Here is a 234,711-nt window from a genome sequence, read left to right on the forward strand (position 1 = left end):
TTGGACACTTTCAGTCAGAAGATAATACTGTTTACTACTCAGGACATGAAAAATGAAGAAGGAATGGTATTGTTTTCACAGTCAGGAAGAATGTAGCAAAGACAGTACTTGGATATAATGCAATCAATGACTGAGTAATATCAAGTAGATTTCACAGATAACCCTTTAATCAGATGTTTATTCAAGTTGGTGGACCATCTGTTAATATAGAAGAAGAGGAGGTTGACAAGTTTTATGATCAAGCTCAACTGAAAATAGGCACACCATGACAAAAAGATGTGCTGCTTGTGGTTGGAGAATGGGATGCCAAAATTGGAAGTAATAAGGAGGAAAGCATAGTTGGATTGTACAATTTAGGAAAGAGAAATGAAGCAGAAGAATTACAGTTTCTGTCAATCCAATGATTTCTTCATTGCTGACATATTCTTCCATCAACGAAAACTATACCTATGTGGATATAGTACACAGAAATCACATTTCCTACATTATTGGTTCAAGGAGGTAAAAGAACTCAGTTCTAATAGCAAAGATGTGGCCAGGGGCTGATTATGAAAGAGACTGTAAATTGTTCAAGTGCAAGGTCCAAGTCAAACTAAATTAGAAGAACAAAGTCAACCACTTGATCTTGAGCATATATTCACCATTTTCAAGAAGAATATCAGGAACCACTTTGAAATCCTGAACCTCATTAATAGGGGACCAGAAGAACTTGGAATGAAATCAAAGAAGACATTAAAGATGAATGTGAAAAGATACCAAAGACTGAGAAAAAGAAGAAAGCAAACTAGTTATCAGAATAGAGCTGAAGAAGGAAATTTGTCTGAGGCATCCTATGCCAGGCACAATGCAGTACTCAATCCAGTGTCATAATTCTGATCATTTTGAAGTAGATGGGAGGAATATTTTTTTCTATGAAATGGCACACAAGAGAATTACAGAGGAAACAGCATAATTAGTAAGAAAAGTGTCCTTTCACAAGCTTTTCTTCTTTTTTCTAAATGCAAAAAGGGCATCTTGAAATAAAAATATCCTTTTCTTAGAAATGGAAGCAACATGCATAATATTGAGGGATAAAGCATCTCCATTATTCTAGCATCTTATTCTTATGTCTAGCACTGCAATTCTCCCTTAATTATTGTACTTTGTATTCCCATGTTATTATTTTTAGATGAGAGCATTATCTGGAAATTCAGCAATGTCCTATTATAGAACATGACTATAATTTCAGCAAAGATACCATCATCAGGTTCAAATGTTTAAAGCCCAAGTCCACCACTCCCCCCAAATCCTGTGTATTTCTGAGAAGACAACGGTTGCTGAGTGATGAGGGAGAAAGCATATATCAAGAGCCAGAAGAAAAAAAAACATGAGATAAAAAGACAGTTTCAGGTATTGTAGGAATATCCTAATTAACGCAGTAATGTCTTCTCTGCATCTATAAAACTGATCAGCAGAGTGACCTTAATGAGGACTGCTGTTAAAGCCCCAGGACCTTAGATAGTTCCTCAACCCATTTTTTAAGGCTACTAGAGTCATCTGTGAGTACAGTTCATGAACTGAAAAGAACACCTGCAATTTTTGGAATTATAGATCCTTGTACAGTATTAAATAGAGCTATCATACCTGGGCTGCAACAATCCGGACAACCACTAGATGGGAACAAACAGAATCAGATCACCCAGGTATATATACATAACCATCACACTTTTCTTTTTTGGAATACGCAATGTTATGCAAAGCACCAAAAAGGAGCATGAGATAATAAACCAAAGAAATTAATGACAAGAGAAACAACATAAGAAAAATAAAAGAAACATAGCTAAAAGTAGCTTACACCAACATCATTCACTTAACTTCTCCATAATTAGAATATTTATTGATGGATTCATTCATTCCTTAACTTCTGCACCACCTATTCCCAAAGGTTCTTGGCAGCTAACAACATACAAAAAATAACCTCAGAAAACCCCAAATATATATAAACATTTTTAAAAATAAAGAAAAATAAAAACCAACAGATAGGTCGCCCTTCTCCTGTGCAAGATGGAACATGTTGTGTGGAGAATAATGGAGATGATCTTGACAGAAATATGTAAGAAATGTTACATAAGCAAAGAAGGCTGAAATATTCTTCAAGGTCTGGAAAAGCAAGATAGTACTTGAAGCCACTCAGGCAGGTTCCTCTCTGATTTGCTGTGGTATAAGAAGGAGAGGGAGATAAAGCCCAGTCAGGCTTGCAGGATTCGGTTATTATAGCCAATCTCAATAAAGTATGGTTCTAGTCTTCCTGTAGAGTTGATTTTCTGGTCTGGTCTACTTAGTGGGGGCTGACAGGTAGGTCTTCAGAGTTTTCTTGAAGCCTAAAAGGAATGAGAGTAACCAAAGCTCTACTGGGGGAAGATTCAAAGAGTGGGGGTGGCTCCTGCTTTTGGGGCCTGACCCAACAAGTTTGCCTCATCACTTCTCCTGGAGCCCCAAGCCATACAAACTGTGTTAGATGGACACTTCCTGATGTTACTGATCCAAAAGCATTGGGCAGCTGTTCTATCTTTTCTTCCTCAAGAGAGTACTCTAGAAAGAAAAAGACAGGATAATAGCATCACCTGCACCTTTGTAAAATTCTGTGAGTGAGGAAGTGTAATTGTGCTTAAAAGGTTACATCTGGAAACACTCCATGTGCAAAATGTCTCTTACACATACTTTAGCCTAGAAAGCAATAGCTATTATACTCCAGATTAGCAAGTCTCATTTTATAATAAGAAAAGCATGGTCTCCTCTGTAATGCCTTTTCCTCCTATCCTTCTTAGAATGACAAACTGCAGAGGAGCATGAAAGAATTTTTTGCAAATCTCCCTGTTTAATTTCTCCAGTCATCCTATATTAAGCTTCATCATCCTTGTAATGCTTCAGACATGAAGCACCTGCTAAAAGACAACAGTGGAATGGTATTGCCACAACATTATAGCATTCCCGTGGAGAGTAATAGACGTACTGCAGTGTGGAGAATAATAATGAAAGTGCTGCTGCTTAAAAGGAGAAATTGTATTAATCTGCAAGCCAAGCAGGTCGCTAAATGTAAGAAAGACCATGGTATTACAACCTGACATTTCTTAAAGATTAGAGCTTTCTCTTTGCAATGTTGGTTCTTTTTAGTGTCAAAATACAGTAATAAATCAACAAGTACTCTAAGTGCAACCCTAACAAATTTTGTTGAACCATCAGGCTTCCTATCCAGTAAGCTACAAATAATTGATTGAACTTGTGCAAAGCATTAAACATTGAACAATGTTTAAGGTGTGTTCATGGAGAGTTGGTCAGAAAGCATGATACTTAATGGTATCTCAGTGTTCAGAAGAATTCAACTGGAGACACACTACAAGGAAGATTAAGGCCTGCATACCCTCATTGCCAGATATCTGAAGGTTTGGAAATAGCTTATAGACTGGATGGACTTTTCCTTCTATAATCTTTTTTTAACAAAACAATCTTTAAACTTAAAAAAAAATTAAAAGTACAAACTAAAAATGCAAACTAAGAAGGGAGGGGAAGGGAAAAATCTACCTTATATTTTATACTTATCAATAATCACTGGTTTACTAATGAATTCACTACTATAATATGAACAATACGAGGTATTATTGTAAAATATTGCAGAAACTCTGCCATAGTAACACATATTGCTGCATCCTTTGATTAGTAGAGAATACTGCCTTTCCAAAACAGATAAATCACACATTTTTGACAACCGTTCCTTGAATCTGGAATAATATCACTTTTCCAATTTCTTAGTATAATTCTTTTTGCTACCCCCCCCCCATGCTCGATACAACCAAAAATCCTGATAAACAGTCAAATTCAAAGCTTTTGGTATATAATTCAAAATTATATTAACATCTTCAACATTTAAAGATTTTCCCATAAATCTACAAATATACATTAATGCACTATTCCAAAAAGATACTAAATGATCACAGGACTTTTCCTTCTAGTTGTCATCCAGCCAGGCTCCTGTGTCCTTCTGCTTCCAGATCAGATCTCAGCCATGATATCTGATGACAGCCCAATGCTGCCCTTAACCATATGGTTCCTATCTGCTATCATTGTCAGTTCTTCATTGCTTACCATTCCCTTGGTCTTTTTATCAGGGAGTGACACTGACGACTGAGAATGGGTGGGTGGGAGTGCAGACATTCATTTGGAAATTATGAGTCAGTTATAGGTGAACCAAACCCCATATTTAAGTTCAGCACAGCTGGCAACTGGCTTAGTTGTTCCTTAGCCTTGCCCACTGCAAAATGTACTTTCAAATGGGGAGAAGGAAAATCAGTAGCAGAGAAGATTGAGGATAACAAAAGGCATGTCTTAAGTTCCCATTGTTCTGACAATCTAGGAAGGTTTCTGAGCACACAGTTAACTCTGACCACGCTGAGCTTCCAAACTGCTTCAGTGTGAATCAGCTTCCTACACCTTCACGTGCTTGGCTGCCAAAAGTCCAGTACTGACAATCAGAGACCGCAGATTCTAGAGCATCCATCACAGTGACAGATTTCCTGCTCTGGAAGATCAGAGAGAGAACCAAACCAAATCTGTCACTCTTCTGATGATGGGCATAAACAACTCAAAGGAGGCAAAATGAAAAAAAAAATGAAACTGCAAATCAAAAAGTTGGAGGGATCTTTTAAAATTATACACAAGTTTGTTATTCTGAACAAATAGATTAATGATTCAATATTTCAGCCTTAAGCACAAGATACTTAAAATTCATTAAATTTCCATCTGAGTTAAATGGCATCCAGTGTTGTTTCTGGGCTCATCTTTATATCCTATTAACTGCAGCACCAAGATGCCTTGTTAAACCTTTCTAAAGGACATACCCTCATAATGTCAGTCCACCATAGAGGCAGATGTTCAAGTATCATGTATGTGTGTGAGAGAGATTTAGCACTGGACAAGCAGTGAATTTAAAAAAAAAAATGTGTTGTACAGTATTTTGAAAGAGTATTAGAATGTTCTGCAAAAAAACCAGGCTGGACCTCCAATCCACTGAAATCAAGACAGGAGCTGGATTCTGTCACTAATGACTGCATGAAAAGTTCTCCATTGCTTCTGCTGACAAGGAGTTTCATGTGCCTGCGCATTTTGTTTATATTACTTTGTAGGGGTACCATTTTGCCTCCTCCAATGCAATTCTGCATACTCCATGGGCTACTTCCAGGTGCTGCCAGTTATAGACAGTCACTGCCAGCAATTCCATTCTCTTGCAGCATCTACTGATTGCTCCCACTCACATCAGCTCATGCTAATTAACAGATTGCACCTTGTACACACAGAGAGAAGGGATGGGGGGACAGGGTGAACAGGGAGAACTCTCCTTATGCACTCTGTCAATTCCATCCTGTTTCAGCCACCACCCATTCAGCACATCTGCAACCTTTCAGTTGGGCTACATTTGGATGTAGGTTTACTATTATACCCTTGCAGAAATAGCTTGACTGATAGGCCCCTGGCATAGAGCAATTCCACACCTGTGACCCATCAGTTGGGCAAGTGGCTAAACCCTTCATTCCAGACACCTTCCTACATTCACCCAACTCTACACCATCCCTTAAAGGAAGTGATTGGTGATTATTTTTCCTCCTGGCCAGTGATGCTCACTAAGAGGAGAAGCAAGGGGAGAAAATCCACCCATTGCTGTTCTTAAATTGTCCCACATCAGAATTCTGAGACAGCACCACTCACTGGTCTTGTTCCTGAGGCCATCAGGGCAGCACAATTTATACTGGCATATTTTTCTGACCATTGAATGCACATTAGCACAGCCATGAGGAAGAGTGCTTTGGGTCTTTCCCCATTACTCAGCTGAAGTGCTATCTACCTATCTTTGAATCAGAAGAAAACTGCACCAGGATGAAATTTGCTGTCCCCATTGCTGATTCCTATCCTGGCTCTCTTGGTTTTATTTTAAGTCCCCAAAGTCACCAGACTTCCCCCCAGACAAATGGGTGACAAAACTTAACAGGTTGGGGCAACCTTTGGTTGGTGTCAGAATCAGGGGAAAACATTAACACCAGTTCTGCCAAAGACAACATGAACCTGTCTCATTCATGGATTTGGTATGAAATGGTGATGTCATGGGGACATGGCAGGAAAAAAAAAGTTGCCAGGGCATGTCTGTGCCATGATTAGGTACAAGTGGAAAAAGTCCTTTTGTGAAGATAAAAGGCAAATCAGCTTCTAGGAGAGCAATGTATACTCCAAAAACTTAGACATTTATCCTTGAGGAAATATTTCTTGGAGTATATTTACCATATATGGTTATGCATAAACCAAGAATTTTAGGTGCCTGATACACCCCACAAAATCGGTTAGGCTTATCCATGAGTACATACAGTAATACTTTTTAAAACTACCTGTATATCCCATATATACTTGCATATAAGCCCATTCACATATAAGCTGACCCTCAGATTTTTAACCAAAATAACATGGATTACCCACAGATAAGCCAATTGTGAAAATTAAAACATACAAAAATTTTGAGGGCCAGCTTATCCGTGGATGGGCTTATACACAAGTATGTACAGTAAATTAATTATTGATGTCTGAGACTCTGAGCACCAAAATTTTCCTGAACTGATTAAGTCTAACAATAGACAATTAAAAATGGAATTTAGAATCCAGAAAAATCTGAACACAAACACCTTGAAAGTTAAAAGCTAAACTACAGTTCTTCTCCCCTTCATGGATCACTGCCTTGTCATGGCGAAGGGGCTTGCGTAACTCAGTGAAGCCATGAGCTATACCGTGCAGGGCCACCCAAGATGGACAGGTCATGACAGAGGGTTCTGACAAAATGTGGTCCACTGGAGAAGGAAATGGCAACCCACTCCAGTATCCTTGCCAAGAAAACCCCATGGACAATGTTAAAAGGCTAAAAGATATGACGCCGGAAGATGAGCCCCTCAGGTCGGAAGGTGTCCAATATGCTACTGGGGAAGGGCGGAGGGCAATTCCAAATAGCTCCAGAAAGAGTGAAGCGGCTGGGCCAAAGCTGAAAGGACGTTCAGCTGTGGATGTATCTGGAAGCGAAAAGAAGGTCCGATGCTGTAAAGAACAATATTGTATAAGTACCTGGAATGTAAGATCTATGAACCAAGGCAAGCTGGATGTGGTCAAACATGAGATGACAAGATTGAACGTCGACATCTTGGGAATCAGTGAATTGAAATGGATGGGAATGGGTGAATTTAATTCAGGTGACCATTATATCTACTACTGTGGTCAAGAAACCCTTAGAAGAAATGGAGTTGCACTCATAGTCAATAAGAGAGTGGGAAAGGCAGTAATGGGGTACAACCTCAAAAACGACAGAATGATCTCAGTGTGTATCCAAGGCAAACCATTCAACATCACAGTAATCCAAGTCTATGCCCCAACCACTGATGCCGAAGAAGCTGAAGTTGACCGGTTCTGTGAAGACCTACAACACCTTCTAGAACTAGCACCAAAAAAAGATGTCCTTTTCATCATAGGGGATTGGAATGCTAAAGTAGGAAGTCAAGGAGTAATCAGAATAACAGGCAAGTTTGGCCTTGGAGTACAAAATGAAGCAGGCCAAAGGCTAATAGAGTTCTGTCAAGAGAACAAGCTAGTCATAGCAAACACTCTTTTCCAACAACACAAGAGATGACTCTACACATGGACATCACCAGATGGTCAATACCGAAACCAGATTAATTACATACTTTGCAGCCAACGATGGAGAAGCTCTATACAGACAGCAAAAACAAGACCAGGAGCTGACTGTGGCTCAGATCATGAGCTTCTTACTGCAAAATTTAGGCTTAAATTGAAGAATGTAGGGAAAACCACTAGACCACTCAGGTATGACTTAGATCATATTCCTTGTGAGTACACAGTGAAGGTGATGAATAGATTTAGAGGATTAGATTTGGTAGACAGAGTGCCTGAAGAACTATGGACAGAGGTCTGTAACATTGTACAGGAGGCAGCAACTAAAACCATCCCAAAGAAAAAGAAATGCAAGAAAGCAAAATGGCTGTCTGATGAGGCTTTACAAATAGCTGTGGAAAGAAGGAATGTGAAAAGCAAGAGTGAAAGGAAAAGATATAAGCAACTGAATGCAGATTTCCAGAGAATAGCCAGGAGAGATAAGAAGGCCTTCTTAAATGAACAGTGCAAAGAAATTGAGGAAAACAATAGAATGGGGAAGACTAGAGATCTCTTCAAGAAAATTGGAGATATCAAAGGAACGTTTAGTGCAAAGATGGGCATGATAAAGGACAAAAAAGGCAGGGACCTAACAGAAGCAGAAGAGATTAAGAAGAGGTGGCAAGAATACACAGAAGAACTATACAAGAAAGATCTTAATGTCCCTGATGTCTACGCTGGTGTGATCACTGACCTTGAGCCAGACATCCTAGAGAGTGAAGTCAAGTGGGCCTTAGGAAGCATTGCTAACAACAAAGCTAGTGGAGATGACAGTATTCCAGCTGAGTTATTTAAAATACTAAAAGATGATGGTGTTAAAGTGCTGCACTCAATATGCCAGCAAGTTTGGAAAACGCAACAGTGGCCACGGGATTGGAAAAGGTCAGTTTACGTTCCAATTCCAAAGAAGGGCAACGCCAAAGAATGCTCAAACTATCGCACAATTGCACTCATTTCACATGCTAGCAAGGTTATGCTCAAAATCCTACAAGCTAGGCTTCAGCAGTACGTGAACCAAGAACTACCGGATGTACAAGCTGGGTTTCGAAGAGGCAGAGGAACTAGAGATCAAATCGCCAACATTCGCTGGATCATGGAGAAAGCACGAGAGTTCCAGAAAAACATATACTTCTGCTTCATTGACTATGCAAAAGCCTTTGATTGTGTGGATCACAACAAACTGTGGCAAATTCTTAAAGAGATGGGGGTAGCAGACCATCTTACCTGTCTCCTGAGAAATCTGTATGCGGGCCAAGAAGCAACAGTTAGAACCAGTCACGGAACAACCGATTGTTTCAAAAGAGGGAAAGGAGTACGACAAGGCTGTATACTGTCACCCTGCTTATTTAACCTATATGCAGAGTACATCATGAGAAATGCCAGGCTGGAAGAATCACAAGCCAGAATTAAGACTGCAGGGAGAATCATCAACAATCTCAGATATGCAGACGATACCACCCTAATGGCAGAAAGTGAAGAAGAACTAAAGAGCCTCTTGATGAGGGTGAAAGAGGAGAGTGCAAAAGCTGGCTTGAAACTCAACATTAAAAAAACTAAGATCATGGCATCTGGACCCATCAATTCCTGGCAAATAGAAGGGGTAGAAATGGAAGCAGTAACAGACTTCATTTATTTGGGCTCCAAGATCACCGGAGACGGAGACTGCAGCCATGAAATTAAAAGACGCTTGCTCCTTGGGAGGAAAGCTATGGCAAGCCTAGATAGCATATTAAAAAGCAGAGACGTCACCTTGCTGACAAAGATCCGCATAGTCAAAGCTATGGTTTTTCCGGCAGTAATGTATGGCTGTGAGAGCTGGACCATAAAGAAGGCTGAGCCCCGAAGAATTGATGCCTTTGAACTGTGGTGCTGGAGAAGACTCTTAAGAGTCCCCTGGACTGCTAGGAGGTGAAACCAGTCAATCTTAAAGGAAATCAACCCTGACTGCTCATTGGAAGGATTGATAATGAAGCTCAAGCTCAAATACTTTGGTCACCTAATGCGAAGAGAGGACTCTTTGGAAAAGACCCTGATGCTGGGAAAGATTGAAGGCAAAAGGAGAAGAGGACGGCAGAGGATGAGATGGTTAGATAGCATCACTGAAGCAATGAGCATGAAACTGAGCAAACTCAGGGAGGCAGTGAAGTACAAGAAGGCCTGGCACGATATGGTTCATGGGGTCACGAAGAGTCGGACACGACTTAACCACTGAACAATAAAAACAGTTCTTCTAACCTGCATCCTTGAGAAACAGAACTATGACACAATATTGCAAATATTTTATGAGTAGAAGGCTGTTGTTGTGTTATTATTAACTTCTCTTTTTTAAACCAGAAGGCCTCTTTGCTGCTTGCACTTCAGTTCTCATTGCTTTTGTATTGCTAATTCTTTGAACACCTACTTCATCCTGTTTTAGAGCTGAACATTTTTTCAGTTATAGACATTGATCCAAATACAATTCTTATAAGCTTTAAGCAAGTTTCTGGTAGATTTATAATCTTTTTAAAGGATTGATTGCGCTTTCTCACAGCAATGCAAATGGAAATTATAAGGCCATGACATCATGAGGCAACTGTGGTCTGAGTTGGCTATAGCAACCATTCATAAATGAAAAAAGAGTGTATATGAATGTGAGTGAGAAAGTTCTTCATTATCAAGACTTACAGGAGGGCTGGATCCCATGCTGAAGAAAATTACTTCAAAATAGTTTCAGCTTCACTGCCCACAGCATTCATTAAATTCACTATGTTGAGCATTGCTGCAGTGCTAAATTTAGTGAAATGGTGCTTTCAGTCAGGCTAATGAACATGGCAGCTCTGAAGAGGGCGGTTGCTGACATTTCCTTTCTTCAACACTTTTTTTCTTAGCTCTTCCATTCATTTAGACTCAATCAAAACTTCCAAGCTTATTCCTAGGAGTTTGGACAGGGCTAATTGAAGACTTTGCACTGCCTGAGGTGACAAACTTACTTCAGCATTGAGGGGACAACCTGCAGGCTTCTTAAGGAATGCAGGGCAGATTAACTAATAACCATACCTCTGTCTCCCCCAGTAAATCTGTCTTACTTTGACTACTAACAGGACTAGACTTCAGTCTAGTCTGGATTTACCTGCTTTTCATATGAGGACTACTAGATGGACTGGCAAAACTGGAATAGATCTTTCACAGTTGTGAACTCTGGTGGAAGAGATATCATCTGTTCTATTATTCTTGAATCAGACTGTCCTTACTAGTCTCTACCCTTCACCTTAAATTAGAAACCCTATGGCCTACAGCACAGCACTCTATTGCTTGTTTGTTAGTTCCTGTCATCTGGATTAGGATCATCATCTGGAAGGGAAAGGACTCATGTGAGAACTTTCATCCAAGTCTGGATGGTATTCGAAGTACTGTACTGCTACTGCAACTTGCAGCAAAAAGTGTCAGTGTAGAAGGCCCCTATTCATGTTTCCAGCCAAATAGCAATGCTCTTATTCAGGATACTCCATTCTATCCTATCCTCCCCAAATTTCCTGTAACAATTAACATACCATGCTCATGAACATATTCAGCCCTTAATCGGTTGGTCTGTGAGTTTTTCCTCTCTTTTTAGTTTATCTTAGTTTATATGCACCTCTACCTGAGGTGAAGGACAAGTTTACACATATGTGCATACGCACAGAGAAATGTCTAGCAATACCTTCCTCATGAACTGGATGGCGGTGTTTGGCTACATGAGAACTGGTACTCAGATTACTGAGTCCACTATTAGGATCATAGGTTAGCAATGGTTCAGTTTGTGACAACTAGCATTTATGTGGGTATTAAGTGGTTACAGCTTGTGAAAACTAAATGCTATCTCTATGGCAGTGTTTCTCAATCTCAGCACTTTAAGATGTGTGGACTTCTGGCCATGCTGGCTAGGGAATTCCAGGAGTTGAAGTCCACACATTTTAAAGTTGCTGAGGTTGAGAAACACCGCTCTGTGGGATAATTTAATCCTGTCATTATTCTTTGGATAGGTGGACCCTTTGGGTTGCAATCATTAATAATCTCATACCTTTTAGAAAACACAATATGCAATAGTCTTGATTATGTTTATATTGCTGCAGACACTTGAGATTATATAGACAGTAAAGGGGTACCAAGATGCAGAACTCATTTACTATATTTCTCCTGGAGGATTTGAAGAACTATCATACTGTAATGGTTTCGAATACATATAGGTCCAGAAAGACATGCATATAGTTTATCTACTATTTTGCTCCTTTAATCCTTTTCTAATTACACTAGCATAAATATAGTAATTAATATTTTTATTATATTACTCATGAGAATCTGTTGTAATTTTTGAATGAAATTATGTTATAGTCTTGTCCAACACAGGATCAGTTTGATTGTAATTACTGTTAGTTTTGATGTATTGCATTAGCTTAGATTTTTTTACTCAGAAAACATATTTAAATTTTTATTGCAAAAATATTGGCCATATGTTTAAAACTTTTCAGTCTGCCTTAATCTTACATCCTCGAAATCTGCAAAGTAAAGCCAAAAAACGTATATCCAAACCTTTTTCAGGAAGAGTGTTATTTTCATAATATTATCATATTAGAATATAATACTAGTTCTTGATCAATTTTATATTTTAATATAGAACTGCTTCTGATTTTAAAAACTTGATTAAATGTGCATGTGCTGTTCACATATGTGCAAGTTGCTTTTTATGCAAGAATAAAACAGTGCATTGGTACAGAGGAAGCCAAGAATTGTACAGTCAGGATTAAAGTATGCAATATGAATCGGTTCATGCATGTGTTAAGACATAGTGTGGCTTCTTTTGATTTTGCTTAGCGTACAGTAGTGTTGAATTCAGCCAGCTGTAGCTTATTCAGCAATACATAGTAATGCATCCTATGATTTAGCATGTGTAAACTTAACTTACCTACAGAAATCTGTCAGCTTGTTTTATCCTGATTACATAAGTAGCATGTATGCATCATTTTTATTCTCAAAGAATAACACAGTACACAGAGCAGACAATTGGCCATGTAATGGTTTACATCTCCAATTTTCTAAATGGTTTTCTAAAAACTCACTTTTATAGTCATTTTTTGCTTCTGCTTTCAAGGATGTTTTCTTTGCAAAATGCATGAACATTTTCTCTTTACTTGCCTTAATGTTTTCTTCTTCAGCTGCCTATTTTACCTGCAGTTAACCACAGCCTCCAGTTTGTCATACTAAGTACAGTCAATCAACATCATTTTGTCTGTGGGATTTTTTATCTAAATTGTCTAATTCAAGTATCACTCAGCATATATGGTTTTGATTGTATTTCCACCAATTTAACTTTGAATTCAGAACTTTTCACACTCATTTTAAATATTTTAAACTAGTTCACTTTTCTAATTTCACCACAAAAGATGTTTTCCGATTCAAGTATTCCTAGATATTTGTGGCTTTCCTCTAAGGGCGAAGATTTTATGAGATTCCCATTTTTTAATTGTATGCCTTCGTTTTGTTCAATTTTTCTTTTCTTTATCTCGAGCAGTGCAAATTTGTCAAATCTAAATTCCATTTTTGTATCATCATATATATCCTTACAATATCAAGTAAAGATTCAATTTCAGTTTTTGATTTTCCATAAACACCCATGTATAGCAAGTAGGATATTTTACCACTTTGTTTTGACAGTTCATATCCAAATTTTGTTGATTCAAGTTATGTGTGAGGTGCGTGAGATGGTAAAAAGCAATTGAATTAATGAGTCCCCTTGAAGAATTCTTCTCCTGATGTTTAAATTTCCAATTTGTTCACCATTTACCACCAAGTTGTTTTTCATTTTTATAGCTTCTTTTTTCTGGATGTTTGCCCTCATGCCAAATATTTCCAAACATTTCTGTATCCAATGGAAGAGAATTAAATGCCTTTCTATTATCAGTCCAAGCTATTTGTAAGTTGGGGGGGGGTATCCAACTTGGGATCACCTACATAATTTGGGCACAACTAAACCTTCACTTCTGGCAGCTTGGTTCAGGAATTCCTTTATGTCAGAAAATTAAAAAAAAAAAAGTTTCATTGACTTTATGGTGGTTGGGTTGTTGGTTCAAACTAATTTAACATAGAGCCTCTGTACCCCTCTGCAGGTTTGCCATTCAAAGCATCTTTTAAAAATCCTCTCTGTTTATTTTGCTATATAAGAATTCTGGGTGGTGTTAGGGCTTCTAGAGGAAGAAATGGAGGACTGAAGACAGCTCTACAAAAAGCAGATCCGATGACTGTGGCAAAGAACAAAAAGCCAGTGAGTAGACCAGCTCTTCAAACCTCCCCAGACAAGGAGATCACCCACAAGTGCTCCAGACAGTTGCTCCTCATGAGGAGACTGCAAGACAGTGATCTCTGGCAGGTTCTGAGCAGTAGGAGATGAGGGAATAGCCATCTTGCTCAAACCGCAGTTGGCTCCTTTAGAAGGACGCTACGTTCACATACTTCCTTTTCTAATACATTTGGAAATTGCTTGTCAACTACTTTTCAGCTATTAGAGAACTTTGGATGGCAAGTCTGAAAACACCAGGTGAATCTGCCTTCAGTCCTTAATGAAAGAAAACTTTAACCACAAGGCTAAGAATTTTAAAAAATTGAAATAAACAACAAAAAGCTAATTAAGACTTTGATTCTGGAAAGTTATAAATGGATTAAGGGTCCAGATAAACTTGAAATAAGAGTCTGGAATTAATTATACAGAATCCTTCCCATGGGAAAGTGGATTTGTTTTGAATTTTTTCTAAGACATAATAGAGATAAGCAGTTTTAAAAACTGGACACTAGAGGGAACTAACGATTTTAATTAAAGGAAAAGAATACATAAAGCTGATTAACAGCTACCGAATGATGCAAAATATTATAACATTGGAAATCCTGAAGGATACTTTTGAAAAATGGAATCAGAAGTTAATATCAGCAATGTCAATAGTGATGTTTGTTTCAGTGGATAGATTATGTCCAAACGATGTTATGGAAGAAACGGCAGAAGAGGAACAAGTTTTATCTGACAAGACAGAAACAGAGTTGACACTGAAAGTGGATCTACAAATGACAGGCAACAAGAATGATATGGAAAAAGATGTCTCATTGGACATACAAAAGAAATCAGTTGATGCTTTAAAAATCAAAAGGGAATTACAAATAATAAACCAAGAGAGTGATATGGATAATTCTTTTATATTAAATTTACAAAAGAGGTTTGTTAAACCTTGGATGAACCTTGTGAGAAGGGTAAAAAAAGAAATGAAAAGAAATCAAGTCCTATGACATTACTTGAATGGACTAAAGATTAAGGTTGTTAGAAGTAAAAGGAAGGAATATAAAGTTTTTTTATTTCATTGAGGTTAAAATAGATATGTTGTTATTTCTGGCAACCCTTAATGGACTTTTGCTAACACCAGGACTGAAATGTCAATGCTTTATAGATTTGTTTATAGAGAAGAGATGGGACATGGGATGAAGAGATCATTGGCTGTAAATTAAGAAGAGGTGAAAAGTTACTAAAATTGTTTATACTTGTTGTGATGAAGGTTGGAAGTCAATATATATCTCTTTTCTCTTTCTTTACTATATTCTTCCTTTTCTTTCTTTCCTTTCTTTCTATTCTCTACATTTTTCTCTTCTCCTTTGCCCTTTTTACTCTTTCTTTCTAATTTTCTTTCTTTTAATTTGTATTAGTTTTTACTGTTGCAATTATAATCTTTAATAAAATTATTTTTAAAAAAGAATTCTGGGTAGTTTTAAATGGGGGGGGGGAAGAAAGAGTACCAAAAAAATTGCAAAAAGGAACAAGCACAAAATATTAGGCACTTTTCTCCAGGTAACTCTTCCCAATATGCCTCAATTGTGCATTTTGCTTTTCTTGTTAATGGGTTGTTTGTGGTAAAAAAAACATATTTTTTTGTGAATGAGAGGTAAGCTATTATTTAATAAAGGACTCAATGCCTTGCATTTCCCTTTTGTCTTAGCTAGTTCTTGAAGAGTTTTGTATTATATTTTTTCCATGGCTCCTCTGTTCTTTTTCAAACTACTTCTCCAAAGCTTTATCCCACAGCTTTATTGACCTATCTATTTTCATGATGTCAAAATGCAAATGATTTTGTTTTGCCCAATTGGATATATTAGCCAAGTACCAAAGTCAAAGTAGGAAGTGCCATACATACCTCTAATGTCCATACTAAATGGAAAATAATCAATCTTCTTTTGGATACATTTGTCTAGAAAGACAAGATATATATAATCCCAGTTTACCTAACAAAGTTTATGCCACAATCCCCCATTTTCCTAAGAAATGCAAGGGGGAGGGGGGCAAAAGAGGAAATGTTGGAGCAATAGAAGAGAAGATTAGACCAAGCTAAATCCAAAAACGTGAGGGAATTTCTGGGAGCTTGGTATTCAGACAAGTCAGCCATCAACAGGCACATAGAGATTAACAACATCTACGCACTATTCAAAAGAGACAGTAAAAAGGAAACAAAAAGACCAGAACATCTCCTCACCAGCAATCAACACCCAGATAAGCAGGGATTAACACCAGGATTAACACCAGACAAACAACCAAGCAGTAAACAACAGCCTAATCAAGGAACTACCAAGGAAAAAACAACTCCCCCACCAACACTGACAGGCAAGCTACTGTATATAAACAGAGAGCAAACTCCACTCTCTTCCAGCACTGAAGATGTTACCTAGTTGGGTAACGAAACATCTACAAGAAAACAACCATACTCGGAGAACCCCAAGGACTCCACATGTTGGAGCAAGTCATGAACTAAGGGATGAAACTATATACCAGGTGTTTGATCTAAACTCCTGCCAGTCTTATGATCATTGTTTTTATCATTTTTGTTAAGTTGTGATAAATAATAGCTTCTATGTAAAAATGTAAATGGTTTTGTAAAGCAAAACTGAAGAAAAAAGAGCTTAATGCAATTGCTTCCTCTGTGGTCTCTCACTACCCCCACTTAATAAAGTCAAAACAAGTGAACCTTTGCATCAGAAAATGATAAGGAGAACTCATTAGAGGCACTAATCAAGGTTTCTTTAACAACACTTACACTGGCTAATTGTTAAGTGAGCAAGAGAATGACAAAACACAATGAAATTATGCAAAGGATTACCTTACTCCCTAATCTTTTTGTCCGTTAAGAAATTAAAACAGCAGCATTTTTTATTAATCATTTCTGAAGTTTTGACATTAGATCATTAATATTCTCCCAAGAAACTCCACCTGGTCACTCTGGTAGCATGGATCAAGCTGACTCCCGAAATAACAAGCGCTATCTTTATCCAAGCGAGATTACACAGTGCATTATGAAAAATGTTTGAAGGCACCAGGGTATTAAAGCTGAGAAGAGAAGATTAAAAAAAAAGCACAGCAATCTTTAGCTTAAGAGGGGATTGGTTTAACCTTGGCTTTTAAAATAGTTGGCATATCATCCTTGGTTTAACAATGCCATGTGGTGGTATATCATGCAAACCATGTTTTGGTAGTACTACTGAAATAAATATGATTTAAGTTGGATTGATTTTGGTTTGGCAGGATCTCACTTTTCAACTATTTAGATTTTAAATTATCTCAGTTCAATGAGTTGTTCTAGCTATCTTGTTTTCTATAAACAGTTTCTTTTATTAGATAAAAATCAGCCAACTTCATTTATGAAGCAGTAGCTAGAGTATCCATTACCCATATTAAGGTATATCATCCCTGATAATTTTGGTATTATTCATATCTGGAAATATCAGAGATTGCTTCCACAGCCCACACTTTACCAAGTTTTAATTACCATTTCACTTTCCAGGGTATTTTTTATGTGAGTGTTGATATCTCATTAAACAGGTACTAACTTACACCTTATGAGGACCAATTGGCTTGCTGTTTCCAGTGGATCAAAACTCATTAACAATTTGGAGCCTGCAAAGTTGATGCTTCTTAATTGCAGTTTGTTATCCGCTATAGATTCAGCTTCTGGTTTATTGACTAGGCTGAAATTTATTTCTAGTCTTCTTAGTCGTAATAATGGTCAGATCTACACAGGTCCTATATTCTATCAGTACCTTGGCTGCTTCACTCTTGATACATTGAGCATATCATATGTTTCAAGGCTGCCCTGGTATCAGTTTCCCTTGTGGGATACTGCCCAGAAAAGATGTATACTGTAAAGGAAAAACTAAAGGGTTTTGTTTAGGCATTATGAAACTGACAAGAAAGGATTACAATCCACTTCACTGATAAAATTGGCTTTTGAAGTTCACTAGAGAACACTAAGAAAAGAATGAAGGGGAGGAGTACTCCAATCTCTGTTTTCCCCAAAAGATCACTGGTCAGGAAATGATTTTTTAAAAATATATCAAATGTGCAAGACCAAAGAAATAATGGACTGAACTTGTATATGTTCACAGAAAGAAAACTGAACTAAAAAAAAAAGAAGAAGAAGCATCACCATCAGAGGGAGAACGAGACTGTCATGATCCCTGTAGTGTAGTACTACAAATCCCAGGAGACATTGTAGTTTGTGCTGTCCCAGACACCATCTTAAAGTATTTTGACACCCTCACTCTCCCCCACCTGCAGGTACTCCTGCTTTGGTACCAGGGAAACCCTGATTTCTCTTAAGTCTTGGATTCAACTGGGTTCAAGGAGAAAATCAGTTCCTTCTGAACCTGCACCCCGAGCACCTGACCTTTTAAATCCCTCATGTCTGCAAGAGTGGTAACATAAAGAATGGCAAAAGAGTACAAAGGCTTCAGGAATGGGCTCCTTGATAGTAAAGTATTAGTCAGAAGTCAGATGAGTTTAGCTGCATTTCTCTGCCACTGATGCATAGAGCATGTTGGAAAATTACTGAGGGTAATTTTTCGGCTTAGTCTGCATTCAGCATACTCCCAGTCACTCACTGTATCCAGATCAGAGTAAGCACACAGGCCACTCAATTCATCTAGCAAAAATATAGCTTAAAGATATTTAAAGATATTAAAGATAGCCTAAGCATCAGGAGACATGAAAAAAACTGGCAAAATGGGATAAAATACAGGCAGCCAGGCAGGCAGAGAAATGAAAAATACACAAGAAGTTACATTATCTATATATCTTTCTGTGCCAAAAGGATACACAATTTGTAAGTTGGAAAAGGTGCTACAGAGTTTTTGGAACCATAAACTAACCCAGCTCTCCTCCTACAATGCCAGCCAGATACCAAGTATCTCCATTTTTTTTCTTGCCAAGCTTGTCTAGAAACCTTGAACTGACAATGCTTCCTATTCTGTCTACTGAAGGTTTATTTTATTTATTTATTTATCAAAGGTGTTACCGCCCACCTCGTTGAAATGACTCTGTAGATCAGTTGACTACTGATAAAGAACTTTGTACATTCTGAAGCGTGAATTTGGACTAAGGCTTTGCCAGTCAATTCCACTGTGTTTCTTCTATGTTAATGATCATGTTAATGATTTTGCTAAAGTCTTCAGATCAGGATGTTCTTCTGGTTTACGTATGTTTCATGTAGATATTTTTTTGTGCTGTTTGCACATGCCTACTGAGCGGCTATTACATTCTGCCAAATGCTTCTACCACAATGGTCCATACACAGATAGAGTTCTAATATAAATTCTGCCACATACATGAATGTTTCTACCCAAGTAGAAACCATACATGTCCTGTTCATGATCTAGTTCTGAAAGTGCCTGGAGTGCTTTTTCAGAAAAAGAAAACTATAACAACGTTGTTAGGACAGTAGTTGCTTGATTTATTCCTTCTACCCCCTCCAAACAGGTCTTTGGCATAACTGTTAATTCTCTCATATAGTTAGGCTGGGATTAAAATATTTCTTATGGTCAATATATTTTGTTGTTTCAGGAAAAACCATTTTCTTTTTTTTTTATAAGAACTTTATTAAGTTATAAAAAGCATAAAGATAAAAGCAGACAAAAACTAATAGTCGAGGAGAAAAGTAGAGAGCTAGAAAGTTAGAGACAGAGAAAGAATACAGAAGTGGTGGAAAGTAAAGAAAAGGAAAAGAAAAAAAAAGAAATACAAAAAGAACAGCTTCCAACTTATACAGCAGATGTAGATAAATCATATAATAACCTCTTACTCTGAAAGTACTTCTTAACATACATATATTGTATAATCTATTAATTTAACTAATAATCAAATCCATATAGCATAAATTCCTTTTTTTTTCTGTCTCCTGCAAAAAGTCCAAAAGGGGCTTCCAACTGGCATTAAAGTTAGTGTTTTTTCTCCAAGCAAAGCTCTCAGTTTTGCTATCTCACCTAAGTCCATCAACTTCACCATCCATTCTTCCATTGTAGGTAATGTCGAGTCTTTCCACCTTTGAGCATATGAAAGTCTAGCTACAGTTATCATATATAAAAACAAAGGTCCATGAGCTTTTTCCAGTTGTTTATCCATCAGTCCCAAAAGGAAAGTCTCTTGTTATGACTGTATATTAACCTTCAAAATCTTCTGGATTAATATATGAATTTGAGTCCAAAAATTTTTAACTTTATTACATGTCCACCAAAGATGGTAAAAAGTCCCTTCTTGTTTCACACATTTCCAGCATAAAATTTGAAACCCCTTTGTACATTTTTGATAATTTTTCCCGTGACAAATACCATCTATACATCATTTTATAGAAATTCTCCTTCAAGTTATAACACAGTGTAAATTTTAACCCTTTCATCCACATATTTTCCCATTGTTCCATTTGTATATTATATCCAAAATTTTAGCCCATTTTATCATACAGTCTTTAACTTGTTTGTCTTCTGTTTCAAACCTCAACAAAACTTACACATTTTAGCAATCAGATGGTCATCATTAGTGCACAATTCAGTTTCAAAAACAGTTTTGTTTTGTTCAAAACCATGTCTTTTTATTAACTTTAAATCTTTCTCCAAGTTGTACATATAAAAACCAGTGACATGAATGTCCTTGTGATGTCCAATCCTCTTCTTGATTTTATTTTAATTTCTCCTTGGTGAATATCAAGAACGTCACCATAAGTTAACTATTTCTCCTTAGTTACCATTTCTTTCCTATAAAATGCTTCTTGTGGAGATAACCATAGGGGTATTTTCGGACACAATCTAGGTTTATATCTATTCCAAATTCTCAACATGGTACGTCTAATAAAGTGATTCCTAAAATCTACATTAACCTTAACTTTATCATACCATAAATAGCTGTGCCATCCAAATCTCAATTTGTGTCCTTCCAAATTCAATAGTCTATTTCTCAGCAATACCCATTCTTTCAACCAAACTAAACAACAAGCCGCGAAGTACAATTTGAAATCTTTCTTTAGCATCTTGCAACACCTTATATTTAACTCACAGATTTTTACCTTGCCAAATAAATTTAGTTATATCCTTCTGCCATTGTTTAAATGGTAAATCAGTAGTCGCAATCAGTATTGTCTGAAACAAAAATAGCATCCTAGGTAAGACATTCATTTTTAGCACAGATTTTTCCCCAACAATGATAGTTGTAATTTCTCCCATCTTAACATATCTTTCTTAATTTCATTCCATGTCTTAACATAATTATTCTGGAACAACATACAATTCATATTTGTCAGATTAACACCCAAATATTTTACCTTTTTCTAAATCTTAAAACCTTTTTTATTCATCAATTCTGTTTGGTCTTGTATCTTCATGTTTTTTGTTAACATGTTTTTTGTCTTTTGTTTGTTAACCTTAAATCCAGCTAGTGTGCCAAATTCTTTTAATTTTCTCATTAGTATTTCTATACCTTTCAGAGGATCTTCTAACACGAGCACCAGATCATCTGCAAAAGCTCTCAATTTATATGTCTCTTTCTAGGAAAAACCATTTTCTTTATTCCTGTATGCTTAGTATATCCAGATACTAATAACACCTAATTATGTATTCAGTCCACAATCTTCATCTTGGAATTACCTTTGAATTTCAAACTTCATGATGGAAGTCTTTTTGTTTGCTTGTTTGTTTCACCACTCCTGATTTTTATAATCTATTTTTGGATGAAGAGTTCTTGAAAATCTATAGACTCCTTTGTACCACTTTGTTTGGTCCTGGGAAACCAGCTATGAATTTTGGATTTTCTTCTTTCTCTTGAGAGATGGACATAGCATGTTTTGGATTACCTGGATTTGTGGTATACTTTTATGTTTTCCAGAAATTATTCATATTTAATAAATAGAAAATTAGGTACTAATTTCATAATTACAATTCTTGCTTAGAGAAACAACTTAAAACTTTGCTGAAGGTAGGGAGGGATGAAAGGGATACATAGCTACAGTAATAATGACAAATACGTTTTCTAGTGAATTAACTCTTATGTCTGGGTTCAATTAATATTATTGATGCATGCATATCCCCCCACTCCCACCCCATAAATCTTCATGGAATTGCACCACCTCTACAATAGCACATTTGCTGGATTTGAAGCAGAAAACATTTGAATTACAGATGACTAAGTATTGGAATGCCAACAAAAAATGAAATCTTAACCTCTGTGATTTTTGAATTTACTGTGAGCCTGCAGCTGGCAAGGGTGGAAGTGAGAGCCTGAGAGCAGCCAAGAGGGTTATCAAAACACAGTGCAAGTGCCCCCCAGATCCAAGGCCAAGAAATGAGAAGCAGGAAGTCCCTTGCCACATAAGGGTGGGAGAGAGACACAAGATTTAAATTCTGGAGCTGTTATGAAGGACTTGATTCTGCAGTAGCTGATTGCCTTGATTAAGAAGGTTTCTTCTCTCTGCAGTAAAAACAACATATCTGTCCAAGTCTTGTTCTTGACGATTTGCTGTTAGAAAGAGAGAGGGATTTATTGCAGAGCCCTGATAGTTATATCCCTTAAGAATGCTCACAGTGCAACAGATGTCTGTGTGTCTATTAATGCACACAGCTATAAGGATTTTCCTATAATGCGCACATTTCATTTAAGCATTTTCTAGGGGGGTTGGTTGGCATACAAGAAATATGTCCTTTTCTCAATTTAAATAAATCTGTACATTTTTTCTAAAAAGACAGCTTGACTGGATCTCGATTAGGTCTTCTACAGTGAAATTAACTCTGGCGAGGAAGAACATTTAAAAAGAAATCTTAAACTGCATGAAAGAAATTGCCAAGATTTTTTTCCTTTGGTTATTTTGCTCAAATCATTAACTTGCCCAGCAGTGAGCTGAAAACAAGAAGCAGATTTTTTAAAAACTCAAAAAGAAAGAATAGTTGTACTTCTGAATGCATATGGTGATTCATTTATAAAAATAACAACTTTTAAAGATAGTACAATAGATCGGTGTTCCTGTACTTGATGTCCTCCAACCCCAATACTAGTTGGGAAATCTAAGGGTTGTAGTGCCAACATCTCTAGAAGGTGTCAGCAGGGGGTTTTCCAGAGGCCATCAAAACACTTATTAAAAAGGGGTGGGGGATGGCTGCACCACCATTTTGGCTTCTTCCCCCCGCCCCTGCCAATGCCTCTGGGCTCCAGGCTAGGGAAAGATACATATAACTGTTCAGCCATACAAGTAGAAATTGAGATACTTATAAATTTAGGTATCATGTACATGCTTTTTTTTCCTTGAATCATTGTTTAAGAATGAATGTTATTGCTCCTTCAGGGACAGAGTTGTCCTATACTAAAGTTCTCCTGAATTAACTGTTTTAGAATACAGGTACAGTGCATTCAGGTTCAGGTCATGGTCACCAAAAAAGGTATCCTGGTGGAACTATCTAATATACTAGCAGAACAGCCTGCCAATGGAGCCATTCTTCCAAATGTGATGCACCAGCCAAATGGCCAAAATAGAGCACAGCCATGAGCTGGGGTATTGCCACTGTATACAGGTTCTCTTTGATAGAATAAGAAATCAAAAAGGTATAATTTAAACAACCCACTTATATTAGGAGAAAGACCCTCAAAATACCATGTAATTCTTTTTTAGAAACCAATGTAGATATAGATAACACAGGAAAATTAAAAGACATTGCCCATCTCTAACTCCAAATCCAAAAACAAAAGGTTATCAGAGTGTAGTTACTTATAGCTTGTGGGAGAAGATTCTAACATGGGGGCATATGACATCTCATTTCCAAATCTGAAAACAAAAGGCTAACAGAATGTGGAAGTTGGCAACATGGGGCGCATGACATCTCTTTTGCTCTATGATGAGCACAGAAGGACAACTCACAATGGAGATCAGTGCAGAAAAGGGCACTTTACACAAGCAATCTGGTTTTACCACCTACAGGTGAACCTGGGTACATTCCTAATACATCTCTCTGCTGACCAAGTGCTTCTGTCTCAGGATTCTAGACTCAAACTGGAGGGCCATAAGAACATATTATTCACAGAAGCAAGGGATGGGAGCAGATGCTGTGAAGTACGCCTGCTTGTGACTGTTCAATGTCTTCTTCTACTTTTGTATACTGTATCAGAAATGGTCTGCCTTGTTCTAAGACAGGAATGGGTAACCATTTAATGTCATGTGCCCCATGTTGTCTTTCTTTTCCCATAATTGATGGAGCAATGATACAAAAGTAGCCGAGGCTGGTTGGGGGGGGGGGGCGGTCATAGTTTTCTTTTTAAAATGTTATGCCTATGGCAGGGCGGTACCTGGAATGTAAGATCTATGAACCAAGGCAAGCTGGATGTGGTCAAACATGAGATGACAAGATTGAACATCAACATCTTGGGAATCAGCGAACTGAAATGGACGGGAATGGGTGAATTTAATTCGGGTGACCATTATATCTACTACTGTGGGCAAGAAACCCTTAGAAGAAATGGAGTTGCACTCATAGTGAATAAGAGAGTGGGAAAGGCAGTAATGGGGTACAACCTCAAAAACGACAGAATGATCTCAGTGCGTATCCAAGGCAAACCATTCAATATCACAGTCATCCAAGTCTATGCCCCAACCACTGATGCTGAAGAAGCTGAAGTTGACCGCTTCTATGAAGACCTACAACACCTTCTAGAACTAGCACCAAAAAGATGTCCTTTTCATCATAGGGGATTGGAATGCTAAAGTAGGAAGTCAAGGAGTAATCGGAATAACAGGCAAATTTGGCCTTGGAGTACAAAATGAAGCAGGGCAAAGGCTAATAGAGTTCTGTCAAGAGAACAAGCTAGTCATAGCAAACACTCTTTTCCAACAACACAAGAGACGACTCTACACATGGACATCACCAGATGGTCAATACCGAAACCAGATTGATTATATACTTTGCAGCCAAAGATGGAGAAGCTCTATACAGACAGCAAAAACAAGACCAGGAGCTGACTGTGGCTCAGATCATGAGCTTCTTACTGCAAAATTTAAGCTTAAATTGAAGAATGTAGGGAAAACCACTAGACCACTCAGGTATGACTTAGATCATATTCCTTGTGAGTACACAGTGAAGGTGATGAATAGATTTAGAGGATTAGATTTGGTAGACAGAGTGCCTGAAGAACTATGGACGGAGGTCCGTAACATTGTACAAGAGGCAGCAACTAAAACCATCCCAAAGAAAAAGAAATGCAAGAAAGCAAAATGGCTGTCTGATGAGGCTTTACAAATAGCTGTGGAAAGAAGGAATGCGAAAAGCAAGGGTGAAAGGGAAAGATATAAGCAACTGAATGCAGATTTCCAGAGAATAGCCAGGAGAGATAAGAAGGCCTTCTTAAATGAACAATGCAAAGAAATTGAGGAAAACAATAGAATGGGGAAGACTAGAGATCTCTACAAGAAAATTGGAGATATGAAAGGAACGTTTAGTGCAAAGATGGGCATGATAAAGGACAAAAAAGGCAGGGACCTAACAGAAGCAGAAGAGATTAAGAAGAGGTGGCAAGAATACACAGAAAAACTATACAAGAAAGATCTTAATGTCCCTGATGTCTACGCTGGTGTGATCACTGACCTTGAGCCAGACATCCTAGAGAGTGAAGTCAAGTGGGCCTTAGGAAGCATTGCTAACAACAAAGCTAGTGGAGATGACAGTATTCCAGCTGAGTTATTTAAAATACTAAAAGATGATGGTGTTAAAGTGCTGCACTCAATATGCCAGCAAGTTTGGAAAACGCAACAGTGGCCACGGGATTGGAAAAGGTCAGTTTACGTTCCAATTCCAAAGAAGGGCAACGCCAAAGAATGCTCAAACTATCGCACAATTGCACTCATTTCACATGCTAGCAAGGTTATGCTCAAAATCCTACAAGCTAGGCTTCAGCAATACATGAACCGAGAACTACCGGATGTACAAGCTGGGTTTCGAAGAGGCAGAGGAACTAGAGATCAAATCGCCAACATTCGCTGGATCATGGAGAAAGCATGAGAGTTCCAGAAAAATATCTACTTCTGCTTCATTGACTATGCAAAAGCCTTTGATTGTGTGGATCACAACAAACTGTGGCAAATTCTTAAAGAGATGGGAATACCAGACCACCTTACCTGTCTCCTGAGAAATCTGTATGCGGGCCAAGAAGCAACAGTTACAACCGGGCATGGAACAACCAGTTGGTTCAAAATAGGGAAAGGTGTACGACAAGGCTGTATACTGTCACCCTGCTTATTTAACCTATATGCAGAGTACATCATGAGAAATGCCAGGCTGGAAGAATCACAAGCCGGAATTAAGATTGCAGGGAGAATCATCAACAACCTCAGATATGCGGACGATACCACCCTAATGGCAGAAAGTGAAGAAGAACTAAAGAGACTCTTGATGAGGGTGAAAGAGGAGAATGCAAAAGCTGGCTTGAAACTCAACATTAAAAAAACTAAGATCATGGCATCTGGACCCATCAATTCCTGGCAAATAGAAGGGGTAGAAATGGAAGCAGTAACAGACTTCATTTATTTGGGCTCCAAGATCACCGGAGACGGAGACTGCAGCCATGAAATTAAAAGACGCTTGCTCCTTGGGAGGAAAGCTATGGCAAGCCTAGATAGCATATTAAAAAGCAGAGACATCACCTTGCCGACAAAGATCCGCATAGTCAAAGCTATGGTTTTTCCAGTAGTAATGTATGGCTGTGAGAGCTGGACCATAAAAAAGGCCGAGCGCCAAAGAATTGATGCCTTTGAACTGTGGTGCTGGAGAAGACTCTTGAGAGTCCCCTGGACTGCTAGGAGGTCAAACCAGTCAATCTTAAAGGAAATCAACCCTGATTGCTCATTGGAAGGATCGATAATGAAGCTCAAGCTCAGATGTTTTGGCCACCTAATGCGAAGAGAGATCTCTTTGGAGAAGACCCTGATGCTGGGAAAGATTGAAGGCAAAAGGAGAAGAGGACGGCAGAGGATGAGATGGTTAGATAGCATCACTGAAGCAATGAGCATGAAACTGAGCAAACTCAGGGAGGCAGTGAAGGACAGGAAGGCCTGGCGCAATATGGTTCATGGGGTCACGAAGAGTCGGACACGACTTAACGACTAAACAACAACAACAACATGGCAGGGCTTCTACAACAGTTCTGCATCATTTTTACGTGCTCCTTGCCATAAAATTATAAGAAATTGCCATTAGTTTTTAGCAATTATAGTTAGATGAGATTCTAGGGGCTGCAAAGAAGAGGTTGGAGGCCACTGCAATGCTGCAGTTGCAAAAAGCAGCGTGTAAGATTTCTCCTTTTGCTTGCTTCCATTAGGACATTCTCTTCATTTCTGTTCCTCAGCCTTTGCCATTGTGCTGAAACTCCCATGAAAATATTTGGAAGGGAGAAAGAAATGTTAATTCTTGGGTGTGTGTGTGAGCCATAATGTGGGCAGTCATTTGTGTATTCTTCCAGCTATACTGCCTATTTCCAGGTCTTAAAATTCCCTTGTGCATTTTTTTTAGTAAATTCATTTACTGATGATTATTTGGGGCAGGGGAATATGTATATTGTTTTACCAATATATGCCTTAGAGTTCCTTTGCTTTAGGGACTGCCAGTGCTCCACTAGAGGGAAGGTAGTATCAGCATTGTAATGGGCATCCGTTCTTCTGCTTTCATAAATCTGCTCATAAGAAGAGCTCTACAGGTCTAGACCAAAACCTTTGCAGTCCAGCATTCTCTTCCCCCAGTGAACAACCAGATGCCTGTCCATAAGAAAGACATGAACACAATAGTATCCTCTTATTTAAGAACAAGACCAGCCAGTCACAGCCAAGAATTGCCCCATCACGAAAAGGATGACAATACCCCTCTTCTACCATTACTTCCTAACACCTGGTATTTAACATATCCAAAATTTTGGAGAAACCAATTTGTTTTCAAGCTTAGTAGTCATTGATGATCCATTCCCCCATGAATTTGTCCTGACTCTTTTAAAACCATCTAAATTGGTGGACATTCCCCCATTAGGTTGAAGCAAATTCTCAATTTTATTGTATGACATTCTTCCTTTTACTAGTCCTTAGTAGACTCACATTTAATTCTAATGGATGAATTTATGTTCTTTCAAGGCTCCATCCAGAGTACCCTTGATATGTCAGTGGCTGCTGGGATTTTTTTTTTTCCCCAGCAATGTCATGTGATTATCTGCTTTTTTCCATCCTTTTTCCCTTCTCCTCTTGGGCCAATATGCATCAGATATGTTGGCTATTCTATTGGTGTAGCAGTAGTATAATGTGAATATGAATGCAGTATGGCTCTTTCCCTCTTCCAGAATTCTGGGATTTATTCATAAGTAAACCTGCACAGAATTGAACTGTCAAGCAAATAAAGTTTGCTGCAGGATTTTTTTTTTTTTTAAATATTCCTGGTTCTCTTCTCATTTTACCTTTGTGATGTTGCTGTTTCTCTAAAGGAAACTCACTCTACAGTAGTTGTTTCGAATTTCACACTGCTTGAAGAAAGAAGATCATTAAAAGTATCTTTATTTTCTGGTTTCTTGACTCTTCAAATCAAGCTTCATTTTTGCTAGTTCACAGACTATGGTTTCTTGATGTTTCTAAAGTCCCTGGAGAGATGCTAAGTATGTTAAAAGCTGATATTCTTGAAAATAAATCTCTCTCCAGTGTTAGGATGGTGGGCATCCTGTGAAAAATTGAAGCAGGTATGTCTTGATTGCTTCCATGTTAAATGGACTGAATATTGGACTGATTTCCCAACAGCCAGAAGATTTCCCATTAAGCTTGATTTGTCCAAATCCTTTGTTATGGCAATCTCCATTTATGAGTCTCCAGGGAAAAGAAATCAACAACTGCCAATTCTGAAAGTACTGAAGTAATATTTTGTTATAGAGTATGGCCTTTCCAGGCTTCAGATTCAGTCCAACTAAAGTTAGTCATGATTGTTCTATTGAAACCAATAGAACAAGTTAATAACTCAGATTCCCTGCTTTCCAGTAGGGAATTCAATACATTCTGCTGTGTCCTGATTGTAAAGCTTACAGAATTGCCCCTTTCATAACAAAAACCTGTATTGATATATACTAAACAACACATCTGGTGGGTTTGTTGTTTACTGTCCAATCATTTTGTGACAATTTTGTAATTTTGTTTCAGGGTTTTGCTATTTCTCAGCACTTGCACCAAAGGAAATGCTATACTTCCCTGAAAGGCAACCCATTGTTGTTTTTTTTTAACCTTTTGGTACTTCAATGTCATCCATGTGTACTAGGAGGGTACCCTAAAAATGCACCCAATATCAAGCTATATTTGGAAAGGGAAGCTATTTTTCATGGAGATTTAACTGCTGTTATTAATCTCTTCATGTGGGCGACTTCTCCAAGGAAAACTCTTAAGAACTATAGTAAAAATTTAAACGAAGCACCACTTAGGAACGTTAGGAAGATCACCCCCATTATGCCATCTACAGCTCAAAAACCTTTACATTTTATTTTATTTTGTTTAGAGGCGAGGGACACATGGCTCCTATCTAATTTTGGAGCACCTGGAGGCCCCAAATTTACATTACCAAAATTCAGGAACAACTACTGAAAATTGTCACAGATAGATATATTAAGTCTCTAATACCACAGCAGACCTATTTTACTTAAAGGAGTCTATCAATCCCACACCCACCCAGGTAATAAAAGGAGCAGAGATTCTAGCTCTGCTCCCTCCACTGATGTCATTATATCACAAGACCTCCTACAGCCCCTGGAGAGAGAAAGAAGTAGGCAAAGCATTCAGAGCATAGCTCCTGAAATTGTTTCTGACCTCTTTACCCGCAGTGGCCATAGGAGGCATCTGTATTTTCTTCTGTGTAACAAAGTAACATGTTGAATGTGTATCTGTCTGTTTGTACTTTCTCTCCAGAACTAATCAGGGTGTTTTTATACATGTTGCCCATATCTGGGTGTCCCTGTCTTTGTCTATAAGTATCTAATCAAGAGGATGTGTATGCGTGTTGCCTCTGGGTGTGTTTCTGCTCTATCCTTCTATTATGTGTTTGTGTGTATCTGTGCACTGAGTCACATGACCGGGGAAGAAGGAGGGGGCTTAGAATGGAGCAGTTGTCTGCATTTTGAGCCACTACCTCTCCATGCACGGGGGGCTTTTTGTGTGTCATATTTTTCTCTGAGCCCCCCAGCTGGATCCATCCCATTTTCCAAGTTAATCTTTCTTTTGATGGCTTCTCTCCCAGTACCAAATGTGGTTCTGTTCTGTTCTGTCCTCAGCTATTATCCTGCTGACCTACAGGTAAACCAGTGTTTCTCATCCTTGACAATTTGAAGATGCATGGACTTCAACTTCCAGAATTCCCAGCCAGCATGCAAGCTGGGGAATTCTGGGAGTCGAAATCCACACATTTTCAAGTTGTCAGGTTTGAAAAACTCTGAGGTAAACAAATGGGCAGAGTCCATTTCATAATTTCTTTCCAACAACCTGTTGAATGGGAAAATATAGGCAGGGGAATAATACAGCTCCCCCCCCTCCCCAGGCCACAAAAAAAGTGTGTGCTTCTATCTTAGTCTATTTCAGTACCTAATGCAGAGTTTCTCAACTGGGGTTCCATGAGAGGTCACTAGGGGTTTCCTGGGAGATCATGATTTATTTAAAAAAAGCAGAGACCGAAGAAAAACCCTCCAACACTTGCACACACACATGCAAGCAGAGAGGTGAGGACTGAGCCGAGGAGTGTGCAAGGAGTGAGGAGGAGAGGAAAGAGGAGCGGCAGGTGGTGAGAGAGAGAGAGAGAGAGAGAGAGAGAGAGAGAGAGAGAGAGAGAGAGAGAGAGAGAGATGCTGCCGAGGCCTCCATGCCAGGGCTCTGCTTGCTGGCACCTGCCTGCCTTTCTGCAGGCACAGTGGCCCAGGAGCCTCCAACTCAGGGTGAGCACAGGAGATCCAGGGCAGGCTCGCCTGGGCACCAGTGGCAGCAAGTGCCCACCTGCCTTTCTGCCCTGGGGGGCTCTGTCTCAGAGCAGGCTCAGGAGATCCTGGGCTGGCCTGGGCACCAGTGGCAGCAGAAGCCACCCACAAAGGTGGGAGGGGAGATGAGGTGGGGGAAAGGAAAAAGTGGTGGTGAAGGCTTTGGCATCAGGGTGCCAAGATTTCAGGAGAGATTGAGGAGTCCAAATATTAAAGGGAGGGGTGTTGGAAGTTGCAAGGCATCAGCCTGCCCCCTCTAGTTTTGCAAAGGGGTCCTTGGGAGAGGAGGTGGAAAGGGGGGGGTGAGAAAGGAGAAACTGGATTTGGCGAACACGGTGCTGGTGGTGCAGAGAGAGGGGAGGAGGCCAGCCAACCCGACTCTGTGCCGTTGTCATCTGCGTCCCTGCAATGCATTTTGCAATTACCATTTGAGAGTAGTTTGGTATATCGCTCAAAAACTGTACACACCCTTAAAAGTAACCCAAAATAGCCAAAAAACCCACAACCCTCAAAGGCCAGAAATGTCCCACAACTGATCTCCAAAACTCAAGTTCGGCCCAGATTTGAGTATTTGGGCAGCAAAAACAAGCACAGGTTTCACATTAAAAAGGTAAGTTCCATTATTTTTAGTTTAAGAACACTGTTAATGCATATATACAGGCCTACACATGAAACAAATATAATAATTTTGTAACTTCTGCCTATATTGAGCCTGAATGTGTAGGGGTTCTCCAAGGCCTAAAAAATATTTCAAGGGTTCCTTCAGGGTCAAAGGGTTGAGAAAGGCTGACCTAATGTCTCTGTTAATTCTTTTTGTAGAGGTATTTTGTTTAAAAAATAACAGGAAAGGGGGGGAAATCAGAAGTATAATTATTTCCCTGCAGCAAGGCAATCCCTCAGCTCCTGAACAATGGTGAGAGTGAGATGAAATGTAACTGCTGCACATATTAACTGATTGTCTCTTTAAACCTTCACTCTGTTTGCCCATGCCTTTCTCCCTATGCTGGTTAATTTAGGAGTCCTTTTTCTACCAGTTCTAAAATCAATTCAGAGACATTCTGTGAATATCTTTTCAATCCCCTTTTTCAGAAATCTTGGCTCATAGCCTCACGGCGGAGTTGTAATCCAAGCCACATATACTTCCCAATGGTTGCCTCACTTGATTTTTCTAGCTAATTCAACATAGCATTGTTGTGATACTCAAGACGTTTCCTCTGGGGTTTTTCAAGTCTTAACAGAGATATTTCTTGGAGGATAGTCAGCCAGGTCTGAGAACTGTCTCGAAATTGATTCTCTTACAGCTTAATAACTGTTAGCCTGTTTTCGTTTCTTTTCCTCGATACAGTATGAGTTGCCCCCTGCTTTTTTTCTGTTCATAAGGTAAAACCTGGCTAATGTTGTTTCTAGTCTTGTTACAATTTTGGAAATGTAGAGAAAAGAACAGCAACAATATTTGTGGATGTTCATTCTCCAGAAGCAATTAAATATTCGTCTGAGCACTTCTAAGCATCAGTTTCCCCAGCAAAAACAGCTGCAAACCCTGAAGCGATCCAAAAGTACCTCAACGAGTAGGAGTCTGTAGTCACACTGGGTTTTAAGCTAGCATTTTGATTTTCCTGGTTTTGCATTTTGCTGATGGAATTTGCTTTTCTGCCTGTGCTGATCCTTCTGGCAGAGCCAGCACAAGATACTTCGGTATCCAAAGCAAAAAACAATGCACAGAAGCTGGCTGGACTAACAGCTGAAAGGATGCATAGCGTTCCCCACCACATGTGAGACAGCATCCTAATTTAGGAGACTTCAGCAGGGGCATGCACAGGTGGGGTCAAGAAAATAAAGATGGCAGCCTTGTTTGTGTGATTGAAGTCTTGTTTTAAAAAAAAGACAGGCCTTCAATTGGACAGCCATGCCTACCATCGTGAGCCCATCCCACCCTCCACAGATGCCCTCCAGACAGACCATGTGGCATAGGTAGTTCTGTCCTGTAACAAACAGAAAAGCTTGGATGGCAGAACAAGTTAGGAAGTTACTAAGACAGTTCTTTCACTCTGTCTATCCATGCCTATTAGTACATTTAGATTACAGCTAGTCCTCACTTAACAACCATAATTGGGACCAGCAACTCCATCCCTAAGCGATGTGGTCATTAAGTGAAAAATCACGTGACCGCACCCAACTTACGTCAGTTCTGCTGCGGTCAAATGAATCACCCACGGTCATTAAGCGCGACCACACATGACCGCAACCTGCAACTTACTGCTGGCTTCTCCATTGACTTTGCTTATCAGAAGCCCGCTAGGAAGGTCACAAATGGCAATCAAATGACTGCAGGGATGTTGTGATGGTTGTAAATTTAAGGACCAGTTGTAGATCTACTTTTTCAGCACATCGTAAGTTCGAATGGTGGCTGAAAAAGGCAGTCACTAACCGAGGACTATCTGTAGAAGTAATAAAAAAGGAAACACTGTAATTAATTTCTGACTTACTTTCAGCCCTCAAACACATTACAGATGCTGGAAAAAACTGTCAAAACTAGCCCTTCTAATGCATGATTGTGATCATAGTTTGAATACAGACATTCTTTCTTATAGGAGTTTGAGGTAGGGAATTAGGAGTTTTAAGATTAGCCCTAAATAGAACTTGAAAGTATCTGAATGGCAGGGATTTGTTCTTAGCCACAATGATGCTAAAATATGTGTCATGATGCAAGCTCCGTCCATTTTCTACCTGCATTGGCATTTGCATTATAATGCTGCAACACATGTTTTGTCTCTTGCCTCCCAACCCCACAAGGGCACCTATGATCTGAACCAACTGTGCTGAGAGACCTGATGCTTTATGCTCATGACGGTCCTCATTTCTCAGTGTTTTTATATAATGAAGCTTGTAATTGTGACACAGACTTTTCCCAGTTTAAATAGAGAGGGCTCCTGTTTTTATAAAGAACATGGGCTAGAAAGGCTGTTTCTCGGTGAAGAAAATGGTACAAGAACATAAATCGTGTAGATTTTGTTTTTAGAGGGTAATTTAGCACCTCCTTTTCATTTCGGAGACATTACTCTGTGTGTGTAAGGTTTGTGAAAGTGAGGTCCACATTTGAGATAAAGTCCTCCTTCCAAGGATCATTAGTGCAGAGACAACACGTGTCTCTTCCACAAAAACTATAAATAAATCCATTTATCTGTACGGCAGATAGAAACTGTAACTGAAGAAAATATACTTTGATTACCAAGATCTAAACATACATTTTGTTTATTAGAAAGCCCTCCACATAGTAGTATTCATGAAGGCTTTAGTAAGCTTAAATAATGTTCTAGCAGCTATAAATAACTTTTTTAAAAGGTAGCTTGCTTCTTGTTCAAGAAGCTTAGGGCAACATCTACAGCTAGGTTCTTACAACACATTGAGACACAAACTAGCCAACCCCCCAGTGGCATGTAAACCGTCAAGACTGCAGGCACAGAGGGACCCACCCCAAGGCCCATGCAATCTTAAAAGGAAAAACTAATCCTGGCCCACAGAACCACAGTAAGTAGATTTATCGTATCTGGATTTTGGCAGCCCAAATAGAGTATGCCTACCAATAAGTGATGGACAATCAAGACATATAGCATGGACAGAGAAGTGGCAACTTGAGAAGCTCAAGTTCAAGTTTTGGCTCAAAATCTGACTACTTCAAGGTGCCCTTCCATGCAAATCACCCAGTAGAATATTTTGCTTCTTTCCCCACCCTTTTTGAACAGCAAAAGAAAAAAAACTCTTTGAAATTGCAAAACATTCAAATCTTTTGTAGAAAGTAACTTTATTATTATCAACATGTCTGAATATTGTTGCAGTTTCAAAGACATTTTTTGTGGTTATTAGGCAGGTATACGTAGATATATAATGCATAACTTGATTACTGTGTTAAAGTCATGCATGACATGATCACATCTCAGCAATGAAGCTCAAATTTTACGTTTCAGTTTTGACATAAGAATATTAATTTCAAAATCCAGCATTCAAGTGCAAGTACACATTTCGTGTTCTTCAAAAAACAAAATAAAGCCATGCTACACCCAGTATAGTTTAGTCATTAAGGCCATGGAAAGTTAGATTCAAATCCAGCCTCAACCACAGAAACTCACTGGATGATTTTGGAACAGACATCATCTTTAACTATTTAACAAGGTTCATGTGATGATAAAATTGGATGAAGGATTGTCATGTATGCCACCTTGATCTCCTGGAGGAAAAGTGGGACATAACTATAACAAATAATTCATAATCTTCATATTCAACATTGACTGCACATGAGTTAAAGGAATTTGCAAGCTGGTATCATACAAGTATTTTGGATTTTAGTTTCCTTCAGCCGCAGCAGAATTGGAGTCCAAAAGAATTGGAGGACACTGGGTTTCAAGTACATGAGTTAGCTGATATTTCTGATAAGGAAATTCCATACTTGAAATGTAATTCACATCCTGATAGAGATTCAGGAGACAACTGGGAAAACAAAAGCCCCCCACAATTTCCTACATTATTTGGAAGGGAAAAAAAAAGCAGCCAGGTTGTTGTTCACAGAAACGCTATTACAGTATTGAGGAAAAGGTTCTACCCTAAGGATCTGAAGAATAAATTGGGTTCTAAAGTGAAATCCAGAAACTTTTGCAACCTTACCTTACTCCATATCAAATCTTGTTAAAGAAGACTGTAAGAATCTTCTTGTCATTTGTGTCAGCTGCAAGAAGCCTGACTAAGTCTCTTTCATTTATTTAGTTTGCTTTGTCTTAATTTGGAGGGGAACCAGTTGTGTAAAAAATAGTAATGATAACACACAGGCTGCAACAGCTACCTCCTCCACCAAACTATGCATTATGATGTGTATATATGATTTGGTGAAAATGAGATTTAGCAAATCATGGTTAAGCTAAGAATGGACAAACATTCTATGTGAACAGAGTAGGGATTTGAACCGTATTCTTCCCATTTTTCAGTGAACTCTCTGTACCATGATTGTCATGTTCTTCATCACCACCAGCAAGAATTCCTCTTCAAGAGAAGATCTGAAGCTTTCAAAAGACTCCCTGGGAACATTGCGGTTCACCAGGAGACTCCTTGAAATAAAAACAAGCAGAACTCCTTGTAAGGTCTACCCTTGACTAAAGTCTTGTTTACAAAAAGGAGCTTTGCAAACATCTCCTTAATGGTCTTCATCTGGGCCTTGGATAGAGCTGCAAGAGTTCAGGCTTAAAGCCATTTCTAATTTTCTTGTTACTGGAAGTAATAACTGTATTCACTCACCGGCTGTGTTTACATGATGTATAAACGTACTAACCACTAGTTTCAACCTAGGGTATTATTTGAACTCAGCCTGAATAGTTAGTTTATTTTTCAGTGTGTTGAATAAACCTAGAAAATTGGGTTAATTGTGTAAACCCTGGTCAGGCTTATCATAAGAGTATTGCATCAAGCGTGCCATTATCCTGTGCTTTTATGCTAACCCATGGGTTTGTAACCTTTGTTTATTATCACAATTGGCTGGGTTTACAACATGCTAAGCTAGCCTCTGGATTGTCTGGCTTTCTCCTGATTGGCTGAAATTTGAGCTCTTTCCCAGGCACACGCAATGGAGCCTGCTTGTGGACTTTGACTTTCTTTTGCTATTTGCTTTTTAGTTATCAGTGTTCTGTGTTCCTGAGTTACTGGCTCCATTGTTTAAATGCTTAACCATTCCTAAAACAGGGCAATTATTTATTTGTTTATTTGCTAGATTTATATCCCATCTTTCCCCCAGGAGCTGAAGGTGAGGTATATAGCACTCCCTCTATTTTTGTTCTCTACTACAACAACCTTCTAAAATTGTTGGGCTGAGTAAGTAATTAGTCCAATGGAACCCAATGAGATTCCGTTGCTGAGGATGGACTTAAAACTGGATCTCCCCAGTCCTAGTCCACCACCATAAAATCACTGTGCCACAATGGCACCCCATTTGTTCCTATACACCCTTCGCACTCTAATTCTGAGAAATATTGCAGAAAGCCAGCGGCAGAAAATAAACAAAGAGACATAGAATGCTTCTCTTTATATTTCCTTAGATTGATCAGCTGCTGTGTAATAGTTTCCTAAGCAAGATCATCTATATATCTTAATGTTTAGAGCAAGTGAGTTTCACCACTTTGACAATACAGATTATAGATAGCTTTCATTATATGTAGTACCATCTGATGACTGAAGTAACACTGAAATTGCAAGAAAAGCAAATATACAGACGATGTGGCCCATAGGTTATTAACTCCACACTTGACTTGGCTTCCTTCCAACATGGGTAAGCATTGACTGAATGGCCTGGAAAAAAATCAGTTTCCCTTAATGTCAGTTACTCTATTTGTAAAAAAAAGAAAGAAAAAGAAAAAGCCTTAGAAGCATTTGTAAAAATCTGCTTAATAGGGACAATAAAGAATGTTGTATGTTAAATCTTGTCTTGTACGTGTGTGCCCTGAATACTGTACATTACAATCCTACTCATTTTTACCTGGAAATAAGCAATACGGAATATGTAGGCTGTATATAAATGACAAGGTTATCTAGGGTTCACATTTACACAATTAACATAATGTTCTGGTTTCATATAGCACGGAATCATAAATTAAGCACACTGGCTGGATTTGCCCAATAACCTAGGCTAACATGTAGTTGGCTAGCTTGTGGTTCAGTGTACAGTAGAGTTTAACACAGCAATCAGATGTAATTCTGAGTAGAATCTGCATAAAGCTGAACAGTTAAAATATTGAGAACAGCTGTTCTCATAAGAATTCTTCAAAGTAAGGCATTCTTATTACTGTCAGTGAAATCTATCTAATTCGGCTAAACACATTTTAAAAACAATTATGAAATACTATCCCAAATTGATAGATGCAAAAATGAGACTTGGAAAAGTGTAGCACATTTCTTCAATCAATTTATTTTTGAATTGATGAGTTCCATCTAACCTAAAAAAAAAAAATGCATCTGTGTATAGCAGCACAGAAAAAAACTGAAATTTAATTGCTGTGTCATTATTTAATAATTTCCCATGGGGAATAGTAGAACTGCAATTATAAAGATAACTTTAAATTAAATCAGATAAAAGTGCTGGAAAACATATTGCTGGGAACTATTCTGCAGTTGAAATATGTTAAAAGATCTAATATGATTCTTCTGTCTCTAATTTTGATTATTCATATGGTACAGAATCAAGATTTTTTAAAAATAAAAATACGGCAAGTCCCTAATTTAATGGACCTCTCAAGTAGAAGGTGTGTCTGTTAAACCCAAGTATCCATTAAATCTAAAAGATATTTTTGTGCATGCTTTAAAAGTACATCCTCCATTTTGCACTTTTGTAAAAGCATGCATCTGGGCTCCTGGTTCTTTCAAGCTGGTAGGGCTTGCTATGTATCAGCCAAGAGAAACCAGGTTGCCAGCTGTAAAGAAAAGTCTTGCAAGCAGGTGGGGTGAAGCTTACATGGGGATTTGAAGATTAGATTATAAATGTAATGGGATATGTTTTGACAAAGAATTATTCCTACTTAATGCATTAAAACTATCACTTATGATACTCTTATTATTCCTAAGACCAGAGATAGATTGGAAGTTATCTATTTTTCATATCTTTTTTTCTTTTTCTTTTACTTTATCTCACTTTTTCTTTTTCTTTTCCTTTTCTTTATAATTTGTATTTTCAATTTTCTTTTTCATTTCTAACTTTTAACTTTGTAACTTTAAAATTCCAATAAAATACTGTTAAAAAAAAAAAAGTCTTGCATGATCTCCCAAAAAACCAAGCTTAAATTGCTCTGCCACATTATGTGTTACATCTAAAGTCTGTTAAATCACTGTACATTCATCTCAGTAATATCTTTTTAAAGCATTCCTTTTCTCCAATTAATAGTGATTAGACTGAATAATTTGACAGGGAATGTAATTTCTAAATGTAAAATAATTTAATGTTGCAGATCTAAGTGGCATTTCAGAAACGTGCATCTATACAGTTTTTAAATATATTTTTTTCTAGTGACTAGGAACTAGTTCAGAATAATTTATTTCCCTGCCCAGATATGGAGAATGGTTGACCACTTAATGCAAACACAGAGGACACACTGGAAAATTGTATAGTTGGTTAAATACATTCATTCATCATCATCTGCAACAAAATTCTTAACAGAATGCTCCAAATGTGATTGAAAATTGTTGTCACCATATCTAGTACTCAAGTGTTACTTCATAACTTAAAGAGGTTTGTCCACATACAGGATGAGAAACAACCAACCACCTCATATTACAGTACAGTATTTGAATGTGATATGTTCTTTCATGTAAACCTTGCTGAAATAATTCAGTAATCTACTGATATTGCGAAGACAAATTAGGGTTGTCTTTATGCATAACATTAAAGTGGCTTTTTGTCCCTTCTTGGAATGGGAACAAAACACGTGAAATAGAGAGTATATATACAATTTTAAAATATACCTCTTTTATTTCTGTCACACTTGCACCTTTCCCATATGCTTACAAATGTTATGAAAGCAGCTTTGGTCAGTGTGAAGTGACAAAGTGTCAGGTGTGAAATGCCTTATATGTTCCATAGGTGTATATTAGTAAGAATGATGAGCGATATTTTTAAATATTCAGAGGAATAGTTTCTAGAGATAGTATGCTGTCAGCCTTCAGGGCAGATCAGACTAGGAATCCAATGTCATGTAGATCAGTACTACTTTTATTGTAAAGCTACAATAACAGAATCTTGCAAATCTGAATGTGCTTTCCCCATCCCAGAGAAGGTCTTGTCCAAGATGTTTACTCAGGATGTATACTTACTTATTCCTGCCCTGGACTCAGGATTCTTTTATTTGACCGTTGTCTTGGTAGTGGCTCTTGTCCTGTCCCTCAAAGCCATTCATAATCTACAAAATTCCTTATCATCTTTTGAGGAAGGGGCCATACCTGAACCTACCCAATTACCCAACAAGGGAGGTGATTCAGATTTCACATTTTTAATTGGTACATAAGAACCACAAGATGCATTTCGGGCCAATTTAAATATTCATTGAGTGTAATATTGCAAAACCTCCTCTCACATTCATTTCCCAATTAAGCAATATGTAAACGTGATTTGCATAATAGTATATTAGTGAAATGAAGCATAAGTCTGGTTAATTTACTAAAACGCAGCAAAGTGGGACAAAAACAGAGGAATGTGAGTCCCAGAGGTCGTGATCAGAGGTGATGGTTTACAAGTTCAAATACATTATAAAAATCTATTCTGATGTGAGCTTGATGGACATTGCTGTTTCAGCACCATTGAGAATTGGGCTCTTGACCTTGAGACCCAAGGCAAAGAGTTGTCAAGGAGTAGCACTTATTGTACCATATCAAATGGTAATTAGAGGATAAGATAGATGAGGAACTAGAATATTGAAATCATTCCTTTTAATCTTAATAAGAGATATAGTCCTTAAGACTACCCTTATAACTAACAGGAAAAGTGAGCTAGAGAGAAAGAGGGGAAGTAGTGAATCTGGCCCTCAGAAATGAATGGGTTTCTGCAGTACATATCTGGAAGCTCCCTAGGTTTGACCTTGCCTTTCACAATTTTTTGGAGTCCCTCTGATACTCCACAATGTAATTATGTTGTGCTGGCAACAAGTACTTATAATACTCCTGAGATTCCAGCTGATCTTCTGTAATGTACTTCTATCTGAACTAAAATAAAAAAGATATTGCATGAAAAACACAGCAGCTCTCTCCTGTTCTCACCACTTAGTATTCCGTTTTCATGGTATACTGACTGTGATGACCACTAGCAATAGCTCAAAGAAGTAGCTGCTCATCTGTGACTGGGTTAATAATAATTTCCCCCTATTACATTAGGAGAAAATGCATTAGCTGAGCCTTTGTGTGAGAATGTAGGGCTGCTGGAGTCAATCCTTATGCTACAGGCTCTTCAGAAGGAAGGCCGGGGATGCTGTATACTTTCCTCCTCTATTTAGAATTCCTAGCTTCTTCTCTAGTTGTCGGGAAGGAAGATCCAGGAATTCACATCTGGGTGGCTGTAATTTGGTATAGATGCAGTTTAGATGTTTCTGATCCTTCTGTCTCCTTTATGAGATGGGTACTAATTCAGCAGGTCCAAATTGCTATTAGAAATGAATCTAGGACCTATGTGGAAAGTATATTGTATGGACTGTGTCCTAAAATTTTCCCAGGATTATTAGCCTTCCCTGCTGGAGACTGAACTGAAAGAGTAGAAGGAAGTTATAATGGACACACTCTCGCATATTCTGTAAACAAACAAAAACTGATATCAATAGGAGAAAGCATTTATTACTCCCATCTTATAAGGTCATGTCACCCTGGGATGTGTGCTTTTTCTGTTTGACAAGTAAATAACTGATCTTTTACTATTTCCTTTTATGTCATCTCATCTTTCTATATTGGTATAGATTATGACATAGTGGTGCTTTCAAAAAAGCATTCCTGACACCCATGTTCAGATGTAAAACAATGCCATGCAAGGACTGTACCACACAGGTTTCACATTTTCAAGTTTGAATTCAGAGTACATTGGACACTTTAACACTGTATTGATGCACTAAGCAGTAACTGAACCAAACTCAGAAAATAAAAATTAATGAAATCATTTCCTAATTCAAGTCATGTACTATTTAGCCAAAACAGAAACATAAGTAAGGAAAAAATGCCATTTATATGATTAAGTGCATTACTTGGGAAGAAGTAGTAGAAAAACACTCTGCTATTGATTTCTCAAATTATGCATTTTATAAACGCAAGAATACAAGATTATTCAGTTAAGAATTTAACACTTTGTGATGAATTAACACAACAAAAACATTACTAAAGAAGTTGTTTTCAAAATTATGTCCAATAATCACAATGTTGGTTCATAAAAGACACTAATCAAAAAGTGAATTACTGCTGTCAGACTCTTTTAAAACTATGGGATGCAACAGACAGAATTTTATCACGTGTGAAGGAGCTATGGCAAGCTAAAAGTATTTTTTGCTTAAGTGGATGAAATAAACAATTCAACTTCATGTATCGGCATTGATATTTGTGATGTTGCATACTGTCATACTAGGTAATTGTAACTGGGAAATCTAAGGATGTTGCAAATTTTGTATTGGCACATTGCTAAAACCTTCTACAATCCCTACAGTTATTAATGGTCAATCATAACCTAAGCAATAGCACAGAAACAGTTGGAATCCTTTTCTTATTCTGCAGTAGTTATAATATAGAAAGGCACACAACATATGGAGATGTTATTCAGCACAGTGTATAGAGAGCAAGAATAGTTAAAGATGTTGAACTAGGAATGAGCAGACCTGAGAATTAGCCTTCCCTTGGGCATAAAAACCAGCTGGGCGTCTTGGGCCAGTCACTTTTTCTCAGACCTAGACTGGAAAGTTGAAAAACATCTTGAAATAAAGTTCTGACAAACCACTTCTGAAAATGTTGCCAAGAAAACTGCACAAACTGGACAAACCTGTTGGTGTAATCACCAGGAGTCAAGATTAACTCAAAGGATTACAACCACATAAGACATATATCTATTGTGTAATAAAATTATGGAAATTTTTAAAAAAGAAAGATGCCGTGTAAGCTACCTAAAAGGAAAGGTGGGGTGGGATTGGTGAGGATGGTTAGCAATGTATTTCCATGAAATGTAAGTCTGTAAAATGTAACGCAAAAGCATAAACTCAGCAAATTAAGACAGATGGTTAAATTGCTAATGCCTTTATTAGTATCACTGGGCAATGGTTTGGAACCCTTTATTTTGAGGTTGTAAAAGTGTTCTCCAATTTAAAAAAAACCCATTAACCTACTGATTCTTGCATTTACAATTGATGCTAACAAATGGAAAAGTCTAAAGAGACAATTAACCAAAAAAAAACCCCTGCAAATTTCAGACAGAAAGTTCTTTGAGAGTAAAAGGAGGCCTTTTGCCCCACAATGTTAAACGGAGCATGCAGGAAAAGGGCAAAGATATAACAGATAGGATGTCTGATACCTTGCTTCAGAAAGCAGAAAATATTGGTCACATCTTTATTGGCTACAGCTAGCATAAAATTTCATTGGGTCTGGATCCAAATATCACACATTGCCAGCCTTCTGTTCAATACATAAGGATGCTGTCAAGTTCTCATCAGAACATAGAAATACATCTCAACTCTCCAGGCATTTAACCCTGTATTCAGGAACTTACTTATGGCAGAATCTCACAAATACAACATTAAATTGCTTTATTGCAAAGAAGAATGATGAAGCCATACACACAGAGTAGATCTGCTTTCTGCAGTACACAGAAGACAAAGCCTCTCTAAAGATGTAAATGCTTCAGGCCTATTTCCTGGAATTTCAGTGGAAATTTGGCTGTTTACTTCATGCTCTTAAGATTTGGAGGCACCTGCTCAATGTTGACACATTCGATCTATCTTGCCAGGAAACCATAGGCTCCTGCCTCACCAGCTTCATTCCTTATATATGATATTACTTGACTACCTGCTTACTTGCCATCTCTGGGTGATAAGAGACTGATCTTCAAACTGCAGAGCTCAGTTGAATGGTCTGGGCTATAAGACCTCACTCCCTTCTTGGCCTTTTGCAAGAAGCTCTCATTCCAACATCATAGGTTTTACTATCTGCCTACCACTACTAGTACTCCAAATGCCACAGGACTATGTGAATGGCTCTGCTCACTACCAACCCTGTTGTTTTGGCAAGCTGTGTATCATGGTCCCTTGAATACTTGATACCATTGTGTTTTCTGCTTTTTGATTCTGCTTCTTTGTTTTTGCTGTTTCTTGGGTCTTTATGTTTTTATGTGGGAGCTGTTAGGGTGCTTGTCATTATTGTTATTACATCTTGGGTTGGTTTTAAGCTAACCATGGATGTTTCCATTTTTGGTTATATAGACTGTAAGCCACCAAGAGTCATTTTGACTGCAGCAAAGTAGAACTACAAGAAAGAAATAACATTAAATAAACATAACTAACCATAAATTGTGCCACAAGTCCAAGAGGTCCTCCAGAAAACAACTACCTCCTTGACTAATATTCCTGGGTGTTGCACAGTCTACCCCATACTAATCACTACAGAGGGAGATACAACAATTGCGTTGATTTATTTCTGGGCCTAATCCACCATCCTGAGATCTTTCCATATCTTCTGAAGCAGCAAAACCAACATACAATCCTTGGAATGTATCTTGCAGCTCCTGAGTAAAGTTTGTAGGGGATGGCTTCATTTATTAACACCCTTTTGGAATATAGTAAGTGATGGTCAGCTGGAAATGTCCTGGACTTGGACTGACCCATAGAGTCTAGGGGTGGGGTAGAGTTAAGGGCAGAAATTGGCCTGGCACCCTCCTGGTAGCATCCCTTTTTTTTTTTTTTTAATTTTCTTTGCCAGGACCCCTGGCATTTCAAGAGGTGATCTTAGATGCTGTGCATGTAAAGACATAGGGTGTCCTATGTACATGATCTGGTGAACACTTGTAAATCCTCCCAGAGTACCTTCCCATAGGAATAACTCTAAGGAGAGGCCTTAGGGCTTCAGTGTATGCCAGAGTGTGTATAAGCTTCAGATTGCAACTGTAGGTATCAGCAGAGTTATTTTTTCCTACCTGCTGCTCCACATGACTGGACTGTAGGTTTCCCCTTGTCCTCTTTTGCAGTTGAATCAAAGGGCACAAACAGAACTATGCAATTCCAGACCAGTGGGCATAAAGGCCTTGAGTGTGGCCCTGGGCAATTAAAGTTGACCCTAGATTCCTCTTGATTTTATTCCCAGCTTATCCCTTGCTGGGATCCTTCCTCATCAACATGGCTGATCTTAATGTTCCCTCCCTTTCATTTTGTGCCTGGTTTCAGCATCTATCATGTGCTAGGTCCTAGCATGCTTTCTCATTACAGGCAACCTGATAGCAATAGTTTTCATCAAGCTGGCTTGATAGCTGCCACTTCACCAATTAATTCTCAAGTAGAGAGAACATTGGCTAGATAATTCAGTGAATTCTTTGGGGTACATGAAAGGGATCAAGACCCCAAACTGGCATAACTTTTTTTTAATTAACTTTAACAACAAAAGTGGAATAACTGACCACCCATTTACTGAATAACTACTGTTTAAACCTTTCCCCCCTTCTTGTCTCCTTTACCCTTTAGTTCTTCCTCAGTTCCTTCCTCTATTGGGAAGCAAGAAAAAAAAAACAATGTAATGCCAATCCAAGATGCAGTGAGGTATGTGGAAGTCAGGATTTCAGTGCTTTACTATTTCCAGCATACCTCTCAAATTTTTTTTAAGATTGTCTGCTGGTCTTGGTCTTGGCCTGCTTGTCAAGGATTCATAACAGGTACGGCTATAAAACTCTCAGTTCTGCATTCCCAGGCAGATACAAGAAAATTAGATAAGTAATTTTACTGCAGATAATTAGGAAGCCATGCATACAGTGTTATGTCTCTAACAGCACACAAGAAACCTGAAATGTATATGGGAGATGTGGGTGTCAGTCCCAAGGTTTTCTCCTGCCTTTTTTACTTAATAGACTTCTAAGCTTAATAGACTTAATAGACTTTTCTTGGTCTTCAAGGTCTCTGCCATCTGTCTCTTGTTTACAAAATGGCTCTTTCTATGTGAGAAGAAGGGGTTGCTGCCTCCCCAGCTTCAACTATTACATTGCATTCTGTAATTAGTACTCTGATCACAGGAACCTCGTCCAGAGAATCAGACTCTCCACTATGAGCTCTCTGCTCAGGAATGTCCTGTTTGTTGAAAATCTGAGAGATCTTAAACTTACCTCTGGCATAACTGCTGTTTATGCCTCCTTTACTGATTCCTTCCCTTGTATCTTTATAGCACCTGCAACAATTAACACCACTGTGTCTTTACTGACTCTCTTCAGTATCTATGCCATTCCTCTGAGAAATGTGTTAATGTCTATATCACTCATGGCTTGCTGCTTTCACTAGCAATTTCATTAAGTCTAGCTGGAGTTAGCTGATCTTCCCAATGCAGGTATAGCTGAGAACTTCTTCAGGTGACCATCTCATCCCCTTGTACCTGACAGCAGTACAACAATCATTTTTACCTATGCAGGAATTCCCCTTCTAGATGGCATCATGTCAGCTTGATCTGCTAACAAAAGAAGAAAAAAGATAATACACTTGCATGCAAAGTATGTGCCCTGCCTTTGAATGGTACCCTTCATAGGTAGACATTCATTAAAGTGTTGTCTTGCATTTGGCTGTTAACAAAGCAATCCCACTCTTGGCCAATGCCTTCAATCTACTGTCCAGATAATTGGATCCCTTGTGGAAGGTGGCATTAAAGGGAAAACTGGGGACCCCAACTCTTCACATGTTATTTATAATTGAAAAGTTCCCTTCACCTCTTTTAATTACAGATACCTCTGACCAATATATATATACATGCAATTAGCCTCCACTCAGTCTTAAATACCGACCTGATGATTTAAGGCTAAATGGGACTTATAAGCCATCTCACGAGTGCTAAGTTTCCCCCTACAAACATGTGTGTCTTCTATCTTCTGGCTCTCTACCCAAAGCTGGCAATGCTTCTACAGGCTAGTTCTGGTACAAAATTTAAAATCAGAGGTCTGGAACAAGATACTATCTGTAGCAACCCTTTCAGGAATGCCACAGCCTGAGCTTTCTGTAGTAGTGCTGCTAGTGAGGCAAGGGCTCACTGATTAGGAATGCATGAGAGCTCATTCCCAGACCTTTTTTGCATCTAAGGAAGAAGCATTTTTGGAGCATGAGACCTTATCATTACAGCAGGCTCAGCATTCCATTCCTCTCTTGCTGGAGATGCTTATTGATTACAGCCATTTTCATTTTTCCAGTGGAGGAAAAGATTTGACCTCACTCTGTCATCTAACCATTACTGTATGCCTGCTCCTTCCATTGTGATTGATGGGAAGAAGCAGATGTGTAGGCCTCAAGAGTTTCCATTCTCTCCAAGGCTCCTGACTGATTAGCCAACTCTACATTTTTCATTTCTGGCACATGGTCCTGCCCTTTTGCCTCTTGTAGTTTCCCAACAGGGAGTTAAGATGGTGGGGTCAACCATCTGCTCCCTACAGCAAACTGTCAGAAGTTGTCCTTGCACCCTCAGCAAACAGGGCTCACTGCCAGTTAGTTGTGTGGGTTGGTGGCTGTCAGTTGCAGCCATCTCCTATGACCCCTTGTGGGAAATAGTGTAGCAGAGCTCAGCAATGAGTCATAGTACGCATTTATCTGTGTGCAACTGTTGTCAATTCAGCAGCAATGACAAAAGGAGCATAGCAGTGTTGCAATACAAGCCCTGCCCCTTTTATATGTAAGTCATCATATCACATGCATGTATTAAAGGGACAGAGCTTGCAGCATGATGCCATAATGCAGTTCCAGCATTCTGACAAAACCAGCAAACTCCTGCAGATGTCCATGATCAGGCAAATGTAGACAGTAAGCCTAGTAAACTAGACTCACTGCCTGATCTCCCTGGGAAGTATCTGCAGCAGTTATTCTCAACTAGTAGACATCTGCAATCCCTTGAGAATTTTAGGAAATGTTCGTGGTGACAGCTATATTAATAAAGTCAAAACAGCTAAGTAGCATCTTATCTATATGAAATCAAGATGGAACCTTGGAAGCAATTAGAATGGACATGGCAGCACTCCTCTTTATGAAGTGAATCCATGCATAACAATAACTTTGTGACAAAACTGAGTCAGTGTTAGCTGCCACACTCCAGGAACTAAGACTTGGCAGTCACAGAATTGGAGGAGACCAAGTAAAAATTGCCAGTGTTTGAGGACAATCCCAGCCTGAAAAGGAAGCCTCTATACTACTTCCTGGTCAGAAAGAGCCATTGACCAACCTGACCACAACTAGTGCATCTTTCACTGACCAGAATGTGCCTATCACATTTAGCAATAGTATGAAAATCTGTGTGGTTTTGGTTCTAGCCTCAACAGCTAATACTGACGTGAATTTCTCAGGATGTTAAAAGAGGACCATGGTGGAGATCATGGCCTAGCTATCTTCTGTAACAGATCTATGTTCATGGACTGAAACTGCAATCTGAGTGTTTTATGCATACACACCATTTCAATCAAGGTGATAGCACTTCTGGAAACACAGTATCTAGTAATTCACATCATGTGGATCTAACTTTAGGAGGAATAGAAACAGAGAATTTGTTTCAGCAGAAGAAAAGGTGACAGGCAATAACATCAATCATAATCTTGGGTAAACACAGTAATTTGTTTTAATAGAAACAGCATTCATTGTCTGTGGCATGAATCCAAATCTTTGTCGAGATTCTTAAAGATAGAATCCTTCTCCTATACACATTTATTTAAGACTCTATATTGTTCATTCATGTAGTGCTATAGTCCAAATTGAATATGATGGGTTTAATCAGCAACTAATTAACTACACATTTTAGACTTTTTGATTTGGTGGAACTCAAGTATACTTACCTTTTCTAGTCAGCACCCAGATGGTAAAGTTACAGTATATACTAATAAATATTTTGTATTTCAGGTTATGTATTGCAACTGAACAGATTACTTAGATAAGGAAAGTTTAAGTATACTACTCTAATAGCAGTGTATTGTAAGAAAAGGGGGATTTTAAGATAAGATTTAATTCTCCCCATTCACTTTTACCCATTTCAAAGACAGCCATGTTTGGAGAAGGAATTTTAGATTAGATGGATATATATGCTAGGAAAATACCAACTTTATTTTCCTCTTCAATGTTAAATAGCTTACATTTTGCACTTTGGGATTGGTTCCTGTTGATTCTGTATAGTTTTGTCTTCCTTTCTAACATGGAGATACAATCTGGTTGCTTGAGCAATTGAGGCAAATTTTACTGAATGTATTTTTCCTCAGAAGCAAGTTCCTATATGGTATAACTCAGCAATCTATTACAAAACTATTCAACAACATCCTAGGGAAGAGGGTGTTTTTCATTCAGATGAGTAAGAACTCCCATGGGACTATATACTATCAGGTTTACTTCCTGATTTTATGCAAGCAAGTGGGTTTAGCTCTACCTAATTGGACGAATTGATCTTTCTCATCATAGCCTTCAGGATGTAACATTTCTGGTAAGTAAAAGAAAATGCAACAATATAAATGTGGCACCTAAATGAATAAACTTACAGATGTTGTGGTTTTGATTTTGTATTTTTTTTAAGTGCAGAAGATTGCTAGATAGTTCAGCTGATATTAGATGCACAGAAGCAGAATTTTGTTTCAATAAAGCTGAGCAAAGAGAAAGGTCATGCTGCAGTGGCTTCATTTTGCTTGCTATGACACTCTTTAAATACATTTTGAACCTTATTCCAGACACAGCTTGAGGGCTTGTTGAACACAAGATTTTTGTAGACATGTTCAAACATTCCCACCATAGACGTACAAATAACCTAGCCAAATGAACAAAGGCATCTGAGGTTAGGATTCCATTCCTTATGATCCAAGTTCATTAGATTTCTCCAAATCATGTTAACACTGCACATTCTCTTTATACAGAATTATTATACATGGAGGAAACATGTAGATCATCAACTGTGAAATACACAGTGGTATTGGCAATGCATGTTCCAAGTGAAAGTATTTTCCTACAAAGATACTATTTTCCCAAAGAAAAACACCATGTGTGGAAATCTGCCTGAAGCAGCCCTCAAAGCATTTTGAACAGCTTCTGTTTGCATTAAAATGCTTATGTTCTTTTTTTCTAAACAATAGTTGATAATTTCAGTCCAAATACCCAGTAAACCAGGAGTACAGTGCTTGCTAATGTCTAAAATGCAAAGGCATTTTTAAAATGTGCTTACTCTATACTACCCCTCTACAAGATGAGCTCTTCTCTCTCTCTCTCTCTCTCTCTCTCTCTCTCTCTCTCTCTCACACACACACACACATATACAAAGAACCTTCTCCAAATATCCAGCCTTGAGAAGAAAGTCAGTGTGGAATTTATTTTCTAATCTGCCTGATCAGGGCTATTATCTGTATTTTTTAAAGGAGCAAGCATGAGACTCTGTTTCTGGAGAGGCTGTGGGTATAGGCCAATCTGTTTGCTTATTCTTTTAATTTACTGCACTTTTTCTATTGTTTCATAGGGGTGTTTTTTTTAATGACTTATTTTATTTACAATATATTGTGACACTTGGCTTATCTCCACCTCTGACAGATGATTCATTCAACAGCACCAAAAGCAGAAGTGTTGGAGACCCACCAGAGCTCCAACATTATCACCAGGGCTATGTTGGTACTTGAATCTTTTCAGATCAGAAGCCATTGTTCCAGGAACCCTTAACCTCAGAGGCTGAACTCTCTGAGAACCTGGATTCCTGTACACCTGTTGGCCCATATTGGATCATCTATGTCAGCAACCCATATAGAGCTCCAAATTAGATTCCTGCCAGAACTTTCAGTCCCAGAGAAAAGGATAATAAGGTGCATGCTAGCAGCTCTCCTTTATACTTCTTTGATCTTTGACCTGATCATTGGGACCAAGACAGTCCTAATACTTTTATAGTTGATCATATACACATTTACCTCTGTATATCTCACTCTCTTTGTTCACAAGGAAGTCCAAATAATGCTGCCCTGCTGTGTCTCATATTTGCAGAACAGGGAATTATGTAACACAACTTTCGTGAATGCCCGTCTGTGTACTTTTGTGTCAGCATAGAGTCAAGGGATCAATCTGTAATAAAACAAAACATAAAATAGAAATTTCCACTCACATCAATTCAAAATGAACATTCTTATTTCATGATTTCATCAATTCTTGGATTGAAGAGAGATGTGGAGCAGGAATGGAATTTCAATGCCAGGCATGAACAGAAATCTGATTGCACAAGCTATATATGTGACAGAATGAGAGGGTGAGGGACCCCCTCCTTCCCTGAATCCAGTTGGAAGTAAAAGAGAGTTTCTGCAACTACAGCAGCCAGACAAATTTCCAGAATATGAGCTGAAGTTACTGTTAAATCCTAATGCTGTTTCCTTGCCAATTTCTGTGGGTTAGATGCATGTTCAGTCTGGGAATGACATGTTATGTTCTAGATGGGATAACACATGAAAGATAAGCATTGCAGAATATTTGTACATGGCCACAACAGTCTGCCCCTCTGCAATAAGAAATCATTGGTTGAAGTTTATTCATTTGTGGGTGTGATATGATTCAGATCTTCTGGATAGATCTGTAGAGTTTTAGTTCAAAGCTAGAAATCTTATATCAAGTTTTAGCTTTAAGTTGAGTCACAACTGAATTTAAATGTCTGCATAGTTCAGTTATTCTTCTATTTTTATTTATTATGCATTAAAATTATAGTTTCTTGGCACCTAAACTTCAGAATTCTATTCTGTTTAATAATTATTTTATATGCAAGCGATATTTCATACAGCTTTGATACATTCATTAATAAGGCAGAGTTCATTAGTGGAATGTCAAAGAGTAGTTAGAAAATCCCAAGATAGGCCATACTATTCCAAATTACTAGTTATTACAATGCTTTGAAAATATCAGGTACAATAAACTCCTGTCCCTCAAGGCTAGAAACATTTAGTCTACAAACTTCTTAAGGAAAGAGCTGAAGAAAGCTTGAAGATGTATTTTCCAGGCATGAAGAATTCTTTGCTGACATTAACTATACATGATATTCTGAATTTTTTTTCCCTGAACTATTTAATATTCTAAAGATATTCTATTAGTGGCTAGTAAATTTTGCTAAGCCAACATACCAAGATTTATCAACCAAACTTTTCAAAAACCAGAACGTTCTGAAAGAACTTAAAAAAAGAAAAGAAAGAAACTTAAAAAAAAAACCTAAAGAGAGCCAGTTTGGTCTAGTGGTTAAGGCACCAGGCTAGTATCCAGGAAACTGAGAGTTCTAGTCCTGCCTTAGGCATAAAAACTGGCTGGGTGACTTTGATCCAGTCACTCTCTCTCAGCCCAGCTTACCTCACAGGGTTGTCATTGTGGGGAAAATAGGGGAAGGAAGGAGTACTAGGTTTGTTCACCGCCTTCAGTTATTTATAAAATAATAATTTTTAAATTAATTTAATTATTAAAATTTTAATTAATTTTAATCATTAAAATTATTTAAAATTATTATTATTATTTTATAATAATAATAGTAGTTTAAAGCAAATATAGTACCAATAGTAATAGGTGCCTTGGGTGCAATCCCAAAACATCTGCAGCACCACTTGAACACCATCAGTATTGATAAAATCACCATCAGTCAATTGCAAAAGGCAGCTTTACTTGGAACAGCTTACATCCTGCGACGATATCTTTAACACCATCAAACAAGAACATCTGCCTATCCCAGGTCTTTGGGAAGGATTTAATAGGTGGATAAAAATGCTGAATCCAGTCTAAACATCTGGCTGACTGTGCGACCAACAATAATAAAGGCGGGGTAAAAAAAATCTTTAAAAAATCAAAAATGTAAAATCAAAGTCATCTTATATTTTGACAAATTAAGTTATAGGTATATTTAATAAGTTACCTAACTTCTGCAACAATGTGTGAAGTGTGCACTCTGGATAATTCAGTAGGTCAGAATCTAACAGAGTTTCCCTGATTATGTGCCATCATTGAAAAGGCACTACTTTTTTCAGTCAACTTGAGAAGCCTTCAAGAGAAAGAAAAACCTACTTCAGAAATGTAGAGCACCCAGCAAGAACAGCTATCTGGATTCCCTTGTTATCCTGATACAATAATGATGACTGCATTGTGTATTATGCCACAAAGAGTACTTCTGTTCATTCAACCTAGAAATCCTAGAAGAACACATAAGAGGAGACTGCCTTGTACCATATACCCCATGAATGTTTACCCCAAATTGCCCTGCTAATGTTTATGGGTCTTATTCTAAAATTTGATGGGATTGAGCCTTCAAGAATTCGCATGCCAACTTGTTCTCCATCTGAACTAATTTCAAATGTTTTAGCTTACAACCTCCATAAGTTCCAGTCTGAATAGATAATTGATACTCATAGTCCAAAATATCTAAACAACCCTAGGTTGTATATCACTGACAGGTATTTCTAGGTCAAAACCAATGCAGTGCAGTAGACTCAGGCACTGGAAGTATATTAGCTTAGATCCAGATTTAAGTATACTTAGAGCAGATTCACTGAAATCAGTTGGACTCAAGCTTGGTATATTAGCAGGTATTAATTCAACTGGCAGCTGATATAGAGAAATCAATGAAAGAAGTGAAAGTATATGGGGTGAGATGTTGCTCAGCCCAGAAACATATTTAGCCTATATTCAGTTTTGGCTTGTACTTGCAAAGATCTCCAATATTGAAATTGGCTAATGACAACACAGATCTCTTAAGGATGTTATGTTTGGAGATCCTTAACCTACAGCTTCCAAGCCTTGTTTGTGACCTTTCAAAAAATTAGAGTTGAGGTATAATTTTTCTATGACAGAGAGGAAAAAGCAATTAATACAGGAAAGGTATTCCTATTAACTGTTTAATTAACTTAAATATTTCATTTGGAATATTGTTCTTAGGAAACCACTCTGAGCTTAAGTGCGATCCTTGGTCTAAAAAAATTGTGCACTCCTGTGTTATGCAGGCATTCAACCTTCACATAAGAAAGCTAAAAATCTAATGAGGTAATAGAGTGCATGGAAGCCATTCTCTAATTTTCTTGTACGTACTGGCTTCATTCTCCTATTTCCTATACCTATGATGAGCAGCAGCATCTGAAAGGGGACTTATGATCAAGCAAAGGGTGGGTTGTAGTGAATACATTGCACTGGGACCAGGGAGACTGAAGTTCAAGTTCTCACTTGACTATGGAACTCTATAGGGCTCCAGAAGGGGTCAAAAAACCAAGAAGGTTGTTGTGATCACACAAATTAAAGCCCCACCCCATTGTACATGTGTGCAATATCAATCCACATACCAAAGGTGCCAGGTTTCAGCTGCATGGTTGTGACCACCATCTTGACTTTTTTTGTTCTTTTATACTCACCAGTCCCACCCATAACTGGGCAAATCATTCTCTCTTAGCCCCACTAAATTCATTGGCTGACTGTTCTAGGGACATAATGAGGGGAGACTTCGTGGTATATGCTGTCTTGAGCTTACTGGGGAAAGGCAGGATCTGAGTGTAATACATCAAATAAAATTCCCTTTCAGACCACGCTGCTCAAAATGTAAAAAAGGTACTGTCTCCTGGTAACCACATGGATACGTCCTTGTTTTCTTGGAACCAATACAGAAGTGCTGTGCCATTGCCTTCTTTCAGGGTTTGTTTGTTTTTTTACTTCCCAGTCTAATCTATACTCCCGGGATTTCTTTTAGTCTCCTATTCAAGTACTAATCACATCTGACCCAGCTAAGTTTTTTCAAGCTAGACCAAAGTTGGCTGGGTGCTACCAGCTACTATGACCTGCTCAGCTTGGCTAGGATGTAAATAGAGACTTTAGCGACATCATTTGCACGTACTTGCATGCTTCCCCCTTTTATCCCCATGAATTTTATATCTCATTGGTCAATTAATTGTCAAACAAATATATTTTCTCTACAGACTAGACTTTCTGAAATCCATAATATTACAGAGTTATATTTTTAAATACATAGTAATAAAAAACCGACAAAACTGAACCTTTTGATCCATATATTATGATAAAAATTGAGAACCAGAGTCCTACCACAAATATATAATATTATTAATACCAATTCAGATCAATGCACTGCAGGATGAAAGGCTCTTCCCTGAAAGTTATGGACCCAAATTTAGCACACTGGTCCAGTGCAGGTTAATAGAGGGAGATTTTTCAACTTCCCAGTTTAGGGCTGAGTGAGAGCGACTGGCCCAAAGTCACCCAGCTGGCTTCCATGCATAAAAGAAGACTAGAACCTAATTCTTTCTGCTCCTAGTTCAGCACCTTAACTGATTTACCAGACCAATTCTCATTCTATAATATTTTAACATATATGTGTTAGTATATATTGCAGGATTTAAAATATCTAAAAAGAGTCTGACAGAAACATTTCAGAATTCCACAGGTTTCCTAACCAGTTTTGTTCTCAGTTGAAAAACACGTTCATCTATCAAGTCATATCTGTCAGCAGAGATTTATATTTCACTTGCTGAAAGATGGTCTGAATGAGCCCATCAGTATTTTTCAGTTGTAACTACCTCACTCCAAGAAATCTGCCAGCTTCCAGATACGAAACTTGATCAATCACATGGTAAAGTCTAATATAATTAATCTCACAACAGAATCTGAACAGCATACAGATCCCCGCAAATTTTGCAGTGAATGTTAAGGATGTAAAAGAAGATTCCTAATGAACTAAACCAAAGGCCTTTCTGTGCCAGCATTTTCTTTCTAAAGAGTTCGACCTTTAGGTAAGTCCACAATAAGGACATGAAGACAACAGCATCTTCATCTTCATGTCCACAATAACTAGTAACAGAGACATTGCTTAAGAGACATACAGCCTTGTCCTGCTCTAAAGTCTCTAATCCTCTTTTAAAGCTCTCCAAGATGGTGGTCATCCTTATTTGATGTAACTTACAGACCTCTATCTTTAACTTGCTAAATCTGGGTTGCTTGTTATTTGGTTTATAGATCTGGTGTAAGAGAATTGTGATAGGAATACAGTTTTAGTTCAATTAAAATTGTCCCATTGCTTAAGGAATCAAAAGCCTGACTGCTAAAAAATGTAAAAGAGGTAACGATCATTTTCCCAAGCATTGACAAGGAGAAAATGCTACCTTTTGACAGGCCTCAAAATGTCAAAACAATTGTTATGTTGCTTGTAAAACTAATTAATCTTTTTCTTAGACAACATGCCAACAAAAATCTCTTCTTGGTTCTTTGTTAATCAGGTATACACTGTTAACTGTTCAATAGTTTTACTTTTGTTTTAAAGGACTAGTTTTTTCTTTGCAATACCATTACAGCTTGGAAAGCTGCTATAACTGAAGCACTGATAAGAGAAATCACTTTTAAGAATTATGCATCTCATGGGGAAGGTTGTAGCTGGGTTCAAACTACTTCACTGTAACATTAACAAACTAGAAGATATTTGGACAGAGCATCACTGAACAAGAATAAGAGACATATGCAGATAGATATCTACATTGCTTTACACTAAGCCTTTAACAGAGTTTACCTCTGCAGGATGTTCCCAAATTTAGACATGATTTTATTTTCTTTCACTTAATTTCTGGCTCAGAATAACTCATACTCTAAGAACTAAATTAAAAACGTTCTGCCTATATGAACAACCTCAATTTATTTTAGCTAAGTGAAGCACCTAGCTTCTGAAAGATAGATATGGTTGCTTCCAAACCTATGTTAATGGATCTAGTAATTAAAAATTAAACTGGAGTTTCAGTGGCATTTCTAATATGTCTTTTTCTATTAAAATTATCTTTAATACCTAATGTAAAATCATTGTTACAATAATAAAGATAAAATTTCAGCATGAACTGGAAAATTACATGCTAGATCTCTTAATCTAAGCTTTTATTTAAGGAGTATTTTAAATACTGCTGGGATTTCAGGAAAAGTCATTGGCAATTACAGATGGACAGTATCACCAAGTGCCTTTTAATCTGTATTATTTATTTTGTGAGGGAAGACATTCCACACTACATGTTCTGTTCTGTTATTTATAAGAATAATTGAAATAAATTGTGACAGCACTTTCTGCAAGATTAAGTACATTGGTCCAAAAACAGAAATTAGTTTTCCCTTGCCAGTTGGAACAAGGAGACTTCTTGCGCAGTGACTCTTTTGCCTTCTATTCAGATTGTTGCTGAGTGTTGATTGATACCAAACTGTTGGTACTTTATGGGGTTCTTTTGGATAAATGTCTTTGTTTACTGCCTAATTTTCTTATTTCTGTTTTTTTTACTTATGCCGGTTGGTCCAAGGTCAGAATAAATAAACTGATTTATGTTGTGTAACTATTATCTATCATCTACTGTATAGATTAAAAAAAAAAACCTCTCTCTTTTCTCTCTCATTAATGTATTGAGGTTATAAGAATGCTGACATATGTAGAATATTTATTTTTCTTCTGTACACTGTATGTCAAATTAAAGTATACAGCAACTGTCAGATTTATTGGATGAGATCTTGGTGCTATATTTTGGCTTATTATTATTGTTGGTCGCATAGTCAGCCAGATGTTTAGACTGGATTTGGCCTTTTTGTTCACCTATCGAGTCCTTCCCAAGGACTGGGATAGGCAGATGTTGTTTGATGGTGTTAAAGGTATCGTCGCAGGATGTAAGCTGTTCCAAGTAAAGCTGCCTTTTGCAACTGATTGATGGTGATTTTGTCAATGCTGATGGTCTTCAAGTGGTGCTCCAGATGTTTTGGGATTGCACCCCAGATGCCTATTATTATTGGTACTCTCTTTGCTTTCTTGTGTCACAGTTGTTCTACTTCTATTTGCAGGTCTTTATATTTTGTTATTTTCTCCAGTGCTTTCTCTTCTATTCTGCTGTCTCCAGATATTGCAATGTCCACTATCCAGACTTTTTTGTCTTTCTTATCAACAGTGGTTAAGTCTGGGGTGTTATGAGGGAGGTGCTTGTCTGTTTGAATTCTAAAGTCCCAGAGCACTTTAGCTTCTTCATTTTCTATTACTTTGTCTGTTTTGTGGTCCTACAAACCAGTTCTTGTTTGCAGGCAAATGGTATTTCTTGAAGATATTCCAATGCACCATTGTTGCTATTTTGTCATGCTGTTGTTTGTAGTCAGTTTGTGAGATTTTTTTGCAGTGGCTAACTAGGTGGTCCACTGTTTCTTCAGCTTCTTTGCAGAGGTGGCATTTGCTGTCTGTTGCTGCCTTCTTAATTCTGGTTTTGTATGCATTTGTTCTTAAGGCTTGGTCTTGTGCAGCCAGAATTAGTCCCTCTGTCTCTTTCTGCAACTTTCCTGCTCTTAGCCATTGCTAGGTCTTGTTATCTGCTTTGCCTGCTAGTTTTTTTGTGTACTGGCTATATAATACTTTGCCTTGCCATGTCTCTTTTCTATTCTTCATTTGGTCTTGTAGGTCAGTTTGGTCTCTTTGGTATTCAGTAAGCCTTCATGGTGTAGTAGCTTCAGTGCATCTTTTTCACTGTCCTTCAGATATTCCTCCAATGCCCTTTTTTCTTCTTCAACTGTCTGGTGTACTTGTAACACTCCATGCCCATCAATGCTCCTTGGTAAGTAGAGTCTGTCCACATCGCTGCATGGATGAAGGGCCTGATTCATTGTCATTATTTTTCTGGTCTTCCTATCCAAGGCTTCTAGTTCTGCTTGAGTCCAATCCACTATTCCAGATGTGTATCTAATAACTGGAATTGCCCAGGTGTTAATTGCCTTGATGGTATTTCCTCCGCTGAATTTGGACAGTTAATCCAAAATAAATACATACATTACATTAATATAATATTTGAAATATAAGCATTTCAAAAATGGTAGCCATTTTTCATAATAATCATTCATAGCTAATCTATGTATATAAATAATTTCTTCATATGTTGCTAATAACACCAACTCTGCAGAGTATTGAGTAGCTGAGGCCATAAGTTTATCTTTCGAATGCTTAAGTCTTTTAGCTATAAATAGGGCATAGAGAAGCATTTTCTTTTTACAGATGTCAGCTTCTGAGTATGGATGGGAAAGAACAGGCTTAAACTAAGACCTAGCAAGACAAAGCTATTGTTTATCCATTGGAGGTCTTCTAGGCCCTTGGTTTTGGTTATGACTCTGGATGGGGTTGTAATGTCCTGAAGAGCAGGTCCACAACTTGGGGGTCCCCTGGACTTGCAGATCCTGCTGGATTAACAGGTAGAGAATGTGGTCAGTGGGGTCTCTGCCCAGCTTTGGCTGTTGTGCCAGTTGTGACTTGAGGATCTGACTACAGTGGGTCATGCCCTCATCACCTCCTGTTTAGATTATTGCAACATGTTCTTACCTTGGGCTGCCTTAAAAATCACTTGGAAGGTTCAGTTGGTACAAAAATGAAATGGCCTGGGTGCTCACAGATGTGGACCATAGGACGCATGTTACACCTGTTCTGTGGACCCTGCATTGGCTGCCTACTAGCTTCTGAGTACAATTTTAAAATGCTGGCATTAACTATAAACCCTTTATGGCTTGGTGCCTGGTTTTCTACAGCATTGCATCTCCCCATTAGAGTTGTCCTGACCACTCAGTTCATGCCAGGAGAAACAGCTGGTAATTCTTTCATTTCTGGGAGGTCAGGGGGCCAAAGCCCAGAAGCACTATTTTTCAGTGATGGGGCCAGCCCTCTGGAATGACCTCTCGTTGGAGATTCATCTGTCTCCAACATTGTCTGCTTTCAGAACAATGTTAAAGAAAGAGTTTGGGGGCCTGCTGCCATATACTCTGTTTGAGTTATCTCTATTTTGTTTTTATATTTGTTATACTTCATTGTTAAAATCTTGTTAGCCACTGAGAGTCTTGTGATTGAGACAGCATATACATTTGATTAATAAATAAATAAACCTGCATATGGCAGAAATTGAAATTTCTATTCAAAATAGGAATATATCTGAGAATATTAAATTTTGTCTTACAGTTGAATTAAAACACATAATAACTTCCTGCAATGAGGAAAAATATAGGACACTCTACAGATATGTTTAAATGAAGAATTAATCTTACCGAATTTCCAACAACATGATGATTTACTCAAGCTTTTTCTATATAAGCAGAATGGAGTCCAATAAGTTCAAAGTATTGTTGTTTTGTTGAATAAAACATATTCTAAGAACTATGGAAGTTTTGGATATTGATGTTAACTCTTCCCATTCTCTAGTCAGAATAGGAACCTCTAATTCTTTATTCCATTCAACTATTATTATTTTATTTATTTATTCTTCCTTCCAAAGGGGCTCAGAGTAATAAAGTAATATTCATTAAAACAATCTTCACCAAAGCAGCCTATGATAAAAACAATGAAAAATGTAGAATGTAGCAATGCATTTGAAGGCTATCAGATCCTGGACCCTACACACAAACAAACATATTTTAAAGCTGTAGCCCAGTATTATAGAAATTTTAAGGATCTTGTAAGCAGTGTTAGAGCATGTAATAGTGAAGGCCCCACATAACAGTAGTTTTCTAACCACCGGAATATAGTATACCTACAAGAGAGGAAGGAGCCAGCCAGCTAGCCCTTCTTATCTACTAGCCAGGTAGACAAAAGGTATTTGAGAGATTCCAAAGAGCTCTTTGTGGATGAACATCTGCTTCTCAACACCTTACTTTCACCTTTTATACTCAGGATATCTGTGCTGGTTCTCATAAACAGTGTCAATGTTCACATTCTGTTCTGGCCTCGTTCATTTCCTCCTTGTTTGATGTTTTCACTTTCTTTCTCAAGGAAATAAAAAATTTAATAGAGCTCCTTGTTTATTGGTACCAGCCATTTAATCATAATACTTCATAGAATCATAGGGTTCAAAGGGACCTTGGAGGTCCTTCACTCCAATTCCTGCCTAGGGCATGACTCCTCATACCATCCCAGACAAACAGCTGTCCAATCTTTGCTTAAATACTTTAAGTCAGTGTTTCTCAACCTTGCTTCCCCATGCTGGCTGGGAAGTTCTGGGAGTTGAAGTTCGCATATCTTAAAGTTGCCAAGGTTGAGAAACACTGCTTTGATGGAGCATCTCCAGTGATAAATACTGTCTTCAGTTTGTTTCCATATATCAGCTCTAAATGGTGCATACAGTAGTCTACATTATTCAGCTCTTTTATCTTTGCCCCCTTTTTGATCACCTAGTATCAAAGACTATAACAAAAGAATACATCGAAATAATACAGTATAGAATGAAGATATTATATATGTAAAGAATGAAGATATTACATACAGCATATCATTTGCATAATTTCTCTTGGTTCAGATGCAAATGATTGAGTTCAGTGTCATCAGCATATTAATTTACCATGTTGTCCAAATCTGAAATGACTATTGTACCTTTTGGATTTACACAAACTGGACTTTCTAACCATGCTTCTTACAGGTTGCAAAACAAACTCAAAATGATAGTCATTTCTGATCCAAATTATATACAATAGGAACTTCCAAAACTTGTTTGAACTGAGATGTATGAAGGGGGACAAGTGAGATGACAGTGTCATGCACTCAATTATTAAGCTTTTTGATTTTCATGGTAAACCAAGTATACAATTGTTAACCAAGCTTAGTGTCCTCAATGCATACATAATCTGGGTTAGCATTAAGGCAGGAACTATGTTCCAGATGACAAAGCAAACCTCAATTAATCACAGTTTATTAGATCCTTTTTTGTCAGTTTCCCTCCTTTTATGTATTGCCTGGAACTTCTTTTTAATTTTTTTATTTTTTTGCAAATATCATCCTTCAAAAAGCCAACACTGTCCATGCAAGTTAGAGATTAATTTTCCTTCAAACTTCTGTACCTTCTTTTTGCCCAGTTTTGAGAAACAATTTAGCCTATGCCTTTCTTGTTTGCTGAACTTTGCACCCATTTATTTATTTATTTTGCATGTATACCACTCATTCCAAAAGGCCCCAGGTAGTTAACAAGATATAAAGTAATATCCCCCCAAAAAGCATACAAATTAAAAAGATCAAGAAAGATAAAAAGCAAAAAACTACAGATGCCATCTGCCTATAACCCTACTGTCAAATTACAAGACATCCTGTTCTTGTGCAAGACAGAACACACAGATCTTCACAATTTTCCTAAAGCCCAAAAGGTATGAAGCTGACTAAGCCTCTGCTGGGAGGAAATTCCAAAGAGGGGGCAGCTGCCCAAATGCCTTCTTTCAGGCCCCCATCAGGTGACAATGTCAAAGGGATGGGACATGGAGGGAGTTAACCTGATTTGACCTGATTGGATAGGCAGAAGATAGACAGGAGAAGGTGATCCTTCATATAACCAGGATAGGAGCCATGTAGGCCCTTAAAAGTGACAACCAGCACCTTGAATCACACCCAGAAGCCAACTAGAAACTAATGCATCTCCCAAAAGAGTGGAGTCACTCAAATATATTGGGACATACCCATTACTACCTGGGACATCACTTCTATAACTTCAGAATCCTCAAGGGCAGCCCCATGAAAGTATGTTACAGTACCTCAGACAAGAAGTGACTAGGGCATGAGTGATTATGAGCAGGGCCTCCCAGACCAGGAATGGATGCAATTGGTACAAAAGATGTAACTGTGTAAAAGCCAGCACTTCAAGCAGGAGCTGTGAGTCTCAGAGAATCCCAGATTGCAAACCACCTCTGAGTGGGGGAGTAAAACCTCATTCAGAGTCAGAAATGAGATTTTACTGGAATCATTAGTTCCACAAACCCAAAGTTACTCCATCGTAGAGAGATTCAGTCAGAGTCTGTTCCTCCCCAACCAGACCTTGACAACCTCCAGGCACTGGGTCGGCACTTCTATTATATCACCTGTTCAGCCCAGGAATGAGATCTAGGCTGTCAGATCTTGCAGGCTTCATCTAGGAAATGGCCTTTTCAGGAATCATTAGACCAAGAACAGGGATTCATCTATACCTTCTCCACATATTTTGGCTCCAAACATATTCACCTCATTTAGGAGAGAGAAAAGTAATCTGCATTCTCCATGTCAGAACTTATCTGGCAGTGCTAGTTTGTAATTTTTTTAAAGGAACTTACACAGACATTTCATCATCCATCACAATTCATATCTACTCATTTCTTCCATTCCTGGAAGGTCCTGCAAACACATGATATCATCAAGTAAAAAAAAAAAAAAAGTTTTTTTTAAGTTTTAACTTTAAGAAATAAAGTTTCTTTTTCTTTCTTTTTCTTCTTTTTTTGCAAAGCATCGCTCATGCACTTGAAATACAGTAAAACAACTTTTCACCCTAAGATCCTCCTGAGAAGAATAACCTAATTCAATTAATATTAACAGGTGTGGTGGCTCCCAGAAAAGAGAAATTTGTTATCTTTGATTTTTGATAGTCTGAAACTATGCTCGTATTTTATCTAGGCCCTAAATTGAGATAGGTTTTTAGTAAGGATGAGATGCTCCCTACCAGCCAAATGCTTGCAAGAACCTCTGAACCCAATACCATGTGCAAGTCATTTGCAAAGTGGTGCCTTGTTTGAAATCTGCCATTCTGGTCCCTGCTGTTATGCTTGTATATTCCTCTTATCTAATTCACCAAGTTTGCTGTGAGTGTGTTTTAAATCCCCCCCTCAAAAAATAGACTCCATGGGAGAGAATAGGAATAGCTGTGCTGCTTATACAAAGGGACACCTATCTTATTTGCAATTATCATTATTATTTGCATTCCCCCCTGCCCACCAGCTAAGTTGGAGGCTATAGCTTTCTACTTAGTCCTTCCAAATACTGTCCACCCAGTGCTAACAACTGCTTTGCTTTTGAATAGTACATCAACTGGCAAAGTTCAGTTCAAGGTGGAGGGAAAGACTTGAGCAAGCCAGTTTATGCTGGCAGCTTATGCTTGCAGCTTATGCTGGCATCACAGGAAAGTTCATGCTGTCTAGTGTTGTGTCTGCAACTGACTCCATAACATAATAATGAGTTGGGTTGTTTTCAAAATAAGATCTTGAAAATCTTCTAGAGGGATGTGAAATTTGCTTCATAGGATACAAGTGAGTCTCAGAAAACCACTATTTTGTAGAATTTTGCAAGATAACAATGTGGGTTACAATGGAAAAAGTTGTGAATACATTAATTTGGAGTAGTTAGGTGAAAAGCTTAGGCTGATTTAACATATTTCATCAACAGACCATTTGGATTTACCTTGATTGTACACAGGAAGTTAGGAATTCAATCTGATTCCTGTAATATTAGAGTAAAAATTCAGGAGATCTTCATGTTGGTCATTAGCAAGAAGATTTGAGATTACATTGAGATGTGCACTGGTATCTGATGCCACCACTAGTCATTACTACCAACTCGGCTGAAAGGCACTTACTGTGCCCACTTGCAATTCTTCCCTATAGGACCTTGGTGTTGCACCTATCAGGGCAAACGCTATCATTACAAGATAGGTAATTTTGGTTCAGCTGGGGATCATTTTACAGATAAGGATTTCTCTCCCCCCCATTCTGAAGATTGCCACTGCTGTAATCTCTGTGCCATGTATTCAGTGCCGTACTAATTGAGGAGAGAAAGTGACACTTAACCATGATGCCCTTTTCTGGTTAGAAGAAACTGAAGCATCTATTCATTAAATATTCCTTGTTCTGCTACAAAGGCCTAAGGATGGACATGGCTAGGCATACCTACATTAGAGACATTATAGTTATTCCTTCTTTCTATCTCTCCTGAAATCTTTTTTTCCTTTACTCAGAAAACTCTTTGTGGTATCATGCTCTACATTTCTTTCAAATTCTGTAACTGAGGTATTGTGTTCTGTAAGGAATGTGCCCAATCGTTTGCTATCCATCTTGCTAGCCTGAAGAACCAACCCTTCATGGTGAGTCCAGCTTTTTGCCTGAATAGCTTGGAAGACTGCCCTTTCAGAAAGGCTTGTTCACAGTTGAGGCGTATTATAATCAGCTTTATATTTGGAGGTCCAAAAGATATCACCAGCCAAGGCTTACCAGCCACAGCTAGTGTGCTCAATTTAATCCACACTACAGAAAGGCAGGTTGGTTATATTCTAGTTATACTGTATCCTGTTTAGATTTTTATTTATATTTATTTACATATCAAATTTGCCACCACCCATCTCATTAAAAATGACTGGGTGGTTTACAGAGAAACAGACAGATTATGTGTTCTGTGCACAGCTATCAGTGAAAAGTACTTGAAAATATTAACGGCAGCATCAGTCACTAAGGTTCCATGAGCTTTACATTCCATTTTGGCTGCCTATATAATTCTAAGCACAATTTGAAGTATTAGTTCTGTCTTAAAAGCCCTTAAATGGCATATGATCTGGGCCATTCGAAGGAAAATGGGAAAGGGAAAGGGCTTTTTCTAACTTGTTACCCTGTTACAGAACTCTTTCTCAATCTTCTCAGGAAGATTGCCTGACACCAAAGCAGTTTATCTTCCTTCCTTCCTAGAAAGATATTTGATTTGTTCAGACTCATCAGTTGTATGTACGTGTTTTTATTCAATTATAAGCAACTGCTTGTTTGAAATCTTTCTTGAAGTTCCATTTATTGTTAGAATTATTTTTAATTTATATGCTATTCTAAGTTTTTTTCCCTAAGAATAGAATATCGTTTTATTAAATGAACAGTTGCAAACTGGGCGGGTTGGAGACTATTATGGTAGTATGAGAATAAAACAACAGCTGTCAGTCAGTACTTCCTGCTCTGTGAACTTGATACATTGAAAAGGATCCTATAGCTCAATATGAATATCAATTATTACATGAACCTGGGCACCTGCTATTGCGTTCAGTCTGATTTTGTCTTCATCCCATGGATTACTGCTTCGAGGTGGCTATTTAGAACAGCGTTTCCTATTTTAGCAAGTTTGAGATACGACGTGGACTTCAATTCCCAGAATTCTCAGCAACAGCCCTGCCGAGAAGTTGCCAGGGTTGAGAAACATAGTTTGGATTGCGCAACCTTTCTCTCTCTCGCTCCAGTTGCCCTATGAGCCTGCAAGTGTGAGATTCGGAGTGATATTGTTAAGTTGTATTTTGCAGTGGGCATGGTAGTGTCTTCAGGGTCACAATAACCTTCTGTACCGTACTTCATTTTCTTTTATAGCTTCAGAAAACAAGTGTGCAGATTTTGAAGGGTGTGTCCTCCAAGTTTACCATGACAACAGGGGGTGGGCAGAACTTTTGACAGATGCAAATCAAGAACGCCTAGAAACTACAAGCCCCAGTATGCCCCGCGCTTCCTCGCTACAAACGCAAAAGCAATACAGGACACTGCTAGGATTTCCTCTGTTAAAGAACAGTACAGTACTGCAGCTCCTTCAACTCCAGTGGCTGGCCCAAAACGCCAACGCTTAATTCACCTCACGTGACGGAGAAAAAGCAACTTCATCTTTCACTCCGTCACAGGTTAACGTCTCAGCCAATCATGCGATTCCACTTAGCACAGATTCTTATCATTGGTGAAAACTGATAAAGTCACCGCCTTTCTTTATCCGCGCCCTATGGCTATCGTTCCTGATTGGCTCTCGCTTTGTCCTTTTGAAGTACCTGTCGCTCTCTGACAGGTTAATAGGGAGTTCTTGACGAAAACGGGAGGAAAAACCTCGTTGTCGGCTCCGCCCAATTCAGTGTCAGCAGTCGCTCGGGCCGCGAGCCTCAATTAGCCATTTTAGCTCCTTCCCCCGCCTCCTTTTCTCACGCACCGCCCAACGGCTGTCTACGGTCCCGCGCTTTATTTCTCCTCCCCCTTCATTTTCCTCAACCTACTCGAACGCCGTCCTGAGCCAATTCATTTTCACGCGGAAGCTACTTTCACTACCTTCGGCTCGGAACTCCGCCCCTTCTCGATCTGTCGCCCCGCTTATTCTCACACCCACTCCTTACTTCCCCCCCGCCACATCTCTCTCTCTCGCGCGCGCGCTGCTCCAGTCTCGCGCCCGTTCTCTGGCGCCGCATTGGGATGTTGGCGGCGGCCGCAACGGGCGATAGTTCCTGGGTCGCTAGAGAAGAGGCGGCGGCAGGGAAGTGCTTCCCCCGTCAGTGAACGGGGCGCGGAAAATACCAGCGACTTCAGCTGCTTCTCCCCGCTTCTTTTGCGAAGCGCGCTGAGGGAACGGGGCGGACTCTGCTCCTCCTTCGCCGCGCGTTAGGCGGAGAAACAGCGAGGAGCCCGGGGAGCAACATGGCGGAACACTCAGCCCCTGACCAGAAGCACAAGTCCGGTGCCGCCGTCTCGTCGTCATCTTCGAACTCCCAAGCGCTGGCCAACAGCCGAGGCTCCTCATCGGCGGCTACCGGCCCCGGAGCCCCGGCGGGAGGGGGCGGCCTGTCGGGGGGCCTGTCGCAACCGGCGGGCTGGCAGTCACTGCTCTCCTTCACGATCCTTTTCCTGGCCTGGCTGGCTGGTTTCAGTTCCAGGCTCTTCGCCGTCATCCGCTTCGAGAGCATCATACACGAGTTCGACCCCTGGTAAGAGTTCGGGACGCCTGAAACGGACCCCGGTGCTGTTCCATGCGGTGGAGGACGACCAAGCGGCCTCATTTAAACCGAGGAGTGGGGAGGCGGGTTTAATAAGAGCTGTTGCCTGGGTGGCCCTTGAGAAGATGGGAGACCGCGACCAAATAGAGTTTTAAAATGCAAAAGAGGGGAAATTATGGGAGCGTTTGGGGAGAGACGAATGTGCTGTGCGTTGGTGGAAGGAGGAAGGGAGGGAGAGGTGGCATGTGGAAGAGATGACCTGGAGTTGCTTTTGAGGGTGAAAGGTGGGAAGGCCAACAAACGCTACGATGGAGATAGGTATTTTACTCTAAGATCGTCTTGTATTCCTGTGCCAAAACACCCGAGACAGTCTTACCTAAGCTTACGACTTGAATGCGATCTGGTGTTGGACCAAGAGGCCCAAAATCGTTTTCATTTATTCATTCGGCAAAACTTGTGCAGCGCAGCTGTAATCCTCGCTGCGGCATAGACGACGAGCGTGCGTTTGCGTTTATGTATGGGAAAGAGACCGGAACAGAGCAAGGGAGCGCTAGTTAAAAAGCATTGGACGGTGAAGGACTGGGGACCTTGGCATGAGCTGTCGGGACGTGAGCAGTGGAGCCAATGGGGGGCATATACAAGTGGATCCTGTTCACGTGAGATTTAGTGGCTATGCACTCGATGGCCAAGTTTCTTCAGCAATTGGGTAAGGAAATCAGTATATTCCCCAGCAAGCATAATGGGAACTGTATCAGCAACATGAGATTGGGGACATGAAAGGTAGCTGGCAAGTTGCAATTGTAACAGACAGATATTGCTGGTAATAATATTGCAGTGAATTAAGAAGGAAAATGAGTAGGACTTTGATTTTATATAGATGCATAACAATTTTTTGTTAAGAGTACAGTATTTTTATTTTTGTGATCATATGGTACTTTCTTTGGTTGCTACGTAATTGAATTTAAAGGCACAATTTCCATTTCATGGAGTATGATTTTACATGCCTGTATGACAGTTACAGAAAATATATACATTGATTGTACATCAGATCTTGGCCAGATTGGGTTACAGCAACTTGATGTCACTTTCCGCAGTAATTATTGTTATGGGGGGGTGGATACTATTTTGCATTGATTTGCCCTAGACTGACATTTTCTTGATACAGAATAGAAGCTAATTTTTGAAGTGATGTGCTGTAGGCTTGTAGGATTATTTCTGATTGATAAGGTTCTACGTTTCTGATTTTGCACTTTAATTACAAAACTGGAGGCAGTTGTACGGTTTTTCACATCTTGCCCCTGTGGTAGATTGCATCATCTATTTTATATCTCATTATTTCAGCCTGCCATATGAACGGAACATTAGGGTGGGCTGCATTGAGAAGACTGCTACATTGTACAAAATGTATGTCTGTAAAATCATGGAGGGGTTAAATCCATTCTATTATGCTGTTTTCCTGGTTCAAAATCCTTGAACTTTATCCTGACATAGGAATCAGTATTTGCTCCTGGAACAATTGCTAGTTAGATCAGTTTGGAAAATGGCATAGAAAAAAACTCTTCCTGAGAATATGTGTAATATTAAGTTTTTTTACTGCAGGACAGTTAGCTGAGGGAAAATACCATTTGTTTATTACCATTCAGATCAAACAAATCATACTGCAGCAAACTTAAACTTCCATTTTATCATTGTACTCTTACTGTAATAAAGTAGACAATCCAGTTCTTGGTTTAATTTGGCATTTAAATTAAAGAGCAGTTATCTCACATCTTATGAAGTTGTTAATAATCAGAGTTTTCACTATTAAAAGGATATCTAACTGCTTTAATTATTACTTTTCAGAAAATGCATTCTACAGATTTATAATACTCACATGTTATGAAGTAACATATCAAATAGCCCCTTGAATACTTTAGGATTGCGGGCAGGAAAGATAGTCCTGGCTGGATTAAAGAATACAAATCATGCCACTAATTTATTTCCAAATACTTTGGAGCCTTTTTTTCTCCCAGCCTACTGCTTTTGTTGGAAGCATTAAAGTTTGGGGGCTATTTCTAAACATACTGAAATAATTATAGATATGGAAATTCTAATTCTGGATTGTATAGGGAAAGATTTATATGAATTTAAAATATTTGATCTATGACAAAACAGATATTTTCCAGTAAGATATTTTATTATACAATCAAATATTAAAGATTTGGACAATATTTTAATAGACCTGAACTGTTGGAAACAGAAGCTGATAAAGAGCATAAGTATAGAGATGATAAGGTAAATAAATTACATCTCAGAGCAGGAACAGTTAACAAAGGAACAGCCTACTTTTTGCCTCAAGAATATTTACGTATGAGGCAACTAGCTGTGTTCACCTCCACAGAAAATAAAAAAGTCATTCAGAAGTCATTTCTGATATGACATGATATGTTATTGGGGGCATGCCTACAAGAGAATTGGTATGGGGTAATGTGAAGATGTTGGACTAAGATGGCCCAGGTTCAAGTCCACGCTTAGCTTCACTGGCCATCTTTGGACCAGCCACACTCTCAGTTCAAACTTATCTCAACTTTCCTCTTTGGAGGAGGGAGTGCTGTATATGCTGCCTTGAGCTCCTCAAAGAAAGATGGATGTGAATCTAATTAATTATTATATAATTATATAAATCATTAAGTGTTTTAGAAATATATTTTAAGTGTATAAATATATTGTCTACATGATTCAGTTGCTCAATAGTTTAAGGATCCTTAACATGTTTGCTAATTATCAAATGGGGGGGTGAAGCTAAGGTCCTTCACCAATTATAATAGTTACTGTTCAGTAAGTTATGTAACCTTGCTACTTGTTTATGGAGAAAATGAATAAACTACTGTAACTCAAGAACATATATATTCCAGAGGTGAAGTTCTGCTATTCCAAAGTTTTCAAAGCATTATAAAAATTTTCAAAGAATATTTCTATTTGTTAGTGAAGTTCACCTGATTTAGCCATGTTACTCTGGATATCCTATTAATAGATTATACTATCTAAGTATTAATATTTCCCTTAAATTCTGCAATTAAGTGTATAATTTGAACTGAGCAGCCCATTAAAGTTAAGCAATCATCAGTAAGATCTTGCCTCAAGGTTCTGTACAGGACACCACTATGTATCTTTGTATTTTCATATTTATAAAATACTTCAATTTGTTAAATTGGAAGAATTAGAAAAATAATTTTCTACAACTGTTTCCTTATTCAGATAAAAAGAGTATTACAATTTGTTTCTGCGTTATATTATTTTGAGTTTCTATGTCAAAAAGAGATCATACCTTGTCCACTCATTACTTTCAGCAATGATTTGATTGATCATGGTTTATTGAAGTAAGGATACAGGTGGATTGGCACAGCACATTAAGCCATAAATCATTGTTAATGAACAATGGTGGTTAGTCATAGTTGACATACTAGGTGATCTGCAACATCTGAAAAAAATGCAGTATAAAAATTTAAATAACTCCATTCCAAAGTATTTCTGAACGTTAACTTTGTGTAAGAGTTATCCAGTACTGTAATCTTAAACATACAAAGATTTCTGGATTTTTTTTTTCATTTCTGTAACCCTTTTTTTCCCTGCAGTAATTTTAGATAATTAAAGACTGTTTCTATGCAGCTTGCCAAATGAGGGAATTCCATGAGTCATTTAAAAGTTTTGGGGTGGCAGAGGTTGCCAAGCTCCTGATTCATGTGATTGGGTACTTTCTTGGTTACCCGGTGTGAACTCTTATGATATTATATTCCTGACATTTATTAACTAGAATCATCTCATAATGCAGTCAGTGGATCAGTTCGCCTAAGGAAATGGTACTTCCATAAGTATTTGGAATGCTTACATCAGGGAGTAAGCTTACTATGATTATAGTTAGCCATAACAATTAAGTATTCTGCCTGTGGATGCTTTTCAGTATACAAATCAGTCTTAAGCAGAGAGAGAACACTGGCAGTGGGAAGGCAGCCTAACTTCCTAACACAGAAAATCCAATATGCTAGGGATAATATAAGAAAAGCATCTCTTGTGGATCCCAGTGCGTATATCTGAGAAAGCAATAGTTGTTCAGTACTGTTTCATCAGATAAAGAATGGCATATTCATAAATATTTTGAAAAAGATTTGCAAAAAAGATTTTTAAAAAATCTTAAATTTTTAAAAGTGTTTTATATATCATCTCTAGGAGAAACAATCTCAATGGAAAAATAATCAAATTATGACAAAGTAATTAGCATTTAAGATAGCAATTCACAACTCTTTTCAGGCTAAGGGCTGATTGACTCATTTACTGAGGGCCACATTCTAAAAAACAGATGGGCCAAAACAATACCTAATTTTAGATTGATTTCATTTACTTTTACTTTTCAGTAACATATTGATTTAATGTGTTCAATATTATTTCTTCTGTATTTAATAACTTTTGCCTTTTGTTAAATTAAAATTGCAACTTGTTGAAAACTTTTGGGGGAGCTTTGAGTATTGCATCCAAGATTTTTGAAGGCAGCATTTGGCTTATAGGTCTGAGTATCTCCAATAAAAAGCAAAGAGGATACCTATTCAAGATTTATTTTACCTGTTTTAATTGTGAAACGAGAGAGTATGTTTTATATTTAGAATTTAAAAAGTCTTCTGATCCAATTTAATTTCTACTAAGAACTAACTAGTTTTCCCACAGCTGCAATTTGGAGAAAACAGTAACAGTGAGTAATTTATAAAATTTCTCAAACTGTTATGTTGAATTGTAGTTTCAGACTAGACCCCCAGATAGAACTGAACAAGGAAAACTTATAGCATCCAGGATCACAATAAATAATTCCCTGTTTGACTATTTTGAACGATAAAAGGTGAATTTGTCTTTGTAATTTGGGCTGCAGAGATCAGTCTATAGCTATGATATTATTTCAATAACACAGTGCTCTGTTGTACTCTCAGAGCTCAAGGAGAGTATTAGGTAGCTTATATTTATTTTCAAAGTGGAAATGTTGAAAAGTTGACTATCTTTTTATAATTAAGGATTGTTTTCTTTATAGTGGAAAATGTAATGAACTTGCAACTATAAACTTCTCTTTTTGATTTTCTTTCCCACGAAGCTGAATCTCTATCAGCACTTCTGATTCTGAATTTTGACCTTAGTTTATCTTTACATTTGCTAGGTCTGTTTGTGCCCATGATGGTTGTTCTGAATAATTGAGATCTTTTGTTTATCCTTAGGGAGGTGCTTGCATGTAGCTGCAGCTCACACCTATTGATTCTTTTGTATTTATTTTGTTACCATTCCATAATGGCTGCTTTTAGATGTGATGATAAATCATGATCACATAACTGTCATAAGAAGGAATTCATTTCTGCTTCTGCTTTGATTAATCATAGTCTATGAAGTTTCCTGAACAGCAACTAAGCTGGTTTGCTAATAGCAAATAACTTCAAACCATGGTTTATGAAACTGGCTTGTTTTAATTAAGTTAACTATACTGTAGGTTTCAGAGATAGGCTAACCTGTGGTTAACTGAAATAGAAATTTTCCAAATGCCTCATAGGTGTTCTTAAGGCAGTTGAGCAGTATGAACCTGAACAGAAAAATATTCCTATGAAGATGAACCTCCGTGTCTAAAGATAGCAGTCCATTAAGATTTCAAAATGGCTGGTTTTGGAGAAACTATTACTCAGATAAATTGTTAGAAGTAAAATGTTTCCATTGCCTTTCCTTTAAAAAAAAAGTTATCCATGGGAATACATCTTAGCAATAACGAAAACTTTATTGATCTTTGCATCGCCATATAAATCAATCTTTGTGAGCATCTACTTAGAATTGATCCCTTGAATAGGCCTATTTCTAGTTAGCTATTGTCTAAATTATAAAATTAATGGAATTAACATAATCTGACATTTATCTGGAGGCTGAGTCATGGCAATTGGACTTCTTTTCTTTTGGTTTGATACGTTTCGCTGCTTGTCCAGCGAACCAAAAGGAAAGAAGTCCAGATAATTCCACCTGGATGACTGAGAATCTTCATCAACAATCTGATATTTAATTCTTCCATTATTCAAAATCTATCCACACTTCACTAATTTTACAAAAATATGGAGTAGAAAGATCTCTCATTTTTGGTGCTATATATAATATTGCTGGACTGGGGGAAATGGACAGCATATAAATTTAATAAATTCAGAGATTATTATGAGTACTGTACGTCTAAGACTGATGTAGAATTTATTCTTACAGGCAGTTAATGTTTTCTGAGACAATCGGGTGACTCTTATATTAACATTCTGTTATGCTATAGATAGTTATTATGCATATTAAGCCAGCGGTCCCCAACCATTTTAGCACCAGGGACCAGTTTCGTGGAAGACAATTTTTTCACGGACCCGGGGAGGGATGGTTTTGGGATGATTCAAGCGCATTACATTTATTGTGCACTTTATTTCTATTACTATTATTATTATTTCTATTATTATTTTGGTGGGAGGAAATGCTGGCGGCGCTTTGCACGGGGATAGGAATTGGTCGCTGGTCAGGACTTGTCCAGGTAGTCTCTGAAGAATTGGACATTACTGAATGGATTAAAAAAAAAAAAGCTTTCGGCTTACTGAAACTGTGACTGAGACAAGCACACAGTGCGGAAAAGAGGCACAGATGGCAGTGGTAAATAAAACAATGGGCGGGCCATACGTGGGGTAAAATAAGTGTCGGATTCTGAGCATGCAACCTAGATCCCTCACATGCGCAGTTCACAGTAGGGTTCACGCTCCTATGAAAATCTAATGCTGCCACTGATTTGACAGGAGGCGGAGCTCAGGCAGTAACACAAGCAATGGAGAGCGGCTGTTTTTGCTCACTTGCCCGCCGCTCATCTCCTGCTCTGCAGCCCGGTTCCTAACAGGCCACAGACCGGTACCAGTCCATGGCCCAGGGATTGGGGACCCCTGTATTAAACAACAGGTTATTATTGCATCAAGTTAGAAGAGCATAGTTTGAAGGTATGGATGATTTTAGAAATAACATTTCTGGATTTCCCCAGTTCATACAAGTATATTTCATTATTATGATTTGATTGTATATGTCAGTTTGTACAATAACAGAACATTGCCATTTTCCAGGATCCTCATCATACAGATAGCTCTTGCTTAACGACCCTAATTGGAACTGGAATTTCCATCACTAAATAAAGTGGTTGTTAGGTGAAACATCATGTGACTGCACTGCTCAGCAATGGCAGTTCCCGTAGTCCCAGTTGCAGTTGTTAGGCCAGAACCATGCCATTGTTAGGTGAGGATCTCATGCTTCTCCTGCCCTGCTGCACTTGCCTTCACTTCAACTCACTGTCCTGTCCTGCTGCCTCCTCCTTGTCTGGGCTCAACAAACTCCGTTCGACAGACAAGGCTCTGCCACCCTGCCATGCTCCCTGCACGCATCTCAGGGCTGCAGCCTCAACCAGCACCCGGATCCTGGGCCAGCAGCAGGAGGTAGAAGTTGGTAGAAGTCAGCTGGGGGCAGCAGCAGTGGAGGGGTAGCAGGGGTATGCGGCAGAGTGCAGGGTGGCCTAAATGATAGAGATGGGGAGGAGATAAGTGGGAGGAGTTGAAGTGCCCCTGTGGTCATAAGTGCAGGTGGGCTGCCAAGCACTCAAATTTCGTTCACGTGACCATGGGGGCGCTGCAGTAACTGGAACTTCAAGGACCGGTCATAACTACCATTCGTTCAGCATCGCTGTAACTTTGAATGGTCGCTGAATGAAAGGTTGTTAAGTGAGGACTACTTGTACTTGGCTTTTGAGTGACATGCCAGACGTCACACTCCCAAAAGTAGTCCATAGGTCAGGACAGCAACTGAACTTGATTTAATTAAAATGCAGTTAACATGTTTACTTTCCAGTCACATGCTTGATGCTTTCTATTTCTGGCGCATTAATAACTTCAATTTGATAACAATCTGGATCCTGGAATGGTGATATACAAATAAAAGACATTTCACTTATATCACTGCAATTTTTTTTGCTATTCTTTCTCTCTACTGCAGATCCCAGATTATTCTATTCCAGGGGGAGCCTTAATCCTTAGAAATAGAGAAATAGGTTTTCAGGGGAGTGTTGGGTACTGAGGATAATGGGAGATCAGAAATCTGGTGTGGAAAGCTTAACTTATAGAACAGAAATTATTATATCCAGTAATTCTAGCTTTCCAAAAGTATGCTGGAAAAAAATCTTACTGTTTACTTTTTCATAAAGTTGCATTTTTATTTGAACAATAAAGTGTTCTTATAATTAACTAAGCCTATATCTGAAGCCATTCATTGCTACCAGGCTTTAAAAGTGCTTTAAAAAAAGGTATGATAAGATCACCTGTTATTTAAATTTATTATATCACTTAATTTAAGTATACTGTAATACTGGTCTTTTCCTGTCATGCTCTCACTGGAATAAGTCTATTCACTAGTCTGCCAAGATTTCAATATGAAATTAAAATGTGGATGGTGAAAATAGCAGTAAGAATTGGTCAAATGAGAGGTAATTTAGAGAACTCTTTACAGTATAATTTCAAGAATTTAAGCCTCTGTTGTCTAGGGCTGCACATAGAGCTAGAAATTTGCTTCATGTATCTGGCTATTTTAATATTCTATTTTTAATAAAAATCAGCTCCTGATTTGGTGGGAAAATAGCCTAGAATCTCATTACAAACTTCAAACCCATCTAATTAGAATATATCTGCAACATTGCATCAGATTGCAAAATAACTTTACAGAAATATATTAGTCAGGGTTCATTAATGAGCAGCAATATCTGAGAAGTTGGTATAGTGATTGCATATTAAGTTTTTGTGGTCATATTTCATATTCAGAATGTTGGAAATAATTTTTAGTGCAGGAATTCTATATATACAGTCTAAACAATAGTTGTAGTAAAAAAAAAAAAAAAGTATCTTCTTCCCTGTAGTGCTGTCTACTTTTTGAGTTGGCTCACAAGTTATTATAAGTTGATTGTAAAATAAATTGGAGCTCCATGTGTTGTGTATGGAAATGAAAACATGGGGGTAAATCTGGTAATGTAATATACTTATGGCAAATTGGTCCTGCCAGAAGAACTGATTTTTAATACTCTACATTCCTGAATCTATTTTAGAGAATTGATAGGCAAGATTTGTGACATGTACAAGGAAGGGATGAGAGCAATGAGTAGTACAGTGGTACCTCGAGTTACGAACGCCCCTCCTTACGAATTTTTCAAGATACGACCAGCTCCGGCCCCAAAAATTTACCTCGACTTGCGAACTCCACCTCGAGTTATGAACCGGATCCGTGGCCATTTTCCCTGCTGCCACTTGGTCGCGGCTTCCTGTGGGCGAGATCGCGGTAGCAAGGAGACGTTTGGTGAGGCTTGTGGTGTGTTTTGTGGTGTTTGGAAGGTGTTTGGTGTGCTTTTCAGCATGGCTCCAAAGAAAATGCAGAGCAGGCTTGGCAAGAATAAGGCTTTGAAGAAAAAAGTGACGATCGAACTTAAGAAGGACATTATAGAAAAGCACGATCGTGGTATTCGTGTGACTGATCTGGCCTTGGAGTACAAGATGGCAAAGTCGACCATCTCGACTATTTTCATGTTTTTGTAGTTTAAAAATAAAATGCATATGTTTCAGAACTGTTTAGCTGTATGTATTTACATTGAACCTTATGGGGGAAATTTGCCTCGTGGTGCGACCAAATTCGGAGGGCGGATTAGCTGTATTTACATTGAACCTTATGGGGAAATTTGCCTTGTGGTGCGACCAAATTCAGAGGGCGGAATGGATTAACCGTATTTACATTGAACCTTATGGGAAAATTTACCTCAAGTTGCGACCAACTCGAGTTGCAACCAGAGTCACGGAACGGATTAAGTTCGTAACTAGAGGTACCACTGTACTTGTTGTACAAGCAAAAATAATGCTTGCCTAAATAATTAATAGTTTACTTGTGAGGCCTACATCAAAGGCACGTGCTATGCAAAAAATTTTATTAACAAGTAATGTGGTGCTGGTGGAAATTGAGTTGAGACCTTGTCATGGAGGAGGAGGGGCTTTTAATCATTAGTACCTGAGATTGTTCTTATTTGAACCAGTCCTACAAGGGGCAGCCACAGGAGGGCAGTCCCAGTCAGGATGAAGAAAAAACAAGTCTTAAATACTTGTGTGTAATAGTCCCAATTGGGTTTCACATCCTCTTGAATAAGCTGTTGCAAAGATAAACATAATGCACACAAGGCCAAATCACAGGGTAGCCCTTTATAAAATTTAAGAGCAAGGTGTTACTACAAAGACTGATCCAGTTACTGATTATTTAAAGCCTCCAACTTCTAACTGAAAATGGAAGTGATGAAGTGTTAGTTATAGTTGAGAGTAAGACAAGGTTCTTAATGGTTTTTTTTTAACTAGCTGCATCTTTTTCTAAAATGGTCAAATATTAAAATTGTATTAAATGAAGAAAAGAGGTAAAGCCTACTAGGAAAAGTGCTAACATTAGAGGTGGGTAAAGTCAGGTGATAAAATAAAAGCTAATATATAATTTAAGCGAAATATTCTGCCTCCAGTAATAATGAGCAACATGCTTTCAAGAGAGCTAGAGAAGGGGTATGAAGGTCCAAAGAGATAGGAGAGTATGGGCATTATTGTTTATTCTAAGTAGTATAAAAATCATTTGAATGAATTTTTTCCTTACAGTTGAAGATATGTTGCTTCAAGCTAGCTACATATATATAAGAAACTCAGTCACAATGTACTCATAATAACAAAAAGCTGGATACAGCATTATTTGTAGTAACTATAGGGAAATAGAGGTAAATCAGTTTGTACAAGTAGTCCTCAGCTTATGTTCAGTCATTCAGTGATCATTCAGAGTTAACGGCAGTGCTGAAAAAATGGACTTACAACTGGTCCTTGAAGTTCTGGCCATAGCAGCACCCCCATAGTCATGTGATCATGATTTGGGTGTCCAGCTTGTAATTATGATGTCACAGAGAGCCGTGGTCATGTGATCGCCATTTGTGAACTTCCCTGCCGGTTTCTCACAAGCAAAGTCAATGGGGAAGCTAGTAGGGAAGGTCACAAGCCACCTCAATAAGTTGCTTCCACTGCTTTTTCTCCTGAGAAGTCTAGGGATCTCATATTCCATAGCACCTGCCCACCCACACTCTGTAATATGTGCCAACCTGCAGCACCTCCCCCACCTGCGACCTCTGCTGACCTGCACGTGGCCTCTGCCGGCCCTCCCAAGGCCTTGGATGACCCACCTGCACTCCATAGCCCCTGCATGACACGTCCTTGGCACTCCCGTGCTCATTGCCTGGGACTCCCGTTTTTTCTCACTTAATGATCCATGCGGTCCTGGAGTTACCACAGCAACCAAGATTGCCATTGCTAAGTGATGCAGTCACATGATGTCACGTTTTACGACCGCATCTCTTAGCGACAGCAATCCTGGTCCCAATTGCCCTTGTAACCCAAGGACTACCTGTAAATGTAAGTTCCTTACTGTCTGCAGAACTACTTGCAGGGCTATTAAACTAGTTCTATAAGTGCAGTGTCTCTTCTTGTCATCTGTCTTATGAGAATCAATGTGTTGGGCTCCTGGAACATTGTAGTTGAGATCATTTTGGAATTTGGCAGAAAGTTAAATCCCTCCAGAGAATGTGTATGATGCTGTTAAATTTTCTGCTGCAGTTCAGTTAGTTGGTTGGAGGTACAATTTCCAAGTATTTAACTGTATTTTTTCCCCCAGCCTGATGTTTTTCTTGAAAATATTAAAATTTGGGAGTTGTTTGTATACATAATGAAGTTTTTATTTACAGGTGTCATAAAACTGTTTTTTATTTTTACAGTTTTCATGTGAATTTTCATGTTATCTCCACCTGTTCTTCTAGCAAAAATAGATATTTTTAAACAAGTTACTGGGATTTATACAAATATATATATATAATATTTGGAAGATGCTTTAATGTTAGCATGAACTGTTTGAAAATAGAGGTTGATAAATAGTGTAAGAACAAAACTGGTAAAGTGAACGAACAGCATATCAGAGCTGGCATACTTAATAAAGGATGCCTCAAGAACTAACTAGCTCTGTGAGTCCATTGCTGCAAAAAGATCTTTCAAAAGCAGTTTGATATGTCTGGTTTCCTAAGGGGAAAAAAGGCTAGAATTCCCTTGGGTATTCCTTAAAGCTATTTCTCAACCATTCTATATAAATCTTCAAATGAATTGTTTCCCTTTTTATTGTTATCTTTAGAGTAATGTTTGGCTGTATTTTTTACCAATTGATGCTTTTATGCCAAACAGTTTTGACTAAATTCAGTTTAAGAAAGCCAATCGCCTTCATTAACAAACTGCTATATAAAAAGAGTACTAATGTAGCCTGGTTCCTAACCCGCTGGCTAAAACAAGCCACTATTTGTTAGGGACCATCAGAGAGATAGAGATATGTGTGTACATATAGATATAGATAGATAATTTTTAATATTCTACAAATGCCCACTTGAATGCTTTCCTGTCATTAATTAATTTGATTAATCCAGATTTGCTTTTGGATTAAAGAGTTCCTTTGTTTAGTTTTGGTACCTCATTATTTCTTGTGAAATAAGTTTCACACCATAGTGTGGCACACTATGTCTGATCCAAGTGTAAGCTAAAATTTCAGTAATAGTGTTGATGTTGCTTTGTAATTATAATTATGTTAAGATCATTGTCATTCCTTACTGAGAACTATGTTACTCCTTCTAAATGTGTTTGCTTTCTAATTGGCAGCTTCTGTGTTTTAAAACTATACAATATCTTTATCCAGATGTTTCGGATTATAATTCCCATCATGCCATACTTCCTCAGAATGATAGGAGTTGCAATCCATCACACTGGGGTTATCAAGTTTGGAAGATTTGTCTGTAATACAATCCATTCTATATGCAGTGTCATAAAAGTATCCTTATTGAAAACTATGTAATTTTATTTGGACAAAATAGTATTTTTAGTTAGCAATTAAAATCTAAGTATCCTACATCACTTGAAGCGCACCGTAAATAGCTTGATTATTTGTAAGTAAAGTTTATTTTTAATTTTAAAAATTCAAAGTCTCTGCATGATATAAATGTGTGAGTAGTTCCATAAATATTAGAACAATTAATTGCAAATAGTAATTCTAAATTTGTCATACATTTAAAAGTGAATTAGATTTATCTATAGAATTCCCTTTGTGTTGTGAATGTAAGAATCTTCATACAAACCGATACTTGTAAAATCAATTTTGCAGCTATGCATAAGATCAAAACATAGTTGCACATTCATTTATGAACCTTGCTGATTAGGATTCTTCTATAAATCTTACCAAACATGTAGGTATTTTAGAGCTGGGAGCAAAAATTGCTCAAATAGCAATTTGATCCTTTTTCCCATTTAGTAAAACTGAAAAATAAAGACACTGGAGCTGTTCTTAACATTAGAATGGAAAATTTATGGAAAAGGTATGTATCAGTGGTCAGATAGATACAAGAGTGATTAATGTATGTGCCAATCAATAGCAATTCAGTCATAAGAATAAATACCTGGGCTTTTTTTTTCTTTTTGCCTTCAAGTCAGTGTTAACTCCTGGCAACTGCCTAGACAAATCCCTGCAGCTTTCTTGGCAAGATTTCAGAGGTGGTTTGCCATTGTCTGCTTCCTAAGGCTGAGAGAGAGTGACTGGCCCAAGGTCACTCAGTTGGCTTTCTGCCTAAGGTAGGACTAGAACTCACAGTCTTCCAGTTCTAGCCTGGTGCCTTAACCACTACACCAAACTGTCTCTCTAAATAATTAGTTTTAGTCAGGGAGATATCACACAAGTTAATTTATTTTTTGCAGGGGGCTGCCTTCAAGTCAATGTTGACTCTTGGCAACTGCATGGACAAGTCCCTGCAGTTTTCTTGGCAAGATTTCAGAAGTGGTTTGCCATTGCTTGCTTCCTAGGCCTGAAAGAGAATGACTGGCCCTCTCTATTCTATTTTAATATTGGAAATGCTAAGCATTTAGTTCCCCAAATAGCATTATATGGATTTGAATATTATGTATTTACTTGGAGTTAATTTAAGTAATAGATTTTTTACATTTGATCTATTTTTTCCAGGTTTAACTACAGATCAACACATCATCTTGCGTCACATGGATTTTATGAATTCTTAAACTGGTTTGATGAAAGAGCATGGTATCCACTAGGAAGAATAGTTGGTGGAACCGTAAGTATCAGAAAAAACTATTCAAATTCTCAACAAAAATCTCTTCAAAGTGAACTCTATTTAACTGTTGTCATATTTACTGTTTTAATTTGTAGTTGCAGTCAAGAAGTTTATATGATATTCAGTATAGTTTTTATTTATTAAATCAGATCTGTATTCAAATTTCATCCATAACAAATATTGATTTAAAATGAATTTTAAATTTATTATAAGCATGTTAAAGATTATGCTGTCACCTCCAAGTTGAATTGTTACTAATAGAAGAGTTGTTGCTATCTAGCAGATCTGTGTAAAAATAGTTCATAGTACAAAAATGCCTTCAATATAGATAGTAAAATTACTTCGAATATTTAAAGGCTTGAATATTAGATATTTCTTATTTACTGTCAAAGACCCTAATACACCAGTATGAAAGGGTGATTTGGCTACATCTATCACCCCACTGAATACTACAGTTGATTTAGTTGATCAGGCTAGTTAGGCAAATGTGGCTTTTTTCCCTCACCATTTGTTTTAGCTTTGTTGTACACCACTCTGGGTAGCTTGTGTTGAGATATATAAACCAGTTTAATAAATAAATTAAATAAATAAATAAAGTATACATTTCTGTCAAAGTTGTGTGCTTTGTGGAAAAGGGCAACCGTACTAAATGGAAGAAGTATACCATTTTTCACCTTGAACATTAATATACAGGTAGTCCTCATTTAGTGACCACAATTGGGACCAGCAATTCAGTCATTAAGTGAAGTGGTCGCTAAATGCAACTATGACTGTGCTTATCTTACTTCAGCTTTGCTTTGCTCTACAGACCAGCGAAGGTCGTAAATGTGAGTATTGGTCTTAAAATTAGTTTTCATCACCACATAAACTGCAGTCACTAAACAAGGACTACCTGTACTATTAGTAGTAATCACTGTTTCACTAACATACTTCCCAAGGTTCAAATACTTTTTAATCAGATCTTTTTAAAGACTCCCATTATGTAATTGATATTCACAAATCCTGTTTTTAATTTAATTTCTTATATCAGAGAATTGCTTGTGGAGAGAATTCAGATAAATATCTCAAATTAGTATAGTCTGACAAATAGGTAGATTGTGTGGGTTGGTTCCCTCTGAAGAGGGCATTGGAGAGATTAAGTTCTGGAGCTTTTTATAACATATGACTATACAATGTAGTGTTGTCAACAGAGCTCCCATGTATTTCTGAGAAAAAGGCAGTATCTAGGCAGCCATCAAGTTGAATTATTCTGTTCCATCTTTGCAGTGAGAGCAGCAAAAGTGAAACTTCCATTTGTATCTTGTCATCTTAATGCAGTTACATGTATGCTTTCTGCTCCTGGACTCTGGAAAAGCTTTTAAAATTAGGCTATAATCTTGAGAGAAATCACATTTCAAAATTAATGGTGTCATCCTGAAGCAGATTAAGTTGATGTTCTATCTTCCTAGTCCATCTTCAGTATTATTATTAGAACCCATGAAATATCCCCCCAAATATCAAATGCCTAATTTAGGAGTTTATTTATAACATCCTTGGGTAGAGCTCCATCTGCCATTGCTGTGGTCTGATCATGGTTTGACCATTCCCCCCACACACACACACACACCAACAGTCTTGATTTGGACTTAACTTGGCTATTTAGCATTGACAAAGCAATAAACTTCTCTTTCAAGTTCACAAATTATCCGTTTTTGTAGATATGGACTAAGATAGGTATCAAAATTAGGTACCAAGCTCTAGCTTCAGTAGTGAAAATAACAGTTGGTTCCAAGAACTTGTGTACCATAGGGTCTTCTGATAAGAGGAACATCGGTACAAAGCAACAGTCTCTGTACTCGGATTGGTGATTACACCCTCTGCTTGCTTAGCAATGGCAGTCTGTTCCTTAAATCAGAAGCAAAATGATAGCTAAGCGTACACATGACTGAAAGAGAGAGATGCTGCCAAGATCACTGGTTGCTGGCGTATGATTTAGGTAAAGTTCTCTTGTACAGCGTCCTGTGCCTAACCTTTTTTTTTTTGCCCCTTTGCAGGGCAGAGAGATTACTTAAACAAGCTATCTCTTCTTGAGCTGCTTTTCTCCACAGTGCAGTGCTTCCCTAAAAATTGCTAACAGCAAGTTAACAAGCTCAGCCCTGTGACCATAATTAGTTGATTAGACCCCTCTGACCCCTCTACTGCTGCCTGAAACTGACCATATCTTAATTAGTTTCAGGCTCAGCTCTGTGACCTTAATTAGTTGATTAGAACCCTCTGGCTGCTCCCCTGCTGCCTGAAACTGACCAGGCCTTTATCAGTTTCACACTGAAGGCTTTTGTTGTCAGGTGTGTGAAATTTGATCATAAATGCATGCATTGGTCAGCAAATGATTTTTTTTCATTAACATCATATTTGCAAATGGTCACTAAACAAGAAGCAGCTGCAGAATATTTTTTTATACAGACTGCTTCTCTGCTACAGTCCCTAACAGTTGTTAATACAGAGAACCATGCATTCTAAAGTATTTATTAGGGGCTTAGCCTGAGACTTGTTAGTAGCATGTTACAGAGCTGTGGTAATTAGCTAATCTCATACTCAGTATTTTTCAGAAACCATATGATGCACTGAAGCAATAAATCAAATCGCAGGAATGGGTGTTTAAAGGGAGGGACAAAGAACAAAAAGACCATAATTTAAATAGATATAACTTTGCCTCTTGTTGGAACTGACCAGTAGTAATACATAGATTTGACTACATAGTATATTGTCACTTTCAGGAGCTAAATCTACTGTTGGAAATGATTGCGTGCTCCATAGAAAATAACAGTTTTAATAGACTCTCTTGCCTCAACAGATAGAGAACAAAGGGAGGAATTTGGACTTGAAAACTAAGCAGAGTTGGGGCTTTTTAGTATTTGGATGGGAGACTACCAGAGTAATTGGCTAGATAAGGAAGTAAAAAATCTCAGAAAGAAGTATGGCAAACAACTTTCAATGTGTTGCCAAGAAAACTGCAGGACTTGTCAGTGAAGTTACCAGGCATTGAGCTTGACTTAAGGACTTGATTTTGAAATGCTCACTCTTCTCTTACTTACATTGGTGTGAATAAGGAATAACCCCTCAAAAGTCTTCAGAATGTCCTTCGTGGCTCAGAGCTGTCCATCCAAGTATGTTAAAACCTAGAAATTGTAAAAGGAGCAACAGTAAGGGCTTATACATGTCTTAGTACCATTACATTTCCTTTATCCCTTATAAATAAGATTTATGTCTTCAGCTGACATCGATAGCCAGAAACTACAGCTAAATGAATTTTGTGTAGGAGTAGTTTTGGAGGGGAGGTCCCCTTCAACTTCTAGTAATTTCTGAAACAACTAATGTAACCTTCACCCACTGTTAGTTCCACTGAAATCTTCATGAATTGTTTTCATTCTGTACCAGCTGATAAAAGTCAGCTTGAGCTTCTTGCCATGTGCAACCTTTTGTTTTTACCATAGAAAATTGTTTTCTTATTGCTATAGCATCTGTAAAATAAGCAATTGAGTTAAATTTACTAAAACTAATTCTACCTTAATGGCTTTTCTGCCAGAACCCATAGTTGTGACAATACTCTCTTTCCCTCTGAAGATGGTTTCTTACTTTCCTTATTGTAAGAATGCTGATACTTCTTACCTACACAATAAGCTTTTAGAAACATCATTTAATGGTATGAACATCCATCAACCTTTTGCCTTTTATTGAGACTTTTCACCTTCAAGCAGAGCCCACATTGTTAATCTAATTCCAGGGAAGGAAAGGCAGAAATCTCTTTGCACATTCCCACAAAATGTCTCTAAGTTATGGAAGACTCTTGATATGGGTCTCCACAGCCTTTATAGGTAGAACCTATACATATGATGCATACCAGCCCCAAAGAGCATAATTCTTTCTTCACCCTTGTGAAAAATTGGTCATCTGAAAATAGATCAAGTCTTTTCCTTTCTCACAAAAAATTATGCTGAAAATGCTAAGGTATTTTAAACCTGTAATATCCCTGCTGCAGCAGAATAACATGTATAACAAAACAGCACTAAAATACAGTGACCATCTCACTATTTTTCTCACACTTTTGAAGAAGCCAAGAAAGCATGTGAATTCAATGACCATAAAGTATAATCAAAACATCTTTCCAAACTCCCATGATTTTTTTCTGACAGTATGTTTGATGAGGATGTAACATTAATTCTGAAAGAAGGGATGAAAATAAACTAGAGCTCAGAAGACTTTATAATAATTTCATTGATCATTGTGTTCATGGAGGAAAGTAGATTTAAAGAATAAAACAATATTACAGCTGGGAAGGATTTCCTTTAGCAGGAGAATAAAAAAACTTACTGTGTGACATATTGAAACAAAACTCATATAACTTGAAATCAGAAAACTTAAATTTGAAGCTTCATTTGGCAGAACTCTTTATAGAAAAACCATCATTAGTGAAATTTGCAAATGAATGCACAAAATATATATCTGCATTTTTTCGATTTTCTCTTTGGTTGAGGCTGCATTGACAGTTTCTATTATAAGAGGCAACATTCAGTATTATGTTATGACCATAGAGGTTGTCAGTGCTACATGAAAAAAGGTGATTGTTTTTTGTTTTGTTTTTTTGTAATGTTATCATAAGCTCATTAATAGAGCATTGAACTAGAATAACGTTTGTATTAAACTTTACAGCATTGAAAATTAGAACATTTTTGTAAGCTGTATAATATTCCAGTTGTAGTTTCTCTTTAATTTTCTACTCTTTATTCCTAATTTGTTATATTTTTTAAAAATATAACACTGCAGGTGTCTGTGTGGCTCAAAAATATTTGTAACATTCAGCTTTCTCTTTCAACATTCCTCCCCAAATTCAGGAATGCAAAAATGGGCTAGTAAAAATCTGGTACCTGAAGACACTTGGCCCCAGCAAACACACAGGATACCATGGGACAGCACTGCTTTTCTGCCATTCATTATCCTTAGGAACTCTAACCATTAAACTTGCTTGGCCACCACACTTCCCTTGGAAGGAGGTTGGATCCTTCACCCACTTTCCTGAAGATATACAGGGCATGATCAGTGTGCTCTTAGCTGAGGCATATTGATTTTCTGTGGAACAGATCATAACAGTAAAACACTATGTAGAATGTAATGCAGTAATTATGAGGAGGACAGTCACTTTATGCCTCTATGCTTGAGTCTTGTCTGGGATACAGGAGATTGTAACTTTAAATGAATATCTGTACTAAACAAGTGACATAATGGATACCATAACTGAACATTTTATCAAAGAGCTGCCTAATCAGTTGTCATTATAATTCATTGTCCTATTTCTTATGCCAGAAATTGTGCCCATTCCAGTCTTCTCTATCAGGCAGCAGTATTTCAGTAACATTATAATTCTCAAGCCACAGTAGATAATTTCTAGTCTTTTAAGAAATTGACCGATAGCAGCCAACAACATTTTTTATTCAGATGGTCTAAGAGGAATCTTTCGTGTAGCGGTTTTGCTTACAACATGGGATCTCTGCCTTATCTTCTATCTCATCAGAAACAGCTATCTTGATAGACATTTATGTTACCCAAAATGAAATAGTGTTTACTATGGTAGACAAATCACCTAAATCTCAAGGGACCTGATTTGCTTCTTGACACAATTGTTAGGTACAGGTAGTCCTCACTTATTGACCACAATTAGGATTGGTGACGCCATCGCTAAGCAGGTCATAAAATGAAAATTCATGTCACCACGCTCATGGCAGTTTGTCAGTTTCGGCTGCAGTTGTTAAACAAATCACCGCAGGTTGTTAAATGCAACCATCACATGACTGCAATTTGTGACTTCTTGCTGGCTTCCCCATTGACTTTGCTTGTCGGAAGCTGGCTGTGAAGGTTGCAAATGGTGATCGTGAGACACTGCAACCATCGTAAATGTGCACCAGTTGCCAAGCACCCAAATCACAACTGCGTGGATGCTGTGACAGCCACAACTTCAAGAACTGGTCATAAGTCTCCATATTCAGCACTGTTGTAATTTTGAACAGTCGCTGAACAAATGGTTGGTAAGCAAGGACTACCTGTGGTAACCACTGATGCATTATTGACAGATGGGATACACTGCATAAATCCAAAATCCACAAACATTGGTCTAGGTTAGAGTAGATAACCACAGAAAGTACTTGGATTCTGACAGTTTTTATGACTACTGCCGTTGAACCAGTATTCAAGAACTCTTATGCAAATCATATTAGATAATACAGAGGGAGGGGGTGTATATGCACACACACAGGCACAAGTACATGCATGCAAGGAAGCTGTGTTTTTTTTGTCTCAGTCTCTGAATATGTGTCTAACATGTTACAGTACAATTAATGGGATTGATGGGACTGGAAAAGAATTGCTTTTCTAAAAGAAATTACTTTAGTTGCTACCAGGACTCCTGTTACAAGTAGATGTTTCTCTGGACAATAGCATCACACCTTTTTTCTAATCTAGGAGAAACTGTACCACAACTGTTTACTGAAAACTAATGCTTAATACAGGTAGTCCTCAACTTACGACCACAATTGGGACCAGAACTTCCATCACTAAGGAGTGTGGTCATTAAGTGAGTCATGCCCAATTTTACAACCTTTTTTGCTGCATTTATTAAGCGAATCACTGTGGTCATTAAGCAAACCACATGGTTGTTAAGTGAATTTGGCTTCTCCCATTGACTTTGCTTGTTGGAAGCCACCTGGGAAGATCACAAATGGCAATCACATGACCCTGGGACACTGCAACAGTCATGTAATACATACTGGTTGGCAGGCACCCAAATTTTGATCATGTGACCACGGGGACTCTGCAGTGGTTGTAACTACAAGGACCTGTTGTAAGTCACTTTTTTCAGTGCTGTCAGAACTTTGAACGGTCGTTTAACAAATGGTCGTAAGTCAAGGACTACTTGTATCTCAAAAAGTGCAGTAAAGTAGGCGGAGGTTTATCATTCCAGACAAGATGCATTTCTTGAGCCTCTACTTTATCCACGCCCTCTCATAACAAAGATCTTCCAAGGACCACAATCAACTGCATCTACATGCCTTCTGATTGCTTTTTGGCAACCAAAGCAATAATAGTTCGTGAGACTCTTGGAGCTATCGTGCAGGTCTCATTGCAGGTTACCAATATATCAGGATTATATCTACCACTGAAATCTTTTATTAGTGTAGTTCACAGCTTGCTTCCTGTGAGGCCCCTCTTCTTGAACAAAATAGTCAGTTCTTGTGTCTTCTTTCTGGCCATCAGTATAAAAAGCTAATGTGATTAAATTGGCTCTTTTTTTCAATGTTTGTAGCTACAATAATTTTTATCTAATTACCTGCTGTTTGTAATTGGTTTTTCAGGGGGTTTTTTAGGATCTTGAATTGTAGGTTTTGAAGTTTGTTTATTTATTTACTTATTTGTATGAAGGCTCATTAGTGGTCTTAGAATTCCATCATACGACGGTCAGTTGTATCATTTTCTGTCTTCCTTTGCAAGGCAAGTTTTTAGAAAAATGAATTGTATAATACCAGTACTCATGTCAAACTGCTTCTGTCAGTATTTTTATTTGGCAATGTGTGTATTTTTGTGTTTTGTTCCCTTTTTTTTCTTTTTCTGTTATTTTAAAATCAAATAAATAAATAAATAAATAAATCTGTTTCTATCAGATTGTAGCATATCGTTTGTATTGGCAGCCTTTTTTCTCTAGAGCTTTTGAGTCTTGCTCACAGTAGATCTAACATTAATTGCCAACAAGATATTTTGTCGTAGCTATTGTCTCAGCTAGGGAAACAGTAGAATTTTGTATATCAACCATATTTGCAGTTCCACTGTGATAATCATTGTTTAACCTGACTTCACATTCCTTTCAGAGGTTCAGCTTCAGGTTTCCAGCTATATCATTCTCTCTGTTACTGTCTCTGCTGATCCTGAATATTTGTTACACTTGAATGAGAACTGTGTCTTTGTTTTTAATATAGTTAGACATCCTTTTTTCAAAGATACTCTGAACTATCTGGTACTTGGAAGTGACCAAAAGAAGAGGGGTTTGATTGCAAAGATTTGCTCAATGGGTAATGGACATAATCAGACTCTAAGCCCATGCTAAAGGACAGTAAAAAGGACTCTATGAAGGCAATCAGTTTTTAACTGTAAGGCTTTGAAGATGCCATTGATAGACCTCTGCAAATGAGTAACATGCTCCACACCATTAACTTGTTCAGACTCTTGCCAAGATCTAACCATTCTACATTTGGACATGCTGTACTCTTCCTCCATCTTGAATTAAATTAGGTACTTGCCTCTGCCTTGGTAAATGATCATATGTATATGTGATTCACAACCCACAAATAGTTGCTTGTCAATAACAAAGGTATTTTGCATCATCTTCTCTGCATTCATATGGCCTCCTCCATCTATTCCCTCTTCTGGTATCTGGATTTTTGGTGCTTTGGTTTCTATAGTGGTTAGGAACTGCGGAGAACTTGTCTATACACATAGGAGATGTGCTTAGGCTCTAAATAGGCACATAATACATATACATAGGTAACCACTCAAAGAACAATAGTTAAACAAGTACGTAATCTGTTTGTTCTTTGTCTTAAGGATAAAACTATATCTAAATGCAAATGTCCACTCCATGTGAGGGACAAGAGGAACATGATTTAAAGCACCCTTATGCATTTGAAAGAGGCAACACTGAAACCACCTGATTGGCACAGCTGCTGCCAGGCAGAAGCAGCCCCCTCTTCCCAAAGCCAAAATCAGTTTATTTTCTCCCCCTCCCCGCAAAAGGATGTGAGTTATTAGGAAATCCAGCAGAGGGGTACCCAATCCTGCCAGCCTGCTGAGAGAGGCTGACTGACTGGCATAGACCTCCCTCACCTGTATCTACACCAAGATGTGGATACAGGTGAGGGAGCCATTTGGCCACACCCAGCTCCTTGATGGGCATAACAACATCCACAGCTGGCTAAATTAGCCTGACTCACTCCTCCCAGGCCCTCAGCATAAAAAAGGGAAAACTAACCTAGAGCAATTTTAGGAAAAAAAGAAACAGTACAAACAGGTATTTTTTAAAAAATGAACAGTATACTTTCTTAAAAAGATATTTACAATTACTCATCTAAGTAAAATTATTCCTTTATGTATTGTTTCAGTTGTATGAACTGTGAACAAATGACTTGGTGATTTAGTTGAAGGAACAAAATGTTTTGGTTACATTTTTTTCTATATCAAAGCTTGAACATCACCAGATGTATATTTCATAACACATATCATTATATGACTAACAGCTTGTTAAAATGTAACTGCAAGGCACTCAGTATTGACAAAATTTCAGATGTAACTTTTCAAGAACTTTGTGAATAAAGCTTTAAATAAAACAACAGCATGACTTCTGTCTACTTCCTACTTTCAAGATATCCGAGAGTAATGGCTACATCTTCAGTGTTATGGTTATATCTAATTCGTCAGCCAACAGTGCAACATGAATAATTTCCTTTGTGCAATTACTCTGCAGTTTTCTTAGTTATGATGGCTGGGTTTTGTTTTGGTTTTTTTTTCTCCTCCATTTTAGATTTTATAATTACTGAAATTAACTCTCTCCACTACAGAACTGTGTCCCCCTTTAAAAGAAGAATACAGTGGTTTCTAAAGAATAGTTAGTTGACAAAATTCAAGAGATTTTATACACTGACTACAAACATTTACCTTTCCTGTTTGTTATGATAGAGCTCTAATGAAATATAATTGTAAAGAAATGCAGAAGTCTGTAACATGGAATCTAACTCATATAGATATGTTCCTGAAACCTGGTAACTGTTTTTCAATCTACAAGTGCTGATTGAGTAGATTTATAAAATACAAGTCAATGCAATGTACTTCATATTTAATAAAATGGTTAATAAAGTCAGTCATTCGTTCTGCTGATTTTATCTTCTTAATTGAATTACTGTATCACACAGTATAACTCCGTCAGTTTTAGCAAGAAGTTTCACTAATATTTCATGATACAATTATGTTTCATTGTAGTTTAGGGATACTTGAAAAAGCCTTCTGGAAACCAATGCCATTTTTTTCATTTTTTAAGTCTTTATTCAGTTCAATTCAGTTTATATCTGTAAAATATTTAGGCTGTGCTGCTTGCTCCCAGAAAAAAAGAACATTTTGTTTGAGGAGTTGCAGACATGTACTGCAACTTAAGTATTATATAAATTACTTGTCCTCATAGAGCTATCTCTCCCAGAACAGAGGATGATCCTATTTGTCAATAATTTTCACCTTCTCCTCTTCTCATTGCTGCTGCTTCCTTCAGTCAGCTAAGTTTCACATTTTCTGTATGCCTTTATCCAGTTTGCACATCTGCTTATTCCCATTTGAACTTCTAAATATATCTATGGAAGAAATTGTAGAAAAAATCTTCTCAGTGGACAGATTTTTTTTATCTAGATATAACGTTAACATGCACTATGTTCTTGACATTGAGAATGATGTAGCTTTTTTAGCATTGGTGTCTTGCTTTTTGATATGAAGATTATTTTGCTACAATGTTGAACAAGATGTTTGATTTTAATTTTACTTGGGTTGCTGAAATAACTCTTCTGCCTGGATTACTATTTGAAGAAGTTTCATGTTTTTATAATGTCAATTCATATTAGTTAATTGTTTTTTTCTCTCCTTTCCTAGGTATACCCAGGACTGATGGTGACAGCTGGCCTTATACATTGGATTTTAAATATGCTTAATATAACTGTCCACATAAGAGATGTATGTGTGTTCCTTGCACCAGTTTTTAGCGGCCTTACATCAATTTCTACTTTCCTGCTTACCAGAGAACTGTGGAACCAGGGAGCAGGGCTTCTAGCTGCCTGTTTTATTGCTATTGTACCTGGTTACATATCACGATCAGTTGCAGGATCTTTTGACAATGAAGGGATAGCTATATTTGCACTGCAGTTCACATATTACTTGTGGGTAAGTACTATTGTATAAATTCTGCTTAAAATCTGAATGTGCACAATAAGTTCCTATTTTTTTCTAACAGTCATAGAAATATAGTTAATACAGCTTTTCTTCTAGCATTTGCTTTTCTTTTCAAAATAAATTACATGGTCTTCAAGATACAGTTCAAACATTTTCTCCTGTATGCATTTCAAGGATCAGCTATTTTATAAAGTCTTTTTCTCATCTAGAAAAAAAAAAGGTAAATTCTGAAAAAAAACATTCAAATAGAATATTTTATATTTGTATAATTTTTGTCTTTTCTGCTATAATTAAAACTCAGACAACTTTCTTAGGTGAAATCAGTGAAAACTGGATCTGTCTTCTGGACCATTTGCTGCTGTCTATCCTACTTCTACATGGTAAGCATTTGGTAAAATGGGAATGTGCAAATGGTCACATTCTTTATTGCACTGCTTTTATGAATACATTAAATATTAATACAAGTATTTTAAACTTGTTAAAAATTCAGATTTCATTTAATCTGAACTAAATGCTTCACACTCTTCTTATGATAGGTTAGAAAGCCTATCTAATACAGAGATTAATATTCTTTTCCTTTAAGTCTCTTATTCTTTCAGAGGTAATGTGAATTAGAAGCTGCATGATGGTTGTGGGCAGGCTAAAAAAAGTGAGCAATACTACTGTTCTCTCTTCCTCTTAGCCACCTGGCTTTGTGGAGGGCGAAGGTATTTTCAAAATAGACTAAAGGCAGCACAGATGGCCACAACTGTTCTACTGAAATACAACTTCAGTTTAGAAAACTGGGATGCTTTTATAGTATGCTGTTATGGCTGTTCTTGTATTCCTGAGTTAGCATCCTCAGCAGACAATGTGAGTTCATGAGTTTTTAAAGCAAGTCTCTGCAAATTAATTAGTGACAGGTCTCTGTGGTGGGGTTGACCCACAGTGAGATGACCTTGCCCACAGCAGCTGATTTTCTTCATGAGTTTTAGAGAGTTATTAAACAAGGGTCAACAAGGAATTGATAATAACTGTAAGACATTCTTGGTATTTATCCACCTTCATGCCCTTTGATTTATTAATTACATTTTATTTGAATCATTGAAAGGAGATAGATTTCCGTTCTTTTCCCCTGTGTTGTTTCATAAAGCAGTGTTAAAGTCATACTGTTCTATATTATAGAAATATTGCAACATACACTATTGACATACAGTAAAAACAAAAATGTTTCTTCAGTGAAGTCCAATTATAACCCTAGAAATTTTTTAACTATCTAAAGTACTTTGCCACAGTAATTGCTATTCATGCTGCTGTTGAATTATTTTACTGATTATACAGTAAAGGTATTTGAAATAAGCAAATTATCATTGTTTCAATAACTTATTTTAATAAAAATGCTAATTGAATTGAATAAACATTGTCCTTTATTTTTTCTTAAAAGTTGCTTTGCCAGGAAGATTTATTCCAATTGCAAGAGATCATTGGTATTCTAGCATGAGAGATGCTTATAAATATATAGTTTCACCAAAAAACCCCCCAATAAAATGGAAATAAAAGGAAAGCAAGTAGATCTGGACACCATTACTTAAAGTTGCAAACTTATAATGAACAGCTGGAATGAAGAATTGGAGTTGCTTCTGGGTCTGAAATGGTATCTGTTTAGTCAAGCTAGTCATGCTGTCCCAACTCTCTGTGTTATGTAGTAATTATACTGTCAGTGTCTTAAAAAAAATTGGCAATACAATAAAATGGTAGATTTTATTCCAGAACATTTTGGAAACATAAACCTAAGATATAAACATAAGATATAGTCACATTGGAAATTATTTATGAGCCAGTATTAATTAAATTAGAGTGCTGTAAACTGCACACTGAACAGATTACAAATTGTGTCAGAAGACTGAAATATATCATTTTATGTAATACTTCTGTGCTAACCTATTTTATATATTACTTAATCTGTTTTCTGCCTGAAGTACCTCCAATTTACAAGTTTTTCTTGTGGCTCAAAATATCTTTTCACTATATATAACTTGAATACTCAATTTTCAGTGACTCATGTTCAAGATAGCATTGTAAACATGTACTAAATCTTAATGCTTACTGTATTATTTTTCACAGGTTTCTGCATGGGGTGGTTATGTTTTCATCATCAACCTCATTCCACTGCATGTATTTGTGTTACTGTTGATGCAGAGATACAGCAGGAGGGTCTATATAGGTGAGTATTTTAATTTGATAATATTGGATGAAAAGTGATTTTTCAATTTCAGTTTAACTACTCTTTCAAATGACTATGATTTCAGTCATTTGAAAGAGTTCAGTTCAGTATATTAGTCATGGAACAGAAATTTTGATTGCCTTTCCTCTCTCTTTAAGGTTACATTATATAATTCCCTTCTTCCCATATTCAACCCTTTCTAACCAGAAAATCCAAAAATCACTAACTCAGTTTTTTTCCGTTTTAAGCAAAAAGTCCATAAAGGGTTTCCAGTCTTTTGTAAAAGTACTTGTTGTTTTATCCCTGATCAAACAGGTCAATTTTGCCATTTCTGCAAATTCTGCCATCTTCACAATCCACTCCTTCATTATGGGTATTTCAGTATTTTTCCATCTTTGTGCATATAATAACCTCGCTGCTGTTACCATATACAAAATCAATCTTCCATAAGTCTTTTCTAATTGGCTTTTCATAAGTCCCAATTAAAAAAACCTCTGGTTTCATCTGAATATTAATTTTTAAAATTCTTTGTATCATATGTATTTGTAACTAATATTTTTTTGCTTTTTCTCAAGACACCATGCATGATAAAATTCCCTTGTGCTTTTCACATTTCCAACATTGATTAAAAGTACATTTGTACATCTTAGATAATTTCTCTGGTGACATACAACAGTGGTACATCATGTTATAGAAGTTCTCTCATAAATTATAACACAATGAGAATTTCAGTTCTTTTAGCATATTCTCTCCCATTGGTCCATCTATATATTATAACCAAAATTCTTAGCCCATTTTATCATGTACTCTTTAACTTGTTCTTCTTCCATTTCAAATTTCAACAAAAGTTTATATATTTTAGAAATCATATGTTCATCATTTGTACATAATTCAATTGCAATTCCGTCTTACATTGTTCTATCCCAGTTACCTTTTTATCTATATTAAATCTCTGAATTGTGCATATGAAAACCATTGAAAACTAAGTCCCTCTGCAGTCAACTGTACTCTCGACTTCATCTTAAGTTCTCCATGTTCCTGTACTAACAAATCTTGATATTTTAACCATTTCTCTTTGCCCGCTGATTCTTTTCTATAAAATGCATCTTGTGCTGAAACCAATAAGGGTATTTTCGGGCACTGCCTGGGGCTATATGTGTTCTATATTCTTAGTGTGACATTCCTAACTTAATGATTTTTAAAATCTACTTTAACTTTATTGTACCATAAGAAACTATGCCATCCAAACTTCAGGTTGTGTCTTTCTGGTACATCCAAACAATTATTTCTACTGCTTGTTCAAGTTTTCTTAATGGTATGTAGCCAAAGTTCTGGATTCCTAAAGAGACATATGCCATCCTGCGGAATACTCTGTCAGGGCTCCTCTTGTTGAGAGAATTTCTCAGCTCAGAATTATCAGCTAGTAATGAAATATACTTTCTAGTAAGATAGTAGTATCATGCGAATTTCCATATTAAAAGGTATAATAATACAATTATTTGTCATTCTGTACTCCTTAGCTGAAGTTGTTTTTTCTCAATATAACAGTCATCTTCAAATTCTTTTAAATGAAACAGAAAAAATAGTAACTGATACAATGTGTTATGTTATTGAAACCAGGAGGTTCTACCCTTTATCTTGCTAGAATCAGTGATTGATTGATTAGATAATCTTTTTATCTTCTTTGGAATTTATTCATGTCATTGTTGATACTGTATTTAACCTAATGGAACATGATTGGGAATTTAAGATGAATATACCCCTGCAAAGCATATGAAAAAAGTTAACACAAAAGTTCTGTAGACTGCCCAGCTTCCATGCCTTATCAACCTAAGATGGCCAGCTCAGATGAAACTGTTCCTGGAATTTTCCCACCTGCACGCTCCATAGATGTGTGTTTATATCACATTGTGTGTGTTTGTGTTTGTCTCCTAACAAATTTGCTCCAAAAAAAAGGAAAATCAGAACCAAATAAACATTAAGTTATTAAAACATTAACTTCTGATTAAAATTAATTGACTATAAAATGATACTCCATTTACAAACTAATCTCTCATCTACATATATGAGCATGCACACTCTCTACACATAGAAGCACAAATATTTGTAAACATGCCCTTCTCCCCATACAGAACAAACAGCCAAAAAGGAAACAGGTTCAAAATGGGGTGAACAGATGGAATGCACTGTAAACAGGAAGATAGGTAAAATTTGAGTAGAGATAGGGCTGGGGAAAAGATGGTAAGACAGGAGGCCCTAATTACAGTGAAATAGTATTGCCAATCAAATAGTAGATACTATTAAATGCATATATGTTGTGATGGAATTATAATTTTCACCTACTTCTTTGTGGTTTAATTTTTAAAATATTTTGAAAGTTGTAGTTAAAGGAAATAAAACTCATACTAGAATTTATCAATGTGTAGCTCAGCAGAAGAGAGCCAGTTTGCTGTAGTGGTTAAGGCATCAGACTAGAAACCGGGAGACTCCTACCTAGGCCCAAAGCCAGCTGGGGCCAGTCACTTTCCCTCAGCTGTAGGAAGGAGGCAATAGCAAACCACTTCTGAAAAACCTTGCCAAGAAAACTGCAGGGACTTGTCCAGGCAGTCTCTGAGAATTGGACACGATTGAACAGATTAAAAAAAAACTTCAGGAGAACACTCCATTTTCTTGATTTTTAGCTTGTCTTTATATATTCTCACTACCCCAATACGTTGTCAAGATGATAATTTTGGTACACTCAATCCTCATTATCTATGCAGGTTACATTCTTAAAAACCCATGTGGAAATGGAAACAATGGTTATTGAAGTGTGAGAACTTGTGATCTACTATCAGAACCATGTGGAGATTTATTAATACAAACACTGCAAGAACAAGAATGTGGTTTTCCTTGTTGTAGCTCTCAGACTTTTTACCCTATGGCGCATGGCCGCATATAGCCACATTGAGACTGCGTTTGATGAAAAATGAGTTACGCTTTTATAGAAGCATATAAGTAAATCTGCAGAAACAGATAACAAGGATTGGATGTACTAATATTTCCAGAGCAGATAGATCAAGACCTCCACAAATGCTTAAGAGAGATCCTGGTCTACTACACTCTCTGAGATATTTTCACTAGAGAAAGGGATAGAAAGATCATGGTCTACCATTTTATCTAGCAATACCAGGATCACTACAGAAAGTATTAGACCAGGACCCCTCTAAACAAACTGTAAATGTTTTGATGTATAGCTAAACCCACCACTATAACCATCTGTCAAACCTTGCTTCCCTTCTAGCCTCTTGCTAGGGAGTCCACCACTCCCCACACTTTAACTAGGAGTCTCTCAGGAAAGTACTAAGACAGTAATGTTCACTGGTCTCAATACTGAGAGGCCAGTTAAGTAGACAGAACAAATTTAAGCTAAAATGCTTCATGCCTCCTTGTGGACTGTGGAAAATCATAGATAAATAGAGGCATTGTCAGTTATACTCCAGTATTTGGTGACCCAAGGTTTGGAACCACAGTGCTAATTATACAAAATTTTATACTGCAGAATTCTTATTATTTTTAACTAAAACTTGTAAGTCAGAAAATGCTTTTTGCACGTTTAAAATTGTGTAAAACTTCAATTATTAAGTCTGAGACCCACTGCTCATTTTTGCAATTCAGTCAACTATCTTTATGATTAATTGTGCATTCTAAGCAAAAGTATTTTTTGAATGCATCAAAACATAATTTAAACGGTTTTAACATTTTTTCTTAAATGAGTTACCACAATGGGAATTTATGCAGTTAAATGCCTAAGAAGACAGATGTGTTGTGGTTGCTCAGTTTTTAATTTTTCTGATATTGTTTGGGATCAGTTTGTGACATTTTAGAACAAAATTCAGCATGAACAATTATTTATACTTCCAGATAAACTTCTTATAAGCATCCTATCTTTTCTAATATATGAATTTTGAGAAATTTTCTCTATGTATTTTTGTTTTCATTAATATGCATAACCTATCAATTTTTCCATTAGTATTTATTTGGAAAACTATATCATAAATGTTGAAAAAAGTACAACTATTGAAAGAAAATTGCATTTCTATTATGTGTAAAGGTAGTCTTTGCTTAACAACCACAATTGGGACTGGAATCTTCATCATTGAGCAAAGTGGTTATTAAGCGAGATGCCCACGTGACTGCTTCACTCAACAACCGCAATCCAGGCACTCCCAGTTGCGATCGTTAAGTGATCTCCTGGGTTGTTAAGGAGATGGAAAGGGCTGCCTGCTGAAGAATTTCAGCTGTGTGCAGAGCTGAAATCCTTCCAGCAGGCAGCCTTTTCACTCTGAAACTTTCCTGCAGCTCACCGAAGGGTTTCCCTTCCCCTCTGTGCACAGATGTAAATCCTTCATGTGGCTGCAGGAATGGAGCTGAAATCTTCAGGGTTTGAACTCTGTTCCTGCAGCCCGCTGAAGGGTTTCCCCTCCCCTCCATGCATTTAGGGGAGATCCTTTGTGGGGCTGGAAGAATGGAGCTCAAACTCTGAAGATTTGACCACAGAAGGATCTGCAGACCACAGAAGGATTTCATGTCCCCATTGTCCCCTCTGTTTGCAGCCTTCCCTGCTGGCTTCCCCATTGGCTTTCTGGGAAAGCTGGCAGAGAAGATTGCAAATGGTGATCACATGATCACAGGGCACTTGGCAAACCGGTCATAAATGTGAACTGGTTGCCAAGTCCCTGAAATGCAGTCACATGACCACGGGAGGGGAGCAACGTTTTATGATGGCCAGAAGTGCCTTATGGGCCATTAATCACCATTTCCAAGGCTGTCGTAACTTTGAACGGTTGTTGAACAACTGGTCATAAGTTGAGGACTACCTGTAGTTCTAAGAAGTACACATTTGGAAATGTCACATTAACGTATGAAGCGAATACATTTCTCTCCATCCTTATTAAAATCTCATTTCATAGAAAAATTCACAGAGACCCCAGGGAAACTGATTCCTCACTTGATACTTTTTCTCTAGTATGAGTCAAACAAATTTTTTGGCTAAGTAGAAAAAGCAGTTTGAAAAGGAGTTTTAAAACGAGCTCAGTAATGAAAACAAAAACACATAGAGGAAATTTCTCAAAATTCATATATTAGAAAGATAGGATGCTTATAAAAAGTTTATGAGGAAACTAGAAAAGTAACAGTAGGATCAGTGATTAAACATTCCAGGTCTGCTTTACTTTCCAGATTTTAAAGTTAGGTTTTGTTCTATCCTTTCTAACAGGAAGCACTAATCATTTCTTTTAAATGATGGATAGCTTCTAATGAACCATGTAAAAAATAAGTATTGGAAGGAATTTTGAAGTATTTAGGAAATAGGATGAAATGGGTTACAACTTACTTTAGAGAAATAAGAAATATATTAGCATTTTAATATGAGCAAACACTGATACATTTGACTAAAAGTCAAAGTTTAATGTTGGAAATGGGAGCAAATTCTTTGGACTTTTGAAATTACTAAAATGCATAACAGAAGAGCCCAAATAGTTATAGAAACTTGTTACTGTTATGTACCACAGGATGGCAGTGTTGCAGTTACTTTCTTGAATTGCAAAACTGTATCAAACTTTACATTAAGATGTAAATAATTCTCATTATTCAAACTGGAAATTAGGTAAAAGTAGGTGTATTTGCTGCTATATATTAGTTCCTGGGATATTTTGGATCATAATGATGTTAGCTATGGAAATCTTTGTTATCCTTCAGCCAGCCCTCAGCCTGGGAATGATGTTAATGCTAGGTCTGCCCAAACATTTACCACCCATTACTTAATTATAAATGACCAGATCAACCTGATTTGCCTTACTCAGTCCTGAATGTAGTGGGATGAATGGAGGAGAAGGAAGTTACAGCATTTGTCTATTGGAATTCTAACATCCTCACTTTTATTAAGACTTTTATGGTCTGTTAAAGACTTTGATCAGTTTCATCTGGTACTCAGTCATAGAGTCAGAACAAGAAGGTTGTTGATGTATTACCCACTCTGCTGGCCAGCAACCTCATTAGTAAGGCTACTGGAGATTGTCTCAGAAAACCCAGATAATGGCCTTTGAAAACATTAACCTGTAGGTCATATTGTCAGTACTGGCTCAAGACTTCATGGCTGCCATTGCAAATCAGGTTGCTTTGATGTTACTGGTCCAACACTTGAAGCAGGTTATATGGTTGACTTAGTCTTTGCACAATGTGTGAGGAAGATGGTCTGAAACTGGGGGATTTGTCACCGCCTCTTATGTTAAAACCACTCTGTGTTGAGATTTGGATTGACAGCCAACTTGCCAACTGAATTCATGAAAAATGCTTTAAGTTGATTCATCCACAGAGACCTATAGAACAAGAACGAATGCTCGAAGTGGTTTATATATTTATTTACATTTATTTGGCTGCCAATCTCAAGTACATGGTTAACAATTAAAAACAGAATAAAAACATTAAGCAAAATTATAAATAACATAAAATAGTAACCAAGCAACAACACTAAGAACTATCCCCAGTCGATACAATCAAGAAACACTATCAGGGCCCCAGGCTTGATGACAAAAGACCTTGCGAAAAGTCATCAGGGTTGGGGCGAGTCTGATATCTATGGGATGATATTCTAGAGGGCAGGCAGCACAAGAGAAAAGGCTCTCTTCCTGAGTCCTGCCATATGACACTACCTCAAGATGGGATCCAGAGCATGCCTCTCCTGCCAGATCTAACAGGATGGGTAGATACCATCAGGGAGAGATGGTCCTGTAAGTAACCCAGCCCCATGAAGGGCTTTAAAGGTAACCAGCACCAGCACCTTGGATTATACCTAGAAGCATACCAGTAGCTAATGCAGTTTGCAGAACAGACGTGTCACATGTGCCAAACGACAGGTACCTGTAACTGCCTGTACCAGCGCATTTTACACTAGCTGAAGTTTCCAAATATTCCTCAAGGGCAGCCCCATATAGAGGTCATTGCAGTAATCCAGTTGGGAGGTGACTAAGGCATGAGTGACTGTGAGCATAGCCTCCCAGTCTAGGAATGAGCATAATTGGTGCATAACATGAAGCTGTGCAAAGGCCTTCCTGGCCACCCGTGCTGCCTGCTCTTCAAGCAGGAGCTATGAGTCCAAGAGGACCACCAAATTATACACAGGACTTGTCTGGAGCAGTGCAACTCCATCCAGAACAAGGGATGGAAAATCCCCAGAACCAGGGGTCCTAAAATCCAAAGTCAACCTAATCTGTCAGATGCCTTGCAATTTCCTCAGACATTGTAGGTAAATCTGAGCCACCGCCTCCTAGAAGGTCTCAGGTTACAAAACAAGACTGCCAGGTGGCTATCTGTGGATGCAATAAAGACAGAAAAATATTGATGTTACTGCCCTAACTGACAAAGGTAGGCCCTAATAGTGGCTCTAACTCATGTTTGGTCAGATTCGTACCTCGTTGCTCTATAGCAGGGCTCTAGGGATCTCTTCACCCACTTCATCTCCCTTAACTCCTCTGTAAATCAGTGGAAGTTCTGGGATCCCTGGATGGGGAGAGGCTGCTCAGGTGCAATCCAATCCAGAGCCCCTTCCACCCTCTCATTCCACGTGCCCACTAGGGCCATTATTGGACCCAATACCAGACCCTCAAGAACACCCCCAAGTTCCCTCTAGACCCCAGTCAGGTCCATCAGTCACCTGGGGTGGACTGATCTAATAGATCCTGCCCCCCTGCAGTAGACAACAGTGCTAGCGAACTGCAGGGCCATCAGAAAGTGATCTGACCATGACAGGGAAAATAGAAATCTTCCCCAATTCTAGATCACGCTGCCACTGCTCAGACATGAAAACTAAGTCAGACAAATGACCGCTATTGTTGGGCCCCTGGCTGTCATGGTAGCCATAAACTCCCAAGCTGCCTCAGACCCCACATCCAGAAAAGGTATGTTAAAATCCCCCAAGACTGTAAATCCACTGCCAGCCAATCAGACCTCAGGGAGGTTGCTACACAGTAGGGAGGTTGGTACAATAGCAATCCTGACTCAACCCCTAGAGCACAATTTAACAAGGTCTCATACCTCACAATCTGTGGAGTAGTGCCTCTGAAGGCCATCCAAGTATCTTGGATGACTCCACCCTACCCTGGGATCTTGGCTGATGTATACCTGAAACCCACCCAGGCAAGTCTCCAAGAGGGGCACCCACCATCATCACCACAAGCCCAGCCAGGTCTTGGTGATGCATGTCAGGTCAGCCCTCTCATCCATGATCAGATCACTTTAGAGACAGACCTGGTGTTCACCAGAAGCAGCCGAAAGCCTGAGCCTTGAAGATCTGCTGACTGGGACCCTGAGTTGAGATCAGGGGACTGGAATGCACCACAGGAACAACATACCAAAGACACATTCCCCAAGAGTGGCCTACCCTGTCTCCTGTCATATCTCCCTCTACCTGTCCCTATAGTGATGTTCCGGCTGCCCCCAAACCTCTAGAAACCCCCTCTCCAACCCATACTGGCTTGTACCTGAGCCAAATAACTCCCCCCTCCCCATTATCACCATACACTCCTCAACCCACTCCTCCTGGGGGCCATTGAACCACTCAAGTGGTCCCCACAACTACATTGGCAATCTCTCACTAAATTAGTAGGGGCACCTACTCCTCCATTCAACCATAGGGTGATTCAGGCTGCCCCCTGGCTCTCACCCATGTAGAGGCTAGACAACCCGCGAGAATCCAAAAAGAATTACCCCCACAACCAGCAAACATTCTGATTAAAGGCAACTCTCATCTGGGGAGAAAGAGCCAGGAGGACTTCAACAACATCTAATCTTCGACCACACAATCCACAGCAATATTCCAAGCACAATCATAACTAGAACCCAATCACAGCTAGCTTTGGTACCATGATGTGAAAAAAAAAACTTGGAACAGGGCTGATAGCCCTGTTAGCACCCTCTGCTTTTGTGGAGCCCAGAGAGCAATGTGGTTTTCAGAAAATGTATGGATAATGTAGATTAGACAAATGTAGGTTAGTTGCTGACCTTTAAGCAATACAAACTTTATGTATTTGTCAAATTTATAGAGCTGCCCACAAAGTGACTCTGGGCGGCATACAATAAAACCTCCTATTAAAACATAAACTACAAAACCAATCAGAAACAAAATAATGAACATAGATAAAAACAGACCACAAGCAGGAGAATATTACACATCATACAGCCAACATGCAGGGTCCATATTACCAGGGGATCCCCAGGCTTGCTGAAAAAAACATGTTTTAAGGGCTTTCTGGAAGGCCATGAGTGTTGGGGCTAACCTTACCTTGGGAGGGATGATGTTCCAGAGACTGCCATGGAAGAAAGAGCTCACCTCCTAGGTCCCGTCAGATGGAACTCTTTCACAGACAGAACCCACAGTGTGCCTCTCCTGCCAGACCTAACGGGACAGGTATATGTAATCAGAGAGAGGCAGTCCCTCAGATAATCTAGCCTCATGCCATGTAGGATTTTAAAGGTTAAAACCACCTTGAATTAGACCTGGAAGCAAACTGATAACCAGTGCAACTCATGAGGCAGAGGTGTAACATGTATCCTTTTACACATTAACTGCCTGTGCTGCCCCATTTTGCACCCACTGAAACTTCCAGATATTCTTCAAGGGCAACCCCATGTAGAGTGCATTACAATAGTCCATGCAGAAAATGACCAGGGCATGAGTAGCTCTGAGCAGAGACTCACGGTCCAGGAATAGGCACAGCAGATGCACAATATGAAGTTGTGCAAAGGCCCTCCTGGCCTCAAGCAGGAGTTGTGAGTCCAGAAGGACCCCAAATTGCGAACCAGGTCTGTCTGGAGCAGTGCCACCCCATCCAGTACCAAAGAAGGTAAAGTCCCAGATCTGGAAGGCCCTAAAACCCAAAGTCACTCTGTCTTGCCAGGGTTAAGTTGAAGCCTGTTGTTCCCCATCCAGACCCCTACAGCCTCCAGGCACCAGGACTAGACATCCCCATCATCACTTAATTTGCATGGGGCAGAATGATATAATTGAGTATCATGAGCATACTGATGACACCTCACCCCATGACAACAGATTATCTCCCCCCAGCAGTTTCACGTAGATGTTAAACAAGTATGGGGAGAGCACCGAACCCTGCGGCACCCCATGTAGTAGGGGCTCAGGGCGGGATCTCTCCCAATGAACACCAATTGGTATAAGCCCCTGAGGAAGGAAGAGAACCAGCACAATACTGTGCCACCCAATCCCCAGAGCCAATCCAAAAGGATACCATGGTCAATGGTTTTGAAAGCCACCGAAAGGTCAACTGGAACCAGGATGGATGCACTACCCCGATCCTGCTCCTGCCAGAGATCATCCAAAAGCATGACCAATGCCATTTCCGTCTCATGTCCAGGCCTGATTCCTGACTGAAAGTGGTCCAGATAATCCACTTCAAGGTCCGTTGAAGCTGCTGTGCGACCACCTTCTCCACAACCTTCCCTAAAAAGGAGACATTAGACAATGGATGAAAAATTGTACAGTATAGTGGATCCAGCGATGGCTTCTTGAGGAGGGGGCGAACTAATGCCTCCTTAAGAGTTGAAGAACCACTCCCTCTCTCAAGGATGAATTAACCATTGCCAGAACTCAGCCATATGTCCCCTCCTTTAGCCAGCCAGGAGCAGCATGGATCTAAGGAGCAGGTGGCCAAGCTCACACTGTCCACTTCCTCAGGCCCAACAGGTTCAAACCATTCCCAAATAACAGGGCAAGAGAGTGCCCCAGGCATCTCCACTGGACCTGCACCAAGGCTGGTGTCTAACTGGGAACAAATTCAAACAATTTTGTCTGACAGATCCAAAAATTCTTCCGCCCAGCCTTGCAGATGAATCTCCGGGTTCTCCTTGCCCAGAAGGGCTTGGGTCACCTGAAACAAGGCTGCCGGACAGCAACCCACAGATGCAATAAGGGAAGAACTATTGTCACTTTGTTGCCCTTACTGCCACAAGGTAGGCCTTAATAGTGCCTCTTACCCATGTTTGGTTGAGTTCATCCTTCATTGACCTCCAGTGGTGCTCTAGATGTCTCTTCTCCCGTTTGATTTCCCTCAGCTCGTCCGTAAACCACGGAGAGCAAAGGGATCCACAGGAAGGGAGAGGTTGCATGGGCGCAATCCGATCCAAGGCCACAGCCGATCTCTTATTCCAAGCGGTGACTAAAGGCTCTGTCAGACCATGCAGGAGACCCTCAGGAATAACCCCCAGCTCCCTCTGGAACCCTTGCAGGTCCTTCAATTGCCAGGAGTGGACCAATCTAATAGGTCCTGCCTCCCTGCGGTGGGGGGCAGCGGTAGAGAAGTACAGGCTATGAAGTAAAGTTGTCTTTACTTGTCATTGCATCCTATAAATTGTATAGTTAAGAATTATTTCCATCCACAGCAACAAACGGGGCACTAAATAAATGCTACTATATATTGCAGGCATTTCAGGAATATACCGTATTTTTCCGACAATAAGACACCCCCATGTACAAGACGACCCCCACTTTTCCAGCCCAAAATTAAAAAATCAATATTTTAAAGATAGTGCAGAACACATTTTTATTTCGTAATTAGTTAACATTGACCTGATACACTCGGTGGGAGGAGGTCCAAACTGTCTCTCTGCAGCTCTATTTCCAGGCTCTTTTGTTTAACTGATTACATTCAAGCACGAGTGAAACTGCAGATAGCTTGTCTCTGCAATCAGCCTTCCTCTAATTGGTTTGTTCAGCATCAGCTGATGTCAGTTACATCAGGCTCGTGATTGGAGGAAGTCTGTCTGGGAGACAAGCTATTTCACTCGTGATTGGAGGCTAGCAATAGGAGGAAGCCTCTCTGCAGAAACAAAGTATGGGCAGTTTGGAACCGCGCAATTCTTGGCTGACTTCCTTGAATAAGACGCCCTTCAGTTTTTAGGGTAAGGATTTTAGAAAAAAGTATCGTCTTATAGTTGGAAAAATATGGTAATAGTTCATATATGCATATACATATACATATATGCATGCTAGACTGAATGCCATGGTTGATAAAAGGCTGATTATGTATCCAATTGTGGGGAATCTGTTTCAGCTTTTGAGGCTGAAATTCTTTCTGATTTAGGTATTTCTGGATGGATGGGTCATACAGGTAAAAATTATTTGGCAAGCTGTGTCTGTAATATTATTTTACATTCTATAACTGTTACTGTTTTAGCTTCCAGCATCTCAAACAATGTATGTTGTAAAATTTAAATTTATATTACAGAAATGGCCTTCAGATTTTCCTACAAATCCTAAAAATATGAGTATACAATTTTAAAAATGGTTAACATTTTTTTTCTTTTATAGTAAGTTGGCACTTGTTTTTTTCATTCACAGCATATAGCACTTTCTATATTGTTGGGTTAATATTATCCATGCAGATACCTTTTGTTGGATTTCAGCCAATTAGGACAAGTGAGCACATGGCAGCTGCAGGTAAGAAAAAACAATGTATTGAAAATATACACTGTGAAGTTGTTATAATTTTCTAACATGGTACCCAGAAATCTCTGTCTGTGTTGGTATATATGCTGCCTTGAGGTTCTGAAAGAAAGGTAGGGTATAAATCAAATAAAAATAAAATCTTGTAACATGGAAGTTCTTAGGTAGCATAACTGAACAATTTGAATCCAGCCACTATAGACATTTACAGGTAGTCCTCCAGTTATGACTTCAGTTGGGACTGGGATTGCCATCTCTAAGCAATGTGGTTGTAAAGTGCGACATCATGTGACCACATCACTTAGCAATGGCAATCCAGGCAGTGCCAGTTATGATAACCCAAGATATGTGGGTCATTAAGCAGAAAGAGGAGGGAGTCCCAGGTAAGGAGCATGGAGGTGCCACAGGGGGATGGGGGAAGCCCAGCGCAGGCCACTCACAAGTTAGGGGAGGGGGGTACTGCGATGCAGTGCAAACTCAGGAAGGCCAAAGAAGGACAGCACAATGTGTGTGTGTGCATGCGTGCAGTTGCAGAGAGGCTGTGGAAAGGGCATGAGGTGTGTGCAATCACAGGGAGCCATGGAAGGAGGGCGTGGGGTGGGTGTGATACAGGAAGGCCAGGGAAAGAGGGCACGGGATGTGTGTGAGCGAAGGGGGGAAGGATGGCGCAGTGCGTGCAAGCAAAGAAAGGCCGGGGGGAGAGACTTACCTGAACAACTTGCAACTTCCTTGATGGCTTCCTCATTGACTTTGGTTGTGGGAAGCTGGCAGGGAAGATTGCAAATGGTGATCATGTGGCCACAGGATGCTGCAACTGGTCGTAAGTGCAAGCTGGTTGTCAAGCACCCAAATTTTGTTCACGTGACTGCGGGGGCACTACAAGGGCTGGAACTTTGAGTATCAGTTGTAAATTCTTTTGTTCAGCGCCATCATAACTTTAAATGGTCGCTGAACGAATGGTTGTAACTTGGAGATTACCTATAGTCAGAAATATTTTACTCTTATTCCTCTTAAACATGACACACATTTTCCCAGTAATGGTACCTCCTGTGCTGATTGTGTGTGGTCACTGACTAATCTTGTTGATGACAAAAATATATATAAGATTATCAATAGTTATTCTGAAAGTCAAAATATACAAAAGCACTCTCCAAAGGCTGCTAAACAAATTCAGCAGGATAAAAGAATAGGTATTCTCACCAATCAGTAATGGATAAAGAGCAGGAAATAGAATAGGAATAAATTAGTAATTTTCTGTTTAGAGAGATGTTCCAAGTAACTGTCACATTTCCTGGTCAAAAAGGGACTATGAAGAACTTCTAAAGGATATCTACAAAATTGGTGAATAGGTCTTATAATAGCAAAATACAATTCAGTGTTACTAAGTACAAAATAGTATGCACTGGCACAACCCCCCCCCCAAAAAAAACACTTTACATATATATTAATGGGTTCTGAGCTGACAGAGACTGATCAGGAAAGAAATGTTGATGTCATGGTGGCTAGCTGAATGAAAATGTAACCCAGTATGTGAGGGCTACTAATAAGCATGCCCTGTGCTTGGAATCATTAAGAAGGGGATTGAAAATAACATTGCCGATGTACAGTGGATGTATATAAGTCTGTGATGAGGCTCTCTTTGGAATATTCTTTACAGCTCTGATCATCACATCTCTGTAAGATACTGCAAAGTAGGAAAAGATACAAAAAAGGGTGGAATATCAAAAACCATCAAGTTAGAGCAGTTGTTCTATGAGGGAAGATTACAAGTAGTGGGCTTTCAGCTTGGAGCATAGGAGAGACATATATAAAATTGCACTTGGTATGAAAAATGTGAACAGACAAAAGTGTTTCTCCCTCTTTCACACAGTATTACCATTTAATCATTAAATTAAATTAGAACAGTAATCATCCGTTAAATCTAAATGCAGGGATATTTAAACCGATAAAATAAAGTATTACTTTATATCTCACATAGTTTAATTGAGAGCCAGCGAGGTGTAGTGATTAAGGTGTTGGAATGGGTTCAAGTCCAACCTCAGTAATAACAACTCACTGAGTGACTTTGAGCAACTTGTTCTCTCTTAGTCTAACTTTACCCCACATGGCTTGTTTTTGTAGGGATAAAAGGAACAGAGACCCCTGTGTAAGCTGCCTTGAGCTCCTGGAGGGAAGGTTGAATATAAATCTAAATGAATAATAACTCTGGAATTTACTGCCATTGATGTAGTGATGGCAACCAGTTTAGATGAAGGGAGATGAGGTAAATGCGTGGAGGATCAAGCCACCAGTGGCTACAAAACTTGAGGGCTATATAAAAAATCAGATAATATGCCTAAAATACCAGGTGCCAGGGAGCAACAGTAAAGGAAGACCTTACCCTTCTTTCTGAACTTCCCAGATGCATCTGGTTGGCTAATGTGTGATATAGAATGTTAAGCTAGATGGACTATTGGCCTGATCCAATAGGACTGGTTGCTTAATTTATGTGTGCCATAATATCCATTGTTCAAGGGGAAAAGTTTATAAAATACATGTTATCCATATAAACAGTATTCAATACTGAAGTTTATGAACATAAACATTTTAATATTTCTTGTTAATATAGTAGAAATGGTTCAGAATTTGGTGTTTTTATTATTATTGTTATTCAGCATTGAATTTTGTCCCGAAGGCATTTTAATTAGGCTCCTTTTTCAGATTCAGTTCAACATGTTTCATGGAAGTAAGTAGTGAAAAAGTAAAATTAAGAATAAAAATAAAAATGAATTGACACATACAAGAATTCAGTGAGTAATGAAAAAAGAAAAGAAAAATGAACATCCAATAAAGAAAAAATAACAGCTACAGAAAGATTAAAAGGATATTACAGAGTATGAACATCGGGGAAGAAATCTTAAATACAATAGTCATACACATGACAACATACATAGATATCCGTATATCTGTAAATACATAGAATAAGTAAAAGAAGTATGTATGATGTGAACAAAATTACTTAAAATTAGTATTCTTTTAGCGCAAGGACTGACTTTTTGCTAAAAAAGCAAAACTGTTTCTTTTCATTTTAACAGGTGTGTTTGCTCTTCTGCAAGCCTATGCTTTCCTTCAGTATATGAGAGACAGACTAACAAAGCAAGAATTTCAGACATTATTCTTCTTAGGTATATCATTGGCTGCTGGAATTGTATTCCTGAGCGTTATCTATTTAACATATACAGGTACGTAACATCCAATAAATATTTCCTGACAGCTCAAAATAATTCTTAGGTAGAGACAAGCAAAATGTTCCATGTACACTCTTCCATGCATAGAGCAGCTGGTTTGGGGGTCTGTACCCAGACACAGTACGCTTGTTTCAGATGTTTTTGTCTGTGCATGGAATAACATGGAGTTTTTTTTGTTTGGGCAGAAGTGGTTGTGAGGAGCTGGGGAAAAGGCAAGGACACCAACAGCTTAAGGGAAGAGGGAAGATGATGGCAGAGGGCTCTTTGGGCAGGCTAGTGGCCTGTGCCATGCTTGAGTCAGCAGTTATGGGGACGGAAGGAAGGTGCTGGGAAGATGGGGGGCAGGAAGGCCAGTGATACATGTGGTGCTGGGACATAGTTGGTGGCTGAGGGATGGAAAGAAGGATGCTGGGAATGTGGGGAGCAGTTGGGCCAGTAAATATGCTGTACTGGGAGCTGAAGAGGGGAGAGAGGGGGCGACGTGCATGAGCCTTGTCCTATTCACTCTGTCTAGATTTTGTTTTGTCCAAAACTCAGAACAACAAAAGTGTTCCATGTTTCATTTCTGCCAAACTATGGCTGTCCTGAAACAGTTTGGCAAAATATCAGAAATGTGATGGAACGTGCTCCTGGGTTCAAAACAAATCTGTATTTTATGCCTACCTCTATTCATAAAATAAATAGCCATTTCAGGTAGTGCAGTGTCTTTGAAACTATTAGTGGATGCTGCATAAGAAACATACAAGATTCTATTGAATAGAAATAGAACATTAAAATGTTTTAAAGAACTGGAAGGCAAAGGTTCATGTAGTACAGAAATGCATCACTTGTGCCCCACCAAAGCTCTCCATATAACCCCAGAGCCCTACCTGCCTCCTTTTTTGCTGTTTGTCTTTTTTACTTGTTCCTATTGCTGCTGTTTCCTGCTGCAGACCCTGCAATGTCCTTCTTCCATTCTGATCTCAAACTTTCCTCTAATCCCTGATTGTGACTATTAAAGCATCTGTCACCAACAGAAGCTCTAGCTTTCATTGTCAGAGAACTCTGTGATCAGTCATGCAGCCAAGATGGTTCAGACAGTCAGTCAAAATAAATATCAGTACACGTAGAAGGAACAATTTACTTTAGAGGTGGATTGAGGGTATTATTTTAAAAGTGAGATTGGAAAGAAATATATTTTTAAAGCAGATTGAGAGAACAAGTAATTTTGAAGGTTTGAGAGTAATATGTGTATAGTGGTATACACAGGCTTACACACTGACGTACATTTCTTTTGCCTGTCCAATTCAATACAACTTCCAATTCATTCCTTAAAACTAAATGTAGTCTTCAATCCCAGAAAAAAATGTTCACCTGGATGTATCATGATGTTACTTGTAGGATGTATTGTTGAAGGCTTTCACGGCTGGAATACGATGGCTGGTGTGGGTCTTCCGGGCTGTGTGGCCGTGTTCTGGAAGTTTTGTTTCCTAACGTTTCGCCAGCATCTGTGACCGGCATCTTCAGAGGGCAGGAGCACAGACAGGAACAGTTCTCCCTGTGCCCAGGATGATGTGACCCTGTTGTGGGTATTTATAGAGATCAGCGAGGGTGCCTGAAGGGGGGGGGGGGTTGGGTTAACGATTGGCTGACACCAAAACAAGCAGCCAATCGTTAACCGAAATCCCCACACACACACACACACACATCCTTCAGGCACCCTCACTGATCTCTATAAATACCCACAACAGGGTCACATCATCCTGGGCACAGAGAGAACTGCTCCTGTCTGTACTCCTGCCCTCTGAAGATGCCGGTCACAGATGCTGGCAGAACGTTAGGAAACAAAACTTCCAGAACACGGCCACACAGCCCGGAAGACCCACACCAGCCATTACTTGTAGGATCTTTACCCTTTAAACATATTTGAAAAATAGACATAGATTATTATTTTTTTAAAGAAAACATAATAATGCTCGGTGGCTATGTTAAATAGCTATAATGTGTATTTTTAGGTTACATTGCACCATGGAGTGGCAGATTCTATTCATTGTGGGATACTGGGTAAGTATGAACATAAAGTAAAATCCATACCCTTAGGCCTGTCAATGGAAAACACTTAGGCTACCTACACCACTCCATCTCTCTCCCAGCAAGAAAATAATCTGTCGAGTGTAAATAAGAGCTTTTTACTGTCCACACTGAAACAAGCTTTAAAACTTCCATTAGTGACAATAGATTTCTTTGGTATTGTAGCAAAGGAGCTTTTACTTTAAAAAAAAAAAAAAAAAGACTGTTGTTTAGTTTGGTTTCTTGTATTTCATCTTCAGATTCATCTTCTATAATTTATTCATGATTTATGTTGAATTTATATTTAATATTGGCAATGTGCCCATTTTGTAATTCATTGTGTTAATATATACTCTACATATTAAAGAAGGTAACATGTTATTTCGTTGAATAGAATATGAATATGATGTCTTAAACAACTAGTTGTATAACAATAAATAGTATGGTTTATGAAATGAATATGCAGAAGAATACTTTGATATTTCATCGTTGTGCCATTTTTTCCATTCTTCAAATAAATAGCTGCATTTGATCACATAATTCAGTTTCTAGCAAGGAGACAGAAGGTATTTTTGTAATGAGAACCACTTTTTCCCAGTTTCTGAAATTTAACTGAAGTGATGTAGGACACACACTTGCCCCCACCAAAAAAACCCTTAAACTAACCTTCAAAAGATAAGGATATGACTGGTGTTTTAAGACATGATGTATATAATCCAAAAAAATTCAGTAATCCTCAGCTGTACTATTTTTTATTACTTTTAGAATTTCATCACTCTAAAATAATTTGAACTGAATTTCTTTTAAACAAGGTATGCGAAAATTCACATCCCGATCATTGCTTCAGTGTCTGAGCATCAGCCTACAACTTGGGTTTCCTTCTTTTTTGATCTACATATTCTCGTCTGTACTTTCCCAGCAGGCCTGTGGTTCTGCATCAAAAACATCAATGATGAAAGAGTCTTTGGTAAGAACTAACTTTTCAAAATTAAGCTAAAGTGAGATGCTAGGATTCTTGTCATGTTTATTTGAATATATTTCTCAGGAATAAAAAATGATGCTTAAGGTAATTTCTTTTTATTTAGATTCATTAACTTCCTTTAGGATCAACTGCATTTTATGCTTTTATTTTGATATATTAATATGGTATTTAAAAACATAAGTTATAACCTTTTCACCAAAGGCTGACATAATCTTTCTGTATGCATATTTGGTGATATATTGACTCTGATGACTACCTTGACTAGTCCCTGCGGTTTTCTTGGATTTTCAGAAGTGGTTTGCCCTTGCCTCCTCCTAGAGCTGAGAGATAGAGTGCCTGGCTCAAGGTGGCTTTGTGCCAAAGGCAGGACTAGAACTCACATCTCCTGGTTTCAAGCCTGGTGCCTTAACTACAACACTAACTGGCTGTTAAACTCTTATTGGGGGTGCTTTAATTTAAATTCCTGCACTATTTCTCTTTCAGTTTTATGATTCTACAAGATAATATTCACTTATTTTAGGTCACCTATGCAGGTTAGTGATCCTTCTTGAACTGATGTTTCCAGAGGTGAAATTTGATTTTAAATTACTTTTCCATCAAAGTTACTATAGATATATATAATTATAAGCTCTAGGCATTGCTTTAGTTAGTTGTTAGTTAAATAATACCATCATTGGTCTGCATTATTTTCCCCTAGAATAGTATTGATGGTGATTATGATGATTAAGCTAATGCAAGCTAACATCTTGGATCCAGACTCAGTCATTAATTGAGACCAGCTAAATATAATGTTATCTTACTGTTTTAAGAAGGTTTAATATGAAAAGTTGATTTCTAACTGTAAATAACTGTTAGAATAGTATTTCTGAGAATTTAATTATTTTTTTCTAGCTATAGGGTAGACCAGATTTCATAAGTACACAAAAACCTCATGTAATTAAAACTTGATTACTTGAAGTAGTAAGATGACATGTCTTTCAGTAAAATAAGATTAATATAAGTTTGATTATGTGAATCCATACATTTGGTGCAGATTTAGCTGGAATTAGATTGGGAAAGACCTCTCTATCCTTCTATGCAGTAGACTTTTAAGCTCTCCCAGCTTACCACAACCTAACATGCTACATGGAGTTATCGTTAATGGGAAAAGGATAGCCTTGAAAGTTGAATAGAAGGAAACTCCATGAGCAGAGCTTTGCTCACAAGAGATGCCCAGTTTGGGAGGATGCTACCTTGTCTCCCACATTATAATCTTCACCAGGAATCGCATTATGTGAGATGGGAGGCTATATACTGACAAAAGCTTCTCCCAGGAAGAATATACTGGATGGACAATTCTAATAGGAGAAATTGGTCCTACACTACCTAAGCACCAAACCATATATTCATGAATACTGCATGACCTTATACTGAGTAAGAAATGTCCCAGATTAACTCTTTGCTACCAAAATAGTTCCCAGTGCAACTTTTTTTTTTTTTTTACAGCAGTGCTGTGTAAAACTTCATTGGGTAATGTTTTTCTCAGTCACTAGAAAGATATTTCCTGCATTGTCTGTTTTGACTTTCTCAGTACCAGCCTAGTACCAGAGATGGGGGAAAGGATGGAACACATTCTGTGATGCCTTAGTTGCTATCCTTATTATTCCCTTGGCCATTTTTTTTTTTTTGTAGATACTGCAACCCTACATGCTTATCAAGTTCATGCAACAGTTTTGTTTTTCTGTTAGTTTCGTTTTGTTAAGTTTGCAGCCAGCCTACCAGACACAAACTGAGTGAAACCAACTGTGTTTTTCTTTGTTGATGCCTCTGCTTGTACATTGGGATGGCTACTGGCTGCAAAATAAATAACAGAGGGATTCTGGTTCTTCTTGGCTACATATATAACATTCACATTGGAAGAAGAAACAAGAGCGTGAGCAGCATGCAGACATACATTAAAACTTAACAAATCAACATTCCATTGTAGTAGCCTTTGCATTTATACAACATCTGTAACCCATGTATATAAAAACAGCAGTTCATATATATGTATGTATGTCTTTACCTCTCCTGCCTGCAAATTAAAAGGTAGCATATGTGTCCTTGGATTCCACCATTGGTTCCTCAGTGGTTTCCTATCTAAACCATTCTTGAGAAGTCTCCTCAGGTTATAGCACCTTCCCTATTTCTCTGTCAGCCACAATCTGGGTTTCTCTGTGATATTGGGACAGCTAACATCAAAGTCACATGAAACATTAGCTTCTTCCTTAAGAGGCAAAATTATTGCTTGAAGGGTGAATGAACTCTCTCTCAACTTTCAAATGAATAAGTTATCCTGTGTCCTGACATCTTTTTTTCCTAAAGTTGTCTTAGTCTTTCATTTCAGTCAAGATAGTGTCCTGTGACTCTTCCTCTTAATTCCATTCTCTCTGTTGAGATGGCAATTCCAACCCCTGGATTTTAACTACACAACTTTACTGCACAGCATTCTTTCACAAATTGCAGAGGGTTTTTTCTATGGTATACCTCTGAGAAGTCTGTCAGAGATTTGCCAAATTAAAGCATATTTTATCAGCTAATAATCTTCCATTCTGATTCTATCCAAAATCATTCTGCTAGCTTCATTTTCTTGTGGAGTCCCTTTTGCATAGCTGTATCATTTAGTCACATTATCTAAATTCTCTAAATGTATTTGGCATGTTTGGCTGGATATCTAAGCCAAAGTAACACATTTTGGAGATCAAATCTCCTTTGATATTTATTTTGATACACCTATCAGTCATCCTCTCTCCCTTTCTTTTCTCAAAGTGGTGTTTTCCTATTGTAACTTTTTCAAAATGGTTTTGAGAATGCTGAGAATGTGCAGGAAGAGCAAGGATAGGATGCTTCTTTGGTCTAGTGTTTCATACACGCAGGCCCCAATTATATGTTTTTATATATTTATATTTGATTTATTCATATTCAATGTATTTAATTATATTTATATAGTGCTGGATTCAATAAAAACGACTCCCAGTGATTTATAGCATAAAAACATAACAGGCTAAAAATATCAAAGCTGATATGATGACAAAAGCTGACCACTAGAACATCTCGCTTACTAAAAAGCCCTTTTAATGAATTTTAAGGATACAGTATAGTATAACTCAAATGGTGATACAGTTTTATTCATATGAACTTTTGGGAAACAAACATGCAAGCTTTACTTCAAGCTTATAATGCATTTGGAAAATTGCATCTGTGATGAACCTAATATTAAAACTGAATGACTGTGTGTCTTTCCAGTGGCTTTGTATGCAATCAGTGCTGTTTATTTTGCTGGAGTGATGGTTCGCCTGATGTTAACTTTGACTCCAGTGGTTTGTATGCTGTCAGCTATTGCTTTCTCCAATGTTTTTGAGCACTATTTGGGTGATGATATGAAGAGAGAGAATCCTCCAATAGAAGACAGCAGTGATGAAGATGATAAAAGAAATCCAGGAAATCTTTATGATAAGGTGAGCCTTGAAGGATTTGATGATATCTGTTTAAATTAAATTAAATTAAATTAAATTAAATTAAATTAAATTAAATTAAACAGAAATATTTAATATATGCAAAAATCATATAGGTGGAAATAGTAATGTTCTTTGTGATCTCTGCATACCTTAGCAAACTGTTCATTTTTTTCTACTTCCAATATGATTATACCATTTTAGTATCCAAAAACATAGTTGGATATATTAAATAAGAGCAGATTTAGATTATTACTATCCCTCATACATTCCATTTTGGAAAACCATTTTCACCTGCAATATTTCAATTTTTAATGTACTTTTTAAAATCAGAAATGGTTGAATTTTCATGACTGAAAACAGGATTTTTAAACTCTGAAATCTGACAGATTAAAAGGGAAAGATTTCATTTGTTTTCTTTGCTCAGGCAGGTAAAGTGAGGAAACACATATCTGAACAAGAAAAAACCGAAGAAGGCCTTGGGCCCAATATAAAGAGCATTGTCACAATGTTGATGCTAATGCTGTTGATGATGTTTGCTGTTCACTGTACATGGGTAACCAGCAATGCCTATTCCAGTCCAAGTGTTGTCCTGGCCTCTTACAATCATGATGGGTAAGACTATCTTTTATGTATCCATTTCCTATGATACACTGTATCTACTTAAAGCATTGCTAATATGTAAAGATAAATATTTTCACATGGTCATAACTCTTATTTCTCTAACAGCACTAGGAACATTTTGGATGACTTTAGAGAAGCATACTATTGGCTAAGACAAAACACAGATGAACATGCCAGGGTAATGTCTTGGTGGGATTATGGCTATCAAATAGCTGGAATGGCAAATCGAACAACTCTAGTTGACAATAACACTTGGAATAACAGTCACATAGCTCTGGTATGTAATGATAATTATCTTTATTGATCATAGCTGTAAATATACACATTGGTACATTGTAACGTGTTGAACATTATATTCCATTATGCTCATCAAAGCTTAATTCTAAGAAACAGAATAAGAAACAGGAATGTGCCAAGATTACAGTGGGATTTTTACAGTTCAAACTTAAATATAATTTTCAAATTTTATGAAGAAATGGAAGAGGAACACAATAAAAATAGAATGTCAGAGCATAATGTTGACTTATCATTTTTTGCTGTGTTCAGTATTTCTGCTTTTCCAAAGCTGACTTTATATTTCAGTAATTTGTGGAAACACTTGATATATAGAGATTGATTTCAGTTTCTGTACCTCATTTATCTAAGACTGCAATTAAAAAAAATGTTAGTGCTATTTTAAATTGCATGTTTTCATGCATATATGCACTCCAAATGAGGCTGGCATATAATAAGAGCTGGTTCATTTATCAATATAGGAATGCTTTTGAGCATTCCTTTTTCCTCACAAATCTCAGCTGAGTTTATTTTTATCCCAATAAAATAACAAGTTGCAATATAAAAATTGAATTGTAGAGTAGGAGATGGGGAAAATTCATGATTGTGAGGGTCGCTGCAATTTATTCATTGCAAGAGTAGGTATCTTGTGAACCATATACACTTTTGGTCCTGTTTTTGAGTTCCCTGGAGTTCCTGAGAATCATTATTTGCTTTTTTTTAAAAAGCTGCAATGAGGGTTAAACATAGGAGGCTCAAAATGCTGGTAGTCTTAATATATATTTTTTGTTTAAAAACAAATCCTACCGAAAGTGAACCCCTGAATTGTTCCTTATGTATTACAACAGTTGAACTAGCTCAAAATGTAATATCAGCTTTATTCTGAGTACTTCAAGCTTGTAAGGCCTTTGCATTTTTACTAGATTCTTTTTACATTAGTGACGAAATTATTCTAGTTTTTTAAAAATTAGCTGAGGTGAAACATGCTGAAATCAACATGTATATTGACAACTGCTATGATGTAAATGCTTACAAGTAGTCCTTGACTTACAATGGTAGTTGGGACTGGAATTTCTGTTGCTAAGTGATGCAGTCATAAAGTGCGACCACATCACTTAGCGATGGCAATCCCTGCAGTCTCGATTGCCGTGGTTAACTGAATCCCATGGCCGTTAGGTGAGGCAACTTCCTGCCGGCTTCTCACAACCAAAATCAGTGGGGAAGCTGGCAGAAGTTGCAAGTCCCAGGCCAGCAGGCAGGTGGCTGCTGCTGGGTGAGGGTGGGAGTGAGGGCGTGCACGAGGGTGCAGGGGAGGTATGGCAAAGGTGTGAGGGTGCACGAGAGGTGCGGCGAGGGTCAGCGAGGGTGCGTGGGGGTGCTGCATGGGTCAGGGAAGGTGCAGCACAGGTCGCGGAGGGTATGTGGGGTTGCAGGGTTGGGGAGAGTGTGCAGGGGTATGCAAGTGGCTGGTGCTGCATGAGTGCAGAGGGGTTGAGGCAGGGTGCATGGGTGGGGGAGACTTACTCCACTGACTTGCAACCTTCCCTGGCAGCTTCCCCATTGACTTTCTGGAGAAGCCAGTAGGGAAGGTTGCAAATGGCAATCACATATTGCAAGTTACTGCAACTGGTCCGGAACTCAGGTCCAGCAAATATGAACCAGTTGCCAAGCTCCCAGATCATGATCACATGACTGCAGGGGTGCTGGGATGCCCAGAACTCTGAGGACTGGTTATAACCATTCGTTCAGCACCATCATAACTTCAAATGTTCACTGAATGAATGATCATAGCTCAAGGACTACCTGTATATTAAATATGTTAACATAGGATGGCATTCTAATACTGTTCCTTAGGGTGCCCTGGACATTGTAAGGGCTTTGTACTGTTTGCAGTTCTGGATTTTTTTGGAATTAATATAGCCATGTAATAAATTCTCGCTCAGCTAGTGTTATGAGAGGGCAGTGTTCAAACAATGAATCAAAAGATAAGTCACCACAACTTTACCATCTGTCAAAAGGTAGTGACAATTTCAACTCTTCTTTCCAAACCATTGTCATCTTGGCAGGTAACATAGAAGGTTGGATAGAAAATAGTATTTTTGAATGGATGCGGCTGATCCTTAGAAAATTTGAATTTGGATATAAAAAATATATATTTGTTGTTGTGTGACCTAGATGACTTCCAAATTAATTTATCTTTTAGTTAGACAAGATTCTAAATTGGGTTGGGTTTATTTCACAAGAGATTAATAACCTGTTCAAATAGGATGGGCTAATCTTGTGATCTGATAATAAAGATCTGGATTTAGCAGAGGCGAATGAAACAGTCCATGTCCTGTTCATGTCAGTTTTGCATACATTCAATTTACAGGTAGTCCTTGAGTACAACCATTTGTTCAGCAACCATTTGCAGTTACGGCGGCATTCAATGAATGGTACTTATGCCCAGTCCCTGAAGTTACAGCTGTTACAGCACCCTTGCAGTCACATGATCAAAATTCAGGTGCTTGGCAGCCTGCCCACACTTATGACCACAGAGGTGCTTCAACTCCCCCTACTCATCCATCTCCCCCCCACATCTGTGCTCTTTTGGCCACTCTGCACAGTGGTATTCCTCTGCAGCGGCAGCAGTGGTGGGCTGAAGTAGAGGCCTGGGGCCTTCAGCAGTCTCAGCTGGCTGCTACCACCCCTGGGCCTGTACTTCAGCCCCAGTACTGCCACCAAGGAGTGCCGCCTCAAGCCACATGCCGCAGCCAGCCATCCCAGTGCCACAGTGCAAAGCCCCAGCTCCCCCTGCCGCCCTGCCACAGTCAGCTGACCTTCACTGTCTTCCTCCCGCTGTTGACAAGGCACACCCAGCCTGGCCCTATGGAAGGCAGCTCCTGGCCGTGCCAGGCTTTCCTCCTGATGCCGCTCACGCCATTCTTCAAACAACACACACCCTGCACCCTCCTTCCACGGGCTCCCTGCACTCACACTGCACCACAGCACTCTCCTCTCCCAACTCACATACAGCCTGCGCTGGGCCTCCCAGGGCTTCCCTGACCCCCCTACGGGCACCCCTGCACTCCTTACCTGGGATTCCCACTTTCCGCTTAACCCGCATGTCTTGGGTTATGACAACTACCAGGACTGCCTCAATTGCCATTGCTAAGTGATGCACTCACATGGTGTCACGCTATACAACTGCATTGCTTAGCGATGGCAGTCCTGGTCCCAATTGTTATCATAACTCGAGGACTACCTGTATATGTAGTTTTTCTGAGGCATATATTTGTTTACAACTTTGGTACTAAAACCTGAGTTGCTAAATTTCAAGTGCACAGCTAGAAAGCTGTGTTTATTAATCTTGAAAATGGTAATTAGAATGGTTTATTAAAAAAAATATGCAGACTTAACCAAATTCAAAATACCTACATTTTAAGAAAAATATATTCATTTTAAAAATCCAGGTAGGAAAAGCTATGTCATCAAATGAGACAGCAGCATATGAGATCATGAAAAGCCTGGATGTGGATTATGTATTAATAATCTTTGGAGGTGTAATTGGCTATTCTGGTGATGACATCAACAAATTTTTATGGATGGTAAGGATAGCGGAAGGCGAACATCCTAAAGATATCAGGGTAAGTCAAAGTGGTTTTAAAAATGTATACTTAGCAACATGCAATTTTCTTGCCTTAGCTTGTGCGTGGAATCTGGCAAGGTTTTGTCTATAATACTTTCATCTTTCCATAAAAGAAATTATCCCAAATTTGTCTGATATTTCTGTGGACCCTTGTATGCATTAGGCTATAATTACATAATGTCCTAATTAACTGTTACGTTAAGAACTAGTTGTCACATTTGATGTCTTGATATAATATACCCAATACAGCCAAAAGTGAAGATGAAATGAAAATGTATTCTAACTTAGTTTTAGCGATAAGACAGAAAGGAAAAAAAGGAATTAAAAATGAGTGCTTAAAAATGAATTGGTAATCAATCATTTTTACACTTGAATTGCCCACTATCTTTTTGTAAGAATTCTTAAAGCACTGTACACTCTTCACCATTGTACACTTCTCAGAATAAAATACAGCCTCTGTGAAAAAATTAGAACTACTTTTAGTCAGTCTGGGTTTTTTTAGCTATTAGTTGTTTACAGAAATTACTGATTATTGTATTTTTATTCTGTTTTATCTTGTTTCCCTAATCTAACTTGTATAACTTCATTTCCTTTTTGTTAAAGGAAAGTGACTACTTTACTCCACAAGGAGAGTTTCGAGTTGATAAAGCAGGTTCTCCAACCTTGCTGAACTGTCTTATGTATAAAATGTCATACTACAGATTTGGAGAAATGCAGGTTAGTCTCACGTGTTCAAGTGCAGCCTTAATAGTAATGCTTCCTTACATTTCTATGTGTATCCCTGACAATACATTCCACAACTGTTGTGATTGCATAAAATTATTATTGGACCTTTCTATAATACAGTATTATAAAAGTGAAGAGCTATCTTGTTAAGTAGTCCTAAAAAGGGAAAGAAAGAAAGAAAGAAAGAAAGAAAGAAAGAAAGAAAGAAAGAAAGAAAGAAAGAAAGAAAGAAAGAAAGAAAGAAAGAAAGAAAGAAAGAAAGCTCTTCCTTGTAACAATGCAGAATATTTTCTGTATCAATCCTTTACTAACTACTGGTTACCATTTTTTTTCTAAACTCAATTCAAGGTTTGGTGTTTACCTCTAAAAATCTTGGGGCTGGGTTGGTTTCAGAATTCCACTGTGCCTTTATGTTTCCTTGTCAGCTAAAATATAGCAAATGGACACTAGTTAGTCTTAATGGCACTTAACTCTCTCACTGGTAATCTTTTAAAGGGACAGAATTTAATTTTATTCCAAAGAGCATTCTCCTGATCTTCTGCTTATTATCAGTGTCAGTGATTGATGTGTGTTTATAATTTTTTAAATTTTATAAATAGTAGTTTAATATGAGTTTATTGGCCATAATTTGCAAGGTTACTTTCTAGTTGGGGGAGGGGATTCTGCTGAAATTATTGATATTTTTTCCCACTTTGTTCTGGAACTGCCTATTCATTTTATATTTAATTTATATAATTTAATGCTAACTTCAATATTGTATGGAGTAAAAGTAAGGCCTCTTTAATCATGACTTGTTCCAAGGGATATGAAAACATTTATGTATATAAATAAAATTGTCAAATCTACTGTCTGTGTTTTTAAAGTAATACATATACATTTATAGTTCCATTTCTAGAATTTGTATCTGCAAACTAATGGGTAGCATTAATTTTGTAGCTGGATTTTCGGACTCCCCCAGGATTTGATCGAACACGCAATGCTGAAATTGGCAACAAGGACATTAAATTTAAACATTTGGAAGAAGCCTTCACTTCAGAGCACTGGCTTGTTAGAATATATAAAGTGAAAAAGCTAGACAACAGAGAAACACTGGATCATAAGCCTAGACTAACCAACATTTTACCAAAACAGAAGTATTTGTCAAAAAAGGTGGGTTCCTAGTGAAATATTTCAAAGGAAATTTTTAATGCTATGCTAGTTTTACCAGCTATACAATTAGGTCTTTCTACTAGCTACATAAATAGACATTTTGTTTCAAATAACAGAACTGCTTGATGATAATAATGGTTAACATTCTGATTAATAAAGCATGTGGGGATTATATTTATCATTTGTGCTCATAGGCAGGCTGGGTCCCCAAATCCCAGCTGAGTGTAACAAAATTTACTATCTAAAATTCATTAATAGTGTTCCAGTAATTATGATAGTTCACTTAATAAATGTGAAAATGTCTTTCTGAAAAATGATGCTTAGACATTTCAGAATGACTTATTTTGTAAAATAATTAAACCTGGAATTGTTGTTGACAGCTCAAGTGTCTGGCTTCTTACTCTTTTAAAATCATCTCATTTAAATACAACATTTTTTTTCATCATTATTGTGTGCTGTTCTAGTCTACTGAACAGTCAAGTGTTCAGGAATGGAAATAAAATCCTCTTCAAACAGAAAAGTTTTACCTGATTTCTTATAGAAAAATAGTCTACTGTATACATTTCTAAGGGCAATTCTGAGTTTTGCATGTTTTAAATGTATTGTACTGTTCACCTAAGAAACTAGAGTAGCACTTATATATATTGAAATATAATCACTTTGAGATAAATATCAGCCTTAAATAATTATGTGGGAAATAATTACAGAGGAAAAAATGAACATCGTAACACATTTTATTTTGGAAATATCTGGAGCACAACAGGGCTGTTTTTGTCCATAGTAATTAAAATGTAAACCACAGAGCATTATTTTTAAATAATAACCAAGATAACTCTTTTAGAGAAATTAGAGGGTCATGTCTGCAGTTTTGAAAATAGTATTTTTTAGGTAGTCCTTGACTTACAACCATTCATTTAACAACTGTTCAAAGTTATGATGGCACTGAACAAAGTGACTTGTGAACAGTCCTTGCACTTACAACCGTTGCAGCATCCCTGCGGTCACATGTTCAAAATTTGGGCACTTGGCAACCGGCATGTATTTATGACAGTTGCAGAGTCCCAGGGTCACATGATCACCATTTGCGACCTTCTTAGGGGGCTTCTGACAAGCAAAGTCAACGGGGGAAGCCAGATTCACTTAATGACTGCATGATTCGCTTGACAATTGCGGCGATTCACTTAACAACAGTGGCAAAAAAGGTAAAATTGGGCATGACTCACTTAATGACTGCATCGCTTAGTGACAGAATTGTGTCCCAATTGTGGTCATAAGTCAAAGACTACCTGTATGTGTTGAACACTAAAAGTTATTGTGGCATTAGCAGAAAGCAAACAGGCATCAAGAAATATTTTTCCTTGCTACAGAATACTATGCTAAATAACTGTCATTGAAATTAAATGGCAGTGTTAGCTATAAATAAGTGTAGCCTGAAACCTAAAAGTTTAGGTTTCATTGAAAACAGCAACAATGACTAAAGAAAAACATGCAAAGGATTACACTCTTAACTTTGTGGTGATGGATTTGGGGAACATGCTACATGTCAGAACTGGAAAGATCACATTCCATAGTAGCTGCATATGGTACTTCCTACCTTTCTAACCATGACTTAAACATAATAATTAAGGATTCTAGAGCAATGCAAAAACATGAGCATTGTCACTAGAGCATTATAAATAACTAATACACTATTCTGTTTTTCTTTTTAGACTGCCAAAAGGAAGCGTGGCTACATTAAGAATAAACTAATTTTAAAGAAAGGCAAGAGACCCAACAGGAAGACAGTTTAAAAACACTGTACTGATTGCTAATATTGAAGCAGTTGTCCTTGAGATAACCAGTCTTTGCCTTTAGCTCAAGTCATGTTTCACAGCAACATGAGGGTACAGAACCATCATTGGTCCAGATTATTGTACAAAACTTTCAGGCAATGTCTGACTTAAATTTTGGCTTATTGAGAACAGCTGTTTTAGATTTGTATTGTGGAGCAAGACAGGGCTGCTGTCCAGGTCTTAGCAGCAGATTTTTTAAAATTGGTACATATTATCCTTCCAATTCATTGAATTTGAACTGATTGCACCAAAGAGCCCTTTAATTCGGTCCTTGGCACATGCATACTTGTCAGTTTTTTTTTTTTAATCTTCCGTTGAACAGCAATATCTCAACTGGAATGGTAAAATGTAATTGGTTAGTCTCATTGTGACACTTCCAACAGTGTGGGTATTTTGACATTTCAGCTAGTAGAACAACTCCTTTTGAGGTATTTATTTTATAAGACACCATTCGTATTGTTGCAGTATGTTGCGTTCAGGACTGTATATCAAGCTGCAATTTCACTAATCATGGCACAGATTATGTGCTTAGATGAGGCCATTTGTTTCGAGAAGTGGTCTTGCTGCCCTTATGCAGGTATGTTCGTCAAAGGTGTGTGGCAGATCTTGCATAGAAGAGGTAAAATACAAGGGCTACATTTGAACCTTATGTCTGACATGACAGTAATGAATGCTACTGAGCACCATAGCACCTGGTGTTCTCAAAACCTCCTTGTTTAGCTTGTTTGTTATATTATACAATATTTTGGCCTGTTAAGAGAAAAATTGACAAGTATCCAAACTCTTTTCCTGCATCTATTACAAGCAGAACGATTTATAAGTCTGCCTGTTTACTGGTTTTTTTCATGGGGTTGGGTTTCTGGAAATAATTAAGTTTTTCTCCATATTTTTATTTAGTGCTTCAGTTGATGGAACTTCTGCTTTGAATATGTGCTGTCTTTTATAGTTTATGAAAAAGATGATTTATCAAGTGCACTAAATTATACATGGAGACTGAACATGTTCACTTTCCAACTATACAAACTTGAACATTCTTCGTTATTTTAATAAAATAAAAATGTATATGGGGTAGAATTCATTGACAGCCACAGGATATAATTTTGATATAGAAACAGCTTATACCAGCTTTATTGGTGTAAAGCAGAATAGTATGTACCTTCCCAAGAAAAAATATCTTTTGCTCAGTGAGAAAGTTACTGCTGACTTTTCAGATGTATAATTTTTATTTGTATTTTTTTTTCCCTTTTGGAGTAAAGAGGTTATAAAATCAATAATGCAGTAGCAACATTTTCACAAAATCTGGATTTCTGACCCTTTGTCATTGAGATTATATTACTTTGTTGCTTTACAACTCAATGCAAACCCGTTGTTGACTATAGGGATAAATAAAGTTAAATCAAGTTTTTGTGTTAAGTGATTGGCTGCTATTTTCTTTTTTATTCATTACTTTGTGGCTCCCAAAAGTTGCTGTGCTAAGGACCTGAACCATCATTCATTCAAATCTTTATCTGGCAAGTATTGTCCTTTCTACATTGAGCATTGTCAGTTCTGGTTATGAGCTTGCTTACACATTTTCTCTTGCTGTAATCTCTTCCATGTACATAAACTAATTTAGTGTGCTACTGCTGCCTTATAATTAGATACAAATGGAATAATTTGGGACTGAAACTGGAAAACATACTTACACTCTGCTTTTAATACTCATGAAATTTATTCTGTAAAGGATACACGGACATACTCTAGATTTCCTGCTCTCTTATTTTGTATTGTGTTTAAAGACTCTAGTGGAAAACTTCAGTTACCTATTCAGTATAATAAGCTTCAAGTTCTCATATGGTATTTTGTAGACAATTCATCTAAGTTCAGAATTCATTGGGCAATAATCAGACTGAATTACATTTAATGTTACTGATTTTAACTATATAAATTTTATTCATTCATCTGTTGAAAAAAATTGTACAGGATTATACTTAAAAGGTGGCAGAAAATAAGTTGATATTCCCATTTTTCAACAGCTGCTGAAAGATGCTACAACCTTTCGTGCTTGTTTTTCCCGTTTTTTCTGGTACCTTTATCTGTTAGGTCTTTAATGGGAGAGTGAGCAAGCCGAAGTCATAGGTGAAACATGGAACCACTATTCTTCCAGCTGTTCTTGTTCAGCTGCATTCTTCTAACTTCTGTTGGTTAATCCACAAATCTCGCTTGGGCCAGTTTTCTCTGATGAAAAAGCACATGATGCTTTTTATTCCCAGAGATGTGCCAGCAGCACTATACATAAGTACGTTCTGGAATATGCACTATAATGGTTCTGTCAAGAAGTATTCACTCCCTTGCAGATCTTACAAATTTTATCTTCACTACCAAATATTGCTGGAGCTTCGTATAGGTCCCCTGCTGATACCTAGGGGGAGTTTGAACAGATAACCTCCAGGTTTGGTACTCGTTCCATTGATTTGAAGAACAAAATCATCTGGCATGTGATATGCCAATGTGAGAAAGTATCAACCCTTTTAGATTAATTAACTGGTTGCATCAGAGTTAGCTGCAGTAACTGCAACCAAATAAATACTTCCTGCAATAGATTATCAGTCTCTCACATAGCTGTATAGGAATTCTGGCCCATTTGTCCATGGTGAACTACTTCAACTCAGTAATATTTTAGTGTTTTCTAGCATGAACTTGTTTCAGGTCATGCCACAACATTTCTATGGGGTGAGGTAATAACAGCCATTCCAAAATACTGAATTTGTTCTCCATCCATTTTCTTGTAGACTTGCTTGTATGTTTGGGATCATTGTCTTACTGCACGACCCACTTGTGCTTCAGCTTTAGTTGGACAGATGGCCTTAAATTCTCTGATATAACCCAGAATTCATGTTTCCTTCAGTGATGGCAAGTCATTCAGATTCTGAGGCAGCAAAGAATCCCCAAACTATCTCACACTACTTCCACGCTTGACAATAGGTCCTACGCTCTCATTTTGGAATTCAGTGTTTGGTGTCTGCCAGGCATAGCAGCCATGTAGCTTGAAAAATTCTACTTTTGACTCATCTGTTCATAAACATTTCTCCAAAAATCTAGAGGGCTTGCTTTTCCCTTTTTGTCAAACATGAGACAAGCATTTTTTTTAAAGATTTGTTATCCCACCTTTATTATTTTTATAAATAAATCAAGACAGTGAACATACCTAATACTCCTTCCTCCTCCTATTTTCCCCACAACAGCAACCCTGTGAGGTGAGTTGGGCTGAGAGTGACTGGCCCAAAGTCCCCCAGCCAGCTTTCATGCCTAAAATGGGATTAGAACTCTCAATCTACAGTTTCTAGCCTGGTGCCTTAACCACTAGACCAAACTGGGTTTTTTTAGAAATCAATGGCTTCCACTTTATTACTCTCGTGAGTTTTTACCTGATGATTTTCTGATGGTGGAATCATTACTTAGGTAAGGCTAGAGTCTTGCATATTTTGTTCTGGAGTTCTTTGTGACTTAAGAATTTATATTATATTTGGAATGATTTTTTACAGGACAACCACCTTTGGAAGGATTCACCATTATCTCACATCAGTTCCATTTCAATACAGTAATGTGCTTCTAACTTTGAATCACTGGCATTCCAGGACTTTACAAATGATTTTATAAACCTTTCCAAATTGATAGGTACCAATTACTTTTTTATGGAGGTCTTCAACAATATCCTTCAAGTGGGGCATGACATGTCTAAATCTGTGTGGTAAGAATTTCATTGTGATGAAGGGAACCAAAGTTTGTGAGATTAATATAGGGTAGGACTGGATAGCCTAAATGTGCCCTGATTGTTTAGTGAAGTATTGACATAACTGACCTTATTCTTTTAATCGATTGTACTAGGGAGGCAGTTATTTTTTCACACTGGCACACTGCATGTTGGATTACTTCATTTATGAAATTCAGTAAATGAAAGAAGCACCAAATAATGGGGTTACTGTTTACTTAGATTATTTTTATATATCCCTTTGATAACATTCATTGGCAAAGCTATGCAACAGTTCAGAAAATCTAAAATGGGTGAGAATATGTGTTGATAGTACTGTATCTGTTAATAGCAGCCAAATCTGAGCGCCTCAAATAAAGATAATTTGAGAAGAGATGAAATATCAGATTTGCAGAAGTTACAAAAAACACAGAAAGGCATTCTCCCATGATTTGGAATTACGTTAACAACAAAAAAGCTTTATTCATCACTTTCTTTCCCCCATTTAGGTTTAGCAAAGTCCCCTGAGATGCTGTTTCTGCTTTTCACCAATTTCACACTCACTTCTACATACTTGTAGTGGAGACAAATCAAGTCTTTATTACAGCTATAGGCCAACATAAGCAGGGTGGGGTACTGTCAAGTAAAAAGCATAGAAGATAATCAGAGTCTAAAAATAAAAACTATGAAAAGCTAGAAGATACAAAAATGTATTAAAACAATGTGTGTGTGTGTCTGTGTGTGTGTGTATATATATATATATACGTATACACACATACATTAGTATAAAAGAATCTAAAAGGGGTAGGAGCACTAGATGGGTGTAGGGGAGCATAAAGGTTAGTATGTGGAAGACTATATCAAATTACAGAGCACTATAGTATGGCAAACTAGATGCTTATTAAGTCTAGTTTATGGCACAGGTCATCAACGAATTTTAAGCATTGCTGCACAGAACCTAGCAACGTTATGTTGTAGCAGGATTGGTAGTGGAGACGGTTTCTCAGTGCCCCTTCCTCCCACCTAATTAAGCTCTCTCAAAGCAAGATTTTTGTGATTAATGCAGTGGCCTCAAGTTGATTGAGAAGACACATGTAGCCAGAATCTAGTTCAACAGCAATACTAGGAGAAATAAAAGTCCTATCTTTGTGGTTTCTGATGCCTATGTATGGATTCCAGAGCTGAAGATATTCTTTTGGAATCCTAAAACAAGGTTCCTGCTCTTCCCACTTTTAAGTTCATCACAAGAAAAGTCCATTCAGAGCATTCAGTACATCTATTAAAGTGTTAGCTTCTTGCAATTCAGTATTGGAATCAAAAGAGTATCAACATCCACAATTTCTGTCTGTCATCATCAAAAGATACTCATACTTTTGAGGAGCAAAAAACTCAGAATAGTTAGATCTTTGGGCTTTTGACATACAGGAAATTACTGTTAAGTGAAATCAAAGTTGTTTATAACGTTGCTAATGGCATCTGTTCTCCAGAATTTTGGAAATTTGTTCCTATATAATTCTTATATACTGTATAAAGAGAGCCAGTTTGGTGTAGTGGTTAAAGCATCAAGCTAGAAACCAGGAGACTGAGTTCTGGTTCTGCCCTAGGCATGAAGCCAGCGGGGTGACTTTGGGCCAGTCACCCTCTTTCAGCCCTGGGAAGGAGGCAAAGGCAAACCTCTTCCAAAAAGCCTTGCCAAGAAAACTGCAGGACTAGTCCAGTCAGTCACCAGGAGTCAAAAACTGACTTGAAGGCAACACACACACATGCACACACGTGTCTTAACAACCTTCTGGAATGCCAAAAGGTTCAGGGGGTACCAACAGAAGAGAATATATGTAGCTCAGGATTGCATTGTGGAGTTCTTGGGGTTCTCTGAACTTGGTTGTTTTCTTGCAGATGTTTCCTTACTGGGCTAGATAACATCTGCAAGAAAACCATCAAGCTCAAGAGAACCCCAATGACTCCACAGGGTCAGGGGCCCAAATGTCAGGGGGGCACCTGTTCCATAAGGCAGGCATCACGATGGCAAAGGCAAACCTCCTTGGTCCAACAAGATGTCAGCCCTTTGAGGTAGGCCAGGTCAAGAAACAGACTCCACAAGTTTGACTGAGATATACTTTGTTATAGACTATCAGAACAGAACCGTGAAACTCTGAGTTTTCCTTTCTTTTCCCCTTAAACTCTAGTGAATTAGGGTAGAGCCAGTCTGAACTTCCTCATGCTTGCTCTGTTTCCAGGGCTTAAAGCATGCTTTTGTTTATGTAACTGTCATCTCTACTTAGTTTTCCCCAGTCATCTCTCTGGCGCTCTGCAGATGATGCTGTTTAGTAGAAGGGACCTGGAGCGTGGCCACCCTCTTGGATCTGGAACCAGAAGAAACTGTCAGAGATAGGCAGTCCTGCAAGTAACCTTGCCCCAAATACTGGTCTCCATGCACAACCATACAGGGATGGAGATAAAAAATACTGCTTAAATTAATCCAGTTAACTATTCTATGCTTTGTAAATTGGATCAATCCCAATAATGTTGTTCAGTATACTTACCAGCCAACATAAATGTTGAGGATGCCAACAAGATGTGCTTCTGCCATGATACTCTGTTCCTGGTTTCTTTTCCTATGCTTAGTTTTTCTGTTTACTAGCATTAATTCTCTTCAAACTAGTTTGCCAAAGGGAGCTCCTCCCTCAATCATCAGAATTCTTTCAAACATACTGATTTTCCATGTTTAAATTACTGAAATGTAATGGTGTTCTCCAAACCTGCCTTAAACTGAATGTACACCATTCACCCTAACACGGTGCTTATGAATGATAAAACTCACACTGAAGTAATCTTAGCAAAGCTTATGAATCTAAACTTAATGAATAATGGTTTGATCTGTCTTTCACAGTGGAAGGAACCATACTGGTCCTTAACAAAATCCTTAAGGACAAGAGCCTAGTATGCAGGACAAAGTTTCATGGATCAAATAGTAGATTTCAACCTACCACAGATAGTGCTCCGGCTATAATCATCTCTGATTCTGATGCATGGAACGTACTTTATAAAATAATAATAATAATAATAACAACAACAACAATACAAGGAAGTTACAATAGAGCGTTCTATGTACTGTCATACTGAACCTGTCAACCACCTGACCTTTCAACCCATATTGTGTAGATGCAAATGTGGGACAGAAGTATCTCTAAGGCATATTTAATCTTGCTTTTTCTGCCACCTACAGCTCAGTATCAATCTTGCCATTTCATCATCCTAAATTCCTCAGAATATCATACAACCTAATTAACTTTCTTCCTTGGCTGCAAATATTCAGGATCAAGCTTATAAAATCAAGCTTTTCAGTTCTAGGTGTTGGCCAAGGACTCAGCAGACTCACTGGCTAGGCCTGTAGCAAAATTCCTCTAGAAACATTAGGTGAGGGGAATAGAACTGATCGCCACCTGTTTAGGGATTAAAACACCATAAAATCTAAAATCCAATCAGCTGGAAATCAGAGTTATGTGCTCCCTTTATCTGCAATTCCAAGTTTGAATACAGTAGTCCCACAAGCCTGCCACCAAGTCCTTAAACCATACCATCATGTTCTACAGCAGCAACATTATCCAAGCCAGTGTGGTGCAGTCCTTAAGGTGTTGCCATGGGGACAGACCCAGGTTCACGTCTTCCCTCAGCCATGGAAATGCTCACTAGATGGCTGAGCCAATCACACTCTTATCAGCTACGTAGCTACCTCACAAAATAACTTGTGAGTAGCTACCTCACAAGAAATATCTGAGAATGAAGTGCTGTTTGACACCCTGAACTCTCGACCCAAACATTCACTTTAGCAGCCGTTTCTGAATTGTTCGTTATATGTTGTGAAGGTTGAGGTATGTACCAATAGTCCATGAGATGATTAACTGATGCGCTGCCTTTGAAGTTGATGTTTTGTAGTACCAAAACATACTGGTGGTTGAACTGTGATTAGTATTAACATTGCAGAACAGAATTATGCAATAAAGCCAGGAAAAGCTGCAGAGATAGGTTTAGCACAGTAATAAATTCAAATAAAATTTATTTAGTTTGTGATTTAAACTCCCAAGTTATGAAAGCAAAGCTAATTGGAAGTGACTGCCAAAGAATTGGATCTTAACAAATAAGTATAAATTTTTGTTTATGAATAATTCTATTTAAGAAAAATTTGCATAGGTCTTATAGCTGTGACAAAACTGGAAGTACATCAAAATTTACAATTCAAAGTGTATAGAGCATCTAACTGAAAAGAAACATCCAGTCTGAAGTGCAAAACAAGTATGTAATAACCTAGAAATAAGGCATGTTACTGATTCAGTTGTGAAATTCAAGGAGAAACTTTTACACTGGGAAAGAGGAAGAAAGTTATCTTGGCTTCTCTTTGGAACCTCTTGTTGATTAGTATTTTCCAAATTTAAGTCTGTGTATAGCAGATCTAATCTGACAATTTCAGGAAATTTTAATAGTTTCATCAGGTGTTCAGCTGCCAATCGCATTACAAGCACAAGATATTTATAAGAACATAACTAACATGGTTTATCATACAGTGTGAAATGCCCATGTATAAAAGAAAGATATCTATCCATGAAGTTAAATCCTAAAACATGGATACCGATATTAATTGGCAAAGTCTAGAATTCAAGAGGTTTGTATCAACACAGATCTGATAATGTAATCCAAAACTGAAATCAGTTATTTATAGAATGAATAGAAAACATAGCATGGACTGCAATTTCAGAAGTCTATGAGAGCATTTGTTAATGTGCTAGCTGCTTACCAGACTAATCTCAGCCTCCTATATAATGTTATACAAGTAGTGCAAATTAGGTTTCTGCTGCTATCAAAGATATGCAAGATTTGATACCAAAGGAGTTTTCCTTCTAGAAACAAAGATTTGTAAATCATTATCTCAAGGGTATAGCTTTACTTCCTTTAAAATAGGTTTTAAACATGGTTAAATAAATTATGTTTTTATAAATTGAATGGATTTCTTATGCTAGGGCAGGTATACAATAAGACCAAGAGGAGGACTTGGTCACTAGATCTTTAGGTAAATATTGGTATTTTTTAAACAGAAAGAATTAAAGCATGGGTAATATTACTCATATACATTGTTTTATATAGATACATGTGTATAGTTTTGACTGCCACCTTAAGATTTTCATTGAAAAAATATTTTAAAAGCTAGTAAATCTTTCATTTAAGATACAAAAATTCAAGCAGACAAGGCACAAAAATAATCAAGGTCAGCATTCAAAACTTACGTACTGAAAAAGAATTGTAAATATGGTTTTATAGATTGAACAGAGAACTTTCTACATTGACAGCTTTAATTTAAATTGACTCTGTGTTGCCATTAAGAGGTATGAGCAATAATACAGCTATAACTGGGGGACAAGATACAGAGTTATCTTTACTTTATAAAAACTGATCTGTCTTACTCTACTATGAATGGGATTTTGTGATCTTCTATAAGGCTTCTTCATATATCCTGGACTTCTCTATAAATGATTAATAATCAGTTGGACCATTCTGAGCTTAGGGACAGGCTGCATCTCCCTCATCTTGAGGAAGCTAGGCTTTCTCATGCACCGTTCAAGTTGGATGGGAAAGCTGAATATGCAAGTCAGTTGGCTGGTACAACAGATTGGGCATCCTAAATAGCACAAACCATTTTGTGGGAACTCAAGATGAAATTTCTTTCCTATTCTTTTCTCCCAACAGTTGATAAGCATTATTTAGGCATGTAGTTAGGGCTTTATTGGAACGAGATACTTCAAAGCAGATAAAACAATTCAGACTCTACTTTTGGTTATCTCTTTTTACAGCAACAAGTGATGTGGGAGAAATCTTCTCCCCACATTTTCTGACTTGTGCCAAAACATTTCATCTCAACAACTACACTTTTTTTTTTGTACAAAATATTCCTTTAATCCCAGAAATAAGTTCTGCATTTATGGGTTGCTGTCAAAGCAACTGATGTAGTCAATAAAATTGGATACAGAAGCCAAGCAACTATTACTGAGTTTGAAAAATCAATGGTCTCTCAGAAATCTCTGGTTCATCTACTGATCACTAAGTTATCAAGCATCTACTTTCCCAAAAAGAAACAAAACTATATGTTAGGTACACAAAGCACATAGTCAGAAGGATGGGCCAATGTCTAACAAGGCTGCTTAGATATTTCTATTTTCCTACATGATGCCAGGAAACAAAGACTTCAGAGTGACCCACAAGGCAGAAACATGCTTTTCACACCAACATCCAAATTAAAAAAAAAAAAACATTCTTTTGTCAAAGTATGTTCTTTAGGTCAGGCTCTGTAACTGCTATCAGTATCAAGTGGCTTTAAGTGCAAAATTTTTTTGCAATGTGAAAAATAGAAAAAGTCATCAATACTAGAAAGTGATAATAACATGAAGCCTGATCCTGCAACCAATGTGGTACACATTGATTTCAGTGCAAAAGATCAGATATTCAATCACTGTGTGATATGTGTATTATATATAACATACACATATACGGACACACTTTTGCTATGTATCAACACGCAGGAAGCATATCCACTTCTAATATATGCATACAGAATGGCTCTTCAATAAACTTGAGCTTTTAGTTTTGAGCTGCAGTATTCACAGAATGCAGCTTTAATTGACTGCAAGACTTAATCACACCTGAAGATTAAATAGTGCATCTTTTTAATGCCTTTAGAAAATGGGCGTTTGAATCCAGGTGAATTTAGCAATGACTCTTCCAGAGGGGATCAAAGTACATCCATCCATCACCCTGAAAAGAATCACAGAAATTGCAAGTAAATATCTTTACTGAACACAAGACAGTTTATCAAAAACATAACAAGCTTGGATGGCAAGATATCCATTAAGTAAATAGCAAAGACATCTAAAATACTTCTTGAGATTCTCTTGGCAATACTTTTCACTGCTGTAGATTCAAGCCACTACTTCATCTAAAAAGCAGGGTTTTCTTCTGTTTCTGATTTGTTCTTTTTAAGCAGCATCTCCTAAACAGAAAATTTTAAAAGAAAGCTACAAGTCTAGATGTTGGGCATAATTGTAATTATGACTAATAATACAGCCTGCTTTGCAAAATCTTAATAGCAAAATTAAGCTGCTCTACTGGAATGCTTCCAAGAATACATTCCACTACAGAACAGCATCTTGGCTTTTCTTGTTTCTTTTTTTGCTTCTCTTAACTAAAGCTACTCCACTGTTTCACCTTAAGCTAGGGCTGCCAGATATGGGCTATAAAAATCCAGATGATTAATTCATTTCTTTGCTGTCATCTAATGGCTGTCCAGATTTGTGTAGTCTGGCTCTGACAGACCTATTTAAACTTCAGTATTCTGGGTTGAATCCAAGTTTAGATGTAGGATTAGAGGTTAACACAAATAGATTTTCCAATCTCTACTCAGCAACCTTCCTAGCTCTTAAAAAAACGCTACACAGATTGGAAAGCCTTGCTGAATGGTAAAAATCCAGGGACCCTAGCACTGGGCCCAGAGAATGTAATAGTCCCAATTCTCTTTGTACTCACCAGGTTCCCTAATCTGTCTGATTGAAAAAAATAATTTAAAAAACAGGAAAAGGAGTTGGTTCAAAACAAAGCACCAGGCTCAGACATCATAATCACTACCAAGAATGCCTCTGGGCCTCAAATGAGCCCCATAAGCCTGATAGACAGCCATAATCCCATGGTTTTGTTTGGGAGTATACCCACCTTCCAAGAAACAAAGTAAAGTTCAGCAGGGGCGGTAGGAAACATCGTGAGAGCAGGCACCAGAGAAGTAATAGTAGCATCCTGAGAAATCAATGCTTTGTAACTTGGCAATCCTTTCAGCCAGTATTTGGCCAGAATGCATGTTCCATAAAATCCAGATGTATCCAAGCTCAAAAAGAAGGACCCTTAGAATAAGCTTGGAGAGCTAAACCCTGGAGCATGCTTCTGCCAAACATTCATGAATCTGTTCACTGCTCTGCATCCAGCCCCATTCAAAACAGGCCCCAACTGTCTGTCCAGTATTTGCAAAGGGGCTGCTACAAGGAGGAGTCGCAGGGCAGCCAGTTCCATTGCAGACACCTACATCTAAATCTAATCATCCACCAAAATGCAAAGAAGTTGAATTAACTGGAAAGATTTTTCAGCAGCATGTGAATAAGCTACTCTTCTCATTGTAGTTGTTCATTAGCACAGTTTATTATTTATCTTGGCAGTAGTGGTTCATGACATTTCAGCCTGGGACACAATAATAATCATAGAAAACTTCTAATTTATTGTGGTGACAGACCACTACTGGGTTCTGTGCAGCCCATCATGTTTCTCTCCCTTTCTGTTATTTAAAACCACATCCAAAAATTCACTCAAAAGAAGTTTGTTCAAATATAGCCATTCTAACTGGTGATGAATACAGCATTTTTTTCTTCTGCTTAACAAAATATTCATCCACACCACACTCGTATCCAAGCATGTTATTCCTAAACATATTGCATAATTAAGGAAGATCTTCAAAACTCCAAAACTGAAATGTCCTAAGGATGTTCAAGTGCAATGATTTGCCATGGACGGACTTTTCTGCCATCTAGTATCTTTCTCATACCTCTTTGATAAAATATTTTGGTTTCCAAAGTGTGTTGCTAGCTGCTCGCTGCCTCTCCTCTGTTCGCTGCCTCTCCTCAAGGAAGTGCTTGTGTTCTGTTGCCACACCAATATCACCTTCCTTCAGGGCAGCGGTGACGTGCTGCCATAAATGCCTGTAGATAAAGAATGAAAAAGCCTGGTCTGAAAGCAAACCTGTTGCACAAGAGCTACAGCGCAGCCTATTGGTTTGCATGGAAGGGAAGGAAATGCTAGTTGACAAAAATCCACTAAAGTCCAGAGGAAGAGCGCTAAAGTCATAGCTGCCAGCTTGGAAGCACTTTCTGAGAAAAATTCAACTAAGCGCAGCACTCCAAATTTGTAAAAAAAAAAAAAAAAGGGGGCAAACTTCTTATTAAGAGCAAGCTTTTATATAAGTGTAGCAATGTTTAAAGTTAATAAGATTAAATGTTAATAATAAGATAATGTTAATAAAATTAAATTTATATTGCAGTAGCTGATAATCAGGTATATCCGTTATGACTGGACTTCTGCTTATGCACACCATTTTTATTTACTTATTGAAGAAATGTACACGGCTGCCCATCTTATATCTGTACCCTGGACAGCTAACAACAGAAAACAAAAGCAATATTATATAATCTCTATTACTCAAACAAAAACACAAAATTGAAACATGATACAATAAACCAAGCTCCACTAAGACTTATCTTTGCTAGCTACCCTGTATGCCAGCTACTTCCTCTTCATTATCTACTTGTGTTCCAAACTTCATCCAGGGTCGCCCCACAATCCACAGAAGAGTTGAGCAGTACAATTGAAATAAGTATTGGGCAGCACTTATTTCATTGTGCCAAACTGAACAGATCAGTCAATTTGTATGTATTGGCGGTGTTGAGTATTTGTTTTAATAGGTTTCATTGTCTACCATTTAGTTATCTAAAGCTTTTTTTTTTCCCTCTGAATTGAAATGTTAGAATAGATACTGACTCAAGAGTCTTCTACAACTTTTCCCAGAACAAATTATTCCTTTTCCAAGAGTTTTTGTGAGGGTCAGATAAGGAGTGGCCCTCAGGTATGCCACTTGGAGCACCTAATGAAAATAGGGGATATAAATGTAGGAATAAATAAACGAATTCTTATATCCACTTGCTCCAATCTGAGCATTTACAAACTATTCTATATATTGCTGACTGAAATGCACTACGGTAAACTATTAAACTGTGTAAACTATGAAGAATATTTATACTGAAATATTTATGCTCAAATACATACTTAATTAGGAAAGGTTAAACTTTCCCCCTATCAACTATCTTGTTTTAGATTAAATCCGTTCTCTCTAGAAACCCCATACAGTCTTTTAACATATTTTGCATGGTTCAATTTATTCCACATCAGTTAATAGAATTATATTTTCAATTCACCTATAGTAAGTTCAGAAATGCTTTTATGTATTTTTGAACTTCTTATGGGTTATCCTTACTGGAAAGATGAACAATGAACAGAAAATCCACAGGAAAGCAACGCTGGGCCATTTTAGTCTAGAGCAGTGTTTCTCAACCTTGGTAACTTTAAGATGGGTGGACTTCAACTCCCAGAATTCTTGTCTTAAAGTTGCCAAGGTTGAGAAACACGACTCTAGAGGATGAAAGAATCCCTATATCATTCAGTAGGCTGCATTAGGTGCATCCAGCAAAACCGCATGCTTAGAAAAATCTTTGAAGAAGCAACTTAGAAAAGCATGGTTTACAATTGTGAAACTCTCTTTTTGACTACTGGTTGCCTTAAATACAACTAAAGGAGACGAGTTTTCGCCAAAATGGTTTCACCTTGATTCAAATGGCCCTTGTTTTGATGTTGGTCTGATCTTCTTCCGGATTATCGGTAGTTTGGTGGTGTCGATTATTTTGGTTTCTCCACTGCTGTATGTGAATTCCAGAATGCCATTCCACTCCCCTTGTGCTTTACATATGATGGTATTGGTCGGATTATGCTTCACCTCTGCTGTAACCCTAATACAAATAATAAAGGATTAAGATTACTGACATCTGCAGATATCATAAATATTTTCACCACAACAAAATTCAGACAGTAGATGAGTGTAGAACATAGTTGCTTATTATGACTTTGCTTTTTAAAAATATATGTATTTCACTTTGGAAGTTGACAGCATTCTTAATATAAGTTCAGTATGTTTTGATAAAACTTAAATTCCAAACAAAATACCAGAAGTAATCCTTCATGCCAACACATTGATCACATTACAGGACAAAAATGATCTTAGCTAGACTTTTTAAAAAAGAGAAATAACAATGCAATGAGCACAATTTACTAGGATAGGCTTCAAAACAAACTCTATTTGAAGCTTTCATCTTCCTGCACAGAGCTCTTTCATTTCAACTTAATGATTCCCAGTTTTTTGTCCACAAAAATAATATAACAGATGCTAGTCTGATGCAATGGAAAGCACAGAACAATTAATTTCACACTTGACTTGTGTTCTGGCTCAACTGTGTCTCTACTTCAAGTCCATGTATGCATGCACATTTATACAGTACTGTGCTAAAATTTTAGGCAGGTGTGAAAAAATGCTATAAAGTAAGAATGTGTTCAAAAAGATATATTATAATTGTTTATATTTATCAATTTACAAAATGCAAAGTAAGCAAACAAAAGAAAAACCCAAATCAAATCAATATTTGGTGTGACCACCTTTTGCCTTCAAAACAGCATCAATTCTTCTAGGTATACTTGCACACAGTTTTTGAAGGAACTTGGCAGGTAGGTTGTTCCAAACATCTTGGGGAGCTAAACACAGATCTCCTGTGGATGTAAGCTGCCTCAAATCCTTCTGTCTCTTCATATAATCCCACACAGATTCGATGATGTTGAGATCAGGGCTCTGTGGGGGCCAAACCATCACTTCCAGGACTCCTTGTTCTTCTTTACGCTGAAGATAGTTCTTAATGACATTGGCTGTATGTTTGGGGTGGTTGTCCTGCTGCAGAATAAATTTGGGGCCAATCACATGCCTCCCTGATGGTATGGCATGATGGATAAGTATCTGCCTGTATTTCTCAGCATTGAAGACACCATTGATCCTGACTAAATCTCCAACTCCATTTGCAGAAATGCAGCCCCAAACCTGCAAGGAACCTCCACCATGCTTCACTGTTGCCTGCAGACATTCATTACTGGACCACTCTCCAGCCCTTCAGCGAACAAACTGCCTCCTGCTACAGCCAAATATTTCAAATTTGGACTCATCAGTCCAGAGCACCTGCTGCCATTTTTCTGCACCCCAGTTCCTATGTTTTTGTGCATAGCTGAGTCGCTTAGCTTTGTTTCCACATCGAAGGTACGGCTTTTTGGCTGCAGTTCTTCCATGAAGACTACTTCTGGCCAGACTCCTCCGGACAGTAGATGGGTGTACCTGGCTCCCACTGGTTTCTGCCAGTTCTGTGCTGATGGCACTGCTGGACATCTTCCGATATCAAAGGGAAGTAAGTGTGATGTGTCTTCCATCTGCTGCGTTAAGTATCCTTGGCCAACCACTGCATCTATGGTCCTCAACGTTGCCCGTTTCTTTGTGCTTCTTCAAAAGAACTTGAACAGCACATCTTGAAACCCCAGTCTGCTTTGAAATTTTTGCCTGGGAGAGACCTTGCTGATGCAGTATAACAACCTTGTGTCTTGTTGCTGTGCTCAGTCTTGTCATGGTGTGTGACCTGTGACATGAAACTATCTTCTACAACCTCACCTTAGTAGCAGAGTTTGGCTGTTCCTCACCCAGTTATAAGCCTCCTACATAGTTGTTTCAGTTAATGACTGTGTTTCAACCTACATATGAAATTAAAGATCATTAGCACCTGCTTGGTATAATTGGTTAATCATACACCTGGCTCTAATCCTACAAGATCCCTGACTTTGTGCAAGTGTACAAAGTGTGCAAGTGTAAGAATTGATGCTGGTTTGAAGGCAAAGGGTAGTCACACCAAATATTGATTTGATTTAGATTTCTCTTCTGTTCGCTCACTTTGCATTTTGTAAATTGATAAACATAAACAATTACAATATATATTTTTGAAAGCATTCTTACTTTACAGCATTTTTTCACACCTGCCTAAAACTTTTGCACAGTACTATATATAAAAAAGTCATTTATATATATATAAAAAGTCACAAGCAACTGCAGAATTGAAAGCCATAAACAATAGGCCAGCCAATGTTTTATGCCTTGGTATTTTAATAGAATACTCTAAGGAAAGCGCAAAATCCCAATTTTGATACCTGTGTACTTTTCCTCCATAGAATGGCTTGGTGTGGAATGTGACAGTAGCAGAGTAACCACTCTTGGCACAGTGAATATTGACTTTGCCTCCAAGCTCCACCCAAGGAACAGTAAGTATAGAACGTGCATAGGCACAAGGTAACGTGAATATATATTCCTCCTCGTGTTCCAAGAGATAAAGAATGCCTATGGATGTGATGGGAGAAGGGGAGATTAATATTGAGAGTTTTTGGGAAGCTGATCATTTTTAAAATGTATGCTTAAACAAAGCAGTTTGAGAAAGTTGAAATATTAATCTTCCTTGTAACTTCCTTCAAGGGGAAAGAATGCAAAGACGGGTGGAGGTAACAACAATTAATGAATTTTTGCACCTGACCTTTTGTTGAATCCTTTTCAACTGTTATGTTTACAGTTAGTGTAGAAGCCATATAATTAATCAAAATAGATAAAATCAAAGAACAGCCAAGAAATCCAAATAGGTTCTCAGTCTCTAAGCTTCACTAACCTCAGAAGCTTCAAGAAAATAGTTTTACTACATCCTTGAATGGATGAATAGAAAGAAAATTTCAAGATGCTCCCCTTGATGTTTGATAACATTAATTCTCTTTCCTACCTCATGCCAATTCTGAAAAATTACTTGCTTGGTTAAATTAAGTTCAAAATGTCAGGTATCACTGTTTGCACATGAGATGCCTGATATGGCATGTAGATATTGCTGCCATTATCTGGCAGTACAGCTGATAATTTAGTAGCCTTAAAAATAAGATATCCTTCTATCTTATTAGCTACCAATTACATTTACCTTGGTATAAGGCAAGCAGTGTGTATTGACCAGTATATTTATTACCAAAACACACACAACCTGGAATACACTGTTCAGTGATCCCTTGCTTTGTTCTGTTAAATTAAAAGATAAAAGCTTCCAATTTCCCATCTACCAGAAAATCTCAGACAAACCAGTGTTACAGTTACTGCTTCTTTGAGACAAGGTAAGGTAGACCATAGTGGTAAACACTGTTCCCCCTCAACATACTTTCTGCAGATCATGCTGATGAAATACCAAGATGGCATGCAAGGTTCATCAACCATGGGTGGGAGAATTCTAAGCCTTCAGATGTGCTGAATTATACTTCCCAGCATACTTCATAATGTTGCCCAAAGTTGCTGGGTATTAAAGTTCAGTAGTATCTGGAGGGCTACAGATTCCTTGTCCTGGGCTGATACAATTACAGTTAACTAAAACGCTAAAGAGGCATAATCTAATTTGATTGTATATGGGATGGATTATATTAATGGCAAAAAGATGGTACACAGGCTTAACTGCCATCCTGTTAGAAAGGATCCTCCTTCATCTCTACTTTTTTTTCACATGGTATCCATTAGGCTAGGATTCAGCTGCAACAAATGGCAGTTGCATGGATTTGCAGAAATCAAGGGACTGTGAAGCAACACTCAATATGACAGATTTGAAATTTTGTCTATCATGTTATGAATATGATAACATTTTATAATCACATGAGCACCTATGATTGGGATGGAATATTATATATTCCACAGAACAGGGATGGGCAACCTCCAGTTGTCTTACATTGTAACTCTCATTATGGGGATTTGTAGTTCAAATATCTGGAGATCACCAGGTTGCCCACCTTTGCCATAGGAAATCCAAAACAGATACATCTTGAATTATTAGAATCAACTTCACAAATAAGAGATACTATCACTTCCTATAAGGCTAATTAATCTGAGAAGGTGCTGCTGGGGGACTTCTAGGCTGTCCTTTTTGTTCTGTGAGGTATTAGAAGGATGGGTGGATAAAGAGAATAAAGGAGATTCCCAGAAATTCATTTACCACTCTCACTGATGAAGTTCCTATATTACACTAAGCCATAATGTGATTTGTTTCTAGCTTAACATGGCCACTAAAGCCATCTGTTATGGTTTAGCATTATTTATATCATCTTGTACCTCAAATTATGATTAAACATCCTAGCTTAGCATTATTCACTCTCTTGGAAATCAGTTCTACCATGCACTTCTACAGCACAATAAAGCATACACATATGCGAAAAGCCCAACTATAATCTAAACAAAAGATTAAATTGTATATACATTTTTAAAAGAAGAATACATCCTCTATAAAAAAAAACCTGTAGATATATGTGGAACATTAAAGAATTGAATATTAACACAAACTGTATATATATTAACAAAGCAAATCACAAATCACTGCTTAACAATCAATTTTTCTCCTTTTCTGACCATACGTTGAATGTACTGACACTTGACCCTTATCTAAATAGCATTTCTACTCATTTTTGGTCTGGAGGCTGAACATTGCCTCAAATGCTTTACTGCTTTTATTCCAAGTAAAATGCAGGGGAGGGGGATGACAACAAATCCTCAGTTTTTTCTATTATTCTTTTTGATAAGCAAGCGTGCTATAAAACATAATCTCTTTGTGACACTTCTTACCTTCACCTACCATAGAAACACCTACAGACATTCCCATGAATTTGCTTTTGGTCCATACGTGAACATTCACGCACACTTTCTTCTCTTTGCACTCGCAGTAAAAACTGGACACTGGTGGATGATGGGACACTTGTTCAGCTACAAATCTCAGCCTGTAACATTCAGATGAAACTTGCCCCTTGTGACCACAAGAGGCACTGTTTGTTCTCATTGGTTTTACCCTGTCCTTAGGCACATCCCAAGAGCAATGAAATGTTTCTCCAATTATTGGATTATATGGCTTCTTGGCAACAGCTCCTTTTCGGCCTTCATGAAAGGCTGTCAAATAGTACTCCACAAAGGAGATGATTCTTTCCTCAGGAGTGGTTCCAGATGAAATCGATAAAAACAGGTCTGGATGGGCCAAGAAGTTTGCAAACATCTCCAGCAGAGACCTCTTCTCCAAAATAAAGGCTGGAAGGACTACCTATATTGAACACAATAAAAAGAAAGCAATCATTTTGTCATAACTGCATGAGGGAAGGATAAATAGTCAAGCTAGCTGCAATTCTTTGCAGAATGCAAAAATCAATCTTTTCTCCCCTTTTCAGAATTCAAGTATAAAGACAAAAGGAGCACCTACTGTATAATGCTAGTCAATCACACAAACCACTGCATTTCTCCAATCCCTACTAGACCTTCAAGTAACAAAGTCATACTATTCAAACTGCCTGGATTTTTTCACTACCACATTCCACTTAATTACTGAATTAGACAATTATTCACTGATTCATTCATTCATTGTTGTCCAATGTAGCAGAACGGTTTGATTTAAGTTAATTAAGTTCCAGAGAAACCTGCCAATTCCAGCAGTTGGCAGGGTAGATGACTCAAAGAAATCTGTTTATCAAAGAATGGCAACGAGTCCAGTGTTTCACTATTGAGAAGAATTAAGTTGATTCTAACAGTCACATAGTCTATATTAAAGCTTTCCATTCTCTCTCTCTCTCTCCTTTGTACATAGTTTTTTAGCTTTCCCATACAGAAAAGCTCTTACTTCTACAACAAGTTGCATTTATAGTTATAATTTTGAAGATGTTCTTTCAATAATTTCTTTCTTTCTTGGATTTATATGCCACTAAATCCAAAAAGACTCATGGCAACTTAAAAGAGCAACAATTAGAACATCCACAGTAACAGGCAACAAAATCAAAGTATAGAATAAATGTCCACATTAGATATAATACAACATTCATGGCAAGTAACATAACTTTTTTTTTTTTTTGGTGGCTTCAAGTCAGTTTTTGATTCCTTATGACTGCCTGGACTAATCCCTGCAGTTTTCTTGGCAAGGTTTTTCAGAAATGGTCTGCCATTGCCTCCTTCTCCCTAGGGCTGAGAGAGAGTTGCTGGTCCAAGGTCACCCAGCTGACTTTGTGCATAAGGCAGGACTAAAACTCACAGTCTTCTAGTTTCTACTCTGATGTACTTACCACTACACTAAACTGGCTCTTACATAACCTTAAAGCAATAATAAAACCACAACAACCCTCTAATACAGCAATTAAACTAATAATATTAATCATTCTTTAAAAAATCTTCAATCACACCTGTAACAGCAATTTCACAGTTGTACACAAGATGACACTCCAATCTCAAAGGCCCTCCAGAAAAGGTCAGTCTTTAACACTTTTGGAAGGCTACCATGATCAAGGATAATCTGACCTCTAAAAGGAACCTATTCCATAATAACAGGGCCATGACTGAGAAGCATTGCTTCCTGGCTTTCACACCGTTACTTCATAGACTGTCTCATCATGAACACACCACATGGATCAGCACTGGTTGGAGAAGGCAGTCCTGAAGATACCTCCATGTCAAGCCCTAGTAGGCTTTCTAGGTCAAAACCAGCACTTTAAATTGCACTTGGAAGCCCAGGGGCAACTAATTCACGGCCTTAAGTACAGGTTTAATATGCTCATGGGGGTTAACACATACAAGCAGTCATGCTGCTGTAGTCTGTACCAACTGTACCTTCCAGGTGGTCTTCAAAGACAGCTCATGTAGAGCACATTGAAGTAATCTAAATGTAGGGTGATAAAGATATATATTACTGGTTCAAGGTCTTTTGTGCTGCTGGTAGGGCATAACTTTTCAAATCCTGGCATCTGACAACAGATACTGTGTGTATGTGTGTGCGCATACACACACACACTTGTCTTGCTTGGATTGAAGAGAGAGAGAGTGAGTCACACCCCATAGGGCAACCACAATATATATATTATTTTTTCCCAGAAAAAATGTTACTGTACTTAGGAATGTTCAAAGGTCATGCATCAAACGAGTAAGGAAGTGTTTAGAAGAAAATAAGAACCAATTCAAACATTTAATGTAATTTATATAATATGGGGCCTGACTTTTGGTATAATATGGGTGTGTATGGGTGTGTAAGTATTTAAAAACATTAAAACCAACATGCCCACCAGAGATTCATATCAATAGTAGCAAACAAATCCTAAATGCTGTCTTAAAAACTGTTTTGACAGCTTTTCTAAAGGAAAGGAGGATGAACACTAACTAAACTTCTGCAAGGAGACTATTTCAGAGGGAAGGGACTGCAATGTAGAAACCCAGCTGACCTTCACAGTCTTCTTCCTCCCACTGCTAACAAGGCACGCCCAGCCAAGGCAGCTGCTGGCCCTTTGCAGCTGGTGGGTGGGGGGAGTTGAATCGCACACTGCAGACATAAATGCAGTTGTAAATTTTGATCACATGACCATGGGGGCACTGCAACAACTGTTACTTTGAGGACCGGCCATAACTACCATTCATTCAGTGCCGTCATAACTTCAGTCACTGAACGAATGGTTGTTAAGCAAGGACTATCTGTACACATTACATGTATTAGTCAGTTCACCACTCCCTGGGAGACTGTGCCACACCCAGCAACTGTTTCTTGATTGCATATAATTTCCCTCTAAATTCTCTCTTTACAATTTCCTTCTCAGAACCAGGACTGTACTTTGCTCATCCGATGGTGCATGTAAAATCCATAAAAGTATATGCTGAAATAAATCTGTTTGTATTACAAGACTTTGTAAAGGGGGAGGCTTCTACAATAGATTTAACCCAGCTACTCTCTAGAATTTATATCAGAGTTACTTTCATAGCCATTCCTTAATTTGGCTGCAACTTTTCCTCTTACCCTTTTGTTAAATAATTGTATTCTGTATCAAACTAGAGAAAAATCATACACAATCCTGTTTTCTCTATTCTCCCCACTTTGCTTAAGACAAAGAAACTTGAGCATATAGATCTTTACAGACTTGAGCATATAGATCAGTCCCCATACACTATTCAGATAGTTTTGGTTCTGCATTTGATCTCTTTTTTCAGATCATGATAATCAAAGATCTGCATTTTTCATAATAGTGTGGTGCAATATATTAATTATTTCATAAATACTTAGCAAAAGTAAGATTATAGAACGTAAAATATTAATTACATCTGTGTTTTTATTTATGATTCTCTGAAATTCCCTGGAATGTTTTACAATTGTTGGCTTAAGTATTCGCCCTCTTGCTCACCCACATGGAAAGGGGAGACTCTCAGCTGGAAAGCACATTAATAATCTTTTATATTAATATCTGTATATTAATGTATACAAATAAGAGATGCTTTGTTATTCTAAAAGCAAGAGCAGCATCAACTTAGGAAATTATTAACCACTGACTCCAAAATAAGGTGAATAAGGTAAGTTCAATAACAAGGACTCATTGTTTAAATATTAATTTTAACTTTTTTGCAATTCTGACTGGGGATCTGGCCTCATCACTTCTTTGAAAAATAGTATGTGGGCTGTTTCATTTTGTTTTAAATAAGAACAACTGTGACTTGTTAAAGGGCTGTGAGGAATAACTAAAGGGAGGTCATTTTTTTAATAAACTGACACAGATGAAGTTGGATGTCTTTTTCAAGAATGAGAAATCTTCTGAAAAGAAAATGGATTGAGTAGATTTATATAAATGGCACCTCAAAATCTGCCAGGTGATTTCAGTTAAAATATCTTCTAATTTTACAGTTGAATAAGAGATTGCAGATTCTGAAGGGCTCTATAAAATTTTAATAGTTCCAAATGGCATGGAAGTATTTGTGTGCAAATACAAATAAACAAAAGATAAAACTTTTATTTTATGCAATTGTTTTGCAAGCTGTTTTGGGCTACAGACTATTCAGTTAACAGTTGCTGAGGGCTTTAATTTAATTTTGGATCCGGGGGGAAAAAAGCTCCCAAAGGTAGAATGTTCTCCATGCATGCATTCAGGAATTTAACTTATTGGATAATTGAAGACAGTTTAATTTAACAGGCAAATATAACCTATTTTACCTACCCCATGTTCAAGCCTTTCTGGATTATTGTTTAGTACAGTATCACGTTTTATGGTTAATTTAATTGGGAAATGTAATTTTGGTTCAGTTTTAATTTCTGATCATCCACCAGCAATAATGTTACTGAGTTTGGATAAAAAAGTTAATGGAAGGTGGCATTTTAATTCTTGGAAGACTCTCAGTTTGTTGAACAACAAAAAAAATATAGGTTTTTTTAAATAAATAGAGATTCAACTAATTTGGGGATATTAGACTTTCGGATTCTTAAAAAAAATCAAAATTAGAATACCTATTTCCCATTATTAAGAAAATATTAATAAAGGGACATAAATAAGCTAGATATATTTAAATCTATCAGTGAGATAATTAAAATTATTAGTCTCATTCCAGTGCCAGTACATTACCCATTCTGGCTGAGATGTTTTCCATAATGCCTTCAATCAGCTAATAATTTTTCATTATTCTTTAATTATTTTAATTATTTTAATTTATTCTGTTCCAGCATATGTAGGCAAAATTACACATTTCACCAGTGTCTCTACTTTAAATGGTCTTTCCTATTAGATTCACTCAATGCAGTCAAGCCAATAAGCTCTTTCCTTTCATTCATTATTCAGGAAAGTGGTCTCAACACTGGTGTATTCAATTTCTTCACTGATCAAAATAAGTTATTTGCTGACCTTTCAATATTCAAAAAGCACATTCAGGGGAACAAGCCAATGTAATTAGAGCTTTTTTTTAGTATCCTATTATTAATGCACAGACTAAATGCTAGGGTCATTGTTCTTTACCTATTACATACACTGATATGCAAGACATTTTTCCAACAGTGTGTGTCTCAAAACTAAAGCATATGAATCATATATAAATTATATATAAATCATATATAAAGTATATGACAACTAGACACAATAAAAGTTAAAGGAAAGATATTTTTTCTAATATATTATGTAAGCAGCTAGTGAAGAGGAAAATTCCACGAGTAGTCAACACACAGATTGGTTAAGCACAGCTAACAAGTACGCTTGGTTGCCACTATGGCAGCTCTTACTGACTGGAAAGGACACACATGATGAGATCATTAACACAAAGAGAAAGCTGTCCCAGTATCAAGTCCTCTGGCATTTCCCAACTATTGATGAAGAAGAAACTCTGTTCTCTTTTTTGGATTTCTCCAAGCTCTAAAGCAGAGTGAATTTCTCTCAGTTTCTATATTTGACACAGAAACAGAAGACTAGTGTTCAAATAATATTTCCCAAACTAGCTTTTCACGGGCTAGTTTTTGGGGAAATTCTGACACAAGATAATGATTTGGATGTTGTGTGATAGATGGGCACATTTACGTAACCCTGAAGTTATTCTCTACTAAGGACCAGATTCAGATTGTTTTCAAAGATTCAAGTTCAGCTTGAACTTCTATTTAGAGATCCTGTTTGCCCTGGGTAAATTCCTGTTCTATATATCTTGGATCTCTTCAAACTTCTCCTTGAGAAATCACGGAGGCTTAAATCAGTGTTCTAAATTTGTGGAAACAGTTAATTTGAGTGATCTGATTTTCTAATAAAATGAATTGTTACTAATTAATTAACTTTCTTGTGGCTTTGAATGTTCTTCCTTGACCCAGATAAGTCCATTTTGTTCCTAAGTCCAACAAGCAAAAAAAAAAAAAGGTGGAGGCAGGGCAGCAGTGTGGCAAAGGAGCCCTATCTTCTGCTGCCAATGCATCGCTGTGTGAGGCAGGAGAGGGGGTGGTAGCGCAGGAGAGGGGAGCAAAGGATGAGATGGTGGGGCACAGCATGCTCCATTGCCAGGCGAGGCAGGAGACTTCCGCCCCTTCCCCCCTGTTCTCTGCCACCACCCTCTCTCCTGACTCACCCAGCAGTGGAGTGTGCCATGTAAACTAACCTTTTCTGGGAACTCCAACTCCAATGCAAACCTCAAATGCAAACAGAATGCTGGAGAAGGTGGGAATGGGTTGGTTTGTGGCACACTCCAAACTAACCCTTTTCCACCTTCTCCCGCCTTCCGGTTCCAACTTCTGGCCCAACTTCCGGTTCTGACTTCCGGGCCCATCCTGTTCATAACGGTGAAAGTTTGCAACATGAAAGTTTGCAAGTAGGGGGCTGTCTGTCTGTGTTTAAATGCTCTGTTATATATTATTGATGATCCAAAGGGTTAAAATGAAATGTTAATTTTCATATGCCTAGTGAGCTAAAAGGATATACTAAAGTACATATGGAACATTGACAAATATACAAATGAGGAAATTGTCAAAAGGTACAAGGTTAGAAGTTTGTTTATTTAATAGAAAAAGACAGTTTTCCCACAAATGTGTGCTTCATGACTAGGTTTTTTAAAAAGCAGGATGCCAACAAACTAGTTTATAATTCTCTGTGAATCTTCTTCCTAGAAGTGGATATCTCTCAATAGCAATGATCTAGCCACTTCTCAAGAGGAAGTTAGAAATATAAAAAAGCCAGTTTTTGATTCCAAGACTGTGAGTTGAGAAGAAGGATTACTTTCACATAATAGTGAGACTGAATGTAAAACCTTTCTGTCCCTCAAACAATATACTGTCTACTTTAAAAAGATAAAGAAAGATAGAAAGATAAAAAGATAGAAAGATAGAAAGATAGAAAGATAGAAAGATAGAAAGATAGAAAGAAAGATAGAAAGATAGAAAGATAGAAAGATAGAAAGATAGATAGATAGATAGATAGATAGATAGATAGATAGATAGATAGATAGATAGATAGATCTGAAGCAAAAACTAGAAAGCAACAAACATCATGACAGCAAGCATCACAGATACGCAGCAAAGTCAAACAAGAAAGTTTGAAACAAAACATACTTAATTTCTAAAAAGGGCTAAGCTACATACCCTGGTTAGATCCATCCCAAGTTTCAATTGTGAGATAAGATGAAGGATTATACTACGCTGATCTTCCATGACTCCTAAATCGTCCTCTTCATTGTCCTCAGTGTCTGTCACCTCATCTTCAACCAGAATCAATTCATGAGTTGTATGCTAAAAAAGAGAATATAATTAGTATTGTCATCTGGACATAAAAAGAACAATATGGCATACATTCAAATAAGCTTAGTTGCAGCATTCTCTAAAAACACGTTTACTTCCACATAGTCGCTCAAAACTGACTAGCATTGAAATGATGCCTTCTACAGTATATGTATGGAACAGGACTACAATATGGTTGCTGAGAATCCTAGAAATTGTGATTCCAACACATCTTGAGAGCACTAAGTTCAAGAAAGCTTAATTAGAAATACCAGTGAATATTAATGGATTCTATGGTGTTAAGCCATAAAACAAATCATCAGAATGAATCTGAGCTTTACCAATAAAACCACCAAACCTCTAAAATGAAATAATCTTATTCATGTCAATATGTATATGTGTGTTCTTCTTCTAAACCATCTGGGGTGAGGTTAATATATAAAGAACTAGATACCTAAAATAATAAAAGTGGGTTTGTTATACTTTTTTTTAAAAGAAACTCTTTCAACTGTGTTAAAAATAGACCAATACCAGGTATAAGATTGTAATGCGCTCTTTTGTTTTATGTTGAAGATATTGACAAATGCACATCTGTTCATTTTTCACACACACAGGCTAGTGTTTCAGATACAAATGCTGTGCTGATTACTTAAAATAAGCCAAACATAAAATTTGTCATCAAGAAACAATAAATACTGTCTAAAAGTAAGTGTATTTAATTTAATAAATTTGAAACTTCCATTCCATTATCAGAATCATTATTCAGAAGTATTCAAGCTGTCAATTATTTGATTGTCCAGTTTGTTCTTCCCTAGGGCTGGCAGAACAGGCACATTCATTAAAATACTACAGTCAACCTAATTAGATTTTTGAGGTGATACTAGCACATGGGATATTTTGGTTAAAAAATTGTTAAAAATACAGTGGTTCCATTGTAGCAACTGTTCTTGAAACTGAATAAACACACAATTTGAAGGAGTTTTTCTATCTACATTTTACCAGTCAACCAGGCACCATTATATAACTGTGAAGCAGTTATACTGAATACAATTCACTTCCATAAATCTACCATGTGAAAATAAGTTACTACTGAAAAATAATAGGACTGTAAATGTTACAGGGACTCTACATATTCATTTAAATAATATAATTTCTCACTAGAAAAGTAATTACAAAGGCATAAGATTAACTACAAAAACAGGTCTACATTAAATATAGCTACATAACTGTAATGATTTTGGGACTATTTTTCCCCCTGCTATATGCCAGTAGGACAATATACTCTTGTACATGAGTATTATTGCCTTAGCTGAAAAATCTATTTCTCTTTCCATAGTACCAGAAAGTGAAATCTTTTACACAACCTAACTCCATACATGACAATAAAACACCAAATGATTTAATTCTCTAATTAGATCAATCTAATTTATCAAACATAAAGCATTAAACACATTTAATATAAAAAAGGAAAGGGGAATCAAGTGGGCCATGAGAGAGAACATATGAAGAGTGGCTTTGAAACTTACAGGCAATGTTTCTACAGCTGGCTTACCTATGATCCAGCTCAAGCTCAGTGAACATTCAAACAGCACTGCTGTTTTCAGCTACATTGCTAGCTTCTGTCTAGCAGGCAGGATGGTGCTAAGGATTAGTAGTGTCTAAAAAAGTCTCAATCCCACTTCCAGCTCTATCCCCAACCTCTGGGTAATTTCCAGTGAATGGGAAAAGTATGCTGTAAATTTACATGCTTCGGCTGCTTACATTGGTAGCCAGTGTACCAATAGTATGAATTCCTTGCCATTTAAGAAGTGTTGCTAAAGTTGCTGGTCCCTTTGTCCTTTTCCAAGATATACACTGATATCCAAGATATATTTGGAAGAATATCTAACTCAGCACTCGATAGGAAAAGGATTCCAATACCATGCCAAAAATTTTCCAACATGGGAGAACATTTTTTTAAATTAAATAATGAGCCTAAGATTCCAAATACCTTATAGAAATTCTACTTTCCTTCAGGCTTGCTTTCCCTACACGTTTGCCACTTTATCAAATTATCAAAATGATTCAGAATCAAAGGTAAATCCATACAATTAGGCACATGCATCAAAAATCTTTGTTTCAAGAAATTTGACTTTCTAGCAATGGAAGGCCATTGCAAATATTACATTTTTACTGAAACAAACAAGATATATATTAAGACTGTTTCTTTATAAAGAATTCCTACAAAGGAAAAATGGGAAACATCTAAAGATATGGTATGGAGACACATCAAGTTTTCTAAAACTCCAAATAGAAAAAAGGACATATAGAAAATCAAAGGAGACGCGGGTATCCAAAGAAAGATATAAGACAGTTGCAAGAAATTATATGAACTGTGTTTGAAAGGCTACAGCACAGAACTCAAAGGAGTCCTTTACTCAAATGATTTTAAAACAGTCTTTGACTCAGTCTCCAGAGAACTGTGGTCGAAACTGGAGAAATCTTCTATTGACAGACGCTTGTTAGCAATCATTAAAATGCTGCATAACAATACTTACATCCAAATAAGAACTGACAAAGACATTAATTTTACATTAATAAATTTATATTTACCTTATTTTATTTTATCAATATGATTTTTTATTTCTGTTTCTGTTTTAGAATAATTGTTATGTAATTAGTTCTATGCTGGTCTATGACCGAAATAAAATTGAAATTGAAATACTCAAATGAATAAAATGTTACTGGTAAACTGTGCTTGAAGCATTAAACTGATAAAAGTCTTGCATGCACTTAAATTTCTCTTCCTCCCTTTAGTATCTTTTCCTAAAGCTAGGATTGAAGCCCCCTATTCTTTTCAGAGTCTGACATCAATGTTAAAATAAATTAGAGAAAGGTCAATTTCACAACCCAACAGAATAACTGTAAGAAAAAAATCAAAGCAAACAAACATATGAAATAATTTTTTAAAATGAATTGTCAAATTCAGGCTATGTTAAATTCACTTTGTTCCACATGGAATCAATGGGGCTCAATGAGATTATGAGCCAATGAGAACTAAGTACATCAGTGCACAGATTGGATTCAATGGGCTTACCATGGAAATACACACAAACACACCTAACAGCAAAGGCTGCATGATTTAGGTATGAGTTGTTCAACTGGGAATGCAAATGCGGAAGAATAATCCTCACAGGTTAGAGTTTTGAATGAAACTAAAGTACAAGCCAGAACATGCAAGTATCTTGCCACTTGGAAGCAAATGTATGAATGAGTCTACTATAAATTAAAATTTAAAAAAGTTTATTATTGTATAACATTTGCTGAGTGAATGCTCCTCTTCCAAATACTTTCAAAACCGAAGGATGTTTGTGATGTTATGGACCCTGCAGATTCGGAAACTGGAAAGAAGATCCTCCTGGATTGCCAGTCTGCTGTTGGGGAGCCACTGGGCTGTTAGCAAACTGAGGCAAGTCCAATGAGCAATAAGACTCAGTACAGATAGGTACTGACTGACACTGCGAGATTCAATCCTTGGCAGAATGTCATGGCCTAAAGTAAGCTGAAAAAAGCTAAGCCGCAGAGGTACAGAGCAGTACAAAGGTAATCTTAAAGAAGGGATGCAGGAACCTCTGAGTAAACATCAATTCAGTCCTGGGAAAGAAGAAAGGGTGAGAAAGAAACTCAAGATAACCCTGCTTTGATTCTGTTCGGTATAAGAGGCGATGCAGGGATACTCTAGCAAGTTTTCAAGATTCTATTATTAAAATAGTAGAGTTCCAAAGATCCCGAAAAAAAAAGATTAAAAAATCATATGAGACAAACTTGTTAAAGAAGTAGAAAATATGAAAAACTATAAATAGAAAAAGTGAAAAAATAAGAAAATTAAAAATGGCTTTAAAAAGAAAAATACAGAACAAACACACAAACAAATAAATAAATTAGAAATTTAAAAACACTACTACCCCAAGGAATTTCAGAAGAGATAGTGAAAATGCAATACAGGAACTGCCCTCAAGCCAAGATGACCCCTAAACCGTAATGGAAAGAAAACACGAATTATAAAAGGACTGTTACTTCATTACTTTAAATGATCACTAACCAATAAATAATAAATCACAACTAAGTCTATTCATGATTTTTTCATATTTGACTTTTCAGTTCTTTAAAGAGTTTGTCTCACAAGAATTTTTTTTCTGCACCATCTGGATCAAACGTAAGTTTTGCCGTCAAATAAGGAAAAAACTGACCAGCACCAAGTGTATAGGTTTGCGCTAATTTTTTTTTAAAAAGAGTTTGAAAACTAAAGCAGAGCTAAAGTTTTAACTGTACCATAATTTATATTACAGAGCACAATTCTACTACGTAACCAATTTTTTATAGCAGTAATATGATAAATCTGTCCTTTTCTAGACAAACTTTTGGAGAGCTGGACAACAGAAATATTCAGATATTTATCCATTTCTTACTTAAGGCCAAATCAAGGGCAGAATCTCCCAATTCCATCTTTCAATAAAAAAATGGGGATTTAGGTATTTTACTTTGTTATCTTGACCTCCTAGTTTAGTTTAGGCGTTTCTTTTGCATTTTTTGATTATTGTTTTTTCTCTTTGTTTTTTGGGAGGGTTAGGTAGTTTATATAGAGTTTTAGGGGGGCTGCTTCAAAATATTGGGTTTTTTAATTATGTAATACATTTGGTTCTTTTTAAAAATGATATAGTTCTTTTAGATCACAGTGATAAATCATACTGTTATATTGCTATTTAGTGTGTATGTGTGTGTGTTATATCACATATATCACATCACATATCACATCATGTTTAAAAAAGAAATGTTAATTGTAATGTTTTTCAAGATTAAATTTTAAAAATTTGGAAGGGGAGGGAAGGGCAGGGCAGGCAAAGATCTACTTAATCGGTTGAGCTTCTCATTATCACAAACTTTTCATTTTCTTCTTTACAGAACAATAAAAATGTACAAGTTCAGCTCCACAGACAATCAATTGATTCCTGGAACCTTTACCTGATACCTAGAGGTTATTCTGAGAACCACCACAGGCAACCCCCCAGATCATACTTGACTGAAGAATTTCCATACATTTTTTATATATAGTTGAATAACCATCCATCAGTTAGCAACAACTTAATAAAATCAAAGAATAACAGCAGAAAGTCTGTCTTCCATAACAGTCACTTGAGCATAGATAGCACTGTCATATCACACAATATGGAAACTAGAACTTTTACAACTGTTCAAATTACAGGCTAGGAGTTAATTCTGAAAGTATCTAAACTGATTAAGAATATAAAAGTCAGACAAAATAAAAGTCTATTTAGTTCAATATGATTGCAATATTCTTTGCAAAGAACCAGGACCTACCTTCTGTTTACCCATGCTATACAAACATTTTGGAATTGTTTTATATAAAAAGGGATTTTATTTTAATGGCTTTGGGTGTCATGAACAGTAAAGATACGACATGCTTTTGTGAGACAAAACAAAAACAGAAACGTATCTGCATCATTCTAAAATATCTATGCAAACAAGGTTATAACGGTAATTTTACTTGCAAGCTATAAAAGTCAAAATTAGATTATACAATGTGATTTCTATCAATAGATGTGTAGTATACTTAATATAATTTAGCTCTACTTTTAGTGTAATTGTGCACTTAATCATTTTCACTAAGCATACCTTGCCTGGGAACTTATTAACTGACTGTGACAGATGTTATATTTGAGTGGTTCAGTAACAATAAGCTTAGAACAGTACCATACTGCCAAGTTATTAATTTAGCTGTACCATTGTAGGGTAACAACATCTGCAAAGTACACAGCCCATAAAGGATTTCATCACTCAATCAATAATGGAAGAAGACAGACCACAGCAAGGAATCCTTTAATGCCTCTATTACACAGTGAATGTGTCATGCTACTTAATTGGCTCAGACATGTTGACATGTTTATTATTTATTTAATTTGCTATAAACAAATGTTTAGATTTTATATCAACTACCAGGCACAACAAAATACTGACTCACACAATTCTTTGCTTAAAAAATGCATGCAACTTAGTAATGAGGTTTCTTTGATATTTCGATTTACATAATTGTGAGGGGTCTTAACAGTATTTTTTTAAGACAGATCAAATAAATCCAGATCAAAATAAAACCACACTGCTTTAGATTTAAATGATCAGTACATTTAAAGGAGTCTTTCTCTTTTTCTTTTCTTTTACTCCAAAGATTAGAGGACAGAACAATGCGTTCATACTATGGAACAACACAGCCATGCTACTCACCTGAGCAGAATATGAAGGTGTCCCAAGGAGAGAACCTGAGTGGCAAGATGCCATATAAAACTCTAGCACCATCAGGGAGAAGACTCTGCTAGAATGTTTTGGCCTGCTGTACTAGGGTTGTCCCACATGATTTTTGATCCCTTGGAAAATTGGTTGCACTCTAACAATAGAAAGCAATGCCTGCAATCCTGACCATGTAGATCAAAATAGAAGGAAATTAGGAGATTGGATAATTAACATACACTATCACTGAAAGTTACAGATGTTTCACTGGACCGACAAAGGAGAGGAAAACAGCTGGAGAACTAAGGACATCAGAATCATAAACACAGAGAAATGAAAGCTACAGATTTGATAAAAAGCTGAATGATTTAACAGTGGTATGAGAAGGGGTAGTGAAATAAAGGAGAAAGGAATGAGAAATATAGGGAGTGGAATGGAGAATAAATTATTGCTCAATAAAAAGCAGACCAAGATAGAAAACTGAGCTAAGATGTAAAAAGAGATAAAGGAGAATAATGATCACACCTAAGGTTGGAAAGGAGCTGGTCTGTTTAAAAACAAAAACAGGATATTTTTATGGGCAGGACAAGTTGCACTTATGTTGTCACAATGATCTACAATGATGTATGCAAGTCATAAGTCATTAGTGTATCTTGTTCAGGATTGGATCTGTTGGTTAGGATTTGATACATACAACTAATTTAAATTGTGGCCAGTAAAATCAAATTTCATTCTTATAATATAGTATCTTTTTAAAATCATTGTATTTTTACACATATACACACAAACAGGAGGAGGTTGAACTTAAAAAGTAGTTTTTTCAGGACATACACTTGAACAGCTATGGAAAGCAAAGAAACCTTAGCATATTCAGGAATTATCGGTGTGATAATGGTAATATATAGAAAAGAAAGCAATTAGAAAATTTATTTATAACACACCCCACAAATGTGATCCAATCACAATCAAAATTAGCTTATAAAAACTAAGACAGTGAAAATTACACAAATAAATAATAAAACACAAGAAAAGTAGCGCTTGTACAACTATAAAATCTTTTATCTATTAACATGATACCCCTGTCTAAATTTTCTAATAAAATTTATAAAATTACCCTACCATCCAACTTTGCTAACCATCATTCTCAATCTCTACTCACAAACGCCTCCACCAATCAGTCTGCTTAATTAAATAAATATAATTTCAAAAAGATAAAGATGCCCCTGAATTGAGCTCATCTCTTGGTGAACTACAGGGACTATTCTTGAGATGGTTACATACCATTATTATACTATATTGCACAATGTGACCCCTAATTATTAAGCATCTGCGCAAGTATTTCGTAATACAGAATGAAACCTATGCATTAACAGAAAGGGGAAAGCAGCATGGGATGAGGAAATAGGATTTGTTTGTTCATTTTTTAAAAAGGAAAATATCCCCACAATTTGAAAAAGATTTTTCCCCCTTCATGAGCTCTATTTTCAGTCTAAAAAAAGAAGAGAACCATCAACACAATTTAGCATCCTCAAAAGCATCTTCCTTTGCAAACATTTGCCTCATTTCAACTGCACACATACTTGAGTCTATGATTGCTTATTCAATGCTTGCCAAAGTTACTTTAGCTAATTAAGGAATTACCTACATCAGTGTTTCTCAACCTTGGAGCCAGTTTGGTCTAGTGGTTAAGGCCCCAGGCTAGAAACTAGGAGACTGTGAGTTCTAGTCCTGCCTTAAGCATGAAACCCAGCTGGCTGACTTTGGGCCAGTCACTCTCTCTCAGCCCATGACTTCAGGCTCGGGTGATAAGCCAGTCAGTCAATTCCTGTTGCAACCAAAGGGATCAACGTTTGGTTGATCCAAAAAAAAAAAAAAAAAGCACCTGTGGGAAAAACACTAGGAAGAAAAAAAGTGTTTCTCAACCTAAGCAATTTTAAGATGTCTGGACTTCAGTTCCCAGAATTCCCCAGCCAGCAGACCTCATCACTTAGCTACAGCAATCCTGGCACTCCCCGTTGCCACCATTAACCGAATTCCACCGGTCGTTAGCTGAAGACCCACCCCAATCCAAGCCATTCTGGTTTGGCCCCTCCCAGCCCCAAGCCTCAGTAAGGTAAGGGACTGCCTCCAACTCCCCCAACCCACCTATCTCCCCCCATCTCTGCCCTTTTGGCCACCCTGCATTGTGCCTTGCGTGGCGGCAAGCAGCCCCAGAATCATGCAGCTCCGGGGCTGCTTGCCATGCTGTGGCTCAGGGGCTTCTTGGCACACCACAGCTCTGAGCCACAACATGGCACAAAGCCACATCACCCTGGGAAGCCCCACCAGTACAGCAAGAAGCTGCAGTGTCCCAGGAAGCCCCAGCAGCGTGGCACAAAGCCACAGCCGCCACAGCCCAGTCCCAACCGCAGTTGCCCTTGCCAACCTGCACTCTGAGGCCCTTGCTGCCCTCTGCTCCACCGCCCCAGCTGACCTTCACTATCTCCTTGTTCCTGTTGCTGACAGTGTGCCCACCCTGCCCCTTCACAAGGCAGCTGCTGGTCACATGAGGCCATCTTCTCCAGGTCTCATGAGGAAACTATGCACAACCTTGGGAAGAAAGCCTTGTGTGGCCAGCAGCTACCTCGCTAAGGACCAGGCCAAGCATGCTTGGTCAGCAGCAGGAGCAAGAAGATGGCAAAGGTCAGGTAGGGCAGTAGGGGCCACGGAGTGCAGGGGCACAAAGGAGCATAGATGGGGGGGCGAAATAGGTGGGTGGGGAGAGTTGAAGTGCCCCTGCCATCCTAAGTGCGTGCGGGCTGCCAAGCACCCAAATTTTGATCATGTGACCACAGAGGCGCTGCAACAGCTGTAACTTCGGGCACAGGGTGGCAGGGGTCTTGGAATGCAGGGTGGTGAGGGTGACTGCAGCTGGGGCTGGGCTGGGCTGGGCTGGGGCTGGGGCTGGGCTGGGGCGGCTGCGGCTTCCCAGGTTGTGGCAAGCAGCCCCAAAGCTGTGCAGTTCTGGGGTTGCTTGCCTCCCCACAAAGCAGGGTGCAGAGCAGCCAAAAGGGCGGGGGGGGGGGAGACAGGCAGGTGGGAGGAGTTGGAGGCAGTCCCTTACCTTACTGAGACTTGGGGCTAGGAGGGACCAAGCCTGGAATGGCTTGGATAGGGGTAGGTACTGCCTTAACAACCCACAATTCTCGGTTAATGACAGCAACTGGGAGTGCTCAGATTGCAGTTGCTAAGTGATGCTGTATTGCTGTACTATTGTTAAAACACATCTAAATCATGTTTCTTTACATAGTGCTGAGCTCCTTTTAAATTTTGTCCAAAAGTTCACAAGTGTGTCATTTTAAAAAACACAATAAACCAAGATGTAAAAGATTTCATTAGCACCAAACAAAGCAGTGGCTGTTTAATCATTTTCTACATCAAATATATAAAATGTCAGTTTACTGTGGCGAGTAAATTAATACTATCTTCACCTTTAACATAATAAACACATTTTTTTTTGAATGAAACCTTTAATTTAGGGGGGGGGGAAATTGAATGAACAATCTTGCTTCCATCTGCTTCAAGCAATTAGATAATTATTAATATGCCAGTATCTATTAGAATCTGTATATTTTTAAACTTTGTTTTTTCTATTTTAATGTTTAGTTCTTTATAATACATTCTTTAAAAACAATTTCAGTATGTCATCACTGCAATAGCACTGCCATTAGGTGGCACTGTATGCAAATACTACTTAATCTTCCAAGAATAGACCTTTCAGCTAGAGTATAGTTATTGTAACTTTCAAAGAAGTCTCATAGAAGCAGCAAAAAGGCTTGGAAATTGTGATCAACACAGTGGCAAAGAACATGGAGGCAAAGCAGTTGGAGGTGCAGAGGCAGGTCTATAAACAATTCTAAAAAGGAGTCAAGGTGATGGGAACACCCGGAGAACACTCACCAGGTTTACTCAGCAGGAGTTAGAAAGGGCTGGCTGGATGAGAGGGTGCTAGCTCCTACAGAAGCAGTTAACATATTCATCTAGTCAATATAATTAGTTTTTTATGAAGTAAAAAGGCATAAACAACTACACTGTCAAATCTAAGGAAGAAAATAAGAAATGAAAATGAAGGCCATTAACATGGTGACAATCAGAGAAATATTGCATTATAAAGGCAATTCTTCTATCAGTCAAATGCCTGTAGCTTAAGTGCTCCTAGATGCAAATGCCATTCATAATCTCTGAAGGGTTTATTTTCTCAAACTGAAGGCTAAGCAATAACTCCCATCTGCAAGTGTCACTTCCACAAAGAGCACACACAATTTATGTAGCAGACATGACTGGACTGACTCCCCAGAAGCCACTTCAGATATGCCACAAAATTTCAACCTTTCCAAAACAATTCAGCAGAAAAACAGCACCTTAACCTTAGCTTGATATTTTTCTATTGTTATCTGCTTCACTGCAGTGAATAAGTGGAGTGAAGCAAGTCAAAACATTATCCCACAATTATTCAAGTCTCCTAATCCAAGAGTCAATCACTAAGATTTAAATATTCAAACAGTAAGATTTTAAGTATGCTTAAGATGGAACCCTGGAGGCAGAGTGGGAGGACTCATTTACTCCATCATCCAAGGTACCACTCTACCTCTTTAACGTTTAACTATAGCACAGAACTGGATGGTCTTCCCAATGTTGCTGAACTACAGATGGATGCTTGAGCATACGGAGGATTAGCGAGCTGCTCCTGTTATCGCTCTCTTTCCTACACCTCATGCACTACACCTCTCCTCATTTAGCAACCACATTCCATTCCAACAACTTAGTTGTTAAGCAAAATGGTCACAAAGTGAACACATGACAGAGAGCGAGAGAGGAAGAGATGCTCCGAAGATCACTAGTTGCTGCACTTTCATTCACATAAAGTTCTCTCCTACAGTGTCCTATGCCTGACCCATTTCCCCCCCCCTTTTTTTTTTTTGCCCCCTTTCTGAACTGCTTTTCTCTGCAGGGAAGCGCTTCCCTAGAAAGTACTAACCACAAGTTAACAAGCTCAGCTCTGTGACCTTAATTAGTTGATTAGAACCCTCCAGCCAGCTGGTGCTGGTGTCTGAAACTGACCAGACCTTAATCAGTTTCACACTGAAAGCTTTTGTTGCATTGGTCAGAAAAGGATTTTTTTTAATTACCATCCTATTTGCAAATGGTTGCTAACCAAGGTAGTCGCTAAATGAGGAGTGACTATATTCTTTTATTATAATACAAAATATTTGTATTCAGTGAGATAGAGAAATAAATACATAAAGTTTAACCAACACTTAATGTTCTACTTATTTATTTTATTAATCATTGAGATGTATATTCTGCCTTTGCTCCCAGAGGTCAAGGTGTACACAGTACTCTGTCCTGCAATTTTTCCCTGCAACAACCACCTTATGGGATATGTTGGCCTAAGGGAGAAGGACTTGCCCAGGGTTATACAAAGAGCTTCCAGGATTGACAGTGAACTTGAATATGTATCCTGACCCTAACACTAACCCTAACTCTAACCCTAACTTTACTGCATACTGGTATTATTATTATCATATATAACGTGATAAAATATTAACATATGTAACATGATAGTAACATATTATTAACTTATGTAACATTCTCAGCTTTTCCAGAGACAGAATAACTTCACTAATTATTTTATGGTTGTGAATTTATGCTTATATTTATTTCTTTTTATTTATTTAATTTTTATAGCCACCCATCTCACTACCATGATTCTGGGTGACTTACATGGTTAAAAATACAAAAACAACCCCAAAATAACTGCAAAAACATTAGAAACAATAAAACTATAAAAACTATAAAAACATAATCTGCAGGAAAGTGCCATTCATTTTCTTAACAGTACAACAGTATGATATCAAGGCTTCTTAATGAATTATAGCAAGAGAAAGACTAGCACTTTTTTTTCTGAACTCACAAAAATTCAAATTGTTCTGGAGAATTTCCAGGCTGAGAAACTTTTTGCTACATTTTTATCATAGGAGATGGACATCAAGGATTACCACTATTTTGTGCTACTTTGATGTCCTCTGGAATTCATAATGCTATTTTTGTATCAGACAGAAATCAGGATCTATTTTGTTCATCTATTCCGGGGGTTTTCAAACTGCATTGTGCATAACCCAAGTTTTTTAGGAGAATTTCATAGGGTTCTGTCTGTGAGAGACTACCAACACCAAAAAATTTTCTTAAACACAGCCAATTTTCTATCACTAGAATTCTGCTCTAGTTCCAGGAATATTTCTTTTAATGAACAAGTTCTGTGATTTGAAAAAGTTTGAAATCTAACCCCAATTTAATATGCCCCCTTTTTTTCCTGTGACTACTGACCTTGATAATTTTATTTCTGCTGAATAATGCAAAATCTACCCAATTATCTTGCTAAATGTATTGTCGAAGGCTTTCACGGCCGGCATATGATGGCTGGTGTGGGTCTTCCGGGCTGTGTGGCCGTGTTCTGGAAGTTTTGTTTCCTAACATTTCGCCAGCACCTGTGACCGGCATCTTCAGAGTGCAGGAGCACAGACAGGAGCAGTTCTCTCTGTGCCCAGTCTGTGCTCCTGCACTCTGAAGATGCCAGTCACAGGTGCTGGCGAAACGTTAGGAAACAAAACCTCCAGAACACGGCCACACAGCCCGGAAGACCCACACCAGCCATCCTATCTTGCTAAAGTTTTTTACACATCCTTGGTTACAAGACTAATTCAATCCATCCCATGAACTAATAACAGGCTTGTTATCTATAAAAGCACTATCTACACACAAAACAAACCCTAAGTTGTTAAGGAAATTAAAAGTAGTTAGGAAGGACCAAATATGTTTAGTGTAGATAGAATGCTGATAGTATGTTGGGGAGGGAGTAGGAAAGAGTAAAAAGGGGTGGGAGGATAAAATACAGTGGTACCTCTACTTACGAACGCCCCTACTTACGAATTTTTCGAGATACGACCAGCTCCGGCCCCAAAAATTTACCTCTACTTACGAACTCGCCTCAACTTACGAACTGGATCCGTGGCCATTTTCCGCCCGTTCCACGTGGTCCGCAGCCATTTTCCGCCTGTTCCACATGGTCCGCGGCCATTTTTACGCCCGTGCCACGTGGTCCGTGGCCATTTTCCACCTGTTCCACATGGCCTGCAGCCATTTTTCCGCCCGACACGTGGTCCGCGGCCATTTTTCTGCCCCTGACACATGGTCCGCGGCCATTTTTCCGCCCTGCCATGTGGTCAGTGGCCGTTTTTCCACTCCTGACGCGTGGTCTGCAGACGCCGGAATGGATTAACGGTAATTACATTGAACCTTATGGGAAAATTTACTTCGACTTGCAACCAACTCGACTTGTGATCAGAGTCATGGAACGGATTAAGTTCGTAAGTAGAGGTACCACTGTAGTGTGTAAAAAGGTATGGATGGATTATTTTGCATTGGTATTCCACTTATTTTGATACTAATACCAGAAAAAGAGGGCTTGCTAGAGAACATACTATAGCAATTGTAGCATAAGATCTAAAATAACAACCAAGAAGTGCTCTGAAATTATCTCCCAAACACAGGTACATAAATTCTAATTCAGGTGTAAACAGGTAACTTGCAACCTTAACATTTCTTGCTTGATATTTTGTACCTTGCTAATAAAATTTTTAAAATGTCTTTACCGGCAGATCATTACAGTTTTAGATCAGTTGCAGAGTGTATTACTTTGCGTGATGCAGGGTTAATCTTTGGCATTTGTAGGCAGGCTTGGGAAAATTTTACATCAGAAGCCTTAGAGTGCATTTTAAAAAATACTGGGATGAGCTAATGGTCTGACTTTGCAGAAGGCAGTCTCCTATTTTCCTAAAATATAGGCTTCAGAAAAGAATAACAAAGAATCTGTTAAAGAAACTATTATGTAAACTAAATACACGTGTCAAAATATGTACTTCAGAATCTTCCAAGATGTAAACCGTACATATTTGATGCAATTAGTCCAGTCCTCCCCAGCAGCATTTACTAATTTGCAGATAAATGAAGAAACCACGTAAATTACCACGCCTAGATAGAAGAACCATAAACCATATAATACCCCACCCCAACACACACACTCACTATCGTGTGCAAAGCCTTCAAAGTATGGTCTAGAAATGCTGTTTTACTTATATTCGTATCAGACTTACCGTAGTTTCATCTTGTGTCACAGATGGCATGACTGACCATGTTAGACTGGCACTCGCTGTTGTTAAAGAACTAAGGGCACTATTTTTCAGTGTCTCTGCGGAATTTGACTTTGATCCGTGCCATCCTAGGATATTTTCTGAAACAAGAGAAAAGGTAATCTGCAATGTCTTTCCTGCAGCGTGCATTCCATCTGTTCAGTAGGAAGACGGGGCAACAACATAGAAACTCTAGAGAAGAAACATCTCTTTCAGCGTATTTCTGTCTGGTTACATCCTTCTGGAATAGCAAAGGTGGCCAGAAGGTTTTATGGAACATGAGGAAGGCATAATGTTGAAGGTCCTGCTGCTGCCTTTTACAAGAACCTATGCACGTGTATAAGGGGACGTGGTGGCGCAGCGGCTTAATGACGCTGAAAGTTGCCGGCCAGAAATGGTCGACGCTTCAGCAGTTCGAGTCCAGCCTTCGCGTTAACAGGGTGAGCTCCTGTTTCCTCCCCAGTTCCTGTCAACCCAACAGTTCGAAAACTCACGTGAGTAGATAAATGGGTACTCTCACTCCTGTGGGAGGAAAAATGCTGGTGGCGCCTTGCAAAAGGAGTCAGGAGCAGTTGCCGGTAAGCACGAAACCGCGCGCACCCGAAAAGGGCGCGAAGCAACCGAAGCCCTGCCTCCTGTGCTCACCAGCTGGGCTCTGCTCTAGGAAGGAGGCTCTGGCAAACCACTTCCGAAACACTTGCCTTGAAAACTGCAAGGACTCGTCCAAGCAGTCACTGCAGAGTCGGTAATGACTGAGCGCAGATTAAAAAAAAAAAAAATGCACGTGTATACACTGAGCCAAGCTAACACCAAGTTTAACCAATGTGTGAACTTTTAGTATTAAAAATGATGCCCTGCATGGCACAGACTGTATCTGGAAATGCACACTGAGGTAATGCCAAGTGCAGAGATACTGAGAAGTTCACAGGAAGGGCATTTCACTGATAAGCTAGTTTTTCACACATCTTGTTTTGCGCATGGCTATAAAAGTTTTACAAACCAGCCCTTTGGCACAGATGTGCCATGGCAGTACACAGCATACATACCTCTGTCACAGGGAGCATTGGAAGTTTACTCCTGTAAGTATTTACCTTTAATAAAGCTTGTGATAATCAGACTGGCTTTCAGCTCCTCTTTCTTGGAAATTTCTCATGGATATTTCCTTCTGGAGGGCATTTACATTTGGGCATTAAACAGTACGGGTGGGCTTTGATGAATCAAAAGCAGGAAACACAGAGGAGCTGGCACAAGGACCTTGATTCTCCTGCCCTTTCTACTCTATCTCACTTTTCTACTGTCACAGCAGTTATCAAGATGTCTCTGTATCTACGTACTTATCTGTTTAAACAGTGCCTCTGCTGTTAATGACAATCCTCAAACAGAAAAACGTTCCATACAATTGGTTCTTTTGAAATTAATAGAAAAAACTTCATTTCTGGCTTGTAAGCAGCATATAGGTTTCAACTACAGTTTAGTTTTTTACCCAGGCACTCAAGTACTATAACGTGCCACTTTTTTATTCCAGTGTGGAACTGAATCTGAACATATTCATTTACTTTAAAAATTATCGTAGCGTTTTATTTTAGAAAAATCAAAACTGGGAAATTTAAACTCTAGCATTAAAAATATAACCGCTTGAACAGCTGGGCACCTGAGATTTTTTCAGACATGTGGCGATCATAACAGCATCCGCAGCCAAGAATCTGCTTCAAATAGAACAATATAGGCATAGATGAACAAATTGTCTTTTAGATTAAATATAAACTTGAAGCAGTTTCTACTTCACAGAGAGGACTATTTAATTTCCCAGAATTCTGCAAATGCCATTTGTTCATACTGTACTGTTTATGATGAAACAAGGAAAGAATTCCAGAAGCTGTGCTCTTCTGCTTGCCAAGTGCTTAGCGCCTTAATACATTCCAGTGGCTAGAAACCAAAGCAAACATCACCTCTAGATCTTTGTTGCTTTATTATGAGTGACCTACAGAGTCAATGAACTTGGCTGTAGAGTCCCAGGTCAATAGTGCAAAAAAAGCCTCCACGTCAATATAGTCAAAGCATACACAGACAGGAAAGAAATTCCAACAAAACTTCAACAACAATGTTTTGACTTAAAATGACAAAGCTGCTAAGCCTAAGACTATGACTCAATTCTGCTATAGGAGTTCAGCCAGGTAAGTTTGACATCTGGTTATTTATACTTACAAATCCAAAATTTCATATGCTGAGCCAAAACATACCATGCTGGTCAAGCACGTAGGGAACACAGGGTTAACTTTATATAGTAGCATTTCAGATTCACATTTATGGGAATTACTGGATTTTTTATCATGCATCTCAAATAAGAATGTTGTCTCAAATTTACACAATTGAAATTCAAAAATATTCAAAGAATGCTACTTTGCAATGGTCCATTTCTTTAATTAAAAAAAAAAAGTGATTATAATCTGAATGACAGTACCATGGTAAAAAAAATAAAGCAAGAACAGCTAAACCACTCAACAGCCTCCCATAGGGGCTATATTTGGCAGGACAATACAATGATCTTCAATGTCTTCATTATCTTGCCTTGAATTAATGATAACAATACCAAAAATAATGCTTCAGTATGGTATGCATTCATAAAGTACTGGCAAAGATCGTCATGATTTTCTCTCCCCATTAGGTATATGTATAAATACTGTATAAAATGACTTTAATGTCATCCTCAAGATAAAAATAAATGTTTAATATTGGCACAGTTTGTTATTCACTGAGGTTCCATGATTCTATTTTTATATATTTTGACTAAAAGCCTCCTTTCATTTACTGTATAACTGGAAAATTCTAGTCCTGTTGTATTGCAAGTACAACTACCACATGGCCAGTGGGGGAAAAGAAAGAAAGAAATCCAGCCAGCTTTACGCACCTGAAGGTAATGTTCTGTTCCTAGGTGGGCTCACTTGGTTTATGTTTTGTTGTAGCAAATGCAGGCATTCCCCCAGGCAACTGAGAGCGGCAGCAGAGGTAGCTTTTAAAAGCAGCAAGTCTTGATCCAAGGCAGAAAGAGGACCAGAATCTGGAAGGGATTCAATGGCTTGCACAAGGTTCTTCTGTTGTCCCTCCACTTGAGTCATAATCTGCAAGTATATATATATATTATTTGCTTTAAAATCATATACATATAAAATCCAATTTGGCAAAAGTTAATTCCATGGCATCCCACTTTCTGAGATGTAATATAATGCTCTCCCTTTTAAACAGGTAAGAAGTGAAAGAAACTAAAGTGAAAGCAGAATGATTGAAGAGGAAGTATGAGTCCTGTATGAAAAAGTTCTAATACTTTTCTGACAGATTAATTTCCCAAGTGAATAAATGGAAAACAAGCACAAAGGAAGAGAGTACGGAAGCCGCTTGGAACAGAGTGAAGAGAATTATGTTACAGAATGCCATAGAAGTTAGTGAACTTATGCTAATGGTAAGTATGAAAAAAGATCCTTGGTGAAATGATGAAGTAAAGAGACTGCGGATGAAGAAAAATGCATATAAGAGAATGCTGCAGAAATGACGGTAAGAGAAAGCTATTGTATAATGGGAATATACAATAAAAGATGGTTGCAAAGAATGTAAAGAAAGACAGCGAGAATACTTAAAGGAAGGAGAGAAAACAGCAATTTTGATGGAAATAAAAAATTGCTATGGACACATGTAAAGAGGGCTAAATGTGCCCACAGTACAGTGAACAGAATTAAAAATAAAGATTTATAATGATTTGGGCTGAAATTGAAGTGAGAAAATGCAACAAGGACTATTACAGAGATTTTATGACAACTACAGTGATACGTGTAGAATTGAAATGGAAAAGTGTTACTACCTATAAAAATACTGGTTAACATAAAGTCATTAACACTATGAGAAGACTGAAAAATAGTAAAGTTGCACGAGTAGAAAACTTAAGATATGGATGTGGTTTGCTTATGGAGTGGTTGTGCAACCTGCTTAATGTGTGTGTGAAGATTGCATCTGGGCTTGACAATCGGGAGAATGTTGTTACTGTTCACATATATAAAGGAAAAGATAGCAAGAGTGAATACAAAACTGCATGGGGATTAGTTTGTTCATTGTGTCTGGAAGGTGTTTGTCAGAATCAAAAAGATACAAATCTTTTTTGTTTGAGATGCTGCTCACAGTGCACAGACCAGATTTTTGTTCTTCAGCAGGTTACTGAGAAATGTATGAATGTAAGCAAGTTTATTCTGTTTGTTGATGTAGAGAAAGTGTAAGATAAAATGAATAAGCTTCAATTATGGGATATTTTGCATGAATATAGAGTTGAAGATTGGTTGCCGAAGTCAGTAGGAAGAGTACATGAGGGAAAGAAAATGTGTGAGAATAAGTGCTTAGCAAATGATTTAGTCCTGAGCAAGGAGTAAAACAAGGATATGCGAAGACCCCTGGTTGATTAATTATTCCTGGATAAAACAATAAGGAATGCTTGTGGTGACATTAGAGGCACACTGGTCATGGATGTGAATGTGCAGATGATATGTTCTTGGCTGAGAACCCTAACAATTTGTAGCAAATGTTAGATAGACTAAGGAAATGAGCAAAATGGATCTGACAGTTAGCAAAGACTAAGGTTGTTTTGTGTGAGAGAGAAAAGGGAGCAATGGCAAATTATAAATAAATGGTAAAAAAGTAGACCAAATAGATAATTTGTCTATTATGATAGGTTTAGGGTTTTTTAATAGTAATTTTATTAAGAATTATAATTACAACAATAAAAACTAATACAAACTGGGGAAAAAAACTAAAAGAATAAAAAGAAAAAGCAGAAGGTGCAGAAAAGAAAGAAAAAAGGAAGAAAGAGAAAGAAAAATAAAAAATAAAAATATAGTAAAGAAAAAAAAGAAATATATAAAGAAGTGACTTCCCATCTTCATCACAAGTATAAATAATTTTAGTAACTTAGCACCTTCTCTTAAAGTCCAACAAATGATCTATTCCCCCCATATCCCATCTCTTCTCTATAAACAAATCCATAAAATATCATCATTTCAGTCCTGATGTCAGCAAAAGTTCATTAAGGGTTACCAGAGATAACAACTTATCTATTTTAGCCTTGATCAAATAAGCTAGCTTTATATTCCTTCCTTTCATGTCTTCCAATCTTGATCTTTAGTTCCTTCAAATAATGTCATAGAACTTGATTTGTTTTCATTTTTTCTTTATCCCTTCTCACAAAATTCTACAAAACTTTAACAAGCCTCTTTTGTAAATCCAATATTGGAAAATTATCCAGGTCACTCTCTTGGTTTGTTGTTTGTATATCCTTTTTAATTATTAGAAATCAGCCATTTTCTTTGGTATTGCCAGTGTAACATCTTTTTCCATGTCATTCTTGTAGCCTGTCATTTTAAATCCACTTTCAACTCAGTCTCGATCTTGTCAGGTAGAACTTGTTCTTTTTCCAGAACATCTTTTAGACACAGTCTATCTATAGAGGCAGACAGTTTAAAAATTAACTTCTGAGTCCATTGTTCAAAAATATTCATCAATATGTCCAATGTTAAAATATTTTGTATCATTCTGTAATTGAAAGTCAAGTTTGAGTGTTCTTCTCCTTTAATTCTAATCTTTAGTTCCTTCCAGTTCCCTCTAGTGTCCAATTTTTAAAGTCTTAACTATGTTTTTTTTTTAATCAAAACAAAAGCATTTTCCCATGGGAAGGATTCTTTATAATTAATTCCAAAATCTTATTTCAAATTTATCTGGACCCTTAGTCGGTTTGTAACTTTCTAAAATCAAAGTTTTAATCATCCTTTTGCTGTTTATTAAAAAAAATGTTTTTAAGTTCTTAAACTTAAGAACTTGTAGTTAAAACTTCTTTTGCTAAGGATTGAAGGAAAGTCACCTGGTGCTATAAAACATGTCAATCCAGAAGTTCCTAATAGCTGAAAAGCAGTTAACAAACCATTTCCAGGAGTGACTAGACAGGAAGTATGTGAACTTAGTATCCTTTCAAGAGCACCAACCATGGTTTGAGCAAGATGGCTATTCCCTCATTACAACAGACTGCGGAACCACCTCCATGTCCACAGAAGAACTGCACAACAGTGTTTCTTTGATTCCGAAGGACTACCATATATATAATAAAATTTCTAAAATGCCTTTCTTTGAAGATCATTACAGTGGTAGATCACTTTGCATAACTCTGCTTATCCTAAAAGACAATAGTGGGATGGATTTGTATTTAAAATGTATTTAATTTCCATTTCTGTTAAGTCGAAAATAACAATTTTGAAAAATTTATGGAAGCCAAAGCCATGGCTTTTGAGATGCATGTTCAGCTACAAGAGTTCCTCAGATTGCATACTTCTTCCACTCAGAAAAGCTAATCTAATAGTACTGAAATTTTCAAAAAGAGTTTAATATTCTGTAATACTTAACAGAAAACATTAAAGCTACAAGTGAACATTCTCAATCTCTACAGCTAAACTGAGTTGTGTGTGAGACCTGATCAAACACAACTCAGTCTAGCTCCATGTTTCTATCCCTATCCTTGATAGCCATAATTTTCAACTTGCTAATAAACTACTTAAGAATAGACTATTTCTTGTGTTCTCCATGGACTACTGGTGAGCACCAATATGCCTGAAAGTATTTCCAGTTGTGGCTGCCAAATTCCCTGCCCCACTTCATGCTTTAAAGCAGAGTTTCCCAAACTGTGAAGTATACCTTCCTTGGGAAGGTGCAAACAGAATCCAGGGGAGGTGTGAAGAACCTTTTAGTTGTACATTATTACAATAAATCCACTTTTCCCAAAGTTTCATTGTATTGTTTTTATTGTCCATTTGTGTTCATTTTGGTGTTTGGATTTTTAGGGGAGGTATGTACATTAAGACATTAAGGGAGATGTGATGGCAAAAAGTTTAGGAACCCCCGTTTTAGAAGACGTTTTGACATGATCTTTATTTCCAAAAACCTGTCTGGGACAACATAGATCCCATAAGCATCCTTAGATGTTTGGCTCCTGAGTAGAAAAAAGATAAAATTAAGCTAGGTTAGTAAAAAGCATTCTGAGGACTAGACAGGTAATAGGAAGCCATCTTACCAGTCTCTCATATGGTAAATGGATGCTTTGTGATTGGCCATACCTACATTAGTAATTATTTGGTTATAGGCACTATTTTATGAGAACACACATGGTATACTCTCAACTAAGCATGTTTGGTTGAGCGTATACCATGCCAAATGTGATCAAACAATGCCACTCATCTTCACTCTGCATTAAAACAATAACACCTGAGACAATAGCTACCGCCTTGAAAACACTGCACTACTAAGCAGGCAACAAGGTAAAAAGCCTGAATTTAAGCAGTCACAACATATAGCTTTGAATTTTAAGAGAGGCAACCTAAACTGTACCCTAAGAGTTTTAAAATTTGAAATCCAGTTGCCACCTATCTTATCATTCACTATAGTTTGAGTCTTTGATGCGGAACTGGGCTAATGGAACATAGCAAAGGCACAAGACTTATATAAATGAGACCTGCCTTACCCAGTCCTTAGTACATTATGGACCAGGTCTGAGATTCAAAAGTGTTACGTTATGCACCATGACACATCGAGTCCTTTCAAAAGTTTCATTATAGCTTTTCCCCATTATATTTTAAAATTTACCATTAATAACCTCACAAATGTTCTGCCTCTTTATGAAGCATTCTAGCCACAATTCCATTAGCAAAAGCTTTCACTGTTGAGGCTTTCCCTTTTAAAAAAATATTTCTATATTGATGCTAATTACTTCATGTTGGAAAACAACAGTTCCAATTTAGTTATTTTTTCTTTTGAAGTTTGAAAAAATAAGGACATTTGGAGAAAGTACATCAATAAATACACTAACACACGTATTTCTGCCTTATAGGCAAATACTTGATTGAACCCACACCATTCCAGTTTCTTCATCAAATATTGAACTTTAGGATTATAAATCTCTAATACTAAAGATACATCTTTCTAAAATGCTAAATCTGCAGAATTAGGACATCTCTCACACAGAGGTGAAGCTTGGCAAGCATCCAAATCTAAACAAAATACTTTCAGTTATTAGAAATTAAATTCTAGTCTCAGGTATTTTAACGCATTTGTTGTTAAGAAAAATTAGTCTTTTTCAATAAACGAAAATCTAAAATCTAAAACTGAAAATCTAAAGCATTATATATATATATAAAATATATTACAGCATCTATGCAATATATTAAGCAATAGTTATTTGCTATTATTCTATAGACTTCCAAGACACACAAAAATGTGCAATAAGCGATTTAATTGCTGAAAATATATCTATCTGTACAGTTAATTGTGCAGGGTATAATTTGAAAACTAGTTTAAGCATTAAAATCCATTCAGTTACAGTGAATGTTATAAAGTACTCAGAGGAGATAAGCTTGGGGTACGAAACCTATCAGCAGCCATAACGGGATACCGTTTTCCCCCCTACAAAATGGAATATACATATATACATACACATGTACACACATACCAAAGAGAGAAAATTTTACCAGCCTCAATGATTCGCAAGACTTCACAATATATTTACTTCACATCTGATGAAAACTTCTAATGACCAAATTAAACTAGAGCTCAGGTTGTGCAGTACAGTACCTCTACACTCTTTCTGCACATCTCCGCAGGCCTTTGGGATTCCTGATATCCATTTATGCAAAGAAAACCATTATGCTGTACTTAGAACTGAGGTATACCTATATTATTTCAGTTACCCAACTTGATGTGTGAAAATATGAAAGCTTTCACTTCTGAGAGGTCCTTCTGTCAAAACTAGAAAGTTGCTGACAGCTCCTATATTTAGAAAACTGTTTCATTAAAATGTTTATTTTTCCCACCTACTCAGTTTTGGACAAACCTGTTAAAACCTCTGGTGCAAATCCCACAACAGAAAGTGTAGTTTTCAGGTCACTAATACAGTTTAACTAGAGTAAGCACATTTATGAAAGGGATTTTTTTGCCAAAAGTGTGACAATTAAAAATATTTTAAATTGTTAATGCAATTTTCCTGGGCAGCCTCTTTCTTAGTATACAGTACTCTTTCATCCCAGGGTGTCTGCAGGGTATAGTCAAAAAAATAAAAATGGCAGACATGGCCATGCAATCAAAGCTCTGCCTGATTTTCACGTGTGTTGTGTGTAAATTTTAAACAAGTCACTGCAGACTAGGCTCTATCTAGTGCCGTTCATCTGCCCAGAAAAAAAATAAACCATCATAGCGGAGAGTATCCTGGAATAGTAGAAGGTGGGAAGGTAGAAACAATTTCAATAGCCTATTTTCTGGAAAATGGGTGTTTTATGACTGCCCACTCCTATCAAGGCAGAGATTTTGTGGGAATGCCCTGAAGATGTTCTTTAAATTCCAATTGAGCCTACCAGTCCAAAATACTTGCAAATGCAAAACACTTGTAAATGCTCTACTAATACAAAATTAAAGGTTAGCAGTTAGCTTTTAAAAATTCTTACCATTTAAACAGGTCATTAGTGTTAATTTTACTTTTATACTGCTCTATATTACAAAAGAGATTTAAAAAACTAAATAAGTGCTTCTATTCATAATATCCAACCACGTACTTCAGAGATTACATCACATTTTCACCCATAGAAGAATTCCATATAGTTCTTACTTCTCTGACTCCATGAAGCTGGCGGGGACACTGGGCTTTGGCTTTTCGGGCTGCCACAGGAGATTTGTGGTGTGTAATGGTGACAACTGGAGGCCCACTTGGATTCACGATTTTTTGAGAATTGAGAGATGTGGAGCTAGCTACTCCAAAGGGCAGCAAAGACAAGCCTTTTGCTCGTGAGGGTGGAGTGCTCTAGAAAAACCAGAGAGTTAAAAGCAAAATGACATGAAGAATGAGGACTTCCTTCAGATAATAGAGAAACATTTGTACTTGTGAAGGCAATGAAAGCATGATTGCTGTTATTTATTATTCAATTTTTTTTCTAAAACAATCTTTCTATCAGTATGGCATTAAAGGCTGCTACCAGTCAAAAAACAAAACACAAAATCTAATAAAAGCTTCAGCTAAAATTATTGTCAAACCCCAAAAATCTTGTTAAAGAGAAGGTTCTTGACCTTTTCCATGACCCCTCCATGAAAGGAATGGAGGCTAAGGCCTTTCACAGTCTGATAGCTACATAGAGAAAAGTTCTTTCCCATATGCCCAGCAAACACATTTCTGAAAATGGGGATGGCTTTAAGAGTGCTTCTCATGGCATTAATGCCCAAACAAGCTCATAATGAGAATAAATATTCAAGATACTCAGATCCTAATCTGTTTAAAGTTCATGACTAAAATGAGTAACTTGTGTTCTGAAAACAAATAGGAGTCAGTGCATATCTTTCAATCTGGAAATGATATGATTCTGTATCAATTACTGGTTAGCAACCTAGCTACCATATTTTGCACCAACTCACACTGTGATAAAATCAAAACATTTATTACTAACTTGACTAAATATAACTATGGATATGCCTTGCTTCCCACCACCACTGTCTAGAGATCCAGAAACAGTCAAATATAACACATCAGGTTGCAAACCTGCTCTTCTAAGGGGAATGCAACCCCATTAGGAGCAGGCTAGAATTGAATCCCAGATTCTGGTTTCTTTTCAACAGTACCTCCATTTTACCAAGATTTGACTTTAGTTTGTTCATTTTTATCTAGCCCATAATTAAACTAAAGTAATGCCAAAGGAATCAGCTGGAGGAACTATGGAGTGATAGAGATGGCATCTGACTTTAAAGCTTCAAATTTATGTTGGAAATGTGAACAACAAGAAGGGACATTTTATCATGTTTGGTGGATGTGTAAAAAAGCTAGAAAATGTTGGATTCAAATACACACACTGATTCAAAGGATTTTAAAGATTAATATACAATTGAGACTGGAGGCTTTTCTTTTGGGATTGATGGACAGTTGGAAAAAAGTCATGGAACTTTGTTTTTGTACATAACTGCAGCAAGATAATTGTATACACAAAGATGGAAAGATATGGCACTACCCACAATGGAGGCATGGTTGGTGAAGATGATGGAACTTGCTGAGATGGTTAAATTGACTTCTTTGATCAGAGAAAAGGCAATATCTACATTTATTGCTGACTGGAAACCCCTTATGGACTTTTTGCACAAAACAGAAATGAACTTATGATTTATGGTTTTCATGATTAGACAGAATAGATTATAGAAAGAAGAGAGTTACAGTACTCTGCAAAACTTTTAGGCAGGTGTGAAAAAATGCTGTAAAGTAAGAATGCTTTCAAAAATATATATTGTAATTGTTTATGTTTATCTATTTACAAAATGCAAAGTGAGCAAACAGAAGAGAAATCTAAATCAAATCAATATTTGGTGTGACTACCTTTTGCCTTCAAACCAGCATCAATTCTTACACTTGCACACTTTGTACACTTGCACAAAGTCAGGGATATTGTAGGATTAGAGCCAGGTGTATGATTAACCAATTATAACAAGCAGGTGCTAATGATCATCAATTTCATATGTAAGTTGAAACACAGTCATTAACTGAAACAGAAACAGCTGTGTACGAGGCTTAAAACTGGGTGAGGAACAGCCAAACTCTGCTACTAAGGTGAGGTTGTGGAAGATAGTTTCATGTCACAGGTCATACAGCATGGCAAGACTGAGCACAGCAACAAGACACAAGGTTGTTATACTGCATCAGCAAGGTCTCTCCCAGCCAAACATTTCAAAGCAGACTGGGGTTTCAAGATGTGCTGTTCAAGCTCTTTTGAAGAAGCACAAAGAAATGGGCAACGTTGAGGACCGTAGACACAGTGGTCAGCCAAGGAAACTTAATACAGCAGATGGAAGACACATCATGCTTGCCTCCCTTCGACATCGGAAGATGTCCAGCAGTGCCATCAGCACAGAACTGGCAGAAACCAGTGGGAGCCAGGTACACCCATCTACTGTCCGGAGAAGTCTGGCCAGAAGTAGTCTTCATGGAAGAACTGCAGCCAAAAAGCCGTACCTTCGATGTGGAAACAAAGCTAAGCGACTCAGCTATGCACGAAAACATAGGAACTGGGGTGCAGAAAAATGGCAGCAGGTGCTCTGGACTGATGAGTCCAAATTTGAAATATTTGGCTGTAGCAGGAGGTAGTTTGTTTGCCGAAGGGCTGGAGAGTAGTACAATAATGAGTGTCTGCAGGCAACAGTGAAGCATGGTGGAGGTTCCTTGCAGGTTTGGAGCTGCATTTCTGCAAATGGAGTTGGAGATTTGGTCAGGATCAGTGGTGTCCTCAATGCTGAGAAATACAGGCAGATACTTATCCATCATGCCATACCATCAGGGAGGCATGTGATTGGCCCCAAATTTACACAGTGTAAGTGTACCTAGAAGAACTGATGCTGTTTTGAAGGCAAAGGGTGGTCACACCAAATATTGATTTGATTTGGATTTCTCTTCTGTTCGCTCACTTTGCATTTTGTAAATTGATAAACAATTACAGTGGTACCTCGGGTTACGAACTTAATTCGTTCCGTGACTCTGGTCGCAGCCCGAATTGGTCGCAACCCGAAGGAAATTTCCCCATAAGGTTCAATGTAATTACTGTTAATCAGTTCTGGCGTGGAGGACAGGGAGGCAGCTATTGCTTGGAGGGAGAGTCCCCCTCCCTACAACCACGTGTCAGGGGCGGAAAATGGCCACGGACCACGTGTCGGGCGGAAAAATGGCCGCAGACCACGTGTCAGGGGCGGAAAATGGCCGCGGCCCACGTGTCAGAGACGGAATAATGGCCGCGGACCGTGTCACGGGAGGGAAAATGGCCGCATATCCTGTTCGTACCCTGAGGCGGAGTTCGTAAACCAAGGCAAAATTTTGCGGCCGGAGCTGGTCGTAACCCGAAAAGTTCGTTAACAGAAGCGTTCATAACCCGAGGTTCCACTGTACAATATATATTTTTGAAAGCATTCTTACTTTACAGCATTTTTTCACACCTGCGTGAAACTTTTGCACAGTACTGTACATTGTAACCACAGAGTAAGAGGTACATTTATAATTGTACTTATAACTGCTATAAAGATCAGAAGCTACTTCTTTGTATCTTTTTTCTATTTTTCTTTTGTTTATTTTTCCTTTCTTGCACTTTTAGCTTTCTCTTTTATTTCTTTCTGTTTCTTTTCTGTTTCTTTTCTTACTTTATATTAGTTTGTATTAGTTTTTATCTTCCTTTTAAAAAATCTTTAATAAAAATTATATTTAAAAAATTAAAGGTATGGATGAAAGCAGGAAGCCTTCCAGCCTTAAAAAAAACCCCAAAATGAACAAAACAGCACTGTCTAGTGCCATCGTCACACCATACAAGCTCCTGAGACCCTCGAGAAACCTGCAAGGTAAGCTACAGCTCTTTATCCCTAAAATACTACCTTAGCAGAATACAAGGAGTTTCCTCAAATACAGCAATGCTGGTTTGCCACGTTTGAATTAACTTAGATAATACACACTAAAGGGTTGTCTCATAAGACATCTAGAAGCAATTCTACCTATTTGTTTTATAGGCCATGAGAAACCTTCTCCCTAACATTTCTACAGACAGACCAGTAATGGATCTCTTAGCACACTGCTTATTTCTTGTATTTATACAATGTTTTTTTCTGCAGGTGTTCCAAGTAGCATACATAATACTCCCCTCCAATATTATGCATACCACAGGATTTTGAAGTAGGTTTGGCTGAAATATAATGATTATTTGAACTTTCCAATAGTTTTCAGAGGCAACACCAGTTATAACACATTACTTTGATCTTATTTGAATGGTTCCCAGACCATCCCAAATCAAGACAAAATGTAAAAAAATGGGATGGCAATTGGCACATCAGCCTAAGCTGATAAAAGGTGCTCTATGCCATAAAGGGACAATGCACTTCCGATGACAAAGATAGGTAAAAAAAATCCTCCCTTGACTACAGTCCTGTTCCTTTGGGAAAGTACAAAAGTTATCTGCAGAACAGGATGACAAGCACTCAGACAGGAAGATGAAGCGCCACGGATAGTATATAGATTCAGTTTCAGTTTACTGGCCCTCGTCCAATCAATTATAACACTCAAACTCTTATTCAGCTTTTCTACTGCCTCATTTCAATATGATGAGAGACACAGAACAACATCTTATTTCAAATATCCCTTAAGGATTTTAGGTAGCTAGATAGATAAAGGCATGATGGAGAAGACAAGCAAGCAAGAGTGTCAAGGACAGAATATCCACATGAAAGGCTATGTGTTTCTGTAGAGAACCACAGAAATTACTTTGGAGTTGGTATGTAGTAACCATTAATAAAACATGAGTTTAGCCCAGGAAAACAAGAAAGTGTGAGAAAGAAACTAAAGACCTGGCTTAACTCTTTTTGGTATAAGAGGGAGAAAAGGGAAAATGCTGTCTGGTTTTCAAAATTCTGTTTCTATAGTTAATATCAATACAGTAGAGTTCTAATCAAATTTGTGGAGTATTTCTGACCTGGCCTATCTCAAAGGGCTGACATCAATCATGCACAAGCAGTTTGAGCCGGGTCAAGATATGCTTATGTAATATCACTGCTCCATGAGCTGCACCAGGTGCAATTCAAAGTGGTGGTTATCACCTATAAAGCCCTACATTGTGTAGGGCCAAATTACCTGCAGGAACCACTTGTCTCTAATTTTTTTCTGTTCATCTCACCAGATTTGACAAGGTGGGTGTGCTCTAGATCTCTTCTATTAAGCAGCGTCATCTTGCAGGACCCATGAGACATGCCTTCTCTGTCACGACAGCTGCCTTGTGGAACAGTACCCCCCTGAGATTTGCAAGGCTGCAATCCTGTTGGCCTTCTGCAAGATTTTAAAGATCTGACTTTCCTCTCAAGTATTGGAACGAGGTGGTTAAGTGAGCCCTGTGGTTATCAATCTGATATTGATTGTTATTTTTAATTGTCTAGATCACTTCTGTTTTACTTGCTGTTACAGTGGAACCTCGGTTTACGAACTTAATTTGTTCCGTGACTCTGGTCGCACCCCGAATTGGTCACAACCCGAAGGAAATTTCCCCATAAGGTTCAATGTAATTACTGTTAATCCGTTCTGGCGTGGAGGACAGGGAGGCGGCTATTGCTTGGAGGGAGAGTCCCCCTCCCTACGACCACGTGTCAGGGGTGGAAAATGGCCGCGGCCCACGTGTCAGGGGCGGAAAAATGGCCGCGGACCACGTGTCAGGGGCGGAAAAATGGCCGCAGCCCACGTGTCAGGGCGGAAAATGGCCGCGGCCCACGTGTCAGGGGCGGAAAAATGGCCGCGGCCCACGTGTCAGGGGCGGAAAAATGGCCGCAGACCACGTGTCAGGGGCGGAAAATGGCCGCGGCCCACGTGTCAGGGGCGGAAAAATGGCTGCAGACCACGTGTCACGGGAGGGAAAATGGCCGCGTATCCTGTTCGTACCCCGAGGCAGAGTTCACAAACCGAAGTAAATTTTTGCGGCCGGAGCTGGTTGTAACCCGAAAAGTTCGTTAACAGAGGCGTTCGTAACCCGAGGTAACACTGTAGTTGCCCAGAGTTGCTGCCGCATGGTGGGAGGCCATATAAATTGTTTTATAAATAAAACAAAACAGGCACAAGAGGCTAATGGAGAAAACAGAGAAGAACCAACTAAAAGAGCATTATAATAATCCCTTATGATAAACAGAAATAAAATGATGGCATTTTAATAACATTCAGCAATTGAATCTATTAATATGTCACTGGTAAAATGACAAGCTTTGACTAATAATGAACTGGGAAAAAAGAGGGGGGGAAACAACATAGTGAATACCATATTCAGAAAGCTTGAGAAAAAGAAACACTAATACCATAGCCCAGGGTTTCTCAACCAGGATTCCGTGGAAACCTAGGGTTCCGCAAGGCCACTAGGAGTTCCCTGGGAGACCGTGATTTATTTAAAAAATTATTTCAAATTTAGGCAACACCATATTGCAGGAAGGGAGGAATATATTGAAGGAAGGGGAGGGAGAAGTGCATTTTTCAAGAAATTAATGGACTCATCCAACTTAGTCTGTGACATCAGTTCTTTCCCTGCGGTTTTCCTGTAGTTATTTTATCCCACTATTTTAAATAAATTTCATACATGTTTGTTCAGTCATGTCTGAGAGTCCAATGTGGCAATTTTTGAAAAGGAAGTATGAGAGAGAAGAGGAGGATTCTAGAATGGACAATACCAATAAGTTTAATTATGATAATAATGAAGAATTTAAATCTCAGGCATTTCCCTGCACTGGTACATCAACAGACTCAAAAAAAAAAAAAAGGTCTTTACAATGAAAGCTATTTATCAAAGGGTTTTGCATGGACTGGTGATCCAAGTTGTCCTATTCCATTGTGCCTCATCTGTGGCAAACAACTTACAAATGCAGCAATGGCTCCAGCAAAATTAAAAAGTCACTTAACTACAAATCATAGCCATATGACAAGTAAAAGTTCTGATTACTTTAAACGGCTATTGGAATCACAGAACAGACAGAGTAAAGCTTTTGTTAATAGAATGACAGTCAGTAAAAAAAAGCCCAGGAAGCAAATTATTTAGTAGCAGAACTTATTACACAGAAAAGGAAAAGTCGTGCTTTGGGTGAGAAAGTAATCATGCCAGCATGTAAATAATAGTGGGAAAAATGCTAGGACCAGATACAGTACAAGAAACTGAAAAGGTTCCACTGTCAAACAGTACACTAAATTGGTATACTGATAACATGTCACATGATGCTGAAGAGATTTTGTGTGTTAAACTGAAGAACAGCAACTTTTCTATCCAAGTTGATGAGTCAACAGATTTTACCAATAAATGTCATGTTATGGCATTTGTAAGATTTGTAAATGATGGTAAAATTCAAGAAAACTTGAAAACAGAAAACTTTTTCTGTTGCAAAGAACTACATGAAACATGCAAAGGCCAAGATGTATTTAAAGTTTTGTCTTTATACCTGGAAACAAAAAGTTTCTTTCTGTACTGATGGTGCTCCATCAATAGCTGGCTCTATGAGAAGTTTCGTTTCTCTTGTAAGAAAAGAAAATCCTGATGTTGTCACAACACAGTACTTTTTTCACAGAGATGTTGGTGTCAAAACTCTTGGAGACAAAATGAAAGAAGTTCTGAATGATGCTACAAAAATAGTTAACTTTATTAAACAAAGACCAGTTCACTCAAGTATGTTTTAAAAAATGTGTAAAAACCTGAACAAAGAGTATATAAGTCTCCTGTGATACACAGAAATATGGTAGCTCAGCAGAGGAAGAGTTCTCAGCAGAGTGTCTGAGCTGAAGGCAGAATTGCAAGAGCATTTTCGAGGAAATAGTATTCCACATTTTGCTGAATGCTTTGAAGATGGAGAATAGTTGTAGAAACCAGCATATTTAGCAGACATCTTTCATCACATGAACCAGCTGAACAAGTCTCTGCAAGGCACTGGAGAAAATGTTTTGACTTCAAGTGACAAGATTATTGGATTTAAAAGAAAACTGAATGTTTGGAAAAATCATATTGCAAAAGGAAATACTGAAATGTTTCCACTGCTACTTGGGCTTGAGAATAAAGGAGGATACCAAAAAGTCTCAAATCTAATTGATAGCCACCTGGAAGTACTGCAGAACAAAATTTATCAGTACTTTCCCTCCCTTTCAATACAAATGTATGACTGGGTGAGGGATCCTTTCTCTGCATCTTCTGCTCAGACTGAGAACTTCACTTTGAAGGAAAAGGAAGAACTTAGTGAGCTACAGTCTGATCGTACACTTGAGATTCACTGATCTGCCCATGGACAAGTTCTGGATTTTTGTGAAGAATATCCTGCCATTCATAGGAAGGCATTGAACATTTTGCTGCAGTTTTCAACTTCTTACATGTGTGAGCAAGCTTTTTCTTATTTAACAAGCATCAAAAGCAAAGACAGAAATTGACTTATTTCAGTTGAAGATTAAATCTGTGTGTGCTTATCTCAAGTTTGACCCAGAATTGAGTATTTATGCAGCAAAAAACAAGCACAGGTTTCACATTAAAGGGGTAAGTTTCATTCTTTATTTTTAGTTTAAGAACACTGTTAATGCCTACACATGAAATGAATATAATAAATTTGTAACCTCTGGCCTATATTTGAGCCTGAATGCACAGGGATTCCCCAAGGCCTGGAAAATATTTCAAGGGTTCCTCTAGGCTCAAAAGGTTGAGAAAGGCTGCCACAGCCCTAGAAAGATTGAGATTAGCTAAAGAGTCCAGAGGAAAGATTTTTTTTTTCTGAAAGAAGGACAGACATGAGGAAACTACAAAAAAGCATAATAGATAAAAAAGAACACATCAAAGAGAAAGATTTTTCAGCATTTACATGGTAATACTGAAAACTAGATACTTTGAAATAAAGAGAACATTTATTTGCTGGTTCCACCATATTACAACTGCCATAGGAGTTCCAAAATCCTTGTTTGCCTGGAAGTAAAACAGGCGGATTAAAATTGCTACACTCAGAACTCCCATTCATTCTGGTTAGCCTCTCCCTTCACTGGCACAGAACTGCTTGACCTCAGAAAAGGAGAGCAGGAAAGGTCACAAAGGACCAATGGGCAGTCAGCTCAAAGGGGTTCTGGCTAAGGTAGTTCCTCCCACCATCTCTCCCTCCACTGCCTCACAACTGCATGATATGCCGGCTGAGTTTTCTGACAGTAGCTTCCAAGAGAGACTGCTTAAAGCAGTGTTGTCCAAATTTGGCCACTTTAAGATGAGTGGACTTCAACTCCCAGAATTCCCCAGCCAGCATGGGAATTCTGGGAGTTGAAGTCCACTCATCTTAAAGTGGCCAAGTTTGGGCAACACTGGCTTAAAGCCTATAACAGCAAGTAGTAGTTTTTTTTTAGGGGAAAAAAAATCTATTCTAGTTATTTTCATCTGTGGGACCAATTGAGTAACAACCTTAACCTCTTGTGTTAAGGAATGCAGTAACTCTTTCTAGAAAGATAACAGGATGTTGAAGTGTAAAGATGCAAAGACAGTCATAAGATGTTCTTAGATGGAAAAGCTATGATTCTTACACTAGATAAAGATTTTATAACTAGTGAATCTTTCATTCTTATAGGAAATAATTTACATATATAAAATGTAAATTAGTCCCAACTCAAATACAATGTATATTTATTTATTAAACACATTACTATACTGCCACAATCAAAGAGACTCTTGGCAGCTTACATAAAATACATTTTAAAAATTTAAAACATTCACAGCATAAGCTTTATAATACAAGCAATAAAATAACGTGATCAAATGTAAGAATGAAAACAGTAAAAGTTAAAGATGGCATTATAAAATCAGGAGAAAGGTCTCTAAAACAATTCCATCTTTAATAGTTTCCAAAACATCAAAAGAAAAGGGTTAGTCTGATTGCTACCAGAACACTGTTCTACAGCACTGGCATTACCACTATGCCTTATTGCTTCAACCTCCTGAACCTCCCCAGAAATATGGGCTTAATAACAGTTTGATCTAATCAATCCATTCAGAACTGGTTAGAGTAGGTGGTTCTGAAGATATCCAGGCACCAAGACATAAGGGTCTTATAGATTAAAACCAACACCTTAAACTGCACACAGCAATCAATCAGCAACTAGCACAGAGTCTGCAAAACAACCCATGTTATGTGTTCCCAACGTTGGGAGTTTGAAAGTATGTGGGCTGCTGTATTTTGAACCAATTATAATTTCCAGGTAGTCCTTAAGATCAGCCCCAAATACAGTGCATTACAGTAGTCCAGCTGGGGGATGATGAGGGCATGAGTTACTGTAGCCAGATCCTCCTGCCTCAGGTAGGATTGTAAGTGACATACCAGTCAAAGCTGTACATAGGCCCTTGTGGTCATGGCTTACTGTTTCAACAGGAGTCATGATTCGGAAGGACCCCCGAGTCATAAACAAGCTCCCTGATGGGAAATGCTTGCCAGTCAAGGAACACTCTGGTGGTGACAGACCTCCAGTGTATCAACAGCAACTCTGATTTACTAGAGTTCAGCTTCCAGCCAGACCTTCAGAGCCTCCAGGTACTGGGAAAGGACATAACAGCGTCCCCCTCATGGCCTGGGGCAGCAATGTGCAATTGGATATTATCAGTGTACTGATGACCTCTCCCAGTGGCTTCATATTGATATTAAAGAACAGGGAAGAGAGGATTGACCCCTGCAGCATCCCACACACTGGGGCACTAACCAGCCTTGTCTTCCCCACCATCCATTGAAGGAGTGGAACCATGGCAAAACCACACTTCTTATCCCCAACCATTGCAGATAGTCCAATAAGATACTATGGTTGATGGTACCAAAAGCTATTGAGAGGTCCAATAAGAACAGGAGGGGTGCACTATCCTCACCCAAGTCTTGACAAAGATTATCTAAGAGAATGACCAATACTGTATCCATACCAAAGGCAGGATATTTCCTCTGTGGTGCTGTGGAACTTATTTACCATCACCAACTCAACAACCTTCTCAAAAAAGGGTAGATTGGAGACTGACCAATAATTCTCCAACAGCACTAGATTCATAGCCTGTTTTAAGGCTGGCAGGAATTCCCCCTCTCATAATGAGGTGCTGACAAGTTCCCACATCCAAATGGCCACCACTCCACCCATTTCCTGAACAAGCCAGGAAGGGAAGGAGTCCACATGGCAAGTGCAGAGGACAATTGAGACAGCACCCTTCCCCTCTTCCTCAGAAGTCACAGACCAAGATAACAAAGTAAGCAATTACTTGTCACCACTGTCTCCTTTCAGAGTCAGGACTTCAGCAAATCCAAACAACTCTTAGCAAAATGCTGCACAAGGTGGTCACAGCAGCTCGGTGAAAGATCACATGTCTGTCTCCTTCCCACAAGGAAGTTTACAACCTCACAAGGCTGGATAGCAGCCCATTGATGCAATAAGGGAGGAGAAATAAGAGTGCCTCTCCTCCCTTTTCATCATGGTGGAGGCCCAAATATAGGCAAATACCAGTGCTCTGGTGGGTTTGCTTCTAGTCTTCCTCCACTGATGCTCCAAGTTTCATTTCTGGCACTTCATTCCTGGATGGCCTCAGTGAAGCAAGGCAACCCCCAAGATCAGCAACCAAAAAGAGGCTGCTTAGATGCAATAACATCTGGCACCCAGCTCACCTCCTGATACCAGCTGCTCACCAAAGACTAAATTGGAACTACCTGTCAGAGAGCTGGGAAAATTGAAGATTTTCCCTCTGAAAACCAATTGGATCCATTAGGCATTGGTCCTACTGCCCAATGGAGGCTACCAGTCACAATCAGACCTAGGTTTGATCTGACCATGGCAACAGGATGATGGAAATTCCCTCCATTTCTGGCTCACTGAACAACTGCTCAGAGATAAATCAAAGATCCAGAGTGTAACCATCTACATGTATCAGGCCGGAGATAACTTGAGACAAGCCCATGGTCACCATGGAAGATATAAACTCCACATTTTACCTGAACCAGCCCCCAAAGTTGGTAGGTTGAAGTGATCCAGCACCAAAATGCAAGGTTGCTCCAGTGCCAACCCTGAGGCCAGTTCAAGAAGCGCAGGGAGGATCCTGCCAGGCAGCAAGGTGGCTGGTACACAAGTAGGACCCCTAGTTTGTCTCTCCAGCCCAATGTGGTAAGGCTAATACACAATAGGTTGCATATCCATTTGAACCATCTGTTCCAAATACAACAAACCTTATATTTCAGAAATGTGACTTGAAAAACTATCTTAGGATGTTTCAAGCTGCATCCAAGAAGTCCTCTTTACTCCTGCAAAGAAACTGGCACAACCTCTCACATTTACCAAAAATCTATATGTTTATTTTAAGTAGAGAGTTTCACATCCTGAATATAAATAATTGAATTCCTTGAATAAATCATGTTACATTTATTATAGCTAGCCCATCTTTCCTGCAGAAAGTATCAAGACACAATATACACAACTAAGTTCAAGCTAAATGAAGGTAATGGGAAAAAATAGACACTTTTTTCAATCTTTATTTCCCTAAGAGTTTGAACGGAAACAATTTTTCTTGTCCATATTTATTGGATTCACTGAACAGGCAAGACAAGAATAATTAGTTTTAACATAATGACAAACAAAACACAGAGTCTAAAGCTTCGGTAGATGTTACATGCATATATTTTAACCTTCACACTATGGTTCTATTTGAAGAGATTTCTTCGGCTACTATGAAGTTTCAGATTAAAAATCAAGCCCCATTGCTAGAAATACAAATATAAATAAAGAAAATTAAGATCCTGATGGTAAAAAATTATGGTAAAAGGAAATATTAATAAACAACCCACTGGCATTGCATATTTTCTGCTAACTTGAAAACACAGAATGGATGAATGGAATTCATTTCCACACGCTCCCTCTCTCCATGTCATGTTGGTACTGCTCTTTGGAAAAGATCATTGTTGGAGACCTAGGTTGATGATTGGTGAAGGAGAATTTCGGGAATCAAACTAAAAGCCCCTAAACCAAAATATACTTTCCTAGGGAAGCTAAAAATGCCAGCTCAGCCATAAAACGTTGAAAAAGCCAAGAAGTGATATGCTGGAAGAAGATACTGGGAGGCTTCCCAAGCAGAGCTCTGGGAAACCAAAAGAAAGCAACTCCCTGAGAAGAAACTATGTTCATGGAATGCCTCTTTGTTCTTTCATAACCTCATTGTCTTTGTAGTCCTGCCTCATTATCTCATACACCCTAATTGCCTCACTAACCTCACTAGGCGCATGATACATTATACCCAATCAAATACTTACTGTTGCTTATATCCAAACAAATATCTTGCTGTTGTATCCAATCACATGTATACTCTAATTTGTATAAATCTGTAAGGAAGGATTATAGCACTTCTCCTGTTCAGGCCTCCAGCACTGTCACTAAACCAATTTGTGCTTCAGTGTAATGTGTACCAATCTCTGGTTCAAACGTACCTCTGGGAAAATTCTCCAACAAATGCAAGTGCCACACTAGTGACAGGTGCTATGGATAGCTTGCATACAGGCTGCATTCACACATTAACATACATTTTAACATCCAGCATATGTTAGATCTGTCACTGTGGCCTGGTTAATATATATAGTAATGCAAACCTATGAGAGGTAAATTCATATCTCATGCTAAGCCAAAACAAATAAAACACATGATGGCTTAGTATTGTATGTGAACCAGTCCACTGTGACCAGTTATTATAAGTGACTACCCAATGCATCAGGGACCATTTTGTCACAAATTTAATTGCAATGAGAGGAAGCATCAGACACAAATGTCCTATCTTATCACATGCCTCATTCTAAAGAGTTACTCTGGGCTTGCATGTGTCACAGAAAGTTCCATTAAATAGAGACAAAGATCTTCTTTATAAAAGCAAATCAAAATATGGCATTGTAATAGCACATACATGCTGAGTTAATGAGCTTTATTGATGACTGCTCATGAGAAGTTGGGGGGCAGAAGAGCTTTGAATGATTATTATCCCCCAATCCTCATTAATAAAGAGCAACTAGTGGCAGAACTTCAACAGTGCAACTATTTGACTGCTTTGAAACACTTGGTTCTAATTTTAGCCAACATTCAGTTACTTTATTTGCTTTAAATGCAACCAGACCTATTTGGAAAATTCTGGGGTGAAGGTTTCAGCTTGACCCCAGTTCTCAAAAGAAATTCACTGTTTTAGATAACCCTAATTTTAAAAAAGCAGGAAAAAGGGGGGGGGGGGTTGGGAATACCTGGGCAGAAAAAGGAAAAATGTTTCAGATCAGCAGACTTTTTAAAGGCTTTGAATAATTACAAAAAGAAATGTGGGCTGACAAAAATTTCCTCAGATCCACATCCAATTAAAATATTTGTTCATTTCTCAATTTGGATCTGACATATTGGCAGGCTCTGAAACTCTTAAACTACTTGATATACTTGAAAAGATTTCACTGGAGTCTCAATCTAAAGCTCAGTTATATAAACAATTGAAGAGGATCTCTAAAATAAATATTGATAATTAACAAGAATTTTGAAATAAAAAGTTGGGATATCTTGTTTCATCAAGTCAGTATTTTTGTGATCTAAAGGGTATCAGACATGTATTTTTGATCTTAAGATAAAATTAATTCATTTTAAAAAATCATGTTTATTGGATGCCCCAGCTAAAGTTTAAGGAAGGTTACCTCTAAAACTGTTTATGCTTGAGATGTAAAAAATTTGAAGAAACTTTAACACATACAACGTGGACTTGTTTGGTTGCCCCATTTTGGTTTCTATACACACCACATTCCTTTCTATGTGTATTCCCCATTGTATGCCTGCTTACTCTCTTGTGATCCTTTCATTCCAAAGAGCTGGACAGTGGTCAGGAGGCAAACAAAAGCCAAAGGTGTGAAACTGATTAGTCTTGTCAGTTTCAAGCTGACAATTCCAGGACCTTGGGGGTGAGCATTCCAAACCATGGGGGAGTGGGGAAAAGGAAAGCACAGTCACGTGATTTCTCACTTAGTGACTGCTTCACTTAACGGCAGAGCTGCTAGTCCCAATTGTGGCCACTAAGTGAGGACTACCCATATTATAACAGGTAAATGGCTTCTAACACTCAATTTAGAGGGAACCTCATTTTTGTTTGTTAATTTAACACACTAACATTTCCTAAAAAGATACAGTACATGAAACAGTCACCCTGTACATTCATTATATTCAAAATTATCTCCCTTTTCTGCTATTAGTTTATGTTTTTGATATCAGTTACCAGCCCATTAAACCCTACTGATATTAAAACTTGGTAAACAGTTATCTTTTTATAACTTTTTCTACTGTATGTGGAAGTGAAAAATTAACAGTAAGGCCCTGCAAACTTAACAATTTAATGGGGTTTTATTATTACAAACTTCACTCGCCCTAATGACATGGAAGTAAGCTATTTCCCGTCCAGTAATTTTTACCTTCAAATTATTTTCTGTGTGGTACTTGGCACAAGATCGAAGCTGAGTCACCCAGTACTGTCTCTCCTTTGTATCACCAGCTAGAAATAAATACACACAAAATAATCTGTAATTTAACTGTTCAGTTTAAAAACAATTTGTTGTTTTGAAAACTTTCTGTTCTCAAATTCCCCATGCTAAAATTAAGACATTCTGATGAGTGAAAATTGACTTGTCTATCTTGCTTTTAAATCTGAGGTACATAACTTAATCCCAATATATCAAAATACTTACTTATGACTTAAACACATATTGATAAATTAGAAAGTCTATTTTTCTGTAAAGAAACAAACATGCCCTCAACATGAAATGTACAGTTCAGGGAATTCTATCAGATATTCTGATAATTGCCTAGTTTGCGTTTAATTAAATCGACAGACTTTCAGAACGTTTTTCAGTCCTGAAAGATTTAATTCTAGCCTAAACAGAATTATCTACAATACAAATATAAATCTCATGTCAATGTACTAATTTGCATATGAACATTAATAGGGGAAATGCAGAGTCTTACTTTAATTTTATACAAATTAAGTAAAGTGTTTACCACAATTAACATCGTTTGAAAATTATACTGTATCAAGGGAGCTGAACCCTAAAGAATACTGTACCTCTCAGTTTATACATTTCTCCATTAGCAGAATATACCACCAACATGTTCGGAGCTTCATCACTGAGAGAAACTATGGCGCCAGCTAAAGACAAGATTCCTCGAGGCTTCTGGTTTTTACTCTGTTCATTTACAAAGTATTGTAGAATTCCAGTCTCAAAGTCCAATATAAAATACCTAAAGAAAACAAAGAAACATACATTAATTTTCTATGGGGAATTTCTTATTTGGAAACCAGAAAAATAAAAAGCTAAAACTATTTCTGGAACACAAGTAATAGTGAGGCATAGTCCATATATATATTCTACTGTTGATAAATTAATATTTGCCATTGTTCAGTAAGACATCTAAGACTGAAAAATAAAATATTATTGAAATAATCAAGAAAGGGCAAGGTTATGTTGAGGCTACTTGCTGGAAATGATTTAATATCTAAAATACAAGGTGCTGTCTTGAGATTAAAGTACTGTACAATTGATAGATGGTAGTCTCTTCATGCCACAAATCTATCCCTTGAGATTAAAGGGGCACTGACTGTTCAAAAAGAAAATAAACTAAAACTCTGAAAACCATTGCACTGAAAATTCCAGAGGTGTCATATTTATTACACTGAGTTTACAGTACTTTTAGATGAGGCAAGGTGTCAGGAACTAAAATAGTTAATTGCCAAATTCAACCAAGTCAGTCATTTTTGTGCTGATGAAATCCGCTGCAGGAATGTAATGAAATTTCCACTATCACAAATGGGGTTACCTATTGCTACAAACATTTTAATCACTAAGAATTCTAATTTAAACAAGCAATTCAATAGCCCGCAGCTGTTGCAATTAGTTCCCACTGAAATCAGCTAGTTATAATTAACATGCCTTCCTTTTTATGAAGACAAGGTGCAACTACTTTTGGTATGTGCCCTTTTAAAATTTTCGCTTCTCTTTGTACTGTTTCAAAACCAAATACTAAACACATTTTTAAAATGGGGAAAGGTTTTGCTTCTGCTTTTTTAAAGTGACTTTCTCCTCCTCATTCTAATAAATTTTCTTGAAAATAAATTCAACTTATCAAATGTGAGGTATATTCAAATGTGACCTTAATGACATAGCTTCACTATGAAAAACCAGCATTTTACCTTATGCTTTATTCAATAAATACAAGCTGTAAGAACAAATCTTGGCACAGCAAAACTGGAAATGATAATTGTATTCATTGTTAAAAAGTTAAATGTGGATATCAAAATGACATTTAATCAAAATGAAAAACTGCCACTGATTACAATAAAATCCTTAATTCTTCTAAATTAATCTTATTATAGAAATGCATTTTTTTCTTTAAGAAGTATATGCATTATACCATCTATTGCTATTCTAAAAAGAAAAAACACCAGAAATTAAAATATATATTTTGATTTCTCAGTTTGTGCTGATGCCTTTCTAAAGACTAACCAAGCCCCAATATTTTGCTCCTATGTGGCTGAGAGTTTCAATCATGGGTCAACAATTTGTAACACGCACACACACACGCAAAATCACAATTCAAATGATAGCAACAAAATACTTCCCCATTCATGAACTCTCATCTCCAAATATCCATACATCCTTGTTTAATTCTGATTTCTTATTCTCTCTGGACCTATGCAAGAATAAATCCTTCCCTCTACAGCCCTTTACAACCATTTGTATAACAACCAAGTTATGACAATGCTGAAAAAAATGACTTAGGACTGGTCCTCACACTTATGACTATTGCAGTATCCTCACAGTCACATGATCAAAATTTGTGTGCTTGACAACTGGCATATATTTATGATGGTTGCAGTGTCCCGGTGTCACATGATCATTATTTGCGACTTTCCCAGGGGGGTTCCAACAAGCAAAATCAATGGGGGAAGCTGAATTTGCTTAACAACCACATGATTCACTTAACAATTGCACAATTCAGTTAACAAGAAGGGCAAAAATGGTTGTAAAATCGGGCATGACTCACTTAATGATCACATCGCTTAGTAACGAAAGTTCCAGTCATAAGTAGAGGACTACCTGTAATAGCAAATTAGGCAGGAAACATCATTGGCTCAATGGTTGGATTCACACCTCATCCTACACCAGGATTCAGGTGAAGTGAGAGTGAGTTCTCACAGAGAATCCCAAAAGTGCTACACAGAGTTTTGGGGGCCCTGTTCCAAAAAGCAGGTCCAGATGTACATCACCTGATCAATAAGAAGATGTACACTGGTGGTGAAGGACAGAATTCAGGAAATAACCAAGTGGTTCCATTTGTAAAATTCAGGGGGTCAGAATTCCAACAGCATCCATGGGTTCTCAAAGGTCAGAGGAAAACAATGCCTTGGTGAGGCATCTGGCAAATCCACAGCTCTCTTCTGTGAAACTAGTCTCCTGGGTCTTCCTGCTCTGCCACCCTCAGTCCTGCCCACAAATCCCATGACTTTGCTCCCAGCCCTGATACTACCGCCTTTGGGCCCAGCTTTGCAGCTCCTTTACCTTGCAACCTCTACAACATCCAACTCCTCTCATAGACCAGCAGTCTGGCTCTGCCTGGACAAGTCATTCAAAATTTGCAACCCCGTTCCAGATCCCTCCAAAGAATTGCAATCCATAGTTTGGTAACCTCTGCCCTAAGCCATTCCAGTTTGTATTTAGTTTATATCTGAACCTGGGGCAAGTTTGCAAATCATAGTAAGCCAAAAATGATTCATGAGATACATGTACATGTTTACTAAGCCTTTAGTATGTTTTGAGCAAATTGGCCTGTCTACCTTATGGACCTTAACCAAACTAACCATTATGATTTGTTCTTGGTTTATAGCACCGTAAAGCTCCCTTTCACCTTTGGGCCTGCCCCACCCAATCAAGACAGCGAGGAATGATGCAGTAGTTATTGCCTTCATTATTTACTGCACCACTTTCCTTTCCACCCCTCTACCAGGTTATGAGACCAAGGCCAAAAAAAGGAGCATATTTTCCCTTTTCTTTTACCTGAGAAACACCAGCACACCATAAGCCTGTATCTGGTAGTCAGCGGGATTCAATCTGCAGAAGCCAAGTCTTCTGAGGCATGTTAACAGATTACAACACCTTCCCCTAAATCACAAAGTGGCACCAGAAATGTCCATATAAAATTGTATTTAATTGCTGAAAAGCCACAAAGCAGCGAAGGAAACATGGAGAATTTTAGGCTTAAAGGTTTAGGATACAAAGAACAGTTGTGAACAAAGGAACATTGGGCAGACTCATCCAAAATGGAGAGTAAGGCTCAGAGAAATATTGCTTTGAAAGAAATTGGGTGAGGCTTAAGCACATGCAAAGTAAAATCATCAAACATATTCCATCTAACTACTCCCGCCCCCAAGAAATCTGGGTGCATTATATTACTTCCCGAGTCCTGGAAAATCTAATCCTACAACTTTCACCTTAAATTCTAATTTTCTCCACAACAAGCAGCAGCTCCCTATAAAGATTTTTTTTTTTTTAAGCCTCCTATAAAATCCCCTCTTACTATTCAACCTCAAGGAGAGATATTCACCTTCCTAAATTAGGAAGGGACCAGTCCACAGGTCAACTGTAGGTACATTGCTAAACCAATTCAAGTCTCTAGAGCTTGTAAGCTGCAGGTGCCTACTACAAGCACAATGTAAGAACCCAGTCTTTTTGCATACATATTATGATCAAAACAGTTCTCAGCAAAGCATCTGAGAATATGCTACTTGTATAAGTAGTCCTTGCTTAATGACTACTTGTTAAGTTCAAAGTTATGACAGCACTGAATGAGTGGTACTTATGACCAGTCCTTGTAGTTGCGGCCGTTGCAGTGTCCCCGCGGTCACATGATCACAATCTGGGCACTTGGCGTCTGGCTCGCAATTATATTGCAGCGTTCCGCGGTCTCGTGTTCACCATTTGTGACCTTCACTGCCGGCTTCTGACAAGCATTGTCAATGGGGAAGCCAGCAAAAGGTCGCAAATGGCAACCATGTGAAGTCACACTTAATGACGGCATGGGGTTCACAATGACAGCAACCAAAAGTGCTGGAATTGCCATTGCTAAGTGGCATAGTCACATGATGTCATGCTTTACTACTGCATCACTTGGCAACAGAGGTTCTGGTGCCAAATACTGTCATTAAGCAAGGACTACATCTCTCATAAAAGAAAAAAAAAGATTATCAACCTAAATCTCCTTTTGTCTAACGATTAGAAGCTCACCAGACTTCCAACACCATTATGTTTGGCATAAAAAAAGCAAACTTCGTAAAATGAGGGGATTCGTTAACCAAAAACAAAAAATTGAAAGAAGTCAAGATGGTCAAATGTCTTGGAGATAATTAACATGCACAAGAATAATTGACTTAGTTAGAATATATGCTTCCAAAGAGGAAAAGTGCCACAAAGACCAGGAGAACATGACAATAGAGTCAGATAAGCTATTAAAGCTGAGAAGGCTTCTTTCAAAAATTGAAGTCTTGCCCAAATGAGAATAAAAATGAGCATAAACACTGACAAAAGAAATGCGAGCAATCAATAAATTGTGCTCTGAGGAGCAGATGGCAAAGAACATTAAGACAACAAAACATTCATTAAATATATTTGAATCAGGAAACCAGCCAGGGAGGCTCTTGGGTGACTGGGCAACAGAGCTGTTGAAAGTGTGCTAAAAAAAGAGAAAATGCAGAGAAACAATAAATTCGTTGTTTCTGACCTTGCTGCTTCAGATCTAGCATATTATGTCCAAGCCTGACATGTTCTTTTTCAAAAAAACCAGATGAACTGATAAATAGAGGTAGCAAGAGATGAATTTGTAAGTCTAATCAACAAATTAAAAATAAATCAGTAGGGCCAAACTGCAGCAAAACTATGCAAATTCTCTTTATAGATGGCATCTATTCCAAGGATTGGAAAACAACTAATGTATCTCTGGTTTTTAAAAAAGGGATGGGAGGGACAGAAAATTGGCACAACTTCTGTTCCAGATACCATGACAGAAAATTATTATTAAAGAGAAAAAAAAACATATACAGGAATAAGCCCTGATGAAAAAGAGCAACATGGCTCCTTTTGGGATACTTTTTGTCTCACTAACTTTTTGAGGGCATCAAGGGAATTTGTAGATACAGGTTATCTAATAAACTATATATTTAGATTTTCAAAAGTCTTTCATAAAGTCTTTCTCCAAAGCAAATTCAACAACAATGGGAAAAGATAGGGTGCACTTTCAGACCAGTAATTGGCTAAAATTGAAAAAAGCAGTAGGAAGAAATTGGCAAATTTAAATTTGGGAAGATATTAAAAGTAGAGTCCCCTGAAATATCAGTACTGGGACCAGTAATTTTTAACCTGCTTTTAAATTATTTAATATAAGGGCTGAGCTGTGTAATAGTTAAATTTGCTGATGATGCCAAACTGTTCAGGATGACCAAATAAACAAGCAATTACAAAGAGACCCAAAAGGGTCTTCCCAAACTAGATAAACGGAAGTCAAAATGGCACATATACAATTCAGTGTGAATGCAAAATCAGGTGCTGTGGCATGAAAGAAATCCAAGCTTCAAATCTATATTAATAGGATCCAGCTGGCAGTGATGGAGCAGGAAAAATCTTGGAGGCAGGGTGGCTAGTTCAATGAAAATCTCAACAGAGCTTGTGACTGCTTTTTGAAAAAGATAAATTCCATGTTTGGAATAATAAGGAAAAGAACCAAAAATAAAACAGTCAATATACCCTTATATAAATTTATGGTTAAATAATACTTTACATCCTCACCTGAAAAAATTACTACTGAACTAGAAAAGATGGAAGGAAAAGTAACTAAAATTATTTGGGGGCTTGAACAGGTTCCCTACAAGGAAAAACTACAGTATCTGGGCTTTTAAATTCAGAGCTAAGGCAGATAAAGGGACCTGTGACAGAGGTACACAAAACCATGCCTGATATGAAAACATTCTCCCTATGTTAGAACTCAAGGTCATCTATTGAAATTAGATATGGGGAGATTCAGAACAATAAAAGTATTTCTTCACATAACATATAATTAACCTGTAGAGTTTGGTGCCATCAGATGGGGTCCCTAGCCTCTCATTTAGGCTAAGGCTAAAAAGAGGACTGGACAAATTCATCAATGATCAGGTTATTAACAATTATTGGTCTTGATTGCTGTTTATTACCTCCAGATTCACAGGCAACATACTTTCGTTATCAGTTGCTGGGAAGTACTCATGGAAGATGTCTAAAATTCTTCTGTCCATATTCTAAGCTTTCCAAATGCATTTGCTCTACCACTAAAGAACATATAATGTTAGTTAGGTCAGGGATTTTCAAGGATTACAATACTGCAACCCCTTAAAACGAACTCCCAGAAGGTCAGGAATCACAGTTTGTGAACACGCTAGCTAAGTCAGTGGCCTGCTCCAACACTGATGTTCTTAGGTTTATTTTCAGTTCTACCCCACTGAGAAAATTGTGGGTAAGAATGGAGAGAGGACTAATCAAGTTTAGCTGTGTATTCATCTAATGGGAGAATTAGATACTAAAGAGGCAAAATAACTCATTCACATCTATCCAGAGTGCATATTTCCACATTAACTCATCTTTGTAATCCATAAACTACACAAATGAAAACTTCAAATATAAGCATAAAACAAACACTGGACACTGCATAACATTAAGATTATCCAGGCCTTTTATATAAGGGCTTTTCTGCAGTTGAAATAAGGCTACTATTATTTTGTCTGCTTTTGTGTAACCTTTTAAACCAGACTTTGTTGAAAAGCTTTTTTTTTAAGTCTATACTGCCAAGTAACAACCTCTCCAGTTCAGATCCTCATCAGAAAATCAAGTGTTGCTTTGTTCTTATAATAGGGCAAACTCAATAGTACAAGAAGCTTTCTTCCAATATTTCGTTTTTAAGTGACCCATAATAATCAGTACAAGCAGCAGATTACATCCTAAACAAAAGTAATATAATGTTGCTTGGGCAAGGTCATGACTGACTGCCAAATCTGTATATATTATTTGTTATTCAACTTTGTCCTTTGAAATAAAATATGCATGACTAGACCTGCAGCTGGCAACAAAAATCCATGGGGTCCACGTTATTCAGTGACAGATACGTTGTCATTTCAAACTTACCAGAGCTAGCAGAAAATCTTTTTCTCTGTTATATTTGACAACTTCTTTTATAGTTTGCTGTGCAAGGAAAATATTCTAATTAATTTGCTACTTATTAAACAAAGCACGTACACAATGTGATAGAAAAGAATGTATGCTGACAGAATTATTAAACATTTTTGGAACTAACCATTTTGTTATAGACTAAAAAATCTATTCCTCTTAATATTGTGCAACTTTTTATATATAAACTCTTATGAAAACACAGTTCTATGCTAAGGTTCTACCAGTATTCTCTTTTTCCCCCATACCTTTGGCATTTACTCCATATTACAGTACTATAGAGTATTATAGTACAATACTCTACCTCCTCAAGAATTAATTAATTAGATTTATATGGCCACCCATCTTTAATATATGATTCTAGGTGGCTTATAATATTTAATTGATAAAAACATATTAAAAACATAAAACCCACAGCAGCCAAGAAATTATAAAACAACAAGCAACATTCAACATAACCACGAGAAGGGGTCATCACACACCTGGGGCCACAGACTCAAACACAGAGCCAAGTCTTCAAGGCCTTGTGAAAGGCCAGCATGGATGAGGTCAGCCTAATCTCTGGAGGGATGATATTCCAGAGGGCAGGGACCATGACAGAAAAGGCTTTACTTCTGGCCCCCGCCAGCTGACACTCCTTGGCGGATGGGACTCGGAGTATGCCCCTCTTGTCTGACCAGATAAAACAGGCAGAAGCAACTACTGTACTATTAGACATTACTAATAGTGCTGGACACCAGCAGCCTTTCAAAATGAAGAAAAAATGTTAATTTTCATAAACAAGTAACTTCTGAGATTATTTTTGTGAAGAAAAAAGTACATATTTATGTACTTTCATTAAATTCAAGAACTATAGGCTATCATACATTACACCAGAATGTAAATGTTGTAATTGTTTTGGGTGAAGAAAACAATAATATATTGATACTGAGCTAAATGTCCATATAACTTTCTGTAACTTCAACATATCCGATTTAATTAAGTTCTACTTTGCTTCCAAAGAATTCCGACTTTAGCACAATCAGATTTCTGAACCATGGAATCAAAGTGTTACTGTTATTTTACATACAAAAGACTTGCCAATATTATTTGTTTGCTTGTTTATTTAAAACTTTTATATAGCTACCCATCTTATACCAAACTTTGGGCAGCTCCCAACCAACAGTTAAAAACCTGGCACCATAATAAACTTAAAAATTTAAATTTATTTAAACTTAAAAAAAAATAATCTACAGTACTTGTAAGAGTGAAGTATAAGGCTAGTTCACACAATACACCATCAATGTTTGGATAATTATAATCAAACACTGGAATAACTCCCCTTCAACATTCTAATTTTGAGAGAGATCATTGTACTGACTAATCTTACTATTTTTCAAGATAGTTCCAGATAAATTATACTGATGAAGGACCCTAGCTCAGTGGCAGAATACCTCTTTGGCATGGAGAAAGCACTTTGAACCATTCCTAACCACCTGAAATTAAGACAAAAAGAAGGGAAGGGAAGGGAAGGGAAGGGAAGGGAAGGGAAGGGAAGGGAAGGGAAGGGAAGGGAAGGGAAGGGAAGGGATGGGATGGTAAGGGAAGGGAAGGGAAGGGAAGGGAAGGGAAAAATCACATTTCCATTACCTGCTAAAGAAGAAGGTACGGAAATGGTATCAGAACTGGGGGAGGACTAAGGGTGATCAGATGGAATAGAAGACAAAAGGACTGAGAATGAAATGTAATGAAAGAAACAGACTGGAACTCAAAGGTAGAACTCAGGTGTAGAAAACTGCAGAAACCAAAAAGTGGGGGAGGGGGAATTAAAGATGCCATTGGGGTAACCCAATTGGTGGTGAGCATTGATGGGACGCCTTGGCTTAACTTGAGTGTGGATTATATATCCTGAGGAAAAGAGACCATTGGAAATTATTTAAAAGACAGTGTAAAATGACTGGCTGAAAAATTATATTATGTACACTAGGAACTTAAAAGAATGGGGGAGGGGTCCTGAATGAGAAAAGCCTACTCTGCAATGTATTCGAGGTTTCATTTGATTTTTCTGTGAAATTAACTTCTATTGGAATAGAAAACTTTTATCTGAAAAGGACAGGTTTTCTAGCCCAAGGCTCAAGTCCCACCTCCATCTTGTATTTGAGATCCTCAGCAAGTTACTTTTTTAGCATCGGTGACTGACTTCTTATGAGAAATTACATCTACAACTCAGCTGCTCTTTGACTGTATTCTCTCCATGGTGGCCATTTTATGATGTCTCTCATGACTCATCATTCAAATGTACCACTAACTGAGAGAGGTTAAGTACTAGGCAAGTGCCTATATTATGAATAAGATAAAATGCTGATCTTATAAGGGACATATACTGCTCATGTAAAATCAACACAAAGCAACTTATTCACCATTTACATATATGCACCCAAATTGTGCTGACCTACAGACTACCTTTGTTCCCTGTCCTTTCCTCTAACTCAGCATGCTATACCTGGATGCCTGACATCTCTTCTGAATACATTTCCTACATCTTCTAGTTAGCAAAATAAAAAGAAATAAAAAGTGGACTTTACTCCTCCATTAAAACCACATTAGCCTGAATATTACACTACTAGTGCATTATCTTGCTATCACCCAGCACATAAAGTAATGGCCTTACCAGAGAGGCACCTTAATATTATGTTTCTCTGGTAGATTTGCTAAAACATTGCTTATATGCTCCCACTACACTGGAGTGGGTGAAGGGGGCATGCAGCCTCTATAATTAAGCATGTGTTCTTTTCAAACCAGTAGAGAGCAACTTGTCACCAATGGTGGCATGGGCACAGACCAATGGAAGCTTATACAGTCAGGTCCAGAAATATTGGGACATCGACACAATTCTAACATCTTTGGCTCTATACACCACCACAATGGATTTGGAACGAAACAAACACAATGTGCTTTAACTGCAGACTGTCAGCTTTAATTTGAGGGTATGTACATCCAACTCAGGTGAACGGTGTAGGAAGTACAACAGTTTGCATATGTGCCTCCCACTTGTTAAGGGACCAAAAGTAATGGGACAGAATAATAATCATAAATCAAACTTTCCCTTTTTAATACTTGGTTGCAAATCTGTTGCAGTCAATCACAGCCTGAAGCCTGGAACGCATAGACATCACCAGACGCTGGGTTTCATCCCCTGGTGATGCTCTGCCAGGCCTCTACTGCTACTGTCTTCAGTTCCTGCTTGTTCTTCAGGCATTTTCCCTTCAGTTTTGTCTTCAGCAAGTGAAATGCATGCTCAATGGGATTCAGGTCAGGTGATTGACTTGGCCATTGCATAACATTCCACTTCTGTCCCTTCAAGAACTCTTTGGTTGCTTCTGCAGAATGCTTTGGGTCATTGTCCATCTGTACTGTGAAGCACCGTCCAATGAGTTCTGCAGCATGTGGCTGAATGTCAGCAGATAATATTGCCCGAAACACTGCAGAATTCATCCTGCTGCTTTTGTCAGCAGTCACATCATCAATAAATACAAGAGAACCAGTTCCATTGGCAGCCATACATGCCCATGCCATGACACTACCACCACCATGCTTCACTGATGAGGTGGTATGCTTAGGATCATGAGCAGTTCCTTTCCTTCTCCATACTCTTCTCTTCCCATCACTCTGGTACAAGTTGATCTTGGTCTCATCTGTCCATAGGATGTTGTTCCAGAACTGTGAAGGCTTTTTTAGATGTCATTTGGCAAACTCTAATCTGGCCTTCCTGTTTTTGAGGCTCACCAATGGTTTACATCTTGTGGTGAACCCTCTGTATTCACTCTGGTGAAGTCTTCTTTTGATTGTTGACTTTGACACACATACACCTACCTCCTGGAGAGTGTTCTTGATCTGGCCAACTGTTGTGAAGGGTGTTTTCTTCACCAGGGAAAGGATTCTTCGGTCATCCACCACAGTTGTTTTCCGTTGTCTCCCGGGTCTTTTGGTGTTGCTGAGCTCACCAGTGCATTCCTTCTTTTTGAGAATGTTCCAAACAGTTGTTTTGGCCACACCTAATGTTCTTGCTATTTCTCTGATGGGTTTGTTTTGTTTCTTCAGCCTAATGATGGCTTGCTTCACTGATAGTGACAGCTCTTTGACTCTCATCTTGAGAGTTGACAGCAACAGATTCCAAATGCAAATAGCACACTTGAAATGAACTCTAGGCCTTTTATCTGCACATTGTAATTGGGGTACTGAGGGGATATCACACACCTGGCCATGGAACAGCTGAGAAGCCAATTGTCCCATTACTTTTGGTCCCTTAACAAGTGGGAGGCACATATGCAAACTGTTATACTTCCTACACCATTCACCTGAGTTGGATGTACATACCCTCACATTAAAGCTGACAGTCTGCAGTTAAGGCACATTGTGTTTGTTTCATTCCAAATCCATTGTGGTGGTGTATAGAGCCAAAGATGTTAGAATTGTGTCGATGTCCCAATATTTCTGGACCTGACTGTATTTGTGTACCCAACATCCATGCAGCGTTCCAATCAGCTATCAAGTGTTAACTATATAAAAAGCTGCACAAAAATAGTACTTTTATCCTAGGAAAATAAGATTTCTTTGCATTAGACATGTGAACAGGAGAAAAATTTAGAGCTTATTTATTTTAAAAAGCCTAAGACCTGAAAATTTATTGCATAACAAAGCTATTATATGCACAGTTCTTCTCTAACCGGTTTCTCATATTACTAGCTTTATATTTAGCCTTGATCAACTAGTTTTGCTCCTCAGTCAGAAGGCACTCTCCTGAAATATAGCTGGGACTAGTCCTAGGCTGTTTGTTTTATATTTGAGCAGGAAATCATCTGTGACACCTCCTTCACTAGCTGCATGGTTTAGCCTGATTTAATCATAATAATCACAGGCTGTACATGTAAAATTAAAAGTCAAGGCCAACTCAGATCCATGTTCTCTTGCTGTCAACTCTACCCTCCCCCCTAAAGTACTTGCCTATTTTAATTCTAAATGCTGAGCTAAATGACAGTAAAATCATTCTAAGGATTCCCTTGATTCAATACTATTACCTAAATCTGTAGAAAATCCTGTCCAAGGCAACCAACCTTTCCAATTCTTTCCACTCTAGAACAGTTGCAGCATAATGAGGCAGATCTGTAAGAGTAACAAAAGCCATGAAATCTTGAACAGCAGCAGAAACAGAGTTTCAGTAGGGAAATCTAAATCCACGAGAACCAACAGCCTTGTATTGGAATTCTACTGCTAAGACCACCTCTGTTAATATTGACAAAAAGACTGCTAAACAGCAAGATGAATGAATTATAGACATAAAGTGATAGAAGTATTAAAGACCAAGCTCTTTCACACAAGAATCCTGGCTCAAGGACTTCATCCTTATTTCTACTTACAACCAAGTTTTATGGATGGATTTGTCCCATGCCTTAACTCTCCCTATCCAAAAGCTGTCTTATCTTTAAGTTTAAATTATAAATGCAATGACCAAAAGAATTTGCATCATTTTTTGTAGGCAAGGGGTTTAAGGTGTTATTTCTGTGGTCGAGGGCTAGGAAGAAATGGGGAAGGACATTATGACATTATGCAAGTCAGTGGGGATGATTTTCCTGACTTTGAAAAAAGCTATGTTTTGGGGATGGACTGAAGTTTAAGGTGCAATAAGCCTATTCAAGGCATAAAGCATGTTAATTTCTTTGGTTTTCACCACAGGAAACCACGCCACAATGGTTATATCTTCGTTGCTATGAAATCTGGGGCCATAACAATCTTGGGGCTACATGTTGCCCACAAATTGTCCATCCACTTTAAAAAGCCTCCATAGATACCAAAGTTGTTGTATGAATGACTAAATAATGGAAAACAAAGATGAGACAACTCGGGAACTTAAATTCTACAAACCAGAAAGTTTGTTTCTATGCACCACTGTGTTAAAAATGTATCCATATTCAGGAATGCTTATTATGTTAAACAAATAATGATTGTTAGGATAAGGTCTGCTTCTCTAGTTTGTTGTGTATTAAGTATTAGCCAACTGTAAGTTGGCCTCTTCTACAGAATTTAATGCTTCAATATCCAAATAACTCATAACTTAACCTCATAACATTCACTATTGCTTGAATGGGAAATAAGCTGCAAATAATCAAAGTGGAGCCAAGAATCTCTGGAATCAAAATCTGAGAAAAAGAGCTAATAAGTAGATTTCTAAACAGATTTCACAACCTCTCACAACCTCTGTAGTAAACTTTTCAGTAAACAATAGGCTTCTTTGTCAATAGCTATGCTGTTTGCATTTGATTTTCCAAAAAAGAATTCCATTCCCATGATAGCTACGTTATCCCAGGATCATCCATGATGTGATCTGTTACTCCTCCTTCTATTTCACCTGTTTTTTGTTTTCTTTTTTTGGCATCTAACAATCACTTTCTGTTAATTGGGTAGATGTAAAATGGATTCTATCCTTAGAGTCCATGTCAAGGCATCAGTGTCTCACATGACTGTATAGGTATTAGGACTTCATTTGCTGGGAATGGGTGGAATGTAAAACCTAAGAGGGAGGAATCGAGTGCCAAGGATTTCATAGGATTTTGGATTCTAAAAGTACTCAAATCATACGGTAATGGTGCCATCACAGATATGGGGGCACAAACCACTCATCAGTTGCAAACAATGTAAGAAAATGCACCTCAAACCACAGTTCAAACTGGAAACATCAGCCAGCAAAACTTCCCACTTCACCCAAAATATTGCATTGACAGTATCAGTGGGATAAGAAGCTGATAAGATTGGTATTTCATCACTGTATTTCACCAGCGCAGAGGAGGCTGGGAGAGGCTCACAGAACATTTTAGAGGATGAATATGGCATATGGGTTGCTTATCCCTCTGTCAGTACATTTTGTTTCATTACTGACAAAATTTCGAATGGAGTTAATGGAAGGAACACTCATAATACTCCAAATCAAGGTCAGATCTCAAATCCATGAACCTAGCTATCCCAGGTCCAGCCACATGACTCATTTTCCATTGACTTCTCAGATATTTTTTCATCAGCAAGATGTAGAGCAAGATCTCCTTGTCTTCGAAATGACAACTACTGTTGAACAACGCATGTCAATATGTTCATAACAGTCACTAGCCTAGCTGCTGCCAAACAAGGACCATGTTACTTTTTGACCTAAGAAAGAATCTTGGGTTTTGAGATATTCAATCTAAAAAAAAAAAATGCTGTTCTGGCATCACTAAACAATTAATAAAAAAGAAGCAAAGAAAACAAATTTCTAATTTCTAAAATGATTCTAAAATGACTTTAACTTTAAAAGATGACAAAAGGAACCTAAATAGCACACAGAAATTTTAAAGCTTTTCTTAACAAGGAACCTTCTAGATAAGGACTACATCTCCCCCAATCCCATCCCAGCAAACATAAGAACAATAGTTCAAACACATCTGGATGCCAAAAGTGGAAGACTATTTTTAAAGAGTTCACCAGAGATTCTTCCTCAGATCATTTTTAAAAAGCAGACAGAAATAATTTCTTGTCTGAAATGACTGGCGAGAGTGCCAGAGCAGGAACATCCTGCAGCAGTTTCTAAAAGCATATACTTGTTTAAGCTTCAGTTTGGATTCTAGTGCCAACCTAGTCTTAACTATTCATATGTTTTCTAACACAGGATTATGCCAGATATTATCCTAGTTTTGAAGCCAATGCAATGACCAGCACACTCAAAATCAGCCCCAGGAAATTCAGTTGTATTTACTTCCAGATATTAAATATACTGTACAGCCTCAGTAACAATTTCTAAATGCATTTGTTCACAGCTTATCTTTATTTGGCTATTAAATAACCAAATTTCTCATTTATTAAAGAAAAAATATATATTTGCCTTTATCTATAAAAACATTTTTTGTGTCCTAGAAACCTTTTGAAAGAGGAGAGTTTCAAGACTTGATTAGCTATTTGACCAAGCTGGGAATAAATATAAAAATGACAAACATTAATATAATCTACTAACTGAAGAAAAGCAAGCCTCTATGTCAAGTAATGCAGTAAATCTCCACAGTGTTGTTGATCATATAAACTGGTCAATATATTAGGACAGCCTAATCAGTTTTAGAGGTTTACACAGAACAAAACTAGCCCGTTTCCTCACTTATATGTTGCACTGTTTGAGTCTGTATGAGTTCTTGCCAACCTTCGCACAAGGATAAAACCAGAAGAAATTGTGTTATCTCTGATTCTTTTTGACGCAAACAAAATACATCTTCACCTTTTCTTGATAAGTTCTCTCTCATTATTAGTAGATCGGGAATTAAAAGTATGCATTTGAATATTAAAAACCTTTGTCAGAAGACTATCACTAGCTGTCTACTAATGTAAGTATAATATCACACTATCTCTACTTGTGAAATACAACATACTTTCTTACAACAGCAATTTCAGAGAATACAATCATTATTTTCCTGAAAGAAGTTCTATCATTTGCCTTTTTCCAGGATCAGGTAGCTGCTGAGTTTTCCCAGGGAAAGACATGTTTGATCTTCAGAAGTTACAGAAAGGGACAACATCTGCACTCCTACACAACCCAAAGGATCTTTTTGCCTTTAAATCCAAAGCCCTGCACAGTCTTGGTGATTAATTGATGAAGAACTGCTGATTTAAGGAGTTTGCTGCTTTAGAACTATCTAATAATTTATAAATCATGCATCCTCGAATCAAGCTCCACTCCTGCTGACTCTACTGGTACATCAATTTGGTTTACTTGGTAGCAGTATAGATGTGGTTTGCCACTGCTGTCTTCTGTACGTATGTGTGTGTGCACACATGCACACACACACTTTCCAATCTAGTCTACAGCCTTGGAACTCCCCAATGGTCACCTATCCAAGTACTAAGGCTTGACCTTGGTTAGTTTGCAAGTCCAGACTAGGTCTGCCGGGTGCTGCCACCTGCTGTAGAAAAGTGAAAATGTTGAATAGAGCAAGGGCAAATCGGTCAACAGCTCCATAAATCCAACAGACATGTGCTTAAATACATCCCACTAAAATCAATAAGATCTAAAAATGCCTAATGAAGGATTGTGCTCCAATCGTAAGTTTAAAACACACACCCATAAAACATCTTAAGGATATCGGGTTGCTTATCTTTTCTTTATAACAGGAATGGATAATATTTGTGGAATCAAGGACTGCAATTCAGCTTCCTAAGTTTCCAGAAAACCACAAAAGATTATTTGATGATGATACAACATCATCAGAAGGGACTAGGAGAGACCTTGGGGTGAGGGGAGGCTAGGATAGGAATGAAAGCAGAGAATCCCTGGGAGGCAAATCACTTCCATCACCTTTCACCACAGCAAAGACGTGGCTCTTCTGTTGGGCTTTGTGGCCTGAGGTACCTGCTATATGCTGCCGTTTTTATGAGGTATGTTGTTTTAGTTGACCGTTCAGTTATACGTGTTATGTATCTGGAGTTGCAGATACTGTTGCCTATGTTTATTTTGTAATGTTTTTCTATGCTGTTAGCCACTCAGTCATACAAATCATCTCAATAAATAAATAAAATAAATAAAAAATGTGTTTTATCATTTTTATATGAGTTGGCTAGAGTCTGTGAAATCAGGCAGGTGTAAGTAAGTAAGTAAGTAAACAAATAATAAACCAACCCTGTTCTGCTCCCCACCTACCCCCCTCAAAAAAAATAGCCCTAAATCCCAAGATTATAATTTGCTGCCACACGTTGGCAGTACAATTTGGACATGCTGGGAGATCACAAATATGGTGCTGAGGAATTGCACGTAGCCCACAAACCTGCCCACCCCTAAAGTATTCAACCAGTCAAGAGTCTGTACCTAATGACTGCCTGCAATGACAAACAATGGTTACGATTTAGACACTCTCTAAGTGTTTAAGCACCACTCGCCTACTACATATTAAACTTCTTTGAAGCTTGTAACATTTGGTTGCATCTTCTCATGCAGAATATAAACATAATTCTGTTAGTGTGAATCAAAAGTATATGGTGACACGCAATAGGACAAAAATAACAAATGCCATCTGAGCTGCCTGTAATTTACAAGGAAAAGATCTGGGAGTCATAACTAAAGGTGCTGACTAGTATGCACTAGCCATGAAAATGGTAAATTCAATCCTATGGATCATTAGAAACAGGATTAAAAATAAAAAACCAACATTGTAATGCTGTCTACAGTGTTACAGATCCACAGTACATCCACTTCAGAAGGACTTGCACACTTCTAATTGCCGCATTTGAAACAGAATACAATAGAGCTGGAAAAAGTGCAGAAGAGGCCAACCAAAATGATGAGGGAGTTTAAACACTTCCCTATGAGAAAGACTAGAATATTGGAAATGTTTTGGCTTAGAAAAAAGGCAATGGGGGGGGGCATGCTTCAAGTATATAAAATCATTTATGGCAAGGATTTCTCCATCTTTCAAAATATTAGGATCAGGGACCATACAGTGAACCTAATAGGAAGGAATTTTAAAACAGACAAAATCAGCAGAAATCATAACCAAAATATATGGCAATGGCCATTAACCTGGAAAAGATTATTAGATAAATTCATGTAGGATAGGTCTATCAAGGGTCACTGAAGACTCAGTGTTACCTTCAACTTGGGGACACCATGCCTTCAAATATCAATTCCAGGACACAATGTGGGAGTGGGATATGTCTCTCCCTCTGCTTGCAAGTACCCCGGGAGAATCTGGTCGGCCACTGCTAGAAGAATACTGTTTTCCTGTTATTACACCAGGCTACATTCAACAACTGATGAATTCAATAGCATTTTTCACTAAATATATAGAAGGCTATGCTGTAGAAATTAACTCAGTATAGAATAAATGGGGGTTATATAATGACTTTCTTTAGTTTTCCTAGTTAAGAAAGCAGAACTATTGAAAGGACACATTTTGACCAGATTTGAGGACTGAATAATGTGACTTGCTCAAAGCATACAATTAAAGGAGAGAGACTGTACTTAAACTGTCAGTATATACTTTTCCAATATATATTCTATATTTTCTCATCTCCTTGAAGCTAGAATTTTAAGAATTGTCTGCAGAACTTCACAGATGTCTTGGAGTCTACTTATGTAGCCCACATTCCATCCAGAGGTAGATCAAAACTAGCCAAATCAATAAAGCACACTAGCATCCACAGAATTTTCTGAGTCATATTCTGTTTTAGCTCACTCATCTCAAATCAGACTCAGTTCCAGGGACTGGAAGTAGCCAATGTGGCACCAAGTTTTCAAGAGAGAACTGGGGAGATCTGGAAACTGAAGATTGGTCAGCTTAACATCTCTTCTAGGAAAGTCAGTAGAAACAGTAATCAAAGAAAAATAGCTAGGTGCTTAAAGGAACATTAATAGCTAGTTTGGTAGTTTAGGAATTGGACTAGGGGCAAAAAAAACCAGGTTCTAGTTCTCCCTCAGCAGTGGAAGCTCATGAGGAGACTTTGGGCCAGTCGCTCTTTCTCTTCCTTAACAAAGATGTTGTTGTGGGAATAAACAACAAATCAGTAATAACAAATTAAAAAATAGGAGGAGGGGGCACTATGTACACCATCTTGAGCTCCTACATGAAAGGTTGGATAGGATCTCTTCAACTTGATCAACCAAATGGAAAATGCACTGCAGTTTAAGTAAATGTAAAGTAGCCATTGGGGCACATGAGTACCACTTTATTTACACTGAAATGGCCACAGCAAGAAGCAAAATGTTGGACTAAGATAAGGGCTGGTCCTGATCCAGCAGGGCTGTTCTTATGTCCATATGAATACCAGAAAAAGAACAATATTCAGAGGAAAGAGGATGAAATAAATACAAAAAAGGCCCTCCTGGATCAGATGAAAAATACCTTATATTCTGTTGCTACAATGGCCAATAGGTGCTTGTGAAAAGCCTAAAAAGCCAGCAGGAGTCTAACATTTTTGTCTAACTTTTCTCCAAAATCAATCCCTTTACCTTGGTACTAGAATCATATCATCAGTACCAAGAAAACACAATCATGTAACTTTTGTTTAAATGATTGGACTAATAGTCTGAAGTATAGAGATATTTGAACATACAACAATTTTTATCTAGAACCAGGTATGATTTCTCCATAAACACGACTAATCTCATCTATTAATGTACTTCATAAGCACCTTAAGAGGAGAAATCTAGAGAACATGGCATTCAGGCAGTCCTCAGGTTATGACGGCAATTGAAACAGCAGTTGGGCGATTCGCAACAGCAATCTTGGCAGTCCCCATTGCCTTTGTAACCCAGAACCGTGCGGGTCGTTAAGCGGGAAGCGGTGGGAGTCCTAGGTAAAGAGCATGGGGGGATGGGAGGTGTTGCGGACAGGCACTGGGAAGTGTGGGTAGGATGGCAAGGATAGCAGGCAGGCCAGCAAGGACAGCAGGTTGGTGCTGGGAAGCCTGAGTGGGCCAGCAAGGGCAACAGGCAGGCTGGCAAGGGCAGCAGGCGGGTGCTGAGAAGCAAGGGCAAGCAGCGGGGTGCTACAGAGATCCCTGGGATCTCGTACTCCGTAGGAGGGCTTCTTGGAAGAAAAGGTGACAGGAGTGACTTATGGGAGTGACTTGTGACCTTCCCTGCTGGCTTCCCCATTGACTTTGTTTGTGGGAAGCCAGCAAGGAAGATTGCATGACTGCAGTTCACTGTGACATCATAATCTCGAGCCAGGTGCCCGAGCGCTGGGATCATGATCACATGACTGTGGAGATGCTGTGATGGCTGCAACTTTGCAGACCTGTCGCAAGTCCCCCTTATTCAGCACCGTCATAATTTTAAATAGTCACTGAACAAGCAATCGTAAGTCGAGGACTACCTGTATTTGATTTGCACAAAGCTTCTGAAACGGCTCCACACAAAAAAGATTTAAAAACCCTAGAGATTAAAAAAAAAAAAAAGAATTTACTGTTAAGGCAGGAAACAACTACACAAATGAGGGAATTTTTACAAGTTAACAAAAATTACAAATAAATAGTTCTTCCTACAAATGTCCATATTTAAAATAACTTCCAGAGAGGCAGCAGCTGCAGCAAAAAGAAGAGATCCTGTGACATCTTAACACCAAGTTACAGCATAAACTTTCAGAGATTACCATACAGTCCATGCCTTCAGGTGAATGTTTATATTTAACATACTGCAGCTGAATTCCTTTGGAGTTAATAGTAAATAGTGAGGTAACTATTCAACATTCAGAATCCATGAAGCTCAAGCCTTGCTGACTTGAGGAGTCAGAAACAGAGATAATGCCACAGATTAAAAAAATAACTTAGCTGAGGCATTTACAACTTTCACAATTATGTGAAAGCACAACATTTCAATAGAAAAGAAGTTGAAAGAAGCTACTCTTATTTCAAATGTTCCCAGAAGCTATTCCACCTGAAATAATTAATACTATTCATCTCTGGCATTTTATACAAATAAGAGAATACTTGTTTTTCCTTCTACTTTATCTAGTAAGTATTTCAAAAGGGCAAGATTTTAGATATCAATGCAGTGAAGTTTCCTTCTCAATACACAAATCACAGAATCATTACTACAGTTCCTTCTATTTCACCTTCCAAAAGGTAACACCAACAATCATAAAGATACTATTTGTAGAGAAAAATACACATCACAGTTTCCATCCAACTTGCCACCAAAGGAATTTTCCAAATCTTATGATTTGCCATAGCAGCAATATTTCACCATTTTAAAGCAATTACTAATGTTCCAAAATTATAAAATAAAATGTAGAAAATTAAGTTAGTACAGTCTTAACTTTCATCACTTAATGATTATTCACTACTGATTTAAGCTCTAGATGAAATATTTATTGAAAGTACTAGAATGCGTTTTCTGTTAATGCATTATTCAAGCAGATATGTTTAAAATGGGAATGACATTAACAGTATTTCCTGCCATGTGCTTATATGAACACTCACATTTTTGTAATCAGACAGCAACTTGTCAGCTTTCTGTTCTAGGATAAGTTAGAATTCTTGCTTTGCCTAATTTGTATTAGCCAAGTGGAAAATCCAGTACTCTTTCTTCTCCCTAGTTAACTTAGTGTGACAACAAACATTAATCCTCTAATCCTATTCCATACATATCTATATTATATATCTATATTTGACCAGTGTTTTGTTTAATTCAGAGTTAATGCTAACTGCACTTAAAAAATGTGTTATAATCTCCATTTCATATACAACACATAAACATGTTTATTTTTTCCCCCAAGGGACACAAAAAATGCTGCACTGATCAATAAGAACTCCAAAATCCACAGATGAGCAGTTTCTTAATTTCAACTAACCAAAATACCACAAAGCACCAAATGTTCAAGTTCTCCGAAGTTCTTTTCCTATAACTTCAGACTGATTAAGAGTACCAAAAAGCATAAGAAGTACAGTATTTCACTATTTTGATTTATCCTCATGTTGCTGTTGCCCAACTGTAGATGTCTTTCCTTTTTCTCTAAATCTTTAAAAATATAAACTTGAACGTAATTAAAGTAAGCCAGTAGGAAAGTCTATAATGGTTAAGCCTTCAGTATATGCTCCTAAGCAGTCCAGATATTTCAGGCTATTTGCCTGACTAATTTACCTGGCATACATGTCCATGCAGGAAAACTCACACATGGCAGCCACCAGCTTTTCTTTGGATTATCAAATGCATTAATATCACATCAAAAATTAAATTTAAGCATGTACTAGGCAGCGTCAAAAAGCAGTATTCTCCTGCATGTGAAGTTAGATGCACACAGCCAACTTAGCAACAACTGGAAGACATCAAACACAGGCTTCACAAACACACCATGAAACAGTGACAGAGATAATAACAATATACCTGAGAAAGAAAATGGGTTTTTAATGACACTTTTTTTGAAAGTAGCAACTCTGACACCTTAAAAGCAATCGGAAACCTGACTTTCCTGCGCTACAGAAAGTGCTGAGAATTCCTCACAGCGTCAGCTGAAGAAGGAACTTCCACAAATGGACAATATCCCATTTGCAGGAAAAGGATGCTAGGAGTCCTGTGAGGATGAACGGGGAGCAGAAAGGGAAAAGCGAGAGAGGAGGTTATGTGGTGGGTCCCATAACCTTTAGGATGAGCGCCAATCTAAAGGAAGAGCATTTCTGAGTGGAAAGAGAGAGAAATAAATGATACTCGGCGCCACACCTCATCAAGTCCGCTGGGCTCCAGGAAGCGGGGGCGGGGCGCGGGGGGAGAGTCCGTATTATTTCCCGAAGCAATGCGGACCGAGGGATTCTTTTCACCACCGTGCAAACTATCCTCTCTCCCTAGTACCTGCTTTGCCAACCTTGGATGAGGTTGGTGTATTTGCTCAAGGCCCCCTCCAGAACTGCCTCCGTTCTCCTGCCGGCCGCCAGCCCCCCCGGGGCGCCGCCGCCGCAGCCCCCTCCTGGACTGGCAGCCGCTGAACTGGGGCTGCTGCTGCTTCCTCCATCCGGCCTCGCCGCCGCCGCCGCCGCAGCCGCCGCTCCTCCTTGCCGGCCCGAGAGCCCCCGACTGGTGGAGGAGGAAGGCGAGGACCCCGCCGACGTGGGGCGGCTGCTACTCCGGCTGCTACTGTTACTGCCTCCGCCGCTGCTGTTGGCCGCCGCCGCGGCCGCTGACACGTTGTCCCCGGCGCTTTGCACCGCGGTAGCTGCCTTCTCCATGGAGCTCGCAGGAAGGCTGTGAGGCAGCCCCGGCCCTCGTTGTAGACAGTAGCCACTGCCGGCAGGTTGGGAAATATCCGAGTCATTCGCTAAGAAACAGGGAGAGGAAAGGCTGGGCGAGCCCCACGGGCGCCTCCCTCTCAAGGGCTTTGAGTGCCCGCAGAGCGGAGGCGGCGCCGGCGCTTTGTGTCCAGTGGCGTGGAGAGATCCGCCCCGTCCGCGGCTCTCCCTCGAGGCCGCCCTCTCGCTCCAGCCCCGAATCTCTGCCTCAGGCCCGCCAGGAAGGCCGATCGCGAACGATTCCCACAGAGCTGCGAAATGTTTGGGAGGAGGAGACAAGATACCATTCGCGCCCCGCTCCTTCTGCCGGCGCTGAGCCTGCCTCCGCTCCGACTCATATGCTTGTTGGAAGATTGGTCGAGAGCGCGTTCATCTGGAATAACTTTTGTATCAGGGCTCCGGAACTGAAGGCGCGCGAGGCAGCAGCCTCGCTGAAAATCGGGCAGGCTGGGTTTGTAATTCGCTTTAAGCCGAAGGCAACAAGCCATGCGTGAATAGGCAACTCAGCTCAGTGCGAATCAGACTGCGTTTGAATTGCATCGGCAGAAGAGGCTCGGGCGGCGTCCTTACCCGATCAGGGCTTGGACGGCTGACCACGTGCTTCCCGCCCTCCGTCCCATCATGGGGGAAGAATTATCAATGGTAGCATATAAAACTTGTTGACACAGATTTAGAACAGGTACAGTACTTCTTAAAGCATGGGCCTTGGCAAATAGAGAAGGAACCAGCCCTGTGATTATTTATGCCATCTGATCTAATTCATAACTTCTCGAGAGTAAGTCCCAGGAAAAGCTGTTCTACTCATTCGGTAGAGCAGGCTTTTCCAACCTGGTCCCATCTGAATTGCTGATCTGCAAATCTCAACATGGTTTGCTGTTTGAAATGGTAAACTTTGTGATACCTTGTGGAGGACCTTATGGGGAAAGAGATGAAATAATAGATTGTTGCATTTCAGGCTGAAATGAAACATGGCATCCTTGAATCCAGGCTTGATTTTAAAAAGTAAAAAGTTAGTCCACTGGGAAGAAGAATTGGATAGGAACAGGTTTCCATTACATGCTAATTTGCTCCTGCAGGTTTTTAAAACACAAAGTCTTTCCATACCTGAAATCTGAAATGCTGCAGCTTTTATAATTTCTGAATTTTAACTTACTGAATCTAATATTCTACATTCACATGAAACCCTAAACCATACACTGATCACATGGGTTAGGCTCCTAAAAACACTATTCCATCAAAAAAAGTCCAAGTTTAAAAGTAACCAAGGTTAGCATGTGTGAATACGGCCAGCAATGTGGCTAACATTGGGGAACATCATCTTTGGTGGTAGAGCCTAGGGGCGGGACCCAGGACTTTCGTTTCACATTTTGCTGCTTTTGTACTGATGGGCTGGTACAGCTGGCTTGAGCCAGAGAAACCCCATTTTGTCCATCTTTGTTCATGGTTGCTCCCCTTCGGGCCTCTTTACCCTGAACTGCAAATTCCTGGAACGATCATGTTGCCATTATCAAAGAAGTACCATCCTGACCCAGAGCAGCATTAGACTCGAGGCCAAGACCCTTTTTGTTGTAGATAAATTAGCTAAAAGTTTTACATATCAGCCCTATCAGCTAGGGACAAATAGAAGGGAAGAGGCTGCAATATTTTAGCAAGGAGCCCACCTCTTGGGGAGGCTCTGCCCAACTGGGGGTGTGAATAATTTACTGCTTATTCCCTATTACTTACTAATGATCATGTGCTTTTGATTTCACAAAGGTATAAAGGCTATGCTAATTTACATATTGGGACTCAAGTTTTGTGACTTGGGTCCCCAGAGTGCCTTTTTAGTACTGTACAGAATAAACAGGTTGCAATTTCCCAACTTGTGTGTGATTTTGGCTCTTCGCACCAAGTGAACAATCCCAGCATTTGACTGGGCCAATCCACAGCTTGGCCAACAGTACCATAGCTGCTGTCTGCCTACCAATTCAAGCTCATATCAGACATCTGTTTGGTTCAAAATACGTTGATAATTCAATTAGCTGCACAGGAAACAGATGTAGAACTTGCCTTTCCCTGATGTATTTATGCACTTAATTTTCCCTGCTCACAATAGCTCCAATACTGAAATGAGCCTTCTGGGGCAAAATAAGCAGAAGTGAGACAGTGTTGGAGATGAATTTTTCTTTCAAACCATCTCAAGTTCAATATACTTATTAAAATAGGGGAAACCCATTCCTACTTTGTATACAGATTGATTCATGTACTTTTCAACACAGGCCTAACCCTAACTAAATCCAAACGTGTCAAAATATACATTAGATAAATTATCTGAAGAGGAGCCTGACTAACTGATTTGGAGTTATTTTGCGGTGCAAATGAAGTCAGTCAAGTTACTGGAGTAATTTAGATGGGCAAATCAATTGCTTCTGCTATCATAATAATTTGGAACATAGAATAAAGCAAACGCTCTATACTTCAGTAGAGTACCTTTTAGTAGAGAATTACTATTAAATTACAATAGCTTTAAAACTGTGAAGTATCTTAAAACAACAAAAGAGAAAAGAATAAAGAGCAGAGCTGGTATATTTAAAATTGCTTAGAAACCTCAGAAGCACATGTTCTAATGGCCAGCCTAAAACCAAAATGAAGATGTTGTCAATCTAGGGTATTATTACAGAGAATGCTTACCTATATTTCTACCAACCTAATCTCTATCAGTGGTAAGCCATAACAGAGAGATAATTCCAGCCTCTAGCTTTCATGACAATAAAAACATATTTAAACTGAACGAATGAATAAACCATGTTAAATACTTTAGCAGTTATTTAAAAACATGGCTAAATCACGTACAGCATTTCTACAGTGATGGGAGTGGAGCTGGGGAGAGGAATTGTATAGGTCATTTTGCCTACTGGGCCCTGGCCCAGGCACCCATTTACTGGGGTTGTCCTGCCAGACTGTCCCTCATATGTGGATTGGGGTGCTTGTTGTTACATCAGTCACTTGTTTTGGACTGTTTTTTGAGGAGTGGCAGTGGGGAGTGAGATTACCCACAGGAGTGAAGGGGCAGGGGCAGTTGAGAGGTTGCTCGGGTCTCTTGCAGGGGGCAAGTGTGGTTGGTTGCAGTGGGGGCGTGAGTGTGGTTGGGTGGGTTCCTTGGTCTGAGAGGATGGGGATGAGGAAAGGACAGCTGATTAAGGTAATGACAAGCAGAGGAAGATGTGGGGAGGGTGGGGCTGCTGGCTCAGTGCAATCTCACTGTCCAGCCCTCAGTATTTCCCCCCAATGCTAATTTGCTGGATCCTTGGTGGCCCTGGGCTCCAGTTGCTGCTACTGAATGCCTGGTTGGTACTTAGTAAAGCTGTCCTCACCCATGACCTTATTGTGGGTGAGGCAGCCAATTTAGCATGTATAACCAAGACCTGAGTGGGTCCAGACATATGCTCACCTGGGTTTCAAGTGTGGCTGTAAGCCCAGGTAGAGGGTTGGGGTAGCAACTGTCATCCATAAAACATGGTATTCAGAGGCTCTGCTCCACAGATAACCAGATGTAAGACCCTTTAGTTGAAGTGGGCTTTAGGGAGAAATTGAGTTTTGTGCTGCTGTACTCCATCATTGGGTTAGCAGTTGAGTCCCCAAATTGATAGTTCTTGGGGTCTTTAAATTGTACCTGGGTAGCACAGAGTCTTGAGCAGCACATTAGTTCATGGCCACCATGGCAGTGATGCACCTGACCCACATCATTAAGGGCCTGACACATACCAGGGATTGCACCCTAGATCTGGTTCTTGTCTCAGGGCAGTTGCAGCATGATCTGGTAGTGGAGGACATTGCCATCAGTCCTTTGCCATGGTGTGATCACTCTCTGATCACTTTTGGACTTGCTGGAGCTGCCCCATTCTGTAGGGAGGTAGAACTCATTAGGTCGGTTTATCCTAGGCTACTAAGATGAGTTCCAGAGAGAACTTGGAGTTTCTCTAAGGATCTAGTGGGCAACTGAACCAAGGCCTTAGTTGTGACCTGCAGTGGGCATGTGAAGAGGGCCTTGGGCTGGATTATTCCTATGTGGCCTTTCACTATGTGACAATCCTGGACACCCCTTGGTTCTCTGAGGAGCTCCAAAAGATGAAGCACCAGAAAAGTAGAATGCCATTGGAGAAAGATGAACAGTGAACCCTCTGAGCATGGATTACATTGAGGAATAAGAGCAGCAAAACATACTTATTTTTCCATTCTTATCATGGAAAAAATAGCCATCCAGCAGCCATGTTTAAGATAACTCGTTCCATGTTGGAGAGGAACAAGTCACAGGATCATTTCCAGGGCCACCGTTATCTATTTATCTGGCAAATATAGTTATTTGGATTTGCTTGGAGTTGGATTTCAACTGGGAAAGTCCTTGCATGGTTAGATGGGATAAGTCTGAACCTATAACTTCCAAGGACAAAATTCTCAGGATTCTGAACCCAGTCACCTGTTTATTAGATCCATGTCCCTCTTGGCCTGTGAAGACTGAACAGGAGGTGGCATTTGGTTGGGTCCATGCAGTAGTATCAGCTTCCCTAAGTAGGGATGGTTGCATCTGCCCTGAAGGAAGGTGGTGTACCTTCTCCTCAAGAAGTCATCACTGAAGCCACTAGTCCTAGACAACTTTCAGCCAGTCTCCAACCTTCCCTTTTTGCTGGGAAGGTTGTTGAAAAAGTGGTCAGAAGGCCTTGGAGGAATAAGACTTCCAGTTAGGTTTCAGACTGGGGGAAGAGTACAGCAATAGTATTGATGACGCTTATTGATAATCTCTAGCGAGCCAGCACAGGTGGTACAACCCTCCAGGTTTTCCTTGATCTCTCAGCAGCTTTCAATGCTATCAATCATGGTATTCTTCTGAACCACTGTGGAAGGAGAACTTTGCAAAGGACAGCACAAGCCCTTCCTTCCTATTGTTGTTTTTCCCCCTGTGACTTTAAGGCAGCAGGAGGAGCAGAGGCACATCTAGGGCTCCGATTGCAAAAGGAAGACACTGTTAGCAGCTGAGTGTTACTGGGTATATTGGAAAGGGATGTTTGTTGTGTGGGAGAGGAAGAAAGGAAGAAGTTGCAGAGGAGAGTGTGGAACAGATGCCAGAATAAAGTGCAATGCAGTGAGCGACTGATGGTAAAGGAGGAACGGGCATGAATTTCAGCAAACCAACAGCAGAAAAACTGAAAGGAGAAGCAGAGCCAGAAGCCACTCTGCTCCAACAGAAGACACTAACAGCCTACAGCCTAGCAGCAGCTGGTGACTCACCTTCTCCCTCTGCCTTCCAAATACAGGCTAAAAGGCTTTGGAAAGAAGTCAGAACGACAGCCAGTGGTGCTGAGCTGATGCTACCAGAACACCAACTGGCAACAGAAGCCAACTAACTCCAGTGGAGGCTAACCAATTTGTTATAGCTCAGGTAAGCATACCTGCATGATAAAGGAGAAAACTCTTTAGGATGTAGATATATAATGCATATAGCAATAGTCACATAGACATTCAGTATCTGTACTGTATAGTATACAGTATAGGTTTAGAGTTAAGTTAGAAGAAATATGTATCATAAAGTTTGTTAAGCCTTTTGTTACAATAAAAGACTTCCTGGAAATGCAGAGAAGACAATACTACTCTTCTTATTGGTGGTTGCACCATTTTCCAACCACCTACCTGGATTAGGAAGGTACTGTGTTTAAGTGGATGTCCTCCTTTCTATGTGGGTGGTTCCAATCAGTGTTGGCAGGAGGGGAGAGTTCAAGCCTAAAATCCCTAATATATGAAATACTACAGAGCTTGACATTACCATTGGGTAAAGTCATCCATCCGTTCAAAGCATGCTGATGATTCCCACCTGTATATCTTGACTCTGGGCTGACCAAGTGATGCTATCAAGATCTTGTCCCAATGTCTGGAAGCTGTGAGGGTCTGGATAAGGAAGAACAGACTCAGGTTCAACCCTAGTCAGACTGAGTGGCTGTGGGTATTTGGGCCACCTAATTCCAGAAATTTTTCATCTATAGTCCTGGATGCACTTCATTTGGGATTGGTATGAATTTGGGGGGGTTTCCTGGACCTGCAGCTCCTATTTGAAGAGCAGGTGGCACCTGCGGCCAGGAAAGCCTTCACACAAGTCCATCCTGTGTGCCAGTTACTCCTGTTCCTGGACTAGGAGGCTGTTCAGGTAGTCACTCATGCCCTGATTATCTAGCGTGTAGACTGTTGCAACACACTTTACATAGGGCTGCCCTTGAAGACTACTCAGGAGCTACAACTGGTCCAGAAGGCAGCAGCATGGACAGTAACAGGCATGCCACAGGATGCCCATGCAACACAACTGTTCCATGACCTATACTGGTTGCCAGTTAGCTTCCAGGTGCATTCAAGTGCTGATTACCACCTATGAAGCCCTTCATGACATAGGCCAGGCTATCCAAGAGATTGTCTATCTATAGCAGTATCTGCCCATTCCATGCAATTGGACAGAGCTGGCATGCTCTAGGTCCCATCAATTAAACAATGTCGTGTGACAGGGCCCAGGAAGTGAGCCTTATGTGTCGCAGCAGCTACTCTCTGGAACAGCATCCCCCCAGAGATCCTTGGTTCCTACCCTGATCTTGTTCAAAAGGTATTTTAAAACATGGTTTTTACCCCAGGCCTTGGCAAGCCTCTTATAGGACTGCATATGTTGGTTAGAATGTTTTTTCTGTTCTGAACATACATAATTATTTTCTTTTTGTTATATTGTTCTGGGCTGTTTTTTAGTATGGTGTGACCCCCAGAATTGCTATGGAGTCAGGCAGCCTTACATAAATTTGATAAACGAATAAAATTTAAAAATAAATACTTCTATCCTGTAGTGTTAGCATAGGTAGATATGAAGAAGCATTGCTACAGTGACCTTGCTGGCAGCCTGATTCTAAGCATTAGTGATAGTATTTCCGCTTGCAATACATTTTTATTAATGCTGCATTGCACTTAATGGATCAATTTATAAATATATTAATTAAAGGAGTAGAAGGAGCTTGAGTCCATTAGATCAAATAAGGATTATTAGTAGGTCTCTGCAAATCAACCCTAATTTTATTTGAATTGAAGATTTGAAATTCAAAGAAAACATGATGCCAGTTTGCAATTCAAAGACAAACTCGATTTGATTTGAGATTCAGTTTGTTAAAAAATGCCTAGAGGCAATCATGGACAAGTATTAACACACTACAAATTGCAGCTGCTTCAGTTTTTAATAGAATGGATTAAACTTGCAATGATGGTAAAATCTTCTGAGTACATTTAATCCTGCCAAGTTTCAGTTATATCTCTTCAAGGGTTTTACTGCAATATGGTTTTGAAATATTTCCTCTTTTGAGACAGAAATGGAAGGGATTAGGAAAGAACAGTACAGCAGCCTCTAATGTATCTAACAAAAAGCCTAAGGGCCTTTCCCTCTATTAAATTAAAGTACTGTCCATCCCTGAATTGGCAAAAAAATTACTCTTCTAGTGCCAGTCCCTATCCCAGTGTTTCTCAACCTTGGCAACTTTAAGATGGGTGGACTGCAACTCCCAGAATTTCCCAGCCAGCATGGAAAAAGTTGCCAAGGTTGAGAACACTGCCCCATCCTATCTTGATTGCATCTGTCCTGAATCGTACTGTCTTGATTAATTCATAAGCAGTCTGTGATGGGCAAAGTTATGTTTACCAGCTTTGCTGTCCTACCTCTTCTGTACATGACCAGCTGTTGAGAAGAGTGTCCACCAATTATGACATTGCAACAGGAATGGGTTTGCAGGATCCTATTGGTAATCTCTGGGCTCCTTTCTCCCACAACACGTTCTGCCATAACCCAAGCTGAATATTTTAAAAAATAGAATCTTTTTATTTAGGATTTCTCTTTCCTTCATTTTCTTTATGTGTATAGATTGCAGATGCCGAGTTCCCTATTCCTCTGTGGTCTGCCCAGGAGGTACTTTTGGGGAGGGTGGGTTGGTCCCATCATTCTATAGTTGGGCTGTTTAGCTTTGCACTAAGGCCATGGCTGAACAGTCTTGCCTTTTGCACAATTGTGACAGACCATTGACATAACAGTGCTTGTCCAACTCTGACAGCAGAACAGCAGAGATGACAGCAGAACAGTTGCAGATGAGGCTGGCAGGGGATTGAAGAAGAAGGCACATGAGCCTGAAAGGCTAGTGCTTCTTTGAACTCAACCACTACTAGTAACCAGACTTCATTTCCAGTATTAATGTATGGCAATGAGTAACAGATTCTGCACACTTGGCTGCTGTTAGCTTAAGCAGGAAAAGACCATTTTAATCTACTAGAGCTAAGGACAATTTAAGCCTGGCTCAGTCATGATTGGAGACAAGATGAAAGTAACATTGTGGGGATACAGGAGAAAATTTGTTCTGTGGTTAGGTGCAAGTGAGGATATGGTCTAAATTGTGCTGAACCAACATATAAGTTGTCCTACTCAATTAGAAGTTTTCAGAAATGGACTGTAAGGGAAGCTCTTACTTTTCCACTTGCTTTTTTGGAGTAGTCAGGCTTTGCCTGACACTGAAGAACCACTACTAACTTGTCCCTTTGGGATAGTAAGGGTTGCTACTTCCAATGATTGGGTTTTTGGTCCTTATTGGGAAGATACCTCCACCCACCTTCCCATTACTGGCAGGACGCAGTTATGTCAGGGTTGTGGCTTGCCATCAACACTTTATCTTGCTTGGTCAGCAGAGACAGCAGAAGTAGCTCACATATGAAATACAATGCCACAGAAATAGGCAAACACAAGAGGGTGGCACAAAAACCATGGCATTTGGAGCCTTATTGTTCCTTATTCTCAAAAACAATAAACATTTAAGGCAAAAGCACTATGAGTTAACCTTTTATTTGTTCATTCATTCATTGATTGATGAAAGGTTTGAACTTGTCTCAGTTGTACAGATTTTATAAGTAAGATTTGACTCTTAGAAGGAGCATGTTTCAGACCGATTAGCTTTAAGCCCATATTCAGAGTGCTGAAAGCTGAGCTGAACTCCCAGCTGTGCAAGCAGGATCAACAGGGAAATGTGACATTCCGTTAGTGGAAGGAGAGCCAAGTTAAGGCTTGGAGCTCTATTGAGCAAGCTGAGAAAGTGACTGAAACAAGCAATGATAGGCATTTATTAATGTGATGATAAAGCTCATTGGCCAGCTACTTAGGCTGTGTCACACAACCCATCATGTCACTCAGTTTCCCCTCCCAAGTATTCTCCAGCTAGTGGGAAGTAAAATTGCAATACCGTAGTCTGTAACAACCCCAGAAGTAGCAGAAAAGTCTTCAGTCTATAAAACACCAAAGGCTATGAAGCACTTCACAGCCACATTATCCCATTCACTGCTTCAAAGTAGATCTCCATTTCATCAAGCAACTGCCATATGGTGTTGGGTGTGCAAAACACAAGGCTACTTACCTCTTAGTCAGTGAAAAATGTGGGAAGAGGGAGTACCATATTTGGATCTAAGAGGTTATGAAGTTGGGAAATCAACCTTAACTGCCAAAGGCTATTAACTGTTAATAAAGGCTTTAGCCCTGCTATTACAATAAAGATTTCTGTTCTACCTGTGCTCTTGTTTTGTTTCTGAGAAGCTTCAGCTAGTACAAGCCTGTCTTAGGAGCCTGACACTTGTTTGAACTCTACTTCTAATCTTATAACATGTTTCATGGTGCACATCAATCTGTTCAAGAGATTTGCAGTTATATGCAAGAAATCCCCAAGCATTGCAGAAAGATGTCAAGAGCACAGGATTGTATATTTACAGATGAGAATTCATTAACAGGCATGTCTAATGAAAGGATCAAGACCAGGTCCAAAAAGTGATCCCATCTTAATTACAAAATTCTGAAGATGACTGTAATTCATTGGACCATTCCAGATTCAGTTCCTGACATTTCTTGGTAGACCCGCAAAAGATCTCTGATTTAAGCTGTGAAGAACCACTGCCATTATTGGTGCAAGCCACTCATGTGACTAGGACTAGACCACTGGCCCAGGATCAAGGCCCTCTAGCCCAAAGGAACTCCAAATTCAGCCCCATTTTCTGATGAGATTAGGGAGACAGTAAATGAGGGGAGGAAAGTGAAGGGGACAGAAATGGGGAGGCTATCATGGACAAGATCCCCTTAACTCCTAGCAACTTTGCCACTGTTGCCAATAGTGAATTGATGGATCAACAGTTCTCATTGTAGGGATCCATTGCTTCCACTAAGCACCAATGCAATTTGCTTGGTTTTGGCTTAGCCTGCTAATATAAGTCAACTTTCCATATTAGAAGAAGAAACTCAGCTCCAGCCTGAGACTACCTGTTCCTCCCTAACTTAACTTAGTAATGAGTCTCATAGAATTCCTTCTGAATAAATGTACACAGGACTGCAACTTTACTGTGCCAGAATGCAGGATTTTGACAGCATCTGTTAAAATTCCCAATCAATATAACTTATATTATGCAAAGGGTTTATATACCTGTGGTTGTCCTCTGAATAATCCTATAAGATTGTTATATAGATGAGAACTGAAGCTGAGTGAAAAGTACTTGCCCAAGGTTGCCTGTGAAGTCTTCTAAAATGGGAATTTAGGGTCCTGTAGAACTCCAACACCTAGCAGAATATGGATTGCGTTTTGCATCAAGTTGGATGAAATTATATGGCACTGCAATATGCTGATACAAATGTTTAAAATCAGAGTACCAGCCTGACAAATAATGGGCATGAATAGCACAATGCAGGTCTTGGCCTTCATTTGTCAAAACCACATGCACAAGTTTGTTATTTAGGAACATACTAAATGGTTTACTCAGCTTTTGTGATTCATTTTTATATTTAGAAACTGTCACTCCTTAAAGAGCATAAACTAATATGCAGATTCTGGAAGCTGTCCAATTTATAAACTACATGTAATGCAAATGTTATTTTGTAAGTCTTTTTTATTGAAGAATAAAAACAAACCTTCAGTAAGAAAACAAGCCAGTATGCTTCAGTTATTGTCAGATTGTAAACAGAAAGACAATGGGATCATTCCCTCAAATGTGAGACTGAGTTCAAGATTAGGAATATAGTTATCTACTGTATATTCAAAAGTAATACGTGTCACTCTACAGCTTCCATCATTCCCAGACATCATGCCATTTAATATGGGGGCTGAGAGTAATGGGAGTGGCAATGGACATATCCGAAGAACACCATGTTGGGAAATATTGCTAATGTATAATGTTCATAAAACTGAAAATCCTACTGGATTCCATGGAACCAATTTGCAGGGAATATGGATATGACAGTGGCCTATGTAGGCCAAGAGATAGTCTTCTATTTTCCACTATAATTGCTGTGCCACTAACATAACTTTAAAGTGAACCAGCAGAAGCTTTATACAGTACCTGCATTTGCAGATTGTGCTAAACCCTGGCTTGGTTAACACAATCTGTTTGTTGAGTAAGCCACAATTGGCTAGATTAGGTACACACAGCAGCATTAAGCCAAGGTTTAAACACCCAACATGCTAAGCCAAAAACAGCCGATGGCTCAGCATGATGTTTGAATCCAGTCACAGCATGGGTGTTAAAAGTGGCAAACACACATATGAATCTCCCAAAGGTGAGCCTAGCTTGTAATTCAGGGGTGCCACTAATGAAAATATTTTTTCCATTTAGAGACCTTTTACCCTCTGAATTGCATGTGTTTCTGCAGTAATTTAATAATAATTTATCCTTAATTTAATTTCTGCTGTACCTATTTTATATAACAGTGTCCTTATGATCTTGCTTAGCTTGAGGCTTTTTATGAATTTTAGATTCATAATCAAAATCATCATTTCCCCAAGCTCCATTTTTCAGTATTTCTCTGCTATAATTATTAGAAATAGTATGCCTGTCCACATGTTAGAGTAGATATAGCTATCAAGCTGTTTCACTCTGCTGTAATGTATTTGCCTACGCACAAATACGTATTTAAAATAAAGTTTAATTTTAAAAATATTCCCTAATCGCTACCTACCTTACCTTAGATAGGAAGGCCCTAAACGTGAGCCACCATAGTTGTCAGGATTTCCTGACACTTCATGGTCCTTGGCTAGACATGGTAGGGGTCTTACAAGATATGACCTGACTAGGTAAAAAAATCTTTATAGCAAACAAGATTAAAGCCATACCAAACAGTTGATTGCCCGCTGCCAGTGAGATGACGTTGATGACTCTTACATATACCTTCAGTGATTTAAACTTTCATTTTTTCTCTCCCCATTACCATTAATTAATGAATCCCCTAGTGCAGTGTTTCTTAATTTGTGGTCCTAGGACCCCTGGGAGTCCTCCAAGACCCTCTCAGGGGTCCACAAAGTCAAAATTATTTGCCAGGCTATGTTGAAAAATAATACAATATTAAAATACCTTCAAACAGTTGTGAAAAGTGGTAGCATCAGTGAGTGAGTCAGTTTTAATTTCTAAAATGGTAAATGTCAATAAATATAACCCATACAAACAAAAGCTCTTTTGGGGTCCTCCATAATTTTTAAAGATGGGAAGGGGTTCTGAGAGAAAAAGGTTTAAGAAACACCACCCTAGTGCAGTCCTTGGTAGCATTGAAGCTAAGCAATTGTATGTTTACATAGCTGCCATCTTTGGTCTGGGAACCTTTGGTTCCCACCTCAATCTTCACCATCATTATAAGTGTAAGGACAGTGAGTAGGTTTAATGTATGAGCAGATTCAGGGCTGGCCCAAGATGTTTACTGTAGCTTGTTAGTGAAGAACAAGAGTCCCATCCATAGTTCCCATATTCAGAAGATAATAGCCTGGAAATTAAAATGTATTTCAACGTTGGTAACAGAACAGCATTCTCCACAGCAGACTGGGCCTTGTCCATCTGTCCGTCCTTCCTTCCTCTCTCTCTTCCTCTCAGTATTTTCCCAATTCAGAAAAAAAGCAGATGCATTCTTTCACTATTATAACTTGCATAATCAACCCAAATGTCATCAGCCCAGATACAGTCCATCTTCAGGACTAGAAACTACACTGTAGAGGAAACAATTTCTGATATTCTGCCCTAATGCTGGCCTTCAAACACCACTAACTCAATTTTACTGAATTGGTGAACCAGAGAAGAGCTTCCATAAGAGTAAAGAAAAACTCAAAGTGGAATGCTGCAAGAAAGTAATATATGTGCATAAATGACAGCTCCAAATTTCCTAGGATGCTATATTTGCATTCCTTAAGTATAATACTTTAAGTATAATGAGGACAAGTTAAATAAAAATTGACTGGGAATAGATGGGTTAGCAAGCATATTTATATGTACACAATGCAGCAAGATAACTTCCCTAGGGTGGAGTTTCCTGTGCATAACTGTTCTTGCTTATCTTGCTAGTTAAAATAAGGATACAAAAACTTATTTGTTAAATGAAGAAAGAAAAGATGGGAGCATCCTCCATTACTTTTTTGTGCGACGCAGTGCATTTTCCCAAATGAGGCGACCCAGATGTCTTGGATTTCCACTCCCTAAATTCCCTCTCAGAATGGGAATTATGAAAGTAAAAATCCAGCACATCTGGAGGACATCAAGTTATAGAAGGGTGTTTTACGAGCAACAGAAATGTCTGTATTTAATCCAAAATGACAATAATTGAGGTAAGAAAAAGCTGTTAGAATGGCTGAAGTAGCATACTGCAATATAGGGCAGAAAACTGCATTCCCCTGGGCAGCCGTTTGCTCATTTTCCTATCCACATGAGAGACCTTCCTTCAAGCATCACCTCTGCCAAGGAGCTCCATACCTGCCACACGATTTTTGCATAAATTACAAAACATCTAGTTACACCTTAAAGACTAAGTAATGAATGTTTGGAAGATTCCCAGGGAATGTTTTAAGATTCCGTCCCTGTTGTAGAAGATGGCTAGGAATATCTGTCCTTCCTTTCCCCACCCTTTTTGGGATATAGACCAATCTCACAAGATATAAATAAAATTAATTTTTATTTTTTAAAACAGGAGGAAAGAGAAACAAACAAAACATTTCGTTACAAACAAAACATTAAGTGGCAAAGAAGATAAAAATACATAGTTGTGCAAACTATATCTGACACAATTCTGCTATCATCCCCCATATAAAATATACACAGGCAAGTGTAAAGCAGACGACAAGATGATGCTGATCTGTTCCTAATTTAGAGAGAAAGTGGTTCCAAGTTGCATCAAATACACCCTCACAGAGCTTGTACAAGGAATGTTAATAGCAGGGATAAAATATTAGATTTAAACACAGAAAGACAGAATACAAAATAATTTTATGCAGATTTATTCTGCTAAATTTTTAACACATTATTTAAAAGATATCTTTTTTCTTAAAAGAGATTTCCCACTGTTTCAGTAATTCCTGGACTTCTCCAGAGTCTGAGGGTTCGAGTCAGTTAATTCTATAGCTGTTGGAAAGATGGAATAAACCCTGTTTCTCTTCTGAGCCTTGGTTTACAACTTGTCTTTGTTTTAACACAGTCAGCTCAAGTGTATACTGGAACTCATATACTGATGGTTTTCAGTGAATGTGAAGTAGGGCTTTCTTGCCCATTCACTACAATGTATGTATGCTGTTGATCTAATGGTAACTGACACGACACACATGTAAATCAATCACATACAAATTATGTCTCAGTCTCTCACTACAGGAGAGTGAGACAGAACCATGGGGAAAAAGTTAAATGTATTCATTCTCAGTTATTTAGATTTATTGTGCACTCTTGCATCTAATTCTCAGAGCACATTTCAAAATTCTGGAAAAAAAGAAAAGAAAATAGGCATATATAAACCATAAAATAAAACCGCTACTTTATTACAGTGCAGAGTATATATTCTCTTATTTGGAAGATACAATCTAGAGAGATTGCAATGATTTAATCAGGTAAGACCTCTTGGACAGCACAAAAAATAATTACAAATACATTTCATATTGATCCATGGATTAGGTATCTAGACTCCATTGGGTGAGGTTTACACAGGCCGCATACAGAACAAGTATTAGATTCTAATATACTAATCCAGGTAGCACATTCTAAAATTTAGACTAGAACTGCAAAACCTGCTTGTTTTGTAAGAACAAAATTGTGCACATCTCATACAATATTCCTGCTTCATATTTTAGCCATATTATTTCCAACTTTCCAAGCATACTGCCATTTACTATTGTTTAAAATGAAGAGTTTCGACAAGCACCTAAAACTAGCACATGTTGGTTAAAGTGGAACAACCTTTGGAAGCCCACCAAGGTAACATGAGGAAAGAAGACCAGTCACTGTGTTGAGCAGAACCAGGTGTCCCATACAGTCAGTATCCACAAAGGAACTGGAATAATTAACTTACAAGGTGGTTGTTGAAGGGAAAAATGGGAGAATTCTATGTAAGCCACCTTGAGCTCCTGAAGTTAAGGCAGAATATAGATCTAACAAGTAAAACAATGTGAATAAGTGAAACATATTCATATTAAGACTGGATTATTAAAAAAAACCCTGTGCTTTGTTATCAGTTTACAATTTCCTAAACAACTGCTATATGATAAAATAGCATCTCATCCTGGGGGAAAAGTCTTATTTCATGCAATATAACATTCTGCAGGAGATAAAGCCATTTAAAAGACTCTGAGTTAATTAGTACAGTAAAAGTTACTCTTATTAGTCATATTTTTAGGCTGCTGAATGCTTAAGAACTCTCAGCAGTTTATAAGAAAGATGCAGAAGAAACAAGTTACTGATTAAATGTGATTACATTGCTTGTAACTAATTTTAAATAGGCTAAGGATATTTCTGTTGCATTTTCTTTAATGTCTTTCTATGTTCTCATTTGAGGTCTAAAATACAATCTAAAGACACTATGCCTTTGGATTTCACTGGGGTCAATATCCATTGTCCCACCCCCGTTTTGATACCATTGAAATGTAATTATTGTCCTCTCAAATAACCAATACATATAAGTTAATTGATTTCCAGTTCTGACTTTCATTAGATTCAGTTGGTTACTTATATCTGTTAAAAAGGAGCAAAACATCCTTTTTGATCCCCATCAACATCCTTATTTTCCAAATAAATGGAATTCTGGGAGTTGAAGTCCACAAAACTTCAAGTTGCCAAGGTTGAGAAACACTGCACTATACTAAACCATACAATGGTTTTGTTGGTTTCGGCTTAGCTTAGTCTGTTGTATGAATGTTTTGTCGTTTTCAGCCATAGTTTATGGTTGGTTAAAGAAACCAAACTTTACAAACCAGATTCACACATTACACTAAGCTATAGGTTTTTTATGATCATTGTAATGAGTCACAATAGCCAGATTCATACAAACACAAAAGCCATAAAACATAGTTTATAAACTACATTAGTTAGGTTCACACTTGCACCACCAGACCTGGACTGCAAAAATCTGGATGGCCATTAGATGGTACCAAAGAGATACAGAAAATCCTATTCTTTGCCCCCATCTAGTAATAAAAGCCATAATTGTACAGCCCAGATCTGGTAGCCTTAATTCACACATTGCATATTACTTAGGGCAATGTTCAAACCCATACTTTACATCTTAAGCATCATGAATGAAAAAAGAGGCAGTATGGCTAATTCTTACTTTAAAATATCCAGGCTCGGTATGCTATGTAAAATCAACCCAATGCATCCAGGGAAGAAATAACATTGAACTGTAGTGCTGTCCTGATGCTTTTTGACAAAACCACATGGCAGTTCCTGCTTGGCCGTGGCTGATTTCAAATAAAGCTAAGCAGAATCAGACCTGGTTAATAATTGGAAGAGAGACCATCAGGGAAACCCAGGATTTTGGCTAGACTGGGGAAGAATAAAAATATCCTTAAAGGAGACAATGGCAATTTAATTGTGCATTGCTGCCACAAAAATTCCATATGGATATACCTATGTAATCACCAGGGGTGGAATATAATTCAGAGTAATCTTTATCTTTCGCATCTTAATACCTCACATTCCACTTTGCTAACTGATAACACATAGGCTGTGGAATGTGCTTTACGAAAGGGGAAAAACGTAGAGATTAAAATAACAGTACGTCCATATGAATTCACACATTTCACTGTTTTTAAAACCCTGTCTCAGTTACAAGTTATCATGATAAAAAGAGGGTATTTTCTAACTGTACTTTCCTATTCTTTGAAGAGAAATCATTCTAACCAATATTTCTTGCTCTTGGAAAATGCTCCATTAAGTCTTCAATGATCCACGTATCACATAATTCAGGTGCATTTGTGTTTTTCAGAAAGTGAACCAGCATTACACTGTCCTCCCAATGGAATTATTGAGCAGGCTGGTCTGATTTTATTTATGGTACTTTGCAGAAGGAAGGAAGGGTCAATGGGCCTCGAATATTTTTTCTTATACAAACAAATGGAAAATAAATATGTCACCCCAAAAACACCACAGGACCTAAATATTGCTTGATCTTCAGGAACTCTAACTGGAAATAATTCTATTTCTGTGTCACAGCTTCATCCTGTGTTCCCTTTTTTGATTACAAAAACTTCATATATATGTTGAGATGTTGCCCACTTAATCATAGTTATTGAATGAAACAATCAGCTGAGTTCACACATGTTAAACCATAAACTATGGTTTATGTTCTATAATGTCTGGGGTCATTCAACATGCTAGATAAAATGAAACAAACAAAAGTATGTCTTGTAGGATTCTGGCTAGATTGGCACAACATGCTAGGCTGAAGAGTGACTGGATAGTTTGTAGTTCAGTATCTATGTAGGCAGCAAAAATCCAGATGTCTACTTGCTGAATGCAAGTACCATCTAATGGCTATTTGGATTTTTGCATATGTGGTACACTGTGGTACACCCAAAATGCTGAGTGAATCCAGGCAATTGCATTAATACTGGAAAAGTATTAAGTAAACCATAGCTGTGTCGAGCAAACACAGTCTTGGAGACGCCTGGGACAGAATGGTAGTCTATCTGTCCTACCCATTTTCTTTTCACAGCATCCTATAATGTTTTCTGTCTTTTCTCCCAATTAAATCAGTCTCAGGTGAGAGCATATGGGGAAACACAAAATACTGAAACAACTTTTGGAATTGTATTTTAACTTAAGAGTTGTTTTTCTTGAAAAAAACTCCATGTGACTGTTTCAAATTCTGAACCATACTTTGGATAGCATCCCCTATAATGGATTTGGCACCCTGGGCAATTATTTGCACTACCTTCCATAAAAGTCCTAGAATTGTATTTTTAAGTTATGAGGTGATCAGACTCTGGATATTACTAAATATATCTGAACACTTTGCACTTATTGCTAAATATCTGAACACTGGACCTTGCAGATAGAATCCAACAACTGAATTCACATAGAGATAACTCATTGGTTTCTAATTAATTGAGAAATTTTGCAGCTGATGTAATTCCATCACAAATTTCTTCTGATTAATCTTCATTTAAGTATTCTGTAATTATTAAACAACTGTTCTCTCTCCCTACTTTGGGGAATGGAGGGTTGATACCCATATTAGGTTAGAAAAACATAAATAAGAGCATTAAAAATCCTTCAAGAACAGGAGTGGAGGAAATTGATAGAAATAATCCATCTCTTCGTAATGGGATTGATTAAAATAGATGAGCAGATGTATTTATTTCTCATTCAAGACAAAGGAAATGTTATAAACAATATATAGTTTCTGACTAAGAATCTTGAAATAATTTTCTTTTCATTGCAGCAGATTGATACAGCTATGAATGGGATTAATTGCCATAAATTTAGCGAGGCCTATTAAGTCAGATTTTTTAGAAATGGGATATGACAAATTTATGAAAGATGCATGTATTGATGGCTACTAATTATACTATGGAATAATACAGTTGTTGGACCTGATAGCTGGCAAAAGTTCTTGTACATTGCTTGTGGACTTTTCAAAGGCATCTGGTTGGTTATTTTGAAAAATAGGATGATGTACTAATAGCCTGGGGCTTACCTCCAATACTTCATTTTCATATATACAGGTAGTCCCCAGTATGAGAGTTCCATTCCCAAGGTCTGTCCTTAAGTCGAATTTGCATGTAAGCTGGAACAGTATTATTGTATAACATTGTATAAGTAATATTGTTTAATAAACTCAAACTATTGTGTATTTAATGTGAAACATTGTGTATTTAACTCACATTTTGCTACAATAGGCTCTTAGCTGTAAACTGGGTGTTCTTAACCCAGGAACTACCTGTACTTAAATATGCTTTCAATATCTGGGAAACATAATTTCAGTGAATATTGTATTCCACTACCAAGCTACAAACTGCTATTGAACAAAAAATAACTTTGAAAGGGAAATTCCAGTAAGAAACCACACAGTGGAATATATCAATAATTTTGATATTATTTAGGAATAAACCAATTAAATTATTTTCTGTCCTATTAGAACTGTTAATATGCTAGGCTGATGGTGTTATCACCAATTATTGCTGTAATCAATAATCACAGAATGGTTTACTCACTTTTATCTAACTAAATATAGATATTTAGGAATATTTATAATCTGCTTTTCTCTGTATTAAAAAAAGTTTAAGGAGTGCATTCATACATCATCCTGAGCCATGTTTGCTTAACCATTGTTTGTTAATAAGCTACAATTGTCTGCACAGCACACCAAACCATGGTTAATTAATCACAATGGCTGGATGCACAATAAGCTAAACTAAACCACATTTTGGCTTAATCATAATCTATAAACAAAGCCAGTGGCACCACCCCCCAAAAAAGAACACTAAACTATATAGAACAATTCAACTTATTGTTCTATGCATACATAACAGCATTCCTAAAAGAATAGTTCTTGGAGCCTTTCTGTTTCCTTTTATCTTGCACTTTGGCACGAACTACTTCCATCTGAACTTCCTCATCATCTGAACCTTATTCATGTTCTCTCTACAGTGCTATCACCTTTTGAAC

The 234,711-nt window shown here is 38.1% G+C and overlaps 2 protein-coding genes and 1 long non-coding RNA gene across 8 annotated transcripts; 2 read left to right on the plus strand and 1 right to left on the minus strand.

Annotated features, from left to right (window-relative positions):
- Window positions 1-66,441: 66,441 nt before the first annotated feature.
- Window positions 66,442-126,538, plus strand: STT3B (STT3 oligosaccharyltransferase complex catalytic subunit B). The gene is made up of 16 exons (XM_088150857.1): window positions 66,442-67,202; window positions 81,351-81,459; window positions 92,167-92,454; window positions 92,778-92,843; window positions 94,567-94,666; window positions 107,058-107,156; window positions 110,237-110,383; window positions 112,384-112,432; window positions 113,251-113,405; window positions 116,685-116,896; window positions 117,321-117,508; window positions 117,623-117,794; window positions 121,243-121,416; window positions 122,022-122,135; window positions 123,081-123,293; window positions 125,003-126,538. Exons 1-16 carry the CDS (start codon window positions 66,916-66,918, stop codon window positions 125,081-125,083), a joined length of 2,454 nt encoding a protein of 817 aa, XP_088006983.1. The 5' UTR covers window positions 66,442-66,915; the 3' UTR covers window positions 125,084-126,538.
- A 2,884-nt stretch (window positions 126,539-129,422) lies between these two features.
- Window positions 129,423-215,331, minus strand: OSBPL10 (oxysterol binding protein like 10). 3 transcript variants are annotated; one of them, XM_088150858.1, is made up of 12 exons: window positions 214,316-215,326; window positions 191,811-191,986; window positions 191,164-191,243; window positions 175,817-176,008; window positions 169,052-169,262; window positions 166,108-166,244; window positions 151,499-151,645; window positions 144,250-144,715; window positions 141,774-141,960; window positions 139,313-139,495; window positions 137,485-137,638; window positions 129,423-135,656 (listed from the first exon to the last, which is right to left on the minus strand). In XM_088150858.1, the coding sequence occupies exons 1-12, from the start codon at window positions 214,687-214,689 to the stop codon at window positions 135,609-135,611; spliced, it is 2,355 nt and encodes a 784-aa protein (XP_088006984.1). In that variant the 5' UTR covers window positions 214,690-215,326; the 3' UTR covers window positions 129,423-135,608. The 3 variants fall into 3 exon arrangements, with proteins under 3 accessions (XP_088006984.1, XP_088006985.1, XP_088006986.1); XM_088150859.1 differs by lacking the exon at window positions 175,817-176,008 and having other exon boundaries at window positions 214,316-215,327; XM_088150860.1 differs by lacking the exons at window positions 129,423-135,656; window positions 137,485-137,638 and having other exon boundaries at window positions 139,342-139,495; window positions 144,260-144,715; window positions 214,316-215,331.
- On the plus strand, window positions 166,271-182,502 carry LOC148214604 (uncharacterized). Of its 4 annotated transcripts, none has more exons than XR_015797936.1 (5): window positions 166,271-167,222; window positions 169,107-169,268; window positions 169,387-169,692; window positions 179,440-179,559; window positions 180,885-182,496. It is a non-coding gene; the product is annotated as an uncharacterized LOC148214604 (long non-coding RNA). The 4 variants fall into 4 exon arrangements; XR_015797938.1 differs by having other exon boundaries at window positions 169,387-169,600; window positions 180,885-182,495; XR_015797935.1 differs by lacking the exon at window positions 166,271-167,222 and adding an exon at window positions 179,827-179,887 and having other exon boundaries at window positions 169,138-169,268; window positions 180,885-182,497.
- Window positions 215,332-234,711: the final 19,380 nt, after the last annotated feature.

Source organism: Python bivittatus, unplaced genomic scaffold (genome assembly GCF_059951505.1).
Source record: "Python bivittatus isolate LINGU-HERP-01145 unplaced genomic scaffold, Pbiv_v1 ctg000610_np1212, whole genome shotgun sequence".
Lineage (NCBI taxonomy): Eukaryota > Metazoa > Chordata > Lepidosauria > Squamata > Pythonidae > Python > Python bivittatus.

Excerpts from the sequence above, each read along its gene's own strand:
- OSBPL10 (XM_088150858.1), bottom strand. The coding sequence starts at position 214,689 with ATGGAGAAGGCAGCTACCGCGGTGCAAAGCGCCGGGGACAACGTGTCA. Across the intron at positions 144,716-151,498 it reads TTGGGATGGATCTAACCAGG|GTAGTCCTTCCAGCCTTTAT; the intron begins GTATGTAGCTTA and ends TGTTCAATATAG. Across the intron at positions 135,657-137,484 it reads CAAAATATTTTATCAAAGAG|GGTGATGGATGGATGTACTT; the intron begins GTATGAGAAAGA and ends GATTCTTTTCAG.
- STT3B (XM_088150857.1), top strand. The coding sequence starts at position 66,916 with ATGGCGGAACACTCAGCCCCTGACCAGAAGCACAAGTCCGGTGCCGCC. Across the intron at positions 107,157-110,236 it reads TGAGCACATGGCAGCTGCAG|GTGTGTTTGCTCTTCTGCAA; the intron begins GTAAGAAAAAAC and ends TCATTTTAACAG. Across the intron at positions 117,795-121,242 it reads ATAACAGTCACATAGCTCTG|GTAGGAAAAGCTATGTCATC; the intron begins GTATGTAATGAT and ends TTAAAAATCCAG.